This window comes from Embiotoca jacksoni, unplaced genomic scaffold, assembly GCF_022577435.1.
Source record: "Embiotoca jacksoni isolate LCO1_2020_lvr unplaced genomic scaffold, fEmbJac1.0.p SCAF_22, whole genome shotgun sequence".
NCBI lineage: Eukaryota > Metazoa > Chordata > Actinopteri > Embiotocidae > Embiotoca > Embiotoca jacksoni.
In genome coordinates, this window is record NW_027185363.1 from 2,402,979 (window position 1) to 2,641,615 (window position 238,637).

The 238,637-nt window shown below is 41.7% G+C and overlaps 15 protein-coding genes and 1 long non-coding RNA gene across 36 annotated transcripts; 4 read left to right on the plus strand and 12 right to left on the minus strand.

Annotated features, from left to right (window-relative positions):
* The first annotated feature begins 2,659 nt into the window (after positions 1–2,659).
* map6d1 (MAP6 domain containing 1) lies at positions 2,660–10,037 on the plus strand. Its single transcript, XM_069157222.1, has 3 exons — positions 2,660–3,645; positions 4,625–4,952; positions 9,346–10,037. Exons 1-3 carry the CDS (start codon positions 3,113–3,115, stop codon positions 9,421–9,423), a joined length of 939 nt encoding a protein of 312 aa, XP_069013323.1. The 5' UTR covers positions 2,660–3,112; the 3' UTR covers positions 9,424–10,037.
* An 804-nt stretch (positions 10,038–10,841) lies between these two features.
* On the minus strand, positions 10,842–33,700 carry yeats2 (YEATS domain containing 2). Of its 3 annotated transcripts, none has more exons than XM_069157219.1 (30): positions 33,529–33,700; positions 32,983–33,088; positions 32,736–32,833; positions 32,463–32,555; positions 32,138–32,371; positions 31,906–32,024; positions 31,208–31,369; positions 29,448–29,559; positions 28,957–29,001; positions 28,701–28,869; positions 27,551–27,793; positions 26,479–26,646; positions 25,344–25,435; positions 24,432–24,617; positions 24,067–24,295; positions 23,591–23,749; positions 21,999–22,105; positions 21,002–21,148; positions 19,689–19,874; positions 18,051–18,423; positions 17,799–17,933; positions 17,370–17,504; positions 16,998–17,148; positions 15,731–15,807; positions 15,530–15,609; positions 14,498–14,702; positions 13,642–13,877; positions 13,417–13,491; positions 13,106–13,179; positions 10,842–12,362 (listed from the first exon to the last, which is right to left on the minus strand). In XM_069157219.1, the coding sequence occupies exons 2-30, from the start codon at positions 33,080–33,082 to the stop codon at positions 12,254–12,256; spliced, it is 4,299 nt and encodes a 1,432-aa protein (XP_069013320.1). In that variant the 5' UTR covers positions 33,083–33,088; positions 33,529–33,700; the 3' UTR covers positions 10,842–12,253. The 3 variants fall into 3 exon arrangements, with proteins under 3 accessions (XP_069013320.1, XP_069013321.1, XP_069013322.1); XM_069157220.1 differs by lacking the exon at positions 33,529–33,700 and adding an exon at positions 33,387–33,448; XM_069157221.1 differs by lacking the exon at positions 17,370–17,504.
* A 4,740-nt stretch (positions 33,701–38,440) lies between these two features.
* klhl24a (kelch-like family member 24a) lies at positions 38,441–55,489 on the minus strand. 5 transcript variants are annotated; one of them, XM_069157234.1, is made up of 9 exons: positions 55,203–55,489; positions 54,639–54,704; positions 53,588–53,734; positions 52,636–53,480; positions 50,673–50,857; positions 46,764–46,882; positions 41,137–41,325; positions 39,766–39,954; positions 38,441–39,608 (listed from the first exon to the last, which is right to left on the minus strand). In XM_069157234.1, exons 3-9 carry the CDS (start codon positions 53,660–53,662, stop codon positions 39,408–39,410), a joined length of 1,803 nt encoding a protein of 600 aa, XP_069013335.1. In that variant the 5' UTR covers positions 53,663–53,734; positions 54,639–54,704; positions 55,203–55,489; the 3' UTR covers positions 38,441–39,407. The 5 variants fall into 5 exon arrangements, with proteins under 5 accessions (XP_069013335.1, XP_069013333.1, XP_069013334.1 ...); XM_069157232.1 differs by lacking the exon at positions 54,639–54,704 and having other exon boundaries at positions 53,588–53,706; XM_069157233.1 differs by lacking the exon at positions 54,639–54,704.
* Positions 55,490–57,651: 2,162 nt separating this feature from the next.
* LOC138202887 (probable G-protein coupled receptor 148) lies at positions 57,652–59,321 on the minus strand. The gene has a single exon (XM_069157224.1). The coding sequence runs from the start codon at positions 58,712–58,714 to the stop codon at positions 57,755–57,757; it is 960 nt and encodes a 319-aa protein (XP_069013325.1). The 5' UTR covers positions 58,715–59,321; the 3' UTR covers positions 57,652–57,754.
* A 654-nt stretch (positions 59,322–59,975) lies between these two features.
* mterf4 (mitochondrial transcription termination factor 4) lies at positions 59,976–62,447 on the minus strand. Its single transcript, XM_069157223.1, has 4 exons — positions 62,408–62,447; positions 61,727–62,159; positions 61,424–61,608; positions 59,976–60,620 (listed from the first exon to the last, which is right to left on the minus strand). Exons 1-4 carry the CDS (start codon positions 62,432–62,434, stop codon positions 60,222–60,224), a joined length of 1,044 nt encoding a protein of 347 aa, XP_069013324.1. The 5' UTR covers positions 62,435–62,447; the 3' UTR covers positions 59,976–60,221.
* A 907-nt stretch (positions 62,448–63,354) lies between these two features.
* Positions 63,355–72,708, minus strand: pask (PAS domain containing serine/threonine kinase). The gene is made up of 20 exons (XM_069158020.1): positions 72,066–72,708; positions 71,525–71,754; positions 71,243–71,413; positions 70,960–71,094; positions 70,715–70,849; positions 70,304–70,562; positions 69,520–69,701; positions 69,301–69,430; positions 68,833–69,004; positions 67,456–67,688; positions 67,146–67,275; positions 66,340–66,926; positions 66,102–66,244; positions 65,820–65,987; positions 65,566–65,691; positions 65,292–65,426; positions 65,001–65,200; positions 64,426–64,559; positions 64,149–64,298; positions 63,355–64,065 (listed from the first exon to the last, which is right to left on the minus strand). Exons 1-20 carry the CDS (start codon positions 72,262–72,264, stop codon positions 63,905–63,907), a joined length of 3,780 nt encoding a protein of 1,259 aa, XP_069014121.1. The 5' UTR covers positions 72,265–72,708; the 3' UTR covers positions 63,355–63,904.
* A 490-nt stretch (positions 72,709–73,198) lies between these two features.
* Positions 73,199–104,328, minus strand: kcnab1b (potassium voltage-gated channel subfamily A regulatory beta subunit 1b). 2 transcript variants are annotated; one of them, XM_069157225.1, is made up of 15 exons: positions 103,800–104,328; positions 102,489–103,048; positions 94,669–94,712; positions 89,856–89,893; positions 89,028–89,107; positions 88,502–88,546; positions 87,000–87,044; positions 84,898–84,941; positions 80,663–80,749; positions 76,188–76,273; positions 75,298–75,418; positions 75,105–75,199; positions 74,848–74,968; positions 74,606–74,694; positions 73,199–74,523 (listed from the first exon to the last, which is right to left on the minus strand). In XM_069157225.1, the coding sequence occupies exons 2-15, from the start codon at positions 102,701–102,703 to the stop codon at positions 74,434–74,436; spliced, it is 1,200 nt and encodes a 399-aa protein (XP_069013326.1). In that variant the 5' UTR covers positions 102,704–103,048; positions 103,800–104,328; the 3' UTR covers positions 73,199–74,433. The 2 variants fall into 2 exon arrangements, with proteins under 2 accessions (XP_069013326.1, XP_069013327.1); XM_069157226.1 differs by having other exon boundaries at positions 103,794–104,328.
* An 18,126-nt stretch (positions 104,329–122,454) lies between these two features.
* LOC138202898 (ras-related protein Rap-2b-like) lies at positions 122,455–124,766 on the minus strand. Its single transcript, XM_069157248.1, has one exon. It carries the CDS (start codon positions 124,295–124,297, stop codon positions 123,749–123,751), a length of 549 nt encoding a protein of 182 aa, XP_069013349.1. The 5' UTR covers positions 124,298–124,766; the 3' UTR covers positions 122,455–123,748.
* A 1,420-nt stretch (positions 124,767–126,186) lies between these two features.
* mbnl1 (muscleblind-like splicing regulator 1) lies at positions 126,187–178,044 on the minus strand. Of its 11 annotated transcripts, XM_069157237.1 has the most exons (15): positions 177,824–178,044; positions 170,208–176,830; positions 169,606–169,845; positions 167,817–168,010; positions 153,769–154,825; positions 137,517–137,687; positions 137,204–137,422; positions 135,484–135,723; positions 134,373–134,426; positions 132,964–133,117; positions 131,976–132,011; positions 131,168–131,253; positions 130,730–130,774; positions 129,967–130,038; positions 126,187–129,747 (listed from the first exon to the last, which is right to left on the minus strand). In XM_069157237.1, exons 5-14 carry the CDS (start codon positions 153,940–153,942, stop codon positions 129,982–129,984), a joined length of 1,236 nt encoding a protein of 411 aa, XP_069013338.1. In that variant the 5' UTR covers positions 153,943–154,825; positions 167,817–168,010; positions 169,606–169,845; positions 170,208–176,830; positions 177,824–178,044; the 3' UTR covers positions 126,187–129,747; positions 129,967–129,981. The 11 variants fall into 11 exon arrangements, 9 of the variants coding, with proteins under 9 accessions (XP_069013338.1, XP_069013342.1, XP_069013339.1 ...); XM_069157241.1 differs by lacking the exons at positions 167,817–168,010; positions 169,606–169,845; positions 170,208–176,830; positions 177,824–178,044 and adding an exon at positions 167,177–167,250; XM_069157238.1 differs by lacking the exons at positions 167,817–168,010; positions 169,606–169,845; positions 170,208–176,830; positions 177,824–178,044 and adding an exon at positions 162,862–163,489.
* Positions 177,502–188,873, plus strand: LOC138202890 (cullin-3-like). The gene is made up of 16 exons (XM_069157227.1): positions 177,502–177,593; positions 180,373–180,570; positions 180,706–180,819; positions 182,749–182,909; positions 183,059–183,173; positions 183,269–183,497; positions 183,588–183,733; positions 183,871–184,047; positions 184,173–184,343; positions 184,491–184,598; positions 184,867–184,991; positions 185,095–185,191; positions 186,502–186,636; positions 187,398–187,584; positions 188,064–188,209; positions 188,291–188,873. Exons 1-16 carry the CDS (start codon positions 177,534–177,536, stop codon positions 188,420–188,422), a joined length of 2,301 nt encoding a protein of 766 aa, XP_069013328.1. The 5' UTR covers positions 177,502–177,533; the 3' UTR covers positions 188,423–188,873.
* A 97-nt stretch (positions 188,874–188,970) lies between these two features.
* Positions 188,971–196,400, minus strand: dhrs12lb (dehydrogenase/reductase (SDR family) member 12-like b). The gene is made up of 10 exons (XM_069157247.1): positions 196,140–196,400; positions 191,593–191,726; positions 191,431–191,513; positions 191,235–191,330; positions 191,036–191,117; positions 190,900–190,961; positions 190,659–190,763; positions 190,363–190,453; positions 189,990–190,127; positions 188,971–189,850 (listed from the first exon to the last, which is right to left on the minus strand). Exons 1-10 carry the CDS (start codon positions 196,193–196,195, stop codon positions 189,681–189,683), a joined length of 1,017 nt encoding a protein of 338 aa, XP_069013348.1. The 5' UTR covers positions 196,196–196,400; the 3' UTR covers positions 188,971–189,680.
* Positions 196,401–196,423: 23 nt separating this feature from the next.
* Positions 196,424–200,550, plus strand: ap1s3b (adaptor related protein complex 1 subunit sigma 3b). Of its 3 annotated transcripts, none has more exons than XM_069157249.1 (6): positions 196,424–196,656; positions 198,130–198,308; positions 198,468–198,576; positions 198,775–198,912; positions 199,611–199,672; positions 199,812–200,550. In XM_069157249.1, exons 1-5 carry the CDS (start codon positions 196,654–196,656, stop codon positions 199,650–199,652), a joined length of 471 nt encoding a protein of 156 aa, XP_069013350.1. In that variant the 5' UTR covers positions 196,424–196,653; the 3' UTR covers positions 199,653–199,672; positions 199,812–200,550. The 3 variants fall into 3 exon arrangements, with proteins under 3 accessions (XP_069013350.1, XP_069013352.1, XP_069013351.1); XM_069157251.1 differs by having other exon boundaries at positions 198,153–198,308; positions 199,812–200,549; XM_069157250.1 differs by lacking the exon at positions 199,611–199,672 and having other exon boundaries at positions 199,812–200,544.
* A 228-nt stretch (positions 200,551–200,778) lies between these two features.
* scg2b (secretogranin II b) lies at positions 200,779–204,102 on the minus strand. Its single transcript, XM_069157236.1, has 2 exons — positions 204,017–204,102; positions 200,779–203,484 (listed from the first exon to the last, which is right to left on the minus strand). Exon 2 carries the CDS (start codon positions 203,466–203,468, stop codon positions 201,663–201,665), a length of 1,806 nt encoding a protein of 601 aa, XP_069013337.1. The 5' UTR covers positions 203,469–203,484; positions 204,017–204,102; the 3' UTR covers positions 200,779–201,662.
* Positions 204,103–215,621: 11,519 nt separating this feature from the next.
* Positions 215,622–226,011, minus strand: acsl3b (acyl-CoA synthetase long chain family member 3b). 2 transcript variants are annotated; one of them, XM_069157228.1, is made up of 15 exons: positions 225,762–226,011; positions 221,924–222,390; positions 221,167–221,344; positions 220,957–221,066; positions 220,597–220,735; positions 219,474–219,624; positions 219,195–219,318; positions 218,849–218,920; positions 218,566–218,705; positions 217,981–218,153; positions 217,740–217,814; positions 217,471–217,662; positions 217,271–217,385; positions 216,145–216,302; positions 215,622–215,961 (listed from the first exon to the last, which is right to left on the minus strand). In XM_069157228.1, the coding sequence occupies exons 2-15, from the start codon at positions 222,272–222,274 to the stop codon at positions 215,804–215,806; spliced, it is 2,136 nt and encodes a 711-aa protein (XP_069013329.1). In that variant the 5' UTR covers positions 222,275–222,390; positions 225,762–226,011; the 3' UTR covers positions 215,622–215,803. The 2 variants fall into 2 exon arrangements, with proteins under 2 accessions (XP_069013329.1, XP_069013330.1); XM_069157229.1 differs by lacking the exon at positions 225,762–226,011 and adding an exon at positions 225,628–225,648.
* Positions 226,012–226,180: 169 nt separating this feature from the next.
* On the plus strand, positions 226,181–229,346 carry LOC138202902 (uncharacterized). The gene is made up of 3 exons (XR_011178681.1): positions 226,181–226,410; positions 227,851–227,916; positions 228,551–229,346. It is a non-coding gene; the product is annotated as an uncharacterized lncRNA (long non-coding RNA).
* A 2,294-nt stretch (positions 229,347–231,640) lies between these two features.
* On the minus strand, positions 231,641–232,609 carry LOC138202900 (RING finger protein 228-like). Its single transcript, XM_069157252.1, has one exon. It carries the CDS (start codon positions 232,351–232,353, stop codon positions 231,709–231,711), a length of 645 nt encoding a protein of 214 aa, XP_069013353.1. The 5' UTR covers positions 232,354–232,609; the 3' UTR covers positions 231,641–231,708.
* Positions 232,610–238,637: the final 6,028 nt, after the last annotated feature.

A 238,637-nucleotide genomic window follows, 5' to 3' on the forward strand; every position in this document is an offset into this window, starting at 1 on the left:
CCCCTTAAGGCTAAGCCACAGGGTTCACGGAGGGCGTGTCCCCTTAAGGCTAAGCCACAGGGTTCACGGAGGGCGTGTCCCCTTAAGGCTAAGCCACAGGGTTCACGGAGGGCGGGTCCCCCTAAGGGTAAGCCACACGGTTGCGGGTTTGCATTGTAAATGCAGTCATACTAAAACCAAAGGTCAACAACAAGACATGAAGGTGAAGTGAGGTGGACCCGGCATAGGTAACTGTGTGGCACACTGATTCATGGACGACTGCGGAAAACATTTGTCCTTTCTGAGTGCAGGATATCAATTTACTGCTGCTTTAACAGAAGAATTTCTGCAGTTATTTATCTGGGCTGTAAAGTTGGAGAGTGGTGCTGGAGGGAGAGACTGTTTATTGTTACAGCTATAAAATAGATTCAAACTAAAAAATTCATGGACATTTCTGGCTTTTGGGAAATAATGTATATACACAAAATAAACACACACCCAAACTATTTATTTAGCTACTTAAAACAATTACAACCCACCATCCAAGAGTAATGTCACATTGTCCCCTGCAGATGGTAGTATAACACTGCTATTTTAAAAGTGCTACTTGGCGAATGCTTAGTACCTGCCACCAGAAAATCACTGATAACACAACCACAGTCATCCCATTTCATTATCTGTTGTTGAAAAGTCGTCTGCAGCGAGCTGCTTTGCTCACATTTGCTATCACACTTCAGAGCCTGTGTCATCTATCACTGCAAGTACAATGGTGAGAGAGAACCGGCAGATGATTTATGGGCTGCAAGCACCCGTTCATCTTCATCCGCGAGACTTCTGTGTCAAACTCATCTAAATTGCTCTTAAACTGTTGCGATGCCTCCGTGTGTGAGGCTGAGCAGCTCAGAAGGAGACGTTCTTATTCTGTGGGTGCAGCAAGTGCCATTCTGTCAACTTAATGCATATTCTTCCATTTCACACTCACTGAGCTGTAATGAGCTGTAATTCTCGACATACTCCCAGTAGCAAAAGTTCCCTTCTCTCCAGTAGTTTTTAAAACTTCTCTCTGTTATTGCCAGACCGCCGTTATGGACAAATAATCAGCTATCTGAGAGGAAAAAAACAACAGAGCATTTCACAGTCTCTTCATTTCTAATACAATTTAAAACATGGCACTAGTTTTTAAATGATAGTCATATTGGGGATGAATTGGTGGCTCAGTACTAAAATATATATTTTTAATGTGACCAAGGAGTAACTGCATTAGGTCCAGGTATTCAAAGATCTGCCACCCTTTTACATTTACTTTTTGGCAGTTCTGTGGCGTCAAAGATTGCAAGAAAATGACACAACCTTTAGCTTCAGAACTAAAAGTAAATACAGTTTCAACCAAATGACGCCTCTTCTTCTCTACAGAGAACACACTGAGGAAAACTTCGAGTCCCATAAGATCCACACCAAAGCTAATAATGCTCTGAGTACAACATCAAAGCCGAAGGTTGTATGCTGCACAGGGATAATGTCATGAAGGGGGCAACATGGTCAAATCCACACAGGAGCTGCTTGGGAATCAATGAGAACTTGTCTATATTCTCACATGGTTTCACCACAAACCCACAGTGATCCTGTGAGGACAGCACACCTGCTTATTATGTTGCTTTCGTAGAACATCGCAAATGACCTGACAGAGAATCACATTTTTAAGTCTCAACAACGACTAATAACATTAAGTATCGCTCTGTTCTAAGTGACCCAGTGAGCCATGATAGTGTGACAGTAAGCCAAAAATGATCGACTGATATTTTGACAAGCAGGGAAATCAGCTGTCATAGTAACATTGATGAAGGCTCTATTCCATTTAAGTAGGCCACATCCAGGGAGTACATGGAGGCTCACTGCAGAGGTTTCCTGAGACACTTAATGGAACAGAGCCATTGTTAATGTTTTTAGTTCCACTGTGGCTTTCCCTCTTATGACAAGTGTTGCTGCGAAATAAATTTATACATCCAGGACCCTGAAACTGAAGCAGCTAAATGGAATTCACCTTTACAGAAAAAAAATTCGATGTTTTCCACATGTGATCGCATGTATGACACATGTTTACCACATGTTGCAACATATAATAACATGGTGAAAATAAGTGGAAAAGATTTCATATGGGAACCTACATTCACACATTACACCATGAAAATGTTCAAAAACCATGTTTCAACTCGTGATCACGGGACTTTTTGCACATGTGAAATTCCTGTTTATTCTGTGAGGGCAACCATCTTTAACTTAGTTTTTTTTACATGATTTCCCCCCTGTGGTATGTCAGAAGTCTTTTGCTCTCCTTGATAATGATTGGTGGTTTATTCTAATATCTAATATCTGATGCTGCTTTATTCACAGTACAGCCTAAATTAATTTATGAGTGTAATTTGAAAGCAAGCAGCTGCATAGCCTAATTCTTTGGGTAAAGATTTAAAGATGGAAATGAAGCAGGTTGATGCAACACATGGCAAAGAGTGGCCACAGAAATTCTGTGAAACATTTTTTAAATAGTCTCCACACACTCTCCAGCTGCTCAGTTCTACAGTGTGTTTCAGCTGAAATGAACAGAGTTCACCAGCCTCTACTGTACCTATAGGACTGTACGGCGGACGCTGCATCACAATTATGTAACCTCACTGTTAACAGTTAGGGTAGAATCATTTCTGCGAGTGGAGGAGCCATTAAACATCTCCGCCTCAAGCTTTTAGCTGCAGGAGTGGATGCCCGAGGTGGAGACAAATCAAGACATCTCTCTGATTTGGAGTGCAGTCAAAACAGTGCAGACACACACTGGGATTCGGCTGGAGATGCGGAGAATAATTTGCCACAGATTCCTCTGCATAGTGGAGGCACTATCACAGACCACGTGAGAGGAATATTCAATGACGGTCCCCGACAGACCGGCTCATCTCTGCTGCTGACATGGACTCTTGGACACTGTGTAGCTTCCCAGAAACGGACTAGGAGGGAGGGCGACACACTGTCTGAATGTAACCTTTTGATCTTTTGCCGTTTTTACTCTTCTTTTTCTGTTCTTTTTTGTTTGTTTGGTTCTTCGTCTCTTCTCTCCAAGTCAGACAGTTAGGGGGGGGGGGGAAGTATGGCTTGGCCGTGCATCAGCAGAGTGTGCTGCCTGGCTCGCTTCTGGAACCAGTTCGACAAATCGGACCTCTCCGTCCCGCTCACCATCCAGAACTACTCGGACATCGGCGAACAGGAGGTGCGGTCCGTCACCAAACAGGTCTCCGCCTCGGAGCGCGCACCCGGGAATAACTACTCTGTCCCGGAGCCGCGTGCCAAAGGCTCCCCTCTAGCGCACGCCGATGGCCTGGGGACCCGAGGATCTTTCAGGGCACGGAAGGAGCCCAGCTACAAGCCCCGGGAGGACTACCACCCGCCCGGAGTGCCTTTCACCAGCATTACGCAGTATAAGCAGGATTTCAAACCCTGGCCCATCCCCAGGAAGGAGAACTTCCCTTGGATTAGTAACGGGGGCAGCAGGGCGGACAGCGTTTCGGACAGCCCGGTGAACAGTTACCACGTACAGGCGGGGGAGAGAGAGGAGCGGGGCAAGGGGCAGAGGTGGGGGGAGCAGCAGCAGGTGACGGAGGAGAGCAGAACCAGCTGCTACAGGTAGGCTATGTCATCCTCCTCCACTTGTTTCAGCACCTGTCTCTGTCCACCCCTCCTGACCTGTGGGGGCAGTTAGCCTGCTTTGATGCCTTATTAATCTCGATTTATGAATAGTTCAGTGGCCTCCAAGGTCGACCCAGCAAGCCTGCATGGAGATGGGGAGAGTGTGTGTGTGTGTGTGTGTGTGTGTGGTGGTCATCAATAATCAAATCAAACTTACACATTTTATATTCACACAGAGGAGCTGAAGTATGAATATTTGATCTCTGATTGCATTTTGTGAAAATGGGCTCATCATCCCTTTCTGTTTTTTTTTTTTTTTTCAGGCTGACTCATTGGAATAGATTTTAGAGGCATTAATAAATTCGATTTTTCTTACTTTCTTAGTTACCTTGCAATCCCTCTGATATTTCTTCTGGCTGCTGGGTGCTCCAGAAATCCAGGTAGAACAACCTCTGGCAATAAAAGGTTTACTTTGGCAATTAAAATGATAAAAAAGGTTGTAAGAGACGGTATTTAAAAAAAACAGAAGTTAATATATGTATTCATAGTCACAGTTTGAGGTCTACAAAAACACTAAGCATTTGCTATAAAAAAAAAATAAAAAAATTACCCAACAGTGTTTTTCAACAGACCCAAGGGAGTGAACACTCATCTTTCATCACATCTCTAAACCTGCAACGGTTTTCTGTTAAAAATTTAGATTTATCAAGCCAGCATTTATCTGTGCCACCACACAGCTTATAAATTCTCCCCAAGACAAGTAAACTGATCTGGGTGAGTAAAATCAGAGGAGTCTCTCTTTAAATCAGTCCGTGGTGCTGCTGAATGCATAGACAACAGGCCATAGGTTTGGCAAGTCGACTGCTGTTAATACAAGCACTGGGTTACCATCCACACTTCCATCACCTCATGAACAACCCTGATAAAGGTTCCCCTGTACCTCAGTCCACCTACTGAAGCATCTCTCTTCCTCCAGGCAAGAGTACAAGCCGTGGACAGGGGCGAGACCGGCCAAAAGTGCGAGGAAGAATCCCCCGGCTCAGTACTCCAGCCCAGGGACAGAAGCCACCGATGTCCCACGTGAGACCAGCTACCAGGCTGCCTACAGCGGGGATGTCACCAGGTCCATAAGTCTAAATCAGGGGGAACACATAATCCCATCTGCTGCCTCCAACGTACAACCCACCCACGTCCCCCACCCCATCCCCGCTGCCCTGCAAGCCGGCAGTTCACCGAGTCCCCCCGGGCTCCAGCAAAGCTTCTTGCCTGAGAGGACTGAGCTCAGCAGGACAACCAAAGGGGAGGTAAGCACATACATCATTCAGTTTGAGGGGCTGCGTTACGTGTGTATAGTTTGGAAAAATTCAAAGAGCTGGTGGGAGGAGCTACAGGGTTCAAACTGCAGCAAGCTCTTCCTCAAAGTCATCTTCACTCCTCTCCCCGGTGGCCTGTTGCTGTTGGGGCATCTCGGGAAAAGTGATACAGCATTCTGTCCCTAAGCAGCTCAAAGTGACCCAGCTGTTTAAAACAGGCCATGTGCTGTGTTAGGTAACACTGCTGGTGCCACACTCATTACTTTGACCTGAATAAAACACGGTGGATGAGAACATAAAAGGAAATTCTTCCAAATGTGGTCCATTTTAGTCAGAAGATTGATTCACATCTGTCTAAAAAAATAATTTTGGAGCATAGCTGCAATGAAATACTTGATTTTTGTTTTTGTTTTTAGAGGCAATGATTTCCTATCATAACACAAAACAGTACTTCTTTCAATTCCAATAATAAAATCGAATATACTGTCAGTAAATCTTATATTTCATTTTATTGAGGTAACTGATCTTAATATCACTTCTGGAATTAGCATCTACATATGTAAAACAATAGGAAATAATATTTTCTTGATTATTTTTACACCCTTAAGAAATCTGAACTGTTTTGAAATGACAGCTAATAAAAGTTTTAGTGGTCTTTTGGGGCCTCGACGTCAAACTCCCTTTTATTTTCTTTAGTTGTGTGCTCAGCTGTCACACGACCACACGACCATTTCAGTGGTAAAAGTTCACACAACCTCTCATAACCTTCTGACATTACTTTTTGTGCAGTGCCTCAGAAAAGACATTGTAACCACAAAGCACGGGTGTTGTTTTATAAAACAACAAATTTAAATATTTTAAAAAATGATTAACACTTTCAATTTAGGTATTTATTTGTCATTCATATTTGAAATCTAAATCATGCAGCGTCAAAGGCTTTTTCTGGCAAAGATACAGAGACAAACAGAAAAAGTCATGCCGAGAACATCATTTAATTTGCAGTATGTTAAAGTGAACTGATGCTAAGTAAGTGCAGTCAGCATAAAACTTTTCTCCCAAAATGAACGAGCTGCCAACAGTTTGAATATTCACACAACTATCCAATTGTCCATTTTGTCCCAGATTTATTCTCACACATAAAGATGGACATGCAGGCAGACAGATGTACAACGTGATAGAAATTGAAAGCTAACTGCAACAAGGTGAGAGGATTTACTGAGAGCTCATCAGTTCAGGTCAGGTTGTTCCAGATTGTCATAAACTGGGTGAGGGGACATGTCCCCACTTTCCTCTGTGCGCTGCCTCCGTGCTGCCTCAAGTCAGCTGTTGCGTGACAGTCAGTGAGACAGTTTTTGGGAATCTCCAGAGGTTTAGTGCCATCCGTCATCCCCACCCACAACACTCCGGACCATCTGCCAGTGGAGAGCTGGATCTGCTCCGGGCTGGACCGGGTTCAGGAGAGTTTGTCTGCGTTGCAACAGCCGCCTCAATAAAATCTCAAGCTGAGAGGTATCACGAAAGGAAACCTGTTTTTTGTGGTGACGAGCTGCCCACTTTTGCAACTTTTAGTCTGTGTAAGTGAGAGATTCAGGGACAAGTGATTAATGCATCGGAGTAAAATAGGATGACCTTCTGCTTATTTGCATAATTTTCTCAACACTGCCTGCTCTATTAAACCAAACGGTTTAATAGAGCAGGCAGGCAAACGGTGTCCCTGTATGATGATGATGATGGCGGTCCAAGTGAGAGGTGTCAGTGGCGGGACACGGACTCTAATAATAACACTGGCCCAGTTGGAAGGAGAGTTCACGGTACACTAAGGACAGATAAGATGCTGGCGCTGTGAGGCTGTGGGACTGAACACTGCAGTCAGTATTTTACCTACATACAGGGAGATGCAGTGTTTCACTGCATCTCATCGGCCATACCACAATCTGCCAGAGTGACACAAAGCAGCCTGGCAGCAAGTCAAGATGATCTTAGATAATCCACCCGGTCACTGACTCAATGCCAACTCATGTTCGACTCACCAGCCCCCTGCAGAGGGGTCTGACCAAACATTACACATCCCACTCCTGGACGCACTGCACTGGGTTCGTGGTGCTCGACTGGGATCTGCCTGCAAGGATATTCTCAGTGTCTGTAAAACATAGGACTTCATTAGGCTGCGTTATCACCAACAGACAGAGTGTCTTCGTTCAGTGTAGATTAGATTAGATTTAAGGCGTACGTCCCAAATAAACTGCTGAAATCAAAATCAATCTGCTCTTGACGACAAAGGAGGGGGGCAGCCACAACATTGTCATTACTACTCCAATCAATTTTATCAAATTGTGTGCCCCCTCCCACCTATAACACATCAAATCCATCTCAACAGATAAAAGCCGTTTCTAATTTTATGACCCGCAGCAGCCAAGTGACCGATTAACACGAGGCGACGCGTTTTACGATGAGAGCCGTGTTTTTTTTTGGACTCGCTGAACTTGCAAGCCTAATTCAAAATGTGGTGATTTGAGGAGGGACCGCCGTTAAACCTGAAACCCGGCTGGCCCGGCTTAAATACATGCAGCCCTGAACTGTCTGTGTGTGTGTGTGTGTGTGTGTGTGTGTGTGTGTGTGTGTGTGTGTGTTTGTGTTTTAGGAATCAGGCCGGGCAACCGCAACACAAGGCGAACAGATTTGTGAGGACGGGGCTGCATAATCTGCAGTGTGTGTCAGGGATGAGCAAAACAAAACCGCTGAGTGGGGAACACATTTAGCATATGTAGTGGAAACCTCAGCAGGAACTCTTGTTTCGAAAAAAAAAAATATTCTTGGTTGTTTTATAGTCAGCTTAAAGGCTTTTTTTCTTCTTTTTTTTTTGAGCTCACGGGCGACCCTGCTTCACGTCTGCATACAATGTGTAACACTGGCAGGCTTTTTTTCTACGGCAGTAACACAGACTCGCAGTAGAGTGATGGAAACGCTGCTCACAATGGCTTAAAAACTGCATAAAGAGGATTAAATAGCCTGCTGGGACAGTGCACCCTAAAAATGCACTTTTTTTTTTTCTTTTTTTTTTTTTTACTACCTCCCTTTTCTCACTCTCCAGTCAGCGAGGGGTGAGGTCAGAGGGACGGCACCGGGCTGCGCTCGAGTGATTGTCCACCAAGAGTCATACCGAGTTGTTAAGAGAGTCAAAAAAGACAGAGACAAAAAAAAAAAAAAAACAGAAAAGTAGCAAAACTACAACAAAGAAAAGCAAAACACATTTGTACTTCTATTACACCCCCCCTTCCCCCCCTCACCCGCCCCATTAAAAAGTTCCCAAATCCTTCTCCGCTGTTATCTCCTTCTTTCATGATTATTATTATTATTATTTATTTTTTTTACCTCCCATAGCCAAGCTTGTTTGTCTCTCTCCCTGTTCTTTCACATGGCTCTCATCCCCATTCCCACGCTGCCCGGGCCTACAGAAACTGCTGCCAAATTGGCTGGGTTTAGGCAGGGAACAGAGGATTGTGTTAAAGGCAGCGGGAAAAGCAAAAGAAGGGTGAGTGGAAGGGTGGGCGGGTGGGGGGGGGGGATGAGGAGAGAGGAAGGAGGTGCAGCATGTGATAGATAGGTGAGAGTGGGAGGTGTGTGTGTGTGTGTGTGGGGGGGGGGGGTTGGGGGTGGAGGGGGGAGGAGCAGAGTGCACCATTTGATGGATTATCTGTTAAAGTGCAATGTTGCACCGGGTTGCAGTCTTGTTTGGCACAAATCTAATTTAGGAGAGAGGCAGACCTGGCGGCAAACACAGAGCAGGAAAGACATATGTGTGTGTGTGTGTGTGTGTGTGTGTGTGTGTGTGTGACTTGCAGAACAACATGTACTGCCTTCCATGCCACCCACAGCGCTGTATAGTCACACTCAAAGTAATGTTGGGACCACAAGCTGACAATTTCTCCCCAGACTCGAGCTCAGATTGTGATAAAAAAATAAATAAATAAAACACCAATCTCCACAGATAAGCAGGTAAATTGAAAATAGTGTGGCCCATTTTCACGGGCAGATCCAATAATCGCTGGAAAGAACAGAATATGGTCGAGTTCTCGATATCACTCCACATTTATTTATTAATTTATTCACCACAGCCCAGATAGATTCTGGCCAGGCTCTGAGAACAGCTGCCATCAGCAGAACAGAGGAAGCACTAAGGAGGAAGCATCACTACAGCCCAGGCCGCTCGTGTTCCGACAGCAGGCCTGATGCCTCCTGACGGCACAGTCCGGCCAGTCTCTTCTCATTTCGTGGGTGCAGCGAGAGCACCAGGCCTGCCGCCCTCGGTCCCATCTCTCCGACCCCCTTTAAAAGCTGCTCTCACACTTCTCTCCTCTCCCCTTCCTTTTTTTTTTTTTTTTAGGAACATCTTGTGAGGACCAAACTCCCTCCGAACCCTTCCGCTGTCTTTCAAAGTGGACCGAGGGTCTTCAACATTTGACAACTGCTGCGATTTCCAACCATTCCACTTTGACGGGGTTCAATCTTACAAGGAATCAACAGGGGAAATTTTTTTTTTTTTTTGTCCATTCCACAACACAAGAATCTATGCAAGGGAATGTATTGTTGTGAAGCCTGCGGAGCTGCAGCGTCAGTAACCCAAGTGGAGAGAAATAAGTTAGACACCCTCCCCCTCCCCCCCGCCCCTTTATGCTCCTTCCTGCCCGCTGTTGCTATGGAAATGAATATGCATGCAACTGAATAGTTTTGAAACAAGCTCCTTTTTTTTTTTTTTTTTTTTTGCGGTTATAGACGCAGAAGAAACTGGCTGCTCTGTGCGTTCGTGTGTGCACCTGCTGACCTGTCCTCTTACCGGACATACTGTTCTCCAATAATGAATGACGTGGTTTGTCATTAAGTGTGTATGCTTAGAGTACTTTGTTGCCCTTCGGTGTTGCTAGAAATCTGCTCGAAAAATAAGTTATTTCCTCGGTATTCAGTTAGTTTACTATTTTGGAAAAGTACTGTTCGGTCTCTGATTTTGTAAATCTATTGTTAAAGAAAAAGAGCAATTATATAATGTAAGTGAAGTTACAATAAAAGATGATTAGCTAAGTTCTTAGCCCCGTCTCTCGGATGCCTACTCAGCTGTATTTTTTTTTTTTTTTGTTTTGTTTTGTTTGCATTGTTGTGTAAATTCTTAGTAATTTACAGGACTGGATGAATGGGCTCCTGAATCGAGTTATGCAGATAGTCGTTTTAATTTGGCAGAGATATCTGGTATCAGCTCCGTTTTGACTGAATACAACAAAGAGGAGTGCAGTTTTATTTGTGGTGCTCACAGCATTGAGATTTCATATGAAGAAATACTTTGATATTTTGGCACGTACACCTACATCTTTTTTTTCTTTTCTTGAGAGTTAGGTGAGAAGACTGATAGATTTCGCTCTTTTAGCTGCAACGTTGTGTTTTAATATGTGACTCTCAGCAAAACTTGAATACGTACATTTCCCAAAGTGTCAAACTATTCCTTTAAAAGAAGGGACTATCTTTCAGGATATATTTCTCTTGCACTCTGGATGTTCCACAAAACCTTCTAAAAGTTTCAATAGGGAATATTTCTTTTTGTAGAAAACAGTTCCAGTGAAAAGTGTTCACAGTGAGGTCTGTGGATGATCCACACACACTAATATTTTTTGTAGGAAGACGGAAACAATGTCTGCGGCAGAAATCTCAGTATGGCAAACTTTAAAGCTGTTATTTTGGTTTTTCTGCTTGTAATTTGGTTGAACTGGACCTTTAACTCTCGAGTCTAAAGGCTCCCTACCACATGTTTATCCTCTTCATACTGATCATATTCATCATAAAACAAAACAAAACCATAATAACATGTAAAACACAAGCCAGGGTAGCCAGAAATATTTTTTTTTCTAGTTTATTATAAGAATATTGATTATATTTTTGGTTTGCACCGAAACATGAAAAAACAATGCCTAGGCATCCTCTACACTAATCTGATTTGGTTGAACAGGCATTGTAACCACTCAGCCCAAACACATTCACTTGTCCGATCATCCACACATTAACGTAATGCAAAGCTCCACATTAAACAGAATTACCAACACGACATTGCCTTATTTGCATCCACCGACAAACCACGCACTCGCATTCACTTACCATCAAATTCATTGACTTCTGTGGGGACGACATCCACTATCCACACATATTCATATAAACACACACTCTACTGTTAGGGTTTAACTGTTCGCAGGTGTTGATATTAGATACAAAAATAAACAGCATTTGAAAACACCGTATTTCATATACTGGTCATATACATTACATGATAAGATACATCGTGGATGTTAAACAGGACACTTGAAAGCACTTCAAAGGGCTGTCACACCTGGTTCATGAAGGAGAAGATACATGTTTAGTGTGCCTTGAATTCATAATGACCCGGTGATTCGTTCAGTTTACCATCACATTTATCTCAATAGACAGATGAAAGATTTGTCAACAGATATAATGAAGAATCTGTCTTTGACTTACAAATATGAAACATGAGTCAGTCTCCTGCATGTTTATACAGCAAGATCCATAATTACCTCCGCCAGGTAACACTGAAGTACATCAAAGGATGTTGGTCGTGACGATCGCTGGTTGCCATGGTAATGCCACTTTTGGGAAAACAGCTGTTTGCTTTGCCCAAGGTCCCCACTGACCGATAGGAAACACTCAGATGTTCATCAGCGTTTCCAGATTGCCGTAAATCTGTGATTCACCTCGGCTGAAAAGCCGAGTCTCGTTCCAAATTCAGGTGAAGTGACAGGAAGGTGTCGTACACAGGAGAGGACAGTCTGATGTCGTTATTTAGTCCTGTAAGTTACCCAAACTTCATTTCCCCCGATGAGTAGCTGGCTGGAAACAGTTCATCATTTGAATGATCTTGTTATGAGGTAAGCGGGAGCACAAAAGCCCCCTGCAAATCAAATAACCCCCCCACCCCACCCCCACGATGCCGCTTCTCCACATACATTAGGACTAAAATGTTACAAAATACCCAGAGTATTAGAAACATTTGTTGCTCTGCAGCCGCGCAGCTGCGTCGAGAAGCAGGCTGAGCTCTTCCACGATCGAGTTAATGAATACAGCACATTAGTTATTACTGCACAACCTGAGGCAGCGGGACGACGTCCCTGTGCGAATGTTCGCACAGTAGAGCTGTCAGTTCCAAGAGGAGAGTCTCGTTGTCCTTACCAGCGACTCGAGACAGCCTTCGTCACTGTTAAGTGTGTCGGTTAACCCGTCAGTATCAGTCCTCTTACACCTCAGTTGTCCTTAGACAGGTAGCCCATGTTTGTGTTGGTGAGGAAGTCACAGGTGGGGATGCTGCTGACCGCCTGGTGGACGTTCATGGCCGTGATCTCTCTGGGTGCCCTGCAGAGACAAATGGACCCAAGTTAGGATTTTAACACTAGAAATAGGTTTTCAGACCGGTGCATCACTGGCTGGCTCCATAATGTGTATGATGGTGAAACACAGAGCTCTGAATCGATGCATTCAGACGCCTGTTCACTCAGTTCTGCGTCCCACTGTCTTACATCATGTCTGAAAACAAACAAAGTGTTCTACAGGCAAGGGCATCAGATTTTACTGATGTCTCTCCACAGAAAAGAAAAGCATGACGCTACCGGAGTTTACAGATATATTACAGACCAACAAAACAGACAAACACACATTTTGTGTGGGACTATTTTTAAAAGGTGGATTAATACGCATTTGGTGCTTTAGCAAGTATTTACGCCAGCCAAACACAGTATGGGGGGCTCAGTCAAAATAAAATATGGTAGCAATATTCCCCATCATGATAACACAACGCAGCGCTATAGTGCAGCTCACTGACGTGCTTTTAATGGTACTTGGACAACAATGGAAGTTTATGTCACTGAACGGATGCTGTAAATTAGGAAGTTCATTGTTATGGAATATTTTGTTTATATTCACTTTGTGGACATGCTGAGAACAGTCTGAGCATCAAACCGGTGGGTTGGACGAGCCCCACATATAATTAATAAAGTGAGAAATGGAGCACTGAGCAGGTTGCATGTGAGAGAGAGAGAGAGAGAGAGAGAGAGAGAGAGAGAGAGAGAGAGAGGGGAAAAAAAAAAAAAAAAGTTGACCTGTTCGGAGGGGATTTGGCGTAGGCCCCAGCCAGAGCTTCTCTCAGGATGTCACTGGCAAACTGTTCTGTGGCCTGCGCACACACACACACACACACACACACACACACACACACACACACACACACACACACACACAGTGTCATCATTAGTCACGAAGAAGCAGTACAAGGTGAAATGCACTATCCTGTGCGGGTGCACATCTCATACATTATGTACATTCATCACTCGAGTAAAGAGTACGCTGAGGTGATGATGAGCTTCTGTAAATGGATAACTTTTTTTCTGTTCTGGCCTGCATAGTGACCGACCTTCAGAATCATGGCTTCGACTACTGGAGCGAACACGTTCTTCTCCACCTCCACCGGCTGGAAGGTGACCCCGATCTGAAAGACACAGAAGGGTCATCGTATAAAAATATGAAGAGAGAGGCGCAGCTTGCTTTTGTTAAAAAAAAAAAAATAAAATTCAGATCCTAAAAGTAGCAAAGTAAAAGGATTTTATTGGTTCAATTCCGTTTCCAAAACCCCTCTGACCTGTTGCGCTGTTTCACTGACAAACTGGGCGGACACGGAGGGGCCCAGGAAGAATTTGGGCTCCACGTCAGCCTCCTGCTCCTCCTCTTTGACCTTTAGTTTCTGGCAGGCGGGAGTCACGGTGACGATGTCGACTATTTCATCGTCTGCTTCCTCCGGTTCAGTTTTCAGCAGGGCTTGCATCTGCTCCAGCCGCAGCACCAGCTCCTCGCAGCTACTCAGGGTCGACGGGCACTCTGCACACAGACCCACATGGACATTTAACGCACCGTTTCACAAGCAGCGTTCGCGGCAGCAAAGCAGAAACAGCAGCCGCTCCAGTGAATCACTCACATTACAGATTCTCGACGTGGGGCTGCGTGATTAAAGCACAAGTGACAAAGAAGTGTGACAGACCCAAGTTTGTAAAGTTGTTTACGATTTGTAAGTTCAACAGTCCGACAAGTCTACATCAAGATATTTGTGCAAGACAGAGGACGACGAGGAAAACACAACCAGAGATTGTTGTCTGGCTCGGGCGAGTGTGTGACTCACTGAGCTAAGCAGCCTCGTCTCTCACCCTTCAGGGACAAAAGACAGAATTAATGAGAGCTCCCTGTGAATAAAACAATGAGGCGGAACGAAAACACCGAGGCTGCACACTGGCCGCCCTCACGCACAACCGGACCGCAAACACAGTACCGGATCAACTGGTAACTGCAGAGGCAATACACCCACACATGCAACACTGAAGGGGAAATATTGATCCACCGTGAGCTGCTGACAAGAGAAAAGAGCACACAAAACAAGCCAAAGCACAGTCACTGATCTTCCTGTGGAAGATATGCACCGAAACTACACACGGACAGAAACCCACCGGGCTCATTATCTATTTGCGTGAGAATGTCCTCAATGGACTCGTCATCGTTCTTGTGCTGGGGCTCAGGGTCGGGTGGCGTGTAGCCCCTCTGCCGGCACCACTGCACCACCTCTCTGGTCTTTGGGGGAGTGAGGGCCTGCAGGCGGGGTGAGCGGTCCAGCACATCCTGGACAAGCCGCTTCACTGCCACCGCTCGCTGGAGCTGCACGGACACATGCCAAATTCTATTAAGCAAAACTTACATTAAAGGCCTAAAAGCCCTAAAATCCACAGATTGACATAGATTAACAGTTTAGTTAATACCTTTTGAGTACTGACCAAAATACCAACATTTATGGGCACACGGTCTCTTTCCAGTCCTGTAGACACTACTTTGCAGCCCATCGTCCCCTGTTCTCATAGTGTAGATATAAATATCCACATCTAGGCTCCTCTGAGACAATTTAAAGTGGTAGATAAGGAGAACAGACAGCTAAGACATGGGCAGGCCTGTATGAGCTATTGATGAACCCGTTAGAAAAAGATGACAGGGGACAACTGGACAGAGATATACATCTGACCTGATAGAAACACACGAGGCAAGCAGAAATCCGGCACGAAGACAACAAAACTGCAGACACGGCAAGTTATCCCTGACATTACAGACACCCTCAACCTGAAGAGTAGGTGTTAGTAAGTGGGTGCTATCACTATCAGACGGGATTAAATTAAACCTTCATCAAAGGAAACTGCTCTGTATCCAGGACTGTTAAATGTGCACATGTGGCCCTGCTTTCTCATTTTGAAAGACCCAATAAGTTTGACACATAAGACCATGTGCATGATTTCATGAAAAATTGTAAGATATTCTGATCATTTCTTTTTCACAACAAAAAAAAAATCTTCACAGGAAATGTACATCTCCACTGTACTATCATCAGTTTGGTTGTAATGTGGTTTACAGACACTGAATGGTACAAATAATAAACATCACTGGATTTGTAATCACGAGCACACAAACAAAACAAAACAAAACAAAAAAAAAGTCACCTCTGAGGCTCTGCGCTTGCCGATAGTCCAGGAATAATACTGGTCTGTTGAGGAGGCACAAAATGGATGGGAGTCTTCAGCTAAACAAATGGAAATAAACAGCTTAACAAAACCCAGTGTTTCAACTGTCAGACTTTTCCTCTAGTTTCTGTATATAAAGTCTGTTTTCAAGCACACCAAAAGAAATGGAAGCTCACTTACTCTTTTCTGGCACAATTAGAGGGAACTTCTTCACCACGGCCGTCAGCAGCTGCATCATGGTCTCTATGTGTTCAGTGCTGAGGAAAAAGCAATCACAACTGTCAGGTTTACCATCTGGAAAATATTCACCGAAATGTCGGCCAGGAGAATAAGGTATTCTCAGACCCCTCCTTTAATACATCGGTAGCTGTGAAATAGCTTAAACAAATTAAACTCTGCTCTTCTTCAATGAAAAAGTTTTGAAAGTTAAAAATGGAGCTGTTCACATTTAAGTGGTCAAATCTACAGCAACACCAAAAACCTTTGGATTACTCAGCGTCAGCGCGGGGCGCAGTGAAAAATCTATTTCTGCCTTTCCTCTGAACAAACATATTGCTCATTCCTCTGGAGCCCGATATATACTTGCTTTGCGTATGATGGCTGCCTCACATATCTTGAGCCTGTTTTGACTGTTGGTTGTGTATGTCCTCAAAAAAAAAAAAATGCTAAGTGACTGCTGGACGCAATACAGACATGAACAGTAGGGGCAGTGTTCGGACGCGACGGGGTCAGTATGCATGAAAACAGCGACACAACGGCCGTTATTTGGAAGACAACTTAAAGGCTGATACAGCAGCAGCTTCCTCAGCTTACGCAGTTTTAAAATAGGAAGGTAGTCCTTCCCTTTCCGCTACGCAGCAATAACGGCGACTGTTGAGGCTATTCATACTCTATTTGTGGGCCAGTATGAGTACGTTATCCAGTTACTCAATGCATTACATGTTTCATTACTTGACAGTTTGAACGTACTTATGCACTCAAAATAGAGGGTGTAAGCATACAATTATGCGATTTGAGACACAGCCTAAATCTGCAAATACCCGCATCTGTATGATGTGTCATTGCTGCTGCACTGTGACAAATATGCTTGTCAGAATAGCTGGCATGAGCTGCGAACCGTTTTGGAAGTAAATGTTGAAAACCTGCGAAAATAAACGGAAAAGAATCTGGGACCGTTATATCCGCGTGTGGGCGCCTGAGCTGGCGAAGCAACTTCATCAATCCTCATTGCTTATGGATTAAATAATGCATTTTAGGATTGCCCTCTAATGGAATCCTTAAGTAACACGTAAAGTACAGTACACTGGCAAGCATTTGAACAATTACGACACCGCTGGATGGCAACGTGAACACGTGGTTGAAAAAGCAAGTATATTTCCAGCGTTAGAAGCCAGTAAGCATGTTTGCTGTAAGTGATAGCAGCTTTACAACTCATCCCTGTCCTTACTTGATGAGGTCGTGCATAGAGTTATCTGCCCCTTGTTCCTGCTTGACGGTGGTAGCTGCAGGGGTAACATGGACAGAAGTGGCGGCCGGAGCAGTCACCGGGGGTGATGGACCAGCTGTGACAGCTGTGCCAGCACCTGGTTCGGTTTTCACTGTGGCAGCAGAGAACGACAGCAGGACAGCAAGTGTGAGAGAAAGGTTCGTTTTTATTCAACGCATACCATTTATTTAAATGGGAAGAGAAAAGGCAATGGTGAGGTGAAGATACTGGAGATGGGAGTTAAACCTTAATACTGTTTTGCGTACTGAGCAAAGTTATAACGCAAAAAAAACAAAATGGAGAGTGGGTGGAGTGAAGATGGACCCCTCTCACCTTGTGCCAGGGGCAGGGCAAGGGAGGGGGAGGCCTGGCTGGCAGGGCCTGGGGAGGCTCCAGCTCCAGCTGCTCCAGGGGTGGTGGAAGAGGAGGAGGAGGAAGGAGTACTGGAGACTGGGCCTTTAGACACGACTATACACGGAGAAAAACACACTCGGATGGATCAATGGCCCGTTAGGTAAATAGGTTTAACACTTAGATGAAAAATGAGAAGGGGGGGGGGGGGGAGATGGGCCCTACAAAAGCTGTTCTTACAGAGAAGTGAATCTACAGTTTGTTTGTCTTCTATAAATCATTCTGTAGTCATCTGCATTGGGAAAAAGACTCAGCTCAGAGACAAACTAATTAAAGCTGTTATCTGCTATAGTCTTCCCCTGGTTGTTTTTTTTAACTTCTTGTCTTATATTTGTCATAGAGATACCTTACCTTTCCCAACAGGCATGAATATGGTCTGCAGCCCAGTGGACCCAGCGCCAACCCCCAGCTGCTTGAGCTGGTTGGCAGGAATGGTTAAGACTGTCTGCTGGCTGCTGGAACCTCCAGAGTGGATCTTCAGCATACCTGGACAAAACACAATCCATTCTTGATGGGAGAGCAATTTGTGTTTGGACCTGGACTATACTTGTAAACACATTCAAACCAACAGATAACCGTGATGTGAGGTTTCTTTCTGCCTACCTGACAGAGCAGCACCTGTCTTCCCTCCTCCGGCTGCCACTCCTCCGACTAATGAAGCTGCAGTAGCCAATGATGTCCCGCTGCTTTTGGACACACACACTGCCGTCCCTCCCCCTGCACCCTTGGACATGCTGATGACGGGCATATTGGGGTTCCCTTTTGCAACTGTCACTACGGCACCAGTTGAACCAACACCACCTTTCGTCAATGTGGCAGAGTTGCCAGCACCCTTGACTAATGAGGCCACAGTCGCCTTCGACAGGCTGCTACAGGCAGCAGCACTGGCGTTCTTAGCTGCACTGATTACTGCTGCTTGGTTGGCTGCCACCAGGAGTGAGTGGTGCTGAGAGGCAGACTTCCCACCATCAGCAGCCTGCGTGGGCACACAAAAACTCATCTGTCAACCAGGAAATACAAAAACTCTGCCCTTTTGCAACTTTTTCCAAAGTACAGCAAAGGCTGAAAAGATGCTCCATTCATTTTAAATTATTGATGTTCTGATGACAAACTGTGCTGCTTTAGTGTGAATACCAAGAGTCCATGAAAGAACACGTATACATTTTCGAGGATAAGATAGACCAATTAATAGTAAATTCATTTAAAAACACTCTAATGTATTTGGGTGAAAACTTTCATTTACAAAACAAGTCATTGAACACCCATTTAAAGGAGCAACATCTCACCGTATCGGCACTCACATGAGAGTGAATATGTTTACGATACATCAAATACTGATGAGACAAATCCGTTTACATCGATGCACAGGGGTATTTAAAAGAAGATTCCCTGTCGCTTGACCGAAGTTACAATTAACTGTCTATTCTTTATTCTGCTGATGTCTGTTTTGCAGTGCAGCTCCCGGAGTGAGCCGGGCTGATCAGGTCACTGGTTTTATGGAATTCTCAAAGACAAAAGAGTCAATTTCTCTCACAGAGTCCTAATAAAGAGCAGTTCTGTCTCGCTAGTGTTTGCATCAGCATCTCCAGTGTTTTTCCTGTGTTAATACTATATATATATATATATATATATATATATATATTTATTACAAGTCGCACAAAGTGTTTCCATTTCTCTAGCTGTTGAGGCCCAGCCACTGATTCTAAAGCCGTTATCACCCAAACCCAGACTGCTGCTGATTGACTGCTGAGGGCGCTTCATACACCTTCTGAACTCTCTGCCATTTCTGACAAATACATCACCAACCCAGCTATTGCACTCACATGGGATCACTCCTGTTTTCTATGTATTCCAATTGCAAAGGCAAATTGTGCATTTGCATTTATCTCACTTTTACAAAAGATGGAAAAACTTATGCAAAAGCGTTGAACTTCTAGTCAATATAAATTTGATGTCTGCACTTTAATACACAATGCATATAATTCTAAAAAAAAAAAAAAATCACTAAAAACATTCCCACCAATTATTTTTGCAATTGGGAATTATTGAATTATTTTATAGCAGATTTTGTAGTAATTTAACAGGTTAGGAAATTTTGGTAATCATAAACAAAAAAAAACAACTGTTTACAAGCATAAACGAAATACTTCAAATCTATCTCAAAAGTAACTGCTGTTTGGATTAAAATGACTTTTAAAAAAACCACAGCTGTCAGAAAAACACGAGGACCGTGAAACTCGCCTGTTGTTGGCTGGCTGCCGCTGCGCTGACAGAGCCGGGGGAGGAGCTAGCAGCAGTGATGACTCCACCCGTCATCCTCAGTGTGGTGGTACCCGGCTTGGACAAGTGGCCTGCTCCCGCTGCCGTTACCGTCTTAACAGAGCCGTCAGACAACTTCACCTGTGCACCCTGGGAGCCTCCCACCACCTGTCAATTATATTAGAGGAGCACTTACCCACTTATAGCAACAACAGCCCACATGAGCAGGATAAAACTGTCAGAGAAGCAACGGAGGGGACAGAAAATTCAAACAACAACAAATCAATGTATAAAAGACAACCTGCTTCATATCACTCTACAGTTTTCAGTTGGGCAAAGTGGTAAGAGATGAACATGGCTATGATGCTGTTATATAAAATGAGACAGATTAAAGTGCTTGATGGGACTTGTCCACCTCTAGCCCAGCAGCACATGCGTGAGTCAGGCCTACACCAGCTGTTGCCTGGACAAGTCCTTCAGTGTTACAGTCACATATGGGATGGAAAAGGAGGAAAACTGACCATGTGTGTGTCGACTGCTTTCATGTCACGTTTGAACAAAAATGTTTCGAAGCGTTTCCTCTGAAACTGCAGATGAAAGTAATCATTACAATGTTTTGATTAGACTCCAGCATATACTACTAAAATACGAGTCTGAATTGGAACGCATCAAATTTATTGACAAAGAAGGAAATTATAGTCATTCTTTCTAATCTGACAAATCTTGTAAAAACCCACTTAACCAAATGAAGACCAATGACGGGTAGTAAATTATTGAAATTAAATAGTGCTTTTAATGTACTTTTTCTGTTTTTGGATACCATACAAACCAACATGCTTTTATAGAAACAAATGCAATACGAACCATATTATGAGATGTTGAGAAAATACTATTCAGTAGAGCTCTATATGAAAAAAGGTCAACCTAAAAACTACATGAAAAAAAGAAAGCATTTGAGAAGTATGCCATATAAGAAGAAGTGCATAGCAATAAGTAAGAATAAGGTCAAGAGAATCAATATTTCAAGAAGAAGAGGAAACAGAAGTGCTGGCAAACATCAAAAGGAGGCTTTCAAGTGCAACTGTCTCAAAACTCTACCAGTCATTATTCAAGCACACTTTTTCCTCATTTATACCCCAAGAGACTAACCAGTTACAACCAATAATCACGGCTTAACCATCAGAATTGGACTGTTAGTGAAACAGTTAACAACACAAACAATAGTAGTAACTGCACCAGCTTCCATTAGTATCACACAGTCGAGTCCTGCCCTCAGACAAGTTCCCCAAACTGACCTGAGCCAGGATGGCCGCCTTCTGTCCAGCTGTCACCCGGATAGCCTGCTGGGTAACAGCTGCTGGAGATGATGCAGCATGACCTGCCGAACTGGAAGCTCCCTGCTTCCCTGAACCCTGCGCAGGCTGGCCGACCAGGAACGTACCCTGGCGAAAATGGACGAGAAGTTCCAAGTTAATGGTACAACTCCCTTTTAAACCAGTCTTAACACAGAGGTTTTATGTTACCAGTATTACACTGTAAAGTACAGTAGGACACATTTTCATAATATGCAAAGGATGACTATTTTACTTAGGAAAAATGTTTTTATTACAACTATTTAATTCTTCATTTATCATAATCGCTTACAGAAAATTTAATTCGCCTTTGGTAATTTATCCCTAAGATCTTGACTACAATGTGTGTGTGTGTGTGTGTGTGTGTGTGTGTGTGTGTGTGTGTGTGTGTGTGTGTGTGTGTGTGTGTGTGTGTGTGTGTGTGCACGGCGCTTTAGCTGTTAAAGGAGATATGTGTAATATACTGCAGTATATTGTGAAGACATCACAGATCCTTTAAGATGGATCACTATTAGGAAAACACGGCACAGATTCCCATTTTAAATTTAGGTGGAAACCTCTGTAGGCCACTTCATTATATGCCGTTAGCTATATGCACAGGCAGCACTGTTCTAAAGCTGCTAAAGCATGGATCAATGCTGCTATAATGAATGTGTCTAATTAAGAACAAGTCAGGCTCAACCTTTACAAGAATACAAAAACTTGAGAATCACCAAGGAAAAGAAATCCCATTTGAACACAGTGCAGGTCATGCTATAAGTGAATAAATTCAAAAATCGGTGTTTCTGTAACAGCGGTGGGGATAATGTGCACAGCATCTTCAGCAGCCTACAAAAATCGAAATTCACAGACACACAAAAGACATCAAAAAGAAAAAAATCATACCAGCGTATGAATGTCTGTAAGGTCTGTAATGCGGAAAAAATGTGTGTCTACCCACCTGTGGGGTCTGTTTAAGGATATAGGACGTGTAGGAGAGGTTGGAAGAGGAGGAGGAGTTCTGGGAGCCCCCAGTGCCTGCTGACGAGCTGCTCTGGGACTGCTGACCTAAATCACAGACAGCCACATACACATCAGTCTCAAATCAGATAAACAATCCTTTTATCCTCGCTCCAAAATTAACATATTATCTCTCTAGCTTCAAATAGGTGAAAGCATGATTTTCTAGACAGACAGAGTTATATTGGTTTAATGCTGTGAAGCTCATTTTCTTGAAAAAAAAGAGAAAAAAAGACAGGATGCTGCAAAATATCTTTGAGCAGAAAGAAACAAGATAGCCATGACTGACTCACTGGCCAGTAGGAGCGCAGCAGCCAATATCTGCAACAGTCGCAAGCATGCCTCGAGTTGGAAAGTCACTACAAAAGTGGATTTCTTTTTCCCCAACTTTATGACGCGCCTCCAGCAGTAACACTTTTAATGGAGCCGTCTACAACTTGAGGCACGGAGGAAAATGCCCGGGCGAAAGCTTTTGGCTGGGACGCGAACCCCAAATCCTGAGTCACCTTCTCAATCGAGAATTTCTTTCAGTTTGTGCCACAAAAGTTCATTAAAGCTACCTAATCTAGTCTTCTATGTAAGAGAACCAGTGTACAGTTGTGGTCAGATGTTTACAAGCCCTCATTATAGACATGAATGTCATGGCAATACTGGACTTTCAAGGGCGTGGGTCATTTTGGAACTTTCAGTACCATTAAATGAACTAAGTGTATTTATCCTTTAACCTGTGTTGATTTCAGAAAAGCAAAAAATATATTTAAAGCGTGTGTACCAACTTCTTTTCTTTTTCTCTATTAAAGATGTGTATTGTACAATCATTTTGACCCAGAACAAAATCATTTCAAAGAAATCATTGAAAGCTTAATATTGCTATGACGTTCATGTGTACGTCCGACCACACCTACATCTATTACTAAAATGTGCTGCGTGTAGTGAAATGCTCAACTTTTATCGGTGTTCTGAATTCACTTGGATAAACTTGGAAATTACCATAAAGACCCAAATTGAAGACAACGTCCTAGAAACTATATTCATAGTATGGAAGCTGTATTATATTTGAGGACATGATATTTAAGTGTTGAGAACAACAAGTGTCCTACTTTAATTGATTAATTACATTTGAGAGTTAATGGGTTGTGGCTGCTGCAGCGTGAATGCTAAGCTGCTTTTTACTGTTCTTCCTGCAGTGTGGATTCTTAAGTTAATCAGCCCATTCAAGTGTTAACTAAGACCAACCTAACCTGTATTATCTGCTGACTCATGTTATGTGCTACAGGGTCACATAGACATTAATACAGGGTCACAAAGAGCTTTATTACGAGAATGGCAAGACATTCAACAAGATATTCTTTGAACTGCTCAGTCAAAGAAACTCTTTCCTTGTTCTTAAAACCCAGAATTTCAAGAGGAGTGTGTCAAGTACGTGACTGAAAATCAGAACGACAAAGGGAGGGGGAGGAAAGGCTAAATCACTATTAACTGACTCTGGGTTACTTTGTCGATGTCATTAATACGGGATGTAACATGTCTTACTTGCACTGGAGGCTCGGAGGATAGCTCCCTGTGGAATAAGAAGCAGCTTTCCCTTCCCCGATGGGTTTTTACTGTTGGTGGTCAGGTAGAGCTTGGTGCCTGGAGGCAAATTGGCTAGATTGGCCAGATTGTTCGCTGGCAGCTGAAGAGTAGCCATCACTAAGAACATACAAATGAATATTAATATACAATATGGATATATTTTCCTTGACTGAACCGGAATACAACACATTTTATAGTTATCATTTAAAAGTAGAAGGTTAAGTATACTACAGGCCCTATACTACCTTTAAGTCAGAAATCGTGTTTTCCAAATAACGAGTAAAACAATAGAGAATAAATAAACAACTTCCTAATATGTGCATGTGCCCTGTTGTAAAATTGTAATTACTTGTTCTGTTCTACCTGCATGACATTGTACATTGGATGTATATATACGTGTGTGTGTGTGTGTGTGTGTGTGTGTGAACTCTGACCTCCACTCTTGCCACTTGAGCCACCAGCCGCCTTGGCAGCAGCCTGTTGACCTGAGATGCTGCTAGCTCCACTGACAATGGCTTTAGCGACTCCCTGAGCCAAAACCTGCTTCCCACCCATCACCTTGGAGACAGAAGTGTTGCCCTTGGCAACCAGAATCTGTCCACTACTAATAGCAACTTGTTTCACTGAAGACTGAAGCGCTGAGTTAACAGGAATACCCAACATCTGGAAATAAGAGAAGTGCCATGTTAAGTTTCTGAACGATCAACTTTTTACTCACAACTACAGTATATTACAATTAACATGTGAATTATTGATACGCTTGTGTGGGAGTGTCAGGGCATATCCAAGAGAGACTGACCTTGCTAGATGTGGCCCCTGTGGCCCCTCCGGCCTGTTTCTGTGCTGCCATGGAGATCATGTGACCTCCCTTCACTGCGACAAACTGGTGTGCTGCTGTAGCAGCAGGTTGCTGCTGGCTGGTTACTGTGGAAACCATCTGCTGTTGCTGTGTTGAAACTTCCCCTGGCTCTTGCTTGATGATAACCTGCAAAACAAACATGGAGAGGGACTGTAACGGTAACACCAGCCACACTGCTTTGAAACAACAACAAGTTGAAGATATTGCAGCTGGTTAAAGTATTCTTTTACTCTGTAGGAAACAGAAAAATCCTGTATATTATTAATATAATGCTTTGACTGTACATGAAGATCAGCTTTTTAAAGGTTAAAGAGAAAAGATTCGTAGCTTAAAACAAATTTTGGAAAATAAGCATCATAATTTATTCATCAAGTCGACGATTTTACATTCCCCATCTGTCCTTATCTACCCTGGCCTTTAGTACAACTGCAGATATCAGTGCTTTATAACTAAGAGAACTACGAAATCTGAACCAATGCGAGCGCCACTATGATAAAACAGAAATTTTAAGTGGAATCATGTTTCATTCTTTGTGGATAGTGATGAGATGATGAGCGTGTGGGAGTGGGAGGATTTTACTGCAGGCTATTGACACAGTTTTCGTGAAACAGAACTGTGCAATTCTCTCTGCAAAGCTCCCGACACCCCGTCCCCATCTTTAGAATGATGTTCCATTTAAAAAGCTGCCAAGGCACTCGCATCTGCTGAAGATAGCACCCTGGTCTACTATTATTATCACACTGCTTTGTTGAAAGATACAGATACTACAGGGACAATCTTAACAGTGTGAGGACAGCTCAGTAAAAAGAAGTCATGTTTAATGTTGAAACCTTGAAGTCTCAGCCGACTCACCTTAACCCCTGAGGAGAGGAAGGTGCCCGTGTGAACTTTAGGCGCTGGAGAACGTGTGCCTTGAGCAGCAGACTGTTTGGCAGACGGGCTTCCTGCGAAATAATTCACACACAATAAGTCACAGAATAGATGACTGTGCTGGAGAAAGCCACAGCAGTTCCTGTAATCCTTTCCAGAGATAGCAAGGCCATAGCTGTGCAAGGTAACAGTGTCGTGTCAGTGCTACTCAGTGTGGGTGTTGAAGCCCAGGTTTGGCTGCACTGTATTCCCTCACAGAGCTGAGTACAGCTGAAGTTTTATTCCTTACCTACTGCATTCAAATTTGTTTCATTGCAGGGTTGGTAAATCAGCCAAAACACCCACATCAACCTCATCCAGCTTGATAAAACATCATTTAACAGCACTCCAACCCGGCTGCTAGATTTGGTTGAGCTGTGCATTTGTGAAGAAAGTGTAGGAGTGGCTGAGTGGGCGTGAGAGAGCAATCTAGGGGAAAGAGCTCTTACGGGAAATATGAACTGACGCTGCTGATGTGAGGAAGTAAATACGACGGCTATGGTCATGTAAGATGACCTGGCTTCGTGAAGTGGTGATGCTGGCAGGAAGTACACACTTGTTTCATCTGGCAGTGAACTTAATCTTTGTAGACAACCACAGACCATATTCATGGAGAAATACACAAATATATACAAAACTTGATGCGAGTGCGGGGTCTCATCCAATATCTTCCTAATCTGGCCATGAAGCACATCACCTCAGTCACCATGGTAACCTCTCTTCCAGCAACTATCCTGCTGGCTCACCACACGTCATACTTTAGGAGTGCAAAATGGGGACAAAAAGAGAGACTCAGGGACACAGCCAGAGAAAACACAAACAGAAAGGAGGAATACACAGAGCTCGAGAGGAAAGAACAAAGGGATAAAAGAGGACAATAAAAGAAGCCAAAACATATATTTGGAGAGAAACAGACAGAAAAGAGGAGTTTAGAGGCTATTATTCATCATCCGTCGGGTACATTCTTCACAGCCATTTATATATTCTGCGTGGGCGGTTCAGACACCGCTGTTCAATTTCGCTACAGGTCCACTTCCGATTTGAAGCAGCACATTGACACTGAGTAGGAGATGTGTACCTGTGGAGGCAGCAGATGAGGAAGCCATGCCGATCACTTGGCCTGGTTTGTCAACAATAATATAAGGGTTGTTGAGCGCAGAGGAGGAGCTCTGCTTGCTATGGACAGGGGTGGAGGTCGTGGGTGTGCGGGGTAGTGGGGAGTGGCTTGGGGTGGAGATGGGTGACCCTGTGGGGGTGAAAGTACACAGGCTATTAGAGGATAATGACAAATCAATGTGGAATAAGGTGCAAGTGAAAAAATGCTTCAGGGCTTGTTGAGATTTAGCACAAAAAAGCCTTCCTGTCGAATGATAGGGTGTGGGTGATTAGTATTTTAACTTGATACTAATCTGTGGAGTGTGTATAACTATATACAATATTTGGTCACAAACTCAATTTTTATGAACCTCTATGCAAAATTAAAACATGTTCCTAGGGGCTCCCAGATGTGTGATGAAAATAAATGTTAAGTGACATACAGTACATGTGCATGCGTGTTTGGTATACTCCATTTCTGATCTTTGTGCAACAAGCAGAACGTTGATGTCATTTTGCATTCCCTTATTTTGTGGATAGTTGATTTGGACAAAATAAATGTTTAACCCTACATCAAGCAGAAAGGTTTTGTTTAATTAGTAGGTTGTCATCATGTCTACCAGATTTGGCTATTAAAACAAATATGTGCCTGTAAGAACACGAGAGAAGCCTTTTTCATTTTATCCCTAAACTCGGATGTGCAGCAAATTCCAAACAATGACTGTCCTCACTCTAAGAAGTTGAGAATGTGCATCGATACCAGGGAACAAAGTGTGCAAATTATAAGCAACAGGACCAACATATTAATATGTTATATGTCAGTTTGGTGTTTTTTTTTTTTGTTTTTTTTTTAATGTTGGCATTTCTTAATGAGTTTCATATTTCATCTGCATGAAAACAGTAATAAAAACTATTTTGAAAAGAATTAGATGAAATAAGGTTGTGTAACTTGCACTTCTCTCATTTGAGTGGCAAAATCCCCCCAAAAAATGTATGAAGAGGAAGGAAGGCAAAGAGATGAAAATGTGAAAGCGACACTGGTTGCAGACACTTACCTGAAACTATTTTACAGCTCATGGTGATTGGTTGGAATGACTTCCCGGGAGACTCAGCGGGACTCGGAGGCTGTCCTTGGGGGACAATCTTACAGCTTGCTGTGATAGGCTGGAAGGCAGAGTTGCCATGGGAACCCAGAGTGATCCTGTCACCAGCTTTGGGTCGTGTTGGAGTGCGTTCGCCAGCGGTGAGGCTTGTACTATGACCACCTGCAGGCCTCCCCATTTCTGCTTTGATGAAACCTGAAGATGGAAGAGTAGATTTCATTAAAAGTCTGTTTAAACTTCATCTGAAGTTGATAATCACATTCTGACAGTTAGACCCGAGGCTTCAGTATTCCCAGTGAGGTAGTGAAGTTTGCTCATGACCCATTTTACATCAACCCTGAGGCAGACTTCAGTGTAAAAGCAAAAGAGGTAATGTCTTGAAATGATGTTGAAATATAAAAATCAAGGCAGTGTAGTTTCTCTCACTGACTCAAACAGGCTCACAATGACAGAAGTCTGATATATATGATAGTTCTGTAGTTCTAGTGGTAGATCACCTGACTGGGGTATGTTTTCACTCTTAGTGACATTGCAAACACGAAAGATCTGTTGAATGATGACTCAAACAGGCCAACCCACTGCAAGACTGAATTAGATTTTCACCTTAAAAAAAATATGGATATGGACCTGATATACGCGCCAATCGGTTCTGATTGTATTGTGAACAGGCCCATTTATTGTTATGGCCCTGTTCATGTAGATACTGTTTTACTATATTCATATTGTTTTCTACTTTTGTGGATTTGGATCTCCGTGGTTGTATTTTTTTGCACTTCTGTATCAAGCCTTGTAACTGAAGCTTTCCAGTCTTTTTATATAGACTAGCTGCTGTCTGGAATTAATACAGTGAAAGTGAAAGAAAAGGGATGCGTATGACTAGTTTATTCCTTGTGGTTAACATCATACTTACTGTGAGTATGAGATTAATTCAAAGCCATAAATTGACAAAATATAATAATAAGTGATTTGGATGTTTGGTCCTCTTGCTATTGAAGTTAAAAAGACCTTACATACATCATCAGGTAGGTGTCCCGGAATTCTTAAAATGTACTATAATATCCCTTTTCATGCTCGTGTTTAAAAAGTGTCTCTGTTGGCGTACCTTTGTCTACAATGGAGTCATGCGACATGGGAGAGCTAGAGTGTCCATAAGCCTGGGTCAGGGAGGTGGGCAACATGGGGCTGGCTGCTCTGTGAGTCACCTTGGAGGAAGAGGGCGGAGGGATGTAGTCTTCCCCAAGAGAATTCCTATAGAGTTCCACATCAACCACCTGCAACAAATACAGCTCATCGTCAGAGTAAAGCTCTGAGAAAAAAAAAAGTCACACCGGACACACAGTGAACATTTGATAACTTACAGTTTCTGCCCCGAGTGTCTGTAGCCCAGTGTATGTTCTGTCCAGCTGTAAGAGGACAATAGAAGTCAAAATAAAGACTTTGGAAAACTTTAAGTTACACAATAGAGGCAGTGAAATAGATAAATGACGTATAATTACTATACGTTTAAGTGATATAAATGCTTCCTTATAAGGATGACCAAATCAAATTACCACAAACATCAAATTAGATTGTGCTACAAAGTAGTCATGAAGCAAAGCAGATACTTTGTCTTTGTTTGCGAAACAACAAATCCATGCGATCTTTTGAAGTCCTGTCTTTACTGAATCCTGTGTAGTTAATTATCATGTGCAGATTATCAGTTGTAGATGTCATCAAAGACACAAAGTGAATCATTAACCCATCAGGATGACAACAAGAGGCTCAGTTAAAATTGCATGTGGAAAAACACTTTCACAGTCGGAAGAGGAGAGGCAGCTGAAAGATGACGTGGTCTATGATGTGGTCTGACCTTTAGCTGGTGGATGATGTCAATACGTTTGTTGCGAGGGTCTTTGAAGTGGATCTGGATCCTCACAGGAAACTCACCCCAACCGCGACGTGTTAAATGAAAGGGAGGCTCACTGAGAACAGACACATTAAAAATGGCTTATGTAACATCATTAAAATACAAATGCGGAGGGAAACATATCTAGGGAGAATCCATCACAATGCCTTTGTGGGGAAAAAAAAAAAAAAAAAAAAACTCTCACCCTGTTTTCTCACTGAGACTTAGTTAATAATCTCTTAAAATCAATGACTTGGCTCTCATCTTCTTCCCCTTTGAAGCTTGAGGTTTTCATCCCAACATGACACTGATCTGACTGCCCGCATGTGTGCCTGAATATTATATGTCTGTTCACGACACCCTGCAAGTGCTGCATTTGTTTTTTCTGACTTTTATTCATCCCCTCATCTACATTCAGCCTGTGTTGAGAGTCAGCAGAGAACATCGGGCTTGTGTAGAGTTCACCGAGAATGAAGACTCGAGTCAGTCGAGGGGAGCTTATGAGCAGCTGCAACGGCAACGTGAGCACTTTGTCAGCTCAAACAGCCAGGAGGCTACAGCTCAGGATAAGGATTGCTGACTGATGAAAGAGATCATTTATTCAGAAGCCATGGGCAAACTTAAATCCTTTGCCGTTTTTGGAGGATAATACCCGAAATGAGACATCTCAACTGCAGAACTCAACACCACAAAAGTTCTGTTCCTTCTCGATGATTCCTAAATTAAGTGTGCAACACTGATCTACACACCTTAGTGCCTTGGGCAAAGAAAAAGACCAGACTGTGTGTATAATTTAGGCGTGTCCAGTATCACTCATGTTGATGTTGCCTTCCAGTTTGACTCATGTGGTTGATAATGTTACTTGTAAAGATGTGTCTGTACAATCTCCATCATTAACATATTCTTTGTTATTTTTCAGAAATACTAACTACTGGGAAGATTAACCTGAAGTAATTATGACTTAGTATGATAAACATTGCTTTTCACAGTAGACTGTGTATAATTTAGGCGTGTCCAGTATCACTCATGTTGATGTTGACTTCCAGTCTGACTCGTGGTTAATAATGTTACTTATAAAGATGTGTCTGTACAATCTCCATCATTAACATATTCTTTGTTATTTTTCAGAAATACTAACTACTGGGAAGATTAACCTGAAGTAATTATGACTTAGTATGATAAACATTGTTTTTCACAGTGATATGACCGATGGGATGAATGAGTTGCAGCATCAAATATGCACAAGGGGGCACTGTTTAATAAAAGATTTCCATGACGGTCTGTTTACTGCTGAGACAGTGGAACACAATGTGAATGTTAGCAGACCGTTTTGTTTTTTTTGTTTTTTTTATTGGAAGTTGAATTACATGTCAGCTGCTGATGAAAACTATCTCTTACGCAAGTGTTATTATTGTTTCCTTACTTCCATCAGTTTAGCAAGTGGCGTGTGGAGAAAGGTGGGGCAAACTACTGAGCCAGAATACAAAATTTGGGGGGGAAAATAAATGATGTGTCCACCCGGAGGGAAAATCTTATTGGAACAAGTTTGTCCCTGTCTTTTGACTCCCATTGCTGCCTGAGGAAACCACATGATACAGCAGCCAGCTGACAATTTTTTTTATAAGAGGAGAAACTTGGCCTATTAAAATAATGTGTGCCTGAGTGAGGCGTGCTTATGAACACTTTATCTGATATAATATACAAAACACCAAACTGGCACAAACCTGACTTCCACTAGGTCATTGGGCTTGTAGCTGGGATGCAAGAAGAACCAGACTTTCTTCACAAAGTGGTTGATGCTAGGTTCCCTCCTGGAGCCTCGGACGTACACCATCCACTTATGGGTAGACTGGTCGTTCTCTTCCCGCATGTCAGGGGGAATGTACCTGACAGTAAGAAACAAAGAGGAAAAACAGCCAGAGACAGTGAGGAACACAGGGGATGATGTATAGTCATTTGGTTTAAGACGGTTAAGGGAGGAGGAGTTCAACATGACGCAAGTAGCAAAATCAAAACATGTGCAAAGGACCTGGTACTTTTTGCAATGTATTTGTCTAAAACCTCAGAGAAGGGTAGAACAGGTAGAAGAGGGGATTAAGGGAAGACAGGGCCGATCCTCTCAGGCCCCAGGGGGAAATAAATGAGGTAAAAAGGTATTTTCAACTTTGATCAAGACCAGGCTTGCCGTAAAACTGAATTACAGCGCACTCTCTCTCTCTCTGTCTCTCTCTCTCTCTCTCTCTGTCTCTCGTGATCAATTTAAAAAAGCAATCTTCATTTGTGACTTTAAACTTTTTCATCAGTTAAAAACAAAAATAGACCCTGATCCAGGCTCCTAACCTCTACATTGGAAAAACCTGCTCTGCAACATACTGAGTCAGAACAACAACTAAGTGAGGAAGGTATTAGTTTGGTTGCATACTTGGATACATTCCCCACTACGATTGTCTTCTTTGCATAGAGTCTTGAGGCCTCGTCTCCAGTGGTGTGATAGGTCACCCTCTGCTCAGCTCCTATGGACGACGGAACACCGAAGGTGTCCTGCAAATAATCAAAAACACAGCAGGCTTGATGAAAGGCTGAAAGGTGACGCTGGTACCCACTTCACCTTCATCAAACCATCAGTAACCCTGTCATTTGTCAGGGGAACTCACTTTGCATGTGTTACGTCCAGGTCTGCGTTCCTGCCTGCTGCTGTCCTCTCGCCACGATCCCTCTCCATTCCTCTCGGTTCCCTCTCCTTGCTGCGAGAGGGACTCGGACTCTGAGTGCACCAGAGACAGAGTCTCAGAGCCCTGGTTGAGAGGCGACGACGAACGGGATGGGGACTCGAGGAACCGGCGGATGGCTGGATGGTTCAGCACAGCGGGGTCACTTTTAGAGGGGTGCTGGGACACGGAGGAAATGCTGGTTAACGCAACTAAACCGTCCCGCCATTTTAGAGCAGCTGTCTGAACCGAAACGTGCGTGAAAACTCACTTCTGGGAGCTTTGTTATTCCAGTGTTGGCGTAGTAATTGGCCACTATGCACGCCCGTAGCTTGTCCATCATCCTCCTGGCTTCATTAAGTCGCTAGAAAACCATAAGAACAACAAATAAACCAACATGCTCTGCTTTACATTGAACATAAACAAAAAGTCTGTAAGTGACTTTCCATAGCAGCACAGCTTTTTCTACTCCTGACAACAAAAAAAACAACCAGTTGTAAAGTAAAGTAAAGAAAAGACAGTTTTCTAATAAACATCCACACACCTGACTGATCACATCTATCTCGTGCTCCTTGTTCTTCATCTCCAAAGAAAACTGCTCCCTGATGATAGTTTCCATTTTCTGTACTGCTGCTTCTCGAGCTGATAAAACGAGGCAACAACAACAACAACAACAACAACAACAAACAAACAAAAAAGGAAGAACAACTATTAAAGAAACAGGGAACAAGTGGGAACATTTTGGGATTTGACCACAACAACGCAAAGCAGGTGTCCTGGCGGCAACTTACCATTATGTTCAGCTGCTTTGTTTCTCTTACTGTTGAGCACCAGCGAAATGTCTTCATAGTCGGGATCGCTGCCCTCGATTTTCCTTTTAATCCCCGACATGGCTGTCTGTAAAGAAAACACACGTGAAGGGAAAGTGCTCAGCAGCAGCCAGCGTTAGTTTTTTGTTGTTGTTGTTGTTGTTTTTTATCACTTCAATGCTCTGATTTCTAGTTGTGACAGAACTTAGCGTTGAATTAAGGTGGCTAGCAGTGAAGCTGAAAGCTAATGCCCAAAAGCTAACACAACGTTAGCCGGCTGTCTACCCATCTAACACGCTTCAAACTGTTGACCGAAAGTCTTCAATGAAGCAAACGTAAGCGGTGAATATTAAACAAACCCCCCCCCTCCCCTCCTCGTGTCTCACGAGCTCTGCGTTTTGATGAATCCGTCCCTGTCGTCCTGCCGGCAGCGCTGCAACGTTATCAACCCCCTGTTTTGCTAATTTAGCTACTCGCTTAGCACACAGTTATAGAAACCGATTCAGTCTGTATGAAATGCAAACTTACTGGCGGTACTCGCGCTGTGGAGCAACGTTTCTTTGGTAGGCGTGTGTTTTAATTCAACGCGAGCATATCCTTTGCGTTTTGCCGTGCTCAGCCCCCACTCGTGTTTTGCAAATTGATAAATATCGAGGTGGACAGGAAGCTAACTTAAGTAGTGGATAGTTAGCCTTGCAGTTCCGCCGATCGGCCGCCGGGGGGCGCTGTTTTTACAATAACAGACCAACCGTGATCATCTCCGTGTGTCATTTGGTTCGCTGGAAAAAAGGATGTGTTTTAGGTTAGGTTAGGGTAGGTAGTTACTTTATTCATCCTCAAGGGGACTTCTTTTTTCTTTTTTTTTTTCCCGCTACAGCAGCATACAGGAAAGCAATAAAATAATAATAAAATAATAAAAAGCAATAAAATAACAGTAAAAAACAAATTAAATATAAAATGCACAGTATATAGAGTACAGTATATATATTTTAGATACAAACAACCAAGAAACACAGACAACAGTGTTATTGTACTGTGATGGATTTTTGCCAGAGGTGATTTATTGTACAGTCTGATTGCAGCGAGCAGGAATGATCTCCTGTATCTGTCCTCGTGACAGCCGGAGCTGGAGGAGTCTTTTGGAGAATGTGCTCCGCTGTCCCTGCAGCAGCAGGTGGAGCAGGTTATTTGCATCACCCGTCCTCTAAGCATTTACTTAAATAACTGTCCGTATGATTTACGTAGAAACTGCAATGAAGATGGCATGTCACCCTGTGTACCCTCATTACATTACTGGAATGATAACATGATCTGATGACATTACAATGCACAAGAACTCTTCAGGCATTTTTCTTACGTTATCATTTCCGTGAGTAATTCGGTGGAAATCCTTTGAGTCATCACATTAGTACCACAGCATTGTGACAAAAAAACTGGCAGTGATTCTGGACAACAATGAAAACATTGTATAATCGTTGCCAATGCTGCTATCAGTAAGCTCTGTCAGGTAAAGGGTGTACTTCAGAATTTTGAGAGCCAAAACCAGATAACGAGGGGATCAAGTTTCTGATGAGCAGACCTGAGATGATCAGTACTGGGATCAGTTCCACTTGCCATAGCCTACCATCACGCAGCCTTCACAGAGCTTCACAGGTTATCACCCCCTACTTTGCCCCAGGAGCATGCATTATCAGGCACCTCAGGGTACTTTTTTTTTTGTCACGCAGATAGTTAAACAAGCAATGATGCCAAAAATTTTAAGCCACTCAAAAATATTCAACCACAGGTGGTAAAAAAAAAAAATAATATTCAAAAATCTGGACAATAAATATGAACTATTTTGCAATAAATCATTCTCTTATTATGTGTACTTTTCTTTTCTTGAAGGAGGGATTATTTTGTATTATTATTTTAATGCTCAAATAAGTTTCCAAGCCTAAATTTTCCAGTCAACATCAACTAAAAGGCCTCTGTTTCAACCGTGCAAATACATTTCCATTCCAGCCAACTTTGATATTGTAGACATTGTTTTTACATTTACTCATTGGTCAAGAGATATTTCACTGTAGTGTCACAGGCACCACCTTGTCTGCATACATCCCTACATAAGGTAGCATTTCTAGGAAGGTCTGTGCTATTTAAAAGTGCAGTTGAATCTACCATACACATATCAGACTCATTAAGCCTCCAACAGTACCATAGCGGTAGCATCCTGATTGATTCACTGTGGCCTTCACCAGGATGTGTGTGGGTGACACAATACTGCCGGTGCTAGATGTCTTTTAAGTCCAATTGTTTTAAACACACAAACTTTGATGTAAAGTGTTTTCCTGTCTGTGATTGACTTATTAAGAGTCCATCAGCGGCGCACAGAGTGCAGATAGTGGCGACAGATATTACTTGAATTCCTTCCATGTTGACACACTGTGAACATACAAATGTGAGAAGAATGTTGGTGGTTTTGAATACACCAAACCAACATATTGAATAATATAAATCACACAAGATGTAAACGAAAAGGCCCAAAGAATGTGTATTGCAGTGCGAGTTGCTCAACTTGAAATAGTGTGGCTGGTTTTATATAGTGTCTTCTTGTTTCTTGCATGGATCATTAAAACATCAGCAGCATGATTGATTCATCCCCTGATGTACTAAAGGATTCACTAGCCATATGGAGCAGATGTCAGCTAGTTTAATAAAATCGCATATTATATTTGAAAGAAAATCTGTGGTATATTTACAATCTGTTGTGGGTTCAATAATTTACCATGAACCCCTTATTTTATATCTCTTTCCGGTGAGTCTGGTGTGACGACTAACAGCATGTGCTAGCATTAATTATAATGAGACCATCCACTAATTGTTTGGCCAGATTTATGCATTACGTTCACCACAACAGCTGCTTTTCATCTCAGTCCTCTGATTTCTTTCATACGGTGGCAAACCTCAAAAACTCTGTTTTACAATGTAGAATCAGGATGCTTCTCTTAGAGAAGGTTCATATTAATATACTGGTATGAACGTGATCCACACAACCATTTTCTCACCAAGCATGGAAACACTGTCGATAAAACACACGCGTCTGGAAATATACAGCTACAACTTGTGAAATAAACTGAGGCAGAACAAAATGTCGGTAGAGACTAAAAAACTTTATTGATGTTTCTCTTACACAAGTCAAACATTACATCGCAACATTCTGCAGTTTACAAAAATCCAAAGCTTTCTTGCACTTTCACAAAGAGCATCAGAGGAGAGAGTGGTGTTAAAACACAACATCATACATACAATGATAAAGGCTTACGTCAAAATGATCTGATTTAATTTCCCACTCGTTATTCTTTTTATTAAGGCAAATAAGGCTGCAATTAACCAGTTACAGCACCAATCTCGTACTCAGGCACAATTGGCATTTTCAAAAAAATATCCTTTGGGATTTAATCAAATCCACTTTGGCTTAAATCTGCTTTCATATTAACCCTTGTTAATCAACTTCTGATGCTCAGCTCGTCGGGGTTTTAATTTGCGACATGCCATTTGCATGTTGGAATCAAAATATCTCAGCAACACACAGTCCCACAACAACAAAATAAAGAAGAAAACCAATTAGAAAATCAGAAAAGACACAAAAACAATGGATAATCTCATCAAAAGCAAACAATAAATGAAAGCCTCTATGTAGCCAATAATACAAATCAATAAATCAGCACAACAGGACAGTGTTTGTGTCCCATTTTGAGTAAATACTCAGTGAAATCACAGACGCACACACTCAAATTCTCTCTTTCTCACTATTTAAAAATCACACTCTTTTGCCTCACCACTTTCTTGCCTCTCAGCTCTTGCTGTTGGCCTCCTGAGTTACCACATGTATGAACCTGGTGGGCCTGGGGATGTTTTCCTTTCAGCCTGCACCACTGTTTATAAAGACATCATACTAAAAACATGCCTGCTGGATGGTTTAAGTTGGATTACCTCCATCTGATTTTGTCATTTTGATTGACAGATAGAAGCATAATTAGTGCAGTTCTTGGGAATATGTTGTGCATTTCTAGGAAGTGTCGAACTCACACATCCCCCATTTGTCATCCTGAAATGAACAGCTTGAAGTCTCACTTCTGAAACTGCTCTCCTGCAGCAGTCTTTGTTGTTTTTGTAATTCTGTCAGAGCACAGCAGGTAGTGGCCAACAGGAGGAGCTGACAGGCCCTTTTTACTGTCTCTCCTATACGTCACATGAAAGCACAGAACATTTACTGATACAGTAAAAAAAAAAAAAAAAAAAAAGAAGCAAATCACCGTCATACAATTCTACATTTAACAGGATTCTGTCAAAGTGCTCAATTGGGGCTCTCAGTTATAGAAAACACAATATGCAAACAAGAAAAAGATACATTTAAATACACGTTAAACAAAGAAAACATATTAAAGTTATATTCACAGCAATTTCTTTAGTCTATCAACACCAATTGTAGTAAAAAGTGACTTTTACTGACCATGGGCCACACCATCCTTGACATTCAGAACTACAACCCCCCCCCCCCCAGTGTGAGGTGCAGCACTGCTACCCCCCCCTCCCACACCTCCTCCCTCCCCCCTCCCAGTTGCCCAGTAAACACACATACACACCTGGAGGTATCTATGGTCACACCGAGTTACATCTTTACATGCAAGTGCATAGGTGAGCGGTGCCAGTATCAGCGTGAAGAGTTCCATGCAACGCTACAAGATAAACCTGCTTGGCTTCGACGCGTCCAGACCGAGTCAAAAAAAAAAAAGTCACACACATACAGACAACCAAAACATACACACCACTTAGTCAGAGAAGTCTTCGAATTTGATCTACAAAGGCTTCTCACATCTACAAAACCACGCACAAACACCCAGTACACCAATGAACTAACATTCATATGAAGTAGACACACTGTAGCTACGCATCATACAATAAACATCCAATTATTAAAAAAAAAAAAAAAAAAGATAACTTAAGAAAAATACAAAATAAAATGTCAGTAATGAGGGGTAATACAATGAATTATAATGGAACAAAATGAAGCTTAAAAAGGAGAAAGTAGTGTAGGTGAGAAGGTGTGAGATGATGACAGAGGTGGAGAGGGGAAAGGGAAACAAATGGGAGGTGGAGGGATGTTAGAAAAAAAGGAAACAAGAGTTCAGAGCTAACCGTGGCTATATTCCAATAATTTTGCACAGCCTGTGCTTTTTATCTCTTCTTCTCCCTCTGCTGCGGGTTGAGAGGTGAGATTAACTAATTTATGACAACTGATAATGTTGGAGAGCAGCTGGTTGACTGTTTACCACATTTCTATGAGGCCATTTTTAGTATCAAGGAGAAGAGTTAAAAAGCGAGGAACAGTACTTTTTTTTTAATTTTTAAGTGACGGAACCACTGTCAATAAGTCAACAATGTATATTTCTATTGCTATAGTTTAACAAAGTTAACAAGAAAATTCAGGTTTTTTTTTTTTTTTTTTTAAATGGATGTTTTGGGTTATTGATCTAAAGTATGATTGTCCGACTTTAGTCACAACACGTTCCTGCAAAGGTTTCCCAATAAAAGCCTTTTTAATAAATGAGGGGTGTCTGTCTAATAAAAAGCTAGACGGGCTTGTAATTCGATATAATGCAGGAAGTTTGGGGTTTGTAATAACGCGTAATGCAGTAACTTCGACATCTTTGACAAATGGCTTCAGATTGAAATTGTGAATCAATTAATACATATCAAATGTAATTATAAAAAATGTGACCATTTAGTTTGTTTTTATTAGCTCTCTGGAATTATACGCTTTAGATTTTCAAACACTGAAAACATGTAAATTAATTTCCACCAGATCAAGATAACTGGACATTTCATGAGAGTCTCCAAAGTTAAGAATTTATCTCCAAGTTTAGATTGCGGTTCATACTCTCATTTTCAACAAGTAATCAGATGTTTTTACAGATATTTTAAATCTGATTGTACTTAAAACGACCAGAGTCATAATCAGTTTTCTTAATCTATTACTTCGCAAGTGGTGAAGTCACTACTAATACAAGGCACATCTCCCAGGCTGATCGAATGGCACTTCAGCTCAGGTTACACACAAGCTGTGAGCCTTATCACCCGCTGAGCGTTTCCACATAAGGGCTATAACTATGGTGCACAACAACAAAAGATTCACAGCACCACAATGAGTATTGCTACATGATGCTGCGAGGAAATACATGACCTCACTGGTGCTCTGGACTGAACAATTAAATGTGTCTGTTTTAAAAAAAAGTTTGTGCTGTGTATGGGGTGAACTTGAAGAGTTTAAGTTCTTTAGTGTGTGCGAGAGTGTGTGTGTGTGTGTGTGTGTGTGTGTGTGTGTGTGTGTGTGTGTGTGTGTGTGTGTCTCTCTGTGTTTATGGTTATGGCTTGTAGTACTTGTCATTGTAACGGTGGATGGTTACACAGCCATGGTAGGAGATGGGTCGCGGCATGGCTGCCACCCCTGTGATGATGCCGGTTGACGGGTCGTAACACAGGATGGTGTCTGTGGCTTCACCGCTCTCCCATCTGCCGCCAAGGATGAAGATCTTACCGTTACACACCGACATGCCACAGCTCTCCTGCGGGCAGAGAGAGAGAGAGAGAGAGAGAGAGAGAGAGAGAGAGAGAGAGAGAAAAAAATTTAAGAGTGAAGCCACAAAGTAAACAAACATAGTATTCTGGCAGCTGAAGTCAATTTGTTCAATGAGTGCTTAGATTTTGCTTTTAATCTCTTGCCTGCTTGTTAAAGGTGTGGACCACATGCATCCAGTAGTCCTCCACGGGGTCGTAGCAGAAAATGGACTTGGTGAGCCCACCGCACACATAGATCAGGTTGTTGAGGGACACTGCTGTAATACAGCGCTTGGCAATGGGGATGTTGGCCCTTAGTAACCAGGAGTCTGTCTCTGGATCATAGCACTGAACCTGTAGATGTGTTTTACAGTGATGAAAGAAAGAAGATGAAGTCATATTCATTACATAATTTTTTTCCCCAATATATACCATATGGAGGGAAAATAGTTGTTAAAGAGGAGAAAACTGAAATATGTGGAGCTCATTTTGCAGGCTGTTCTGTGGGATGACATAAACTGGCATCTGTGTGGTTTTGCAGACAATCCAAGCATTCCCTCACCCACTTATCTCTAAAATAGCTGCCTTCCAAACAGTTTGGTCTCTGACTACGCCTAATGTGCACAATCTCACTCCAACATAATCGGGATCATTGTAAATGACCCTGTTAGGAGACTCAGGAGATGAGAAGCTCAAAGAAACTGGAGCCAGCATGTGCTGTAGTCCCTGGTAGAGTCAAATGTGCAGTTAGAGAGACATAAGTAGTTGTGTTATCTCTTATCAGACTGCCTCTCTGCCTTTGGATGCGTTTTCTATCTTAACACAAACACAAACACCAGCAGTTCAACGGCGGAGAAAAACTGCTTCTAAGAAAGTTTAGATTCCTGTGAAAGCTGTCCTCCTGTTTACTGCCAGCAATGTGGCTGCTGGTCAAAACATAACAAAACTATTCCAAGGCAATTTATCATGTCATCTTTTCTGAAGTTATCTTACATCGTAGTGTAAAAGTTCCTAATCCATAAAATCCTCATCGTTACTGTAACATTCACTCCAAAACCTTCAGTTTTACAACTGAGTCTTTCAATTTCAATTCTTCTTCCCGAAACGTCAGTGATGCATCATTTCACTGGGTAAATGTATTTTATACTACATTAGATAAATCTGCTATAACCATATATTTTTCAGTTAAACACCACTTACTGTTTTTGTGCTGTGACTTTTAAAAGCTAAAATGATTTCACCACCTTTGTAAAACTTTTTTTTCCCCTTTTGTAACATGTTTAACATTCCTTTTTTAGATGAAACTGTTGCTAAAATTGAGAAGTTAAGACTTTCTATTCATAGTAACAGAAATGAGAAACTTCAGCTTGTAATTTTGAGATTGTGCCAGACAACAAAAAAAATGAACTGGACACATCCCTTGTGTGTTTAAGGTATAATCACTGAAAACAGTTGGTCTGAGACAAAAAAAGCACCTCAGCTGTCATCACTATATGCTTAAGTGTGTGGGTTGGGAAGCACACATTTGTTTCCCACCTTGTCTGAACAGGTGTCGTCGTCAGGCCCGCCTCCGATGACAAAGAGCTTGCCAGCACAGCTGGCGACAGCTGGAGAGCTGACCGCCTCTTTCATGGGAGCCACTTCTGTCCAGCGGTTAGAGAAGGAATCATAACACTCCACACTGCTCAGGCGGGTCTGGCCATCATAACCACCCACAGCATAGACCTGAGGACAGACACACAAACGTAGTACATGGATCACATTGGGGAGACTGCCACCTTGAAACAATATGTGCACCACACGTTTTCTTTACACAGAGAAAGATTAAAATTAAGAGTTAAACAAATGCTTACTTTACTTGTGTTACGCACACAGAAACACACAAAATTATTATTAACCATGATGAAGATGTTTGTGTTTCTGCTTACGAGTTCAGGAGTATTAACAATAGTCAGCACTTCAAGAACCAGTTTATCAGGTGCAAGAGGAAGGATGACTACTGCTTCCAAACAAGCACCACTATGCCGGCTCTCAGTGCTCTTCTATCTGTAAACACTGCAGGCGCCAATAGATCTGCCAACCTATAACATCACTTCCACATCTGCTCAACTGTTAGCAACTGCCTAACAATACCTGGAGCCATTGTTTTCTCTCGACAGACCTCTGTGCATGTCTCAGAGGTTTACTTTGTCGCCTGGTACAATAGCAGGGACAGTTGTAGCTGTTACAATTTTGCAGCAGAATATCAGGTTTTTTTTTATTATTATTTTAGTTTGTAAAAGCCTGGATCTTCACATTAGCTGATAAATGTTGTTAAGAGGTCATTTCTGGTTGAGCAAATCTGAACCATTAGCAATGAATATCTATAAACTTTACTGGAAGCTGAAGCAACACAAGCTGGAGCTTTGTGCTGATTGAACATAAGCACTCTAACAAGTGGTTACGTATGCTACCCTCCTGGAGTGGAAAAAAAATGGCGACATGGTAAAACTTGTGAAGGAGAGCTGTGAAGAATGGAAATATGTTACAATAAAACATAGAACAAATATATACCTTTAACAAAGTTTTTACAAAGATTGTTAAAGGTATATATTTGTTCTTCTATGCTCTCAATAACATTTCCTGGAAAGAGATCACGTGTCAAGAATACACACTGAGCAGCCTTACTGGTTACAAACATAGCAACACAAATCAACAGGCTGGTCTTGCGCAACAAAAAAAACTTCAGGCGGTTCCTGTCTCCTCTGTAAAATCGGAAACACAAAGAAGTACAGAGGAGAGAGAAAAACAAGAGAGAAACAAAGAGACAAAGAAAGACGGAGGGAAAAGAGGGGAAGAAAAAGATGGAAGCTGACGGAGCACATTGATATTTGCATTCAACACTTTGGTAAAGCTGCATAACACTTTTGTTTTGTTTTTTAACTGAAAAGATGATGACCAGTACTGTTGTTCACAACTCAAGTGGCGTTTTCAAAGTAGTGTTATCTGTCTACATTCATGTATTTTCTATGACAAAAACACACATCTGGTGGAGGGCAGCTGCAACACTGTAACTCACAGAATAATAATGATTTCACAAATGCACCGCAACCGTGAAATCTGGACCTTTCCCAGAGGAGCTGAATGTGAGAACACCAGTGTCAGAATCTGTTAATAAATTAAACAGACTTTACTCAGCTCCCCAATATAAAGTCTGTGTGATGTCCGATTGAGCCCGTGTGTGAATAAGGGCAGGTCATTGTTTGGAGAATTCGCAGCGTGCGGATGGGCGTGATGATGATGTACTTTTGCCGACTCTACCCAGGTGCCACCCGTCGCCTCAACCAAGCGGAGTATTTACAGCAGGTGAAAACACACCTGACACGGACAAACTCCTGTTGTGTGCGACATGTGCGAACGGGCCACTACGGGCAATGTCTGTACCTGGATCTTCAGACACTGCACAAAGTTTATATGAGAAAACATCTCAACAGATGCAAGAACAACAAAATATAAAGGTAAAGCTAATCAAGAGCAAAGTGTTGTTCAGACATGTTTTTAGTTTTGGTTTTCTGGGCCTCAAACGGCTGATTCCCCCCATTTCTTTACTTATCCCAAGTAATTTGAATCCACATGGATTTTATTTGCCAGGGTTTACAGATCTCTTCCCAATACGCCATGCAACGGGGCACTGAATCATTCTTTTCTTTTCGCCCATGGCTCTGCGCACTCACTCGATACACCAAGAGAGTCTAACAATATAGGCACATTTGACACGAGATCGAAGACGGTGGCACATACCCAATACGGACCTGAGGTATGTGGCTATCACACAAACACTAAGCCAAACATGATTCACAACTCTGCGGACATACTCGCTTGGCCGATGAACAAGCACATTTACGGCTTATCTTATGACCAAAGACGGACTGAATGATCAACTGCTTCCTTAACACGCAGCGAGGTGAGAAGTAGTGACGGTAAGAGGAACACAGAGACCTGGCAACTTCAGAGAGAGAGAGAGAGAGAGAGAGAGAGAGAGAGAGAGAGAGAGAGAGAGAGAAACATTATGATGGACAACAACAGCCGTCACTAAGTGCAGCCATAACGGAAAGGAAAACATTGGTGACCTATTTTAGATTATACTCCGTGGAAACAAGAGCAGTCCAGCAGGACAGCACGGGCTGCAGGACACCGAGAAGTTAGCGTGTGTAAATCCTTATGAGAATCAGCTTTAGAAGTTTAGAATTCAAGTTTTAGATCAGAGAAAGTAAATTAAAGCAAAGTATAATAATAAAATTATAGCTGTGATTATATGTGCAAATATATGCACAGTGAATGATTTTTTTTTCTTCCAAAGATTATGTAAATGTTTTGAATCGGGACTTCTCGTGGATTTGCATGAAAACATGAACCTGCATGTGTTCTTTGTAGAGGCTTGTTTATGACACTCTGCCCTTGTTGCTTGCAACTTCAGCATCGGTGTCGTTTGTCAAAAGGGGAAATTATAGACTGAATGAGGAAATGACAGAGTACAAGGTCAAGAGGAGGGAATCTGAATTTTGAGGAAGCGATAATAGCAATTCTTGAGAAAAAAAACGTTGGATACAATCTGGAATGAGACCATAACAAAAGCATTCACTGTAAACAGCCTTCTTAGACACATTCTAAGGAAATGAAACAAGATAAATGCCACAGAAAAGACAATTTAGAGGGAACCTGACAAAGGAAATTTCAACAATGAATACAAATATAAAAGGTAATTTACAACTAATCAATAAGTCATCTCTCAGACACAGGATGTAATTTATCTCCAGATAACTAACCTATAACAAAAGGGATCCGAAAGGATAAAGTCTGTAAAATAAACAGAAAGACAAATAAGAAAATATCTGAAGGAGAGGACAAAAGAAAACCCTCCCGATATTTAACATCTACGAGGAATGCGTTTTTTTTTAAAAAAAGGTTCAAAAGTGTGTTTATGCTATTATACTGTATTTATTGTGATAACTGGCATACCTTGAACTTCCGTATAGAAATACAGTTCACCATAATGGTACAAATGATCAAAAACCTTTTACTATGCTATCTTAGTTTACCATCAAACATGTTTTGCATGAGTGTCCATTCAGCTACAGATCATTAAGTTGAAACTTGGCTTCCTTTAATGCTCTATACTTAAGTGAAATTGCCTCAGTCGACTTGTTTTCATCATACCTTGATAGATGACTCGCTTTGGAGTTAATTATTGACTTCTATAGCCACAGTGTGACCTCCTGCTGATGACTACACCACTGTGGGAGACCAGCACGCAGTTCAAATGCACATATGTGTGTTCGCTGTATGTTGTGGAGAGGCAATTAAGTATTTGGGGCTTTGTCTTGATGTCACAGAAAATTCAATCCAGACTGGCTCCAAACGAAATTCCCAAAAACAAGAAGAGGATGTTTACACCATAGTCGCAAAATACAAGAACTACCCGAGTCCTCTCTGAAAAAGTAAATTAAGCTCCGTTTCAGGTCGACGCTTCCTGACAATATTTGTTCTTGTGTCCATGTTCCTCACGTTTGTGCACATGATGGCACACATGTCTGTTGGTGAGGGTTGCATTAGTCTAAACCATGTCTGTTTATGCTTCAACTGAGACAATCGATGGCCGTTTCTTTATTTTACATTCATAGCAAATAAGTACAGTGCAGAAACCTTTCATGAGGTATGCATGCCATTGTGTTAACAGTGGTCAACATCGGCTTTGATGTTCTTTATGACCACAAACCCAAGAAATGCCAGCGGTGAGCAATGAAGACAGACTTTACCATCTAGTTCAAGAACATTTCAAAACACAATATATGGTGAACATAACCTTCGTTTCTCACTTGTAAAATAAATGTTTTGCACGTTGGGAATGTTGTTCTTCTAAATATTGATCTTTTCTTTTCTTGGAGAATGAATGCAATATTCCATACGAATGAGAAGCCTTGTACGGTGTATATTTAAGTACACTGAATTATGCTTACATATGTGAACCCGGTGTGTGTTTACAGACACATCAGGAGCTCTCACAGCTATCTATGGCCATTCTGAGTATATGTGATTGAGTGGAGGCCCATTAAGCACGATACAGACCAGTGCTCTGAGCTAGTCCTTAACTTGGAAGTGTGAAGTGCTGGCAAACATCCATTAAACTCCTGCTGCCTTCAAACAAGAATGTCCACCTGCCCTGAGTGGTAGAGTGTAAATAGTAACAGCTCAGCAACAGAGCAAAGCAGCCATCCAGGATCGCTGATCAGTTTTCATGCAGACATTAACTTCACTCAAATTTCAAAATCAAACCGGTGTCAGGTCTCCGTTTTCAATCTAACATTTGACATTTACAGCAGTATACAGTGTAGTGTACAGTATAAAAGGGACTACGGGGCATGGGACACTTGACAAGAAAGGTAGTTAAAATGTAATATATTATTAATCTATTAATAGACGAATAGGATATTGTAGGAATAACTATAAGTTAGAATTATTTTCTATGTGCAGAGTACGTAATGGGAGAATCAGCTACACTGCCCCTGTATCCGAGGCATTTGTGTATTTGCCAATTCTAAACAGGAACGTAAACTTCCTTCGCTGTGTTGAATTTTCTCCTGTGTGTCTATGATGTGAGATGAGCTGGCACCAGTCGTTTACAAATTGTGGAGGTAACACACAGATCTGTCGCACACAAAAATAATAAATTGTCATCCCTTGTCTAAAAGCAGCCTAAAAGACTAAACTAAAAAAAAAATCCCCGAGCTGCATTTCCGTAATGTATTACACCGCAACATGTTACTATACCCTCTGCAGCTACACTGTAGGTTACACACTCCTCCTTAAAAACATTGTTTCTATGCTCCCAGACTATGCTATCCTGAATCATGAATGACTGGCTTGGGCTGCTTATGATTTCTCCGTCCATAGTAGAGAATGGCAAATATGCATTAAAGTCAAGAAATATCTAAATATCAGAAGACGGGCTCAATAATATTCTTTTTTTTTTTTTTTTTTTTTTTTAGAAATGCTAAACCTAGCAAAACTAATTATACAGCAATATTTTTGCTCACTGTGATTGTGGCTCTTAATCATAAAGTGAATAAAACACGTTAACTTTGGAGTATATGCGAAGGCCTGATCACGTTGATGTCTCTCCTTACCTTGCCCAGTAGGACGCCCATCTTGTGTCTCCAGCGACCTTTGTTAAGAGATGCCACTCTGATCCACAGGTTGAGCTGGGAGTTGTACATCCACACATCCCTGCTGTTGATACGACCACCTAAAAACAGAGGAACTAATATTTCAGATGATGTCCATGCTTTGATAGACAATTTAGATCATCATTATTACTATTTTTTTTAATTATTAATATTAAGTATTAATATAAATGCACTTATAAATAAACATAAGATGCTCTCGGTGAATGACAGCTTAGAATAGTGTGTTCAGGTCAAAGTAGCTTCTAACTATGTCAGAGTTGTGACTCTCATCTAACTTTGACCTGAGCAAATAAAAGGTTTCCACACGCAAGTGCAAACATACTGCAAATTGGCTTTTTAAAAAATACACATGGATAGGCATAATTTAATGTTTAAAATCCAAAATAATGTCTGAATTTGTATTTTATTGATCTTTTTGAAGCAAACACACCAAAATCAGGATCACTGGCAGCAAACAGCTACAGCATGACTGCTACAGTACGACCAAACTCCTCATCTGCTGTCTCTGAAGATGTAGAGAATAACAGCCACTTGACTAATTCTGTGACCCAGACACACTTTTAACAAGCCATAACATGTGCAGATGCTTTTTCTCTCAATGACAACCCCCCCCCCCCCACACACACACACTTCTCCACCAGAAAACACACACATGCACACGCACACACACACACACACACACACACACACACACACACACACACACACACACACACACGCACAGTTCATGCTGGCTTTTATCCAACAAGAAGAAGTGTGTGATGTGTTGGAGCGTCGTTGCTGCATGGATACCGACAAGACTGCAGCACACAAATAGAAAGGTCAGCGACGATCTTTGTTATTTCCCACTGGGACTTAAATTGATCACGGGTCCATGATATCAGTTAATGAAATACAGATTATGATCATGAGTAAGAACACACGTGGCTTCAAATCACACGTCTCCCTCTATAAAGACGCTGTCCTTCAGAGAAGAGCAGTTTCTTACTAAAAACTATAGACATTTATATTTATAAATGAAGGTCCATTACATTCAAGCCCTTGCCAAGTGAGTTCACACAATTCTCAGTTAAATTTTGCAGTAATTTTGTCTGGCGAGATATTCTCTTGCAAACTCGGCATACTATATTGGCAAGGCATGCCCGCCAGGGACTTAAAGTTACCCCCATGCTAACTTGAACATGGGTAAAAGAATTTAGTCATACAGCTTTTCTAGACTTTACTAATGTTTCTGGACCAAATGGATCAAATTCTGATTGGGAAATGACCCATTTTGCAGGGCTTGTGATACTCAAATCAATTTATCCACCATTTTAAAGCTGAAACACTGACTGGAGTAGGCAACAGTGTGGCGTGTGACGTAAACACGTGTCTGCAGTGTTTTTGTAATTACTCTCACTGGCAGAAGGGGGAGACAGATTTAACAGCAGTGATTAACACATACTTATCTCCTTAAACTAACCTGAAACATTTCTCCATCTAAGACATTTTGTTGTTGAAGTTTCTGTGACGTTGTGTGGGTGTTTTCTTTTGTACAGAACACATATGGTTGGTTGTATTGTATGGAAGAATAATTAAAGCAAAGAAAACCTGCCCGTGTATACAAAGACATCTAAACCTTTCCAGTACTCACACCCAAACAAAACAAGAGCTTGACTATTTTTATGTAGTTGGCAGGCAAAATAGACATGTGGGTGCAGATATTAGGCATGTGTTTTATCCTGACAATTAAAAGAAAACACTTCCTGTAAGGGTCCTCTAATGCAAGAAACTGGGGACTATACTATGCCTACCTCTTGTTTTTCATTAGGGGATAATATAGGGTAATTAATGTTCAGTCATTCTAAATTACACTGTAGCACACAGATAAAAAGAGACAAGAGAAAGAAGTTAGTTGCAGTGCACGTCAGCCTAATAGCAAAAGAGCCAGACAGTCTGGTGCCCCTGGGGCTTCTGTTGTTAAAGATCTGCATGATGGAAACACGTTGACAGAGCATGCTCCACTTCAAAGAGATAAGACTTGTAAATCCAGAAAGCTAGTTAGAAAAGAAGTACTTGTTTCAAAAAGGGGCCTTTTCTCATCAAAGACATTAGATGGTCAAGTCCTCCCGGTGCAGATAAAGGAGGACCACTGCTAATTATTATCATTACTATTCTTAACTGACAAGAACCCGTGACTTTGGGAGGTGCCAACATGATTTGTGTGACACCTTTATAAGAGTTACGCATTACTTGCATTTATGTGCAGTTTTATAGATAATGCTAAATACATGGCAGAATTCCAATGTATGACAAGGCAGCTTATGACTATTACACGCTCCCCACTGTAATGTATGAGGCAAACACATGTGCTTTGCTGATGATGCATTATCCAACTGGTTGATTGCGATGTTATTCATATCAGAAAGTCAGTGGTGGCCAGAGTTCTGGTCCCAGGAGAGAGAGAGAGAGAGAGTGAGAGAGACTAAAGACGCTTTTTATACCCAACTGGGCCACATCCTATTTAAGACCGCAGCTAACTGCAGCCGTGCAAGACACTGGAAGCCCAGAAAGGTATTTGGATGAGTTCCCAGTGATGAGTGGGCCACACCGACAGACAGAGTGGAGGTATGTACGGGAATTTAGTAAAGGGGGACAGAAAAGGGGGTAAAATAAATAAATAAAAAATAACATACGTATGAACACATATGGGAGTCAACAAAATGGGGCAATGAAGATCATAATATGCTACAAAGCAGTGGTGCATTTGTGTGCGTGACACAGAAAGATGTGGGCGGAGGAGTTTGTTGACTTTTTCAGGCAGCGCTCGAGGGTAGATTGATAGCACACACGTGAGGACTTGGGACAGCGAGAGAACACTGCACACTCTTTGCTGAGGGGGAGAACTTTTTTTCTTTAGATGTCCTGGTTTTTTTTCCCTCTATAAAGGTTCCACGTGTTGTTGTCCATTAATGTTGTGCAGTTCATACACAGCATGTCTGAACAGGAGCGGTACGAGCGGGCACATCAGAACTCCTGTCAATGCATTTTCTTGGAGATAAAGTCACAAAAGAAGAAAAACAGTAATCCTCCCCATGAACTCAATCAGACATTCATTCAGAAGTCCATCTTGTACTCAGCATAAAGTCAAAACAATGTGCTACTTGGGCAACAACCATTACTCTGACCTCATTTGTTAAAACGAATGAGGCAATACTAATGTCTTTTTTTAATGGAGGTGTTTTTTCTTTTTTTTTCTTTTTTACCAAAGGAGTCTTGCACCATCTAAGTGTAAATGAGATTCTGAGAAAGTTGCAGAACTGATGTGAAGCTGGTGACCTTGATGATTCGCCAAGAGGAAGAGAGAGAAGTATCCAGCTGACCAATGGAGGCGTTGCTTAGTACCGAGTCTGGAGAGTGCATCCAGATGTTGTTCTCATATTTTCCTTCAACTCAAACAGGCTGAGGCTGTAAAAATAACACGGGGCAAACAGCCACTACGGCCTTTTCCTGCCACTCATCTGAGAGATTAGATGACAAGTCAAGAACGGCCCGACGGTGTCCCCGAAAAGCGTACTGATTGATTTTGGTTTTTGGGAAGGACACAATCACACAAATATGAGGATAAAGTGGTCTCCACAACAACCAAGAACATTTTGAGACTAAACACAGAAACAATAGGTGTGATAGTACCGTTAATACTGGCTTAAAATCAATGTTTGGACCCCTATAAAACATTCTGAATTTCCACAAGCCAAAATAGATAGATTCCTAAAGGTTAAACAAAAGACGGAACATGCTCAAAAAACAGTGGCTTAAGCAAAGTCTATCCTTGCAGTGGTAGTTGTAACAAATGTGGCAGGATCTTACCTGACACCAGAATGTCATTGCGGAGGGCACACACAGCATACTCAGACTTGGTAAACTCGGGCAGTTTGGCCAATGATTTCCATTCTCCTGTGACTGGATCGTAGCATTCGGTGTAGGGCAGGTTGAAGCCTCCCACCCGCTCGCAGCCACCCACCACCACAATCACCTCCGAGTAACCAGTTGACCTGTCGAGAAGGAAGGAGGGAAGATCAGACAGCGGGAGACACGTGGAAAGTAGAGCTGTAGGGGAAATAAGAGCACTGCTAAAGTCATTATAAAAACAGAAACACAAGAAAAACATGTATCCAAAAGGCCCTTACAGGAATGAGCAGATTACAGACATGCTGTCTACTTAAAATACTGTAACTCTGTAGACCTTTATAAACAGTATGGATACAAACAAACATGTACATGTCAACACGTGGAGTGATATCTAATCACAGAAGGGAGACATTTGTGGCAGTGCAGGAACACAGTGGTGGTTTCCACAGGAACAGCTTTAATCACCTTCAAGGCAAACTTTAGGTTACAGCGAAGATATTAATCACGGTACGACAAAAACACACTTGAAGTTTTACTGTATCTGAATTTCCATGATCGCAAAGCTTTCCTCTTTGGCTGTTCAACACATGCCACGGATATGACAACATTTCCTATAAGGGAGCAAACTAAATCCAGCGTGTTCTCTTACCATTTTGGTGTACTGATGCCAGAAATAGCTCCGTATAACATCAAGTTCAGTATCTGTCTTTGCACTGTCTCTCACATTTCTGTTTGTTAACTTGGCATGCGTGTAGTTTAGAAACAGGTTGAGGTTTAGTGTCGTTTCAAATACTTGTATACGTCTATGAGACAGTCTAACCACTAAGTGTGTGTGTGTGTGTGGGGGTGTGTGTGTGTGTGTGTGTGTGTGTGTGTGTGTGTGTGTGTGTGTAAGATCATGTGATCTATTATACACGAGAGGCTTCCAGAGAAAAGAGAGATCCTGGTGTACACAAAGGGGGAAGATCAGGAATCTGCTTTGTTAAAGGGAGAATTTGGCCCTCACGGTACCAACAGCTTGATTGGCTTGCTAATCTGAGCAGATCTGCCTTGATACTGACACTACACTTGAAATATGCGTCACACTGCCTTAATAACTGACAACTGGCACCGGTCCAACTTCAACCCTTAAAAACAAAGACAGCTGTGGTTCTGTTTGTTGTGCAGCAGTTGACCATATGGTCCGTTTTGGATCTCATTCATAAGGTTTCAATCGGCACCAACCTTTATCATTTGTCTTAACATCCAACTGAACACTCTTCAAACAAAGAAAGAAAGAAAAAAAAAAAAAAAAACACCTGAAATACAAGACTATTTGGTAAATAGTTGTACGGTGAACAGGTGGAACACCAGAAACCCAACAACATCAGTCAGAGGAGTTACATTTCTGGTATGATAACAAGACTCAACATTTCATGATTGCCTTTTCTTGCATCACATATTTGTTTTCCATTCAGTCAACCAGCCAGTGTTTGGACATGCCCTGATTTCCTCATTATCATTTCCAATTCAAAATTGGGCAATAAAACAAAGCTCAATCAATAACACAATTGTCTGCTCAGCACAAAAACACTCCCCGTCTCTCTTGCACTCACAGCAACAATAACACTGCCAGGAGTACTGAGCTCAAGCGCAAGTTGTAACCTCCGGCTGCGCACTGAGAGGCGAAGGTTGACTCGGACGCCTATCAAAAATAACACTCTGACCTCTGTCGTCACAATAGAATGAGTGTTTTAACCCAACAAAACAAAAAAGCCGTCAGACAGGATCAAACTTAATTCCTTTTTTTTTTTAACAGGAAGAATAAGTCATGGCATGATTTACGGCATATCCTGCTAACAAGTCCTACTACTTCCACAGGTTATCATATCTGGGTAATCTGTTCGCTTCCTCATACCCAAGTAGTCAACATGTCAGTTACCTGCGTGGACGAGTTCTGGGTGACATCATTTCATTTCCTAGCACGTGGTAGCGCCTGGCCTCGTGGAGAAGATGGTAGCACTCGGGAGCATTCTGGATGAGCTGGTCTCCCTCCACCGTCTGGACAAAGTAGTTGGGGTGCAGAAGGGGCATGCGAACGTGGTGCAGCAGAGCCTTCAGCATGGGCTTCCTCTGCTCCACACTGTGGTACACCCATCTCATCACTGCCTCAAACACCACCTCCTCCTTACCGATGGACAGCTCATCACTGTCGGTGTACTCCTCCAGCTCTTCTTTGCGGAGGTCAAGAAACTCCTCGTGCTGAGCCACCTCTGAGAAGTTGGCCACGGCGTAAGTGCGGCAGCGGCTGGCTAGCTGCTTCAGTGAATGTGCATCAGCGAAGCGCTGGATGCCCAGGCAGTTGCACGGGTCCAACTGGTCTTCCAGGAACTTCGCACAAGCGTCACGCAGTGTGGCGATCTGAAAGAGGCTGGAGGTTTCAAAGAGGAACTGGACGTTCTCGGTGGTGATCTTGGCGCGGCCGGTGTAAACGTAGGTGAGGAAGGAGTCCATCGCCTCAGCCAGGATGCCGTTGATCTCAACCAGCATCTCGCGGCTCTCACGGTGGTCATTGCAGAACATGGCTCTGAAGTAGGAAGAGCAGGCAGAGAGCACAGCGCGGTGGCAGGGGAACTCGCGGCCCTGCACGCTGATGACCACGTCGGTGAAAAGGCGGCTGTCGCGAAACTCATTGAACACCTGCAGGATGCCCTCGGAGTGTATTGAGCCAGAGCAGAAGTCCAAGACATCATGGCTGGCTATAGTTTTGGATTCAACCTCAAAAACCTTGGGAGACAACAACATGTATGAAGATATGTAAAAATGTGCTACTTTAAGAAGATGAGATCGGTTTTACGGTCGAAAACAAATTGCTGGCTTGCTTTTCACAGTACCTTGCGTTTGACAGCTGGCGAGTCTCTGATCCCAGAGTCCTCCCTGTTCATCCTCCTGCCCAGAATCAACACCATGGCTGCCACCTTCAACGTACACCGTCTCGTAACTTTAAAATGACCTTAGGATGAAGAGCAGGGGGTGCAGTACTGTTAAAAAAGGAAATTCCATAAAACATTACGATATACAGTACTATCATCATGGCACGCTAGTAAGACACGGTAAGGGGGAAAGACAGGAAAGGCTATCATCAATGCATAAACAGCAACTTAATTGGATCAGTGATACAAAATGAGAACATTCATTAAAGGCAAACAAAGCACTCAGAGCAAAGCTACAAAGCATGTGTACTCAAGTTGGAGAAAACACGTGAGCCCCGTGAACACATTTCTTCAGCCCATGGGGTAGGAATAAAATGCCTTACATCATGGTTTAAGAAATGTGTTTTGAGGGGGAAAAAAAAATAATTCTGAGCTGCAGCTAATCTGGCTGACTCATCACTACCTTGTAACAGCTGTGCCCTGTAGCATAATGGACGGCTTGACAAGGAAGATGACAAAGAGAACGAGGCGGGAAGAGAGTTGAACAACGGTTGAAAAGCCAACCTACATGTCAGTCAGGTTTGTTTTGAACGGGAGTGAGGGCAGGGATCCTATCTGGCACTACTAATAATTGTTTGAACAAGTGTAAAGTCAAGGCTACGGATATCCTTGAGTAATACCCTTTTTTTGTTGTTGTTTTTTTTTTGTTAAACATGCGTGTTTCATGCGTCTCTTTTAGAAAAAGGCCTTGTATCAAACAACCAAAGTCCCCCCTTTTTCAAGATTTACACACACAAAGAGACTTGTGTGTTTATTTATACCATACAGTTCTAAAATGTACGTTTTGCTCAAATATCCCCGGTAATTACAATTATTACGCTGCCTCTTTAAAAAGTTTCCAGCAGGTGTGACGTTTGCTCCTGTGAGGTCATTTATCTCGTTGTTGTTTTTTTTTTTTTTTTAACTTGGATTCACGTGAGTTATTTGCAAGCAGCAGCACGAGCTCACTCACTGGAGTAATGGAGGACAGGTTGAGCCAGAGGTGTCTGACGTAGATGTACTTTATGAATAATGCATGCTGAGGAGGACACAAATAAACGAATATGAAATATAACTAATAACATAAAATTAAATAATGCCGGTTTTGTGGTTTTCATAGTCTTATTGCTTGTCGATGTATATGTGAAATGAAGTAAAAAAATAATAATAATAATTTTTTTGTTTTAGTTATTAAATTTTTATTTTTTTTAAATGGTTGAAATATGGCATTATTTCACATCTTTTTAAGTATTAATTACAGACAGTCAATTTAAATGTAATTAGATGCATGGGCAGATAACCACAAAACTAAAGATACGTGCACGAGGTGATTAGACAAAGGACACTTGCCTCGTGCCAACCGTTAGTCGTTGAATGTACTAAAAAAAAAAAAAAAAAAAAAAAAAAAAAGTATCTAGGCTGTTGCTTTACTCGGCATATTGTTACAAATTGAAACGGAAAGGAAGAAATAAACACAAATTCAACACTCATAAATGTTTTTCACATCCTTAATTATGGGGGGAAAAAAACCTGTTACCTTATGCAGAAGTTTCCAGATGAAGCTTCCTCTTCTGTTACAAGTGTGCGATAACAACAACAACAACAAAAAAGTGAGGAGAAAAATAAACCTTTATCCTAAAAACGTTTAGCAGTATCTTTAACAATAATTGCCCTCGAAGGGTAATGAAACATAGAGTAGGCTGATATACAGCCCGGACATTTTGACTCGCGTTAATAGCACAAACAAAGACTTCAAACTACCTAACAGTAAACACTGAGACCATATATACTTGTCAGACGGAAAAAAGAAAAAAGAAAAAAAAAAAATCCATCGCACTGCGCCCACTCAGCTGCTGCAGCTGCTGCATTGTGGGTAATGGAGTTGTATTTATGGGGTGTCGCTTAGATTCACTCAATGAGAAAACAACACTTCCCAGTCTCCTCCGGTTCTCCACGTGGCTTCCCTTTGTTTGCAAACAAACTCGACTTTTACTGGGGAAAAAAAAAAATTCACGAAAAGTGACAGCGTTTGAAGAAAACACGGAAATAACACCAGTTTCGAAGCCTTACTTTTATAAACGTATAGAGGATAGTTACTTAACGCAGTATCAACCTTATCTACTGTAGCTAAATCAAATACGATATGTAAAAAAAAAAAAAACACAGCCTTATAGTGTATGGAGTCTACATAGTGATGTAGACATATGTACAGTGGTAAAGACAGCATATTGTCAAGGCATAGGTGCCTGCAGAAAACATTTAGCTATGATGTGACCCTGTGGTCACGTGAAAACAAGATGAAACGCAGCATGAAAAACGTTTTTCAGGTGAGGCGGAAGGTGGAGCTTAGTTAGAACAAAGAATGTCACAACTTCCTTACCCTGTTGCAAAATATTTCTGAGAGCTCAGCTCCCAACTGGGTTCCCTGAAAACCAGGGCTTACGATGTTATCAATGACAAAATAATTTTGAACAACCTGTTTCTTGGACTGGCAAAAAAACAACTCTACACATAATTCTTATGCCAAGAAAGCATGGGACAGATATAAGTATGATGTTTTCTATTTTTCAGATATATAAATGTAGATATGGAGGCAACAACCTACATGAGGAAAGATAATGGTCCAAGGCTCAAACAGTGCCCTGTTTGTATCCACCACTATTTTTAAACCATCATTAGAACCGTTCTCAGTCACAAGTCATATCTCTGAAGTCATGGTCAAAAGGCCTCTGTCATTACTGCCACCAGTAATGCACACTAATTGGCACATTCACAGGAGGACACACTTTCAGTCATGAATACCAGGCCTGCAACAAAAATGAAGAGACAGAAGATATTGAAATAAGTCAGGAATGGGTGCGAAGACTGCACACAGGCTTGTTTCGGCCTCTGGGCACTTGCTGTTCGAGTTCACCACAACAAAACCATGTAATCCGAGAAGTCCATGAGGGAGATTAGTAAGGCAAGTGTCACTGACAATAGCAAACAAAGTTGTTGAAAACAGAAATCAGGAAGTACAGAAATGAATAAGGCATGTTGCATTATTTCATTTTTTATGTACAGTGCCATGGGAATTAATAAAAAAAAAAATACAATAACAATTGTGTTCTTTTTGTGACTGTTTGATCCACAAATGGATGTTTAGACTGACGTGGGGTCAGGCCACACGCCTTGAAGCAAATGCTCCTATCTTCCTATTAGCTGCAGGAAACACAAGTGATGCAGCCCAGAGAACAGACAAATGTGTCCCTCTGCTGTTGAGCTGCTGCACCAGTTACTGATGGCACACAGCAGAGGCCGATAGAAGTCCCCGGAGCCGGAGTGCTTGACTCACCACTATCCACCACAAAGTCAATGATCTCTCATTGACTTTGTTTTAGACAAACAAGTCTTTTGAAGGGAAATGGAGCTAAGTGCTTTGTTACCGTGGTCGTAAAAGTGTGGCTCAGTCTCAGGTTTCAGGGCTTTTGCATAGCATAATGATGATAAAATACATATATAGTTTATTTATGCATAAACAGTTTATTTTAAAAATTGCCTGAAGATACCACAACATTGAGACATAAAGGTGAAAAGCAAGAGAGTCCAGTATGTTCTCATATAGGTCCAACAAGCAAATATTTTATGACATAAAACATAGACAGGGCAGCAACCAGGGCTGGGACACAAAGGACATGTCCTCTGGTTAACAAGCAGCAGAGGAGTTTGTATTCTACATTTAGACATAATATACACATGGTATTATGGAGTAACCATTTTAAAATTTGACTTTTGTACATCAAAACAAAGGGATCCTAGTGTTTCTCTACTAGACGATTGAAATTCTGTTTTTGAAGGAGAATTTAGATAATTTTAGACATCTAAAAACATATATATATATTGAAAGGAACATAGAAAACCTAAAATAAATACACCTTTATGTGGCTAGTTACAAAATATAATAATGCTTATTAGTGGTTTGTAATCCTTTCTAAAATCCTGGCAGTCACATCTTTGTTTGTCAGAGAGAGATTTAGAAATTATACAAAAATATCACCAAGCAATTGCAATGGAGAAAGGTAAAAAATAATGGACAGCTCTTAAGTGTCTTTATGACACGGTGATCTGGCTGAGTGTCCTGTGGCGATGCAGCAGCACCGTTAGAGTGTTAGAGATCTCCCTGTACCTCAGTCCATACAGGTATGGAGCAAATGCCCTGGGCAGCAACATAAGAACACACATATTGACTGTGCTGATCCATACACGGACATCTTGACTTATGTCTTTCCTATGGAAGAGGAAGAGCTCCATGGTGAAGATGAAGCCGGGGGCAAAGTAGAGCAGGAGCAGAACCCCGTGAGCCAGCAGCGTGACCCGGGCCCTGGAGAAGCGGCTCTGCCAGATTCCATGCGTCCTTGTGACCATGTAGAGACGAATGTAGCAGTAAAAGATGAGTGAAGCACAGATGAGTGCTGCCACAAAGAAGTAGATGTGGATTCCCACCACCTTCTCGACCTGAATGAAGCCGAGGGAGACGAGAACCAGACACACGGCCACCTTTTCATGGGGGTTTCCTCGCTGTACTTCCATCATGATCAAGATGCTGAACGGGTACATGGCTGCCAGCACCCACACCCCCACCAGTATGTGGTGGGTGCGGGCAGGTGGAAGAATGTCACGGTAATGGAGAGGCCAGCGAACTGCAGCGTAGGTGTCGACCACCATGAGAGTGACGGTAAGGATGGCACAGCAGTAGGCGGTGACAGTGACAGCTGTGACCAGCTCACAGACTAACCAGGGTATCTGAGCTCTCAAAGCGTTACAACACACAGTTGCCAGATTGAGGATGAGGAAAAGCATATCTGCTGTCAGGGTGTTGGCCACCAGCAGATAACGTGTCTCCCGACGCAAGGCGCGGGACAGAAAAATGCATATCAGGAGGACAGGGTTGGCCAGCAAGGTTGCTACAGTGATGACCACGGTAGGGATGAAAAACAATTCAAGGTGCCACCTCCGCAGACTCTCGATCCACTCCTGCGTGAGGTTGGAAATCAGTACTGATGACGTCATTGTCTTTCTGAGTTTCCCAGGTGATGATAGAGGTATGTTTTATGTGTTGTTGGTTTTTTTTACTTCTTCCAGCAACGTCCTTTGGATGAAAACACCATGAATCAATATAAACAGAGTCCACTATTTTAAAACTGTAACATGTATATACATGTAAATACATGCAAATATGTAGTCCTGCGTATGAGTAGTTAAATGGAGACTGGTTTATGTAATTTCTACAACATATTGCACTCCAGTTAACAGCTCCGAGCACACATGGGTCTCCTCATCTAGAAACGACTGAATCTTAAAATATGATCTTTAAACAGTGTCTCTCTGGGTGCTTGTATATTAGTCATCTTGATGTATTGTAGACTGACTGCAGAAGAACCTGTGATGTATTAAGCTTTCATGTTCAGCTTTGGTTGACTCTGTCTTGATTAGAACTGCATGGCTGTGTTTTTTGTAAAGCTCATCAGACAGTAATTTGTTGTTCAGATTAAATTATTTAAGATTATTTAAAATGATTTAAATATGGACAGCGCACAATGATGTACTCTGAAAAAATGTATTCCAAGTTAAATTTAAGTTGTAAATACTTAACTTGATGAAAGAAACTGTTTGGATGGAACTATATTTTTGTGAACATCGTGAATCAGGTAGAGCATCAGAATTTAATAGATGACCAATTTTTGAGGGATTAATACCAACATGACGTCGAGGCCGCCACCTCCTCAAATGCTTGCAAATACATTTTATACAAAAATCAATTGGTTCTCCTCAAACGTTGCACAAACGTATTGACAAATTATTGCTTGATCAAAGGTGAGTTATCTTACCTGAAGTCCAAATCAGAAGAACCTGCCTGTGCTGTACATCCATTAGGCTTAACTCTCCTAGAAATCAATGGGTGTTTTGTACGGCTCGTCTCGCCCATTGGCCTTATCTGATGGACTCTTTGTTGACTCGCAGATAAAATAGGGATGCAGAAAGCTCCGGCCACTTGGCCGTCACATAGTAACAGGGTGCAGCTTCTCAACCTCTTAACTGCTCCTCACACTGTTGTTTTTCCGGCATTTCCGATCAAGATTTTTTAAGTCAGATTTTGGTTGTAAAAAGTCATTTGAAATCCATCTTGATTAAACTCATTAGATTCCCACATTTCCTCTTAATTTCACTGTAAGTGAAGCATCAACATTCATGTTATATAAAGTATGAAATAGTTTTGACTTAAGTAAAAAAAAAAAAACTATTTTGGGAGACTGTATGGAAATGTTTCACAATTTTCCCACCCGACAGTTGGAGGCGGACCTTGTGGTCCTCGTATACTAGCCTAACTTCACACTAATGTTTTCACGCCTCACATCCTGATGAGGCCACTTGGATAAATACAGAAATCTACTCACACCTGATTCAACAAACTGTTTTTAACAGCATTTTATTGACCATATCAGATATATCGGTTTTTTTTCTAATCACTTCATTTCCTCTTTAAAATATCTTAAATCCTCTCTCCAGTTCCGTGTCATTACTTTCTCCTCTTCCCATATCCACTTTTTCCTTCAGTTTCTTCTTCATCATCATCATCATCATCATCTTCATCCTCCTCCTCCCCATCACTATCAGCTTCAATCCCACCGTGCTGCAGCTCCTCTTCATGCCATTCTCTTGCTACCAGTTTCTGGAATACATCGTACTCCTCCGCCGACGCCTGGGCAACGTGTGTGACGAAGGTGTCCTGGTCAACGTTAAGGATGCTGTCCAGTTTGGGGTTGATGATGCTCGTCTGTCCTTTCTTGTCCGGGGTTTGGTAAAGACCCCGTCGCTCCAAAAAAGTGTGTCGACAGCGCACCTCGTCCAGAGTGAAGCGGAATAACTTGTGCTTCACCATCTTGGCCTGTTTGACACCCATTCGGAAGTAGACGTACTGCGGAGGGATTAACGCACGCCGTTACAAACAACGAGCAGAAAAAACAGTTTGGAAGGACAGAGACATTAAACAGTGACGTATAATGGTGGCCGATATTCAGATACAATGTACTTGGAGCAATAAACTGAATATTATATTTCGCATTAGGGCACACATCAGATTATTGGTGTCTAAATGATCAGTTCACAGATTAAAAGCAGCACTAAACCTGACCTGAACCATGTTTTTTTTTTTTCCCACTAATCCATTCAGCCACTGAAGCCACCAGAGGGAGCTCTACAGCCGTCACAATGGTCTTTATGGTCACAATTCTGTGCAAGCTGTGTTCATTACCAGAAAAGTGACAAAATAATGTTAAGAATACATTTTTGAGTGCAGTGTTGATGTACATAATTGTCTCAGTCTGCACTGTACAAAGGAGGTTGAGGAGCTGATCGCAGGGAGAAAAACTACACATATAAACTGGTTCATATTTATATAACTGGGACACATCCTGTTTGACTAAGAGCCCTGGTGACTGTCTTTTACAGCTTGTGTGGTCGGCTTTGATGTTCAGTCAAATTTGGTAGAAGTTAATAAAATTGATCCACTGTATAAACAACACTGTTCCACGTGAAGAGCAAACAAAACGGCTAATTCAGTTCAATCGTGTGAACTTAATATTTTAATTAGTGCAACATCTAATAAATATGACAACCCGGGGTTTTGTCCAGATCACTTGTTTTGTTGAACGAACAATGTAAAACTCCCAAGAAAAGTCAGTGCCAATTGTCTTTTGCCTGACTGCTTCACTTTCTGACCTGAAACTTGTACTCCAGCTGACCCGGGTCCTCCAGGACTACTGCCGGACTGTCTCGGAGGATGTCCTTGACCTGCTGGGAAGTAAACACGCACTTCTCTTTGAGGAACAACACCACCGTTTTTAAGGTCTTCACAGGCACAGTCAGGATCTTGGGGTAATGGGCCACCATTCTCTGAAGACTGCCTGTGGGGAGGAAAATACGAGTTTGAAAACACCGAGCCTTACGCGTTTCCTCTTAAAAAAAAAGCAACACTCCCAAACAATGTCGTGATAAAACTGTGAGGCAGACGGACAATCTTACCTTCGACTAAGCCCAGCTTCCGCAGGTTGCTTATGCGTTGCTGAAGCTGCGTCTCTTTGACGGTGAAAAGTTCGGGACATTTGTCCAGCAGTTTCAGCACACTGGAGGGGTTGAGCCCCAACACAAACAGAGCTGTGAGCGTTGCCGCGTGTTTGACAGCACTTCCTCCTTTGACGGGGGACACAGCCGCGCGTATGTGCTCTGCCTGCGTGTCTGTGAACCCCATATCCATCAAAGAGCGGAGGGACAGCTCGGGAACCGGTTTCCCAGACGGAGGGGGAGGGTCGGGGTCGCGCTGCGTCGAACTTCTCTGGTTGGCAGACGAACAGGACAACCTGCAGCCGATGTGCAGAGACCGGAGATGGCATCTCTCATCTCTCGGGAATGAACCGACTGCAGGGGAGGAGGCGTTTCTCACAGTCCACCGAAGAATCTGTGGAAGGAAATCATCCTTTAAGACGCTGACAGCAGTCGAGAGACGAAGTAGGCAGAAGATATGCTGACAAAACTTGTTGAGATATCGTTAGCTCGAGTTAGCAAACGTGAAGGTTATGACCTCTCCGAGAGACGTTTTTATACGAGTTTTAACTGTGCAGTTTATTAAGTTACATGTTTTACGACTGCAATAGTAGTTAGTTGAATTGTGTTCAATTTGTCACAATATGTTGCATTGTACTTCACCTGATACACAGCAACACGGGTACCCATGCTTGTCCGTCGTGCATATTATTCCGTCTTACAACTTCAAGGAGTGAAAGGTTCCGCTCCGTGCTGTTCCGCTTGCTTTACGTTGAGCATGCTCTTTGTACGACCACCCAGTGAATTGAAAATGTTCAGATCAGTTCATCAAATATGAAACGGAATAACCGTGAGAGTCATAAAGTGCATCACACTTCTCGCCCTTTCTTGCCGGTTACAGAAACCTGCAAGATGAAAGTCTGTCTCGTTCTAGCTCGGTGAAACTTTTCAACATCCTTAAAATGTTTCAAGACTTCAACTGTCTGCAGGAAAGCAGACCGATACGGTCATTTCTTTGGGCGTGAATAATTTAAGTATTTTAAAAGTGTATGAAATGAACGGACAATCTAGTTAATCTACTCTTTTTTTACCAGACGTATCTCTACTGTATAATTCAAGCAATGAGCAATATTAATCTTTGTATGTAAATAGACCTACAATTTATACTGTAAAAAACGTCCAGTTAGTCTTTAATGTTTATTTGCTGTACTGTATTATTGCATTGGTTTGTTGATTTTAAGTAATGTACCCCTACATCTTTACTTCACACATTAGAAATAAATCTTGGACTTTGTTGTAATCTTTTGACAGTTTATAGTTGTAAACTTAATGACCCACATCTCATGATGAACTATTTGCAATACCATTTTACTCCCAAAATGTTCCACAGATAAACAGACAGATCTGGGTTTTTTTCCCCCCCAAGTTAGTGTCACCTTGTTGGAAGTGGTTTGGTTTGATTTTAGTTTAGTTTGTCATCAGCTGGCAGGATACAAATTCTACAAAATTTGCAATGTTTTCATGAGAATTATAAACATCCTGTAATTCTAGTTAAAAGGCAAGTCCTTAATCATTGTTCAGAGAGAACATGTTTGTGGCAAGGTATTTATTCATGTATAAAAATAAATAGATCAATTATTGTAAATAAACTTACACTTTTAAAATACCAAAGATTAAAATCATAAACATAAAATATCGTTTATTTGACAAAAGCTGGATCAAGAGTCCCTTTACTTCAAAGTTTTCCGAGGTAAACTGCTCAAAGTTGTGGCAATGAGTGGGTTCTGGTAGCAAAGCTGGGCATCTCATTAACCATCACTATTATTAGTTTATTCCTTTACAATTTCCCAAACTGCAAAGAATAAATAAAACGGATTGAAAAAGAAGAAGAAAAAAAAAACTGCAGATACATTATAATGCTTTTGCTGTCCCCTACTGCACTCAGAAATCTGTCAGCAAGCATATCGTGACCAGAAAGTGAAGACAATCGTGAAGGTGTCGCTAAATGACTTTGTCTAGACAGTACTAATGGTGTTCCATTATCGTCTTGGACCAAGACGTCCATCCCTTTTCTTATTCTGCTATTTACATCTTTGTTAAGACTCCTACAGATCAAATGTCGGGTAGATAGTTGGCCTTCACTCCCTTAAAATTCAGTCTTTAATCCTCATCGAGGTACTTCTGGAGCTCAGATTCCAGGGCCACCATTGACAGACGCTCATCCTCATCTTCATCATCAGGCAGAGTCTCATCACCATCATCTGGGAACAAGCCTTGTCTGATGTATGGCTGAGGACTGGAGTCTTGCTGTGGTGGCGAGCCTGTTGTAAGAATACGGACTTCTCAGTATATCATCACATCGCTGGTCATTGTCCGTTTAAGCCTGCTGTTAAAGAATACTCACAGTAGCTTGGAGTTGCAGAAACCACCTCCGTCCAGCTGTACTCTGCGAGGGAAATGGGCTGGCTGACCCAGGACTGCAGCAGCAGCTGGTCTAAAGTCATTCTTTGAGTGGGATCAGGGTGCAGCAGCTCACATAACACACCGTGCAGCTCTGACAATAAACACAGAACATTTTTAGCACTGGCTGGCAAGAAAAAAAAAAAAAAAAAAAAAAAGGTTTTTGGAAATGGAAGTCAAACAAAATTACTTGCAGCCGAAAGCAAAAAGCATCGGTGTACCTGCAGAGATGTGGAACGGGGGCTTTAGTTTGGCATCCAGGATCTCTCCCACATCACAGAAGGGATTTTCACTGAATAGCAGAGTGTAGAGCAAAACCCCCAGAGACCACATCTCCAGCTCTGGACCCTCATAGCTACAGATCAACCCCAACAACGAGACAAACAGGAGTTAGAAGAAGCTCATAACAGGGAAAGAGTGTAACATTTTATTAATTAGTTAATTTAGTGTTCATGTATAGTAATGTAACTTTACTTTGTGTGTATTATTGAAACTACTTTTTTTTTTAAAGTCCGCATTGTAAAGCTTAATGGATAATAAAATGCTGAACAGGTCCGTAAATCTTTGCTTTGACCTGGATTCTGCATCCAGATTTGATGATTTGAGTGAACCGTTTAAAGATAAGGACACTTGTATGCATGACTGTTTGTCTGTGCAGCACTTTGGGAAACCTTTGTTGTGTTTTAAATGTGCTATACAAATAAATTTTGACTTGTTACTCCTCTTTTAACTTAAACTGTCAATCAAACTATGTAAGGAACAAACGGCATGTCATTCACAAGTATTATATACTCACGGATTTCCCTGCAGCACCTCCGGGGAGCAATACTCCAGTGTGCCACAGAAATTGTAAAAGAGCTTCCCAGGGGCCATCATGGCAGCAGAGCCAAAGTCTATCAGTCGAATGTGAAAACACTTGTCAATGATGATGTTCTCGTCTTTTATGTCCCGGTGAAGGATGTTCTTGGCCCTCAGATAGAAGACAGCTGCCACCAGCTGGGAAGAGACCGGAACAAATCAACACATCATATTTCCGAGATATTTTTCCCATCGTGTGTATATCTTCTTTTTTGGCAGAAGCACATACTTGTCTAAAGATGTAGCTGCTAAGGGGCTCATCCAGCCTGGGCTGCAGGTCTATGAATTCAAAAAGATCCAAACCATTTCCATGTTCCTCCATCACCATCTGAAAGTAACTCCCATTTTCAAACACCTCCAGCACCTTGACACACACACACACGCACACACACACGCACACGCACACGCACAATGAGGAGCAAGGCAATAAGGCAATTCAACATTATGAACAAATGTTTGTGAAACCTTGTGACTGAAGTGTTCTGATGAAACAACCCAGTTACCTTGACAATGTTATGGTGCTGTACACGTGTCAGTATGGCAATCTCTTGGCTCACTCGTCCCAGCATGGGGTCATCTACCCAGCAGTCGCTCACTATTCTCGCCTTGCTGATGAACTTTACGGCCACCTGAAGATTTTAAAGTTGGTAAAGAGGCCATATCGTCACAGTCTTGGCTTAAATCTATACGTGGAGATTGCTACACGGTGTATATAAAGAGATGACACATTTCCGCACGAATAAAAATGTTTTCTTACTTTTTGTCCATCACAGCGCCTCATTGCCTTCCAGACAAAACCAAAAGCTCCTTTTCCCACAGCTTTGACTGGCAGGTACTCTTCTTCAAATTGTCCATCACAGGCTTGTGTATGCTCGAGGTCCATGGTGGAGCGCAACGCCTCCCCTTGACTGGCCTCAACGATCCTCTAAAGGAAGGAATGAATAAATGACAAATGACTTGAAGACAGAACAACTATTGTTCATCTTAAATAAAGAATTATAATGTGCCATACTGTCTTAAGATCTTTACCGCCACTGACCTCTCCAAGACTTGCACCTGATTGGCTGTGCAGTGATCTCTCTGTTTGCAATAGTGCCCCCTGCTGGCCAGGCCTACTCATCCACACACAGAACATGAAGCTGCCGTCAGGAAGGTTAGACATGCACACATCGCACTGCACATCTGGAGGGAAAAAGAAACAATGCTCAGTCTTGTTGCTTTATTTATGATCTTCATGGAGAAATTAGACCAACAGGAAACACTTCATTTGTACCAACCTACTCTCGTGCCGTCTCTGTGGTATCCACTCCCTTCGAATCTCCCCTCCAGGATATGCGTGGTGTCTGAGGACAGGCTGTGTCGGTTCATCTTCTGTTTCTTGGGGGTTGACGTGGCAGGAATGTCGGTCCCAGACTGAATCCCACTATTCATTGGTATGCAGCACTCTTGGCTCTTTCCTTTATGAATTGCAGAGAGAGTCGCCCACTGATCCTGCTCGCCTCGACCCTTCTCCAGTTCTTCACCTGAGCTGTCTCCGGCCTCCATGGCAGCGCCCTCGGTCTCAAAAGGCTCTGCTTCCTGGTCCGACTCCACCACACACAGGGACTGTGTTTGCAAGAGCTCGGCTGTATCGCAAGATGTCATGGAGTGTTGGTTGACATCGTTGTACACTCCGCCACTGAGCAGCTCCATACTACTGCTTAGGTCTAGGTCAGCTAGGGCCCGGGTCACCAGATCATCATTGCTGTTGAGTTCCAGGAAGCAGCTAGCGGAGTCTACTACATGCGCTGAATGAGATTCTTCTGCCTGCGCTGGGTCAGAACCTCCATTGCCAGCAAATTTTTCACAAAAGCCAGAAGAAGATCTGGAAAATTAAGTATTAATAAGGTGTCATTAAACTGTGCCAAAACATTGGCAAATCTCTTTGTAATAAAACAAAATAAAAATCCAGGTGATCAATAGCAGGTGGGGAAATGTGAACATTGCTCAGGAATAGTTAGTTTTCTGTCCAATCTTAACCTGGTATATCAGTGACTTTTGGGGCTGCAGTGCTCCCACATAGCTGAAAAGCATCTTCCCTCACCTGCTCTCCAGCGAGATGACTTCAAAGCTTGAGTCTTGGAGGACGGAGGCACAGGAGTCGTGCTCTTTTCCTATATCGGAAGAGTTGTCACCCACCTTGCCGTCAGCATGTTGAGTCTTAGCACGAGTGTCTACAAAGGAAAAACATACATCACTCTGTAGAAAATAGCTTCAATAAACCGTCTTTTTTTTTTTTTTTTTTTTTTTTTTTTTACACTCACTGTACAGGTCTGACCAAGTTTTGAGCTGCAGGAAAGAACTAACAGACAAAATATTGTAAATAAAACAACAAGACTAAAGCCACGTCACACCTGGAAGACTATGGATGACAGCTTGATTATTTTCCTGGACCTTATTGCCGAGCTGCTTCTCTTTGCTATGGTGTGATTGTTTAGGAGGAATCAAGCAGCGGGTGTCTTCTTCTGGAGTTTCCACCAAGACGAATGTCTTGAGGAGTGCCTGGGTGGTGTCCACACTGTCCAGCTGGCTACTGCAGGGAGCTATCTGAGCTGCTTCAATCATCAGCTCTGTAGTGTCATCGGCCCTGATGAAAGAAAGCCTGTTCAATCTGATTATTAGTAACGTAAAGGCAAAATATAGATAAATTAAAAAAAATATGTCAAGCATCTTCTATTACATCTGTTGTGAAAATATAATTCCATGTATATGCACAGAACCAACTGCTTCTTTAAAAAAAGATGATGGGGACAATGCAGAAAGAATGGATTAGAACACAAAACACATAATATTTACAAGTAGAAGTTTGCAATACAGAAATAACAACCAGCTCACTTTTGTGATCTAATATATATATATATATATATATATATATATATATATATGTGAATATACAGAATGAAAATTTAAACTTTTAACAGATGTGTGGCTGCGTTAATGGATTTTTAGAAATCAAAAATGCCTTCTCTTGTTTTCAGCCATATGCCGAAGCATCAGGCTCATGTGTGCTTATGTCTGGATGTTGTAGATCTTACACGTTTAACATACTGAGCTGTTTAGCTCAATACTACAATTTTGGAGGGTAGTCAATTTTATGATAGCGCCCACCCAAATTTTCTTTAAAATCACTAATGACTTTCTTCTCCTTCACTTCATGTGAAAATTTGCTGAATCTCATTTACATTACGATTGTAGAAATCAGTGCTTAATAATCATAATGTCCCAGGCTCATGCTGTGATCCTGTGATATTATTATTATTAATGTCCAACAGATTCAATCATGCAATGTGGAGAAATGATTCTGTGCCTAACAGCTAAATAACTCAGTTTAAATTAGAAAAAGACAAAAATAAACATTGGTAAAAGCTTATCTAATAAGTAAAAGATGTAAATATGGGTTAGTTAGAGGCAGGGAATCAAACTTGACCATCGAGCTGCTTTGTTTCCAGATTCACTGCAAAGCACTTTAAATACACATACAGTCTAGTGCTTTTAGGTGCCTGATTGTTGCCACAGCAGCTTTTGTCTGTCTAGTATTTGAGAACACAAACACAAAGTCTGTCTAGTGTGTACAATTAAGTCTAACATCTGCTAGGGTATAACCTTCTGTCAGTGTTAAACATGGTCAAATTTCTGAAACGTATTACCTTGAGGATTAGGTCATTAAGTGCCCTAATTAAATAACATCCAGCACACTTTTGGCAACAAAGTCATGGTGCCTGCTAACTTACGCAGCCACACGGGTGGAGGTGACTACAGGTGGAGAGAGGGTTGACAGAGTGCCGCCCTGTTTCTCCAGCCTGGCGCTGGTTCCAGTGAAGATCCTGCCTCTCCCTGTCGAGGTCCTTCCCTTGATAGCCTGGTGCACCATGGCCATATCTCCTGCCACCAGTGAGGTAGGATCTAAGTTTGAGAAAAAGAAGGAAATGACTAAATGATAGTGTTAACAATTAATACTGCACGTCAGGACAAAACATAAACACACAACCAGAATAAATCCAGAATAACAGAACAGAGTAACAGCACTGACATGAAAGAAAACAAGAGCATACGGGGGAAAAAAAGATGACTCATTGCATACTTTTTAGATAAGTTATAGCTGTTTTACCACAGAAACACTTCTGACTAATCACAACAAGCAGGTTGTGAAACACATATCGCCATGTTGTGATGTGTCACAAATACATACAAATGCTCACCAGATTTTCCGAATATTTTGGATGAAGCTAGACTTTCGCCAGCCTCTACATGAGAATCAGAGAAGGGGCTGGCCTTTCTGTGCGAGTCAGACATCCATCCATAGAAACCAGGCATCAGGAAAGTGACATTCTGTTGATGACAAAGCAGCAGTGACAGAAGTGAGAGTTGGTGTGGTCCTCAATGCAAACAGCCTTCTTCAGCTGGTCGTATTGCCTGACCTTTTCCAGCAGCTCGTCCGTGCTGTAGCCAAACAGACTGAGGGCCAGGTGGTTGGGGATGCTGAAGATTGAGCCATTAGGCCGTAGCAGGAGGAGGCCGCTCACAGGAGCAAACACCCAAACTGTTCCTGAGTACTCCAGAACAGAGCTGGGGGAGAGGGCAATGTTGTCCACTTTGACTTCTGTGAAAGCACAGGCACATGTTTCAAAGTGCAAAACTAAATACAGCAAAATAGTATCTGGTGAATATGGGCCAACCTAATGAGGATACTATTCCACTAGTGAACACCACAGATGGTAGACATAAAAACACCGTATGAAAAGGGATATTAACACTAAAGTTGCGGGGGGAAAAAAACCAAAAAAAACCCAACACCATTCAGTGTGGGTCATATTCAGCAAACCTCTTATTTGTCAACTCCATCTGTCACTGTTGTGGGAAAAACATGCATCTCCAACCTCTCAATGTTGAATGAATTCAGAAAAACAGCCCTTTTGTCCCTTTGTGACTCTGCAGTTTCTGGATAATTCAGTATGTCTCAACTTTTTAGCAATGTTTGTCACTTACCCAAGATCTTTTTACTTTTGCACAAAAGGTTTTTCATTTTTTTATCCTCAGCACATTCTTATTATTAAGTATGGAGTCTTAGGCTACAAGATGTTTTAAGGGTTTGTGGGATAACGGCATGACATAGCGGATTATGCCCCAGTCTCTTCAAAATGATATTGAGCGTTATTAATCCATGTGGGACCAAAAGTCCATTGGTCAAACTAAACAACCTACCTGAGGACAGCTCATTTCGATGAGGTCTCTCACACCGTTCAGGGTGTAAGGCTTCTCTCTTGCTCACAGAGGAGGTGAGAGGCGACCATGGCTGCTTGCTGTCTCCATTTGACATTTCATGACTATCTGTTGGGCTGCAATCAGTCCCATTGTTTTGTTGTTGGGGTTTTCCACACAGTACTGTGCCCTGAATTTTGACACAGAGCGGGACTGATTCACCACCTCTGCTTTTGCCACACACTCTCTGAACCCTGAGCACCTGACAGAAGGAAGAAAAAGCAAAGTCAAGGAGGACCGGCTTACAGAAAATGTCGAAGAAGCACATTGATAAACAGGAACTTGAAAGCAGAGGTTAAGAAAGGGAGCTTTCCTTAGCTGAGTGGAACAGTTTTAATTGTGAAGCGTGCTTACTTTGGGCAATGCATGACCGTGAAGGGGGATTTGTAAAGAGGGGATTAGCTCCTTAACAGACACTCCTTTTAAATCCTCGGGATGGTGGTATCCATGGAGATGGGCAAATGCCAAGTCACAGTTTAGGATACAGCCCTGGAAATGACATCAGATCTGTGTGTTTATTGTCTTTATATTTATTTATATATAAACATTTTAACACGGACAAATGACACTATCAAGGCTTCTATGTAATGTGTACTTACATCCTGTGAAAAGGACAACAAAGCTGATACTCTTTCTACATTTTCTATCATGACAAGCCAGTGGTCTTCATTTTGGGACTGTCTGTGGGTACACACCGAGACCGGCACTTCTCCTGATAAACTCACAGCATCAAGCTGCAACATACAAAACACACGTGTAAACAAACACACACATTCTTGCAACAGTGATGTAAAAAAAATGTAATATATTTAACTGCATAGAAGTTAAATTAATCATATTTTGAGTAAAATATAGTATTTTCATAGACAGTATATTTCATACCACTTTTCCAGACACAGCAGCTACATTTCCATCTGCTAGTGGAAAGTCTTGTTTTAACGCTTGTTCCACGACCTGGCTGGTTTTCTTTAAGATGCATGAGAGGTTTTTTCCAATCAGCTCATTAGCGGTGCACTCAAACAGTTTGCCGGCCTGTTCATTTGCTGACAAAATCTAAACATGAAGGTAAAAAGGTGAAGATAGAACACATTTACAGTCTACAATTGCTATAGTTGCAGTACTGTTAAACCAGTGCTGCTCAGACACAAAGTGCACATACGGTACCTCTCTGGTTTCATGGGAGACAGTAAGAAGGACTTTGTTTGGGTTAAGCGCAGATGGATATCCCGACAGGCTAAAATCACCAGAGATTAGTTGACTGTAGAGGCTCTCCTCTGTCTCCGAGACAGTGGACGGGTGTGGCAGGAAGTCAGCAGGAACTTGGGAGCCCAGACATAAGCGAGATTTTGGATAATTTCTTGTTTCCATTAAAGGGCAAACATCCAAATGCTCACCTGTAAGAAAAAAAAAATTGGGAAATGTATTCACCCTCTCATCCTGAGTACTGTGGCAGCAACTAACAATTATATCTTTTTTTTTAGTAACACATCATGCCCGAAAATAGGTTGTCCTGTCTAAAAAAAAAAACAACCCAAAACTCAAGACAGTCAATTAACCTAAAATAGAGATTAAAAGATAAACATCAAATCTAAATTTGGGGAATTTATTTCGATAATTTACGTGATAATAGATGATCCAAACTGACTGCATCTGTTCACCGAGTTAGCGTTTGAGCTCTATTCACAAGAAATGAATAACAACTTACTTGTCGGAGAACCACAATAATAACGCCGCTGCATTGCCAAAAGTCTGTTTCTGTTCGTGGGCCTCTGAGTACACGGGTAAGACTTATTCAGGTCGAAGTCGTCTTCCAGGAGATCGGAGGAGAGGTCGCGCACCACACAAATGGTCTGTCCTTTATCTCTGAAGTTAGCCGCAAAACGAGCCTCGGTCGACAGCGACATGTTCGTCGGCTATCCAGCTGGGAAAGGCACCGTCGAGTGAGTTCAAGGACGGTGATCAGTCTGAACCGACGGGTCAGTCGAGCAGTTGCACAGAAAACGCTTTACTAATAACACAGTGAACGCGACACTCGCCTCAAGCTCGTGTGCGACTTTATCCTCCCGAGGTGTCCGGACAGGTGGAAAAGGGACGCGGCGGCTTCAGTTGACGCCGGTTGACAAGGTAACGTTACCGCCCCGACGCTAGCCGGCCATCTGCTAATGCTACTCCAAAACAAACTCGGTCGGCTCCGTTTGGCTCTAAAAGGTTTCTTCGCTTCTGATGGCTGTGCTCTGAGTCGACGTTACCGTAATGTCAGCACAACCTCGACACCGAAAGCAGATTTTTTTTGTTGTTGTTGTTGGTATTATTTCAATTCTTTCAGCTGGTTTTTTTTTGTTGTTTTTTTTGTAAATCGCGGGCTTGCAGCGTCAGCCGACGAGACAAGTTGAGGAAGTCTTCTGGAGCCAATCAAACGTCACGCTCCTTAACATGAAACGCTTATTGGATAATTCACCGGAAACGCCCGCCTCTGTTTCCATGGAAACATAGTCGTTTAAAAAAAAAAAAAAAAATCTAATAAAATACAATAAAGTAAATGAGGAAATGTCTCAGAAGAGCATGCACTTTCCAAAAGTCAAATAAACAATTCAAATCTTTTTTTCTTTTTTTTTTTTTTTAATTATAAAACAGGGAAACACCTCAAAGCAAACAGCAGTAACTACACCAGAGTGTTTTCTAATCAGTTTTTCAAACTGCAGTTTACCAACTATCTAATCAGACAATAAACCTCAGCTAGCCTAAATCACGCTGTTTAGTTTATGGTACTGGGTTAAAAAAAGAAAGGCATCCATAAGATCAATAGAAAATAATTATACATATTTAAAATATAACGCATGAGAATTATAAGTTTTTATTTGCATGTACAAATCTGATGAACAACACCAAAAAACAATTTTGAACAAATAGAACATAACAAAGATAATCTCATTACGTAAAACTGGCATCTGGGAGAAGTTGGGTAAAAATTCAGTGTATTCCAGGGGCTATTACTGCATTGGTCCATATGGTGTTATTCTTTTCTTTTTCTTTTTTAACTGAGTCTCTTCATTAGCTACGTGGCTTTGTTTATTAAATCCACAAGCCCCCCCCCTTAGGAGCATCATCTAACCCAACTTCAACTAGACAGATGTTTTGTCACGACAAAACAGACTGAAAATCAGACATTATCACTACTGACGGAAAGTATGGCAAAGTACGAACTAAAAAGGGGTTGATGGGGTATGTAGGAAAGTACACTGGGCCGTGCTCTTGCATAAAAAAAGAACACAACATAGGGGCACAAAAAGCTCATCTTGACACCGCTGCTTATTAAAGAAAATATATATATCATATATAACAGTCAGTACACATGGTTTGAAGGATATTTTTGTTAAAATTAGCTCTCTTGGTTTTAGCAGAAACATGGTGAGCAGAATTTCAGTTCATCCAGCACCAAAACAATTCATCACATTGACAGGCCAGATCCAGCTGCAATGAGGAGTGTTCACCCAGTCTGCTGAGACCAGGCCCAATTATAAACGTCATTACTGATTCTTTTTTACACTTCACGAACATCTAGTAAGGTAGATTTATGTAACATTAAGTACATTTTGATACAAATCATCTTATTGTGCGCTTACAGCACTTTCATAAGCTTGATGTTTTGGGGGGTAATAAGTCAGTGTAATGTTTTTTTTAATGTGCATTGAAAACCATTATTGCAGAAATAATTTGAGCAAGTGTTATGTCTATCTTATAATCTTTTGCTACTATGAATTTGTGGTTCAGCACCCTCAGCGCAGGTTGTTGGAGTGGAAGAGGTTTTCACTCCAGAAATCAAATTGCTTTCACTCCTGTTTAGTCCACTGGCTGGCTGCTATAGCTGTAGCATGCATGCTTTGTCAAGTAGCTCACTTAACATTGATGAGCATTGGTTGAAGGAGCCAAGCAGAACACATTATCCAGTCACACACACACACACACTCATACGCACAAACAAGCAATCTTAGGCACACACTGATGGTGCCATGGCTGTGAAAAGTGAGCTTTGATAAGCTTTTTGAGCATAGTTCACTAAAAGGCATTCCTTCCTAATGGTGATAGTCCTTTTTACTGTGTGGACGGTTTCCAAGTATATGATCCACTTCTGAGGCAATGCCTGCTGTCATCTTTGGAATTACCTGAAATGCACAAAACAGAGAAAGAGCACATCATCATGTGATGAACTAATCAGTATTATTCAGGCTTTAAACATCTTTGTACCTGAATGGCTCCCAGGTTCTCTGTTAATTGGGTTGGATTGGAGGACCCCAGAAGCACTGAGCTCACTCCCTCGTTCCTCAGGCACCAGGCTAAAAATCAGAGATAGGAGGTTATCACGGGAAGGTTTTCAGAGTTCTCATTTAGATATAAAGGCAAAAAGGAATTGATTGTTGCTGACACAAATTAGCTTTGAAAGAAATAGAAAGTTGAGGCACTTAACAACTTTGCCAGTTGTCCTTTACCTATGGCAAGCTGTGGCAAAGTACATCCGAGCTTTTCTGCAATGTGAGCCAGGTCTTTTAGTTTTGCTTGCTGTTTTCGTCCATCCTCGCTAATTATTTTCTCCCTCAACCACTGATATGGCTAGAGGAGCAGAAAAAGTGGAAGCATTAGTATTGCACTTCAAAATCAAATTATATTGTGTGTGTGTGTGTGGCAGCAAAATATGAGTTTAGAAATATAGCACTGAAGAGGTGATCTAATGAAATCCACCCTATACCTTCATGGAGGCCCTGGAGGATTCTGGGACGCCGTTCTCGTATTTTCCTGTGATAATTCCGCAGGCCAAAGGGGACCAAGACACCACACCCACACCTGTAATAACAAAATCACCACTGAGCAACAGCACACAAAATCTGCCACAACTCTATTGGAAAAAAGTTGACATGAGGAGAAACTTACTACAGGCCTACCTATCTTGTGGTACAGCTCGGGCAGCTGAGTCTCCACTTTCTCCCTCTGGAAGAAATGATACTCAGCCTGCTCACACACCGGTGGAATTAGATTAAACTGCCTGGCCACAGAATATGCTTCCTAATTGAAAGGGAAGAGGGAATAATGAGAACGGAGGAGGTTGTTCAGGAGATAAGGTAATGTGCAAAAACTGACCTTTATAGTTAATGAGTTTTATAATTTCCCTGCACGTATATGGCATACTGTGTTTCAACATAGTTGCACTATATGGATTTCATTCATGTCACCTTCTGCAGTATAAATAAAACTGAACATCTTTCATGGTCCTGATAGCATCAGTAGTGAGTGCAAAATGGGAAAAAAAAATTGTCATTGGAAAGTTGTTTTTCATTCATTCATTCATTTACTTATTGTTTATTTGTACAGGGATGTGGCATAAGCCAATGTCACAGATCACAGAATTTAAAGTCTTAACTAATTTGCAATGCCGGTCCCTAATTGGGCCTTTAAAACAGCCCACATACAACTCAAAATATAACATCACATACACAAGAGACAATACAAATCAATCAAGGAGATCCTCTTCAAATTAGACTGTAGAATGAAGCTGAACTGTATCTGTTGCCTTTAACTGCATTTTCCAATTTTCTAAAATGATTCAGTAAGATGTGTGACTTGGTAATTGCTTTGTTGTGATAATTTAGGCAGCAAACTTGTTTTTAGAAGTGTTTCATTGTATTAAAACAGTCCCCACAATATCAGGGATTATCAAAAATGTATAAATTAATAAATATATAATAAAAAGTTATAAATAGTAACATATTGCCCAGCTGATCTTTATTTCATGTTGCATGATGCAAGATATATAAAATATTTTTCTATCACTCACCATGATCTCCATCGCAGACCACCGTGATGTCCCCCAGTACATGGCCATCCCTTGGTTGATCACATGTGTCATTGCTCTCACTATCTCTGTTAAAACAAAATATCAAAAAGCGGATTTGTACATTGTCAATAGTTGAACAGTGGATGGCGCCACAATTGCAACTAGGCAGACCATTTGAGACATGTTAACTTACCTTGTTTTCACATTATATATACAAAAATTATATTTCAGTAGAGTTAGATTGAGGTGGCATTTTTCATTACAAAAGTATTCAAATACACTTGAACATTTAAAGGAGATTTGAAGAACTTTAGAAATTAGCCTTTGGTTAAACTTACCATCCTCATGACAGTAGAAATAAGTGGATCCTTGAAATGTATTCAGCCTCTCTGAGATAAAGGCTAGTTTTAAACTCATGTGTAAGCTCAAACTCAGTTTGCATGGGGTTAGATGACTTAATGAGGCCAAAAGCTGCAGGGGTTAAATGAAAAGACTCAACTAACCTTGGCAGAGTGTTGCTTGTGCAGTGGAACAAATCATAACAGTTTCAAACTAACGGGGCTGAAGAAAATTTAGTGGTTTGTGTATTTGTGCCTGTGGCTGGAGCAGGGAGGTAATAGGGAGGATAAGCAAATTGTTTTTAATAAAAAACTACTGTGACGCCTTCTCTCAAAGGAGTTTTTAACCAAAAACATCCTCTATAGCAGAAGGAAAAACAGCTATTATTTTGAATGAGTGTGTTTTAGCCTACACTGTACACAACATTTTTAACTACTGAAGAAAACAACAACTAGGTGATAAAGACATTTATGTGATTCGTGATTTAGTCTGTTACAGCACTTAAATGCAGTAATGAAACATCTGCCACATTAGCACAATGCAAATGCTGAATGCAAAATGTGAAGCAGAGAGACTGAAAATGAGGGTGAAGAGATAAGACCACAACAGAGTGTGATTAAAAAAAGAATGATTCCGTTTCATCAGTAGTTCTCTCTCTGGACCAAAATGTAGCTCAGTGAGAGACAGAGAGCAAGTGTGCGTGTGGGTGAAGCAGGTGGGAGGGGAGAGGAATAACAGTACATCTGCTCCAAAGGGGAGGGAGGAAGGGATTTGTAGAGAAGTACGGACAGAAGGACAAATTGTGAACCAAGCCGGAACCTCAGGCAAACTGCAGTTCAGAAGACTCTGCGAGCACATGAATAATCCATCTCAACGCCCGGAAGGAAAGACGGCAACTTGATTCACGTCAAGAAATGTCTTAACATAAAGTTTCTTTCGACGGAGCTGCAGTGAGTCATCAGCTCCAACAACAGATGCCACACGGTGCGTAGTGTTCAGGTGAGATATCCAGCAAACACCATCAACACCCCGCTCACAAAAACCCACTGCAGTTTTTCGAAGGAGGGTGATGTGGGTGAATCTGTGGGCAAACAGTGATGTGAGCATGTGTGAGCTAAATGCACCGTATTATTAAGCCCTTGAACATATGAGGTTAGTGTACAATTGAGATGCGAACACTGCCACTACTCCTACATCCTGCAGCCAATTAGCTAAGCACAAAAGGCTGAAAAAAAGGGGAAACTGGCTCCATATTAAGGTAACAAGTGCCACCTACCAGCACGTCCAACACTCACTCATTAATATGTACATAACACGTATTGAACTTGCAAACTGCTTGGCTGCCAGCCAGTGCCAGCCTGTCCTTGAGCCTTCTCACAGCAGCAACACCTCCCTGAGTCTGGAGCATTTGGTCAGCTTCAGCCAGCAGGTATCACAGTGCCCGTCTGCTTGGTGCAGCGAGGTGAAAGGAAACTAACAACACATAGATATCCATATTTGTCTGGGAATATGTCTCTATGGAAGTCTGGGTGTCTTGGGTTATGGTTGCCTCTCCATTTTGAAGCTAATATTTAAATTCCTCCCGCGTACACACATGGTCATCAATATGTTACACCACTGGAGATTTTCAATGGCTGATGAAGACATGGCTCAGTTCTAGATGTTGTGGGAAATGTTTTGAATGTGAAGCAAAGAGGAGGGTCAGTATTGAAGTAGTGAGTGGGGGAGGTAATCCTGCATGCTCTTCTTTACTGCAGAACATTAAAGGCATGTCCTAGGGCAACCCGGTAAACGGGTAAAGATACAACGTGGCTGCATATGCCTTCAACAGTGAGTCCCCGGTTTGATTCCTGGCCTTTACTGCATGTCATTCTCCTGCTCTCTTTCCCCCTTATTTCCTATCTGTCTACACGGCAGTATCTGAATAAAGGCAAAATGCCAAAATAATACTATCAAAAACCAAAAATGTCCTGACTGGATGGGGGTATTACTGAAGGTTGCATATTCAGTATGCTGTGGCAGAACCGTTTCATCCAGAGAAAAGAACTTGGCTGGAGGGATTGATATAAAATCTTTTTATTGGTGCAATGTCTGCTATTTTCCTCTCCCAACATATCCTGTTCTTTGTTCAATCTGTCCAGGATATTTTCATATGCAGTTTATCGAATTGATTCAGTTTGCTTCACATTTTATTGTCAAATAAAACATGATTTTGATTGAGGGGACAGCAGCATTGCGCAGACTTGGACAGTTTACTCTGCAGGCTGCGGTGCACCTATTAATACAATGAATTGACAATGGCACAGATGCTTGGCCGTGAGGAACCTTCTCGTCATGTTTCCTATGTGAGTATTTCAGAGAGATGAGATATCAGCCTGAGGAAAACTTCTGTACAGTCCAATTACTTTAACTGACAGACACAACAGTAAAGAGCAGAAGAAGAGATGAAAGGGGAGTCAGAGCCTTGCAAAGATGAAGGAAGTTGGATATTCGTGACACACATTGGGCCTACCCCTGCTGTTAGACTGGATACAGTATAAGCGAAAAAACCCAAACCAAAACAAGTAGGAAGAGGAGGTTAGGAGGAGGCACAGAAGGATGAGTAGATGGGAGAAGGAAAACAGTGATGGTAACAAAGGCAGACTCTGTAGCCATGACATCATTTTTTTTTTGTCCCCAAGGGGACTTGGGTTGTCTCACACAAAGTCGAAAGTAGTTAAAGTCACAAGAACAAATAGAAACACAAATGCTTGCAGATGCTCTTCTTGGTTAGCTTTACCTTCTCATTTTTATTACACATTTGGAACTTAAAAGCTTCTTTGTGCTTTTTATTAATGTTGTTTATCCAGTTTAATTTTCAGGAACACAATGTGGGTGTGTGATTTGATACTTTAGACATGTTCATAACAAGTCCTACATTCTGCAAAATACTCAGAGAAATCAATAGAAATTATTTAGGAGACAATTCAGTGCAGTGTGCAGACCCTATCCCTCTCAAGATGTTAAAAATGACTGAACCTGTACACATTGATTTATAACAGTGGACTGCCTCCATTGTTATGAATGATGAAGCAAACTTTAACAGTGTTTTATGTTGGACCAACTATATCGCAGAGCTGATGAAAGTACAACACACTTCGCCTATGTATTGCTATATTTATCAGAATATATATTTCATCTAACATCTCTCACCCTGTTCTGCTCCTGTCAACCTGTCAGACTCTCTATCAATCTGTCTGTTGATCAGATTAGACTTCTTGACATCAGTTGTCGATAGAGTAATGACTTTATCTGCCGGGTCAAATTATTGGAAGATTTGATGGAGAAGGCTGCAGGGTCTGCCTGCCAGTCACCAGTACAACCAGTGACGGCGAGGCCCTGAACGATGAATATGACAGATTTGCCTCCCACAGTCTGCTGGCTCACAGGGGGAGGGAGACAGGGAGGCAAATGAAAAAGAATGGAAAGTATTTTAGTGAGATCTATTCAGTCAAATACCACCTGTGAATTGGGGTATGTGTGGAAAGACATAACAAGGGCCCAAGTATCTGTGATGGCTGCATCACAAACTAATTGAAAAAGAAACTGGAAGTGTCTAAAAGAAACACATGGTCACATAAGGTGCATGTGTGGGAAAGGCAGCACTAGAGCACTGACGGAATAGAGCACACAGTAGGGCTTGTATCTAGTGAGACCAGCCCAAAAATACATCAGCTTCCCCCAGAGGGGCCAGATAATCCTGCTTCTGAAGAACAGGGAGGGCTGGGAGCGGGTGCAGCTCAGAGACCCTGTGGAAGCTGGCAATCCCTCAGAGACAGAAGAGAAATAGAGGGAGACTGGTCGACTAAAATAGAGAACGAGAGATGAGGGAAGATTGTCAGATTACTTGTAATGTAAGTGTGTGTCAGAGGAAAACACACACACACACACACACACACACACACACACACACACACACACGATCACAACGACGAACACCTTCGGTCAAAGGCAGGGGCCTGCAGTCCGGCAAGGGCAGCGATCATGTCAGTATTTCTCACCTTCTCGTGTTACAGAACAACATGTATTGTCCCTGCTCCGACCCCCCCACCCCACCCCACCCCAGCCCCCCATGAGGCCGGTCAGCAATCACTCACCCTCCATGGGAGTATTGCTGTCTGTCCGGTTGGCAAAAACCACATCCACATACTCAAGCTGCATCCTCTGGAGGGAGCCCTTTAAACCTGAAGTGAGAGGAGAGATAAGAGATTATGAGTTTTGTAGTGCTGGATTGGATGTACATGTGACAGGACAGCTAGAGTGTCTGCAGAAATCTCCAATTGTTGATTTTTATCTAACACTGTCATAAGCAATCGGAACAACTTTACACAAAAACTGGATGGTTTTCAGCATTCTGAACTCATGGTGATTCCCAGTTCTGACAATCAACGTACAAAAAGAAGCATTAAAGAGTTCTGCTAAGGTCAGGTAAAAGGAAAAATAGGGTGAATTGGATTGTGGGGGATTTGAAGTCAACATGTTCATAAACATGGCAAAGTGACTGTTGACCACATGTGACTCAAGGCCTCCCAGCTGCATCTGGCCTGCCACATCTTTAGATCCAGCCCGCTTCGCATGCGAATCCGACTTGTCATATTCAGTTTGGTTTACCTTGTAGACAACAAATGCTGCATTGTTTACCCCCCCCCCCCACCCTCTCCCCCAACACCAACTAACAAAGCAAAGCAAAACAAAAAAAACAACACTTCCCTATAACACTTCGAGTACAACTCTAATGCCACATTATCAGAAGGCAAATAATGCTGCTTTCCACTGTTTAGTTTAATAATAGATGATTTACTGAGTATTAGTTTATAAAGAAGAAAAGTTTCTGTGTCCTATATACCATGTAATGGTTGTGATTATGAAGAGCTGCTATTTCACTCTGGCTCAGGCCAGTTAATTCAAGTTTTTATTTTTCAGTTCTTTCTTATTATCTTCATAACCATCAAAAGTAGAAGGACATGGTTCACTAAGAATCAGGTTTTGTTAATATACCTTTGTCACGGCAGACATTCTGACTTGTCGCAGCAGGAAAACCACAAAGTGCAAGTAATCACACCATAAACATTAGCCATTATCATACTAATTATGGCTCTGACCCATTAAAATGTCCTAGTAAGTAATGACATTGAACACGCATGTAAAATAGCTGGAATTGAACAGCAGACTGGATTTCAGCCATTATTTATGTCAGTCATAACACCTGTTTTTTTCTTGCTATAACATGTCATAATGTTTTCTGCGTTTGACACAGCAGCTCGTTTCAGTGCCATAATTAAATGAATGCTAAGAGTCACATAGCTAAATTTATGGGCATTTCTGATTAGTCTGTTTATGATCTATTTAAAACAAAATTAGGTGACATTTCAGAGAAACAGCACTTTCTTTCTCTTATAAATGAAAACTTTAATTTATAAGCAATATGCAAATTCAATTCAATACACTTTTAACATTTAACTACTAAAGCTTTACTTGGTCGGCTATAACCAATAATTCATGTTGGCGATTGTTAGCTAGTTTTAAACTCTAGGCAAGTATGAGATAATAATAGTTGTGCATTAAATTACTCTTTGCTAAAAAAAATGGAAACAATAGAGCAATTGCAGGTTTTCGTTAGATATGTGATTAAATGCTAAAATACAAGTTGTGGTTTAAAGGATGAAATTAATATTGAAAGTGAACATTTTGGCCTTTTTGTTGTATAAAACTCTGAATTGTTTTAACCATAAAGGACCCAGGACACATGGTTCCCTGGGAATAACAGAACTACTGTTAATAAAGTAATGGTTTGGAAGATTTGCATAAATAAATGTTAAGACACTATCTATCGCCAAATTATGGTGAGGATTGAGCCTGTGGCCCACTGATGAAAGCCTTTGCATTCACAGTATTGAGTACAAAAAGCTCAAAGGACGCACAGTCAGTGGGCTGCATTTCTAGGATGCTGTCGTCAGATGAAGCAGGCCTGTTCCAATATCTTGCATCCTTCAAATATGACAAAGTCCTTCACTAGGAGAATTTTTAGAAATGATCAATCTCGCACAAAAGCATGATCTTTTCTTAGAATATAAAGACTATATAACACAGCAGTAGGTGGTGATGATGGTTGCAATTCACAATAAAAGTGAAGAAAAATAATAAAACACTTCTGCACGCTTGATAGACTATGTCATTATTAATTCTCTCAATGCAAAGAAGGCATTTTGCGCATCCACCAATTACACAAACTTGATCGGGAAACATCCCACAAAACGTGGTTGTTCCACCAGAGACTGTATGGAGCTAACGCAACAGGCTCACTCTTAAACTCTCCTCAACTGACTTGTGTTTAAGTAGCGTAAAACAAGAAGACGTAAACCAGGGCAACACTGAATCTCATGAAACTCCAAAAGTCCAAAAACACAGCTGCATTTACTGCAGGTGCAATATCGGCACGGGTGCTGCCAAAGGGAACAAAATTTAGGTCTCTACAATTATTACTATAATGATTGACTGATTTAATCTTAAGATACTGTCAGAAAACACTTAGCTGTACCTTTTATGCAGCTGCCATCTTTTTCAGTGCAGAAATAGTCATCATATTAAATTTGCAGTTGTCATTGTGTAAGCTTACACAGAAAATTTAGGACCAGTTTCGAGATTAATCACTGTCAAGCTGAGCTCACAACACTCTCTCCTGATAACATCTATGAGGAAAAAACAGCCTTGCACCTGTGCAATCCTTTATCCTTGTTACATAAATTAATGCTGTTGACAGTTGGTGGAGGAACCAAACAATTCAAAGCCAAGAACATGATGAGAAAGACGAGGGATCAGCAGAGAGGTCGCATTCGGTATTTGTTGGAGGAGCAACGCTGTTTATTGAGGAGAGGACAAGAGATGGCAACAGAGTATTGTGAACCTGTCTCAATTCACACACACACACACACACACACACACACACACACACACACACACACACACACACACACACACACACACACACACACACACACACACACACACACACACACACACAGAAGACCAGATGAAAGATGAAAAGCGCACACAGGAGGCTGTCACAAAAGAGGACAGCAGAGTAATAGACAGACAAGGCAAAAGACACTCTTGCACTCTTGAGTAAGTGTGTGTGCGTGGCAGATTAGTGCCAGAGGCTTCATCATCACCCACTAATCCCATCTGAGAGTTCTACTCTCCTCACCACCATTAGAACCATTTATTCCGTCTTCTGTCATGTGCACTCCCACAATCCCAGAAACACCCATTCCATGGATCCTAATCTGAGCCTGCACCGTCATCACGAGCATTTTCCGCTGTCTCGTGGATTAGTTTGAGTTTACTGGCTGTGAAGGGAGTCTATTTTTGGAACCGAGAAAAGATGTTGAACAACAAAGCTTTTGGCGTCTGTGATGAATAATGCATATAATTATGCTTTCTATGAAACGGTTTTTGAAATGCATAAAGATTGTCAAGGAATTTTTTTTGTCCTGCGAGGAAAATGCGAAACACACTTGGCTGGTTGATAAAGATCTCGACGATTTCTTGCCCTGTCACATCAGGGTTAATCTGCACTGATCATTTCGTTTTGACAACCTATCATACCCAGTAAATGTCACTTGACCAATCAAATGATTCATTAACAGGCCTATTGTGGCTCCTACAACCATGAGGAAGGATGATGGTGGCAGGGCCGCTGTACCTTTCTCTTTTAAATGCCATGGACAGGAAACTGCATTTAGCTAATTGGGGATGATAACTGTCACCCACTCTGTGCTACTCTCTGTTTCACATCCCCTGTCCTTCCTCACTAGCCCTCTCTAGGTATATTCCCCATCTCTTGTTTGGGGAAAATTGCAGAGGCTGCGATGAATGTTAATAATGTGAGAGAGAGAGAGCTGAGTCACTGCAGAAGGTGCATTGCGCTGTGGACTGGATGGCGAGCTGTTGGGGAAGTGGGGGAGATTGAACCAAGGGTATGAGGAAGGTTTGTCACCATAAGCTTGAGCAAAGCTGTAACTCTCAAAGGGGCTTGCAGAGGAGAGGAAAGCAGAGGATACTCTTACTCTATGATGCAACAGTTGCTTAAAACAGACACCTGTAAAGGTATTACAAGCAAACAGACAAAACATCTGTGAAAGTCTGGCATATCACAGGCAAATGCAGCCTTTTAAATTCAGCTGTGTGCACATCAAAGAGGCGAGAAGAGTTGCAGACAGGAACAAAGAGGGAGGAGGAAAAGAGATAAAAGAGGGAGATTACGGGAGTGCAGCGGGGCTCCGAGTGATGGGGTGATGTGAAGGACAAAGCAGAGATGAAATTGACTTGTTACCTTCAATGATGTGTTTTCTGTTGAGGCCTCTCTCGGTCTCTGCTCTGCAACAGGAGGGAAAGGAGTGCATGTCAACAGTGTCAACAAATACAAAATCACATACTTATGCACGTACACACACAACTCTCATGAACTGAAGTAGATAATTAAACATGCCAAACAAGATCCCGCATAACAAATTACCAACAAACCACTAAAGAGAAATACACACATTCGATGCTCCACATAGAGTGGGCCTGTGCATTGTGAAAACAGAACACTTGTTGTCATTGTTTGTCCTGATTACCAGTGACTTGTCGGTGACTCTCCATTTAACACGGCTTTGGTGATTTGAAGGGAGGAAAGACTAAATAGTCACCTGGTCAAAAAGTTTTATGTATGTACAACCAGGTTTCATCCAATCCAACTACTCTATATTTCAAAGAAAACTTTTTTCTTAATGATTTTAACACGATGATGTAGCCCAGAAACATATAGATGTGTACAACTCTTGTCAACTCCAATCAGCTGTTACCGAGTCACAGCCTTTCGACGTTAAACTGGATCATAACAAAGTTAATTTACAGAAATACTGTATTTATGCAGACATACTTGCACTTTTTGTTTATTAATTCCATTTTCAACTTTATACTCCTATTCCACTAATGTTTAAAGACAATTATACTTAACTTTTTTTAGCCTATCCCTGCCCACTTTGGGCAAAGGCAAGGTACACCCTGGACAGGTCATCAGTCTATCACATGGTCAACACATAGAGACAGACAGGAACGAGGACCATTCACGCTCTCATTCACACCTCAGGGCAAATTTGTAGAATCACCAATTAACCTGAGATGCATGTTCTTTGGGATTGGTGGGAGGAAGCCGTAGTACGCAGTAACCCAGAACTTTTTTGCTGTGAGGCGACAATGCTAACCACTGCACCACTGTCCCACCCGATAAGTAGACATATAAAACATAAATAGACATACCTTAACCTGAATTAATGTTTCTGGCTGTGTGACAAATGGGAGTCCAATAGTCTCTCTTCTTTTAGCTCTGTTTTGGTTTCCTGAGGGAGACATCTTGCTCTTGCGGCTAAATGCTCCAATATGTTCACGACCTGACATGTAGTGCTGAGCATGCAGTGTGCAGTGTGTTCTTCAGAGCTGCTGGTTTGTCAGTAGTATTACCTGTGTTGATTCATGCACTCTCTTAACTTTCCTTTTCCACTTTGTTCCTTTTCTTTTGTTTCTGCTCGAGTGTGTTTCTTTTTGCTTGGATGGCCTATTTGTCTTGCCTATCTTGCTTCATTTCACACTTTCTCTTTCTGCCTCCATCCTTCCTGTGGCGTTCCACTGTTTAGGGTAATATTAGCCTATCATGAACACATAAACATGCTGTCCCTGCTCCATATTAACATGTCCTCTCAGCTTTTGTGCAGAAGGAAGTGCATTAGAGAGCAAGTATCAAATGTGCAAATATCTACCTTACGTGGGGGTGAACGGATGCTTAACAAGCAGGCAGAGTCACAGCTCACTCAGTTGGGGGTTAAGTTGTTCTCTAAATCTACACAGGGTGAAGAGGGATTTGCAATACCTTGATGGTCGTCTGAGAGGCTTAAATCAAATTCATACAAGTCTAGTGTGCCACAAGTCTACTGAGCTACCTCAGATTTAAAAAAATGCCAGAAGAAATATGCGGATGTGCTGATGGAGGATCTACTTCCCTCTGTAGAGTTTTAGAAAGAGGGAATGTGACTAATGAAGATTGAGAGTAGGATACTTGAGCATGACAGCAGAAGCAGACATGACTCTTGGCAGTTTGGCAGTACTTGTAGGACAGTAAGGAAAAGGGGGTGAGAACATGACCACGGTGTAATTTTGTGAGCACATCCTCCATGTCTATCCCCCTGTGGTTTTTACATATGTTGGATCCCATGTCACGCTCTCTGCAGCTCTCTGCAGAAGTTTGAATGTGTAGCCCATTGCTGGTAAGATAGGCTGAACATCTGAGGAGGAGAATCAACACACACACACACACACACACACACACACACACACACACACACACACACACACACACACACACACACACACACACACGTATGCATAGAAACTTACTTTCCTCCCCAGTACAGCTTTGTGGTGATCACCAGGCTGGATCTCCTGATGGGAGACAGACAGACACATCACAGGGGCATAAAAACGATGAAAAGTTCCTCTCAAACAGATCTTTGAATGTTATACGGCGATGCCTGCACGTGTCCATGATGGCATGTGTCTGTGTGAGAGCAGCATAAGCCAGCGTATCTATCACAATTACTTAATAATCACTCAAGTGTCCTTCAGTGACCTTCCTGCAGTGTGAAGTGGCAGATGAGATGTGCTCCTTTTTCAAACATGTAACTTATCTAGCATGAAGAACCACAGAGGGACTATCTTCTCTGAAGCCTAATGAGACAGTGCCCCCTCTATGGAAATCCTCCATGCTTGAATGATTAATTATTCAAACAGATCCAGAGTCAAGGTGAAGGTGGGCAGAGAGCTGGTATGACTTGTTGAATGAGGTGATACACTGTCTTATCGCTGCAGCGTGTGCAGCAATGTAAAAGTCATATATAACATAATATAAAATGTCGTGTTCTGTGGCGGAGTCACACACTGTCATCTACCACACTATCATCCATCCATTCAAATATTGGATGGATCGGAAGAATATTACTTTTTCTTCAGCACTACCACGCGTTTTGTGCTTTTTGCTGTCATTGTCATTGTAATAACTTTAACTCAATTCACCTTTTCTCGTGCCACCATCAGCTCAATATTACCTGCAAAAGTGATGGCATTCCCACCAGCCTCAGCTGCATGTTTAGCATGCTACCACGACAAGCTCACACGGTAAATTAGTAACATTATACCGGCTACACATCGACGTGCTGGTATTATGAGCATGTTAGCATGCTGATGTTAGCATTTAGCTGAAAGCACAACAACCTACATACAGTCCAACAGCCCTGGTGCAGACTATTGATTTCTATTTTTAATTTATTGTTTTCTCTTATTCATATTGTATTTTTCTCTGAATGCTGTAAAAACTACTTACATGAAACAAACTTAACCTTCATAACTTGTTCAGACAATAGCCTGTGATGTGAGGTAATAAGTAATCATTGCTTAATTTTAAGTCGTTAGGCCAAAAAAAAATGACAGGGACAGCTGTTTAAGACAACAGTGGGCTTCCACCTCAAGGTTCACAAAGATATTTGTGGGTGAAAGAACCTCAACCCCGACCAACGCCTCTGTTACTGTTGGAGCACCAGCTGTGAACCAGGCTTTATCACCCAACATCAGTGCCTGACCTCAGTAATGCTCTTGTGACAGAATGGGAGCAAATCCCTGCAGCTAAGCTCCGAAACCTTAAAGAAAACAATCCTGGAGGAGTGGATGCCCTTACAGTGGAAAATTAAAGCCCATGGATTTGGAAGACGGAGTTCAAAATGTACATAAACAGCACGAGTTAAATGTTTGTGTTGACATACATTTGGCTATATAGTTTAAATACGTTCTAAAGCATATCCTTGAACCATTAAATTAAATATTTTTGCTTTGTTTAGAGACTTCACCTCCAGCACTTTTTCTTGATGATGTTTCCCAGGATTATCTCTGCTCTGTAAAGAAGAAACAACAAAAGATGATAAGATTAGATCTCACACTGCCTTGTCCTTTGCAGCCTGCAAGCATGAGTGTTATCTGCCACACATCTACAGCATGAATGCCTGATTAAAAATCAGAGGGAGTACAAGAAAAAGCATAAATGTCTCCTGTATTGTGCGCCTGAATTTTACCAGCAACCTTAAAATTAATATTCATCCCCATAAAGCTGCAGCGCGTCCCACACTACTCAGAGACGATGTCCAGGCCTATAACGTTAGATAGAACTATGACCATAATGGGGAGCCTCCAGTGATGAATAAGATTATGTAAATCACTTTAGAGTTGTGGCTACCTTTCATTTTAGGCTTCCTCAGGTGCATAATTCTTGGTCTGGGGCTGAACCTTGTTAACAGCTCATATTCTATGGGGAAAAGAGCTGACAAGACCAGAAAAGGTTTCTGTGGAAGTGAGATACAAATGGAAGACATCACTCACTTCCCCCCGGAGTAGACCTCAGCCGTGTCGAACAGGTTGACCCCACTCTCGTAGGCGATAGTCATCAGCTGCTCTGCGACCTGACACAGGCAAGAAAAGTTTCCCCTCATGGACCTCAGTGTGGTATAATAGACTCCTATAAATACTACCCAAATTACACTTCAAAAAGGATGAAAATTCCCTGAAGAAGCTGATGGAGAGTAAATATGTTTGCTGCCGAGCTACACATCACCAGGAAAACTGTACAGGCTGCTTGTTGATTAAAGTTGTTTACTGCTCAATATATTTCCCATATTTTTGAACCTAGTTGTGGTGCCTGCGGTTTTTCTTCAGAAAGGGGAGATGGGATCAGAGCGGAAGGCTTGTTCTGTCATGATGACTTCCTCCTTCTGTACCCGTCCCTTGTTGTGTTTCAGTGAATGTGTGTCAGTGTCAGTTCATCCCAGTGGTCATCAGGCAATGATGAGCTATCCCCCGTTCAGTGTTTTTCTCACTTCAAGGTCGGATCAGGGGGGTGGGAGGGGTATTCTGCTTAATATCTTGTGACAGGGAGGAATAAGACCTGACCATTTGCCCTTAGTAGAGACAAGATGAACTCAACAGTCTGCTGTGATATTGGGAAATTTATGTGATTACGGTGATTTGCTCACACAACATTTTACATCCAGTTACTCTAAATTGCTCCCATGGGTGCTACAAATTGGGAGTTGTAAACCGTCACAACTCCTCCCTGGTTGCATTTGGGTTTTGCTCATTCAAAAATAATGAAAGTCAACGTCTGATCATGAGCTGTGACAACTGAACAATGAATTTGACAGAAAGTCTTACCTCATCAGAGATCTGACCTCCGAATGTTACCCATGTTCCTGTTGAAGAAAATGTCAAAGTCAAAGTTTTGGAACAAACAAAAAATGCACAAGACTAAATCATTTTCGATGTGCATTAATTAAGACTTTGACATTTTTGGACACATGACAAAATGTCCCCTGCCCTAAAGCCGTCACAGCCAAATGTCAGTGTTGAGTGTTGATAGATAAAAGAGAAAAGGCCGCCTGCCATATACGTTTCCTGTGTTTGAACCCAAAACATGTACAAACAGAAATTATTTTTGGTGCATTTGTGACATTCAATGTATACCAACATCTCTTCACGATGAATTCAGTTTGGAGTTATGTTTCATTGGGCCTCATTCACTAATATATGTGTAGAAATGTCATTATTTTGTGCGCACGGTGGGATTCATGTCAAGTGCGTCCTGGCCAATTTTGTTCTCATCACCTTGCGTATGTAAGTGAATCTGAAACGGTGAAGTGGAGAGAGTGAAGAGAAGTTGACAGAGAAGGCAACAAAAACATTTTTTAAAAGTGTTTCCTCACGAGTAACTATGGTTAAAAGAAAATGATGCGTAGGCTGCTGTTACTGAGGCTGCTGTTTCCCCTGAATTGCACACTATGCCACAGATTAACACTTAGAATTTGATGACTGCAATAGCACAGATAGTATTTATCAGAGAGATAAAGCAGATATCCCCGGAAACTACACGGCTCAAGCTTTCTAAAAATGTCGGTGCCCTCGTCTGTGTGACAAAGTGTTGAGGAGATAATCGAAGTTGAATTTGCGTCGTCGTTACACTGTGCATGAAGCGCTGCATGGAAGTGATGACATCCAGCAAGATTAGCCACAGGTAATTTATTTCAGAATTAATATGGTATTGGAAATTATCTGTGAATATGTGAATATATGTGAATATTTTAATTAAGAGAATAATTGATATCTGGATTAAAGGGCGTCAATTTAATGTTTAGCTTATTTAATTAATTTGGTCAATGCATTAGTAAATTAATGTTTTTTTTATAATATTGTCATTTATTAAATTCTTTAGTAATGAATGAGGTTTAATTTAATATGCTAAAAGATGTGTTTACATTTTCTAAGACAGCCAGACAGTCATTTTTTGTTTGTACGTATGGTCTAAAGTCTTCCTAAATTTGTTCGCAGAGTACGAACAAATTCAGGAAAGAAAATATTGATGAATCCCAAATTTGTATGTCAAATGTTAGTACGCACGGTTTAAGCATAGATTTGTGCGTATGCACTGTTAGTGAATGAGGCCCAATATTTGGCTAAATCTTTTTTTCTTATTTCCCTAGAAAAGGATTGGTGCACATTGGGAGATATCCCCTGACATTATCCGTATAGATCCACTGATATGCTGATGATATAGTGATCTTTACAATAGTTACACAAAACACCAACTGCTTCAAAACTTACTGATGAAATGAATCACATCACAGCGTAGTTAAGCTGATCGCGTCTTAATTCAAATGTAATGCAATTTCTTCTCAAATCAGACATAATGATTCTAAGGTAAAAGCTACAGTTTGTCTGTAGTTCAAGTATCTTGTGTTTGGATTGACCAAAAAATTGTGCCTCATTCAATTTTCAATTCAAATTTCTTCTTAAAACCCACTTACTCCGTTTTTACAAAGATTTTAGCATTCACCAATGTTTTCTTATTTGGGATTTTTTTCTTAGGTAAAAACAAAATCTATGCACACTCAAGAGCACACTTACGCACGTCTGAGGGCTGAAATGTTTGTGCCAACTAATTGGTAAATGCATTTTCTTCAATTCAACAGTTGTATAATATTATAGCATTTCATCTACATTGACATTTCATTATAATTCACAATGGTTTTGAATAAACACTACATTAACACTCCGACGGAGGCTGTCTGTCAGTGTTTGGATGTCCAGGACCATCTGAGATCAGATCTGGGGCAGGTGAACAGGATCTGGGTGCAGGTCTGGAGATGCTGCTCCAGGCTGTTTTTTTTTTTTTTTTTCATTTTACATCCAGTACTTATGTTGCGCTATTAAATATGACATCCTTTTTTCTGTTCACCTCCTGCAGCAATACTTCCACTTCAGAACTGCTGTATTTGTTCTTCGGTCCGGTGCTCCATCGTTTTTCGGCATTATTTATGTTTCTCTCAACTTCTCTTTTCTTTCTCACTGTCTGTGACTCCGTGTGCACACGGCACTGACATCTCATGCCTTTTTATGGGCGTCGGCAGGGCGTTTATTTATGCTAATTGGGGACAACTGGCACACACTTTCAATGTACTAGGCCCGTGGGATTAATCAATCTAAGAACAGATGTGCTAACCAATCCGGGGTTGTCCTGAATCTGACATAGACCTTTTCTAAGGACATTTGTTAAGAACAAATTTAAGAAAAGTCTTAAGTAGATATTGGTGAATGAGGCCCAATGCTCTTTTATATATTATGCCAGTAATGTACAAAAAAGTCATTTCAATAATTTAATTTAAAATCTTTATAAGTAATAAACTCAATGATTGCTGAAACAATTACATTATATATGGATTGTGTAAACATTTATTTAAACATACAATTAAAGCTTGTGACCAGTGGTCAAGCAGATTTCAGAGCTGTAAAACTTGATACATTTATATTTCATCAGCTCATGAGTTCTTGTAGCTATTCGTTTTGTTTTCAAAATTTTTAGTTCCTTTCTAACATCTGTTAGCTGGTAAAGAAATGAAAATGATCCTGTTATGCTAACTCTGGCACATTGTGTTTCTGTTGAACAGTGAGCACTGTGCCTGTGAAATGTATAATAAAATATAATAAACATGTCTTGACTGCAGTCATGTACCGTGTTTTGGTGACACACTTACAGTCCCTGCTCTTGCTTTAAACAGCATCGGATGAACAAAATTTTTACAGTCTCCCAGTACTCTGCTGCCTGATCCTGTCACATGAAGCTAGTTTATATCTCCTACTAATAGGAAATAATGGAAAAACTGGTGGTAAACATGTGGCCAATGGTGCCAGAAGTATAGCAGCAGATATGTGGAGGCTCAACCTCTTCTAAACTGGCAACAACCAAAATTAAATCTATCAAATTATAATCTATACGACTGAAGCAGTGAAACAGTAAAACACAACAAAACAAATGATAGATGAACTAGTTTTGAGTAAAAACTATTTTTTTCCCCATGCTCTCATGACAGAGGGTATTTGGAAATAACTAATGTAATGCCAGACCAAACAAATGACTGTTTGCTGTCTTTGCAGCAATCTGTTGACAGGTACTTTGGTTCCTTAATATTCTTTATTCTTTATTTCCTCATTTGCCTTTTAATACTCTAAAAGCTTCATTATACTGCCCAGGGGAGCACGAGTTATCATTTAGCTTAACGTTCCATTTCCTCATTCTTTACTTTCAGCCTTCAATTGGTTGGTACAGATAAACAGACAGCACCTGTCATCTGTCAGGAGTTAAAACAGGCTCGATAAGTAATAGCAGCATTGAAGCTCAGCAATAAAAACCCATTGTATTTAGTCCCATGTCATGTGAGTTCCTCTCACTCTCTCTCACACACACACACACACACACACACACACACACACACACACACACACACACACACTGCACTAATGTACTGTATATACAGAAGAAAGAAGCTGTTAGAGGAGAAGATCAGTGCCAGTCTCATGTCTCTTCAGCGATGTAAGGCTTTTGCCAGCATCTGGTAACTTAGTTTAGCACAAACTTTGAAGTTGTGCTAAAGTAAGATACCAAGCTGCTATAGTAGCTTCCACTTTGTGCAGATGTGAGAATCATCTAACGCTCAAGACAGTGAAGTATATTTCCCAATCGTCGAAACTTCTCCTTTAAAATTTGATTATACAGTTGAGATGTTGGGAGATTTCCATGCTGAAGAAACATGTTTGATCCCCACAGTGAAATTGTTCTTTTCCTTCCGCCCAGCTACAGAAATCTGGTACAGCAAGGAATCAATGTTTTGCTCAAGGGCACTCCGTGGCTGATGCTTGCCAACATTAAGGCTTGAAACCAATTCCTTTCAGCTGATGAATGTTCATCCTCCTCAATATGCCTCCCTGCCTCCTCAACGTGCTGTTGCTAAATCTTAAAAAAAAAAAAAAAAAAAAAAAAAAAAATCACTACGGAAATGATTAACTGACTCATTCACAGATTTTCTTCAGTATCTGTTGGGCCTAGGCAGCAGAATCATCATCCCCAAGTTGTTATTTTGTCTCTAGAGACACACCCCCTTCAAGTTACGCACACGCGCGCACACACACACACACACACACACACACACACACACACACACACACACACACACACACACACACACACACACACATACACTGCAAAACACTACATACAGAAACACACACACATACAAGACATTTACTAAATGATCAGTCCTATCAAGATGAATGAGAGTGTTTACCCTTTGGTGTGCAGTGGATATGTGTGATAATTGAGCAACTTGTTTTCTAAAACCACTGCCATAGATTAAATATTAACAGGAAAAACATGAATGCTCTGCAAACAGCTTTCTGTTGTCTCATGACTTTCCATGCACATGAAAAATGCATGAAGTTTAGAGTAGGGTGAAACAATGTAATGAAATTTAAATATCTGTCCCCTTCAGCTTGGCTATTTCACTGGTCCTACTTCCTCTCTACAGACACACACACACACACACACACACACACACACACAAATAAGTTTAATTACACATGGATGCTTATGAAATAATTAGATATCTGCAATTTTCGAATGCTAATTAAATGTACTCACCAAGCCCCAGACAGGAAACACGCAACCCAGATTTCCCCAGGTTCCTGTGTGGGAAAACAAAGCATGATTAAAAAATAACACAGCGTTATTTAGACTCGAGATGTCATCAGTCAAATGTGATCGCAATTAAAACACTTCTGTATGTAGCTCCGGGCCAACAATGAATTTATGTCGAATCAAAACCAAAATCTATGTTGTTTCCAACCATAATTTGAGAGACTGAAATAAAAAAGCAACTGTAAAGGTTAGAGTAGCTAGGCCAAAAAAATCAATTGTAATTTTACTATGCAGGGTTTCATAATAACATTGTCTGATATCTTCCAATGAGATTGAGATGAAAAGATTGTCTAAATCTTCAGGTCACCTTTATCACCGGCACTGAATCTTAACAGGGAGATTATAGGGGGAAGGGCCGATGATTTATTCTGTCAATATTGATCCCACCTTCTTTTGGTGCAGTTTGGTACTTTTTGAGAAGTGTTAGTCTTTGCCTTTCCTCAGTCAACTGTCACTTCTTTTACTCTAAGCATTTGACCTAGTCTTACAGCAGGGGAGCACTTCAGTCCTTAGGCCTTTTACTGTTATTGTCTTCCCCACAAACTGCAGACAGCAAAGCACTGATGTTGTATTATATCAGCTTTCCTCAAGATAGCTCCTCACACATACACTATTTCTTTCTTAGCTCCCTTAATGTGTCCTCGTACCTATTAACCGTACAATAATATATGTCTGATCCTGATATATGTCTCCACCATAACAATTCAGTTACATCCAGCTGATCTGCAGCAATGCAGTGAGGCACTCCCAGCTCCCATTAACAACATGGCAGATAAAGCAAGACATCAGACTTCTTGCCACCCCTGAGTCTCAACTCTGCACTTCACATATAGTTTTACAATCTGTGCTGCATCAAGTCCAACTGAGAAGAGATCTCATGTGGTGTAAGCATTTAATTGCTTCACACAGACAAAGACTGCAAAAGTAGATTGTTCTCCCTCCAGCCGCTACAGGTGTCATCCCACAGTGTAATGGATGTGAACCGTAGGTGAAAGAAAACTGTGACAAGGGAATCGACAGCCCTGCCACGGCAACCACGGCTGTCTGATAGTGGAAGTGATGCAAAGCAAACGCTGTAAAATTGAGACATGTTCCTTTGACACAATCTTTGAGGCCACATGCACACACAACACCACTATCGTAAGAGAAACGCTTCATTTTGAGAGAAGAATATGTCCAAATAGGAACAGAAGCAGCCTCCAATTATGGTCTGGGAATTATGCCGTCTGCTCGGTGTTGCAGGCATTTACTCATTGCAACAAATGGGGCTGTAAAAAATACCAGCAGTCGTTTTCTCATGCCTGACCATTAATGGCCTGCGTCTGTCGAAATGATGGCGGACTAATTCCAGCCTGAGCTGTCTAACTGTGCCCTTAGCCCATTAAATTAGGTGTCCGAAACGGAAATGCATCAGTCATCAAGGCGGTGGTTTGACTGAGCTGCCAAGATTAAACAGTAAAACATATAAAAGAAAGTGTTTACATGTAAACATGGAGGGATTAGACACTTGTGGACTCATTGACGTGTTTTGATAGAGGCTTTGATAGCAGCATTACAGGAGAGAACCAGGAGACAGATGTCAGTGCTGTCACAAATCGTGGGATGCATTCTTGCCTCTAATATGGTGGAGGAGTTTCGATATTGTATCCTCCATCTCCCTGACGTATTACAGAGTGGGAGCCCTGATCCATGAAAGTGTGGAGGAAGGGCGGGACTGCAGGTTAGAAGTGTGTTACTGACTCAATCTGTGTGTGTTTGGTTGGGAGTTATTGAGGACAAACCTTGCTGATGTTGAGCAATGTTCATTGTGGTATTTATTGCCCGTTACTTCGGGTTAAGCGCCTGCGTAATGCCTGGAATAGCTGTAAATTGTATATACATGTATACATTCATTGATACTGTTCTCATGTTTACAGGAGCTCTTTTATGCACTCCCCCCACAATAAACAAGCTGACGACAGGGCAATTTAATTCCAAACAAGACTTTCTGCCCTGATGCTAACTCTTTTATATGGTGTTCCTCCATAAGCTAAAGCTTTTTTTCTGAGCTGCTTTCCTGTAAATGCATTATGCTGTCTTCATGACAGGAAAAAAAAATAAAAATAACGTTCAGCAGCCGGAAAAGCCGCCTTGCTTCTGCATTTTTTTCTACAGTGTTTTCTGTGGAGTCAGGAAGCAGCAACATCGGCCATACCTGATTATTAACTCCAGAACCTGCTGCAGTTCATTAATAGATCTGTCCGGGTCTGGGATGTGGGTGCCAGCGGAGTCTCTTTGCTAAAGAAGCTAATGATCCAAGGGATTACAGCAGGTCATTTGCAACAAAGGGAGGACACTGAATAATTATGTGTTTAAGAGAAAATGGGTGCTTGTGTGTATGTGGGAGACAGAGAGAAAAACCAGGGCTGCTGTGATGTACAAGCAGGATGTACAACTATGCTAAATATTATAATCATAAATGGTAACATAAGTACACAAAGGAGAAGACGACTTGTCTATACAAACTTGCACATAAACAACTTTGCAGCCAATGAGTGTGGCGCGGCCCCTCATGCTTGGATGGTGCTCAAAAGAAGCCTTGAAGTAAAATGACAAATGAGTCATTTGATGACGCCCCCTCACACAAACCTGTCACCACTTATGAACATCCTGCGACCCTACTGTATGTAGCTGCTTCTATTCTTAGTGGATCTCTAGTTGAAATGAAAATATCAAATTAACATCTGGCTGATATATGTTGCTTCATATTGAGCTTAAACCTTTGGAGGAATGACCTCTTTGTGGGAGGATGGTTTTTTTCTTCCTGGAAGAAGCCTATATGGCTCTCCAGGCACACTGGGGCATTTTGATTCATTTCCTGACGCTGGATTGTTGAAATCAATATTGGTCAGCAAACACTTTTGTCAAGGTTATGAGTAAACAGATAAAACTCCTCACTCGCAGGGGATTAATGTAGACTAGGCAAACCCACACAAGCCAACCTTGATGGGCGGAGAGATTAGACTACACCCACCTCCTTGGTTCCCACCGCTCTCTCGATGGCAACCATAATGTTGTTATCAAAATAATTCAGTACAGGGGAGAAAGGCGGGTCATATTCTAAATATACCAAAACCATGTGTGTGGGCAGAAAGAAAGTTGGGAAGTGGAAGCAGGCACTTTGAGGGAAATAGATTAAGAATGAAAGAAAAACTGCAGCAGAGTTGCTGGGGGGGAAAAAGCGCTGATTAAGATGATGGAGATGAGATGAAGAGAGCGCGATAAAGATAAAGAGAGAGACAGAAACTGAGAGGCACTAGCAGCAGACTGAAGCTTGCAGAGTTGCAAGTCCAAGCCTAAAGTCTAAGCAGATCAAACGCCCTCTACAGATAAAGCATTCTATATGACAGAGAATGGGAAATAGGAAATGACAGCCAGCTCCCTACAGGGCTCTGCACAATGTGCATGTTTGTATGGTGTGTGGGGGAGTGTGTGTAATAAAGAGCCAGAGTCTGGACACGACTTTCTGCTTTGTTTTACCACAGGGCCGAAATCAACCTCGCTCCATTTTTTTTATTTTTTTTTATTTTCACGGAGCACACACAGATTCAACAAACACTCTTTAAAATGCTGTTCTTTTTTATTGTCTTCTGGGAGTTCATTCAAAACGCTCTGGCACTTCTTTTTCTTTCATTTAAATACACTCATGTGAGTGATGGGTCGATAATCTCAATAACTATTTCAGGAAGAGACACATGACTGATGCTAGTGATCTGCTGGTTGACCCTGTAAAAACATGTGGGCAGATCTGAAGTGGTTGATTCAGAGTGGTGTGGATTTCAGAGAGAGCGAGGCAACATGGACAAAAAAAAAAAAAGAAAAAGAAAGAATTCACACCATGATAAAACTTAGTGACAGAAAATACATGCTGAACATACGATATCTTGCCTAACTTCTCATGTAGACGGTCAACCTTTTGACCTCAAAGATCAGTTGGTGTTTTCTGTGACATTTAATTAGTGTACACTGTCATGAAGACGAGAAAGGAAGGCTCAGATAGATTCAGGGTTAGGGCTATCTGATTGTTTGATTTGTGCAGCTCAGTCAGCAAGCACCTAATCCAAAATCATTGTACTAAATTAGGATTACACACATGCTGTGGTGCTTTCCTTCTGTTTTATCTTTCCAATTATCTTTGCGATTACAGTCTCTTCGCAGAAGTCAATTAAAGATAAAGAGTAAAAATTGTGTTTGCAAGGAAACACTTTAATAAAAACCATTGTGTTTCCAGAAAACCATTTTAGATTTGCTCTTTAATTAAAATGCAGTAAATCCATGCAAACTTCCAGATTTTTTTAACTGAGAAGCTGTTTGGGTTTTTACCGTTGTGGGCTTGTTTGGTCTTAAGGCAGCTCCATGCTACAGGGCTCCTTTTGTGCCATTCTCTGGCTCATATTATTAGATCTATACAGCAGAATGGCTGAGACAAGCTCTGAACTAAATGATGTTGGAACATAAAGGCATTTATGCTTTTGAAAGGTTGATGGAGACCTTTGTTGTGTGATGAAAAACTAGGCAACCACAGTGTAGCGGATTCAATTTATAATAGCCACTGACTGGAAACACTGCCAAACAGTGCATCTCAGAGCAAAAGCAGCGTGATCAGCTCCATGACTGCAGAAATGCATGAAGTCATGCAAACAGACATCTGCACACGCAGTAATATATTCAAGGTCTACTGCAAAACACAAACAAACACACAGACAAACAAAAACAAGGCAAATAATGATATAACTTGCATCTACAACAACAGAGGATCTGTGGTCAAGCAGACAGGAAGAAGTTGCATCAGTCCTACAAACTGCCTCTGTAATCACAAGCTTACGTAGGCTTTGTCTAAATTCATTTAAGGATCTGTTGTACAAAAAGATGAGGATTTCTTGCTCACTAACTTCTTAAAAAGAATCTACAGTGATGTAATCAAGATGTCCTTGACTGAGCTGATTAACATACAGTAACAAGGAAGTAGTTTCTGACTTTGACAATAATATAACGCAGGTTATCAGTAAAGTTCCATACTGATGAGATCTAAGCAGAAGAAATCCATCCTTAGCTGTCGATGATTTAGGAGACTCTGGAGAAATGATAGTGTCTAGAAAAAGTCACTTACACCAGTATTTTTGCTGGAAAGTCTGATAGCCCGTTGCTTTGTTAAATAGAGGGGCTCTAAGAGGAAAAGATTTTTAATTAAAAGGATCGAGCTGGAGGCATAGCAGACGCATCCATGAGTGCAAGAATGGCATTCACTGTGAGGCGGCTTTACGCAAACAAATGGGACACAACTCTGATAGTTTCCTCCAAAACTTCAGCTCAACAGTGTGAAAAAAAATGACCAGAATGAACCACATTTTTGGACTATTCCATATGCACAAAAAAACCCATTTCATGTGACGGCTTTACGCATTACTCACACTGTCGACACAGCCTGCATCCGCAGGAGTCAACAGGAGGGATTTTTGCATGCCCATCTGCAGCACAGCTCTGAAGCAACCAAGCGGAACCTTCCCCGAACCTTCTGGACTGTCAAAAGGCCTTCTGCTGTCTAATGACCGTTATGAACATCAATCCGGGCAACCGAAGGCCTCCCGACCAGGAACCAGAAATCATCTGCAGCACAACTTGTGAAGCAAAGAACAGCATGTTTTCTTACATCACATATTTTGGCCACGATGCGTGCTGTTTGTGGGTTTGTATTTTATTTGAAGAGTAAGAAGAGGTCAAACAGCTTTGAAAGGTTGCAACCAGGGGGACACTACAATTAGAACTACATTATACTTGGATCGCCATGACAACGAGAATGCTGAGGGTGGTGGTATTATTAGTTTATGCTCGCTTGCGCTGCACACTACATCTTCTGCTTCAACTTGCTACGCCTTCAGATGTTCCCATTGTGGAGCCTCAATGCCGTGCACATCAAATGCACATACAGAACATGCACTCGTGTATGTAATGCGATGTGCGAATGCATACGCCCACAAGTGCTCACACTCTCATCATTGAGAAGATTCCGTGATAGAAGATCACAGAGAAAACTTGAAAGAATTTGTTCAACACAGATTTAGTTGTGGAATTGGCATCACTACAAGAGAAAGAAATTCCCTGTCAGATAGCGTCCAAAGCAATGCAAGCTAGAGGTTTGGCTTCTCCAAACCTCTAACGTGCATTGCTTTGGGGGAAACAGATAAAGATAAAGATAAAGATAAAGAAGAGAGAAATAATAAATAAATCAGACAAACAGGGAGCAGAAAGGAGACGTGACAGATGAGATTTTTCATCCAATATTTGTTTCTCTGTGGTAAAAAAGGGGGATTTGCTGAAGGCTGGATAAAGTTTTACTGCCAACATCATCCACTCATTTTTACAACTAGCTACACAAGGGATCAAATTGTTCTTTTTTTCCTGGATGTAACTTTAAAAAAAAAAAAAAAAAAAAAAAAAAAAAAAAAAAAAGCTGCACAGTGGATTTGAAAAAAATTCAGCACAATTCCCAAATCAATCTTAGGAAATGAAAAAAAGAGAAAAGTTTGTAAGCTGTAAAGTAGTTTGTAAGCTGTAAAGTAGTTCTCACAGCGGAGTCACCGGGCTTTTTTAACGCTGAAAGCAGATTGAAGTTGGCCATTTCAGTGTTGTTATGGAAACGAGATGAGATTGTGTGACAAGCAGACACTTTTCACATTTAGCTGCTCCACATCCAATCTGCCCATATTCTGCTAATTGCCTCTTTTCTGTGAACTGACCCGAGTGCCCCAATTTTCTCTGTCAGTCAGTCTCTAATTCTCCGTGTCTTCAAGTCTTTTTGTTCTTTCTTTCATCCCTCCTCTCAAACTCCTTCCCTTCCCTTCCCGTCGTCCTTTCTCTTCTGTGTCTCCCTCTCGGTGTGTCTCTTGATCCCAACACTGTAAACGATGATGTCACCCTCTCCAGTGAGTTAACAGTGTGAGGTGAAAACTACTATTTTGCTCCTGCGGTCTGGGTTAAGAGCCCACTCACTGAGATAAAGGAGCATTGTTTACTTGGCCCAGCCTGGTTACAACTCCCACACAGACACACATGGAGAGCACTGCCGCCCGGCATCGCTCAGCGTCACTGTCACACTTTTCACTTTCCTTATTGAGAACAGTCAAAGTCTTAAAGTGAGCCCTTAAAGATCGAACTCAGGGTTGAGGCACAGACTGTATATTAGCCATAATATAATTTATGTTTCACAACTTTTTAATCTAGGAGGAAATAAAGCTTGGTGTGCCTGAAGAAGTTTATCTTTCTATCTGTCTATATTACCAGGTCAAAATACATTATCTCTGTCTTTCAATTACACATGCAAGCACTTAAATTAAATTGTTCATTTCTGAAACTCTTGGCAATCCAAACAACATAAACTGTCCCACATCATAGTTTGCGCGCGCACGCACACGCGCACACACACACACACACACACACACACACACACACACACACACACACACACACACACACACACACACCATCCCACTCATCACCTGTCACTGCTCATACATCTTCATTTTGTTTTCTACCATTTTTCCTCAATATTATTTTGTGTTTTCTGTCAGATGAATTTTCTTTTGCTCACAGTCAGGATTGTGGCCGTCTTTCACGGCACACATTGAGCAGAGGGGAGAAGACTGAACTCACTGAAGTGAGCACACCTCCTCCTTCTACCTCACTCTCCTCTCTCACACAGCCTCCATCACCATCAGTTTACGTACCGGTACTTCATGCCGGTGAGCTTGCCGGTGGACTCCTTGAGGTTGTGGTGGTAGCGGTGGGTGAAGGAGCCCAGGCTGCGAGCTATCAGGGCCACCGTGCGGAAGCGAGCCCTGGCCTGGCTGGCTGTGTTGGGGCTGGTGGCATTCTGCTTGCTGTGCTCGCCGTTACGCGGGGCCTTCAGCCCGTGGTCCGTACATGCAAAGGACACCTGCATGGCTGTTGGCAAAGGCCACTACAGCCACTCCAAGACAAACAAGGCTTCGTTTGCAGCCTTAAAGTGCTTAAGAGTGTTTTTTCGGTCTATTGAACTTAGATTTTGTCCTGGTTCTTGTTCTTGTTATGTGAAGCTGAAATTCAGCGGTCCGGGCCAGCTCTTTCTGGTGCTGCTGAATCTCATGTGGAAATCACAGGAAGGAATGATGGGAGCACGAGATTATTCAGTTTCTTTTGAGAGAAGAATCTCAAACTGGTGTTTCGTCAAGATCGGATATGTCAGGGGTGCAGTCCTGGCCGGTTTGTGAGGAGCTGAGACGTGGATCCTGAGCTGGTCGGACTCCACCTGAAAATATGAGAGAGGATGGAGATGGAGGGAGAAGGATCAAGAGGAGATAGTGAATGAGCCTCTTAAAAGAGTCATCCAGTGGAGAGGAGCACTTGACTAGAAGAGAGAAAAAAAAAAATCCTGACAGATCTAAAAGAAACAATCCTGCAAAACATCTTTGTATTTTTTTTTTCCATGCTGTTTTCCTCAGTTCAACGCCTCTTGCTCACATCTCTAAGCTCCTTAAGCGCAGCAATGTGTAGAATGAGCACCATTCTGCCCTAGTTTTTCTATCTCCTTTTTCTTCGTCTGTCCTGCTTCATTTCCCTCACCCCTTTCCATATTTTTTCCACTTTTTCTTCTCAAATAATGACTCTTGCTTTCTATTTCACTTAACAAAGTCAGCCTCTACTGCCGCTAAGCCTTTTAATGAAACATCTGGAGTGAGGAGAGTAACACTGCACCACTACAGTGTGCTCTTGACACTGTGTACACACACACACACACACACACACACACGCACACACACACACACACACACACACACACACACACACACACACACACACACACACACACACACACACACACGATCAATGACACTCCGTCACTCATGTCACACCTCTTAAAAACAAGGTCAAGCTTTCACAGAGCCGCGGATGCTTGCAAATAAATGCTGTACATGCACAAATGTTGTCCGAAAGATAGCAGCATTCGCTTCGACTCACAGCACACACATATATACTGATATAAGTGTTCTTACACACACCGACTTGCCAGGCGCTCTTTGGGAAACAACGATGAGGCAGGAGGAGATTCTTGGTTGACGTCCGCTCTCCGACTGCAACTTTGCGAGGGGATCAAGTGGTGTTACACGGAGAGCAGAGGTCCCGCAAAGATCCGCATCCCAACGGAGGCAGCGTCTCCCACAGCTGTCCTCAGACCCAGCAAGCAGCCTCTTCCCGTCTCCAAAGTTGTCGAGCAAGTCGCAGAGCTTTTATGGTGCCCGGCTTTGCAGCAAGAGTGCTCTGTTTGATAAAGGGACCCTGGAATGGTAATGGACAAGCAGAGAGGAGGAGGAGGAGGAAGAAGAGGAGGAGGAGGAGGAGGAGGAGGAAGAGAAAGGAGGATACATGGTACCTCACTTCAGGGAGAGGAGAACAGATGCAGTGAGGAAGCGAGGAGCGGCGTGTGTTGAGCGTAGAGAGAGTGAGCGGCTCCCTGAATGAGGGAGAGAGACTGTGTGTATGGGCTCCCGGCTCTGACTGACTGGCTGGAAGAACTGCAGTGTTTTCCACTATGGCGCCACACACTCGGGGAGAGAGAGAGAGAGAGAGAGAGAGAGAGAGAGAGAGAGAGAGAGAGAGAGAGAGAGAGAGAGGCAGATTGTGAATGGAAAGCAAGAGAGCACCGTTGATGTGACTTGATGTCTGTGTTCATTTACTTAAAGAAATCCTCCTTCGGCAGGAGGTGGAATTAAAGCTGGTTAATTACAGTAACATAAAGTGGACATCACAGACACCTGTAAAAAATTTTTTTAAAAATCAGTGTTTACGGTTTTGTTCAGCTATAGTTCATTGCAGTCTTGTAAGGAAGACCTTCCCTGACGAGAGCAGATGTTAAATACAGACCGGTTAAAGAGGTACAGTGAATTAAAGCGGAAATAAGTGTTCAAGCGTAGCAGCGTCTCACTTTCCTCCCCACTGAGCAATAGTGTGACAATGCAGGATTTCATGGTTCATTGAACATCCATACACCTCGAGGCCGACGTGGCTTTATTTAGATCGTTGTGATTGCATTTAATAGCAGTAGACACTTATAAGACTCAGCTCAGGAGGGCCCCGTCTGTTTTAATTTTCTCAACTCTGATTTAAGGTATTTTTTTTTAATTATTATTATTATTATTATTTTTACAGACGTGTGGAAAACTCCCTCCGGCGCCTCTTAAAACATTATGCAACTGTTTTCACATCTGTTTCTTCCCCCCCTCCCCCCCGTGATGAGGAAACTGATCTTGGCGTGCACAAATTGGCGGAGTGCACCTTTTAAAAAAAAAAACGCAACCTTTTAGAAAAACCGAGCGAAGCTGCATCGGTTCTGGTGTGCTGCCGCTTCTGCATCTCCTCCAGCCTGCTTGTCTGCCTTGCGCGTTTCCGTTTGCTCGCCATTGCTCTGGAGAGGTAACGGCGCTGTCTTTAATGCCACCGGCACCTCAAAAGGCTTCAATTTATTTCGCTGTTGATCCCATTTAAAAGTGTGTCAGTCAAAAGCGTCAGCCGGAACTGTTACATTCTCAATTCCCAACAGGTCGATGATGCCGTTGCCCCGAGGCAAAGCGCTCGGCTTTAATTGCTCCGGTAAGAATAGAGTTCTGAAACTTTATTGCAAAGGCACAAACCTCCGTGTACGGTGAGTGCGCACACGGTGAGATGAGCAAAGCGTGATGCTGCACGGAGAGACTGATAAATCCCTTTAGAGCAACCTAATCCTGGATTTCCAACAGTTCAGAACATCTGTCACCGTAGCTTGATAGCGCTGCCTGCGGTTCACCGAAACATTGCATCTATTTATAAAGATAGCAGGGCTTTTTCTTTACCCATAATGCCACACAAATAAAGTAACATTAGATTTTTGTTTTTGTTTTTTTGTCACATAATTATAGCCTTGTAAACAGTCTGCTGCTTGACTAAAAGATTTCTGTGTTCCACATTTTACTGTCGTGTTCAAAAGCTATTCGGTGTCTAATAGATGGTTTTTCTTATCAACACTAACCTCCTGTTGATAAAATGAGATAATGAAAGGGGGGAAACCTTTCCAAGCAGTCTGTGACGTCACTGCTGCAGCAATCCTTCCTCTCTCTACTCGATCACTTCTGAATATTTCTCTCCATCCCTCTTTTTGCAACATCCCCCCCCCATCTGTTATCTCCTTTCTCTCTTCCCCTTTTCCATCTCTCCGCTCTAAATCGCCTTTTACGCCAGCAGTCCTCCTCGCTCCGAGTCCAAAATCTTTCCTCTATGCTGCAGATTAGACCGGAGGTGCAAGTCATTGTGATGCGTTGTGCATACAACACCACAGACACCGGAGCATCGGTTGTTTAATTTGCCCTAATAGTGTGCTACTGGCTCTGTGTAGACACAGTGCTCACAGTTATGAAGCACTACAAATTTCACTGCGGACCGGCAACATGCATGAACGACTGATGAAGCAGCTCAACTCTGAACGTGACATGAGGGGAGAAAATGAGGTTTCGACTGAAAACACGAGATCATCGTGACCAAAACCATCCTTCATCATCACAGCATGAAAACCATCCTTTCTGTCACCTACTATAATATCACATTACCATAATCAGCCCCCTTACTACTATCACCGTGATTTTCACCACTACAATTATGACAATTCCCATCATTATCGGCAGCATCGTTATCAGGCCTGCTTCTGACAGAACCTCGTCTCGGGTTTGATTCCGCTGCATACAGTGACGCTGACTAACGCTGACATCTTTATTATGTCAGCTCCTACAGATGCCTGGTGACCTTATGAGGATGCCCAACAGGCATGAGGCCTCAAAGTGGGGTATTGAATGATAGAGGGAAGTGAATGCAGGTCTATTTATCTCTAACGGTGAAGCACTCAGTGGTTCATAGATTCAGTATTGATGAAAGATTTGTGTACCCGCAGACTGTCAGCCTCTTGATAAATAACTTGCGAGTACACTTCGAAGTTTTAATGAAACAACATTTGCCTTGGGCAACAGCTCAACCTAAATGAACCGGGGGATGGATCACGTTTATTTGTTCAGAGTAAAACATGGCCTCCCTGAGGTCATTGCAGCTTTATCAGTTTTAGGTGCGATGCATACAGTTTTGTTTTCGGCCAATTAACTTTTTAATGTCATTGTAATCAGCAATTATGTTACTACTATACCAGAAAGGGTTACCATTAAAGAAAAAGTCTGACATTGTGAAGTAAGCTTTTCTGCAAGTGTTTACATAGGGATGTGTACTTTATGGCATCGACTGAATGGCTTCAATACAATCTGGTATCCAAAATGCCTTGCCATTCAGTATCAAATTCCAGTGGCTACATCCACACTAATAAGTTTTCATTTTAAAATGCATAACTTTTGCCATGTTTAGGCAGGAGTAGCTAAATCATGAGAGTCAATGAGCCAATACATACAAAGGCTCTACTTGGGTGGTAGATAGTCACTTGGTACTTAGTAGCTCTAAAGTCAAATAATTAACATGGTTAATATTGATTCAGTGCATACAAAAATAAAAAAGTAAACATGACAAGTAGATAGTGTTTTTACAGCAAAACTTCAGATTTTGTGAAAAACCTGTTTATTTGCTTTCTTGCTGAGTGTTAGATGAGGAGATTGAACCAACTCTTTGCGCCTGGACCCTAATTATGAAACTACAGCCAGCAGCAGGCTAATTTAGCTTAGCACAAAGGAGGGGGGACAGTCTGCCAAATCCAACCCAACCAGCACTTCTTACACTAACAACAGTCGTCTGTTTTGTGCACAAAAACATAAAAATGACCAAAACAAACAAACAGAAAATAGCCAAAGCAGGCTCGAGATATTTCCACTGTTTATGCAAAGTTAAGCTGATGGTCTCACGGCCTTTGTCATTTATCATGCAGACATTAAAATAACATCAGTCCAGCCACTATACCCTACCAGTTTATCACAGCAACACAACACAGCAACTATGGAAACTGTCATTACATTTAACAACTGATCATTGCTGTTCACTTGCTGATTACTTTCTTGCTGCTATGACTTAAACATCAAGTCTTTTTTTTTGTATTATTACTTATTCATATGCTCCGTCTTTCTGCAGTACTGAAACTGACAAAGTCACTGAGCACAATTTTTCTAATGGTGGCCTCATGTGCCTTACACATCGAGTCTAATTACAGAGGGGAATTAGTGCTCGATCCCGCAGTGCCAAGAAGGACTCTTTCTTATCAGGAAGTGATGAGAGTATTAGGTATTTAACAGGACATGGACCCTCTTGAGCTGTATTAAACTTTAATCCTTTCTTCCAGTGGTTTATAAATGATACAAATTGGAGGGAATTGACAAACAGGCCGTTGTTTACCCTGACTTGGAGACAGATTCACACTTACTTGAGCAGATGGAAAGAAGATGCATTTCATTACAGAATCAACATGACAACACTAATTTAGTGTATGGGGTGTAAATCCTGGCTGCTGCAGTTTTCCTTTAACAAGCTCTCTGTCTCTACGTAGGATGCTGCAAAGTGTTCTGAATTTATAGCATTAATCTGAATGAACTACACCTTCAACAGAAAACAATATCCTACCTGTGGACCATGCCGGCACAAGGTTGAGCAGATGCCTGAAAAAAATGGTTGTGTACATGAAGAAAGTCCCCCAAATTCTGCTGCTCTCCAGGTCTGCTGGCTTCAAAACTTTCTGAAAGAGAAGTGGTAGGGCTCGAGGGGGACACTTTGGCTCCTGCCCCCTGCCTCTGCTGGATGGAACTGGGGCAGCGATCCAGCCTCAGCCCCCCTCTGTGCCTGGGCACGGGGATCTCACTGCAGGCTGCCTTCAGATACATGTTTAGATGAGTCTCGTCTCACACGGGCTGTGGGGTTGCTTTCTTTTGTTGGCAAAACTTGCCAGTATATGTAGTCGTTCATTGCATTTACATCTCCATGTAAGTACAACGCAATGCTGGTCATGAGTGACAACAGAGGATATCCGTATTTGTATCCTGGAGAGTTTTTGTCGTGCCCAGGGTTAACAGTGTGATTTAGAGTGATACCCCGACACAGTTTCCATAGATGTATCAAACAAAGTCCACATGTGCTTAGACATTAGCCAAAGCCATTAGACAAAGCCAGTAAAGACAGACAATCACAACCCAACGCACACAAGTAAAATTAACACACCAACGGCATCAAAGGAGACAACAGAGAGGGGGCCAGAAACATTTGTGTGTGCCATACCTGTGATGTCAACTTTATTCTTAGATGATTGACAAATTAAAAGACAAAGGCGGCTTTTGTTTGAGCTCCTGCGGCTCCAGCGAGAGAGGCCTGCTCGTCTGTGAGGCAAGTCAAACAAAGCCACCGGGATATTTCTGTCTACTTGTCAGAAATATATTCTTTATACATCTGTTGCATGTAGAGCCAATTCAAGTTCCATCTCATCTACCTAGTGTGCTCTGGTATCCTGTCCTTAAAGCAAATGATCAGACTAACAAAATTTACTGTGAATAGACAGATATCAGGATCTTTTTAATAGGAGACATATACTGTACGAGGAAAACCTAACACGTGGATCAATACAAAGCCATTGTTGATAATGTGACAGTGAGCCAATTGAAGAGTCACAAGAATAGTCAAACGACCAAAAATATGGCTCTCCTGTTCTAGATATCCCCATAATTCTAAATGTCCTTTGCTGCATAATTCAGTTGTTGAAGTGAAACTATTTCTCTTTTGAATCAATAAATGCATTTAACCCTTTACTGTTCAAATAGGCCTCGTAGTCTGAAACATCAAGCCTTTTAGCAGACTGAAACCCTTTAATGAATATATTGTTTGTGAGAAGTTATCTAGTTGGATTCATTCGTGAACAATAAACAGGCTACTGTGGATCTATTTGCCAAATCCAACACAACAAATCTTTGCAATTAGTTCGCCAAACTTGCTTTTCATGTTCACCTCTCACTACAAACTCCTTTTTTTTCAGCAAACAGCAAAAACCTCACCCCGAACTGTCTGCCAATCACAGATGCATGATCTCACACAGATCACTGTCATCGGGAACTGAAATAACTGACAGGCTTCACAGCATCTAATCTTATAACATGCTCAATGGCACTCTGTAAATCTCAGTAACTACAATAACAGACTGTTTTTATCCTCTCAAAACTGCTATTCTGAACAAAGTGACACTCAGAACAGTCAAAGCTAATATGTCACCCAGTCTGCTACAATATTTTCTAATTAACAATATCGAAACACTGCTGAGTAATAGACATTGGCTTTTCTCTTTCAAACTGTTTTTTACTTTTTGCTAATAATTTAGCCCTCCCATTAAGTTAGGGGTCAATCTGATCTATTTCCATTTCTGAGTTATCCAACATCCTGGTTACCCTTTCTTCAGTTCACTGATTTTATTTGACTTCTCCTCATTTAGGGTCATGACCTTCAGTTTAAAATGCAGACCTATTGATGAGTTGTGAAATGTCTGCATTGAGTTTATATACAACAATTATGTGCATTTAAATTTGACTGCACGCTTTCGTGTACTTAGCATGTATATCATATATCCTTGTATACAGTTGCATAAACACAAAATAAAAATGTGCCTCGTATTTTTGTTCACATAGTTCTGATTGGCCTGTCAGGGAAAAAATAAGCTGTAGCAAAACTTTACAGGGATGGCAACATGTATTCCAAAGAAGGCACAAAATGAGACTGAAAGCTGCTCATGAGCAAACCTGTGGGAGGGTTTTTCAGAAGCATTAACCTCTTTTTTTTAATTTTTTTTTATACCATTTTCTTTAACATGCAGCTTGTCCACATTTATTATTTTTAATCATGAAGCTGGCAAGTCTCTATGGATGGCAATGTTGTAAACAACATAAATGTTGTACAACCAGTGGGTGGACTGAGATGTATTTGGTTCAGACATTCATGGTACCCAGAGGATTAGCGATTCTCAGAGTTCTCTATTACCACACTGATGTTAAAATGTTCCACTTTTTGTTAAGCTAACTAAAGTTTAGTTTCTATATCCACGGTGCCCCGCGGATGAATCCAGTGACTTTAGTGATATCTTGACATTTTTTTCTCTGGCATGACGAGCGGCTTAAAGTTTTTGCTTTTTGTAAAATATCTCAACATCCATCTGAAGAATCACTACAAAATCTAAGTCAGACATTCATGGATCCTAGACATTAAATCCTAAGGACTTTATAGAGACATTTTTACCTGATTTGTGGTTTTGAGAGGAATATTTGAAAACAATCAGGAACATTAACTGATTTCTGAACTCTAAACTTATTTATTATTTGGTCAATTTACCGGTTGAGGGTCAGGGACCAGTTGAGTTCATTTATAGTCATATAAGTTGGGAAAGTGTTTTTCCAATCATCCCAAAATACAAATGCAGTATAAAGAACATATATACATACACACTATATAGTACATCACATATGAAGTTACATAAAGATAGCGTCCTATTTCTTGTTTAGTTGTACCTGCCTGCCCTCTTGTGGACGGAGAGGATTCAGCTGCTCGGTATTAAATCTGTTTAACATTTGCATGTCACGCCTGAACACACTGAAGTGGCCATTAAGTTACCTTTGTACTTTTTGTACTTTTCTCATCCAGAAAAGAAACGTGAAGCTTTCCAGAAGCAATAATGAAACAAACACACCAACCAGCACACGAACAGGGGCATCAATCACTCATTCAAAGGCCTGAGCGTTTGAGTATATGAGCTGAAAATGGAGATAAGATGTTGGATGAGTGCGGGGGAGCTGAGAGCACCTCTGTGTCTGCTGCATCCTCCCACTCAGTGTGCAGTGTGAGAGGCAGATGCACAGCATTTAGTCTATTTTCAGTCCCTGGATAAGCAAGGTCTTTTCTTCACTGTTCCCTCTGGGACCAGAGTGACTCATCCACACATGTACACAACACAATCTGACTTCCACAGGCAGAAAGGCAATGCTGCACGGAAAATCAGACACTCAAAGTGGAATCGTGCAGTGGTTTAACTTGACTGCCATTGTTATTTGGTTTTCACTAAGCATGTCTTTATTCATTTACAGATTTGTCCTTCATGCACTGTAATTCTGCTTATTGTGCGCTTTATGTTGGTTTTTGTTCCACCTAATCCTCCAGATATCATATCAAACACCGCCATTACATTGGATAACTTAGTAGACGTTAAGACAGGAGGAACATCTTTTAACTCTTTGATAGATGGAAAATAATTTCCTCGTAGATACAACTTTGCTGATTGAGATTAAAAGAAGAGCTTCAAAGATTAAAACCTCTGTGAGTGTGTTGTTGTTTTTTTGTCTCCTATCTGCCAGTGGCGGGGGTTTCGAGTAGCCAACAAATTTTGGTGTGTGATCAGAAAATTGTAGAGCAGGAGGCCAGAATCAGAATCACTGAAGTGCAGCTGAAGAAATGCCCAATACTGATGTTAAGATGTTTTAATGCCTTCATGATGGTGATAGCCAGATGCATTATGTTTTCAGTTTGTCTGTCCTGTTTGAGTGAAAGCAATATCTCCAGAACATCTTTATCTTTGGAATTTATTTAAAGTTGGCACAAACATTCACTTGGCCTTAAAGATGAAGTGATTAGATGTTGGTGGTCAAAGGTCAAGATCTCTGTGACCTACACATCTCTCTCATCTGTTTGTTTGAATTTTGTGAAAGCATTAACGCAGGAACAACATTTTAGAATATCTTACAATTTGGCACAAAGGTGCACTTGGCTCCAAGGATGAAAAGATTCGAAGTCAAAGGTCAAAGATCTCTGCGACCTGACATCTCTCCCTTCTGTCTGACTCCCCTGTATTGTACCCGACCCCGATGCTTGTCCCTGCGGATGGTGGTCCACAGGGTGCTGCACCACCATGCCACCCTAAAATTCACTTAATATCACGATATATTAACAATGTTCTTGTTATGTTAAGCTGTTTCCAAATTTCCACACGAACAGACTGTCTGGATGTTTATGACTTTCAAATAGCTAGCTAGATCACAATGTCCCGGTCTCAGCTTAGTTAGAACATGTTCCGTTCTCCTGGTGTTTATCATGTGTTGTTGTGTTTAGCATTCACCATTTTCCAACAGAACCTTCAGATCAACAATTTACCTTAAGAGATTCACGAGCCAACTGCTCATAAATTTCATTTCCCTCAACCCCTGAGATGTCCACAATAAGCTTTTACAACAGCCCATGTTCTCAATCTTAAACAATCACAAAAATCTCCTGGAGCTGGTTGGGGAAGGTACTTGATGTCCCATTTCTCAAAGCCAAAAAGGCAGCTGCATAATTTGAACAGATGACATTTTTATGGGGGTTTGACCAGCTCTATTCCCCGCATGGCTCACAAAATTGCTAGTAGCTTAGCTGAAAAACCAACAAACTATAAGATATACCGATGGTCTACTGGATCTGAAGATCCATTCCAAACCAGGTTTCCCCGTTTTCAAGTCATTGTCTCTAAAACTTCTGTTAAGATCATAACTATTTAAGAATCATTATACTCGTCAATTGATCCAGCACTATAGACTTCCCCTAAACCTATTATACCTTTCACACTGTCGTTTCCCCAGGAAATTCAATTTCCCACCTCTTGCTCAAATCTAAACCAGCCATTTTTAAAATTTCAAATCGATTGGGTCTGCTGTCATTCATAATTAGGGCCCGAGCACCAAAAAGATTCATTTTTGTATACAGTATAGAGTATAGAGTATAGAGTATAGAGTAGAGAGTATATAGTATATAGTATAGCCAAGGCAATGCAGCTAAGTTTGATGTTTCACCATGACACGGGAAGTTGATGTTTAAGGTCAAACGATGCTCCAAACCTCACGAAACTTTGCACATGCGTCAGGCACCAACTTTCATGAGTTTTTGAAGATGTTAAAGCTGCCAAAAAAAAAAGCCTTTTTTTTTTTTTTAAAAAGAAGAATAAGGAACGAGATCGAGAAAAAAATGTAAACTGCAAGCGGGAATATGCGGACCCTCGCCTGCTGCACGTCCGGGATCCAGCGGGTCGGGGCCGCCGGCTCCCCAACGTGCAGCGTGCACTGCTTGCAGTTTTAATTTATAGATCGCAACTGTCTAAGAGTTCTCCAATCACAGCACCTTTTCTATCCCTTTCCTGAGTTCCCCACAAGGGATTATGAGTATTAAGAAAAAAGAAATCCACCTACCTAGATGATAGGTTAGCTAACCTCACTTCCTTTTCAAGCTCAGATAGAAACAGAGTCTGATACAGACGATAGAAGTTATATTATTTTGCCCTGAGAACTCCAAACTATTAAGCATTGAAAAGATACCTTTCACTCAAATTTTATACTGATTCCCTGATTTGATAGGCAGCACATCAACCACCAAGGTCTGTCTTTACCCACACATGCATAACCAGGACAAAAAAAAAGGAAGGTTTAGAACATGTTTTCCGAACACACAAATAAGCCTGTCTTTGCTTGATTTTTCTCAAACGTATGCAGTGACTGGGAAGCATGGTCCTTTAAACCCAAGAACCTGACAACTGCTTCAAAAAAACAAACATGATTATATTAGACATTGATTTCTTTTCCCCAAGCACCATACATCATATCAATTATAAATGTAAGAAGGGTTGATTATAACTACTTCCCAGTTAGTGAAGCCAGTCGTAAGCAAATGAAACACCAAGAACCATGCAAAAGTCATTCTCCCAAAATGTATTGAGTCACTGGGCCCATGTACTTTTTTTTTTAGGACTTTTTCAGAGGAGATTTGATGCTGATCTTTGACCTCCCAAACTTCTTTTATTTCAACAAAGTGGCAACACCCCTTAAATGAAGCCATATGACTGCTCCTATTACAACATTTTGAAGTTGTCTCTTGACAGTTCAGGATGTCTTGGTTTTCCCTGCACTCTGCCCACCATCTGTTTCCCCTGGAGGACGTAGCCTTATGTCCATATCTTTGACATTAAAAACAACAGAATAACTTGACGTGCCAGATGGTTTGTCACACAGAGCCATCTGAGAAGCAGTCACTGGAAACTGTTAGGAATCACCGCAATTGCAGCTAACCTTAACCAATCACTGAAACAGTTGCTTCTCGCAGTCGTCACACCTAAACCATGTCCGTCTGTCAGTAAGTCTTCATAGGACGCAAGTTAATCCAAACCTCTGCTGGCACAAACCTAAAATTTGACGCTGGACAAGACTGACGGTGTGATCTCATAATCTTGCATGGTCTCGCGAATCCAGCTGTCCTGCATGGCAAACAACTGAATGGAGGTCTTTGAAACTTCTTGACTTGGAATCAGAAATATCCAATGAACCTCCAGCATGGGTGAACATTTTGTTCAAGAGTTAGCAAAACTGGGGGATTTGAGGTTTCCACAATTTTAGGCTTTAAACTGCATCACTTCATTTACTTCCCCTACCTTAATATTTTCCTTAATTTTTCTGTTATGGCACTTCAAGCACCTTAGATGACACATTTTACCACAGTTTTATTTTCCAGGGTCAGTGATTCCACTTTTTTAGACCAATATTTTCCTTGCTTTTCCTCGTTGATACACACTTTTCCAAATCACAAGGAAGCACCCAATTCAGGAACATCAATGCATCAGGCCCCTCACAAATGCATTTCAAAGAATCAGCCACTTTCAACATGTTTACAACCTTCCTGCAAACTGGTCTTTGGATTTTACATTAACTCTATAATCCTCCTCAGACTTTGCAATTTCCAAGCTGTTGTTTCCCACCAAGTGTCAGCTCATCCTGCTTTCCCATCAACTCAGGTCACTCCTCCACTCCACATTTTCTCGGCCTTGATTTGCCCGCCAATTTCCCCCCCCCCCCCCCGAGGCCAAACGTGCAGTGGTTGACTATGAAACCCAAAAAGGATGCCTGCAGGATGACATCTGCATCCAGCAGAAGCAGCAGCAGGAGCAGGAGCAGGAGCAGCAACCTTTCAAGCAGCTGTCTTCAAACCCAGCAAACAGATTTGTCACATCTCCAAAGTCCTCACAAAGTAGGCTGACACAGCTTTTATGGTCTGAAGCTTTGCAGCAAGAATGCTCTCTTTGAGAAAGAGACCCTGGAATGGTAATCAACACACACAGAGACGTGCCTCACTTCAGGAAGAAGAGGACAATGGGGAGGCGAAGAGCAGCACATGCTGAGCACAGACAGTGAAGTAGGCACTGAATGAGGGAAGACAGACAATGTAGAGCATTCTGCACAAAGGGTGTCATGACTGTTTAAAAACTTCTGATCAAAGGACCTCAAGGGTTGCAGGCAATATCTCACCACCTGTCATTTGATGCCATTTTCACTGCTGGTGCCATTTTTACACTTGGTTAGGATTAAGGAAAAATAATAGTTTGGGTTAAAATAAGCCCACTGGTTAGGTTTGGGAAAAACACTGCTTGGGTTAGTTAACGGACGTGTTTTTCGTTTGGCAGTCAAAATGATCGGGCCATCAATGTGCGACAGTAAAAAGTTACCGCGGTGACAATGTGGTGGATATTTGACAAACCTTGAGGGATGTTAAATGGGAACTTATCTGCCATTTAGGGTGTGCACCTGTGTGAGAACACCAGACGAAAACTTTGTAAGTGCTCACCAAGAGACAATGAATAAAAAAATTTTTTTTTTAAAAACTTGATTGATTTGTTAAAGCATCATTCAATGCAAATGTATCGGTAGATATAGGATTCTGTAAATTCTGTTCACTTTCTTAACTGTACCTGTCTGCCCTCTTGTGGACAGAGAAAATACAGCAGCCAGGTAAAAGGAAAATGCCAGTTGTACGTTCTCATATCAAATCTGAGGAGTCTAAAATCTCTTTAAGCAACATACGCAAATATTAACACTCTCAGAATTTTTTTTGCATTTCAGAAATATCGATGAGTAGGAAAATGGATGCGTGTAAACAGACACATATACAGACAAACTGAGAGCCCATCACTCATTCACAGGCCTGAGCGTTTTAGTTTATGGGCTGAAAATGGAGATAAGATGTTAGATGAGTGTGGGGGAGCTGAGAGCACCTCTGTGTCTTTTGTGTCCTCCCACTAGTGTGCAGTGTGAGAGGCAGACGCAGAGCATTTAGTCTATTTTCAGTCCCTGGATATGTGAGGTCTTTTTCTTCACTGTTCTCTCCGAGACCAAAGTGACTCATCCACGCTAGCACACAAGCTGACTTCTGCAGGCAGAAATGCAAAAAAGAAGAAAAAGCAGACCCTCTTAGTGGGAATGCCAGTGTCCCCAATCACTGCCTCAACATACTCTCAAAGGATCTGTCACGGTTTACTGTTTATTACATTTAATTTAGCTGACGCTTTTATCCAAAGCGACTTACAATGATTATTGGTGTTGTCATGATTTATATTCCTGTACCATTTTATCTTTCTGTATCTACTTATCTTGTTTTTCTGTGCTGTCACATCTTAGGACAACCGTAAACCACTAAAGTTATGAGAATAAAATGCTTAACTTCAAAGAACTCCAACATTTTGGACATTCACATGTAAGTTATCCTTTGGATTTTATTCTTGAGCCACAGTGAGGCTGACATTTGTGTTTTTTGAGGAAATTCATGGTCGGGATGAAATTCAATGACTCTCGTGACCCACTGACTTTTCATCTAGTGCTGTAATCAAAAGAAATGTACTTTGGTCTTCAACCAAATACTTCCAAAACTAATACAATATCTTTCAACCTCATCTCTACTTTATCAGCATTCTGATGTTAACATGCCTGAGTATTGTCCCAGAGATCATCAGTGTCGTTTTTGGGAAACGATACAAGCCTATTACACAGATCGATAAATGAAATCAAGCTTTGGCTGCAAAGACAAAACTTGTCAGCAGGATCAAACTACTGTAAGAGGGGGAATTTGTTGACAATAATGAGAGATATAGAAATACAGACCCAAACTTGTCTTTAGAGAGCAGAAAACAAAGATTGTTAATAAAAATCTGTGGCTTTCTCAACCTTTGATCAACCACGTAATTATCATCCACCGATAATCTGACTGTTGTGGTTTATCAGAGCAGAAGAAAACTAGGTAATTTCCTTCTTTGCGTGGTATGTAACACATAAAGTTTGGAAAACTGAGGAAGAACTGAAATTGACAAACAGAAGCTTTTAAAAGATGAAGACATCAGTGGATGTGTTAACTTCAACCCTCTTCTACCTGAGTGTGGCTGAAGCCCAGCAGCTGGATCACCAAGCAGGAGGATCCAATATCACAGAGAGTCCTGTTATCGAGCCAACTTGTCTTTGTTCTGGTGACAACATGGAGCCAGAAAAACTATTGTCAGCTCTTTACTATCTTAACAAGCTGAGAGGCAAGCTGAAAAACATGAAGAAACAGCTGGAGAGTTTGAGGTCAGAGGTCAAAGGTGAGCACAACAGGTTCCTATTCTGTATTTGTGTGTCTGTCACTTTCACTGTATTCAAATGGGTTCAACAGAACAAACATTTCAGCAATCCTCCATTTTCATTTAACCTCTCAAGGCAATCAGGTAGCATTTGGAGCATTTATTGGAGAAATTGGAAATATTGGACCCTTCAACACTGTGATCACATTGACCTACACGAATGTCTACTTAAATACAGGCGCATACAACCCTGCGACAGGAAAACCTACTTATACATATGTGGGCTCATTTGGTAAATACCTGCCTTTACCTGTGAATAAAATGAAAAGTACAATACTTACACGTAAGATGTAGATGTATTGATCATCTCCAGGTATTTTCACTGCTCCATCCGTTATTCCCTCTGTAAGTGAAAAGAAGTTTAGACAAGCACAGCTCCAAAAGTAACTCATTGTTGTTGGTGTTACAATACAAAAAAGGAGATTAAATAATGTAAATCAGTGTATACTATACAAATGAATAATTGTGTAAATAGAAAAATGATGTATTCATTTTATTTCTGACTATTAAGTTTGTTTGTCTAACTAAAGGTACTCTGACTCTTGTTTTTTTTGTAAGTGTACATTGTTATCTCATCAACCATCCAGCACTCCCATCATAGACTCAAACTGGGTCAAATCCAATGAAGTGTTATGGCTCACCACTAGTTTTGTTTATTTCAGTCTGTACAAAAGTGATGGGCTGACCAATCTACTGACAGACAAACTACTACGACCTCTCAGCACACAGTTGAGTTTTGATATTTAGGTAATACATAATCTACAGGTGTGGATTCAAGACACGTGTGACATAAACAGTTGACTGTGACACTTACTGGCCTACTTAGTTTGATGAGACGTCAGAAGATTATGTGCTGAGTTTGTACTTATCTGGAGCCAGAACTCATTACCTGTTTTAAAACTCCTTGTATAAACCAAAGCTTCTCGTTTTCATATTTCTGTTTTTGTACAGATTAAACAAAGAAACAGTGGTCAGACTCAGTGTGTGTGTGTGTGTGTGTGTGTGTGTGTGTGTGTGTGTGTGTGTGTGTGTGTGTGTTGTTGTCAGCTGTCACGCTGATTTAACTTCATATAATTTGATGGTTTAACAGTTACACAGGCATGAAGGCCTTTCAGTGATCTACTGTGAGGTGTTGATAGAGAAGGTGTCATCAGGAAGGAGTGCAAAGCAGTGGTTGGATGGTGGTTTCGATGAACTCGTTGAGTGTCACAGTTTTTCTCTCTCTGTCTGTCCTAACAGCTCATGGATAACCAGCCATGGTAACTACTGTAAATTAGTGTCATGTGATTCTGCTAGCTTCTTTGCTGAGATCAGATCACATGGAGCAATTGCACGCACTACAGTCAACAACAGAAATCTGTTCATCCTTCCCCCAACCATTCACACTCCTTTATTCTCTATCAGATGTTCAGATTTGATATTTTGGCTCATGTTGAAAAGAATACAGAACACACTTCTTCCAGCATGTCTTACGTTTCATGCACTGGAGGAAATTGTATTTTCTTGATTCCTGTTGTTCTGGGTTTTGTACCCTTCATGGTTGAAATGCACTTATTGTAAGTCGCTTTGGATAAAAGCGTCAGCTCAATGAAATGTAATAATAATGTAATGGAGGAAGGAAAAGCTGTGACAGTGCAATCTATTTATTTCATAATAAAGAGGAACTGCTTGTATGTTTCAACAGTTCATCGATGCGAGGTGAAGTTAAACAGGACGTGCCTTGTGATCCACCCTTCCTTTCCTCTACAAAAAAAAAAAAAAAGTGTGAAAGATTGCATGCAGTGAAATGCTAACGTAGCACACAGGTGCCAGGCATAGAGGCTTCAAACTAAAAATGTTGAAGGTTGTAGAGGACGAGCTGTGTGGAGACTTGCTTCTACCCTCCATGTATCACGTGTACTGTGCGCCAGACAGCTGGTGAAATTCAGGATGAAAAGCATGTTTGTGTAATACTGCAGTAAGCAGAAGATGGTGTGAGGTTTTCAGGCAAACCTCCAGCTCTGGGCTAACATTGTATTTCTATCATTTTGTAAAGCCAAAACTCTCTTTCAGCTGTTTTGTTTTTTTTCTCCAAAAGCTGTAAGACAAATAACACTTTGCTTTTGCAGAATATGACTAAGAACTACTGTAAGTGTTTCGATCTAACACTAAAAGTCTGTTACAGCCCCCCTTCGTACACCAGTGACACATGTAGGTGTGGAGAAATACAGGAATTTTAGACATTTGTACACACACACATGAATGTAGTCTTGCATCAGAAAGAATACAGTTAATTGATTCACCTGAAAAAGTCGACCGCGGTGATTAATCTGCCAGGTCAGATGACTGAAGAAAAAAGGATTCATGGCCTGACGTAAATTTGTATGAGCAGAAAAATATGCAGATTATGTAACAGTACTACCAATTTGTTTTCATTCAGTCTTGCAAACAAACATTTCTTCCTCAAGATCCCCTTTGGCATTTACGGAGTCGCGCTGCTGTCACGTCAGAAAAAGAAAAACGGATCAGTATCACGTTGTAACATGAAAAGTACGTTGTTATAACAAGATATTTTCACATTATCACGACATACAAACTTGTCTAGTTAAAACAAGAGACTTTTACAGTTATAACTATACTTTGCATCGCATTATAAAACGAAATGTTTTGTTATAGTATAACTAATATCGTTGTACTGTGAAAGCGTGGTGTTGTTGTGGTGAAATGTTGCGGAGAACTTATAAACATTTACATGATTTGAAGAATGAGTCCGACCCTCTGGAGGGAGCGTCATTTCTCGTAGATCAGCTGGAGTGACGTATCACCTTGTTTTAACGAGACAAATAGTATATGGTTATAAAGGTTTATTTTAATAGCATTTGTATGTCGTAATAATGTCAAAATATTTTGGTATAACATGAAAAACTTATTATTTTAATGTGAAAAAAAAATTGTTAAAACAACCTTTTTGTGTTATAACATGATACTGATCTTTTTTTTTTTTTCAGGTATGGCAGCAAAATGACTATAGGTATCTGTGTGTAAAATCTTATTAGATTGTTAATACTGATCAATGTGTAGCAACATTTTACTGTTGTAGCTGGTTAAGATAGTTATTTTTAGCAACCTTATGTAAAGTAAGCTAATTAAATCCAGTTTCTTTTCAGAAGATAATTGTAGTGGGTTATGAGATTATTAAAAAAGAAAAACCAAAGTTATCCTACACATCTTCATTTTTGTGCATACACACCAAATATTGGACTTTTTTTTCTTTTTTTTTTAACCAAATTTGGCATTAAAAAAATAGTTTGAATAAAAATATCTGAGAAGTTTTGAGGAAACAGGCACAGCATAGGTAGTCATGATGAAAACAAAGTAGGCTTTAGAAGAGGCAACCCTTTCTTTCTGTATAAGACCTGCATAGTGTCAGAAGGTCCTTAAGGTTGAATTTGGTAATCTGACCTTGAATCTCGGTGGTTTGGGGGACAACTGAGGCAACAGCTCATTGCAACAGTCTGAGAAACGACTTACCAAATGCCAGCCTACAGTATGTATGGCTGATTGAACTTGGCTGCCAACACAAAAAGCCCTCTCTGTCGTCCACTTCGTAGCCTAGAAAACATGCAGCGGGAAGACGGGAAGCAGCTCTCCCCACCTAAAACACACTTATTGGAAACCCTACACACGAGCCAAACAAGTGGACTGAGATGTTTTTTTGTTTTTTTTATTCACGATAGCCCCCATTGCTCACTTAATAACAATAACTCGCGGCTGAAGGCGGCTCATAACTTTTTTTAAAAGTGCCAAATATGTCATCGAGTGCCACATCTATTATGACACGATGTCTACATATCAAGAAACCAGCTGCTGATACAGGAAAAAGTGGTGTCAAGGGTTACCAAAGGATGATTGTTTACATTGAGAATGGACGTTTTTCTAACTGATGTCTAGAAAACATGTCAAAGCACTGAAAAATATGCATTAATTAAAATTCCCTGATGTCTTCAAATGACTTGTTTTGTGTGACCAACAGTCCAAACCCAAAGAAAGCCCATTCGTAATGACTAACTATGAGAGTTTTAGGTTTATACATAACTATACAATGAATTTATTATCAAAAATTTGGATAAATTATCAGTTGGATGACTAACAGATTAATCAACTGCCTTTCTCAGCATTTAAACTGTCAAAATACCCTTTAAGTAAAGTGTACAGATGTACAGTGTGAGCAGAGACGAGCACAGCACACAGTGTTACGTAAAATGCGTTTTGTATTACAAGTCTTTCAAACTGACAGATGGATGGCAGAAGATTTGTCCAAAGGGATAATTACAATTACGGTAGGTCAAAACTGTCACATTTTAGAAAAAAAAAAAAAAAAAAAAAAAAAAAAAAAAAAAGATCTAGATAATACATACAGACATGGCTTGCCATTCACTGAACCAAAATCCCAGTAGGTAAAGTTATTTTGTTGTTCTTGTTGGACTATAGTGCCTCGAGAAACGGCCTGAATCTGATCCTGAAACAGCAGGTCTCGTACAAGCTGAGCTTCCTGACAGTAAAATAGAAAGAGGCCTTAACACCAAATGAAACCAGAGTGTACACTGAAAACCGCAAGAAAAGTTCTGATTGCCATCAAGACGCACTGCAGAGAAAGTAGGGCTCATCAGTTGGCACAGTCACAGGAGATTTCTTAGGAAGGCACTTGACATGGGGTCGTGGCGCTTCCCCATGCAGCGACAGCAATGCACTAAGGTCCTCGTTTGTGCACACTGAGGAGGGACACCGTCAGCTAAGTGCAAGCTCCATGATAAATCCACTTTCACCAGACCGGGGAGCGAGAGAGAGGGGGAAAAAAAGAAAAAAAGATATGTTGGCATGACACAACTCCACCACAGTCCACAGCTTCAAATACAGGATCTTAGTGGGTGGGTCTGCACCTCTTGGATCACACTTGACCGTTTGGAGGAATAAAACGATTGGATTTGCGTAACCTGTGCAAGGCTTGAGTGGTGATCGAAAAGTTTCTGAGAGATTTTAAATGCTTTCAGGTCTCCTCCTGCCAAAAAAAAAGGCCCCTGAAGGTGACCAATCCCATCTCTGCTAGGGGATTTGGCACGATAACCCCCAACCACCACCAGCCAATCTCCAAGACAAGAAGGACCCAGCCCAGAAGACATAACAGTACAACTCAAGAGGAAACACAAAAATAACCAGAAAACGCGTGTCTCTTAGGTTTCACAATAAGACATTCCCAATGAGGCACATTTCCAGAGAAGTGTCATATACAAAGCTATATATAAAAAAAAAAAAAAAAAAAAAAAAAAAAAAAAAAAAAAATCGCGAAACATTCAAGTACTTTGTCATGTAAACACTTTTCCAGACTATGATACATAATCGATTGTTGTCGTCGTCGTCGATTTGTGTTTGTGTGCAACAATAAGACAACAGTGTGAGGAGAGAGAACACTTTTGCAAGAAGCCTGCAGGACAATTTAAGAAGCTCAAACTCAGCCCGGATGCGCAGTTTGTTTGTTTGTTTGTTTGTTTAGAGCAGGACACATGAACAGCACTGGTCGCCACCACTGGGAACAGTTGAATAGTTCATCTGTCTGACTATTTCTGCAAACAGTTCGTCGACCGATCCTTTATTTTTGGCTGAAGTTTCCATGAACGGGCAGTTCCAGTCTTGGGCCAGCGCCTTCCCTTCCCCGGAAGACACCTCTCTCTCCCCCTCCAGGTCCACCTTGTTTCCCACCAGGATCATGGGCACCCTCTCGTACCTCTTCACCCGGATGATCTGGTCTCTCATCGGCTTGATGTCCTGGAAGCTCTGCTGGTTCACCAGGCTGTAGACCAGGATGAAGCCCTGCCCGTTCTTGATGTACAGATCTCGCATCGAGGCGAACTGCTCGGTCCCCGCCGTGTCCAGGATCTCCAGCACCGACGGGGACGAGTCCACCTCGATCTCTTTCCTGTAGAAATCCTCTATCGTGGGGTCGTACTTCTCGATGAAGGAGCCCGTGACGAACTGGACCGTCAGCGCGGATTTGCCGACTCCGCCCGACCCCAAAACAACCACTTTGTACTCCCTCATGGCTTGGGGGCGAAAAAAAAAAAAAAAAAAAAAAGGCAGACACCTCCTTTTTTTTTTTCCGCGACGAAGCCTCCTCTCTCCCACCCGCTGACCAGCCCCGATGTTTTCAAACCGAGCAGGCTGGGAAGACTGCCCTCTCGCTCGGACAGGAGTCAAATCCCACGCCGGCAAATCCTCCTCGCCTGCTCTGTAAGGGCCGCGGAGTGTAGATCCGAGGAGAAACACAGCTCCTGGACATTAGCGTGGTGAATTAAAGCTCATTTTGATCGCACTGTATTGTGCAACGGTGCTGGGAAGCGTGATCGCTTCTCTGTTTTTGCATGGCGTTTCCTGCCCACATCCTCAAGCGCGTCAAAAGCCGAAGCTCAGTTCCGTTTTCTTAAAGGAGCCGTCACCCGAAACCTCGGTGCCAGCGATCAGATGACCAGACAGATCCCGCGGTGCGAAGGGACGTCTGCACTGTATGACCTCTGCCCTCACACGCATATTCACGGTCAGTGCTCTCAACGAGACGCTCCTCAGCTGCCCACTGGGACGGTGTAATCACGACTATACACGAGGGCCTCCGCTAATGAGGCCTATAATCAATTTACATTCGTCTCACTTATCTGGAACACGTGATCAGTGCTTTAGAATAATGTGTTTGAGCAATTAACACGCAACTATACACACACACACACACACGCACGCATCAGATTAATCTGCTCTTCAGTGGCCATTATTTATTGTTCCTAAAGTGTTGTAATAATCTGATCACATGAGACATTACAGTAGGGCTGCAACTAACAGTTGTCATGATCAATAATGTTATAGATTACCTGTTTAGTATTTGATATATCAGAAAATGGTGATACAAATGTTAACCAGTGTTTCCCAAAGTTCAGCATAAAATGTCTTGTTTTGTCCCAACCATCAGTCCACAGCCAGAGGATATGCAGTCATCACATCACAGAGGACTAAAAAGAACCAGAAAATATTCATATTCAACACAAATAAACTTGCTCAGTAAGGATCCCTTAAATCAGGAATAGTACTCACATAAAGTGTACAGGAAGTAGTTTTACTGGGGAAACATGAACTTGTTTTGCTCTCTGCTGGACAAACTATGTAACAGAAACATGGTTTAATACCTCAAAAATGTATCAATAAGAACAAGATCCTCACACACATTCAGAAACAGCCTGAGCACAGCCAGATTAACCTGTGCGTAAAGATGTATGGTAGGCTCCCACTTACTGTCTATTTATGGGGCCCCAGATACGCTATCATCTTAAGCATGTTTTGATAGAGAACATCCTGTGTAGTAGAGATCTTAGCTGGATTTGAAAGGCTGGAAAATATATATATTTTTTAGAATAACTTGCTTCTTACTTTTGAAACTTTAAACTCTCTCACGCTCTCCGAGAAAAAACCAAATGATAAGACTCATGATGTTTCATAAACTCGCCTAAAGGGATACGGTGTCTGTCTGAGTTTATATGGGCTTCATTTTACAGCAGCATTATCAGTTCTGACCCAGATAATGCACACAATCAGACAGAAATTGCCCCGAGCACGATCAATGTAACCTTCTGCATCTGTCATATATATATATATATATATATATATATCACTCTCCACGGAGCTGCTCCAGAATTAATGTCTTGATGGCAGTCAACCCTCAAGGTGAAGACAGCTGTTCAAGTTCAGAAACAATATTGGCGACATTAATCTCGACCGCCCTCCTTCACACAATGATTGTGTCAAAATGTAAGGGGAATAAAACCCTGCATGTTAAAACAAATGAGGGAGATTTTCAAAACAACAAGGTAGTCGACGTTTGTGAACATCTGAACTTTTAAAGCATTCACTGAAATGTCCTACACGCAGAGGCAGTGACCACACAACTGTTGCATGAGCAAATCAAATATTGTTTTATTCAGATTTTTTTCATCCATACAGAAAGAGTCAATTATGGCAACAATAAAATGTGCATAAACAAATCTGAAGACAGAATAGTACATTATTGTGTGGCATCTGTTAGCAAATACATAATTGGTGGGTGCACTTACGAGTAAAAAGCAGTCAAAGCGTACATGTGCGCCCAGCAGGGAAGAGAGACCTTGGTTCCAGCCCGAAGACTGAACGTCTGGTTTGGAGAGAAAAATGGTGCTTTGGTTCTGTAGCAACTATACAAAGCAGCCTCGAGTCAGAAACATGTTGACGTTGACCGGCGACTGTTACATTCATTTCATAGACTAATATTTGCCAAATATGCATTTGGTGTGATGAGCCTTCACCTGCTGAGTGCACAGCTATGATAGCAGGAACAACTGCTCGTGAGTCAGTGTTGACTGGAATTATATGGCTATTAGAACTGGGGTGAATGAGTGCTAATATTTTATCATTCTTTAAATAACATGTTTGCTTGGAAAATGTTTTATCACACAAGAGTAAGATGACTTGTTTTTAAAGTATTATTATCTCCCCCACTGTGGATGTTATCTACTGTATCTATAATTTGAAAGAAAATAAACAAAATATTGTGTTTTGTGTAGTCTGAAGGCGTTATCTTTCCTTACATATCTACGCAGTTTCTTTTGTTTACATGTTTGTACTTTTACATGCAGTCAAATCAAACTATAATAGAATACAATTTTTTTTTTTGATAGATTAAATGTATCAACTGTACCATGGTAGCAGCAATACCGCATGACCAAGTCCAACAAATGATATATGGACATCACTGGATATGTCATCCTACGAGTGGGGTGGAGTTAGCGTGACACGGGGATATCTACTCCCCGACAACATTCCCTGGCGATATGAGCCACTTATAAAATAAGACAAAAAGCGCATAGCTTTCTCTGAATGCATTGGCCAAGAAACTAGTGCCCTTCTTTGCAAGCAATTTTTTAGCTGGTCTTCTAATTTAAGAATTTAAATTAATCTAACAAAATTCCTTATAATTATAGATCTTCTTTTTTTATTCAAAATAATATCTCAATATGATACACATTTTTTTCTCTGTTCATTTGACTATATACAGAAGTGCAAAAAGTCAACCTTCGTCCCTTAGGTTAGAACTCAATATCTGCAGCATTTCGGACTCCTCCTGAGAGGAAGCGCCTTTGCTTTCTCGCTCCTAATCTCACTCGCTACCAGACATCCAAACACCCGTCAATCTCTGCTCGTTTTGGCCTGACATTCAGGGCAAACTTAAGAAATATTCAAACAAAAGTACATATCTCTTTGAAATGGATACAGTAGAAAATAATTTGTACTCTAAAACATGGACAATCTATATTTCAATACAATATAGTATTTTCAAACATGATGTTGACATGTTACAAGGAAAATTTTTAAAGTTGGTTAAAAGTTTTACTCAGAGTTGCTGCAGTGGCAGCAAATTAATTGATCTCATTCCTTGTATCAAAAAAAGGTTTTCATCGACAAAATTAACTGACAATGTAACATCAACTGAAAACGACATCCAGCTATATGAACAAAGTGAATATTTAAAACTAACACATTATCATTTATATGGTTTGAAAAAGTTATGAATGTCATACTACCTCAACATCTACAACGGCTATATCAATGTTGTCAAGTAATATATAGTAAGGCAAAAAAAAAAAGAAAGGTCTAAAACTACATACCTCAAATAGATTCAAATCCTTAAGTAGTACATAACACATAAGTTCAATGAAATTTAAGAGAGTAATTGTTACTTTTACAGAGAGAGAGAACAAAAACAAAAACAAAAAAAGACCGTAAGCGGCGTGTGAAAGAACTAGAAAACATCATTGGTGTTCTTTACCTGCATGGTGATTGAAAGTACATTTGATTGGGCACGAGCCCATTAATTGTAATCTAAGGCTTTGTTAGGTACATTACAATCGGTAAAGACACACTACACACTTGTGTGAAAACATAAAAGGGAGGTGATCATAAAACAGACACATGAATGAAAGATGATAACCATGTTTCCTTAATTGTTTACGCCTCGTGAGAGATGTTTCTGTAACCCATGGTGAGAAAGATTGAGAGAAAAAACTGTGCTTTGGTTTCCGTCGTCAGACCAACAAGTGGATGAACACCTTCATGTTTTGCTTGAAATACAGGTTCATGACGTGTTGCATTTCCTCAAAAAGAAAATGAAGGCTCACTTTGGATGGGTTGTGAAATTAAAACAGGGCGACCAGACAAATTCAAGTGCACATGTGGTTTAAATGACCTAATAGACCTTTAGGGGGTCTGTTGTTTCAAATTCCCATAAAACACAGTGCTTATAGGAGACACAGTTTTCGAGCTGCTCCTCTTTAAAAGAGGGGAAACAAGGTAATACAATGTCAATTGAAGCTACACCCTCTACTTCACCAGGCTTTAGAGTCAAATGGACTTGATCAACAACATAATCCCAACAAACAAAAACAACGCTAGTCTACGATAAGAGGCATGACAAACTTTAGAAAAAAAAACCTCCATCTTTGATTTTAAACAAACAAAAACATAAAATACCAAACAAATCCGAGTGGAGAATCCCACTTCTAAAATTGATTAATTTGAAGAAAAAAAAAAAAAGTTTAAAAAAAACACTCACAAAGGAGATCCTGAAAACAAAACAATACAAAAGAAAGCCATACAAAACTTTTACCTTCGGTAAACAAATAACACTGCTGAGATAACACTCTGGTTTTAGCTGTATGGCCTTGATGGCACATGACAAGGTGAGAAAAGCTAGTCTGGCTGTGCTTTCAAGGTACACAGGTATGTTGGTTTACCCAGAACATTCATATGTCCAAGACCCTCATTTCAACATCTAGTTTCACTAGTAGCCGTAAAAACACAATACTGTACATGCCTAATTCTTTTGGCCAAAAAAATTCCTGTTAAAATTATTGTGCCTTTTAGATTTCGATTCAAATTCAAGGTGCGTGTTTGCAATTCACTTGTAAACTATGAAATATGGCTATCAATTTAAAAAAAAGAAAAAAGAAAAAAAGAAAGAAAACTGAACAAATTAAAACAAAAAAAAAAAGGAAAGAAAAATGTTGGTCTACTAACGTACCAGCACTTGATGTTGTCGTGTAACAACGCTCTTGACCTTCTGTGCATGCCGTAATGATAATAATTAGGAGAAACTGAGCGCTGTGATTTAATTTGACACAGAGGTTTGATGTGAATGTTTCCAACTGAGGGAGAGGCCCACTGACCCCGGCACCAAGATATCCTCTTCTCTCGGCTGGACGTTGAATTTGACAGCAAATTCTTCTCGATATTGATATGTGGGAAGATGGCACAGATCATGTGTTGTACCCTCGATGTTTTACGCGTGTGATGAGACCATTGTTGTGGACCGGCTAAGAGATGGCAGACGCTCCTCGTCCCATTGCTTGACATTCTGAAGGTTATGTACATAAAGGCTGAACTCTTTTGGCTTGGACGGTGCCAGCACACATTCATTTGATCTGGAAGAGATGACGGATTTCACTTGAGAAAAGCTGATGCTACAATTTTGGGACTGAAGGGAAATTTACAAATGGTGCTCTCTCTATGCGCTCATAAATCAAGGAAATCTTAAACCAGAGCTTACATGATTCACGCAAGATAAAAAAAAACAACAACAACAACAACAACAACAACTTGTAATGAATAGAAAGAATGTGAGGATTGAAATGGGAACTCACTGTTCTTGAGAGGAACTACATTTGAGTCAAGTACTTGTGACTACTCAGATGATCTGCAGATATTATTGGAATCTGGGGGTAGAAAACAGACAGAAATCAAATGAAGCATCCTGTGAAAGGAAAACACACAGAGCGGAAGGCTAAACAAAACACAGATCAACACATTTGAACCACATCCTCGCGCATTAAGATGAGTTCATTGCTGAAAAGGGGGCAAAAGTGACTAAGTCGAAAAAGCAAAAATTGATTCAGATGTGACATACATAAGACACACACTTCTGGGCAGCAGGGAGGGGGAAGAGGATTAAAAGGAAGGGAGAGATGAGGGGAGGCGGACGGGGAACTGGTCAGTAAGGTGGCTTCCCCCATGCAAATCTAAGTCCTCCATGTTGTTGACCTGCACACCTCAATAAAATGCAGAGAACTAGTCCAGAATGAGAAAGAGTAACGTGATGACTCATCCTAGCAGTTGACAAAGCTTTTCACTGGTAATATGAAATTGTAAAATGTAGGTAGCTGCTTTACAAAAGGCCTACAACAGAACTGAAATCAAAACTGGTTTGAGAACTTTTCTGACTTTAATAATGAGCATGTCCGGCTTTTAAACACAAGGAACACGGTAAAGCTTTGCTTTACGTGCTGGAAGCAGCAGCACAAAAAAAAAAAAAAAAAAGCCAAGCACCACATCTGCACAGATAGCAACTGTTGCACAAGCTGTGCAAATGGCTATAAAAGTGTAAAAACATAACTACCTCATACATACCAATTGCATGTATTCGTTGGTAGTCAACTTTGATAAGGAAGAGTCCTCAAAATGGGAAAGGACAAAAAAATCGAGGTTACAATGAGGACACACATTAAATGCAGTTACAGTATGTTGCTCCAGAAAGACAGATAGATAATCGAAGGAAAGTAGGAGTATTGTGGTTATATTTGAAATGGATATATGTGTTGCAAAACTTGTCACTGTATGGTATGTGTACACAAGGCTGCATGTTGGACTCTTGTGTAGGCCAACAAGAGGGAGTAGAGCCTTTTCACCAACCCACCCCTCAGTGTCAGACACAAGCATTACCAGGTTGTTCATCTGCTTTGAAAGACAGAAAGATGAGGGAGAGAGGGAGAAGGGGAGAGAGAGGGACAGCTAGAGAGAGAGAGAGAGAGAGAGAGAGAGAGAGACTGAGGTGGTAGAGGTTCAAACCTGATTGGTGGAGGCAGTTGCGAAGGGAACGCTTGTGGCAGATGAGGTGGCTGCAGTGGCTGGACTACCACCGTGCATCATGGGAACTTTTTTGGAGGGAAAATTACGTAAGCAAAAATACACAGAGGAGCAGTGTAGCCACATACACACCAGGCAGACATGGAGGAGGTGGAGAAGGTGAGAGAAGGAGTCGAAGAGGGTTTCAATTTAACCAGTTCCCCTCCCTCCCTCTGCCAACGCTGATAACAATCGTGTGTTTTAAGAACTTGACGCGATGCAGTGGAGCGCTAACTTTAAGAAGTTCTACAGAAAATAACATTAAAAAGTGCTCTCGTGGCGGTCTTAAAAATAGAGTATTTATGGCAGAGGACAGAAGGGAGAATATTATAATTGAATTGAACTCCCTCAGGTTTTTTTTTTTTTAATGTTTAAAAATGGTTTTAATAGGTGTCAGGTTAGACCAGCCAAAAGCCAAGTTTAGAACCAGCGTGAGAACGAGAGCGGCCAAGCAATATACGATAGATGTACACAGAGAAACGAACAAAATACAGGTCAGTTTAACTGGTACTAGGAACAATAACAGTAGTCATACAGGTCATAAACAACATTTAAATTACACAATATTTGTCTCTCCTTATGTGGACTGTTACGTCTCAAACCACAAGAGCTGAAAGTGATTCTCACGTCACCAAAATTACAAATTAGCGACAAATACAACAGTATATTTCAGTGGATAGTTTGATTTGGAGGACCTGCGACTCACAGACATGAGGTTACAAATAACTGAAGAAGGAAAGCTGGAACCTACCAACGCTGGCTGCAGGTGTCATGCACAATATTGAGCCTGCCCATCATGCAGTGCAACAGGAAGTGGATTGGATAGGGAAGAGAAATCAAAACAGCCCATCACAAGGGTCGTTAGAGTGAAGGGAGAGATAACGTGGGGGAAAAAAAAGGTTAATATCTCTTGGACACAGACATCAGTGATTGGGGAAAAAAAGGCGAAGTGGTGAACTGATCACAAGGCAGTCTGTTAATCAAATGAGAGTTCCGAGTCTAATCTTTGGTCTGAAGAGTCGCGAATGTACTACTCCAAGAGTGACAGCAGGGTTAAGACTGGTGACTATCAAGCAGTCTAAACTTTGTATACACACACACACACACACACACACACACACACACACACGAGTGAGAGGAACAGCAGATGTATGCGGAAGCCAGACTCTTCAGCCTGCTGTTTGTTACCACGGTGTAAGATACCATTAACCAAACCCATCCAGCCCCAGCCAAAGCCCCAGTGATGGTGTCTCGTCGAAATATGAGCGATCGCACCGTAATAAGTGTACAAGATCTATCTCTTTCTGTTCCTGGCGCTCCCTCGGCCTGCATTTACTGAGGTGCCGGCAGCTATGAGGAGTTATATTGAGGTAATCAGTTGGCAGGCAGATATTTCTAACCCATTCTTAACACCTGGTGGCCATGCAATGCCATACAAAGCAGAAAGCACAATTTTCTGGAATATTATTAGCTTATAAACTACAATGGAAAAAAAAAACACACAAGAATCCTTGCTGCTTTTACAATAAAATCTAGAGTTATTATTTGCCTAGCTTTGTCTGAAGACATTTAAATTATTATTATTATTATTATTTTTAATAAACAGTCCACAACCGAACTGCTCTGTACTGCAATTTAACACTCTGGCCAACCCCCAGCCAAGCAGGAGCTAGGTTAGACTGATCCAGGCATCCACTGGGTGGTTAGAGCACTTGTGGTGGTTGCTTTGGGAGCCATACCTGATGGGAGGAAAGCAGCCTGCTGCTGAAACTGCATGCTGGCCAGGGCCTGTTGGTACTGGAGCATGCTCGTGTTGAACACGGCAGAGGCCCCGTTGGCCTTCTCCAGGGCTGCCCGCTTTGGCAGGGGAGCCATGACACTAGGGGCCATGCCCTGCCCATCCAGATGGAGGGAGGTCAGTGAGATAGGAAATAAGAGGCAGAGGTAGCAAGAGACAGACAGAGAGACAGAGAGAGAGAGAGAGAGAGAGGTGTGTGGAACAGAGAGAGAGAGAGAGAGAGAGAAAGAGAGAGAGAGAGAGAGAGAGAGAGAGAGGGTGTTGGAAAGAGGCAAAAAAAAACGGGAAAGAAAACAAAAAAAGGTACATACGTTAAAGGACATTAGAGGAACAGAGTCACAACATCCTTTTGTGTACAATAATAACAATATCATCATATCATCAGTAGCAAGCAAGCAGCAGTCTGACACAAGTACTACACAAGCAGGAGCATGGTGCCTACTGGAGCTACTCGCTATCAAGCATTCATATATTAATTATATCAGATTATTAACTTTGTATTCTTACAGCTGTCTAAATGCAACATAAGCAAGCATTAACTATTCAAATAATAAGGCTGCTAACAAGAGGTGGAACAGGTAGGAAGCACAGAGAAAGGGAGGCTGCACTGCTAGCTCCATGATAAACTGTGTAAGCCATGTTTAAGTGATGGTTCACTCTCAGACAAATGTCAAAAATGGTCTAAGGCCAAGGTACATGCGTCCGAAACAAATTGTGGATATTGACACCAGAAACACTCAGTCAGAGGATTTTTTTTTTAATTTTTTTTTTTTATCTTGGCATGAGGCCATTCTTGAGGTCTGAATATCTGTGACAAGATTTGATGATGGAGTGAACTATCATTTGAACTGTAATACTCTTGTCATGGTGGGATCCCTCCTGTATGGTTTTAAAGACTTTTCCTCTTAGCCCCACCCTTATCCATCTGACATGCACTAACAACACAGACATGCATTTGATTGAGCTGCTCCACAACACTGACCACTGACTTAAGACATAAAGACTGAAGCCATGCCACCATTATAGAAGCTCTACTTCCCTAGCCCTCACTGACTTTGGTTAATTAGGCTACAGGTGATGAACTGATTGTGGCTCCTTATCACAAATTCCACACTTGAATTTGTGCTTGAGGTCATTTTCGCGTTAGGAAATTCGTTTTGGCGTCGGATGCGACTGAAAACCCCTGGAAGCCACAATTATTTTATCACGGGTAATAATGACAGATCAACAGGAGGAAAAAACACACATTGCACTGAGACAACGACAACAAAAATAGCTAGGTATCTTTGGTTAAAACACTGCTCTACAACAAAGCCACATGCCAAGCTAAAAGGTGAAAGGTCATAGTACCAGGTCAAAGGTTGCGTCGAGGGGTCGCTTCAGTGATTTGACAGCCGACTGAGTCTTAATTAGCAGGCAGCGAGCACATGATGGCAATGGGCCAATGGGGTTCAAGCGCATTAACATAAACCAGCAAGCAGAGGTGCATCATGGGGGCAGCAGTGCAGTTTGGGTATAGGTGAGAAAAAACAAAAACAAATAAAAAAACAAATCATTGGAATGCAATATACAAGGGGATAACAGGACTAAGGCATGCACAGTGTGGACACTAGCTCTACTGCTCAACAGTTAAATGATCATCAATACTACGCGATAACTACCAATCTACATTAGTTATTGTCAGACAAAGATGGATGGATATAGCCATGAGAAAATTATTCAACCATTACTTTTAAGTGAGTCTCAGTATTTGGACAGAAACTTATATGGAAGCACAATTCACAGGTTTCCTTTTCACTGTGCACATCATAGTCGGGTTTACATTACAATGATTCACCCAAAGCTCTGTTTCACTACGTCAATAAGAGCATGTAGAAAACACTTTGATCAACAGACAAGTGTGGCTGTACAATCATTCGCAGGTGCTGTTACTGTAGGACAGGACTGAAAGCACAATGAACCCTTTTAAAATATTGTCAAGAGGAAGAGAAGTTATATAGATAGGAAGCAAAGAAACAATGGAGTCACAAATAAAGGCCAGGCCATCAGAGAGAGAAAAAGAGAGGAACTGGACTCTCTGTTTGTGGTCTGAGATGAGATGAACAAGGAACGACACAATCATTTTGTCACATTGGGACGATAAAGGCTCAACGTGAGCACAATGAGGGTAATAATGTGCTATTGTTCGATCCTTCTTCTTATCATCCAGTACTGAGCAGATTTTACCCAAACCAACATGCAGACCTTTAAAGTTTGACCTGGCAAAAGCGGAACTGAAAATGCAACATAATACCAAACAGGAAGGTAAGACAAGTTCAAACATGAATGTGGGCATGAGACACCTGGACAGTTTAATTCATAGCAGGGAGCACTATTGTGAATTTAAAACTGGCTAAAAATGGGTCCTCAGCCTGTAGTGTGGTTGTGAGTGAGTGTGACTGCTCTTGCACAGACTGCTCACCATGGCCGCGGCGGCTGTGGCCTGGTTCACCTGGTGCTGGGTAGCCTTAATTTTAGCCTGCAGATGGGCTGGCGGGTGGAAGTACTTGCACTTTTCCCGGGAGCACCGACCCTTGATGTAGTCCATGCAAACGGTGACGGTGTTGTCATTGGTGTCGATCATGGTGCTGTCTGCTGGGTGGGCGAAGCGACAGTCGCCCTCCCCCCGAGAGCAGTTGCCCCTCTGATACTCCCGACACACCTAGAAACAGATGAGAGACCAGCGTTCATCTCCAAATTCACCACAGCGCATGACAAATATATGAAACACTTGCTACTGTGTGTGCCTTTGTGTCTCGCATATTAATATCAAATATGACTCGTCACACTTTTATTTTGTTGTTATGATGGAAGTGTGTTGACCAAAAATCCATGAAACTGAAAAATGCATGAGACGTGCAGCCTGATAAATCGATCAGTGATTTAAAAAGATCATATTCCGCTTTCGTTGCATCGCATTTCAGCTTCCGCTAAGCCTTCCTCTTTCACATCAAACACAGAATCTATACACATACAACATGTACATGCATGCAGTGTATACTTTCTATGTAACTACAACAGTTTCTGTACTGCACCCATAAGGGTCCAGGCATTGCTGAACTGTTTGCACTTGACCACAGTAAACATAAAATCGTTCTCTATAAAAACAACTGCGCTGTGTTGCAGTGAGCCTCACACAATTTTAAGTCTATATGGGAGACACCAGAGGGCAGCACCTTCTTTTAAATTTGAGATATCGTGGGTATTGCTTTTCTGCTATCCACTCTGCTTTACTCTTCTGATTGTGTCAGCAGTGTATGGCTGAACTCGATAAATGTGAAAACCATACACACAATAAAGGTAACAGTTATACTTCAGGTTTTACTTTTCCTTATGTGATTCAGAGGCGACCCACTCTACTGTGTTTTTTTTTATGATGTACCACACATTTCTCAGTGCTTTTTTTGAGTGGATAAATACAAACGATAATAAGATATTGCAGATATGTCCAGTGCAGCAACAGCAAGGTATCATTTTAATGGAGGTTTCTGTACCTGAGGCATTGGCTACAGTTCTCTGATTTTCTTGAGTTGAAGGAACATGTTCCTTTGCTGTTGTTGTACCATCACTAATGCTGTGGAAACCATTACTGCTCCCTCTACTCATTCAACAAGTTCAGACTCAATTCTCATGTTTGTCTCTTTTGTAAAGTGTACTGTATGAAAGCACAAACTGTACCGGAGCTAGATGAGGCACTTAAGTGAGATGGAGGTCATTAATTGTATCCAACTCCTAATTACAAAATGGGTCTTAATATCAGCTGCATGTCATAAACTGATAAAATATCAAAGGTTCAATTAACCTTTATTTTAATTTAATTTTAATTAGGTTTGACTTTGCCTAATTGCACTTGCTATAAATATTACAACTCAGTTTGAGAGATGGTTTAAGTCAGTTCAATAAGGGTGCTGTTATTCTTATGCTTGTTAAACTACTTGTTAACAACACTTATCTTGTTTACAAGCTTATTATCATGGTGGTTGCCTTCACTCTGACTAAGAACGAAACACATCATGAAGTAGAGTTTATTCGAGTTTTTTTTGGGAGGAGTGGGTCGAGTTTTTTTTTCTCCACGTAATACATTCTCACCCCAAAACAAAATGTAGATAAAAGCAGGGTGTTTCTGTCAGTCTGTCTGTTACCTCAAGTCTGTCTGTTCTCAGCAGTTTCTGGGCTGCAGCAGCAGCAGCGTTGGGGACTTGGTTGATGGCGGGGCTGGAGGCCATGAGGACAGGGGTGCTGGGCAGCATCTCCTGCGGCATCAGGCCTGGTGACAGAGGGCTTAAGTAGGGATTAAAGGCTGCAGCTGCGGCTGCTGCGCTGGCGTTGGTGGCCAAGCCTGGTGTCATCGAGAACATGGGCTGGAGCAGAACAGAATAAAGGAAGAGAAATGAAAGGACGGCGGACAAAATGTGAGTGCAGTTGTGGCGGGTTCATATATGTGCGCCCTCTCACCATCGGTGGTAGCTGTGTGCCAGGCATCATGGCATTGGCGAGCTGCATCTGCTGGGCCAGCATGGCCATATTCTTCTGCTGGATCAGATTGTTCCTGCCATTGATCTCTAGCTGGGTCTTTAGATGGGGAGGAGGGTGCAGGTACTTGCAGTTCTCCCTGGAGCAACGGCCCTGGGGGTTACACAGAGGAGACACCAGAGTCAGAAGGACAGAAACATTGTAGGTTAAGTTGCCTTCACGTTGGAAATACGGCATCTAGTGTATATGCAGAAGTATAATGCCGAAACAACGAGGGTAAAGTTCTGGTAGGAGTATATTGAATATAAACTTGATGAAGTAGACTGACACCCTGTTAAAATAATGGCAGGTTTGTAGTGCTTTGTAAGCTTTGCCAGCGGCATCGCTCTATGGATGGCAATGTTTGTCTGTCGTCAGTCTGACACTGTGGTACAAACTGAACTACCACAACACAACTATTACATGAGCTAGCACAAAATGTCTCTAACTATTGAACAGATTGCCATAACAATTTTCTGCAGACATTCATGTTTCCCTTAGGATGAATTATGGTGATCCTCTGGTTTCTCGAGCACCATCGTCCCACCACATTTTCAATTCGTCCAGTATTTTGATTTATGAAAAAATACCCGCAAAATGAATGACATTCCCATCAGTTTTAGTTGTACTTTATATTTACTGCTAATTAGCAAATGCTAGCGTGCTTATTTTCTGAAATAAGATGGTGAACATGGTAAACACTCTGTCTGCTAACGTTCGCATTTTAGCATCGTCCCTGTGGACATGTAAGCGTACTAATTTTAGCATTGAGCTCATAACTTTGAGCACGAAGAAATCGCAGTGTGCCTGCTTAATATGGAAGAAAAAAAAAAACACGTTTCTCAACTTTTATTACAGGCAACATTATACTGTAAAAAAAATGGTATCAATGCTGGAATGGATGGTGTCGTGCATTATATTCCTAGTGAAATCGTGTTTATTGCAGGCTCAGTGTCAGACACTCAAACACACATTAGGTCTGGGCTGAGTCTATCACTAATTGTTAACAGCGTGCTATTCCTGTCAGTCCCAGCTGGGACATGTGTGCATATGTGCACTAGCCCCAGGAGGTCATGACTGACACTGTGGTGCTTTTCTCCAGACATCCATCTTAGTTACATGTCTAGCTGACGCTAAAAATACTGTCCACTCATATGATCCGTCTATATTGTATCAGCAGTCATCCGGAGGTCACACTTCAAAGCCCCTGAATAATTATCGAAGACAGGGATCCCTTTCTGCTGCCTGTTTCCAGTATGCAATTAAACCTTCAGTTTAGAGAGGAGAAGTCCAAAAAGAAATCTGACAGGCACGCACAATCTTGTGCAACTACGAATGCACACACACATCAATGCATGCACATTGGGGTCACTGACATATAACAGGTGGCAGATACGTGACACACAAACGCACGCACACAAACACATCCATATTTTTAGGAAAGACGTGTATTTACTTTCAGCCCTGTGGCACAGCTGATCTGACTGTGGCAGCTAGTGCTTTCCCTCGCTGACAGAGTTGACCCCACTGGGATTCATCTCTACACTCTGTCATGACATCATTCCCTTCTTCCATCTCCTTTACTTTCACTGACACTGGAGCACCGGACAGGTGCGAAGGAAAGAGGGCGCAATAAGGACCTGGGAAGGGCACACTTTAACTGCAGGGGGCCTTTTAAAGATATTTTGTTTTGTAAACTTGTCTGAAGTTGCTATCTCAAGTTCTCATTGGACTTCCTTTTAAAATTATTACAGATTGTGTTTTAAATGGCTGGTTAACAGCGATCCCGAATGCATGGACTCCACGTCTCCTTCCCTCTCTATCACTGTTATCTTCTCTGCTGCCTAAAAAACAGAATAGAGCACCTGGATAAGGAGATTGTCAGCTATCTGTTTCCATATAAACTCTTTGGTGAAGAGCTAACTGATGGAAAATATTACTGTGTTTAGAGGTATCTGTTCGTCTTACTTTTAAATTCTACAGATTTACTGCATTTATTAGGAGATTTTTAAATTCTCAAGTTTTCAATAAGTGCCAAAGACACTAACAAAATATATGACAATGTATATAAAGTGAAGCACAAGACACAAACATTTTCATATAGTACAGTACACTTTACCCTTTTGCATTTAGACACACGCAGTAAGGTACCGCCATAAAAATGGCACGTCTGGATTAATAACCACACAGTGTAAGTGACACACCTTCAGCGAATCTAAGATAATGCACTAAATAAAATAGGTGTTCCTATAATTTTAAATCTATTGAAAAGGAAAATGCAGTGGTAATTCAAATGAAACATAACTTTCCGTGGTGAGGATTATACAGCAACCCTGTGTACGCAAGTTGAGCTGGCATTCAGAGAAATTCTAACACTACTGATAGTGATACTGAGGTGTGTGTGTGTGTGTGTGTGTGTGTGTGTGTGTGTGTGTGTGTGTGTGTGTGTGTGTGCATGTGTGTGTGTGTGTGCATGTGTGTGTGTGTGTGTGTGTGTGTGTGAGAGTTATGCGGGTGTATGTGCAAAAGGGGGTTGGTTGTAAAAGCATGAAAGATCATACAATGACCCCAACCATCAACTGCTGGATTCGCAGTATGTGTGTGTTAAGGTGGAAGCTAATGTTTGCTTTGAGCCGAATCATCCAAAGAAAATGCCCAGAATCAACACTGGAAGCCATTTTGAATAAAAAATAAGGGGAAATATCAGGAGCGAGAGTCACGGTGACTCTGTGGTGAGAGATCAGCTGCGTCAGGGAAATTTTAGAAGTTGCAGAAGAAGTGATTAGTGGGGGCCGTCACATGTTGAGAGAAGAGGAAGAAATGGAGTTGCAAACAGACGACAGGAAGATGTCGCCGCTCGCATCATGTTTGTGTCTGTTATTGTGACATCAGCGGCCTTGAGGAGCAGCTACAGATGGTGTCCACGGCAACAGAGCAAGCCAGACACTCCTGCTCGAACAACACAGTGATTCCTGGAATCTGCCTGATCGCTGTCAAATAGACAAACTCAGCCAAGAAAATACCAGATACAAATGGGCCTGCAGCCACAACTAGTTCAAGAGTAGAGGACATCTGCCTCACGTCCTCGCTTTTATATGACTGCTTTTAATGAAATCATGATAAAAAAAAAAAAAAGGAAATTCTCATTGCAGACGAATGACAGAGAGATAATTTTTAACATTTCTTTTTGCTGACCTGCTCTCTTGACTCACTGAGGGACTCCAAAACTCAACAGAGAATGATGTCATTAGTATTTACGCAAATAAAACATTAGACGTGCTATGGAGCCCCACTGGAAGCTTTAAATACATTTTTCAGGGTAGAGCGAGAAAATGCATGATAATGATGAGAATGTGATTGGTGAATAAAGTGATTTGTCACTGCTGTGTTTACGCCAGATATGAGGAAAACAATGAAGCAACCAGCTTCAGAGTGATTCAGCCACATCATTGGCCGTTTCCCCAGAGATGAGCGGAGAGCAGTTACATATTTGTCTTCATCATTCAAAATGTGTTTGAGGAATACATATACAAAGCCGTGTTTTTCAGAAGGCATATTATGACAATAAACCACAACTGTAAACATGTCCATATGTCATCTATCAAATATGACATGTCCAGGGTGCACCCTGCCCTTTGCCCAAAGTCAAGTGGGACAGGTTCCTGCTGTTTCACGCCCAAAACACACCTATGATTAATTAGTTAACCAAGTGCCACCACCTTAAAGCACTTTACTTTGCGCGCAGACTATCTGCCGTCAAGCTAGCAAAAATGAATTTGGACTCGCCCTAAATGCACGTGCCACGTGCTTCAGATCGTGCGCTTAGCTCGTTAAAATAGAGCCCATTATGCTGTCATTTTTTTTTGGCTGAGTGTTCGTTAACAAGCTCCTGCCACTCTACTGATCTTTCCCTGCCTTTTCCTTAAGTTCAGTCCAGGCCACGTTTTACATCAGTGGAAGGAGTTTGCTCTGGTGAGATCACATTTGCCAAACTGGGAACAATAATCCCGGTGGCTACCGGGCAGGCTGTTTGATGATAAGTTGTAATAACACGTCCCGCCCTGATCGCGCTCTCCTCTAACTCTCTGTCTCTCTCACCCGTAGACACGCACACACACCCTGTTTTTGTGACCGTGTGGGATTTAAACAAACAATGAACCAATGTGTAAAGAATGCTGGGTGGGGCTGCATCCCATCCTTTTGAGGAGAAGAAGAGGTGAAGCATGCGGCAAGACGTTTCGGTGCGCATGTGTGCGAGAGAGAAGGGAAGAGTGAAACGGCAGAAAGGTGAAGAAGATATGACTTCCCCGTCAGGGCTGCAGCATAAAATGGCTAAAAAAAAAGTAGTGTTTTCCGTCCTTTTTGACCCACCATGTCTCAATATTGTTTGTTTTTAAAAGGCTCCCTGGTTTAGTTTAGACTACATGTGTGATCTATTGCTACAATATCAACTATTCAGACCTCTTGGATGATATGTTACTCTTCAGAGAGTCAAAACTAAACATGGAGAAGCAGCATTCTGTTTGAATGCTCCACTGCTCCACTATATTTATATCCTGCATGTCACAATGCACCGTATATCATAAATCTTTTAAAATACACCAAAGTGACCTTCCTTCTTCCATGTGATGCTCCAGTATTGTGGCGTGATGTTATGGTGTTAGACTCAGTTGTGTTGAGTTGTGGTGTGAAGCTTCACTGTTCTCTGCCCTGCGTTCCAGTGACTTCTGTCTAAACATACACAGAGATGAAAGCCCTTTCTCCTCACACACGCTGTGAAAGAAGCTTTGTTCTGCTGGAGAGCAGTGGAGACTCAAAGGTCCGGGCCCAGTAGTTGATCTCTTTGTCTACTGTGCGTTCAAATGTGGCATGAAATATCAAATATATCAACTCAGTCAATGCACACGTGGTGCACGCATGTAAACTGGAATTTCCTGGCAGTCAGTAAAGCAGCATTGCAAATTACTGGAAACACTGCCAGAGAGAAATATATAGATGAGAAAGTGCCTTTTTCTCTTTGGTACGTTTTCAAGCATTAAGCTACTAAAAAGTAATCAGCAATTCACAATAAATGAAAGCCATTTAGAGTAGAATAGATTTGATCTCCTCTTTGTTTTTAGCCATTTAATTCATCATTAAATTAGCAGTAACAGTTCTGAAGAGAGTGAAGGAGACAAATCGAGATCTGGCCTCTTGCGTGATATCAGACCGTGAACACACACTCATGACTCTTGTGGTAATGTCCATACGCTGTGACTCAATGTACACAGTGATCCGTGTTGTGCAGCCCAGTGGTCAGGGAGCTGATGTGACCGGTGGGGCTTGCAGATAAATGGAGGAGGGAGGCAGTGTTAAGCTATGATAATAGTTACAATATGCCCCCAGTGACGCATTACCACCCTCACCAAACAACGGCAGAGTAAAAAGGATTACAGGCCGGGGAAGAACTACAACACGGACCACACAGAGCGCGATAAGGTTGGCCAGATAAAGGTTTGTGGGAAATATTGGGGAGGAACACTTCAGATAACTTTCAAGGTTTTGGGATATAACAGCGTCCAAATGTAAACACGTTTATGTATTAGTCCCAGTAGCAGCCGTATAAACCTAACTCTTCATTTAGACAGAAACAGACTGATACGCACGCACGCACGCACGCACGCACACGCACACACACACACACACACACACACACACACGAGCAATGAGTTATTCACACTTGAGAGGGTGTTGGTTCTCAGAAATGCCTCAGGTCAGATGTCACGTACACAGGAGCCCTGAGTCCAAATTTAGATATCTATGTCTTTTCCCTGACATGCCCGTCCCCCTCACCCCCTATCTCTTTTTACACAAACATACCTTCATGTGACTTCACACCAGTTCTTCTCTACAGCCCCTGTACAGCTCAGTGCTGCCTCTCCCCCTGCGAGGGCTAACTAGGTTTAGTTTCTTACTTTTCATTATCAGTAATAACAGCGCAATCACACAGGTATTGATATGAGCAGCAGCACTTTATGAAAACCATCCAGAACTCGCAGTCGGAGTACGAGAGGCAGCCTGGGAACGTTCATTTAATCATATCTGAGCTGCACATTCCGGGGGGAGTGTGAGGAAGAAGAGTCATTGAGCAAAAATCATAAAGTCCAGGCAGCAGCGAGGTGTCAATAATGACACTGTTGTTACTGAAATGCCTGAGGTGTACGCTTTATTTTAATATCTGTAGGCCTTACGGGTTGACGATCATTTATTTGAAACAAAACTTGAAAGTTGAGTAATCTATTGACCTTTAGAAATATCCATTCTGTATGTAGACTGCATTAAAAAAAGAATTACAAATTTGTGCTTTATGATATGCTTTACACCACAATAAAGGTCTATAGACAGATACGACAAAGCTGGAAAGAAGGGGAAAATGATCCTATAATATCAAGGTCACAGAAAGTTGCACAGAAAGAAAAAAAGATCTTTGAGTAGGAAAAGGTAAGTGCCTTCCCCATATTTCTGTCTTCTCGCCTCTTTTAAGCAGACTGTTGTCGTTTCTGCCGCTTCAGAATGGCAGCTTTGTGATGCATCTTGGAACTTCAAAAGGTGGGGGAAAAAAAGTTTAGAAGCGCATCACTACTCCTCTGCTCTTTTTTTTTTTTTTTTTTTATACTTTTCTTTGATCCCAGCTTTCTGTTCTGCCTCTCTATCCCTCATCACTACCACCTCCATCTGCACAAGGCTCATTGCCTCCTCAGTTCTGTGGCATCTGGGTTATAGAAAGACGCAGAAAAACTCCATCAGTAGCTGATTAATAACCACAAGGCGGATGATTAATTTAGTTTGCAGCCCTAACAGATTGAATCTGGTATGTATTATGCTAATCTGATCTCACAGACTGTAATCCTATCCACAGTCCTAATCCCACTGTCAACTGGCCTAATCCTGTTTCTGCGTGCGATTATCTCCGTCGGGCTTGGCACCAGCACAAGCAGGATGCTTCAGTCTTCCTTCTCTCTTACAGCATTTTAAGAAGTGGGTTACTCTCATATTCCTTCCTTTATATATTTTCTTTCAAATTCTAGTCTATTCTATTAGAGCAATTGCATGTTTCTACTAGTTACATCATGTAGCCACTAACTTCCAAACAATCAATATCAAATCAGTTCAAAAGACCAAAATCTTTAACCAGACATATTATAATTAAACTAAAAAAAAATTTTTTTTTTTACTTCTCCTTACGTAAATTATATGTTTTCTGAAGTACTAAAAGCAATGCTATTGCTGCTGATATTAAAGATATATAGAACAATACTTAAAATTGGTTTATTTATTTGATAGACTTAGAGGCAGTTAGGGACAATGCATGGTGCAATAGAGCACAAGATCCAGAAATATGTGAGTATCAGACAAAACTAATCATGGCACAAATTGGACTTGAGGTTGTGGAACTGTTGCAGGTCCAAAAAGAAGAACACATGATGGATCCTGACTGGCCGAAATGGAGACAACATCATTTCTGAGGAGGCTGATGGTGTGTTTACTGCTGACATGTTTCACATTCCACAGCCCGAGCACAATATCACAAAACAGATTTTATCTGGATGTTATATTACAATTAGGATTCCCATTTTCCATTTGAACAACAAGCAATGAGAAGAATGGGCACTGAATTAGAGACAAGGAGAAAGTAATTAAGACCAATGCCATATGTCTGACAGGCCCAGACACTGATTCTGAGACGGAATGCACTTAAAGAAAAACAAGACAGCACAGAGAGAGCAACTGACTCAGATACAAATCGAGATTTTTTATTTTTTTTCCCTTTTTGCCTCACATTCTCCACCAGCAGGCATGTCATCATCTCATCGTTTGCATTCTGGCATCAACATTTTGGCAACAACACACAGAAAAAAGGGGCGGGGCAAACCTCACTGAAGGACCTAACAGCTGGCGAGAGCTGGCCAAGTGAAAAGGTGATAAGAGAGTTGAGTCTAAATGAGTAGTTGTGCCCTCGAGGTCCTCTCTCACCTGCCTAATGGAAGGATAATGGCTGAGTTGACTGACTGGGTACCTGACTGTTCACATGTGAGGTGAGCAGTAATAACAAAGCCTTTTAGACAGAGAGAGAACCAGAAAGTCAGAGAAAAGTCAAATCAGTTATGAGGCTTTTAATTCCACTTTAAGATATAATCCTTCTTAAACTTTATGAAATCAAACTAGATTCTTGGTACTATTTATGGTCTGCATTTTCTGCAACAGGTATAAAATACATTCTCATTAAGTATTTCTTTATATGGCACCTTTTAATAATATCGTCAGCCCTTCATTCTCTTACTGGATTGAAATTGCCTACTAAAGCAAAAAAGGTTTCACTAAAAAACAATGGATGCATGTAATTCAGGAAACGTTTTTAGCTCGCCGTGGTTACCAACTGTGAATGTTCATCAAAAATGAGGAATGAATCAACAAGTGTTTGCTGTAGTATTGAACTGCACATACCATGATAATTTGAACTAAAATCTTATGAATTATAACATGAAGTTTGGAAAAATAGTCTTATTCCACACTGTCTGACAGTATCATATCTATTCTGTGATAGCTTGTTCCAGCTTTTTATTAAAGCTAGAATATATGACGTTTACACTGAGTGAGAAATTCGATCTAAAGGCTATGTTGTTTTTTTTAAAATTTTTAAAGCAGCACTATTTAATCAAATAGAAATGCATGTATTGTATCCTATGTTTTGTATCCTTTACAGGACTTTATTTTCCTAAATGTGGCATTATTAATTATTAATGGCGGACCGCAACCTGAATTTGAACAATGTTTGACTGTATGCAAGTTAAAAGTGCGGAAGACAGAAATGTTTTCATGCAGCCTGTAATTCTTATCTTGAATTTCCAGTGTAAAAAGCACGGCATAAATTAGAGCCTATTGCTTTCTGTGTACACATAAAAATCTTTACACTTTATTGTATAAAATGTGTAATAAATATCAATATTTGATCTGATGAAGCGTCTTTAATAACTGCACGTAAATCCCTCAATGCAAACCAAATGGCATCACCTGTTAGAAATGTAAAGTTGTATGACTATATGTGGATGCACGTTGTACGAGTCTTAGATCATTTAACACTGCAATCCTGCATTTGATCCGTCAGTATTTTCTAATTGGTGAAGCAAACAAACAAACCTGTGTACATGCTGTGTGAGGTTTTCTGATATATCTGTCTGGTAAAGAGAACGACAGAAAGCGAGGCTAGAAAAGTAATCATTGTATCAGCGGTGTTATAAATGGACCCAGTGTGAAGGAGGGACGGCGACGGCTGACACTGAGAAGAAAAGACTGTTGTCGCTGATCTTCCGTCACATAAGCTCACAGGCGAGATGCATAGCCACACTGATGTGACAAGGATGCACACACCATAAGACGAGCAGGCCAAAGAAAGGCTCTGTGTGGTTTAGTGTGTGCAGGCCAGGATTAGTGTGGTCCAAAACACAAATCCCTCCAGCATGACAGCATGAAAGACGTAAGAATAGACCCATCAACACCAAGAGAAGGAGCCCTAAAAGAACCTACTTACTGAAATAAAAGCCCCCACAATGGCTCTTTCAGTTCTTATCTAGTGCTACCCGCTCATTTTAAACTGCAACAGACGAGAATTATCACAGCCAAACAGACCCCGCTGTGATATGAAGTGTCCTTCTTGTAAAAGCTGCATCTTACAGATTACTGAATCTACCCCTTAATTTAAAAGAGGAGAAATTCTCATTGTGGATACACCCACAGATATCCCATTAAAAATCCAATTAGGATGAAGACTCTGTGCATCAACCGCAGAGGAGAGAAGTCTATAAGGATCCAGGAAGCACGGTCTGAATTAGAGCATTACTGCAGTACTCTGACTGGTGATAAGCACTGAAAGCAAACCTTGCTGATCGCAGGTGTGAATAAACCCTCATCCCGAAAACACATTTGTCTTGGTCAGAGTCTGACCTTATCACTATGCGCACACGTGGCTTAGTTCCTTTTCTCCTCAATGCTACGGAGCCGGTAATATTCAGAGGGAGGTCAGTGAAGCAAGCGATACGAGTGTCACCCGTCTGTGAGCAGCTTTGGCCTCGACGCGCTCAGCTGTGGCTCTGGAGCAGGTAAACACTGCATTTGGATCGTGTCCGAATGCGACACATCTATTTAGACAGCAACCTAAGAGGACGTTAGATCTGTTTACGTCAAACACGGTTGACAGTTTAATAAGGCGGATCATTCGCCCTCAGATTTATTCACACTCGTGTTTGATAAGTGATGCAGCATCCAGAAAAAAAAAAAAAAAACATTTTGAAAGACAGCCTAACCAAAATGCAAAGAGAAACAGCAGAATGCGAATAGCAAGTGGTAACAGGGATTTAAGTAAAACTCTGCAAAGTGAAACTAAACACTTAAAACAAAACACAAACTAAATTCTGCTGTTGTTACTCAAAGAAAATGACCACTGTTCCCTGCACATGGCCGCATACAGCATGTCCTTAAATGTAGTGTTCAGTGTCACAGCAGCGTCAAATACACGTTAGCCTCCTGAACTTATAACCGTATGCCTACACGCAGAGCAGACCTGCCGTGTTGATTTTACCGGCCAGAGATGATATGTCTGAAAGCATGAACAAGACCGTCGGCTAGCAACATGGCTAATATTTACCCCACATGTCTGTGTGGCCAACCACCACTCAGTTTACAGTAGTAGCGTGTGCGTGTTTAGCCTGACTGTTGCATATAACCACCGAATATAAACCTGCTGTCAAAACACGGCGAACAAAACGAGAGCAAAGACAGAGAAAGATAGAGACAGAGAGATACAATCCAGACTGTAAGTAGTTGAACAGTCACACGTTTTTTTTTTTTGCCCTTCAAGCGCTGTGCTTCATCAAATTGAACTTGAAATGGAATAATGGACGCTGCATTAAAGCGTCACGTCTCGCTTTTATTTGAGTGTCGCTACGAGCCCAGCAGGGGGGCAAAGTGCCCGTCCTGCGTGTGTCTTTCTTCCCTCCTGCTTTTCTTTCTCTCTCCTCCCCCGACTCCTTCCAGGTGCGAGCAACATGATCGGTCACCACCTGTACAGCCCGGCCATGCTGCTCATTTGTTCCCTTAGACTTGGTCATCATTCTGGGCCCTCAATAAAAGGAGGCCACCTCAAGAGTTCACCTACTTCCCTTTGTTTCGTCTGCCTGAGCTGTTTTGAGGCTTTAGGTTACGCGGCGGGAGGTTGAGGATAAGAGGTCAGAAACAGTGATTTTTGATTGCTGGCATCTCTGTATTTGTTTTTGGTGGAATCTTTTTTTGTTGTTTTTTTTTGTTAGTGTTTTGTTTTCAGACGTAGGTGTTAGTCAGGCCAAGTATTGTTGTACTGATGTGTATTTGTTTGGCACAACCACCCCGTCCCGTCCTCCCCCACATTTTGAGAACCTTTGTGAAGTTTGTAAGTATCGATAAGAGCTGGAAATAAATCACCTTCAATGTCACTTCTACTTTGACTCTTTTAATCATTCTTTCTGTTGTGTTATTTTCTCCATTTCCCCCTTATGTTCACCAAAGGGGAAGTAACAGAAAATACTTTGTATTCTGTGACTGCCTGAAGTCTTCAACCCGTAGATACCAGCAGCTGCTCTGTATCCTTGATGCTTTGTAGTCCATCACTGCAGATAGTGGTGCTTTGAGATACGAGCTACCATATCCCCCCTTTTTTTTTTTTTACAATACTTTCCTGTTTCCATCTATCTGATAGATTTTTGTCCATAGAACTGGTTTCATTTTTTTTTTTTAAATGTTTTTTTGATCTGCAACCTGGACTTTCTGTCTTTGAGGCTCACATGGGGTTTGCATCCTGAATCTTCTGAGGTCATGATGTCTTCTCTTGAATGTTGACAAGGAAACGCCTACATCCTGGAGAACATTTTGGACTTGTGCAGTGCTCTGTGTATTTTTATTTTTTTCATCCATGCAAAGTATTTTCCAGTCCACAAGATTTATGCTCCTGCTTTTTTAGAACATACCCAACGGCTGACTTTGACGACCAATTATGTTTGATATCCGTGATAAGATATTTGCTTTTTTGAGCTTCATTAATGTATGTATGTACTTCAATGGTCACCTCTAGTACTTCTAGATAAATCCACCTCAATCTAAGTGGCAAGCTCTGACACATTGTTCTTTTAATACTGATGTAAACCTACTTGATTAAAAGCTGGGACTTGACATTTTATTGGCATTTCTTTTTCAAATTTAATATGCTGTGTAGCACAGAGCCTGAAGAACAAAATATGTGTCCAAATATTTGTTGTCTGGACTGTTAATAAGAGGTACTTAGCTGCCTTCTGCTCAGTCAAAATGTAATCTTACAAAGGAACCAGCTACAACAGCACCGCCAAAACAGATATCACACACTGGCATAGACTCATCTCTGGTCGCTTTTTCTCAGAACTCAGATGTGATGACAGTGGGTGTGTCAGGTTGGCCTGTAGACAAAGCACAAAGTCTGTGTGTTCAAACTGTTCTCCATGGCAGACATTTACCACTCCTTTTTTTTATGAGATGAACAGCAGTGATGGGGGTAAACACGGACCTGCTCCTGCTGGCGGGTTCACACAAGACCAGAGTTGATGACACCCCAGCCCCTATATTCATGCCACATGGGTTTATGCACGTATATATATGTATGTATGTGTGTGTGTGTGTGTGTGTGTGTGTGTGTGTGTTTGGGGGGTTAGCAGGGTGTAATGTGAACCATCCTGTCCAGGGATGGGTGTGGCCTGAAGTAAATGAGGCAAAAACCAGACTGAGTGGGAAATCAAGAAGAGGGAGCTACCAACGAAAATGCAAACAAGCAACAACATGTCCATTAAGTGTAGAAAGTAACCCATATGACTTCACAATAATTCTAGTATAAACTTATGAGGCAGGCATTAAGTCACTTGCTTCTGCCACCCCAAGGCTACTATTATACCCCGATCACATTAGGAAAGTTTAAGTGTAGCAAGCAGAGGGAAAAAGTCATTACAGCTACTGACAGTGAAAAGTAGTTTAATATACAGTATTCCTTGACATATCATGTATGCTTTAAACTGTATTTTTGCCAGACACTGTGCAGTTTAAAGGAGAGCATTTTGCATCACACTCCCCCACCTGTCACACCAGTTAATCTGTTGCCTGTATTTGCTCTAGCTGCAAACAAGTGGTTTATACAGATTCCAAAATCAGCCATATTATACCGAACCTATCTGCACAGCAGTTAATCATGAACAGACAAAGTTGCAAAGCTGACTTTAAGTCAGGGGAGTCCAGGCTACCATTATCCTTCTCCAAATATTTACCCTGCTCCAACATAGCTGAGTTGTCTGTGCTGCACCAACCAGATAGACAGGCAACAGAAAGGGCTGCACTCTGGGGTTAAGGCTAAGTCCAAGGCCACTGAACGCCCCCACATGCATGTCTACTCGGGCACGGAGACATTCACACACACCGCGACTTAGTTCTGATTCTGTGGCCTAGATGAATGCACGGTTCTGATTGTCTTTGCTTGAGGGTATATCATCCGCTTCTAATGACGGCCGTGAACATGTTCCCAAGAAAAATTACAGCTCGAGTCCTTTTGCTATTTCCGAGGCAAATGTATTCCGTGCTCTAATTATTGCATGGACTCTACAAGCGTGGTTTAGTGTAGGACACACAAAACGAGAGCTAGAGAGAGAGAGAGAGAGAGAGACTGTGAGAGTGAGTGGCTGTTGGGGAAATGACTGGGTTTGGGTGTGACCTGCTCAGCTATGCACTGGTGATCATGTGAGACCTGTTCTAATTATACACTTCTCAAGAAGAAGGTCGATCCTCTCATGGGCAGATAGCGTGTGCACATGTGTCCAAGAGGGTGCATTAGATTGTGTGTGTGGGTGCAATACTTGTAATGGGGGGTGAGTTGGCTTCATGTAACACAACTCCTCTGAGAATTTGTCCTATTTCAACCCCTCAATCTGTGATAAAGTAAAGTAGGACAACTGATTTTTCATTGAATGTGTTTGGGGGTTTATGTAACAGGAAAACCTTCACAATGTGGTAACGTGTGTGTGTGTGTGTGCCTATGTGTTTGTGGTTTAAGTCTTATCCTGCAGTCAAAGGGCAAATTAGAAGTCAACCAAAACAAAACGTAAATAATTTGAAGTTTACAAAAATGTACGTTTAATCAAATGAAAAAAATAAAATGCTAATTGGAAAAAGAAATCTCATTTATGTTGGGTTTTTGAAGAAGAAAATTACAAACAGGTGTAAAAATTTTTTGCTCTCTGTCGTTTCTTTTGCTGTTTCCACTGTGGGTTTTAGAGACCTGCTCTGTTTTTCATTACCAGTGGAAAAAAATGGGGCCAGCGGTTAAAAAAAGTATCACCCATCTCCATTAATATACAAGTTCTCGTGGAAAATTAGTCCAAACTGCTAAAATAGGCCCCTCAGGTCCTTCAAAAAGACACCATATATCTGCCAGCTACTCCTTTCCAGTGGTGACCTTTACCTCAACGCGAATGACAATTTGAACGTGTATCACAGTCCTTCCGCCTGTCAATAAAACGCTCCAGTGCTCTGTCGCTGAATATCAACACGTGGTCACTAGACTTCAACTGTGATATCCTGATCTTCAGGGGAACTTGGCGTCATGGTTTTGTAGCAGTTACATTGCTGCAGAAGGATTCCAGTTTCTTCCAAATTGAGTGTTATTTTTCTAGTACTGGCCTCCATTTCTATTGGTTAATATAACATTATACTCCCCAAATTAATTCCTCAGATCTGGGAACACAGCAACATCACTACAGCAGGGTCAGACGGGGGAATAAATTGGTGGTTCAGTGGTGGTTTTTGTTAAATCCTGTAGGATTATGCGAGTTCTTGCGGTACTTGCCCGATAAGCAAAGTTTCAGTGTTCCCAGATTTTTCATCATCTCAAGAGAACAGTGGTGGCTATTAGTAATCGCTTGGAATTGCAGCCAAAACGATGAAAATATGACTCAAGATGTAGTGAACAAGAATTATTATCTAATTTAGACAATTTTATGTTGACACTGACGCACTGACACACACGTGCACAGGCATTAGGACATTGTGAGGAAAATTGGGAAAAGTTGAGGTTGGGCCTCACAATGTTCCTCTGTGCACATCTGGCTATAAACACTGGTCTCTGAGTCGCTGTCCTCATCTTAACCCTGCCCTGCTCACACACAGTCAATGACCACGAGTCACCAGTGTCTGCAGGGGCAGAACACAAACGGAAGTAAAAAAAAACAAAAAAACACACACAGCCAAACCTTTGTGCGTGTGTCTGTCAATGCTGGAAACTTTGGGTTGAGGTCCGCCCATCTCTAGAGATCTTGTGCTTCGATTAAAAAAAAAGTTATTGTGAAAGAGACCGAATGAACGAGAGAGAACGAAAAAGAGGTGTTTGCTTTCCCGTCGCTGCCTAAAAACGTAAAATGACTGCACATAGTGCGTCTGCCCCCAACTGTGCTCCAAAACACTGACACATATAGAGACACATGCACAAATCCCCGCTGGCCGCCTTCAGGCCTCTGCACAGGAAGCGGTTTGAGTGAGTGAGTGAGTGAGTGAGTGAGAGCTACATGATGATGCTATCGCCTCGCTCCTCTCTAGCTGTTGAGACGTGTTGCGCTCAGGGCATCCATATGAGTTCGTACATGCGACGGCCTATTCATGTTTTCCTATTCAAAAGCTTGTACACAGCAGCGTTACCGCTTCCAGACGGACGGCGCTGCTGAAGGAGATTCAGTGTAATCAGTCGGAAATGCAGCTGACTCTTGACATAAGTGCAGTAAACACTCGTCAAAACATTTGAGCCCGTGCTAGAATCTTCCACAGTGCTGTAAAAAAAAAAAAAAAAAAAAATCATGGACTGCTTCTTCCTGGATCTAAAAAGCTGCAATTCTCCCCTCCCCTCTGCACCCTTGATCACGTGCTCCAGTCAGCTGACCAGAAATAGGTGGGACTAAGTGGAGCACATGCTGTGACCAGATGGTGCACTCAAGCATGCTATTTCCATTGTGCAAATCCATATATTCCTGCCTGTCAGACTGAATGTGCTCAGCCTCTTATCTGTGGCCTATCTCCCTAGCGGAGATATTGCCTCCAGACTTTCAGCTCACCACTTGTTCTTTCTTACCTTAAGTGAGTCAAAGCAGGCGATGACCCGTCCGTTGTCCACCTGGCAGCTCTTGGCCGGATGAGCGAACTTACACTCCTGGTCGGAGCGCGAGCACGTTCCCCTCTGGAACTCCCGACATACTTCCAGTGTCAACCACTTTGTGTCACGGATATGTGTTATGTTCATCGCCATGGCGACACGCTGGCAAAAAGTATTCCAAGCGGTGATCTGTTCAAGCGTGACTAAAGTACCTCTAACGTTTTAATCCACAACTTTATGGTTGTTTTTTGTTGTTGTTGTTGTTTATTTGTTGGTGTTGTTACCGTCTGCGATACTTGTCCGTAAAGTTAAAATTAAACATTCAAAAAGAAAAAGTTCCTATTGATTGAGAGGGCTCCTTTTCCAAAGTGAAATGATGCAGGACAACGGTTTTCGGGGGATGTTAATGACTCATTTTCCTGATCAAACAACAGCTGACAAAGTGATTATATCCAGGAGACTAATCCTGTCTGTAAAGTTTCCTCTCTTAGCTTGACTTTTCTCTCTCACTGTTTATTGCTTACTGAAGAGTCTCGTCTACAACATTCCCAAGCAGAGGTGGCAGACAAACAGACGGGCCCAACTGAGAGCCCTCTGGTTAGGTGCAGTGAAGCAGGCAACAATGGTGACAGTCTGGGTGTAGCCTGCTACAGGACAGTTAAGGACACTGAGGACTGAGTGGAGGCTCAGAAGGGGCAAAGGCGAAGGTGAAAGGCAAGTGGGGTGAGATGCAGTGTGGGCCCGGTGGTGCGTTTTGGGCTGCTGCTGTAAGGCTGGTCAGCTGGTGGAGAGTGGCTGGGGCAGCAGGGGGGGGCCGTCGAATGAGGAGAGCTGAGGCTGGAGCCTGGCTGCGTGGAGTGGATGGTGATGGTATGGGAAGGACGACTGGGTCGGAGTGTGGGCTGCGAGGAGGGTGTGGTTGCTGTCCTTGTACTCGTGTTACTGTGGCAGCAAGCGAGCGAGGCAGGGGAGAGGGTGGAGCTTCAGCTGTAGAAGCAGGTCAAAGCTGCAGCAGACATCAGGGAAGGCACTTCCTCTGGGGAGAGAGAGAGAGAGAGAGATAAATATAAGAGAGGGAAGGAGAGAAATAAAGATTAGTCTCATTGTACGCATTAAAAAAAAAAAAAAAAAAAAAAAAAAAAAAAGTTTATTTTCTCTCATTTATCTTTCAGAGGAGGTTCTGACATGCAGCATTATTAAAGTGATGCTAAGCTATGCAGCTGTGGGAATGAAGAATATGTAAAAATGTCAGAAATGCAGGGGTGTCAGCTAAGACAAATACAACTTTCCGCCCGCCCTGTGCTCTGAACACACACGGCGCACATACACACACACACACACACACACACACACACACACACACTCATCACGCCACTCACGGCGGCGCACACGCACGCACTCACAGAAATGCACAAAGCAGCCATTCACAACTTTCCACCTCTTCTGGTCAACGCAGGAAAATCAGATCAAATCCTGTGTCACTTACAGTCCAGTAAAGCAAAGCCGGCCATTACAAATGTGTTTTAGAGGTGAGAGGCAGAAAGAGAGTGAAAGCGCAGGGGGAAGTTGAGGCAGGGCATGAGGGAGAAGAGGTTAGTCATTTCCTTTCTTGCAAAGCCTTGCGAGAGTGGGGACCAATGAGAGCTAGCAGAGTTGCAGCAACATTCTGGGCTGAGCGCCAGGTGAGAGAAGGGGGAGGAGCAAACAGGAGGCTGACCTGCCCGCTGCCCGGGGAAAGAGAGAGAGAGAGAGAGAGGCAGACTCAGGCTGAACTAATTACTTTGCTCACTATTTCTATGACTATGTGCTTTTTTTTTTTCCGTGAACTTAAGATAAATGTCCCTGTCGAACAACAATTCATGAAAGATGCTCGATAATATCCTTCTCGGTGAACTATTTCCGAATAAAATACACCACCGTCGTCACGGTCGCGTTGCAACGGTCTGTGAACTTGCCCAGCTGTGATAATGTTCATGTTTATTATTTCCCTTTCATAATTGCCCGCTTGTCACATAAAACGGAGGTTATGTTTTTGGTCCAGATTGTTGTGTAATGTTGCCAAAGATTTCTATTTTTGGGTGAATCCATTGTACATGGTTTGCTGGGGGAATTTGCATGATTGGGCTCCCAGGGACCCATTCTGCTCTTATCGCACAGAGCAGCACAAGTCGCCACGCCCTGTGGAGAGAAATCGCTGTTCCAAACCGAGCCTGTGCACCTTCAGCAATGCTACGCTACCGCTAGCTTTAAAACACTGCAACACACTGTATCGGAGCCCTGCGGCAGCGCAGCGCAGCGCAGGTCATGATGACCAAGCAACATGCATATACTGTATGTTTTACAAGAGAGTGTGAGAGAGAGAGAGAGAGAGAGAGAGAGAGAGAGAGAGAGAGAGAGTGTGGTGGAGAAAACTGCGTAGTTTCACCTTGGATGACCCCTACGATAGCAGAAGTAGCGTCACTGCTAAAAAAAATGACCTTTAGAGTGTAAGCATAATCATAACACAAATGCAGCAACCGTCCGACCACTACAATAGATACCCAGGCACACAGCAAATGATCCTTCATATGACGCAGAGTAGAGGGGAGATTACAGTAAATTAACTTTTCAATAAAGTACTAATACAAAATATATATATCACCTCACTGCGCCATAATTTCACACGACAGGTACTAAGACGTTTTTAAATGCTCCTTTTTTGTAACGTGAAGCAGGAACATTCCTTGTTTGCTGCTGCCTTCAATTGAACCAGACTCAAGGATGGTGATCAATTTTCTGCATTTCGTTACTGTATTTTATTTCTTAAACTGCACTGCAACTTTTATTTTTAGCTTGTTTAATGTTTCAATGACTGTTTTTAATGTTTCGATCAATGTTCTTAATTGTTTTTAAATTTTCTTTTCCTTTGCCTGATGTTTTGATGCTTTTCATGGTTTTATGTGAAGCACTTTTAATTGCCAAGTTGTTGAAATGTGCTATACGAATAAACTTGCCTTGCCTTGCCTTGTCACTTTAGTAGTAAATAAACAAAACACTTTTGACTAAGAGTGACTGGTTTTATTGTTTTGGAATGAAACCGTTCCAACATACTCCATGCCGTTTTTTTGTTTATATAACTAAAGGCATGTTTCTATTCCCATGAACTCTATTTACATTAAGTCATTCATCATTTCATCTTCACTGCTGTGAAAATATCGAGGCAGCCAAGTCTAATCTTTGTGTGTACTTCTGAGCGGCCTCGGACGTGGTTTTAATATCATTTGATGTTCCATGTATTTACTGCAACAGTTCAGTCAGATAGGGCAACAAAGTTTTAACACTAGTTCAGGTAAGCAAAAATGATCTTTAAACAAAGCCAGAGAAGAGCACAACTAATGAGGTTGAACAGATACTACGGCTGTGATAATATTGGTAAGATTTTGAACATGATAAAACAAATTTAGTATTAATGTCAATATTCAGCATAATGGTACGACAAATTTTATATGTTTAACTTATGCACAGCAGCAACAAGCGTAGCTGAAAGAAGAGTTACTTAGAAAAAAGGAAGTGGTTTAGTTACAGAGGTAACATGTTGAATATTTGAAGGCAAACTGTTATGTTTATGCAGACATATAAAAAAAAAAAACTTGTTTGAAATAAATAATACAAAAAAATCTTCAGTATTTTGTTACACTGTGAAAAATATTGTTGTTACAGAAATACCCTGAAATATAGTGCTATTATTTATAGAGCCATATTGCTCACCCCTAATAGAAGCATCTATTTCAGGAGTTTTTAACTGAAGGCGCCAGGAGCTGTCTTCAATCAAATGAGGGAATGTGATGACTTGATGCATGAAAAGCTGACGCCCTCTGAATTCTGTCTGGCTGCCTAATCAGTTTCTATGGTTTCTATTAGAGACAGATGAACACATATCTGTACGGGTGAAACAATGCGGTGGGGTGTAAGACGTGCGCGTGATAATGAGATCTCAATCTGATCCATCATGTCTGGACATGGGCATCCCTTCCCTATTGATTTCTTCATCTCAGTGGTCCTTCTTGCTGATCTGCCACTCCTTCTATCTAATTCCACTTCAACTATCAGTGCTTTTTGTCTCCAAGGCATCTATTTCAAATAATTGACTGTTTAACATCATCTTCTTTTCTGCTCTTACCACGGAATTTATACTATTTTAACAGATGGATCTTTGACTTCTTTGGTCTTCCTACTCTTTCCTCTCCCTCCACTTCATCCAATGTCTCTCCCATTGTGCCGTCACTGTCTGGCCTATGTTCTCTTCCAGCATCCTGAGCAGCACTCCCTCAGACTCCAAGGTCTTGCAAACTGGTGCAAGGTCAACCACAATGGAGGAAGGAAAGATGGTGGAACAGGGTAAACGAGAGAGACCGTGTACTTCCTATCACCCGTAGACACGTGGTAGAAACCTTATGGGGCCGCTAGATGAGGAAGTATGTATTCAATATCAGCACATCACCAGCAGCTCGCGGTCATGTGACACCGGCATATGCCTTAACGGCACAAACAGATACTGACATGAAAAACAAGCCTGTGCGTCCTATACTTTCTTTTAATTATGAGCCACAAAACAAATCTGTTCTCAACAAATAAATAAAAAACACGCTGTCAAAATCCACCAATCGTCTACACCGCAAATAAAATCTGTGAGTGATTGTCATGGTGAACTTTGACACATTCTGATCATACACTGTGAGGTTTTCCTGAACACAGACAAGTGTTTTGTTATGAAGACATGTCTTGACTGATTGAAAAGTTGGAGCAATCAAAGCGATCTAAACTGATGTTGACGTTGTCTCTGTGACTAACCGCTAGAGACGGGAAAAAAACTAGAAAGAAGGTGTGGTTCACAGTTTTGATAAGACTTCCTGAAAATTAATGAGTGACAGATTATTACTCTTCATCGTCATAGCTTGACACCACAGGTCATAAAATGCTGCAGGCTCTGTTCTGCATAATCGCATAAGGAATAGCACACTGGGGTTAACTAATGCAGTATTAGTGGAGATGAAACGAAAGCAAAATACAGATTTGCTACTGGTTAGGCTGCACCATCTGCTATGGCTACCAAACGAACTAACCATAGCAGCTATTTTCAGCTTTGACTGCAGAGAGAGGCGTTCGTCTCATTTGGTTTGCTGCTGCTCACTAAAGGGAGTGGTTTCAGCATTTAGACAGAGGTGGAGTCAGGGTGACAGTGTGCTGATACAGGTCATCACAACGCTGAAGGAAATGCAACACCCCCCCGGCCTCGCTGCCGCTACCGCTCCATGTGCCCAGAATATAGCATGTCAATATCTCCTGCATTGACCTTTACATAGACACAAACACTCACACACATATGGACACGTGAGTCTTTTCCTCTATCTCTTGATCTTTTTCGCAATGATGCACACATACAGAGATTGAGGGCTGCTACTCTTCTATTCCACATACTTCCCTGAGTATACTTCATTTCTATTGGTGATGGGACTTGGTTGAGAGATTGCACTTAATGAAGTCTGCATATCACACATATGGGCAGAAGGGCTAGGACAACAGCACATTGCAAAGGAACGCAACAATGAATAGACTATTTATTGATACTTTATTTTTAAGTTTGGTATGTTATGAATAGGGATAATTGATCAAACACAGCTCACATGGAGAACCATGCTCCACAGATTCCTGATAAACTAAATTCTTGCTATTTTGAGCATTCTCATACTTGTGATTGTTATCGTTTTCCTCGTTGTCATCATCGAGTAAGTATCTCCTCTCAACTTTTAGCTTAACTAACTTACTTGTAATTAGATTAAATAACGTGGTTCTAACAGTGAGTCTTGGGGTAGGAATGCAAAACAAACAATGCCTATTGATTCCTCTTGGAGCAAACCTCTGGAGACAATGTGATCACTTGTTTAGGATACATGGACAAAGCTATACACACACACGGGCGAACACACAAACCTCTATCTGTCCAAACACTGCGTATTCTTAAGCTGTGTTGAATATCTGACTGCATCTTTGTGTGCGCATGTGTACGTAAGGATGTGGTGAAATCAACGGACAGTGAGGATAATTGCTGGCCTTATGGTTTAATGAGTGGCCCCTTGGCTCACATTTATGATGTCTGTGTCAATTGTGCTGAGACGCAGGCTGACCTCTACCTATACAGACAGGACAAATTTAACGAATCTGAGCCTAAATGAGTGAAGATAACAAACGGACAATTTATGGCTATTAAAATAATGTGAATTATATGCTCTGACATTAGCAAAGATCAGATATCAACCCAACTGAAGATCTTTGTGAGGTTTGGGATAGTCTTATTAGATGGGCAAATATCTTCTCAAGGTATTGTGTTGATCTCTCCAGTAGGGTTTAGAGAAGTGAAAAATCCAAAACATACAGCACTGAAACTGTTCTGGCATGTGATGCTTGACCAACACCTTACTTACACTGGGTTTTTTTTCTCCGTTTGTTGAAAAGTAGCACAACCTGTCAGTCTCAAACCGCACTCACTAATGTGTTAAAATGACCTCTTCTTAAGACAACAGCTTTTCATCTGTCTGTCAGTTTATTCATTTACATACAGATAGAACATATTTTCAGTCCTGAACATACACCAGGCCGTTATGCAATCATGTATGCCATAACCATGTCCACACAGGACCTACATTTGGCTTCTTCATTTGTTTGTTGCACGCAAACATGCATGGCCAGTGACCAACTTTATCTTCTGTACAAGTTATCAATTATTGTGTTTAGTCAGTCATTTCGAGGAGGGCAGGCAATCCTATTGCACGTACCATACCTGCATTCATTGACCTTGTGTTGGGCCTGCTTCTAATAGACTGAGGCAAACCCCGCGACACATAGACTCGGTCACAACAATAGAAAAAGGCTCGGTAGTGAGGCTGCTAGAAAAAGTAGTCTGTCGCTTCATCAGAGATGAGAAGAGATTTAAGATTGTCAGGGCTGTGAGCAGGAGCTGATGCAACTGAGGTGAAGAAAAACAAGGACAAGTTTGTGTTGACACATGTACTGAGGTCTGGACAGAATAACAAATAAATAACTAGACACTTATTAAGGGCTCCACAAACAGCAACTCAGACAAAGGTGGACACTGGCACTATGTCTGAAACAGAAGCCTGAACATGATTAAGGGCTGATAAGAACAGAAACAGATAAATATCATGTCAGGTTAAAGCTTATTAATTACTGATGTAGTAAGGAACAGTGTCTCCCACAGTTGTTCAAGTCAGTTTCATATTAGCTTAGCTTGAAACTGTGAAAAGCGGTGAGTGTGTGACTTGGCCAAACCTGTCAAACTGTTGCTTAGAGGTTTTGAAATGTGGTCATAACACCAGACGAACATACAGAGAAGCCCTCGTGTAATAACGGCTTAACCTGTCAGCGCAGATTCAGTCATGCACATAATCCTGTCTGTAGAGCAGATTCTAAATCATAGCCAACACACATGAATGCAGAGCAATTTGCACCTCAATTCATACCCACATACAACCCCACACAGAGAGGGGCAATGTGATATTTGCCATTCTTGCCTGCTGTCCTCGCACGCACTGACAGTGTTGCAGCGTGTTCGACAGGCCTCTGCCAGACAGAAATTGACAGTCGACCTGCAGCGGAGCGACTGTGGAGGTTTTACAAAGTCTCAACAACGCAATCTGCCACACATCCTTCTGCGCTGCCCCCACATACTTGGGTGTGTGTGCTACTGTCTGAGCCACCATGAATCCTTCTAAGTCACAACAACAACATTCCTCATCATTGCCCCAACCACAGGCACACCACAAGAGGAAACCCAGAGAGTCAAAGGGGAGGAGGGCAGAGATGGTGAGGAGAGGGACAAAGACAGTAGAGGAGTTGAAATCGCTGAAGATCTTCTTGCTTTCACACACGTGTTTTGGTTTTTTTGGTTGTTTTTTTTAAGAGAATCACGACCACATGTTATTCATTCACCCTTTTGGTCCATTTAAATTAGCCTGATCCACACAGACGGGCCTAACTCCTTAAAGAATGAAAAACATTCGGGCAATCTCAAATAATTCCACAAAGCCCTAATAAAGTATGATATAACTTACGTTCACTCCCGTTTAAACATCCGTGAGTAAAATCCCTCCATTTACTGGTTCTCCTTCCTCCCTGTCTCTCTCTCCTTCTTGCCCCTCTTTCCTTCTCTCTTCAACTTTCTTCCTCTCTGTTACGCCCCCTCTGTCAGACACATGCAAACACTCACTTAGTCACACACACACACACACACACACTCCCACAGACAGAGTCACCCTCTCACACACTCTCTCCTCCCGCGACCCGGAATGCTTGGCAAGATTCTACTGTACTGAAATACTGCTCACCATATAAGGTAGCAGCAGCTTCATATGTCACACACAATTTACATAGAGTGGGGCGGGAGTTTGCCTTACACAGCGCGGACACGTTGGAAACACGCATACACGCATACACACATGCAAAACCATGCTTCCCCCCCCCCCCCCTTTTAGGCTGACGCAGCAGGAGAGGGAAGACGAAAAAGGGAGACTCACATTTTAGCATTCTCCCTGTTAACCAAGCCCTGCAGGATAACTCCCAACATGTCCAGTGTTGAGTCAGACAGAGGGAATGAAAGCTGAGTGGGCGATCTATTGATCCTCTTCACTGCTTCCTGGAACAATCGTGGCCCTCCAAACGCACACGCACGCAAACACCAGCAAATTTTCTTGCTAACCAGCGCTACCCTCAGGAAGTATCTATTGTGTGACTGTCTGCTTCGAGCCAAGAATGTGTCTTACTGTGTGTGTGTGCGCCAATATCTATAAAACAAGCCGTAACAAATAGAAGTTAGCCCTGTGGTCCACACACTGAACACGCACGGTAGACGGCAAGCTCCATATCTGCACATATGCTCCACTGCACTGGTGCTTACTTTGGAAAGTGAAGACAGCAGCGCACACACACACACACACACACACACACACACACACACAGGAGGAAAGATCTAGATAAACCAATGAGACAGGGAAGGAGGGTTATGAACCGAGCTCTTACCTCTCACATTGCTCTCCAGTTTGTGTGTGTGTGCGCGCTTCCGCGTGTCGATTGGCTCTGTATGTTTATGCGTGTATCTAGACAGGCCGCGACAGCAGACCCCCAGGCACCGGCTGGACCATTCTCAGGCAGGCAGGCAGGCAAGAACACAGCAAGGCAGAGAGCGACTGGCAGGAGAGAGGCAAGCGAGTGAATCAGCAGCGAATGAGTAAAGGAGCTGTACGGAGCCGAGCAGCAGAGTGAGTGAGTGAGCGAGAGAGAGAGAGAGAGAGAGGGAGAGGAGGAGTGTTTGTCTGTGTGTGTGTGTGTGTGTGTGTGTGTGTGTGTGTGTGTGTGTGTGCGCGCGTGTGCGTGCGTTGCAGCGTTGGCTGTGTGCGCTAGTGTCTCCCCTCCCCTGCCTCTTCAAGTGGCTGAGCTGGGTTGTGCAGAGCTGTGCTGAGACGGGCTGGGCCGTGTCTTTACTGACTCCCCAGCCTCTGGATCGTCTGTCTGCTGCAGGAAAGTGGTGCTCACTGGGCGGCAGTAGCAACAGCTGTGGAGGAGGAGGAGGTGGAGGAAGACGAAGAGGAGGAGGAGGAGGGAGCCCTGATTGCACTGGGCATACAGATCCTGCAGTTCTCTCTCCCTCCCCTCTCTTCCTCACTAAAGCTGGCCACGCCCCCCCCTCCTAAAACAACACCAGGAAGTGCTGGCTCAGTTACAGCAGCACTGCCCTTGCCTATCCAGTGAAGCTGAGGAAGGAGAGAGGGAAGAGGCAGAAAGGAAAGATTGGGAAAACACAGCGAGAAGAAAAAAAAGGGAAATTAGTAATGGGATAAGCATACAAGGAAAGACAGGTCGCGCTCAGTTAGGAAGGGCAGAAGAAAAGCCAGGATAGTGATGTTAAATACAGCCAGAGAGGAAAGAGGGCCGGAGACAAGTGAAACAAGGGAATTAATGAGGTAAGGAAGAACAAGGAGAAAATGGCAGTTGGAAAGAATGAATAGATTAAGGGGGTGCGGTGGACACAATTATGGAAAGAGTTACAGGGAGTTTGCGACAGATTAGGTCTGACTTCTGCCCGGATCCCCTCTCTCTCTCTTTAATGCTGCTTTTCTGCTGTGGCATGCAACCCTCAGCTCAACCTCACACTAGCCTATATTATAAAATCAATCACACCGACCTGCAATCAATCAAACTATACTACCCTAATGAGTGGTTCCACATTCAGGGTAACATAAGGTGTGTTAACACCCAGGAAATGATGACTCAAAAAAATATGCAGGCCAATGCAGTTTGGTTGCAAATCCATATTATATTATAAAAAAGACTAACTAAGAAAACAGACAGGCAACTGCTGCTACCAGCTGTCCTGCACTGTTGTAGACACAAAGCTTCTGCTGCCACAACCCTTGAATCCAGAGGAAAGCTGAAAGGGCTAAGGAAGCCTCCAAGAATTTGATTTGGACCTGATGCTGCAATATCCGGTAGCTATGGAGATAGTGGCGCTGGCATCTGCATGAATCCTTACAGATTATAAGATGTGTGCTGACGCCAAGTTCTGTGACAGATTGTGGATATTGTCTGACTCATTTCAGTTGATTGTGATCAAAGGGAGAGTGTCCTTATACTGCTCCCTGTTAGGAATATTAAAAAATAGCTTCGTAACATTCCACATTCCACTGACTACACTGAGTTCACACAGGAGTCCATACTCGTAGGGACGTGGAAGGTCCAATTCTTTCTTTGGTGTGTTATCTGTAAAATACTGCAATAAAATATCCCATTGCCTATCATCCCCCAATTGTCTTTCTGTTTCACTCCTTCCCTATCTCTCTGGGCCACTTTCTAGTGCTGCACGGCTCTGTTTAATACAAAGCTGGTGATAAGTCATCTCTAATTTACACAGCAGTCCCTTAACCCCCCCGTGACAATCTGTGGTTGAGCCCAGGCTGCAGTGCTAACCCTTTACCTAGCCAATATTCTGCTGCAATGTGTCCACACACTCACAAAGAACAAAAAAAACATGCTGTACACCTCAGACAAAAGAAAGATGTTGAAAGAGTTAATCAAATTGTGATAGACAGTTGAATTATTAGCAACAACAGCAACATGCATGCCTTGGTCTATTTCCAGCCGTCGTTCATTAGTGATGGAAGGATCTATTTCCAACCATGGAAACAACTCTTAGATTAGCGGAGCAAACTGTTTGAGGGCTGATCAATGAAAGCGGCGGGTCACTCTAACCTCCAAATGGAGCTTTGCTTGACCCATACTGAAGAAACACGGTGATTGATGTTCTGGCTCAATAGGAGACGTATTAGTAGCGCCTCCAAAGATCTGGGCTCACTGTGAAACTCAGACACTGACGTGGAATTTCCCCTCAGCTGCAGCTGAGTTTACGCCAGTGCTTCTGTGCCTTTTGCTCTCTGCATCTTTCTTTTACTCTTCTGTGCTGCTACTTCATTCCTATTCAATATCGCTATTCTGTCTATGTCTTTTTCCTCGCTGTCTCTCTTCTCTTATGACAACATCGTAATTCCCCTAAACTCCCAATTGAAAGCGCTGCGACAACTTGTCTTTTTGAGACAACCAACAGGACTTTCCCCTTGTCCAATTATAAGTGAGTGCAGAGACAAATTTTGCAGTTACTACATGGTTTGATCATTCAGTTTGACAAGTAATCCTTTCAAGTTTCATTCTGCATCTAATCTGATTAAACATACAACAGGAGCCTATTTCTACATTCATATTTCTTTATGTGACATCAGCCAAATGTTTTAACGTCCTCCTCTGATATCTCACAGACTGTTGTTCGCTGTGAGATCAGCGAGGCTGAAGAGCCGTTAAACGATGTGCAAAGAGCAACAGGAATAAACATACCAAGATTGAGCAAGCTGTTCACACACATATTAATGCTAACCAACCGAAAACAGGAAGAGGTGTGTGTGTGTGTGTGTGTGTGTGTGTGTGTGTGTGTGTGTGTGTGTGTGTGTGTGTGTGTGTGTGTGTGTGTGTGTGGAGGAGGGGGGGGGAATTCCACCACTTTTATACACTAAGATCAGTGAACTAGTCAAGCCTATGAAAGTAATCTTAGTCATGTCACAATCAAATCGCATCATGGGTAGTGCCTCTACCACATTGATTTTGATCATTCTTTTGTTATTATCTGTCTCTACGGAGTTTTCCACATTCATGGGGTTAAAGTAAAGAGGAGAGTAATAGTGCAGTTTCACAAGGAAACTCAGAATATTCAAGAAATTCCCTCCAACCTCTTTATTAATAACATTAATCTTAGGCTAACACAATCTAGCATGTGCTTCTGTTTCTGTCAGATCATCAGATCCTAACTATTCACATTTTATTTTCTCTCCCTCCTCCCTAAAGAGCACAAACTTCCACCTTAAGCTTCCCCATCATCTCAGCACTCTGCTATTTCTCAGCCCTCTGTAAATGACACTGGCCGCCCAATGTGAACTCTCACTCCTCTGAGGAAATGTCCCAGAGCTCTGGTGTGCCAAACTCTGACGGCTCATCTATCACTAAAGCTCCAAATACACATTACACTCACATTACAGACCGTCACAGCAACAACTGAACAGCACAACGTTCTGGAGAAAGGCAAGCAGCTGCATTCAACCTAGGCCATATCCATATAGTTAAAATTCAAGGCTTGCAGAATGACAAAGCAAAAATATTGCTTTGAGATCATTTCTACTCTTAACACAACTCAACAGGAAAACAAATACTGCTGTTTGTGTGCAAATTTGCATTCACGTTTCCCGACTGCAGAGTTTGTGGTTTTCACTGAACTTCTTTCCATTTTGATTTGGAGAGGGGAAGCAGGTGCAATTCAAGCTGTCAGGTTTGAAATACAGAGAGAGGAAATAGCACACTGTCTTGTCCCCATCTGACACCACTGTGTGTATGCGAGTGTGTATGTGCCATACAAGCTCGAAGCTTATCTTGGAGATAAAATGAAAAGGAATGGAAACACCCTTTGCAAAGGGGCCTTTCAGCTAATTTTCGGTCTAAATGTAGCCTGCAGATATACTGTTGCATATAATGTACAAAGTGGAATATAAAATGAGACAAACTTGGAGAATATTGCAATTATTGTAACAAAAATATTGTACTTATGTTTTGTCTAGCAGAGAAAGTTTCCTTTTCTGTAAAGCATAAGAGAAAGTAAGCTCACCAGTTTACAGTTACAATATTTAGGAAGCAACTAAAAAAATATAACAAAAAGGAAACATTAAATAATTGCACATGATTTCATTTTAAGTTACTTTCAAACAGTAATCCTACAGATAGATTTTAGAGACAGAAAGCTTACCTGTGTGCCTGTCTATCGCTGACGTGACACTAGCACAGATGAAGCCACTTCAACACAGGCCACGAGGATGCAATGCATTGTGGGACAAACTAGCATTTTCATTTCTCTCTTCCGCTAGTTCTCTCTGTGCTCTCACACTCTCATAATAGCACCTTCTGCTTGGCAACGGCCATACCACAAATGTGGTCAGGTTTACAGCGAACCATCACTGCGCAACATCACGTCTCCATGACAACCACTCCTTATCTAATTTGCATCTTCTGCTTGCATTATCTACTTGTGCCAAATATGGTCACCTTGTTTTTTCCCCCGCCTCTTTCTGCATCCCCTTTTTTTTTTACAACTTCCTCTTTGCCTCCATTTGCACAACTGTGTGCACACGCTTTGTCGATGTGCACATTGACATATATGCATGCTTGCATGGCTGAGTGTGTGAAAAGAGGAAGTGCCTGTGACATTAGAGCAGTTTGCAGCTTGAGAGATAACCAGCAAAAGAACTTTGAAAATTAGGAAGCAGGGTGTCGTAAAGGTTTGTCGTTGAGAGACTTAAAAAAGAAAAGGGACCTGCAAAATGTTATCGCAACCCTCAACCTCACCCCCACCTCAAAACCAGGTCCATCGTCAAAAGGGCTTCACTTACCCCCTTGGTTCTTCCTCCGTGAGGTTGGCGCGGGCGTTTACCCGCCTCTTCTTCCTCCCCAAAGGATTGTGTCTATCAAACTATCACTGGAATGTTGAACCAGGCCCCTTGGGGCCCACACACACACACACACACACACACACACACACACACACACACAGCAGCAGTCAGCAGCACTCAGCACCTGCCTCCGACTGCCAGCACAGAGAAAGAGACACGGTCAATCACACGGGACATCACGACGAAGGGGGAAAGAGCAGACGAGAGAGAGAGGCAGACAGCAAGCCCTTTATCGGCACAAATACACTACTGAGCAGGTAGCATGTTCTGTGTAACAGTACATCGTGGCCGCACATAATCTATCATTATTAAAGTAATTATAGAGTCTTTGCCTATGCGAGTAAGGTCAAGACCATTTGCAGCCTGTGTTTCATCTTAGAAATGTAAGGCCACGTATTCTGCAGTGCATAGTGTTTTATGTTGCAATGGTAGTGTTGCTTGTACACTACGTATTGGAAGCTACTAATGTACAGGTAATACAGTGTAAATGAGGAAAATTTTAGGGAAGAGTAACATATGGTATTCTTCCATGAAATATTTGTTACAGACATTATTTCTGGCATTTTGGTGACTTTTTACACATAAAACAAAAATGAAAAAGAAGTAAAATTGAGAACAGCATCTGCATGTTTACAATTTTGGAATGCACAATTTAAATCACTGGGTAATTTGAAGTTGAATATGATTTTAATGAACAGACTTTTAGGCCCCAATGATTGAAGCACAGTGGGATGTTGCGGGATTATGGTAAATCTAGTCAACAAGGGTTTTAAGGATAATTTACTGATGTTTCATCGGTGGTGAAAGTTCAGAGGACCTCTGTATGTCTAACCTGGGGGTAAGGACCGTATAGGGATCCCAATATTAATTTGATCAGCTACAACATGATAAAATGGATCAGAAAATAGTTTAAACCAAAACTATGTATATTTTTTTCACTATTTTATTTTGTAAAATTATGAATAATTTTATCCCTTCTGGCCTCTAAAAATCCCTCTTTGGCTAAACCGCTTATAACTATTAATAAAGGGCCTGGAACTACTTCTATGAAGAAATATAGCACACTTATTTGTAAAAATCGACAAAATAACTCGCATAATGATTAAAGTGTTTGGCAACAGTAACTACGGTTTCACAACAGTTAATCAATAATAGGGTGACCAGATGTCCTGCACAGCATTTTTTTTATCCCTTGTCCCACATATTGAGACAATGTCTTGCATTTTGATTAGTTCTAGTTTTCAAAAGTCAACACTGAAAGACAGACATATGTTTAATATTTTTCTTTTTTCTGCAGTCTCATTGAAGGCTGTTTGTATCAATCAAACTGCACATATCTGTGTCATGTACAAGTTACTCTGTCTCCATCTTTGCTGCCAAAACAGGCTTCCCTTTATACTTACTGTACAAGTATTTACATTGCAGGAGACTTGGAAAAGTTAGTCCTTCACATGCTAAAGTCTGGAACCTGCACCCTCTATTAAGTGGTTTATTTATGTCAAAATTCTAGATGATCTCCCAGCATTGGTTACATGTCCTTCACAAACATACTCTTTGCCCCACATTCAGATTTTTGGGATCTGGTCCCTTTAACCACTAATGATTAAATTATGTTAAAATTGTAAGCATCACAAAACCTTTAAATCAATGCTTTTATTCCGTTTTTATTCCGAGAATTCTCAGCCCAGGTTTTATAGGTGTATCATCTCCATCTGACACTTTACCTTACCCAGGTAGTGTCAAGAGAAGCTCAGAGGAAGCATCAGTGGCCCCGAGCGCCAGCTGGCCTCCCCTCCTCTGGGCTGAGGGGCTGCTGTGATTCGGGGTACTGAAAGTCAATGAAACCAGGCCTAATTTAGCCTCCAATGCGCCACGAGCTGCCAGGAGTCCGGGCTCCTTCCCTTTTTAGGGCTCCCTGGACACTGTGGTCTGCAAGTGGCACTATTGCATTCCCAACTACACGAAGGAGCTGGAGGGGCAAACAGAGACAGAGAGAGAAATAGAGGGGTGGCGGTCAAAATGTTATTATATGGATGTGCCATTTTAATTATTGTCTATGTCTAAAAGTCATATTTACCTAGCACAGTCTGAACAATGTAAATATTTCAACGAACCACCTGTTACTCACCCTGCAAGTGTATTTAACCAGCCAGTTTGGACACTTTTACAACCATCTTATCTTCAGACCATTTTGAGCAGATACGTGGACAGTTTGATCCAGTAACTGACTCAGACACGAGGGTCTGTTGCCCAGTGTCACAAGCAGCGTGCAATAAAATCACGCTGGTAATTAGGTGAGAAGAGAGGACTAATCAAAGAGTCTATACTTACAGTGTCTGCTGAGCCAGGCCCTGACACCGTGTCATGTAATCTTTAATAACGCCAGCTCACAATGAAACAAGATGCAGCAGGCCTCCAAGTGTATTTTTTCCTCCGTCGTGACGTGGTTGATTCTCAAGTGACAAATAGACGAGAGAGAGAAACAGCAGACACTTAGCTTCAACTTTGAGATTACAGAGTATTTTCCTTATTTATATTGAAGTTTGAAATTAATTTCCAACCTGTTTAGTATAAATAATCCTAAATAAAACTGAAAAAAAAATCATGATTCATCACATAAAGTGGTTAAATTACCCACGACATTCATTCAATTGCTTTAGAAACAAAGATTAAAACTACAACAACAACAACAAAACAAAAAAAATCCACATTTTGATATGTCTTCTTTAAAAACAGACTGACACTTAGAAGAAGGCAGTGCCGCAACTCTGTGCACGTGCAAATGATAGACCCATCACTATTTATTAAGCATGGCAGCCCATGTATTTAAAATAAATGGATTAGATGAGGATTACTCATTGAGCCTCCACTCCCTTCACATCCCTCGGTTTTCTCCCAGTGATATGACTACAAATGTATTATTGAAGACAGTGATCACATAAGACATGGTATGGAATGCGCAATAGGATTATCTATGCTGTTGTGTTTAAGTATCATCTTCAGCTCCCACCACCTATAGGGAGCAGACAAATACATGGCTGCCTTTACTGCGAGTGTGAGGAATAGCCCCAGCAAAGACCGATTCAAACTGACATAATCCCATTAGTCTATTCAAGGTCCCTGTCTGACCACCCTGCATAATGAGGAGATAAAGGCTGGTGCAATATCCATTAGTAACTGTTTTTATGAGGAGAATTATGCATGCCTCTTGTGTCATGGACAACTCTTAATTCAATTAACCTTCCCTCACAGGAATTTCCTACTTTAATTTTAAAATGGAACCTCCGTTTTTTTTTTGTACGTGTCTTAGTAAGTTTGTGACTGTAAGTCAGCCCCTTCACCAACTGTTATGACAGTTGTTGAGACTTGTTTATCATGCCTCCTCAACATCTGACTTCAGCATTCTCATTTCCATAAAGCACAGTTCACTAGAAATCCTTTTTACCGTCGAACAATATTTATGTGAAGGATGAACTGTTATTATCGCAACATATAATCAGATAAGCTAAAAGCTACTGAAATGGCATCAATCAACGTGATGTCATCCGGTGGGACGGAAGGGAATGAAGAAAAATCAGGGACCTGAGTGGGTTGTTCTAAACCACATTTAGCTTTATATCAATCATCAAACTACTCTGCTCAATACAGCATTAATCATTTTCATTTTAGGTTAAATTCAAATAATTTACACTGCAAACCTGGACTCCAGTATGTCTTATGCTGCTTCATTTGTTTTTATATAGAATTGAACTTTTTCTTTATAAGAGAGTCAATAGAGCTAATACACAGTTCTGATTTCAAGTCAGTCTGTTTATTCTCCTATGTATGCTGAAATCATTTTGATGATGGGTGACTGTTTGTGCTTTTTTTGAGATGTGACATATTGAAATGAGTGTATCTTTTAATTCACCTCTGTGTACTGCAGCCTTTGGGGTAATAGAACTGACGTGTATGCCACTCTATAGCTAATGATTAAAGGACAGGTTCACAATTTTTAAGTCTGTCTTAAAACAATAGCCAGGTAGCTACATGAAAACGGAAAGCGTTTTTTTGTTGCCATAGTCATTCCTCCTGTTAACACTGACCTCAAGAGATCCCTTCCTAAAGACTTTCCAAAGTAAGGAATGAGGCAGTCCTCATTTTGTACAAACATGTAACCTAACCTGTCATGCAAACAAATCCCAGACAGCATCCAGGAACATCTAACAATATCAGTGATGAATAATGACATCATTGGGCAGAGGATACGTCTAGAAAAACTGTTCAACCAGCAGACACAGTCCATATCAAAATCATTTTATATACAGTACAAGACCCTTCACTTAGTAACCTAGCAACCAGTGAACTCAACATGGCACCCATTGTAATTCTAAAACTAGCTAAACTAAGCACCAGACATAATTATATCTCTCCTCAGCCAATCACATGAGACCCTGAGCCATAAATAACAGACTGCTCCCCTACAGAGCACCAGTCTGTGCCGAAAAGTCAACAAACACTTTCTCCAGTAGCACTCAGTACTGGGTTCGTCGTGCTCAGATGAAGATAAACAGAAGGGGAGAGAGACAGGACTAAAAGTTTTCAAAAAGAAAGAGCTGGAGAGATAGAGTAGAGTGGAAAAGAAAAACAAATGTAGCCTATGATTACTGAGTCATAATGAAGGCTGTTGAATGGGAATGTGGCTATGAGCTATGTCATTAAAGACTCTGCCGAATGGCTGGAAAACTTTCAGGTCTCTATTTGAAACACTGGCAGGCTCAAGGACAAGCACACAGCACAGGATTTAAAAGCTTATTCAAAGTTAGTGCAACACTTTTACAAATATTACACTAATAATCTCAACAGCAGAACATCTTTCGTAAGCAGTAAGCACTCCACTTTCAAGCCTTGTTACCCTGTGTGTGATTTTGCGAGTCCGCTACCGCAGTGTTCTGTGAAACAACTTAGTCTCTGGGGCCTTATATTTAGATTTTACGACCAATATTGCATTCTGACCCAAGATATTTTCACCGGGGTGATTTAAGATGTCACCTCGACAAGGCAACAAGTTACGGCTGCAATTACGATCGGATCACATCACATCACATGGCTGGAAGAGGACATTAGTACATTTGTTCCCTCTGGGTGATGAGCAATGGGACTGGGAATGTGTCTGCTCATAAGACCTTATTAACGTGTTATAAAATAACAGCACACTTGTGTTACTTTAAGGATCTGAGAATGTATCTAACGTCTTAATGTCATATTTCATCACCATTATCATTGTGGTTGACAGGTCACGATGACAAAATGGCTGCAAAGACGCACAATGACCAAACAATTCTGAAGAACCAGTTACTACCTCTTTTTTTTTTTTTTTTTTAACTTTCTTACTGCAAGGCCTTCTGAAACAAACTGTTTGAGGTATGTGATCTTATCAACAGAAATACCAACTGCATCAACAAATCACTTCTTGTTACGTTCTTCCTCAAACATGTAAACATGACCAAAGTAGAAGTACCAAAAGACTCAGCATGTATCACATAATATGAACAGATGTGCCCTCCATTTCGCCTGCTCTACGCCATGTGTTTTATTTAGCAACTCTTACATGCGAAAGTGACACTTTTTAGACTTCTGTGTAATCTATCCAGTGAGTCATGATCTTGTTCCTGTTGGTGATATGTAAAGCCTATTTGTAGGGTAATATTCCCTTTTTACTGTATGCTTCAGCCATTCATGTTACTATATCTGTTGCCATGATGTTGTTACTTCCTAACAACAATGTTTTTCACTTTGAGGAGAAACATTTTTGATGAAGAACAAGCATTGTATACTTGTCATTTTTCAGATTTTATGGCACGACAATAGAGCACGGTATCGGTGTATAAAAGTGTCTGTTGTTATGCTCATAAGCTTATGGTCTTATAGACAGAATCTTCTGACTAACTGTTTGTAAACCTAAAATTAAATCAACGGTAATATGATGATAATAACCCGATACCTTTAAAACAATAACATATTCTTCAATCTCTGCAATCAAACCTGAAGGACAAATGTATTCCTTTAGAGGTGAGGAAACTGTGTGATGCCACAAGCAGAACAGCCTGATTCCTCTCTCAGCTCCCAGGATATTTCCTTCAAGCCTCCCTATTGGGATTCTGGTAGCCTACATTCCCTGCTTCAAGGTCGGCGGTGGTGGCAAATTAAATTACTTGTCCTGTTTTGTAGTGCTGGCGCCAGGTCAACAGCAACTTGGCTAAAATGATGAGTACGGGATTCTGAAGGGAGCTGCATTTGTCCTGACCCCCTGGTGTCATGTTTGCAAAGCAAGTATAACAGCAATGAAAAGAGCTGAAATCAAAAGCAGTGTATTAAATTCTGCCTCTGTAATCACAAAAAAAAAAAAAAAAAATCAATCACCTCTGCTTTCATATGCACCACTTTATACTGTCGTCCTTTGGGCTTACGCTGCGGATGGAGGATGTCATGTGCTTCACATGGAGTGAAGCTTGACTACATTAGGCCTAATTTGGTTGAAGTCACACTACAGCATACACCCCCTGCTGGGCATCTTTAAAAAGCACCCGTGGCAAAGAACAGTAAATGTTACATTTATTTATTTATTTGTATTAATTCTCTGCACTTTATGGTTGATTAAATATTTGAATGGAGTCAACAAGAGGTATATCACATCTATTAAAAACGATTTTACACAGATTTTTCAGGAAGCTGAGTCTTCATTTCGACCATCACAATGCACTTGTGTCGTGTAGGCTGTCGGCATCTCGACAGCAGCATGTGGAGTTTATCCGTCAGTTACAGAGGGGCTTGTTATCAGCAGACAAACAGCTTGCCCACCACACTGTGGAATGGAAGGAACGTGGAGTATGTAACGTGGTGTGGAAACACGGCACAAGCAAACAGGCAACTCGATATTATGATACACTCGGCTGTCAAATATGTGTAACAGAGATCTGTTTTCGGGTTCACCAAGAAAAGTTATAGACCAAATCAATAAGAGGGTTGACTGTGACGAACACCATGTCCAAAAATATTGGATATAGGTGTGTTTTACTTTTCCTTGTTATGGTGAAATAATGTGTGCCCGTGATATGTAATTTGCTCTGTTGGATGCAAAGCAGCTGACAGGCTGAATCGTCAGTTAGTGTCTGCCTGCCCAGAAGATGGCAAAACAGTTAGATATCCATTCAACATTATGATCTTCTGTTTTTGTCTGAAAACTTATACTGCTATTCTCGGCACATCTCCTCAGAGTTTCTCTTACAGTGTTTACGGTCTCTGTCAGTTTCCATAACACACACTTTTTAGGAAATCTAAAGCAGCACTGTTAGTTGTAGCCGGAGGTGCTACAGAATGGACAATTTCAACCGGAAAGGTCAGTGAACCAATACTTTTCTGCTTGGCGATAGGTTGCTCTGCAAGCATGAAGCTCAGACTGCTGGACACTAGAGGGCAGCAGAACAGCACAAAACACACACTCACTGACTCAAAGTCTCTGCTACTAATAGGCCACATAATGTATGATGCATTCCTTCAGTAAATTATCACATATAAAACATTTATAGATACACACGCACATAAATGTACACAACAGTCACTTGGTTATTCATATTTTCACAATGTTGATAGTTCAGGTATGCGTGTGCAGTTTTTAGATTTCTGTGAATCTACTAACGCTGTTGGTTAAAGCCCTGATAATCAGAATATCAGTAGGCGAACACAGTTGGCTGTTTTGATACATAACTATCACATAACACAGCACATAGATTTGTGGCAGAAGTTAGAATAGAAGGCCAAGATACAAAGTAAAAATATGATAGATAATATAAATAACTTCTGTGTTCATCTGCATTTGAGCCAAACTGAGTAGTAGACTGTGTGCATGGAGAAGTAGTTCACCCTGTTCCCTTGACAGACTGTTAGACTGCATGCTGCACCTCTCCCAAGTACTAATTGTTGCTTTATGTTGACAGAGTAGATGAATATTTAACAGGAGGAGGGAAAGTGGTAGGCATCAAATCACGAGGAAGAAAATAACACTGGCCCCACCATGTGACCCCAACCATCAACAGTCTGATGACAGACTAGATTGCTCCCTTTGATTGGCTGCTGTCTGTACGTCTTTGTCGACCCAAAGGCGAGCTTTGAAATCCATTTTGAATTAAAAAGAGACGTATAGCAAAGAACAGAATGGTCGGGTGAGGTCACGTGATGGGTTGGATGCCTTTAAGAGGGAGTCGGACAGGGTGGAAGTGTTTGCAGTCTACATCATGGACAGCGAACAGAGGATTATCCAGGTGATCAGTGCGATGCAATCGGAAATCAGAAAGCTGGAGCTGGAGAACATGGGCCTGCGGAGGAGAGCTGGAGCTCATCTCCGAAAGAATGCAACAGCTCCCATCATGACAGCATACTCCACAGGTAGCCTTATATGCATTCATAAATAATCTAATCATCTAATTATTCATAAATAATCTAATACAAGTATAATAAAATTGCTTACTTAGTCTTGAAAGATAGCTACACTCTCAAATAGTCTATTTATACGTGATTGCTTAATAGATTGTTTTGTGGTTAAATACACCTGTACTTATACATCTTCTTTAAACATCGTGTTTGTGATGTTGCTGTTTTTTTTTTGTTTTTTTTTATTTCATCTTAACTGTACAGTATTAATGTTTGCTCCTGTACATATGCGGATGTTGTTTTTGGCTTTATTTGCATTTAACTTGTTTTTTTTTTTTTTTATGGATTCATTGTTTTGGTGCAGCACTTTGGTGTAAAAATGTGCAATCAAAATACACAGACATTAATTGGCATTGGCTTTTTCCGCAGATAAAAGAGTGCACCCACCCTCTTGTTTTGTTGTTTTGTCCTTCTCCTCTTCAGAGAGTGTCGTCATGACGGTGAGAAGATACTCAGTCTTCCAGCCGTGGGACAGAAATCAACATCTACAAGTGAACAACGTGAAGAGTCACAGGTGGACTGGAAAACAGCAGTAGCACGGTCACATTGAAAATATCCGACAGTAAATATGGTGTAATTTGAATACATCGCCAGTAATGGTGGTCTTGTGAGCTTTCTAAAAAAAAAATAAATAAAAAGGATTAAATATCGTGATAACTACTTTGGACCCTCACCGTCACTGAATAAAAGTGAACGTGGATGTTGTTTTTAGTTCAGTCAGTTGCTTTGACTCCAAACAATTAAAAAAAAAAAAAGAAAAAAAAAAAAAAAAAAGTTATTAATTACTTACAACGTTTTGTCCAAATATTAACATAATATCAACGTAACCGAGTCGACGAGCTGCCGACGGTTAGCATCAACCTGTGGAACGCACCTGTCAGCGCGAAGACTTTCTCTTAACTCTCGCGAGATTTCGGGGTTGCGCAGTGGAGAACAAGCCTGTCCGCCATCGCTGCACACAAGCTAACATTAGCACAAAAACAAAAAAAAAAAAAACACAACAACCCCACCGAGGAGAGCGAACTGACGACAACACAACGGACACACACGCACACCGGCCTGATTCCCGGAGGGGAGGTCACCGAGTTTCACTTGTCGCTTTTTCCCCGGCGCAGAAAAGCGAACTAGCAGTTGCCTTTCATGTAGTCTTTTAAGTCAACTTAGAAACGGAAGTCGTTGTAACTAATCATGTCCAACCTCAAACCCAGCACCAAGAAGGACACCAAGATGAGGATACGAGCCTTTCCTGTGAGTATTCACCGGCTCCGAGGAGCCGCCGAGACGCCGACGGACGAGACTCGGGGAGTACCGGGGGACGATGACAGGTCTTTATGCTAGCAACCGCCTCGCTAGCTAGCTGTTCACACGAGAGGAAAGAAAACAAAACAAACAAACAAACAAACAAAACAAACAAAAAACGTCGCTGTCAAAGTGAAAGCTGCTTTTTTTTTTTTTAATTGTATTTATTTTTTTGGTACCTGTTCAGATAACCCGAAGCGCGTTAGTTGTCATCGGCTCGGTTTAAGATGACGTTAGCTTTGGTTTCTTTTGTAATGAAGGAAAAAAAAAAAAAAAAAATCACACGTAAGGAAACTTCTGTCAGAGAGACGGGAGCTAACAGCGGCTAAAGCTAAAGTAGCAGGCCTGGTTTCATGTCACTGACTTGACGTTTTGCTGAAGTTGCCGGTCAAAGTCAGTGAGTATCATCACACCGTGGCAACGGGAAGCACTTTCTTTTTTGGGGGGTGGAGGTGCTGGAGGTGGAGGAGGTGGAGGTGGAGGGGGGGATGTTGAACACGTAGTTGCAACCATCAAATGATCGTTGTTTTTTTTTTTTAGAGTTTAGCCCCGAGAGCTAATGCAACTTCATCCCCGGCGTGAGGCTGAAGTAAACACCTCCTGAGAGTAACTCGAGCAGTTCGTGTTGACGTTGTCAACCCGGAGACATTAAACCGGCTCCACCGTCAAAGTGATCGACGTCCATTTATCACAAGTTACACCTCCGTAAACTCAATGAACCCGAGTTATATGGGAGCTCACGTGTGTGTGTGTGTGTGTGTGTGGAGAGAGAGAGAGAGAGAGTGTGTGTGTGTGTGTGTGTGTGTGAGAGTGTGAGTGTTTGTGTGTGTATTTGTGTGGATGAGTGTGTGTGTGTGTGTGTGTGTGTGTGAGTGTTTGTGTGTGTGTGTGTGTGGATGAGTGTGTGTGTGTGTGTGTGTGAGAGTGTGAGTGTGTGTGTTTGTATTTGCATGGATGAGTGTGTGTGTGAGTGTTTGTATTTGCGTGTGTGTGTGTGTGTGTGTGTGTGTGTGTGTGTGTTTGTATTTGCATGGATGAGTGTGTGTGTGAGTGTTTGTATTTGCGTGTGTGTGTGTGTGTGTGTGTGTGTGTTTGTATTTGTGTGGATGAGTGTGTGTGTGTGTGTGTGTGTGCAGGCTACGAGCCCCTTTGCAGCTTCATTACCTTCACGTGTGTGAAACAAGAGACGTGTTTGATTTATTTTTCCATCATCAGTTGGTTCTCCAGGTTTTATGAGTGGGTGAGTGTAAAAAGTGAGTCACAGAGCAGAGAAGAAAACACTCGTGAAATATCTCCAATGTTGGAGCTCGCGTGCACTTGTAAGGCCAGCGGTTTGTCAACTGGAGAACCGCAGTTTCACATTTTTAATTCAGGGATTCATATAAATGAATCCTATTTGCTGCCCTTGTATTTTTTATTTTTTTTTAATACACGCCAAGAGAGATCCTGTGATCTGATTTGAACTGGAGGTGGGGCAGGTTAGCTGGATTTACCTTTCACAGGATGCACCTGTCCAATCATTTCTCTCCTGGTACTGATTAGGTGTTCCTCTTGACACCAAATGTTCTCTTTCACAAATTTCAAATCTCACACGTGGAAATTATCAGGTTCACTTATTTTTCTAAGGTATTGTAAAGCCAAAACTGAGTTCGCAGCCCGTGTGACTGAATTAACGTGATGGCTGAAACACTAGATTTTATAATGAAATTGACAACGATTCTGTTTAATGTGGATCAGTCACATCTGGCTGATACCCAGTGTGCTCAATGAAGCGCATCCCTTCTTTGCCCTTGACGTGTGGCAGACAATTTAAACGTCTTTCCTTCAGATCCAATTTTGATCAGGTTTTCGATTGAGTGACGTCACTTAAAATAATACACCGTGCTGTTCTTTAAAGAGGTCTTTTGATTTTGACATGTTTGTTTTATGTATATGGTGAGATATCCAAAAATGTGACTATTTCCAACTCCAGCAACCAAACCAAAAGCATGTTGTGTTGGATTTGCAGCACAACCTAAAAAATACCATGTGTTGTTATTTGTAGCTTTGTCTTTTCCATGTGATTGTTTTTTTTTTGTTTGTTTTTTTATGCCTCCATTTCTATTACACAATTGACAGAAACTGTTTAAATGACAGATCTCTTCTTTGCTTTAAAGCATAAAATGATGATTTGATCGTGGCTTCCTGTTAACGAAAGCAAACAGTTGATGTGCTGCTGCGTTAAGGTGATTGATCAGATTGTTCCATGTTTGCAACATTATCTGATAGCAGACTGAATAACATGAGGCATCAGTTTCACTGTGTCACAGAGAGAATTGCAACTCGCAGAAATGTGACATTTTAACACGGCTACAACAATTTAGACCCAAAGCTGGACCATGAAAATATAAGATCTGCGCTGTCAAAAAAGTTATGTCTTCCCTGTTCACACCGAAAGGTAAGAATCGCTAGCTTAGTATAGAGGAGGGAGAAAAATAGTACGTTCTGAAATCTTTGTGTTCATAGCTTTACAAAACTGCAATACCATTTGGCATCAACAACTTAAGAGTATACTGTATATTGGACCTGTGTTATGCCAATGAATTGTTTTTTGTAAGTACCACTAGTCTACTAAATTGTATTGCAAAGAATAATCCTTGCTATTACTGTTGTCCTCTATTTATACCGTGTGGGGGGAAAAAAATAAATGTTTCAAGTAAACACGCTTTTATCCTTCCATCTCCCCTAGATGACAATGGATGAGAAATATGTGAACAACATCTGGGACCTTCTAAAAAATGCCATCCAGGAGATCCAGAGGAAGAACAACAGTGGACTGAGTTTTGAGGAGCTGTACAGGAATGCCTACACCATGGTGCTCCACAAGCACGGGGAGAAGCTCTACACAGGCCTGAGGGAGGTCGTCACTGAGCACCTCATCAACAAAGTAAAGAAGAATTTTCCTCCAGTACAACTCTGTAGAAAATAATTGACAGACGGCTGAGCACTGATGAGGAAATAGGAGAAATGAGATTTATGTTTATAACCTACACCACTGATGTGACTATATTTCTGTTTTTAGGTGCGGGAAGATGTTCTAAACTCTCTAAATAATAACTTTCTGCAAACGCTGAATCAGGCCTGGAATGACCATCAAACAGCCATGGTTATGATCCGAGACATCCTCATGTACATGGTAGGTGTTGTGTTGTGTACTTTGTCACACTCATTTTGTACAATTAAGTTGTTCTGAAGTTGCAAGATCTTTACCCTTTCACAACAAAGTGATGTCCAATGTTTAGTTGTCTTTGTGCGGTGGGGAAAGAACAAAGTTGCACGCAGCTGTACGACCTCTGTCGCCCTGTAGGTGGATGATGATGTTTGTGCCCCATCGTGGGTGATTTGATTGCTTTTGAAGAAATGGCCTTTTGTGTCCACGTCTGGCCAACCGTCACCTAGATCCTTTTCTGGACTTTGATTGTGAGGTTCTATTTTATTTGTGGACCCAACAATGAGGCTTTGTTGCTGTGTTTATTTATTGTTGGGGAAACTGGCAGGGCTAGTTGATTTACGTGTGCCGGCGAGTGTTTGTGGGGCTGTGTGTAAGTGACCGAGCCCTGGAGATAAGCACAAGTGTAGGCTGAACAACGGCACAGTCAGGATAGAGCCTCCACAGCTCTCCTGGGGTTCTTTTGTTCTACACGCTTTCCTGTCCTGCTTTACCCGTGGACATTTAGCTCTCTGTTGTTTTTAACTACTGCAGACAGACTCCCAATGCAATGAGAGCAGCCGGCTGTTGCCGACTGTTGGTGTTACCGGCCTGCTGACCTCTGGAGGACAGACAGACGCAGCAAGTTTGACTTTGCTGTGCTCCTAAGGTGTATTTACCTTGTTGGAAACCACGGCCACTCTAAGTCCCGTTTCACACACTGTGATTACACACACTATTAATACGGTGCAGAGATTACGTGGATTTCTTTTCTTTTATTTATTTTTTATTTTTTTATTTTTTTTTTTAGCCCCTGTTACCTGCTGTTTGGTATGTTTGAGTAGCCTTTACTTATTTAGTACTCTACAGGCTATTCCAAAGTGCTATAATTAAAATGATGTCACCTTTTTAGAGAACAAGGCAAGTCACATTTTATCGCATGTTACAACCTGTAAGTTTAATATCTGTTAAAAAAAAAAAAAAAAAAAAAAACATTTTGTAATTTGACACTGGCTAAGATTAGTCACTCTGGTCCAAACAAAAATTATGTTAAAGGTTATTTAACACTTTTCCCTTTTTTTTTAATTTGCAGTTTTGATATCCATAAGAAGATATTTCTTGTGGTTTCAAGTCCCAATTTGTGTCTTTTAAGGCCATTGAAATCAAGACCTTCTCTTTTAACTGGCAGACATTTTTATTGGCGATACACACCCAGAACAAACCACAGGTTTTCTTTGACCTTGTAGCTTGCTAGCTTGGTGAGGGAATGATCGTTTGGTGTTTTCTTCGGCAAAAATGCTTGGACAGCGGCCGTTCTAAGGTTGGACAAATGACACGAGATGCACAGGTGCTGAATATCGGCTTTGTGCGTTCCTCTATGAACGGAGTGTTTGGACACGGTATTCATATAGCGCCTAGTCCTGCTTTGTAATCAAAAAAAAGAAACGTAAATCTGAATTTATACTCGCATTGTCAATATGTTGTCACCTACATCACTCGTATCATACATTTTGTTTTCTGGGAGTCAATCAGACACGAAGCAGTCATTTATGGTTTCCAGTCATTTGAAGGTCGAGTGACCTTAATGTAGCTTTGCAAACTCTCAGTGGGATTGTGACTGTGTGATGAAAGCTTTGCTGCCATATCGAGTCCCAGTACAATTACTGGAGCTATAGTTATCTTCTTTTTACGTTCATCAGCATGAACAAACACTTGGCATACAGTGTTAGAATATATGACGTGTTCAAAGGGTTGAACACCTTTTACACAAACTGTATTCCCTTAAATATATACAGTAGTTTAACCTGTGACTTTAAAAGTCTTAGTCTGTCAATTTGTGTACCTTTTATGAGTCATTTCTGGTCCTCCTTCCCATACATGAAGTAATATTTTTTGCCCCATTCTCACGTCCTCCAGGACAGGGTCTATGTTCAGCAAAACAATGTGGAGAATGTGTACAACCTGGGCCTCATCATATTCAGGGACCAGGTGGTGCGCTACGGCTGCATTCGAGACCACCTACGGCAGACGTTACTGGACATGATTGCACGAGAGAGGAAGGGAGAGGTTGTAGACAGGTATGCAGGAACAGCACTTTACTCCTCGATGTAAAGATTACTGTCACTGTAGGTTTGCTCAAGGATGCCAAATGTTTTGGTTGAAGTAGAAAGTTGCGGGAAGTTTCCGAGATATGTCCTGATCTTTGACTATCCACAATTCATTGCAGGGGAGCCATCAGAAATGCCTGCCAGATGCTGATGATTCTTGGCCTGGACGGCAGGTCTGTTTATGAGGAGGACTTCGAGGGCCCTTTCTTAGATATGTCGGCTGAATTCTTCCAGGTGAGTCTGTGCAAGTTCATCTGCGCCCTCTGTTTTTGGAACAAAGATTGGCCATCTTTGTAATAAATCAAACACACTCTATCTGTCCTTTTCAGATGGAGAGCCAAAAGTTCCTAGCGGAAAACAGTGCCAGTGTCTACATAAAGAAGGTAGAGGCCAGAATCAATGAGGAGATTGAGCGAGTTATGCACTGCCTGGACAAGTCTACGGAGGAGCCCATTGTCAAGGTGGTGGAGAGGGAGCTAATTTCTAAACACATGAAGACCATTGTGGAGATGGAGAACTCCGGCCTGGTTCATATGCTCAAGAATGGCAAGACAGAAGGTAAAAGCATCGCCTCATTGATGGTTATTCTCTGCTTTTAATTCTGGTTGTAATTTTGAGGTGAAAACGAGCATCATGTGTCTCTCTCAGACCTGGCCTGCATGTACAAGCTGTTCAGTCGTGTGCCAAACGGCCTGAAAACAATGTGCGAGTGTATGAGTTCTTACTTGAGGGAGCAAGGCAAGGCTTTGGTGTCAGAAGAGGGAGAGGGCAAAAACCCTGTCGACTATATCCAGGTACGCCGGCCGAACAGTGCGTCTTGAAAACAACATTTTATGTCTTAAATACTTTGGTAAGCCTGCTGGAGATTGTAAGAGAAAAATGTGTTGATGTGCCAGATTATGTAAGCTCTTTGTATCTGCCTCTTCAACAGGGTCTGCTGGACCTGAAGACACGATTTGATCGTTTCCTCCTCGAGTCCTTCAACAATGACAGACTCTTCAAACAAACCATAGCTGGAGACTTTGAATATTTCCTGAATCTAAACTCCCGCTCACCGGAGTACCTGTCACTCTTCATTGACGATAAGCTCAAGAAGGGAGTCAAAGGGGTATGTGTGTGTTTTTTTTTTTTTTTTTCTTTCTTTCTCTAACACATTTAAAGACGTGTACTGTACTTAGACTGAACTTTGATTCATTTTTTTTGCCAAATTTTTCCCCTGTCTCGTTTGAGCAGTTAACAGAACAGGAAGTGGAGTCGATTCTTGACAAGGCCATGGTGTTGTTCAGATTTATGCAGGAGAAGGATGTGTTTGAAAGGTACTACAAGCAGCATCTTGGTCGCCGGCTGCTCAGCAACAAGAGTGTCTCAGACGACTCGGAGAAGAACATGATTTCTAAGCTCAAGGTAAAAAACAAACAACAAAGTTTTGAATACAGATGTTTGTGCATATCCCATACACTGATATATCTCGTATAACTCTGTTCATATTGCGCTGGCTAAGTTCTCCGCAGCAGTTTTATCTCATTGCTGTCTTATCTTTCTCCTTTACAGACGGAATGTGGCTGTCAGTTCACCTCAAAACTGGAAGGGATGTTCAGAGACATGAGCATCTCCAACACTACCATGGATGAGTTCAGGCAGCACATACAAACCACATCGGTAAGACACTCGGCAAAACAAAGTAAATAACTTTTCCAAACAGGACACCCATAGAAATCCATGTTTGAAATGAAGTACAAATTGATGAAGCATTTGTTTATGGATGAAGATTCTAAAAACATAAAATCCTACCAGTACACCAGAATGTTATAAAAAGTAAACAATAGCTGTTGTGTACCAGTTATTCATTCGTGGATATGTAATAGCCGTTTTAATATGTATTCTGAGAGGATTTCAAAAAAACAAAACAAAAACAAAATACTTGCAGGCATCTCTAAGTGGCGTGGACCTCACTGTACGAGTCCTCACGACCGGCTACTGGCCCACACAGTCCGCAACACCCAAATGCACCATCCCCCCTGCTCCCAGACATGCCTTTGAAGTCTTCAGACGGTAATGTGCCGAGTGCTACTCAAATGTTTTGCTTTACACGGGTAGTCTCGGTGACATTTCGTGTGGATTCTAGAAAACATGGTTGCTGCGTTTTGTTTTACAGGTTTTACCTTGCCAAGCACAGTGGTAGACAGCTCACACTGCAACACCACATGGGCGGGGCAGACCTAAACGCAACTTTCTATGGAGCTGTTAAAAAGGTAGACACGAAGGGCCTGATTTACTAAAGGTTTGCGTGTGTAAAATCAGGTGCAAACTCCACGTCACCTGCAAAAAAAAAAACAAATGTCCAAGCTGATCTGCTAACGACGTGCAGTGAGGATTACGTCTTTCAAATGTGCAATTTAACACGCGTCGTCCATTTTGCGTGTTTTCCTGAATGCATATGTAATATTGGGCGTTTCTACTTGAACGTGCAAAATACTGGGAGGGGAAATGCAAATATATACATTTAGCAATGATATTTACTAAACCTGGAAGTCGAAACAGGAGAAGTGATTGATGTGTATTTTAGTACGACTGAAAGGAACCTATTAATCAGGTGCGCAAATCTGGAGAGACGACTGCTCTCATTGTTGTGAGAAGGAGACGCAGAGAAACTAAAGAATATGTAGAGAACGTGTTTTTACACACGTGGAAACATTTCTGAGATGTCAGAGGCAAAACATTATTTAGACATATCGTTTGTCCAGCGATGACATTTCTGAGTTATTGAATGAACTGAAAGATGATTTACAGCCAACAACAAGGAGGAGCCACGAGATAGACTACCAGCAATTAAAATAACTTCTTACGACTCAGCATGTTCCTGCCTCTGGGTCATTCCTCCGTATCTCTGCGGGAACATCACGCCCAGTCCCGTTAGTCAGGTGTGATGTCACGGGTGCTGAACGTGTCCTCGCAGAATTCGCAGGTAGCTTCACCAGGTTCACGAGCGCTCGCGAGGCTCTGAATGAAACTAATTCACCTGCTCATCACAGAAAGATCTGGACCTGCTGATCGGTGTTTGTTAGAGGATCTCATCCACCGTCCTTCCTGTTTTATTTGCTGACGTTTTTGTTTTTTTATTAAGCCTTTTTTTCACCTTTTTGTTTTTCCCACAGTATTGACTTCCTTGCTAATAATCTCCTATACAGCGTTTTGTTCTTGATTTATTTCTTAATTTCAATGGGATCAGATTTCCTTTTTCCTTTTGCGGTCGTTCTGTGTTTCTCATGGCTGTAATGACTTTAACGCACGCAAACCCCTCATTTAAACACAGCGATTTGCACCCGATCTCAATGACGGAATTACTCTCAGTAAATCACCCGCAAAACGGGTGCAAAAAAAAAAAAATGTGCACACTTTTGGAAGGAACACGCAATTTAATACCCTTTATTTGAGATCTTAGTAAATCAGGCCCAAAATGTTAAAGATGCTGTTATATTATTGAAATTGGAAAGAGACTTGGTTTCTGATAGGTAGTATGATCCTTTATACGTTTTGAATCTCAATTTTGCTTCATCTGCAGGAGGATGGTTCAGAGGTGGGTGTGGGAGGTGCCCAGGTAACAGGTTCTAACACCCGGAAGCACATACTGCAGGTCTCCACCTTCCAGATGACCATCCTCATGCTCTTCAACAACAGAGAAAAGTGCACTTTTGAGGTAGGAACATGGTGACTTTTCTCTCTTAATCTCACTCCCTCCCTAATTAGACGTTTCTTTGTTGGTTTTTTTCCACTTGCGTCCCTCTAATGTCTGGCGCACACGAGAGGATTTTCAAATCTTAACCCATTTTTAAAAAGTGGGAGATGACGGACATAACGGATTTAAACTGATTTGTGATATTTTAATTCATAAAAAGGCAAACGCCAGGCAATTCGGTGAGGAATCACAACTACACACTTGGCATTTATACTAAAAGATTTCAGAGTTGTGATTCCAGATCTAACGGAAACGCATGCAGTCGAATGTGACTAGAGCAAAACAAACGTGGAGGTGTACCGACACCGTCAGCTGCTTGCACTTGTGTGTGCTATGTTTAGCACTGACAAAACAAAATAGGAGAAAAAAAAAAAAATACTGTGGATGAAGCCATGGCTGAGAAGACAGAATCACCATGGCTTATTCATTTTGCAGCGTGAGCTCAAAGTGAGTAAGAAATCATTTTTGTTGTTATTGTCGATGGGGCCAGTGCAAGCTACTGCTCCAAGTTAACCTTATTTGTACACAGGATGGTGGAGGATTGAAACCTGTGATCAGTAGAAATGTTTTAATAGATTCTCTGACCCTCCACTGTCATGAAGATATCATTCCATATTTATATTTTTTTTTTTTTGCTCTGGGCTTTAATGACACTTTTTGGTCTGCTTGGCCCCCAGTTTTTTTTTTTACATCATCATCCACTATCAAATTCCCTTCTGTAGGAGATACAGCAGGAGACGGATATCCCAGAGCGAGAGTTGGTGCGAGCGCTGCAGTCTTTGGCCTGTGGGAAACCTACACAGCGAGTTCTCACCAAGGAGCCAAAGTCCAAGGAGATCGAGAACGGCCACGTGTTTACAGTCAATGATCAGTTTACTTCTAAACTGCACAGAGTCAAAATACAGACAGGTGGGTAAAGCTACGATACTCAATAGCGAGCTTATGTCTCACCTCACCTCGGTGCCAACTTCTCTCCACTAACACAGTGGTTTTTTTTTTGTTTAGAGGGTTTCATTTCTGGAAATCTGAACCATGATACAGGGGTTATTACTACTGTGCTTATCTGTAAAACTTGATCATCCAGTAATTTCTCAGCAAATATTGAATTTTTTTTTTGAGCATTACCTACTCATTACAGTTTCAATACCACATGTCCAGCATAATAAAGCCATTTAGCTGTGAACAGAATAACCTCATGTCATGTTTCAGAGAGACGTGGATGATTTAAGTCCTCTGTTCAAAAATACTTTATGATATAGATAATAGCTGGCCTCGGTGTGGGGAAAGGACTCTTCTTCTCTGGACTATAAAACAGTACCTTGAAACGTTTTTTTTTTTGTACGTTTTCTCCATGAGACTAATCTTGTACCTGTATCCGACTTCACCAGTTGCTGCTAAACAAGGAGAGTCCGACCCCGAGAGGAAAGAGACTCGGCAGAAGGTGGACGATGACAGGAAGCATGAGATTGAAGCTGCCATTGTGCGAATCATGAAATCAAGGAAGAAAATGCAGCACAATGTCCTGGTAGCAGAGGTAAGGAACCTGTTTAAGAATCCCAAGTTTTAATTGTTGAAAAAGTTCCATTTTCTTAGCTTTTGGTAACTTTGTCCTCAGGTGACTCAGCAGCTCCGGGCACGTTTTCTTCCCAGCCCTGTGGTAATCAAAAAGCGTATCGAAGGACTAATAGAAAGAGAATACTTGGCGAGGACGCCAGAGGATCGTAAAGTGTACACCTACGTTGCATAGAAGATGAACTGTGGAAGAGAGGAGGAAGAGACTGGACAGGTGAAATGGGAATTGTTTGTTTTCTTTGGACTGTTGTTACGCATGGACTGGAAGTTCCTTTTAAAGACAAACACTGGGAACCTGATTCGTCGTCTCTTCCAAAAACACAGTAAACACACATAAAGGGGGATAAAATCTTGGCGCAGAAAAAAAAAAAAATCCATCAAATCTTCTAAATGATTTTGAAATCAGGCCCAGTCTTCCTACTCCCCTGTGAGTTTTAACATGGATGGATCCAGCTTAAAGCTTTTCACTGTTTTACCCTTGTAGAGATCAAACTTGCAAAGAATCCCTTGGGAAAAATGTGAATGCACCACATTATTTTTTTTGTTTCAATACTGTTTAAAAAATAATAAAATTATTAAAAACAGCAAATGTGGATTGTTACAAAATAAAAAATAATGAGTGTTTATGCTCTAGTTTGTCATAGAAATGCACTGCTCATCTTCTAAATTTGTCTTTGTCTTACCAGTATGAAAACATCTAATTTGTCCTGCTGCTGAGACCAAAACAAATGGTGAATTTTCTCCCCAGGGACACAACACTGTCATCTGGGCTTGTTAGCATTTATTTTTTTACATTAAGAAAAGTACATTGGGAGCCCAAACGTCCAGGGTTCAGATATTTTAATTAGAGACGATAACAGTTTTCACCTTGCATCCATGTGGCCATTTTGTGTAAATAATTTATAACGTGGTGCCATACGGAAGATTGTGCAGCTGGGTGCATAGAAATCAGTTTCACTATTACAGCAGACACGAGTTAGATCAGTACGACTGCACCTCTGGGACAGAAGCATGGCACTTTTCGCTGCAGACGCTGATGCAATTTTCCAAATGTGACGCACAAGTCAGAAATCAAAATCCCAAAAAGCCTTTTTTTTTTTTTTTTTTAATAATCTATATAACTGCAGTCAGAAACCGATTTTGATTTAGTCAACTGAAATCCATCACTTGGTCAATAGTTCATCAAATTTTCAGAACAAACAGTCCGGTCGACATCACACGTCAAATGATGTGACGGTTAACTATGTAATGTCCTAAATACACTGTACAACTGTCTGAAAAAAATTAAAGCATAGAGTTAGAAGGGGACTAAATGTCACATTTTCCAACATCTGGTCTAATGGTTACTAACACTTTAAAGACGCGTGGTGGGGCACGGAGCTCCTTCGAGCTACCGGGTAGATCGCAATCTGCGAGTTGGAGACCCCCCTCATCTAGACAAACTGAGGTCTAGAGGGGCCGTTCGGGGGGCCGTTAAGATCTGCATCGGGTTGGGACTGAACGGCTTTGGCCAGAGTCTCCAGCTGAGTCACGAAACGCTGAATCTCCTCAGCAGAGCTGCGAGTCCGGGCCAGAGGGAGGTGAGCAGGAAGAGGCTTCCGATCTGCAACGCAGATAATCTGTCAGAACACGTGACATGAAATGAGGGTGACGTCTGAAAGTCACCAAAAACGGTTGAGTGAAAACACAAGGTGTCTCCGGGTGTCACTTTTTCTTTTCTTTTTTTTTTTTGTGCTGCCCACCTTGAAAAAACTGCCCGCTGCATGATCTGGCAGCCACTCCAGACAAGGCCAACCACAAAACGGTGTCCGCTCCTTGTTCTACGCTGCGCAGCCTGTCACCCATCATCTGGTGGAACTGAGGCATTGACGCGGAAACGGCTGCAGACATGGGACAAAAAAATATTGTTAGTGGTGTTATGAGAGTGTGTCGGATTAATATTACTACAACAAAAACGACCAAAAAAACCTCGCGCATTCTTTCTGACGTTTTCGTCAGTTTTGTTTTGCTTCTTGTGGACCACACCTTTTATTTTGAAGGACAGTTTTTGTGGAATGACAAATAAAGAAAGAGATAGCACTGAGATAGTTGGTTAGTGGCCTCATGAGAGAGTACCTGGTGTATCTACCCAGCCTGGGTGCATGACAGAAAAGTGAATGACGGGGTTGGCCTTGGCCCACTGTTGTGTCAGCACCACCTGCTGTCTCTGAAAAGACATAACGCATTGTTATCTTGAGAACCTCCATCTTCATCCATCTTACCTCAATCTTCTTCATTACTTTGGTTTTTATTTTTGCATCAGTTATATCATCAAATACAAAGCCAGTGAGGTATGCCGATACTCCACTACAGATCCAGAAGTCATTTGAAAAATACTCGCACCTAAACTTGACCACATCTTCCTCTCCTACCTTGTTCTGTGCGTAGACCTTAACGCTATCAAAGTAGCCCTTCTCTGACTGCAAGTCATCAGCTCTGAGTTTCTGGACCAGCATGCCTCCTGAGGACACAGTGATCTAACGGGGGGGGAAACAGAGGTACCACAATGCGCTTATAGACAACAGCCACTACAAGCATGGACAAAAGTGTCATTATGCTGTCCACATTATGCAGATGAAGACTTTGTGTGTGTGTGTGTGCTCCTAATCCTACCACTCTCGGATCCCGGCTCTTCTGTAGAAGTGGTATGAGAGTCTGGGTGAGGACAAACACCCCTAAAAAGGTGGGAAAGAGTCACACATTTAAAACTGCAAAGCAGCGCGACACCGCACATTGAGTGAGGTCTCACCCATGGTGTTGGTGCCAAAGTTCTTCTCCAGTCCCTCGGCATTCAGCTCTCTCTTGTGCACCATACACCCCGCGTTGTTTATCTGCCACAGCGCGGGAGAGAAGTCCGTTCAAACAGATGGAGCTTTAATAGTATTTAGAAATAAGGATTTGAAAGTACATTGTTGTGCCAAACAACACAGGAGACGAGTGAGACCTACCAACACATTCAATGATGGATGCTGCTTCTTGAAGGCCTCTGCAAACTCCCAGACTCTGCGTGTCTGTGACATGTCCACAATATGGATGTATACCTCCTGTATGAACAATAAGTGTTTTTTTTTTCACAAATCATGGGACTCGTCTCTCTTCTTTTGGCTACTTATTATCAGGCATGTTCAAAGCGAACACGCTCACCGTGTTCCCAGACTGATTGACGATGTCCTCCCTGGCCTCGTCCGCCTTCTCTCTGTTCCTACACACCATGTGGACTGTCCCACCTTGCAGACAAACAAATCATCTTTATTTTCTCTCCCATCTATAAGGTGTGTGGCAGGGAACAAAGAAGCCAGCATTTACCTTTCTTGGCTATAGCCATTGCTGCAGCTCTGCCAATCCCGCTGTTTGCTCCGGTGACCATGAAAGACCTGCCCACCACAGATACATCCAGGTCCTTTGGCTCAAAGTCTCGAGACGCTGCCTCATATCCCTTCCTACAGAGACACAGGGGAGAACACGCTAATCAATTACTGCTACAAACTTGAGAGGGCTATAGATTTTTCAGAAAACTGTGACAATCTGCTCCATTCAAATCAGGCCCGGCTCTGTCGGTAAGAGTGTTGTTATTGTCGCTGGTGTTCGGTTTTCTGATGTAGGAATTCAGACAAAGTTTTCATACTATCAGGTTCGGCCACCAACGATTCGCTCGTTTCACGTAATTGTTTTGGACCGGGCAGGGCGTTGTTTGTCATGGTTAGCCGTACCGGCATGGGCCTGCTCGATCGGGGAAAGCAATATCCAGCTAACTCTCTGGTTCACTCTGTTTGTTACAGTTCGCACTATTAGAGGTGAAAACTGTCTTCCAAAATGTTAGGACATATCAAAACAGCTCTGATTTAAGCAGTTTCCTTGTATTGTTGTTATTAAATGAATCAGTCACTGTAGCACTTCATGATACTTTTGATATTTTTTTATGTTAATATTTAGTTTACAATCAATGCCTGCACCTGCTGAGGGTAACACTGTAATTTATGGGAATTGCGATCGAAGAGGCTTGTATTATAAAAACAGGAAGCCTTAGAGAGATTTGGGAATTGCTACTGTTGTTTTATTTTATTTGATGGGGATTGTGTTTTTTTTCTTTCTTCTTCTTTTGATCCTGGGAGGTGACTTTAATTTAATTATTAAAGATCCTGATCTTGACAGATCTTCCTCCAGACCCTATACCATCTCAAATTCTGCAATAGCACTGAAGACATTTACAGAACAACTTCACCTAAGTGATCCACGGAGATCCACTAATCCATCTGTAAGGGCTTTTTCCTTTTTCTCCCACGTTCATCACACATATTCAAGAATTGACTTCTTCCTCATTGACAACAGATTTTTACACTGGACCTACTCCAGTACATACCATAGTATCGTCATTTCAGACCACGCCCCCACTTCAATTGACATATGTTTTCCTAATCATAGCTTCTCATCAGGACAACGGAGGCTCCCTCCCACAATATTACTGTATCTAACACACAATTTTAAAGATTTTTCTCAGGAGAAATTTCAAATTTGTTACGGATGAATGACATCCCTGACACCGCTAGAGGAGTTCTCTGGGAAGCGTGTAAAGTTTACCTACAGGTCCAAACTATTTCTTAAGCCTCACACCTGAAAAGATCAGAATCGGCTAAGTTGGTGGAGATATGAGACCGGCTTCAGGAGGTTGATGCGAAATATGCTACCACTCCAACCCCTGCACTTTACAGTCAATGCCTTAAGCTCCAAGCTGAGTATGACCTGAGTATGACACTCGAAGCAATGTTATTTTGAAATGGGAAAGAAGACGGGTAACTTTTTGGCTCACCAGGGCTATGGTGCTTTCGAGACTGATCCCTAGGATTAGGTCTCCCTCAGGGAATGTTTTTACTGACCCTAAGATGGTGAAGGATGTTTTTTTTGAGTTATTATTCAGATCTTTACTCATCAGACTGCTCACCTAAGGTATGGAGCGGGCATAACCCTCTGGAAATGATCACGTTCCCCAAAATCAGTGACGACATATGTAACAATCTTGGAGTTCTGATCTCGACCATAGAAGTTCAGGAGGCAATTAGACTATTACAGAATGGTAAATCGCCGGTCCCTGATGGGTTCATAGTCGAATTTTACAAAACATACTCCAACCTAGTCTCCCCACTGCAAAAGTATACAATGAATCATTTTCAATAGGACGGCTACCCCCAACACTATCTGAAACCACAATTTGTCTACTTAAAAAGGACAAAGACCCTCTATTATGCAACAATTACACGCCCATTTCCCTTCTGAATGTTGACCAGAAGATCTTAGCCAAGGTTCTAGCTGCACATCTGCAGAAAGCCCTGCCACCTCTGATCTCTGCAGACCGAACAGGTTTAATGGCAGGACGAAGTTCCTCCTTCAACACTAGGCGGCCGCTTAACATAATCAGTTCCCCAAACCATGACACTCCTGGGACAGTCTTATCTTTAGATGCTGAGAAGGCGTCTGACAGTGTCAAATGGAAGTATTTATATTATATTCTGGGAAGATTTGGCTTTAGCTCAGACTTTATAGCCTGGATTGAGCTGCTCAATCACTAACGGTGTGAAATCCCGCCCTTTCGCTTCATGCCGTAGCACCAGACAAGGGTGTCCCCTCTCGCCCCATCTGTTCGCTTTGGCCATTGAACCTTTAGCCATCTGGCTTCGGGGCAAGGGGGGATTCGAGGGCATTTCCAGGATGGGAATCACACACAACCTGTCACTATATGCGGATGATCTCTTGTTTTATGTCTCCAATCCTGTCTCATCCCTTTCAGTTGTCAAAGATATTCTACTCCAATTCAGAAAATATTCTGCTTATAAATTAAACTTTCATAAAAGTGAACTTCTCCCCATGAATGCGTGAGCCAAGGAACTACCACAATCTTGCTTTCCGTTCAAAGTGACCTTGGAAGGATTTAGATACCTTGGGGTGGTTACGCCACATTTAAAGATCTCTTTGCCAAGACCTTTCGTCGTCTTGTCGACAACTGTAAATCCGATATGTAAAAATCATAAAAATGGTAACTTCCCAAATTCCTATATTTGTTTCAACATATTTATGAAAAAAATGTTTTTTTTCACCAATTAGATCAGATTATCTCCTCATTTCTGTGATTTAATAAACCCCCTCGTATTCAGAAAGTAATCTTATAATTTCCTAAAAAGTCAGGCGGATTAGCTCTACCAATTTAATCCAATATTATTGTGCATGTAACATTGAAAATCCCTTCAATCCCTCATTACTACCTCCTAAAACCCACGGGATCTCAGAAAATCCAGTTGTTACTAACTCGCTCAACATCTGGATACAATTCCGTAAACATTTTGGACTGGACATACCTTCTACTTTGGTCCCAGTCTTTAGAAACCATTTATTTTCACCCTCTGTGTCTGATGGGTGCCTACGTAATATTAAAGACTTTTATAAAGATGGGGACTCTACAGATTAGACACTTCATTAAATCTGAATATCCTAATTTTCCTAATCATCCCCCTGGGCCTCTGATTGACTCTTTGCTTGCTTTGGAACCTCTGCAAGAACGCTCCATCTCAATTATCTACGGCTTCACTGACTCCTTTAACTCAGACCAGACATCTGAAACAGACCTGGGAAAAATAAATTAGTAAACCAATATCTGATAACCGCTGGGTTTGTATTTTCGACTTGTCCCACTATTCTTCTATTTGTGTGAGGCACAGGCTGTTGCAATGCAAGGTTCTGTTTCATATACACTACACAAATGCCCGTATTTATCCAAATATGAGTGACAGCTGCAATAGGTGCAAACAGTCACCTGCCAACCATACCCATATGTTCTGGTCCTGTCCAAACTTAAACGTTTTTTGGGACAGAACTGGGTATAAAACTTGACCCTGAACCCCTCACAGCATTATTTGGAATCCAACCACCCGAAAGATTTGATCTGCTGTCGACGGGGTGACGCATCCTTGCCTTTACTACACTTTTAGCTGGACGCCTTATATTATTTACGTGGAAACACACCCTCCCGCACTCACACAACAGTAGGTTAAAGGAGATCCTAAATCATATAAAACTTGAAAAGATCAGATTCTCACTCAGAAACTCCAATGCCTCCTTCGAAGAGACCTGGAAACCCTTTATAGACTACTTGGAAGATGCTAAAATCCAACCAAGTGGACTAACAGAACCCCCCCCCCCCCCCCCCACACACACACACACACACACTTTTTTTTTTTAAATGTATTTGTTTATTTTTTCTATTTTACTCTTTTTTTATTTAGGGGTTTTTGGTTTTGTTTGAATACATTTTTACACCACATCTCTTCAGAGTTACTAGTCTGTTTGTTATATTTGTCATTTCTGTATTCAGTAGCAGTTTGTCACAGTTACACTGCCTCCAAGCAACACACGGTTGAATGTAATGTAGATCCCAACTTTCTGGGGGTAGTCCTGTTCTCCTTCTCTGTCTAAAATATTTACAAAATCAATAAAAAGATATGACAAAAGAAGACAGTGACAATCTGCATTGTTTTTCCACATCTTAGCTCCAGCAGAGTCAGGTGATGAGAATGGCATCCTCAAGACACACAAGCTGTCAATAGAACTATTGTAATTGTGCATAAAGGCCAGTTTGTTTGGTGATGTGTGCCACACAGCGATCAGACCTTTGATATTTCTCTGACAAGCAGCTTTTAGGCTTAAATAAATGACGAAATACATTTTATAGGCCAAAAAAAAAAAATCCTATATTTACTTAAACGGTCAACAAACGGAACTGACAATAGAGTCTGTATAGATCAAGCATCTCTCAATTTGACCACACATTTAGGCTATAGGTAGCACCAAAGTGATATCGTACTGACCTTGTATACTGGTGGATCCCATTCAAGAACCAGATGGTATTTCGGTATAGAGACATGTTATCAACTGGACAACAATCCCCCCACCCAAAAAAAAAAAAAGTACAGCAGTATGGCGCGAGGTAGGAGGGGAGGGAGCACTTGCTGCTCTCTGGCGACCCTAGGTGGGAATAGCACTTAGACTCACACCCTGACAGTCAAGCCATGCAAGTTAAAGGTTTATCAGATCAGTCACTAAAATGCCTTCCTGTAGTCTAATGGCAGATCTCGATCTAGGCCTGGCTGCGTGCTCCCCTGTAACACAAATCTCCTGCAGCCAATCCAGATGGTTGTGAGGTCTGATGACGCGTCGCTCCTCCGGCGGCCAGGAGGGCGGAGTTAACCAACTTTCCCTCTGAACTCACTTGACGAAGGCGAGATATGTGTTCGGCCGGACCAGCTGATCCTTGGTGAAGGTTAAAGTGCATCTTTTCTAATCTTTTCAAGTGCGTCTGTATCTCTTGGCGTTGCGTCAAAAATGGTAAGTGTTCGGTGGTGGTTTTAACGCATGATGGGAGCTGTAAGATAGCGTCAGACTGTTCACCTGTTGCACCTGTTGTCGCTGACAGGTTGCTAAAGGTAGAAGCTGCAGCTACACACCACTCCCTTTTACACCGGGGCAGGTTTTTTTTTTTTTTTGTATCCAGGCCTCTTTCCAGTAGAAATTTTTTTTTTTTTGATTTAATTGTGAGTTTTTATTGTGCGTATCACACTTTTTTACGACAGTCGGAAGGAAAGGTGTACGTTTCCTCAACCGGTCCCAGTAAAACAGGTTTCGTCACTTTACGTCGAGTCCTTCTCTTCGGGCAGTTTAATGCTTTCCATATTCATTTGCTTATGGGGATAACAAAAGCTTACAAAAGGGGATAACGCACCTGGAAATACCAGTATAAGGACTAGTTTTAGGTCAACTGTTTTCTCTAAATAATCCTGATAATGTATTGTTACTTTCCTTTCCAGTTCCTCGTTCTTTATTTTGTTTGAGACCAATTGAACTCTGAAATCACCCTGACTTATTTAATTAAAATGGCAAAAGTATAGAAAACTATTCTACAATTTCTCCAACATTTTTGTTCTTTTGAATGAAATATTAAAAACATGCAAATGTAATGCTGCACACGTCACCTGTGTTATATAGTACTTAACCTACTTGTAATTCAGTTTAGCCTATTGGGTATTTTTAGTATGCAAGTGGTGTTTGGTGGCTTTTAAGTGCACTGTTTTGATGCACAACATGGTTTAGAAATGATGGGTGGACCGGTGAGTCTGTGAGCATTGAAGAGGATTTGAAACGTAGAAAATAATTGAGAAACTTTGCTCAGCTTTCTCTTTCTTCGTCCTTTGTTGTTGCATGAAAATATTTGTCCACTCAGTTTCAAGTCAAGTTGTAATGAAGATCAAAGATGTTTCAGAGAGCTGTAAAAACTACAATATGCGAGACCCTCAATTCTGAAAGAGGAAAAACTCGCCACAAAATAACATTTATCCTTAAAGTCTCTCAAAGATCAACAATTAGAGGAAGACTTAAAAGAAACAGCGTGGCAGGTTGTGACCGGTGGAGGTTAGGGAAAATGAATGTCTTGTTTCGAAATGGAGCCAAACCTTCCTGCTGCAGGAACAGATTCTCTAAACATCCAAAATGCATGCTGGACTCTCGTGAAAATTGGACAGGAAACTCTTAACTACCTCCTTCCTCAGTTGTTCATTGACCTTCAAAAATCTGCCTGTCAAGCCTCTTTTTTTTTTTTTCTTCTGTTAAAAAGTTACTCGTTGATGAGTCATATACACAGCAGTTCACTTGTTTGATCCTTGGTATGTGTGCGCGGCAGTTTCTAGTTAATGATGTCCTTTGGAATAACTTTGTGTGGATGGGTCTCCACTGTCCACACATGCATCATGACCCCCCCCCCCACCCCCCCACCCCACTGACCACGTGTTGCGCCGGTTTCATCAGATGCGCTTCCTGCTGCTCTTCAGTCGCCAGGGGAAGCTACGTCTACAGAAGTGGTTTACACCCATGTCAGAACGTGAGAAGAAAAAGATCATCAGGGACATGACCACCATGGTGTTGGCACGGCAACCACGCTCGTGTAACTTCCTCCACTGGAAAGACCTGAAGATCATTTACAAGAGGTGAGTCCCACATGTGGTTCAATGTGTTTGTTGAAGCTGCTTAAATTAGCTTTGGTGTTTCCCAGGTGAGTGTTCTTTTCATTGATAGTTAAGCCTATTTTATATTATTTATCCCCACAATAAAACCTTATAATTATTCCTGTGTTCACTTCTCCTCAGGTATGCAAGCTTATATTTCTGCTTGGCCATAGAGAACCAGGAGAATGAGCTGTTAGCCCTGGAGGTGATTCATCGCTACGTGGAGCTACTGGACAAATACTTCGGCAATGTATTTTACTCTCTTACATTCAGTACGCCAGTGTATGATGTAAACTTTGATGGCTGCACAAATCAAGACCATTGGGCTGTGAAGCTTAAATCAAACTCCATTTTTAATCCACAAATCTATATATCGAGGTATATTTCTGCACTGTGAACGCTCTGATTTAATGCAAACCACATTAATGAACATCCTTCCTCCTCTCAGGTGTGTGAGCTGGACATTATCTTTAACTTTGAGAAGGCCTATTTTATCCTGGATGAGTTTCTGATGGGAGGGGAGATACAAGAAACCTCCAAACAGATTGTGAATCGCTCCATCGACGCCTCAGACATGCTCCAAGAGGTGAGACGCACTGGCACACACGCACACACGCACACACGCACACACACACACACACACACACACACACACACGCACGCATTTACATCAAAACACAAAGCATAGCTTGCCTGTGTGGTGTGAGCGTGTAACATCTGTTGCATGCCTCGGTGTACTTCAAGCAATAGTGACGTGTTTTCAAATGTAGTTCAGAGTGTTTTTTCTTTGTTTTTGAAATCATGGCTGTGGGGTATTTTTGAAAGGTCCAGATGCCTGAAATGTGCCTGTTGTGGGAGCTTTAAGTGTATTTGAGTGTAAACTACTCGGTGCCATTATAAGTGATGCTGCTGAGTCCCTGGTGTGTCTCCTTCTTCTTCCTCATAGGGCATGTGGATATTAGTTGTCGCTCCTTTTTTTTTTCTTTCTTTTTTTTTTTTTATAGATTTGTGTTTGTGCTGCTGTTCTTCTTCCCCCTTAGTCTTCCTCTCTGTCCCTCTGCCAGTGTTATTGCGAGTCAGAGACAAATCTTGCGTTAACACGGTGTACATTTTTAGTGTTTGTCTGATGCTTCTGGCTCTCCCTGTAGGCTCGTGGCTCTGTGTGGTAGATTTGAACTGGGTGTGTTGCTCTGCGCTTCTGAGTGGGGCTGACTAACACTTTTAATCTAGCGTTGGATTATGTGCAGTGTAGCCTCGCATTCATTGTGACTATTATCGCTTCAGGATGACAGCAGTGAGTGGTATGAGGTGGAGCTGTTTGGATGACCTTGAATATGGACAGAAAGGTTAGATGTTCTGCTTGTGTTAGTTACTTGATGTGTGTTGGTGTACTCAGCACTTAATACCAGGTGATGTGTAGACGTGTGCCTGTGAAATAGTAATTGTATTATAATGCTATTTTTCTTGTTGTGCCTTTTCCTATAGACCATGGAGGAGTATATGAGCAAACCTGCATTTTAATGCAAGAAGGGGGGAAAAAAAAAAGGACACGAACTAACACAGCGGGAAGGAAAACAGGAGCCACATGTACTGTAAATGAGTCAAAGAAGTTTCGAAGGATAGACAAAGGATTTACTTTCATTCTATTGAACATTTTTCAAAGGAGGAAAACAGCATGCTGAATGACTGCTCACCATCTGCCTGAAGCATGGCTCCGTCTAGCTCCACTTTAGTATCATTTTTGTTCACGGTCATGCAGGGGAGGGGTGGCCGTTATTAACTTTAAATTAAGTAGTAATAGGGGGAGGGTATGGAAATCATAACAATGAAGGGATTTTAGATTTATAAAAAATTGTTTGCATTTACATTTAAATCATGTATTAATACACTGGAATTAAATTATGTCAGTCTGAAAAAGTTTTTTTGGAAAATGTATGTAACGCTAGTCAATATTACAAGAAACTGGTTTCAGTTTGATGGACCTCATATTACTGTGGAGTGACAATGCTTTGCCTTCATACCATTAAATAATTCTGAGTCTGAAACTGATCATGCTAAATTTCTTACCGTTTTTAATCTGTAACTCATGTGTGGGACTATCAGGCTTCAAAAGGAGCAGCTGCTTGCGTGGGTGTGAGTCAGTCAATTTTTATATACATATATATATACATATATATATATATATAATGTGTAATTTATGATGTTATGATTAAAATGTTTATTTTGATAAACAGTCTGCTTTGAGGATTCATTTTCACCATAACTATTTTATCTGAAGGATTCATTTGATTTCAGAGAAAATATCCAAACTCTTAACAATTTAGGGATTAGCTTGGGAAAAACAAACAAACAAAGAAAACCTGTCATAATTTTAATCTTCAAAACTATTTCCTTTTTGTTAAACCCTGGCTCCCTATTAAGCCATTTTTAATAAAGCAACACAACTCAGAAAGAAGAAAAATAATACCGCTGATGCTTTATTCATCTGTGATTGATCACACATTGTTTAACATGTACAAAATGGTTTAAAAATGAGCATACATAGCACAACCACTGGTAGGCCAACAATACAGAGCTTCGCAGTATGAAAGGGTTGGAAGGCAGGCGACGGTCTGATATTTAGACTTGGAAATAATTATCCATAATAATAACATTAAATCCACTAACCCTGAATATATCACGAGTCACAACAACACTCGTTCTCAGCCCGGCACGCTGCCCTAATGAAAAATCCCGATATTATGTTCCCTATAGCACTCCCATCATTACACTGTGTGTGTCTCCAAAGGCCCAGTCAGCATTAATTTACATGTATATTCACATATGTAATTGAATAGTTTGACATAGAGGAAAAATAAGCATTTTTACCATTACTCAGTTGATTATAGTTGAAAATAGAGGGTCGTTTTAATGCTGTTTACAGACACAATTCATGTAAACAAATTTTCAACACCATCACAAAACTTATCAACAAATCGGATTGGACTGTAATTTGATTAGAGTATTGATGTGGCTAACTGGCAGTCTGAGAGTGACAAGTTCACATCCAATCAAAATAATTTGAGGATGGCTTTTGCCTCACGGATTGCACCTTTAATCTCGTGTTCTTGCAGCAAGTAGGGACTGGTATTTTTTTTTTTTATTTTTTTTTTTTATTTTTATTTTTTAATTATATTTGACTTGTAAGATTGCTATAGTTCATTTCTGTCAGGTTGATATTACCAGCTATAGTTCATATAATAGAAATTTGTAAACTAGATCACGTCCACCAAACTTTATTTTTGAGACAGTATAAATACTATATTCATAATTTCGTGCGTTTTGCAGCAGATCAGGCTACATCCCGGCCACTATTTTTTCACGGTGCTCCATCTCGTCTTCGTTCAAGGTTTGTGGAGCAGAGGTCTTGGCCGTTATCGCCTCATTCCCCTGCATCTCTGTGGGCTTTACTTTCTCCTCTGTGGCCACCTCGGTTTCCCTCTTGGCCACGAACCTTTTCTCGGTGTCGGCCTGCCCCAGGTAGTCCTTCATGGCGCGCTCGTACAGCTCGTAGGGGAACTGTCCCTTCAGCTGCGCCTGGGTGTCGCGCTTGGTGATGGTGTTGGGGTACTCTGTGAGGATTTTTGCCGCCAGGTAGGTCGTCACCTCGTCTTCCACGTCGCCATCATCGTCGTCATCGTCAGCACCGTCAGCTTGACGTTTCAGGGGCATCTTGTTGAGCTCGGATAGAAACAGGTTCTCCCTGCGTCCGGAGGAAGATGGGATTTTAATTGGACCCGAATTCGCAGCAGGTTTGGACGCCGCTGGGATTCTGTCTGTGGACTGAGAGGCCTTCATGGGTCTCTGCACCACGGGATACTCGTTACTGATAGTCTCCACCCCGATGATGTCTAAGAAGTCCTCTCTGTCCATGTCTTCAGGGGCGGGCTTGCTCTTCACCGGCAGTTTGCGGCTGAAGTACCTGATCTTGGGGGTTTGGCCGGTCGTGTATCGAGATGAGGCTTGGGGTTCGCGGTGGAGCTTTCTGAGCTCCTCCGTCAGCAGCATATCGATAAGGTCCTGTGGGGGGACGTGGAGCTTCAGAGAGAGCTCCAGCAACTCCTTCACTGTCCGGGGATCCACGATTGAGGGTCGGATCAGTCTCTTTCTCTGCTCACCGGTCTTATCCCTCTTCTGAGTCTGGTCGCTCATCTCCAGGACCTTCAACAGGTAGTAATCGACCAGCTTGGTGTCATCATTACCTTCCTCTTGGTTCTGGCTGGCCCGGCGTTGCATCTCCTCCCTCTCTGGTTCCTCCTGGTCACTGAGCGCCCTTTCCATTTCCTCGTGGCTCCTGTTGACCATCTCCTCCGTCTCCTCCCTCTCCTCCACGGGAACCCACTCCTCTCCTCCGGCCACATCCTCGTACGCCGGATTCCTCAGGCTCAGCCCGTCCTCCTCTACGTCATCGTCATCCCCGAACACGTCCCTCTTCTGGCCAGCGACTGTGGGCATCCTCCCGAGCTCTTCAAAGATGGAGCGTAAATTGGCGAGGCTCTGGGGTGTGTACTGCTCGTCCAGGTCCTCTGTGGCCCGCTTCGAGGCGTCTGTATTTTCCTCGTCCTCAAACATCAACGGGTATTTCTTATGCGGTCTGGGGAAATTACCGTAGTCTCCCGGCGCGCTCTCGGGGATTTCAGTGTCTTTGGTGCGATGCCTGTGCGTGCGGCGGTCGTTTCTGGGCGCCGATGCGGGACTCAGCTTTGCTTCTTTCCCGGCCTGGTCCTGGAGAGACTTGAGCAGAGCTTTCATCAGGTGCTCTGCGGTAATGTCCTGCCTCTGCATGCCAGGGGCAGGCTGTCGCTCCCCGGGACCCTCATCCTGCTGCGAGGCGAGCTGAAGCAGGACCCTGAACTTGTCCACTTCGTCGTAATCCACGGGTTCAGCTCGGCCCCCGTTTCGCTGCTTCAGGTTCTCAATGTACTCCAGGGCTTTGATCATATCGGAGCTGGGGGGGTAGGCAGCCGGCTGCCCCTCACTCTCCCCGCCTCGGAGCCTGTAGTGGCGGGGTAGAGACGCAGTCTGCACGGCGCATCCATGGAGGAGGAAGGCAAGCAGGACTACGGCTCCCCCCGCGGGCAACTTGTGGTGGAAATGCAGCATTATAGGAATTTATTACCTGTACAACAAGAGAGTGTGGAATTTTAGTGAAGCAGAAAAGAGAAAAAAAGAGAATATCAAGAATTTTTATGGCTGAAAAACGGACTAAAGCCACGAGCTGGAGCTGGAACGGGAGCTGGAGCGAGTCTGTTTTGATCCGGGATTTTGTGCCTATCAGGGAGTTACGCTCCGCAAATTGAATGATATGATGCCGTGCGTGAGGAGATGTATTCACATCACTGGGTGAGTCACTCCCCGCGTTGTTATGGGCAACCTCAACATCCGATTCCCTCTTGGCAACATAGACCTTAATTAAAAAACGTTTTCTTCCTCGTTATTTCACTATAGCAACAATTCATCACAATCACAGATGGGTGTGTTTCATCACACATTTTTAAAGCCACATTTTAACACAGAGTATCGTGATCTGTGGTTAGACGTGGAAAAAATACATACTGCCTTCCAGTCTAATACATTTAGATTTGAAGTAATAAAAACACATTTTTAAAAAAAAGCCCATCAAAACCTATAAAAAGAAATACGGGTTTTACCTTTGGCGATAAAGCTCAGACAGCAGTAAAGGTGTATGGCATCTCCTCAGGAGCGGAGCTGTTCTCTTCTGTTTTCAGCACTTGGACAGCTCCCCTCGTTATATGAGGCGACACCTGACCACTGCGTCATCACACAACACACGTAATAGCCGGTCCCGAATAATCCATATAAATGATTCAGGTTTATGATATGGCATACTAAAGAGTTTGCCGCGGTAAAAATAGACTTCTGTGCTGTCTGTTTCACCGCTCCGCAGAAGCAATTGACTGGAGAGATCTTTAAAAGTCTGCTGCTGCGTGTCTCACAGAAAGTGCTTTATTTGTGTGAATATTCAGTCATTAAAAGGGATTTAAAATGTTTATCTTCAAAATTATAGTTTAGATCCGAGGAAAGATAGCCTATTCAAATGTTCCTTTTCAGCTTATGTTAAAAAAAAACCCACACAACTTGAAAAAACAACTCTTATGCACCAGTTTAATGAGACTGTGTCATCATAAAAAAAATATAAAGCCAAAGTAGGCTATAGCTACTTAAAAATGCATTTCCTTTTGCTCCGATTTGTCATGAAAAGCACTTTTAGTCAGTAAAACAACATGCAGATTTTACCATCACTGCCACCCTCCGTCGTGGCAAATGAAGAGTTAAACCCTCTAGCGATGACTCACAGGCTAAAACCACCGCGGAGTTGCTGTCGCAGTTCAGCAGCTCTCTTCCTCTCTCCCTCTGTCTACCGTCTCTCTCCGCTGGCAGAGATGGTGATAAACACCCTCCTGTCGGCTGTGGGCCAAAGATCCGGCATTCCGCAGGTCAACAAGATAAAGGGGCCACAGAGCAAGCAACCTGCCGATAAAAAGGTCATGGATGGGCGGTGACAAAAGTTGATGGTGAGATCAAAAGCCCTACTAAACACTTTGGCATTTCATTCGCATAATAACGTCGGTGGTACTCGTCAAAAACTGGCATCATAATTACCATCATACAGTAGACCTAAGGTGTTGTGGTTCAGAAAAAAATGATGCCACATTATTCACCTATTTCAAACTGAGATTTTTTTTTTTTTTTTTTTCAAAATCGAGCTAAAATGCTCAATCAGCTACTGTTTCATATTTTTTTTTAATAAGAAAAAGTCGAAATTATTTTTAGCTCCAAGATGAAGCTGAACTCGCCTACTAAACTGTCGCCAAATATTTAAGCCCTTTGATATATTTAATTGAATTTATATTCACATTTCCAATATGTGCTCGTGTTTTATGTGTTCCCTGTTTAAGTCCTCGTTGGTGTCCCCCTTCAAGCCCAGTCCAAAACATTAAGTGGATGCTATTATCCCTCCCCGGTGTTCCAGCAAGATCTCAAGTCTCCTTTAGAGCCTCTAAGTGATTCTAACTATCAGCTCAATGTCCTCTGACACCCCACACACATACAGTAAGTGCTCCTTCATTTTAGTCCTCCTCTGCCTGCCTGCCTCCTCTTTCTTTGCACATCTAATTACATTCAGTGTGCTCCTAATTTATTCCATGTTTTGTTTCTTTCATGTCTAATAAACTGTTAAAAGGGAGAAAGAAAAAAAAAAGTGTTCATTTAATCTTTTCACTTCCTCATTGACGAGCACACAGCGTGCGATCGTCGCAGAGGGAGACAAAGCTGTAGGTGCTTTATTTTTTTTTTTTTAACTTGAATGTGCCATCAGCTGCCTGCCCTCTGAGGCCAAGGAGCTGCAGAGAGCCTCCTGACGTTAAAAAAACACATCCATCTCTCCTCTGCTTCTGCTGTGTGTGTGTGTGTGTGTGTGTGTGTGTGTGTGTGTGTGTGTGTGTGTGTGTGTGTGTGCGCTGGCTTTGTTTAAGTTCATCTCGATCTGTGTATGTTGTGTGTGTGTGGGTGGGTAGAAAAGAGAGGGAGCAGAGGGAGAAAGATCACTGAGAGTGATAAAGGGAGAGGGAGGGAGGGAGGGAGGGGCGTGGTGTTGTTTGTGTGTTGTATAATCCCTCAGCATCACTCCTCTGACATCACGTCTCTCCATTCAGAAGCAGCCTTCGCCCAGAGGGACAGAAGCAACTCCTGAGCTCACAACGGGCCGCTAGCTCGCCGTTGCACTGGTCATTGAAAGGTTACACTCTCTGGTGGTCTCATTAAGAAACAGATAATGGAGTGTGCTCATTAGTCTCCTATCAATTTCACTGAAAATGAACAAGCACAAGACTTTATGAAGATGAATGCAAATGTCGTGCGCGTTTATTGGCCGTGGAAAATGTCTGACTCGAAAGTGACACGGCAAATGAGAGCTGTGGCACGTTGGTTTAGAAGGGAATATTTCCCCAGCTCAAGAGCCCTTTAATCTTTGGGTTGTGTCCATATGTACCTCTGGATCAATCGGGCTGAAAGCTGTTATATATCTGGTGAGATATCATACATGTGATAGACTGTACGTGTGTGTGTGTGTGTGTGTGTGTGTGTGTGTGTGTGTGTGTGTGTGTGTGTGTGTGTGTGTGTGTTAATCTGCTGTTATTTAAAGTTGTATCAACCCCCCACTATGACGGGTGATGGATCAGAGGTTTCTCAAATCAAATCCCAGCAGGCTCTTGGTGGTAAACGATTCACTGACTGAATCTCTAATTCCTCTCCGGGGCCCGTGATGTGTTGTCTGTGTTCATTGTTCCCGCAGAGACAAGTCATATCAGACATGGAAAACAAAAGAAACGTTTCCAGTGATTGTTCGTTACTATTTATCAATGAGGATGACAGCAGGGAAGAGGGAACATTATAGTAATAAAATAAGGAGTCCACTCAGTCGCTCCGGATGTCTTTGTTTCCTGCACCGTCTTGGGGCTCTCATGATGAGGCTGTCATTGATTAAGGCTATCAAAGTTTCTATGATTTGACAAATTGAGATGTTTTTTCTGCAAAGCGTACTGCCAAGACTTCCTCCAGCCTTGGGCAACAAGGACCACAGAGTGGGAGTTTGAGCCCAAACTCATCTCAATCTATAATGTTGCGCCTCATTCACGAGTCTTGTCGTGTTTCTTAGCTCTGTAACTGTTCTCTGCAACAGACGTAAACCCTAAAAGACAAAAATAAGTATGCAGTAAGTTCCCCCCCCCCTGTTTCCTGAAACTCCTGAAGCAACCACAGTATGATGTACAATATATTTTCTCATTTACAAAGTAGAATTGAATAATGTACATTTACAGAGGGATGTGTGACAAGTAAATAATTTGACTGGGACTTAAAACAAATGCATTCAGTAAAATGAAGGAAATTTAATAAACTGAAGTTAAAGGGAAAGGCTTGACAAAATCAAATCTACAGCTTTGAAGGCAATCAGATATATAACATTTTCTGAATTAAATTATTCTCCACTGAATAAAAACAAAGTAAACATAATATGTACTGCCTTTTAAGAGTTTTTAATGATCCAAGTCAGGTTGAATGTTGTTTTTTTTTCTGCGGTTACAGATTTGGATAAATATTTCTAATGTTGTAACCTGTGTCAGCCTAATTTCTGCCGTGCATGTGTTGCTCTTTTTCTTGCAGGAATGAATTTGCAGAATTTACACACTCTTAGTTGATAAACAACTTAATGTATAATCAGCCAGGTCCAAATATGTATCTCAGTTTTGCTTTCACTCTCTCCCTCTACCTCATAAATCATTTGTATATGTTCTTCTCTTTGATCACTGATCAATAATACAGTATTCACCACCATCTACAGTCTGTCTCTTCTTCCATCTGAACTAGCAGCACTCGATTGGTATTCAGCTGCTGTTTACCCACACGTCAATCAAACCTGTGTGTGTGTGTGTGTGGGGGGGGTGTGTGTGTGTGATATCAGCCTCACATTGGTTCGCGTGCGTCACAGTGCTACAACAGCACACACCCATACATTCACACATTCACATGCACGCTCACACAGCCAACAGCCAAACACACACACACACACACACACACACACACACACACACACACACACACACACACACACACACACACACACACGCACACTCTCTCTCTCTCACACAAGGCTGCATCTCAAGGCTGTTTGCCGTGTGTTCTTGCTTTTATGTTTGAAAAGCAGCTCAAGGATCCATGATTCAACCCAGAGTTGCATGATGTCAGAGACTTGCGAACATTTAATCGTCCCGACCTTGGATTTCTTGATGAATGGCTCCGCATTCAAACATAATGCTGTGTTACATAAACTTGTGAATAAAAATAAAAATAAAAATAAAGAAAATTAAAGATAGTCACCTGTGAAAGATAGAAGTGATAGATGTGGTCACCCCCTGCTCCTTCCGCCTCCTCCTCCTTCTTTGTTTGTTGTCATCCTCCTCACCTCTTCACCCCCCATCGCCACATCATGTGGTGGGAGAGCACACAGAAAGGCACGCCCATTGTCATGCATGGCTCACCTTTTTCTACTGCCGTCTCCATGGTGACACCGCCTCACAGCCTTTCATCTCCTTTCACCTTCATCTCTTCCCACAGGTTCCTTCTCTCCTTCATTAGATGCTCGGTTTCTTAAACTGGCCATTTTTCTTCACAGCTACCATTCATTACTTTTTTTTTTTTTTTTTAACCTATGTTGTACCCATCCGGCTCATCCCTCCCCTTGTTCCAATTACTGCAAGTAAAGCAAGGTCCTTGTCTTCAGGAGGCAGGTGGTTTGAGGAACAGAGATGATGGTGATTAGAGCCACAATATGTTGTATGAGCCACTAATGCAGGGGAGCAGAAATAAGGAGTGGGGAAATGTGCTGTCTGAGCAGCACAGGGAGGGGAAAAGAAGACTGAGGCAGAGTATGAAACCAAAGAGATTCTATACAGGCTGAGCCTTTTTTTTTTTTTTTAAAGGGCACATGTCCAAGTAATGCCAGAGGACTGCAGCTGAAGACCTGTAGGAGTGGACTCAATATCTGCATTAATGAAACGGGGTTCAAAAGCCAAGCCTCCATTCCTCTTTTACGAATGGCCACCTTTCGTTTTCTTCCATAAAAGGACATTTGGGGAAATATGCTTATTGATTTTGTTGCCGAGTTACATGAGAACATTGATACCACTTTCATTTTTGAGACTGAGATTGCCAAATTGTTGCCAAGGCGAGGCAAGTCTATTTGTATAGCACATTTCAACAACAAGGCAATTCAAAGTGCTTTACATTAAAATATCAAAAGCATCAAAACATCAAGCAAAAGAGACACACCATCAAAACTATTAAAAAAGTGTGATTAAAACAATAAAATAAAGACGCTTTCAATGCAGTGCAAGAAATTAATCAATATCCTCAAATTTGGTTCAATGAAAGGCCGTAGCAAACAGAAGTCTTCAAGTTTGATTTAATGGTGCTGAGAGTTGCTGCAATGTAAAAACTATTCCCATAAATCTTGCATATTACAGATTATTCTGAGCCTTCATCAGCTCTACAATCAGCTGTTCAAGGACGGGATGGATTGCCCTTGAACCCCCCAGTCCACAACACGAACACAGCGCTTTCTAACTTGTTTTAAAGCTCCACTCCTGAGCTCATTTTTACATTCTGACAAAGTCTCTATTTTAGTCACATCTTCCTGCCTGTCTTCTTATTCTCTTTCATCACGTCAGCAACCATTCCCCAATATGCTGCACTATTTTTTCGGTCTCTCCTTAACTTCAGCTCTTCCCCCAAACTGCCTCCCACTTACCTGTCAAACCTCCATTTTCCTCCTTTCTCTCATTATTATTGTTATCTTTCATCCCTAGGTTTTTTTTTTTATCGTTTTATTTTACTCCGTATATATTAATGACTGAGTGTTCACCATCTTGTTCTGAATCATCGCTTCTCAACGAACTGACGGCGTGTGTGTGTGTATGTGTGTGTGTGTGTGTGTGTAGTTGTTGTTATCTCCTTTTCTCCTTGTGCATGTGTACACGAGCACACGTGCGCGCATTATGCTAATATCCTCATAAGGGATGCAGGGTGACGCACTGGTTGACGTCACCAGAGGCCGTGGCAGGATGTGTTTATTGATAAAGAAATCCTGTCAGTGAATACTGAACATACCACTAGCTGTAATACCCACAGCAAAGAGTATATAAAAATGATCAGAATTAAATGGGTGGGTTGTAAAGCTTCAAATAGCATCTCTAAATTAGATTTAGGTATTTTTGCCTCTCTAATTGGTTGTGCCTGTTAACAGTGTTATGTGTTAAGATTGCTTGAGACATAGTGCCCAAGCAACAGCAGTGATTTTTTTTATGTTCATTAGTGTGTGCCACCTTTTCATGTCTTCTGCAGTCTGTCTTGAGTGTGTGGCTGCACGGAGGCGTGTGTTTTTTTTAATTTTTTTTTTTTTTTTAAACAAATGGATGTTGCTGGTCATCATAAATATGTCAGTGTATCCAGCACCCATTATGTCGGTTCCTCCTGCGCCACATGCAACCTAACGTATGCATAGGTCGCCCCTGCAGCGTGGCATGCCCAACAAGATTGTTTTTTCTTTTTTTTTCTTTTTCTACTTGAGAATTTTAAATATGCTTTCTATTTTCGTCTCCTTTTCTTCACAGTTCATCCTCTCATCTTTCCAGTTAGTTCGGTGTCGTTCATCATCCACCCTTCCACCACTCCCTCCTTTCTTCCTCTGCTTTGCTCCTCCCAACATCCACTCTCTTTCATCTCTCCCTCCCCCCTTTTTTTCTTTCCTTCACGGGAGCTCCATCTCTGCGGTCTCCGTCTCTTCCCTCCACCACTCCCTGTCGGCGGTGCGATGATGCCGTCCTGGCCGCCTCCCAAACTGCTTGCCCCCTACGCTCCTTCCTCCACCCCCTCACGATGCTATAAATACCCAGCATCGGTGAGTCATCGCCCAGACGTATCGGTTGCCTCTTCCTCTGCCTCGCCAGCCACACACACACACACACACACACACACACACACACTCAATGTCTCTTTGCCTTGCTTCTCTGTGCCCAGTCTCATTACCAGACCTCATAACGTTTTCCCACCTCCAATTTTGGCCAGAGCCTGGCATGGCGCAGCCAGCGTTACCAAGCGCAAAGCCAAAGGTCAGCTTGACGCATTGCAACCCTAAAAAACAAAATCAGCGGGAGTGCGCACAGTCACCCAAAAAACATCACCGCCATTAACTTTCTAATTAGGAAATGCAATAGGGCTACTTTTCTTAATTGACCGCTGAGTAGCTTCAAAGTCAGATGAAAGATGTTTCCTCTTTAATAACGTTGAATAAAAACATGTATTTTATGTTTGTTCCAGACTTACTGCTGACATACCACAGTAAATAGCGGAATACTGAAATTCAATATGAGGTTACATTAGTGCATCAAATGAAAGAAAATTACTCTATTTCAGCCTGGATGTGTTTGGAAGCCCGTTTATAAGTGTTTTATCTACGAGGATCTAAAGGTTGAACTTGAAACACATTCATGGCCTTTTTTTTTTTTTTAAAGCAAAGAGCAGCCCATCTTTCCCTCTGCTGCCCTTCATTTCTCTCTCTCTCTCTACTGCACCACATGTGTCTGCATCATTTCAAAAGTCCAGCACAGTAAGTCCCCATCCTCGCTGCACCATCTTCCAGCCTCACATGTCATTATGTTCCCCCCTTTTTTTTTTTTTTCAGACACCACCCACCTCTCCAGAGTTATGAGGCACCTAAAGTTCAGCTCTGCTCATTCTTGGGTGAACGCCAATATGGCTTATTGGCTCTCACTGGAGTGTGCGCATGCAGCACGGATATAGATAAAAGTTTTTGCGCACTTGTGAGTCATACGTAGACAGGAAGAGGGAGCCAAGCACAACGAGCTGGAGAGAGAGAGAGAGAGAGAGAGAGACACAGAGAGAGACACAAAGAGAGAGAGAGAGAGAGAGTATAGGTGAAAGAGAAAAAAGTTGGAATAAAGTATCAGAGAGCAAAGAGGAGACAAAGAAACACACATACATACAAGCACAACCCACATTCATACAATATGGAAGATGTCCTTCAGTTTTCTGCTGCTGTGCTGTTGTTGTTGTCTTTGTGGTACAGCCACTCTTCACTCTGTGTGTGTGCGTATGTGTGTGTGTGTGTGTGTGGGGGGGGGGGGGGGGGGGGGGGCGTGCGTGCGTGCGTCAGAATCAGTGGGCTAATGAAGGGAGCTTTATGCCTCTGACTCACTCACTCCTCCCATAGGGCTAGATGGAGGGAACAGAGAGGAGAGGAGGGGCAAACAAGAAAAATGAAATGAAATGCTGAAAGACAGAACTGTTCTCGAACACATTAAAGGCTCACTTCTGAATGATTAGATTTTATTTTTTTAAGGTGTACACTGTAATGTGCATAATATTGCAAACTTTGCTTGCACAGTCTCACTTCCATGAATTGTATTTTCTTTGTATTTGTTTTACCTGCATTTAACTAACCCCACCTTTTACAGTCTAATTCCTCAGAGCTGGAGTGGTGTGTTAGCACAGAGCAAATGAATGAAGTGGAAACACACTAGTTGCAGGGTTACATTGTTTACTGCTGATTGCCTGAAACAATTAGTTAATTGAGAAGATGATCAGAATTTGTTGGATTTTGGAGAATTGGTTGGACATAATGAAAGTATGTCAGCTTGGCCCAGGGAAATAGGTATTTTCAATGTCTTCTGACATTTTATAGAGTATAATCAACAAAATAGTTGCAAGATGAATCAATACAAACTGGTTAATTGTACTCCTAATGCTCATAATTGGCCTAAAAATGTTGGATCCAGGCTTTCTCACAGAGCACTAGGTGTACGTGTAAGGAGCAGGAGTACATGTATCTCGAAAAATCCTTTGTTTACTAGCTTTGAAATGCATGTTCTGTTTGCATCGCAGCCTTTCACAAACCATATTCTCTCAAACACACACACGTACAGACATACTGGCCTTCGTTGCCATAGAAACTCTGGTTTCGGGATGATTCCAATCAAGCTGATGATTATCAGTGACATGCAATGCCTCAGTCTTCAACACACACTTGCACACTACTAAAACACACAAGACCAGCAGTAATTACAACACAAACTTGTTTATTTCATTACATTATTTTCAAGGCCAAATCACAAATAAATAAGGAAGGAGACATTTGCAGTAGCTCAGCTTGCAGGGCCACTTAACCACACAAAAACAAGGAGACCCCCCCCCCCCCCCCCCCCCCCCAAAACTGGTCAATAACAAAGATTATTAAATATATTCACAGGAACCTTTACACCTGTACAGTTCTTGGTAGTTTTAATGAACTTTGATCATTGAGCCGCTCCCTCTCAACCTATTTACAAAGCAGGTGAAGATGGCACGAGAAGTGAAGCTCATCTGCGCACCATCCCACTGTCTCCACCTCGTCGTTAGCTCGGATGAATGCTGTTAGTGGGACACGACACGTGTGCTGTCGACTAAACGCGGAGAGTGCTTCACATTCTTAAGACCCCTGAAGACAGCTCATGTGTATCGGAAGGCAACTAGCCGCCTCTAGCCAGGCAGAGAAAAAGCATCAAACAGCACAGTAAGCTACTGACTTTTAGCTTAAATGTCAGGAGAGAGATTTGGGTTTTCCTGCCGTCAGGAGAGTATGGTCAAACAACAGTTCTGTACTGAGCTAATAAACATCTAATAGAAGGAGACGCCGTTGGAGTACCTAACTGTACCTTTATTATTAATGCTATGTGTCTTCAGTACAAGCAAAGCGGGGTTCGCATTCAGAAAAGGCGGCTGCGAGATAGGACCACTGACCTGTTTAAGCTTCAATCCATAAACCTAAAGAGAAGAAAGAAATACTGAAGTGAGAAAGTCACTCAGCCTCTGATGCCGTACGGAGACTATCACCATCAGTCTGAAAACTTAAGTTATTAATGCGTTTGACACGAGTTCAAATAAATGTCAGGTGACAGAAACCTGTAGGACTGTAGACCCTTTTATATACATTGCGCATATAGTACAGTATCATACATATAGTCTGGAGATACAGAAATGTTACTTGTACTCTGTGAAGTGAACTGAGCTTATACTTGTCATAAAATCATAGCGTGTTTTCATAAAGGAATTCTTCAGTTGTTCCAATGTAGTTCAATTCTCTCATTCAGGTGCTTTGGTACACTTGCACACTTTTCATCATGCAATTTCTACAATGCCAAATATTACATTTTCACTTTACAGCCTTATTAAAAAGGAACATGGCATTTTCAGCACAGTATGTTCAGAATGGGCTACATCTACACTTCCCTATCAGTGTCTCTCTACCATCTTTATTCCTATATGTTGTTTCTTACAGGCCGTCCGTTATGCAGAGGTGGAGGCCTAAACCACGAAGAGGTTATTAATGTCTGTGCATTTTTTTTTTTTTAATATCCTTATTACATACTTTAGTTTAAAATTTGAGTATAAATATTGCACATTCATTTTGTATTTCATATTTATAAGTAAAAAAAAAAAAAAATTGAGCTAAACGTAACAGTAGCTAGATCTATGATAGAAAGGATAACATGTACAGTTGCACCAAAAAGTAACGTGGACAGCAATCAATGACCGGCTAACTAATGTAACTAGTTTTCTACAGTAAGCTTAGTTCCCTTGGAGACATCCATACTTGATCATGACCATATTGGTCATGACTGGAGGAATACGTGGTAGACGTGGCAGGGCTCGTGTATGTCATTGAACCTACGAAATAATCCCAAAAGTCCCAATTGGATGACATTTACCACTAATGTCTGACCTTGCCGCAAAGGCTGGGAGGAGAAGGGACTGAAGACACCATTGCTTGTACTAGTAAAGTCAGTAAACACACACTCAAATGTACAAACTTTGGGACACAGGCAAATAAAGGGACAAAAATATATTTTTGTTTGTTTTGGTTGGTTTTTTTTTTTTTTTTTTAAAGGGGGAGGGGGGGTTGTAAACAAAGTTCATAAAAGTACAATTAGCATAAACAAAATGGAAATCATAAAAAAAAAACAACAAAAAAAAAACAAGCAGAGAAATAAAACCCCTGGGCAGAAATAACCACCATAAAGTAACAGTAAGAAAAGGTATTTTAAAACATTTTAATGCTCAATCTCTCATGGCTTCGCGATGCCGGTTCCTCGCACGGAAATATACCTATTAAATGGATGTCAAAGCTGACAAACCAAACATGAAGGAAACATAGCAACACAGATCAAAAATAAATCATTAAAGAATGGAGATCCCTGCAAAGATTCCAACCTGAATGTTACTTATAGAGCCCAGGAGGAGGGATCCCCGTCAGCTACCCCGTGGTCCCCGCCAGATATCTGCACTACACATCCGCAACCGAGCTGTGCTGGTCGGATGCTCCAGAGAGCCAGAGGGGGGAGAGCAGGAGGAGAAGCAACGGAGAGGGCGCGGCGCCGACATAGATTCAGATACGTCTAGCCTGACATTTGTTTCACTCATAGAGTCATGCAAAGGTCCGGCTTCATGTGCTGCCTCGGTAGTCATAGCAACTCAAAGGGCTAAATCCTTCGAAGAGGAGGTGGTTAGAGCGTTACACCGCGCGCGTCTGGCTGGCTCAGTTGTCTATGAGGGACCTTTCTGCCATTTGGTCTTGACAGAGCGCATTAAGCTGGATTCAAGAGGCCCCCCCCCCCCCACCCCGCCCACCCCTGCTTTGATCAAAGCTGGTCGCAGGGAAGCAGAGGTGTCTCTGTGTGTCTGTAATAGTGTGTGTGTGTGTGTGTGTGTGTGTTACCTGTATGTAAACTCCTCTTGAAGTAATCCTGGGCTGAGCTCCCTGTGTGTGGAAATATATGTGTTTATGTGTTGTTTGGAGTGTATCTGTGTTATTTCCCACCGTACATCCTCTCAATGTCTTCTTGGTAGTGTGTTTTGAGTTCCTTGCGTTTCAGTTTGAATGCATCAGTGACCAAACCCGTCTCTGGTGTCCAGGGCTCCGCACTCAGCCGGATCTTCTTGGGAATCTCAAACCGCTCCAGTTTTGCTGGTTGGGGGAGAATCACGAGTCAGCCTGACAGATACGGTTTAACACGGGTGCGAAGTCTGGCACGAGGATACCACACTAAGTCTGAAGTGATGACTTGACAGAGTGTATCACCAGCTGTCTCACTTCAGGTTTCTTAACAATGTTGTACTGGAAAGATAGTGAGGCTTTTTCCTCCCCTACCTGAGATAGCAGCCTCAGTAATGATGCGGAGGACTTCTTTCTCCATCTGGGAGCTGTTGCAGATCTCTTCCCATGTGCCTCTTATTTGCCTCTGCTCCGCCAGCGTCATCAGCTGCTTGTAGTTAGGCACCACAAAGCTGATCACGTATGATTGGTCACTAAACAACAGGAAAAGAATAATCTTCAAGTTTAGTAATAAAGAGGTAAAGAAAGGAAGCAGGTAAAAAAAAAAACAAGAAAAAAAAAAGCTGCCATGGTATTACATTGTTGGATCTGCATTAGCAAAGAGTTAAAGGTCCTGTGATGGAGTGAAGAAATCAAAGGTGACCGCCCTGAGTCAAAACAGTGACCCACAAACAGTGATGTATATTGACAGAACTCAATAAAGGAGGGACAGACTGACAAGTGTCAAAGTGTTAAGCCAATCCATCTCTCGAGTTTCTACCCTTAAGATTGATCTCTAGAATGTTCTATGTCTCCAGATAAGAGGAAGCACCTGTCTCATCCTTGAAACCTGGGTAATCTGGGAACACCAGCCTGTCTCCATCTATACAGACATTGCCTTACAATGGAGGACAGTGATCTCATGAGCTAGAAGCCAGATAAGACAGACAATATAGTTTAACATCTCCTGTCATAAGCTCCCTGGAGCTCTACCAAAAACAGGTTGTTTTGTGTCTGTGTCTTCAATTCACTTCAATGTCAATGACCCTCTCTTCTGATTGGCTGACTCTTTTCTGAGTGACACACGCCCATGGCAACTATAGATTTCCTCCGATTTTGCGGCTTAATTTTTTTCATCCTCATAAAAGCCTAGACCGCCTGCAGGTGGACATATGACATAAGCATGAATTTGTGACATCACAAATTTACAGATGTCCAAACAGGACAGTTGCTGAATGCAGGCTGAGTATTTCTTTCTTGAGCATTTTGACACTTTCACAGTATTTACAGCACCTCGAGCTGTTTTATAGTCAAAAGAGAAATGGAAGAGACAGAACTGAATTTATACAATATGGGTCCTTTTAGTCTGGAGTCAGAAGTTCGAAGATTTCTATCAATACTTTTTCCCAGTGTCAAGACACAAAGGAATAAAGAGGTTCAGAGAGTGTGTGCTGGATTTTACCTGTTGGCGTAGGCACAGATATTGTCTATGAACGGGCAGTTCTTCAGAATAGATTCCACTTTTCCTAGAGCGACGTACTCTCCGGCCTGCAGTTTCACCAGGTCTTTCTTGCGGTCTTGTGAGAAGAGAACAACTATCACAATCCTATTCGATTCAACACTTTTATCACAAAAACATACACTAGTTTGTGGATTTCCCACCGATTATCTTGAGGCATCCGTCAGGGTGGAATTCTCCAATGTCTCCGGTGCAGAACCATCTCTGGCCTTTCTCATCCACAAAGAAGTCCTCATGGATCCTGCCCTCACTTTTGTAGTAACCCATGGATACATTGGGCCCACCAATCAAAATTTCTCCTCGTGGGTTGGGTTTGTCTGTGCTGGAGTAACCACCTGGAGGAGCACAGAACTCGTTGATTAGAAAGAAAATCTGGCTTCTCTCAGGATTGATTTCCTGCAGTTCTACTCACCCTCCTCCCAGTCCTTCAGTGTGAACTCTGAGCAAACCAGTGGCGCACCAACCCGTCCTGTGCTGTAGTCCCACACTGAAAATACATGCAAAGGCTTAGCATGGTAAATATGAGCAATTATGCCAAAAATAAACAAGCTGTCTATTAATAATTGTTCCTCTTTTAACATCCCGAAGTGCAAACAGCCACTCTTTCACATTTTCTGCCTTCTTATTCCCTCCCCCCCCATTACCCCTCTTACCCTCACTGATCGTGCCAGCTCCACAAGTCTCCGTAAGGCCGTAACCCTGCCCCACGGGGCAGCACAGACAGATGTTCATGAAGTGCTGGGTGGCAGCCGAGAGCGGAGCTCCGCCGGAGAGCAGCACCCGCGTGTTCCCACCCAAGAGCGCACGCACCCGTTTGAACACCAATCTGAGAAACAAAGAGAGAATTTACAGCAGGGGGATAATATGAGAGAGGTGGATGGGACTTACAACAACAACAACAAATACTGGAAAAAAACACATTGAGAGTTTTCAAAATCAACACAGCGTCCAGATATTGACTCATACTGGGGAATGTTCTGTGCAAACACAATATCAGAGTCAATACTGCCCACTGATTCACACAAGCTGGAGAATAATTCCCAAGACCTTTTGTAGAGGTTTGATGTTAACAAGGCTTAGATGAAGAATTTGTGCCAGGTTATGATTAGCCATGTAGGGAGAAAGGTTAATGTTTGCTCATGTATACCAGAGAAAATAAATGTCAGGAGGAGGTTTTTTTTTTTTTTTTTTTTGCTGCAGGTTCACGGGGTAGGGGGTGTAGTGTGTGTGTGTGCTACCTGTCACAGAGAGGCGTGCTGTAACCCTTTGAAATCTGATCCATCTTGTAGTTGTACGCCAACACAAAGAGCGTCTTCTGAAGTTTGCTCATCTCCTCCACTTTGGTCATTACGTTCTTGTAGATACGATCCATGATCTCCTGCACACACCAGGCCGGTAGACTCTCACATATCACCGTTCACATTTAAAGTCCACCCTCTCTGGCCACGCTATCACCGGTGGACATTTTTACAGCCTGATTTTTAGTGTGATACATAATGACTGGTGATGTGAAAGACTTACTGGTACAGCAGCCATGAGAGTAGGTTTCAGCACACTGGTGTCCCCTTTACTGCCCTTCTTGATCTTCGTAGACTGTGAAAATAAAACAAGACAACTGGTCAGCTGATTGGTCAGTCAACACCAAGGTGGGTACGTGAGCTTTAAAATTGACCGCATCCTGAATGGATAATGAATTTATTGTGGGGCCAGTGTAAAAAAAAAAAAAAACAGGACAGGATTCAAGTAGGACCTTTCAGAGAACATCATGAAAAGCCTTGAATTCTGCTTTGTATTACAGTGCACCGTTAAGAGAGAGAAATGCAACACCGACTGGACACAAAGTCTGTTTGTCCGTTCGTGCACTGACCTGGTTGGCGAGAGTCTGAGGGGAGGAGTAGCCGATGCGGCAGCCATGAGAGATGCACACCAGCTCTGCGCTGAGCTCTAAAACGTGGGCCAGGGGTAGGTACCCAATGTAGGTGTCCGTCTCGCTGCCAGCATAAAAATCAGCAAATTAATTAACAATAGACACTGTGGAAAAATGACTGAGATACAAAAAAAATAGCTCAGCAGTATGAGAAGATAAAAAAAACACTCAAAGAGAGGAAGTGTCAGAGAAACAGCAGTGAATTTGATATCGGCATACTTCAGGTTTGGGATTCGCTCAGCCATGCCTGTGATGCCGGCGATGATGTTGCCATGGGAGATCATGACACCCTTGGGTATGCCTGTGGAGCCGCTGGTGTACATGATGACGGCGATGTCCGAGGGTACTGGCTGTCTGCGTTCTACTGCAACTATGGAGACAGAAGAGCAGAGGGGAGATGATTAGAGGAGAAAAAGCTCAAACCGACATTGTTAGTTATTCGTATGAAGACGTGTTTGGTCACTAAGAAAAAAACCTAAAATCGAACTATTGGTGCTAAATGTAAAAATAAACTTAACATGTTACACACTGAACTATTTACATGATTAAAATTTTAAAACTCTGTCCTATCTCCTCTGTGGTTCAACCTACAGCTGTTGGTCTCAGCAGAGACATTCGAGGCTTCCCAGTTGCGCTGAGAAACACAGAATTGTGGGTATTTTAATGAATGATTCGCGCAAGCAGTTTATTCACGGGGTCATTTTAAATGACACAAGTAGAATAAAGAGATTTTGATCAAATATCACTATTTTAAGCTTAGATTTGATTATTTTTTTTGTTTGGTGCATAAGTAGTTCAAAGACTGCCTGAAATGTGAAAACCTGACAATAATTACTATTTTTACATTTTATGGCTATAATAAATGGTGTAATTTTGGCAATGTTTCAAAGAAAACATGCCTTTCAAACCTGCTGGCTGGTTGTGGGGTTCAGAGGGTTAAGTTATATATTGAATTATTATTATTATTTTTTTTGTATGCGACTGAAGGACAGTTGGCTCCAATTATTTTATGCAAGTTAATATTTTGTATGTTTTGTGTGCTCTATTTACTGTGAGATTTTTTAGAATATTCCACGTTTCTTTTCTTTATTAAAAAAGAGAATCATTAAAAAACATGGCTGCAGTGATTCCAGAACACCGATATGGTTTCTGTTTCCTCTCATTTTCCTAAAATCGCAGCATTGGGCAAGTGGTGATTTGATCTCTTGCTGACTCTGTCAGGCACAGCACATCACTTTAATTACACATTATGGTGTTGACTTTGTATTAAGCCTCCATCAGTGTACTTCCATTTCCCCGACAAAATTATAAATCTTTTTAATCACATTGCACAAATACTTACTATTGTCCAGCTTGGATCCCATCTCCTTCACTGTGTTCATGTTGTAGACCATGATGCCTCTGGGCATGTCTAGCCAGCTTGTGGGTTTACTGTCCACTACGATGATATACTTCAGCCTTGGCACATCACACAGAATGGCCTTGGATGTGGGGTTGGATGTAAGTGGGAGGGGGGAGGAGGAGGAGGAGGAGGAGGAAGAGGAGGAGGAGGAGGAGTGAGTGAGTGAGAGGAAAAAGTAATGAAGCAAACTGAGCTTCTAATCGGGCTCTAATGTTACACAATAAACAACCAGTCATTTAGTCGCCTTTGTTTAACAAAGTACACATGGTGGACAGACAGATGATAACTGTGAGCAGGTACCTTGAGACGGTTCTGAAGGAGGTCTTTGCTCGTGATGATGTGCGTGACCTCCGTCTCATTCAGGCCGTGAGCGATGGCCATGGGCCCAAGAGTGGAGTATAGGGTCACAACTAGGAAGGTCAATCACAGTGAAGTTGATCAGTCATCTCAAGGGTTTTACTGCAGGCTGAAGAAGGTGCGAATACACATGTCTGTGCTTCTGTCACTCACGTGGGAAATTGTACATGAAGCAGGCCTGAGCTGTCACGAGCCACTCGGCTCTGGTCTCACAGAAGATGGCGATGTTACACTGAGGCTTCTGACTGAGAGCTGCCAGACCGCTGCCGAAGCACTTTACTGCATGGTAGGCTTCCTCGTACGAGAGCCAGTTATAGTTCCCCAGAATCACCTGCAGAGGGAGATGCAGCATTAAAGTCGATGCCAACATACGACACCAAACAAGATCTTTTCTGGGACAGTTTTAGTCTACAGGACAAACATGACCCGAGTGATGACAGCCATGGTATCCATCACATTGATGGATCGATAAGTGCACTGCTTTGCAATGCGAGGAACAAGGAGATGGGTAACATGGAGCCCATGCAAGATGTTGCAGGCAATAATAATCGTTGCTGTGATACTGAAACGGATGACTCAAAGTGCTTCCTTTTGGTACCAGTCAACATTATTCATATGCAGTCAGTGAGTGCCATCTACAGGGCTGTGGTGGCAATGCAGGTGTTAATTCAGCAGAGACAAAGGACCAGTGCTGCTCTTCCACCCACATCCCTCCCAGTGTGCACAGCGGCAGACTTAGACACAATCAAACTTCCTGTAATCCAACAGATTCACCTCACACTGCAGCTCCACACCTAAATGTGATGAGAGGACCCACCCGTTGACTCGACTACATCCTTCCTCCTGACAAACTAAACATTTAAAAGTCAAATGAAACAAGGTGCATGAGCAGCGGGTCCATGTCTCTCACCTTTTTGAAGATCTTGCCGTTAGGCTGGATCTCGTCTTCCTCACTCAGCACCTCCCTGGTGCCCAGACAGTCTCTCTGTGGAAACTTCTCCGTGGCGTATTCAAACATTTTGTCCAGGGTGTCCACCCCGGGGTGCAGCCATGCCACCAGCTTCTCTTGGCTGTTGATGGCTCTGTAAGGCCCTGCCGGGTGTCTGGTCACTGAGCGTGCCTTGATCCGGCGGGCTCGTTCCAAATTGGCGCCAGCGCCGGAGAAGAAGTACCAGGGTATGAAGGTGATAACGGAGTACACCCAGACGACAGAGCGGAACACCTGCAGCAGCAAGGGGTTCAAATCCTCCTTCAACTTCATCTTCAGGGATGAAGTCGGTGGTGGAGATGAATCAAACCCAAAGAGCAACGACACACTGCGCTCGTGTCTCCTCTGGAAGTATTCTGACCCGACGCTGAAGGTTCTTGCTGACAGACCTGCAAGACAGACAAACAACATGAAATTTTAGAAGCGTAGTCTGGAGTAAAGACGTGTCAGCACATTTTGAAAGACCGAGCTGCAGAGAATGCGAGTAACAGCCTTCTGGTAAATGAATCCCTGCTTGCATGAAGACCAACTCTGCCTATTCTTAGGCTGCTTCTCGGTCAGCGCTATTTGTCTCACTGGCCCTGCTGCGCGGAGGACGACCTTACACGATGCTACAACACTCAGCATGATCAACATTTAAGAACAGAGCTTAGTTCATGAACTGATTAGCAGATCAAAAGTGAACTTCTTCTCTTGTGTGAAGATTTTCTACTTTTCTCCGTTTCATTTGAGTGCAATTTTGGTTGTTCGGAAGACTAAATAAACAATATTAAAGTAACACTTTACATCATTTTGACACATTTTGTAGAAAAATAAGTGTGACGACCTAATGGAGATAATTGTTAGCCGCTGCCCTACTTGAATAAAATAGATCATGTAGATCAAACGAGCTTTGATATATTGCTGGAAAAGACAACTGTTGATTTTCTAAGATAGTCTGCATCAGGAGTGTACCATGTGCTGTACCCGTCGCTGCTCTAAGTAGTTTGGCAACAGTACAAAAACCGTTGGAACAACTCGGACCGTCTCGTGGACAGCTCAGCTATTAGTAGTGTATGCTTAAGGCCAGAGTGTAATTTGCAGTGTAACCATGTAGCAGCCACAGAGCCTGTCCACGCTAGCGCTCTCGCTAGCAGTGACTCATTCTGCAGCTTACAAGAAGAGGCCCAGAGGTCACATGGGAGGGTTAGCCTATCCTGGCCGAACTAATGTAACAGTACTGGTAAGAATCTCGCACTGACCGATGAGAAGGGCTGCTCCAGGCTCCATACATAGGATACAAGAAACTGATCTGATTGACTTCAGGTTAAGTGTGAGCCAACTCGGTAACCCAATACTGGTCACCTGCACTGCACCACACTCTTGGGCTCCATTCAGGACTCTGACACCAGAGCCAGTGCAACATTATACTGCACAGACCAATGTTTTTGTTGCCGCACATCAACAGGCGGCTGCCTCTTGATGTTCACTATTAATTGAAAGCAGCATGTGTGCCTGTGGATGTTTATGCACGTGCTCCAAACTTCCTCCTCTGGATACTTCAACAAATTCATGACTTTTAACCTCAGAAACAAACAAAAAAAAGCCTGTTATTGTAAAACGAGTGCGTAGGTGCTGTTTTTGCCTGTTATCTACCGTTAAACTACATATTTATCAAGTGCTGTACAAGTAATAATCGTGTTTTTTTTTTGTTTTTTTTTTACTTCTTACTGAAGAAAATATTCAGCTTACGCAGCTCCAACTCAAAACCGCAACTGCCTTTGTGATTGAGTTTTTTATCTAAGCACTGAAGGATGAACACGTCTCACCTGTTCCACAGCAACTGACACATACCACAACCAACCAACCAACCAACCGAATCCCACTGTATTTGGACAGAGCGAACGCACAGACACGCGAGAGGCAAAGCGAGGTGGGTGAAAAGTCGCCCCGGTTTGATTTAACACTTGTAGTACCAGTTAAGTAAGTGTGTACTTTACTTTGAACAAGGTAGACACACCCTCTCCTCATCACTATTTCACCAGTGACATGATGCATGATCAAAACTATATATATATATATATATCTATATATATATATATATATATATATATATATATATATATATAAAAAACATATTTGGAAAGAGAGTGAGTAACATGGAGCTCACAGTTACAATGACTGAACAAAAATGTAGTTTTACAGTAACCACACAAATTATTCAAAAATGTCATCATATAATTGTAATGCTACAAAGCTGACACATGCTTTACAGCACTATTAAACAAACACACAGGTGAATGATGTTTTGACATGGAAATGATCCTGCGTTCGATATCAGTTTACCGCGTTACCAGGATAACTCGAGGACAAGAATGTGAGCCAGCAGACACGGAACAAGAAAAAAACACGAGCGATAACGACGGTATTTTATTCAATGATGCAGCATTAAGCCTAAAAATCGCATTTGAACACTGAACATGTTGTCCACAGTGCCAGTGTGTGAGTGAGCATCAGGAAAGCAGCATGATGCTAAAATGTAACTTTCCCACTCTACAGTTAGAATTTGGGAACAATTTAATTCACAATAGTCTATTTATTCAGCGCTGATTTGCTTGTTGAGCTGTCAACGTTTGTCATACGCCTTAAGAGAGGCGCAAGATACATCGTCATTATCAGTGCTTATATGTGTGTCCTTATCTTAAAAGTAGATCAAGCTCAAGACTGCTGGAGAGGGATACATCGTGGGCCTACAAGATGTTTATAAATGTAAAATGCTACCCGGAGAATATTACCTAATATCTCAGGTATACAACTCAAGATGGTTGAAAAAAAAAAAAAAAACAGAAATATGTAAGGGGCATACTGCTGGCAGCTGGTAAGGAGATTCTTACCATGAAATCGTAAATCACAGGAGAGCCCGGCTTTAAATGCATGAGTGAACATAGCAATGGTCATTTACAGAATGGAGACGACAGCAGCTTTTGTCAGTCATAAACCAGAACAATTCGAGAAATGGGTTTAACTATGCGAGGAAAGACTTTATCTTCACAAATCAATGAATATGTTGTTAAAAAAAAAAAAAAAAAAGGGATCAGTTCCTTCCTACATGTAGTTTTTGTTTCACCTTGGTTGTTTACATAGTTTTTCTTTTTTTGTTTACTGTGAGTACATACTTTTGAGCATCTTTGGGGATGTATTGGCAGTGATATACGCAAGTAGTACAGAAGTGCAGCTTATGGAAATGTTTGTTTGATTGTGAAAGTCAAAACACACATATATATATATATGTATATATATATGTATATATATTTAAAAAAAAAAAAAACCGAAAAAGTAGATAAGATCACAAAAAGGACCAGATAACCTGCACATAATTGTAGATATCGTATCACAAGCTGACTAGTAAGCAGACATGTTTCATTCTGGACAGCTAATATCGTGACATTATTTCACTCCACGCTGTCAGACGTAGTAAAAAGCTGGCGAGGCGACATCGAGATTAGCAGCTAGCGTGGACAGCTCAAACACACACACACACACACACACACACACGAGCAGCTAGCGGAGATAGCGCTTAGCTTCAGCTAACCAGCTGTTGTTGGCCCGCTGCTCGTGGGAGTAAAAAAAAAACAACAACTGTTTACCGGCACAATTTCCCTGAGAAATTAAACGGCGACCGCACGCACGTCGTGTCGTGCACGAATCGTACGGCGCGGGGCCGCCGAGCGTCACCGGTCGCTAACAATCAAACATCTGCAGGAGCAGTCCGGATCCTCACCTCTCTCCTCAGGGCGCTACGCCAGAGTTGCCGCGGGACCGGACGGTGTCTTGTGTGTTTATCCTCGGAACCAAAGCTCCGGCGGGAGATCCAACATAATCTACGAACACGTTGTGTTTGCTTATAAATCGGAACCGTAAACGCGTTACGGGGGGAAAAACAAAACAAAAAAAATACTGCAAAATTAAGTTGAAATTGTAAAAAAAAAAGAAAATCTGAGCATCACCGGGCCAGCGTTACCAGCCCGGAAGTCGCTGAATGACGTCGTGAGGTTTCTCCTTCAGCGATTGGAGCGTTGGAGGTGGCGCGTGCTTTGGGGGGAGGGGCGTAGGGTGGGGGGGTTGGGTGGGGGGGGCAGCGGGGACGTCAGCGAGGTTACTCGCGGTCGCAGCTGTCCGGACTGTCATTTAGGTATACAGCGCGCAAACCGACACAATGTGGCGGGTTTTACACCCGGGTTTCCGGTTCAGTTGAACGGGCCTGCCGCTGGCCGACCCGCCTTCGCGACCCGTTTGCTGAACAGGTTTCTATTTTCCGTTTTTTATTTTTATTTATTTAATTTCTTATCGAGTGTTAACTCCATTGTGCCAAGGAAGAGCTCCCGAGAGTGTGAACCAGACCAAAGTGTTGTGAGGAGGCAACACGTATGGTAATAAAACGTGCAACGCAATTTTGTGTACTATCTGTCCGTGCTGGACTTGCAGTCTCTCGTGTTGAAACACGGTGGTTATTTTGGTATTACGGACATTCATTTGGCTATATCTCTTTGTGGACTCGTCTACCTCGTACCTACTGTAGCAATCCCGTGGACCAGCTGGAACCGCATCAATTTGCAATGCAAACAGCGGTGGAAGGAGTAGCTTATTCACAACTACTCTGAAAGAAAAGTAGCAATACCACAACGAAAAATCATAAAATAAAATAAAAAAAAATACATGTCATGCATTCAAAATCTTACTTAAGTAAAACTACGACAATTGTTTCATCTGAAAAGTAGTTCTTAAGCTGTCAAATAAATGTATTGGTGTAGAAAGTACAATATTCCCCTCTGAAATGGAGCGGAGTGAAAATATAAAGTAGCATGAAATGTAAATACTCAGTACAGTACAAGTAGGTCTACCTCTAAATTGTACTTAAGTAGGCTACATGTACTTAGTTACTTTTTCCACTGCTGAATGCACAAACTTTAAACGCGTAAACCATTGTTTTGAATAGGACACGTAGGTTTACAGGCTATTTAGTTTTATTAACCGAGTTGACAGAATCCATTTTTAAATCGGCATGCCTATTTTTTCTATCAATTATTTGTAAACGAATTACAACTGTGTTATCAAAAACCAAAATACATCAACGGATGATAAATGCAAAATTAAAAAGATACACAAAAGTGAAAAAACACAAATCATATCCATTCATATTCACTCAAAGACCCAGCATATTAAACTAGCCTATACAGAAAATATTATTTCAAGAAAACCTTGGCACCAGCAAGCTCCCAAAAATCCAATGTAATCCTACTTTAATGAAGACACTCAGTCATATCGTAGGCCACTTATTCAAATACATGAAGATAAAGTATGAAACCCTCTTTGAAGTGAAGTGAAATTCCTTCTGTGGTTGTATATATGACTGAGCTCCTTTCAAGTTTTAAGTGTAGAAAATGTAGTCGTATGGACTGTAAAATTAATTTTGATCTGCTGGTAGTGCCAATACATTTTCCTCATCTTTAATCAATCATACATAACTGCAACTAACTTTTACATAATTTTATTGAAGCACGTTGTAAAGTAAGACATACGACATGGTTTTAACACAATTTATTCTCATGAAATCTGTCGTAATTATCAAAATTTTCAACAAAGGTAGTTGACGGAGAGTATTGAAGACGTGCCGTTTAATGTTTCTGGATAATTTTCAGTGAAGTTTGGAATAAGGGTGCAGGGAACGTTTCTCTTCCTCCTATCTATCTGTCTCCAAACTTTTTGGCCTTGGTTCGTTGCTATTTGTACATCTCCCCCAACTTATCCCTTCTGCCGTCATTTCCTTTCCCTATTCAATTGTGTTTTCTCATTTGTATGTGTTGGCCTAGGATGATGAGGGAGACGGGAATGATCCAGATGAGGAAAATGAGCGTATGGAGATGAAGCTGCAGCCGGTAAGAAAGCTCAGGAAGGACGCTCCTCCTTGAGCTTTCTCAGCTTTATTTTAATCCCTCTAAAAATGTAGCAGATAGATAAAAACCATTGATTTCCCTGAAATGGAATCATTTGACAGGCAACAGCCCTGATAAAACAGTCTGCAACAATGTATGTCATAGTGCTACTGTTGAAAATCAATGTAACCTGGCCCATGGCAGTAACTGGTGACCATTTACAGGAACGATATAGTCAGATTGCCCTAAATTTGGTTGTTTACTTACCAGCACAAAAAGAAGCTGCTACCAAAAAGAGCTGATGGTGGTTGGTGTTAAACATACCCGCATCATTCACCGGTGTATTTGACCAAGACATCGAATGATACTTTGTCGACCACTCTGACAAAATGTATAAAGCGTACATGTGGGATGTTGGGTTTATTCTGAAGAGAGAGACAGGCAAAATGTAAACGCAATAACAAACAAAATGTAAAATTATAAAAAAAAAATTTAGTTTAATTTTAATTTAATAATTTAAAGGGCTAATCTTTTCTTTTCCTGCATTATCCCTTTTCTACACCAGAGGGAGTGAGTGTGCATTTTTTATCATGGGTGTCCACTGCTCTCTTTCATGCTGTTTGTTTCAACTTGACAGAGAGAAAATCCTACAGGGATTGTTTGTGAGACAGAGGAGGGACAGAGGAGGACAGTCTTCTTCGACATCTCAAGATCAACATGAAAGTAAAATGTAAGCTGCGTTTCACACTTTGACCCTGGACATTGATCCCTTCTCACTTGTCTTTGGACTTTTCGCATGCTTGTTAGGCCATATGTCCTTACACACATATCCTGACAAATACATGCACGCAAACACACATAAATCACACCTTTTCCACCACATACACACACACAAGCTCGGGGCACGCACATCCAACACAAACGTGTGGTCACATGACGAGCCAAAGTGCGTACAGACGGGTGATAATCACCCTCCTCAGGCTATGTCTTTGAGGTCGTGATGGGACACAAACCATCAGAGGGCAGATGTTACGAGTAAAAGGAACACTTTCATCTCTTCTGTGAAATATGTGTGTCCAATCTGATAATGACACAAAGTCACACTTTGCACACACTTAAAACAAGACGCAGGAAGAGAGGAAATGTATCCTGCAACTGTCTGTTTCTCGGTGACCCCTTCTCTTTTGACATTGTGGCTAATGGCAGCTCCCCCGGGATCCACCTATGACAACCACAGACCTGGGTCATGTGACTATTTCCTAAATTGTACGTTTCCTTCCTGTTTTTGCCACTTTAAAAAGACTGGAAACACCACAAAAATATCAACTTTAACTGTTTCATTTCACTCTTCAAGTTAAACAGGTAAATAAATAACTTTTGAACCCCTGGCTGATTATGAAGCCCCTTGACGTCCAGTTGGACTTATAGGGAAGAAGGAGGAGGGTGCGGGGGTGCGGGGAGGGGGGTTGTGTGGGGATTAGGGAACAAAAGGATCCTTCTCTGCCATCAAAGAGGATCTGCTCTCAACTCATCCCCTGCTCCGTGGCGACAGCTTTTTATTTTTCTGGAGTGGGAGTGACGGCTGGAGGGAGGAGGGAGGGTGGGATACGGTGGGAGAGTTTAATGGTAGGGGATGCAGATTTCAAAGTAATCTTTAACTTTAAGCCCTGCAGTCCCCATGAAATGAAGCCCTCTGCCCCAGACACAGTGTTGCCTATGGCTCCCAGTGGAAGCCTGCCACCCCTCCTTTTTTTTCTCTCTCTCTCTCTCTCTCTCTCTCTCTCAAGCTTTTGTCATGGTGGCCTTTAAGTGGCATTACTCACTGACTGGATGACCAAATGAAGGAGTCCCTTTGAGGGACCTGAAAGAGATGGATTTTAACTCCCGAGACCAGTGTCGCCTCTTAAAACAACACTAAGTGGAGATAAATGCCTACTGTGATACTGGCATTCAGCAGATATACAACCCAAATGGAGACATCTTCTTTAATCATAACTGATCTAATAACTCAAACCCTTTGAACTGACAGCATTGTTATTATAATTGTATAAATCATGAAATGATTGGTGAGATGAGAAATATGTTTGATGCCTAATTTATATGAAACAAATCCACAAAAAGTTGATTTTGTATCCCACATTTCTGCGTAACCAACATCTTTAAGACTGATTTGGGCATGGACCAAGTCGTTAGTGGAGTTAATGTATTCTTACAGTTTATATGACTTGGGAAAGCAAATTTAAGCCCATCAGATGACTTAAGACCCCTGGGAGGTCATCTGCACTTCCATTGTCACATTACTTTACAGCACTACTTATTTGGGCCCCCTACCCCAAAGTTATTTCTCTCATCTTGTGAAAGCTCATGTCCCCTCAGGGTCACTGACCTGGGATCCCCTGCTGACCCGGTCCACCACGGGGGACTCAGTGTAATCACGCAGAGGTAGTTGAGGTAAACAGGTTCCTGTCACCTTCACAATAGGTCATGTTGTCAGAAATTATGCACTGACAGAAGATTATAAATCAGTCACACATCAACAGCTGGACACATACATGCAGTATACACACACACTCTTGTATAGTAGCTTTAAAAGACCTTATGAATGCCATGCCAAACTTTAAAGATGTATTGTAATGAAGTTGTAGTTTTTATGGACTACTTGCAGTTAATTGTGAAGTTTTGCTTGAGCTGTAATGTTTATACTGCCGTCTGTTTTTCAAAAGTAAATATTTGGGCTTTTCATTGTAGGAAAATCACAGGTGTTACTAATAACACTTACAATGACTCTGTTGTATTCAAGTGTCCTGAAACCATGACCAAGTGTGACGTGACCAGTGAAGTTTTCAGATCTCTTACTTAGGTCAAAGTATCAAATACAGCAATGTAAAAACTCCTACTTTACAAGTAAAAGTTCTGCATGAAAAATCCTACTATCTAAGTACTACCAGCAAAATGTAGTTAAAGTATTAAAGTAAAAATACTGGTGTGGGCCCTCTGACTGATATATTGTTATACATGACACCATTAGATTATTGTTCAGTGTGTAAGCAGCATGATACTGTTGTAGCTGCTGGAGGTGGAGCTAGTTTGAATAACTTGATATCCAGTTTTATACACTGGGAGAGCAGATAAATATAAGGGCTCTTTAGATGATTACTAAAGGAAGAAGTTGCGATCAGCAAATCTGTTTTCAGTTTTTGCACTTTTTCTCTCATCTTTAAATTTTTACTGAGATACTGGATAATTTGAATATTAATTCAAATCAAACCATGTGAGTAGTTCAGAGAAAAAAAATAAAAATAAATCTATATTTTAACTGTGTAAACCTCAGACATCTGAAATGTGACCCAGACTAGACACTGATTTTTGGAAGACAAATAGGTTGGACACCACTGGATTAATCTTTGATTAAACCACTGTATTTTTACAGCTTGTTATATTCTTCATTGTGTCAAATCTTCATCTGAAAATTAACTAAAGCTGTCAAATAAGTGTAGTGGAGAAGAGAGTACAAGATTTTCCTCTAAGATGTGTATCAGTGGAAGTAGCATCAAATGAAATTACATAAGAAAAGAACAAGTATATAAACTACATTTTAAGTAATTGGTAACGACTGTACTTGATTAGTTTCCACCTCTGACAGTCACCCAGGTATTCTATGATCATTAGAGTCCTGCACACAAATACTGATTGAAGCACCATAAACACACTGAAATAAATAACAGAATAAAAAACAAAATTGCCTTTTATTATTCTCAGGTTTAGTTTGTGTCTCCTTGTTCTGCAGCCAGAGGTTTACATTATGTGATATGGGGGGTAAATGAAGTTGCTTGCCTCAGTGTCAGGTCGGTACTTCAGCATGCACATTAACCAAGTTAGAATGAGCGAGAACAGGGCAAGGACACTGGCCACAGACAGACAAACTGGACCGACTGGCGACGAAACGTGGTTGAAGTTATGGACAAAGATGAGGCCCAGAAATAAGAGAACCACCATGGAGAGCAGGGAGAAGATGGCGCACCCTAAACCCGTCGTAAACGCAACGTCTTTGAAGCTCTTCCAACTGTCGTTGGTCTCCTGGGAGGAGGTCGGCGGGGAGACCGTCTGCTCCTCTGTGTTGGATGAGCTCACATGCTGATGCTCTTGAGGCGGGAACGCTTCAGTCAGTGCGGTGTTGTTGGAGAGATTGTGAATCTGATATTCCGGTACCGGAGATCGGTGGCGACACACGGGGCAACCAATCCTCCATCCTCGACCCTCCCGGAAGTGCAAAGTTTCCAGGCACTCCTGGCAGAAGGTGTGGGAGCAGCTAAGCAGTTTGGGAATGTGGCGGTCCAAATCGAAGTAGTTGAAGCATATTTTGCACTCGTATTCCTCGCTGGGAAATGCGTCAGGCGCAGCAGAGCCACCGCTGCCTCCTGTGCTGTCCTCCTCCGCCATTTTCCGTCCTGTGGCTGTATAAACACGGCTCTATTTGGCCAGACTGTCCTGTTTTATATGATCACACTATCTAATTACACAGAAGATCAAATTTCACCGGCATACATCTTTTCCGTGGTGGAAATGACCGGATGGTAAGAGCTGAGCTCTCTTCTTTCCCGGTAGCACTCAGAGCTCCATCCGGTTGTTGCGTCAACAGACTTGATGTGTGACCGCCTGGAGCTCAACCCGTGGACAGGGTGCAGGCGAGGCTGCATCGTGATCATACCACCAAAACTAACCAGTAAACGCCCCCCCCCCCCCTCCCACCTCAAACAAAACAACAACAACAACAACAACAACAAAGACAAAAAAATCAATCAACACACTCGCTCAAATTGATTTCCCAGTTTGGTCACCTGGTCGATTTGTCACAAGCGTGGATCATGTGTATGAGGTGGATTTAATAGTCCCATTTAACCGTATAATTAAGAATTTAGCGCCTGCAGTGACAGTTCAGGGCACCGCGTTGAGCCCCTTCTGAATTTCAGCACTGCGGGCAGTGGACAGCGCCAAGCAGTCCGATCAGCGATGACACCTTCAGCTGCAGCTCCGGTGTCATGTCATATGGACCTTCACCAAGTATAAGCTGGATGGCTGCAAACGACCTGGCTTTGTAGATATCAGTTTAAATATTGTACGCTGCTCTTATCTGATTTGTAGTAAACCTAAAAAAATAAATAAAAATGCAGGTTTTCTTGCAGACATGCATGTCGAAACGATCGCTTTCATGCAAATGCCACGAGGCCTTATATCCCACATATAATTAAACTCACTTCCCATGGCTCAATATCCACTTGATGTAGCTAGGCTATAACGAGATTCCAATAACAACCTGACGATCTACTTCCTACCTATCACGCAGAGGTTTCAGAGGCTTTGCTGCCTTTGATTATATGACGATTTATTCATGTTGAAAATTCCCATTCCTAGTATTTAGCCAACTCTACTCGCATCCTGTTGCTCCTGTTACCAAGGCAAACCCATGGCGCAGATACACTTGTATGATACTGTTAAACACAAGTGTTTAATGTCTGTAGTTCCCATCCATAAACCCATATCATGTGGCCTAACATCAGTCTGTAACATTTGGTCCACTTTGAAATGTTCTTGTGAAAGCAGAAATAATCTAAAAACCAACTCCGAACCAATCCAGTGGGGCGATCAATGTTCAAAATGTGTGGGGGTGTTTCATGGTGTCAAACTGATGTTGAACTGACGTGTCCCCATATAATCAGCAGTCATGTGCCCTCTTGTGGCTGAATTTATGCCTGCATGTTTGTACAGTGATAGTATATACTGATGTGTAGTAGCTTGTGTCTAAGTGAATTACAGTTACATGAAATTGATTACATTTTAACAGTGTAACTGATGAGTTAGAGTTATTAGGGAAAACAGTAAATTTGATAAAAAAGATGCTTTTGATGTCACTTGTTGATTCAGACCCTCTGTTGAAGATCATGTTGGAAAAGTCAAAATAAATTCACTGACATAGCAATCCTAATAAAATACTTGATGCTAATCATGGAATTAATGAGGAGTTTTGTTTTATTCTACAAGCCATTACATTCATTAGTAAAATAAATGATGATCACATGTAGAATGTGTTCAAACATGGAAATGCAGGAGGGATGTGTGGTCATGTGTAAAGGTGAATTTCTGACAACATACACTAAGTATCGCCGGTGCCAAGATTTTTAAACAAGGTAACAAAAAAACCAAAAACAAAACAAAACAAAAAAATCCTCTTTTCGCCCTGCGTTCCCTGTGTTATGAAAACAAAACTTGCTGCCATTTCTCAAAAAGTTGCTGAGTGCGAGACATTCAGTGAAAAGGCATCCTTGCACTAATATGACTGAGATAGGTGTCGCATCATTGATTACAGTGCTTCATTTCTGTGGCGTAGAACTTGGTGGAGTTCCAGATCCGCATCTTTAAAACTGGTTCAATAACATCAGTGTCACTGACTCTGACTTGTATCAGGATACTATTTACTCTCTATTATACAGTTTTAAATGGTTGGAAGTAAAATAGCTGGGTTTTGCTGGAGTTCTTCACATCTCCCTCTGGTGATGGAGACAAAGAGACTCGCTCTTCTCCTCATCTCTTCTCCATACAGCCCCATGTTGACTGATTTCTGGATATTTTTGCAGGTAGAATTTAAAAATAAATAAATAAATAAAAACACCAAGGACTTAAAGGGTTAAGGCTTCAAAAATATTATGTTTTTTTTTTTTTTTTTTTTTTTGGGGGGGGGGGGGGGCTATACTTTCATAACCCCACAAAAATATGTACAGCAAATTTACAATCCTTGAAAATATGCAGTGGTAGAAGAAATATTCAGTTCCTTTACTGATGCAAAATTACTAATATCAGACAATGATAGTACTGCACAACAAGAAAAGTAAGTATTATCAGAAAAATGTACTTAAAGTATCAAAAGTAAAAGTACACACTATGCACAACATGCTCCCCGCCAGTGTTTTACCATCATATATGATGTTTTGGGGATTAATATTATTGTTGAATTTCTGTATTTTACTGTTGTAGTTAATTTGAACTATATACAGCTAGTTAGTTTTATCTACAGTAATGCGTCATAAATAAGATCATCATTTCTTTGTAACGGTGTTGTCCTGTGAGAACCAATGTATTGTTAAAATGTCAAAAAGCTCAGAAAAACAGCCGTTTTTTAAAAGTTTATTTAGCCAAAGAAGTAGGAGAATTTTCTCAAACTATAAAAAGAAACATTTCATCTTTCAATAATCAGAAAACCCTACGTCAAAAATCACCAAATTTGGAGATATGTGGTTTTCACTCAACATAAAGGATATGAAAAACTGTAATCTAAAAAGTAATTAAAGCTGTCAGACAAATGTAGTGGAGTAAAATAGCAGAATATTTGCCTCTAAGATGTAGCGGACTGGAAGTATAAAGTAACATAAAATGGAAATACTCGAGTAAATCACAAATTTTGACAGTATTTGAATAAATGTACTTAGTTTCATTCCACCACTGAAAATATGTAACAAATTGCAAACAGGACTTAATTGTGTATTCAACATTTTGTGATTCCAAAGAAAATAAATATTGCACGATACACAGTGATTTTTGCAGACCCTGCAGTTGTACATCACTTGTCATACAGACTGTGAACACCAGTTCACTGTTTTAAACGTCGACATCATTGAGCCTGCACGTGTTTTTGCACTTGATTTATCTCATAGATCTAAAATGCACATAGTTTCTTTGGGGAAGCAGGAAATCCACCTCACTGTGTTGTCACAATAGCAGATAACATGACTTTCCTCACACACACACACACACACACACACACACACACACACACACACACACACACACACACACACACACACACACACACACACACACACACACACAGTGAAGAGTTTATTGTTGTTCTGATAAGAATCTCACTGGAGGTGACATTGCATGTTCATCATGGGACCATAAACCATCAGCCCAGTGGTTTTGGTTCTCATTTGCTGAACTATTAAAGTAACCCTGCATGTCCTGAGGCTGTATGATTAAAAAAATGCTACGCTTCTCTTTTGGTTTGTCCTCCCTCACCTGGGTTCACCTTACGTCTCTTTGTTATGATAACTGCATTCAGTTTGAGTTCCCGCTGAAGTTCTGTGGGTCACATATATTTGATAAGATCAAACACATCAGAAAAACAGAGCCTCTTTTGGTAGTGCCTTGTAACGGTAACATCCCAAAGCTACTAATCAGAGAATGGATTTCCTTCTTCTGTAGCTGCGACGTTTCGGAGATATTTATCTCATCGACGGCTTGGCCGTTCCTCTAATGTGTTTCAAACAATGTCCGCTCTGTAGTCTTTATGATGTAAAGTTCTTTCAGGTTGTCATCACTGAACTGCTGCAGGTTAATAAAGGAACAATGTCAAACATAACTGATGATGTATCACGAACAGAAACAGAAAGATGCAGTCGAACCACACGAGCAGTCTCCAGTGTTAACATAAAACATGGTGTTTATTGCTTTAAAGTAGAAAAACACAAAGTCTTTATTTCTTTTATGGAATTTATGCAAGAATAAACTGTTGAATAATTATTATGTTTGAATAGTATACTATTTAGAAGATTTAAGACCCCCGTCTAATTTAGAAAGTATGTCGGCATAACTTGTGACTAAGAAATATTTCCAATTCTGTGTTTAAAATGTTGGAAATAAAGAGTTGTCAGTAGTCGTCAAAGCTTGCCCGATAATAAACCCTTGTAAAACTGATATTGTGGCACGCACAGTAATTCTAAATTCCCTCACACAGCAGTGGCATGATTCTCTGAAGGCTAATAAACATTAGGCACATGCTGTTTTATAGCCGACCGTTATTTTAACTACTAAATAAAGCCAATGAATATCCTAAATTAGGGTTATTAAGGTACCTATCACTCTGCCATGATTATAGTTTGAGAATGAGTTGAAGCTACAGCATATAGCTCATGGTCAGATAATCAGTGTGGGAGTCTGATTCCTTCTAAATGTCTCTATATTTGATCTGATATGGTCTAAATCATGAGTGCTGAGCAGTAAGTGGCTCTGGAGAGAATTGAGATTTTTCCCATATTATAAATAGACCTCTGTGAAGTATAGGGCCTTAGCGCTATAGGGCCACAGCCAAGATCAAAACCAGCTTATTACACTATTAGACTAACTTGATCTGCAGTGGAGACATCGAAAATTATTGTGTTTCGCTAACGTGTATGATTCAGAAATATATCTCCAAAAAGGCCGCTGGCTTATTCTATGCATATACCTTGTAATGCAACATGCTATTTCTTTTCGGGGCCATTTTGTTCTTTATTTTTGATGCATTTTGTCCACCACCACCGCACATTTCTGACTCAGCTTACCCCTCTAATTGATTTGACATGGTAGATCCAATATCCTTTTCATGATAGTCAAACTTTAGTATAATAACTTTCTATCCCCCTCCATTCCTACTTTTATGGACATATAATGTTTCCACATGTTGTGTCCTCTACATCACTTTTTCTTTCCACACAAAGTTTTACAGAGGGAGTCAAATATATTGAGCTGCATGCTGTGGGAATCTGCAGCGAAAGGGACAGAAAAATGACTCTTCTGCCATCAAGTTGAGATGTTTTAAAACAAGGATAAATAATATCATCTTATGACCTCTGAAATGTGGTGTTTTTTTGGTTGTTTTTTTTACTTTCTAGCAATCATCAATTTGTCTCACCAGTTAGCACCATCAAAACAGCTGACTTTGCTTGTTTATAGCAGAGAAGTTTCCATTTATTTGTGTTGTGAGGTTGTGACAATAGTCTTTTCTGGATTATTGTTATGCTCAGACAGCAAATGTATTGTCAAACCTGATGGTAATCAACGCATTACCCGCCAAAATGATGCATAAGTTTGTCATATAGAGGTCATGACCAAGTCATTCATGGAATGCAGATTGAGGCCTCAAACGGAATCAGCAGTAAGAAGTCCTATTCCTGGGGGAAAAGGAAAAAAATGTATCGGTCTATTAAACACGCCTAATTATTATAATTATCACAACTCCAGCAGCTTCAGAAAAGTCAAGTGATCCCTCGTGTGCTTCTGTGTGTCTATAATCGACCATTTGCACGGATGTGTTACACTGCCGTGTGGCTCGACCACGGGTCCGCACGGCACCTATTGTTAAATTAGTGCAACTATTGGATGACCGTGCAGCGCTTTTTGCGTGGGGTGTGGTGGAACTCGTGAAAAAAATTAGATCCTGCTCTCCACGCTGAGAATCCCCCGCATCCACACCAGATTTCTCGCCTGAACTCCATTGTCTGGTGGAGTGAAAAACCTCTCAATATTGCCTGCAATATTATACTCGGTGATTTATGAAAATCAGGCACTGCCACGTAGTTGAGTTTTTTTGTGTTTTAGTGCTCAATTTTACATTTCGGGATTAAGAAAATCCATCACAAATTACAACTTTAGGAACTGATCCCCACAGTGCTCTACTTTTAAATAGGCTAAGTGGAGTATAGGTGTAGGATAATAATAATAATAATAATAATAATAATAATAATAATAATAATAATAATAATAATAATAATAATGATGAGTAGACCTATATGTTAAAAAAAACATAAAAAAATAATGCTAATAAAAACAAATACAACAACTTGGCTCCCACTGTTTATGGATAAATATGAATACACAGTATGCTCTAATAATTGTTTAATTCAATTAAATTA

Coding starts and splice junctions, on each gene's coding strand:
- map6d1 (XM_069157222.1), top strand. CDS start 3,113: ATGGCTTGGCCGTGCATCAGCAGAGTGTGCTGCCTGGCTCGCTTCTGG. Junction 3,646..4,624: donor AGCAGAACCAGCTGCTACAG/GTAGGCTATGTC, acceptor CTCTTCCTCCAG/GCAAGAGTACAAGCCGTGGA. Junction 4,953..9,345: donor GCAGGACAACCAAAGGGGAG/GTAAGCACATAC, acceptor TTTTTTTTTTAG/GAACATCTTGTGAGGACCAA.
- yeats2 (XM_069157219.1), bottom strand. CDS start 33,082: ATGTCGGGGATTAAAAGGAAAATCGAGGGCAGCGATCCCGACTATGAA. Junction 25,436..26,478: donor CTCATCTGCTGCCTCCACAG/GTACACATCTCC, acceptor ATTATTTCGCAG/GAAGCCCGTCTGCCAAACAG. Junction 21,149..21,998: donor TCCTTAAACAGACCCCACAG/GTGGGTAGACAC, acceptor CATTTTCGCCAG/GGTACGTTCCTGGTCGGCCA.
- klhl24a (XM_069157231.1), bottom strand. CDS start 54,783: ATGAAAACCACAAAACCGGCATTATTTAATTTTATGTTATTAGTTATA. Junction 53,707..54,638: donor ACCTGTCCTCCATTACTCCA/GTGAGTGAGCTC, acceptor CTTCATCCTAAG/GTCATTTTAAAGTTACGAGA. Junction 50,858..52,635: donor CCCAGAACTCGTCCACGCAG/GTAACTGACATG, acceptor CCTTCTCGACAG/GTCAACTGGTTACTCGGAGG.
- LOC138202887 (XM_069157224.1), bottom strand. CDS start 58,714: ATGACGTCATCAGTACTGATTTCCAACCTCACGCAGGAGTGGATCGAG.
- mterf4 (XM_069157223.1), bottom strand. CDS start 62,434: ATGGGTACCCGTGTTGCTGTGTATCAG. Junction 61,609..61,726: donor GAAGCTGGGCTTAGTCGAAG/GTAAGATTGTCC, acceptor TCCTCCCCACAG/GCAGTCTTCAGAGAATGGTG. Junction 60,621..61,423: donor AGCTGGAGTACAAGTTTCAG/GTCAGAAAGTGA, acceptor ATCCCTCCGCAG/TACGTCTACTTCCGAATGGG.
- pask (XM_069158020.1), bottom strand. CDS start 72,264: ATGTCGCTGTCGACCGAGGCTCGTTTTGCGGCTAACTTCAGAGATAAA. Junction 71,414..71,524: donor TCTCCCATGAAACCAGAGAG/GTACCGTATGTG, acceptor CTTCATGTTTAG/ATTTTGTCAGCAAATGAACA. Junction 64,066..64,148: donor TTCTGCAACTCCAAGCTACT/GTGAGTATTCTT, acceptor TTCTTACAACAG/GCTCGCCACCACAGCAAGAC.
- kcnab1b (XM_069157225.1), bottom strand. CDS start 102,703: ATGCAGGTGTCCTTTGCATGTACGGACCACGGGCTGAAGGCCCCGCGT. Junction 74,969..75,104: donor CCTCCAGGGCCTCCATGAAG/GTATAGGGTGGA, acceptor CTGCTCCTCTAG/CCATATCAGTGGTTGAGGGA. Junction 74,524..74,605: donor AGAACCTGGGAGCCATTCAG/GTACAAAGATGT, acceptor TGTGCATTTCAG/GTAATTCCAAAGATGACAGC.
- LOC138202898 (XM_069157248.1), bottom strand. CDS start 124,297: ATGAGGGAGTACAAAGTGGTTGTTTTGGGGTCGGGCGGAGTCGGCAAA.
- mbnl1 (XM_069157237.1), bottom strand. CDS start 153,942: ATGGCGATGAACATAACACATATCCGTGACACAAAGTGGTTGACACTG. Junction 131,254..131,975: donor GACACCTGCAGCCAGCGTTG/GTAGGTTCCAGC, acceptor CCTCCAAAAAAG/TTCCCATGATGCACGGTGGT. Junction 130,775..131,167: donor CAACTGCCTCCACCAATCAG/GTTTGAACCTCT, acceptor TCCCATTTTGAG/GACTCTTCCTTATCAAAGTT.
- LOC138202890 (XM_069157227.1), top strand. CDS start 177,534: ATGTCCAACCTCAAACCCAGCACCAAGAAGGACACCAAGATGAGGATA. Junction 183,174..183,268: donor TGTCGGCTGAATTCTTCCAG/GTGAGTCTGTGC, acceptor TGTCCTTTTCAG/ATGGAGAGCCAAAAGTTCCT. Junction 184,992..185,094: donor GCCTTTGAAGTCTTCAGACG/GTAATGTGCCGA, acceptor TTTGTTTTACAG/GTTTTACCTTGCCAAGCACA.
- dhrs12lb (XM_069157247.1), bottom strand. CDS start 196,195: ATGTCTCTATACCGAAATACCATCTGGTTCTTGAATGGGATCCACCAG. Junction 191,331..191,430: donor TCAATCAGTCTGGGAACACG/GTGAGCGTGTTC, acceptor TTGTTCATACAG/GAGGTATACATCCATATTGT. Junction 190,454..190,658: donor AGGTCTACGCACAGAACAAG/GTAGGAGAGGAA, acceptor ATGTCTTTTCAG/AGACAGCAGGTGGTGCTGAC.
- ap1s3b (XM_069157249.1), top strand. Junction 198,577..198,774: donor TGGACAAATACTTCGGCAAT/GTATTTTACTCT, acceptor TCCTCCTCTCAG/GTGTGTGAGCTGGACATTAT. Junction 198,913..199,610: donor CCTCAGACATGCTCCAAGAG/GTGAGACGCACT, acceptor TTATCGCTTCAG/GATGACAGCAGTGAGTGGTA.
- scg2b (XM_069157236.1), bottom strand. CDS start 203,468: ATGCTGCATTTCCACCACAAGTTGCCCGCGGGGGGAGCCGTAGTCCTG.
- acsl3b (XM_069157228.1), bottom strand. CDS start 222,274: ATGAAGTTGAAGGAGGATTTGAACCCCTTGCTGCTGCAGGTGTTCCGC. Junction 218,921..219,194: donor CTCAGACTCTCGCCAACCAG/GTCAGTGCACGA, acceptor TTATTTTCACAG/TCTACGAAGATCAAGAAGGG. Junction 217,386..217,470: donor CGGATGCCTCAAGATAATCG/GTGGGAAATCCA, acceptor TCTTCTCACAAG/ACCGCAAGAAAGACCTGGTG.
- LOC138202900 (XM_069157252.1), bottom strand. CDS start 232,353: ATGGCGGAGGAGGACAGCACAGGAGGCAGCGGTGGCTCTGCTGCGCCT.